This window comes from Dama dama, chromosome 22 (genome assembly GCF_033118175.1).
Source record: "Dama dama isolate Ldn47 chromosome 22, ASM3311817v1, whole genome shotgun sequence".
Taxonomy (NCBI): Eukaryota; Metazoa; Chordata; class Mammalia; order Artiodactyla; family Cervidae; genus Dama; species Dama dama.
The window spans coordinates 19,832,586-20,052,917 of NC_083702.1; the positions used below are offsets into that span (position 1 = coordinate 19,832,586).

General features: G+C 38.6%; 7 protein-coding genes and 3 pseudogenes across 25 annotated transcripts; 4 read left to right on the plus strand and 6 right to left on the minus strand.

Annotated features, from left to right (window-relative positions):
• The first annotated feature begins 12,149 nt into the window (after nucleotides 1-12,149).
• Nucleotides 12,150-23,783, plus strand: KLRF1 (killer cell lectin like receptor F1). The gene is made up of 6 exons (XM_061124909.1): nucleotides 12,150-12,341; nucleotides 14,552-14,650; nucleotides 15,947-16,102; nucleotides 18,265-18,404; nucleotides 19,186-19,298; nucleotides 22,906-23,783. Exons 1-6 carry the CDS (start codon nucleotides 12,251-12,253, stop codon nucleotides 23,012-23,014), a joined length of 708 nt encoding a protein of 235 aa, XP_060980892.1. The 5' UTR covers nucleotides 12,150-12,250; the 3' UTR covers nucleotides 23,015-23,783.
• Nucleotides 23,784-28,146: 4,363 nt separating this feature from the next.
• LOC133043061 (endogenous retrovirus group PABLB member 1 Env polyprotein-like) lies at nucleotides 28,147-28,883 on the minus strand (annotated as a pseudogene).
• Nucleotides 28,884-44,887: 16,004 nt separating this feature from the next.
• On the minus strand, nucleotides 44,888-65,425 carry LOC133043735 (C-type lectin domain family 2 member D11-like). Of its 6 annotated transcripts, XM_061124912.1 has the most exons (7): nucleotides 64,847-65,425; nucleotides 63,744-63,817; nucleotides 61,316-63,364; nucleotides 52,514-52,642; nucleotides 49,772-49,854; nucleotides 49,076-49,182; nucleotides 44,888-47,624 (listed from the first exon to the last, which is right to left on the minus strand). In XM_061124912.1, the coding sequence occupies exons 3-7, from the start codon at nucleotides 61,419-61,421 to the stop codon at nucleotides 47,504-47,506; spliced, it is 546 nt and encodes a 181-aa protein (XP_060980895.1). In that variant the 5' UTR covers nucleotides 61,422-63,364; nucleotides 63,744-63,817; nucleotides 64,847-65,425; the 3' UTR covers nucleotides 44,888-47,503. The 6 variants fall into 6 exon arrangements, 3 of the variants coding, with proteins under 3 accessions (XP_060980895.1, XP_060980893.1, XP_060980894.1); XR_009689760.1 differs by lacking the exon at nucleotides 61,316-63,364 and having other exon boundaries at nucleotides 49,772-49,947; XR_009689759.1 differs by lacking the exons at nucleotides 61,316-63,364; nucleotides 63,744-63,817 and having other exon boundaries at nucleotides 49,772-49,947.
• A 21,522-nt stretch (nucleotides 65,426-86,947) lies between these two features.
• LOC133043737 (C-type lectin domain family 2 member D11-like) lies at nucleotides 86,948-99,887 on the minus strand. 3 transcript variants are annotated; one of them, XM_061124914.1, is made up of 6 exons: nucleotides 99,576-99,881; nucleotides 95,201-95,325; nucleotides 94,938-95,099; nucleotides 92,160-92,335; nucleotides 91,482-91,588; nucleotides 86,948-89,511 (listed from the first exon to the last, which is right to left on the minus strand). In XM_061124914.1, exons 3-6 carry the CDS (start codon nucleotides 95,053-95,055, stop codon nucleotides 89,391-89,393), a joined length of 522 nt encoding a protein of 173 aa, XP_060980897.1. In that variant the 5' UTR covers nucleotides 95,056-95,099; nucleotides 95,201-95,325; nucleotides 99,576-99,881; the 3' UTR covers nucleotides 86,948-89,390. The 3 variants fall into 3 exon arrangements, with proteins under 3 accessions (XP_060980897.1, XP_060980898.1, XP_060980896.1); XM_061124915.1 differs by lacking the exon at nucleotides 95,201-95,325 and having other exon boundaries at nucleotides 92,160-92,284; nucleotides 99,576-99,887; XM_061124913.1 differs by lacking the exon at nucleotides 95,201-95,325 and having other exon boundaries at nucleotides 99,576-99,878.
• A 15,282-nt stretch (nucleotides 99,888-115,169) lies between these two features.
• Nucleotides 115,170-152,646, minus strand: LOC133043739 (C-type lectin domain family 2 member D11-like). Of its 9 annotated transcripts, XM_061124919.1 has the most exons (10): nucleotides 152,531-152,646; nucleotides 144,021-144,784; nucleotides 143,817-143,885; nucleotides 137,381-139,063; nucleotides 131,494-131,597; nucleotides 122,786-122,914; nucleotides 122,558-122,686; nucleotides 119,831-120,006; nucleotides 119,134-119,240; nucleotides 115,170-117,658 (listed from the first exon to the last, which is right to left on the minus strand). In XM_061124919.1, the coding sequence occupies exons 5-10, from the start codon at nucleotides 131,567-131,569 to the stop codon at nucleotides 117,538-117,540; spliced, it is 738 nt and encodes a 245-aa protein (XP_060980902.1). In that variant the 5' UTR covers nucleotides 131,570-131,597; nucleotides 137,381-139,063; nucleotides 143,817-143,885; nucleotides 144,021-144,784; nucleotides 152,531-152,646; the 3' UTR covers nucleotides 115,170-117,537. The 9 variants fall into 9 exon arrangements, with proteins under 9 accessions (XP_060980902.1, XP_060980904.1, XP_060980901.1 ...); XM_061124921.1 differs by lacking the exon at nucleotides 143,817-143,885 and having other exon boundaries at nucleotides 137,381-138,190; XM_061124918.1 differs by lacking the exon at nucleotides 143,817-143,885.
• Nucleotides 133,413-133,974, plus strand: LOC133043062 (casein kinase II subunit alpha'-like; annotated as a pseudogene).
• LOC133043742 (casein kinase II subunit alpha'-like) lies at nucleotides 134,086-134,845 on the plus strand (annotated as a pseudogene).
• On the plus strand, nucleotides 151,810-197,496 carry KLRF2 (killer cell lectin like receptor F2). Of its 2 annotated transcripts, none has more exons than XM_061124929.1 (6): nucleotides 151,810-151,905; nucleotides 185,499-185,597; nucleotides 187,353-187,400; nucleotides 192,030-192,178; nucleotides 193,025-193,140; nucleotides 195,426-197,496. In XM_061124929.1, exons 1-6 carry the CDS (start codon nucleotides 151,881-151,883, stop codon nucleotides 195,541-195,543), a joined length of 555 nt encoding a protein of 184 aa, XP_060980912.1. In that variant the 5' UTR covers nucleotides 151,810-151,880; the 3' UTR covers nucleotides 195,544-197,496. The 2 variants fall into 2 exon arrangements, with proteins under 2 accessions (XP_060980912.1, XP_060980911.1); XM_061124928.1 differs by lacking the exon at nucleotides 151,810-151,905 and adding an exon at nucleotides 182,215-182,367.
• LOC133043738 (C-type lectin domain family 2 member B-like) lies at nucleotides 155,642-177,181 on the minus strand. 3 transcript variants are annotated; one of them, XM_061124917.1, is made up of 7 exons: nucleotides 176,796-177,177; nucleotides 171,134-171,187; nucleotides 170,928-171,059; nucleotides 162,399-162,562; nucleotides 158,885-158,988; nucleotides 156,989-157,130; nucleotides 155,642-155,847 (listed from the first exon to the last, which is right to left on the minus strand). In XM_061124917.1, exons 3-6 carry the CDS (start codon nucleotides 171,019-171,021, stop codon nucleotides 157,022-157,024), a joined length of 471 nt encoding a protein of 156 aa, XP_060980900.1. In that variant the 5' UTR covers nucleotides 171,022-171,059; nucleotides 171,134-171,187; nucleotides 176,796-177,177; the 3' UTR covers nucleotides 155,642-155,847; nucleotides 156,989-157,021. The 3 variants fall into 3 exon arrangements, 2 of the variants coding, with proteins under 2 accessions (XP_060980900.1, XP_060980899.1); XM_061124916.1 differs by lacking the exon at nucleotides 171,134-171,187 and having other exon boundaries at nucleotides 176,796-177,179; XR_009689763.1 differs by lacking the exons at nucleotides 155,642-155,847; nucleotides 156,989-157,130; nucleotides 171,134-171,187 and adding an exon at nucleotides 159,790-159,948 and having other exon boundaries at nucleotides 176,796-177,181.
• Nucleotides 197,497-198,160: 664 nt separating the features above from the next.
• On the minus strand, nucleotides 198,161-211,023 carry CLEC2A (C-type lectin domain family 2 member A). Its single transcript, XM_061123949.1, has 5 exons — nucleotides 210,983-211,023; nucleotides 205,936-206,004; nucleotides 203,776-203,951; nucleotides 200,927-201,030; nucleotides 198,161-198,278 (listed from the first exon to the last, which is right to left on the minus strand). The coding sequence occupies exons 1-5, from the start codon at nucleotides 210,987-210,989 to the stop codon at nucleotides 198,161-198,163; spliced, it is 474 nt and encodes a 157-aa protein (XP_060979932.1). The 5' UTR covers nucleotides 210,990-211,023.
• Between the last annotated feature and the right edge of the window lie 9,309 nt (nucleotides 211,024-220,332).

Consider the following 220,332-nt stretch of genomic DNA (forward strand, 5'->3'; position numbering starts at 1 on the left):
AAGAGATGACTCTACAGATGGCCAACACTGAAATCGGATTGATTATATTCTTTGCAGCTAAAGATGGAGAAGCTCAATACAGTCAGCAAAAACAAGACCAGGAGCTGACTGTGGCTCAGATCATGAACTCCTTATTGCCAAATTCAGAAGTAAATAGAAGAAAGTAGGGAAAACCACTAGACCATTCAGGTATGACCTAAATCAAATCCCTTATGACTATATAGTGGAAGCGAGAAATAGATTTAAGGGACTAGATCTGGTAGACAGAGTGCCTGATGAACTATGGACAGAGGTTCATGATATTGTATAGGAGACAGGGATCAAGACCGTCACCATGGAAAAGAAATGCAAAAAGGCAAAATGGTTGCCTGAGGAGGCCTTACAAGTAGCTGTGAAAAGAAGAGAAATGAAAAGCAAAGGAGAAAAGAAAAGATATACCCATTTGAATGCAGAGTTTCAAAGAATAGCAAGGAGAGATAAGAAAGCCTTCCTCAGTGATCAGTGCAAAGAAATAAAGGAAAACAACAGAATGGGAAAGACTAGAGATCTCTTCAAGAAATTTAGAGATATCAAGGGAACATTTCATGCAAAGGTGGGTTCAATAAAGGACAGAAATGGTATGGACTTAACAGAAGTAGGAGATACCAAGAAGAGGTGGCAAGAATGCACAGAAGAACTGTACAAAAAAGATCTTCATGACCCAGATAATCACAATGGTGTGATCACTCACCTAGAGACAGACATCATGGAATGTGAAGTCAAGGGGCTTTAGAAAGCATCACTATGAACAAAGCTAGTGAAGGTGATGGAATTCCAGTTGAGCTATATCAAATCCTGAAAGATGATGCTGTGAAAGTGATGCAATCAATATGCCAGCAAATTTGGAAAACTCAGCAGTGGCCACAGGACTGGCAAAGGTCAGTTTTCATTCCAACCCCTAAGAAAGGCAATCCCAAAGAATGCTCAAACTACTGCACAATTGCACTCATCTCACGCGCTCGTAAAGTAATACTCAAAATTCTTCAAGCCAGGCTTCAGCAATACTTGAACCATGAACTTCCAGATGTTCAAGCTCGTTTTCAAAAAGGCAGAGGAACCAGAGATTAAATTGCCAACATCCACTGGATCATTAAAAAAGCAAGAGCATTCCAGAAAAACATCTATTTTTGCTTTATTGACTATGCCAAAGCCTTCGACTGTGTGTATCACAATAAACTGTGGAAAATTCTTCAAGAGATGGGAATACCAGACCACCTGACCTGCCTCTTGAGAAACCTGAATGCAGATCAGGAAGCAACAGGTAAAACTGGACATGGAACAACAGACTGGTTCCAAATAGGAAAAGGAGTATGTCAAGGCTGTATATTGTCACCCTGCTCATTTAACTTCTATGCAGAGCACATCATGAGAAACGCTGGGCTGGAAGAAGCACAAGCTGGAATCAAGATTGCAGGGAGAAATATCAATAACCTCAGATGTGCAGATGACACCACCCTTATGGCAGAAAGTGAAGATGAACTAAAAAGCCTCTTGATGAAAGTGAAAGAAGAGAGTGAAAAAGTTGGCCTAAAGCTCAACATTTAGAAAACTAAGATCATGGCATCTGGTCCCATCACTTCATGGCAAATAGATGGGGAGACAGTGGAAACAGTGTCAGAGTTTATTTTTAGGGGTTCCAAAATCACTGCAGATGCTGATTGCAGCAGTGAAATTCAAAGACGCTTGTTCCTTGGAAGGAAAATTATGACCAACCTAGACAGCATATTAAAAAGCAGAGACATTACTTTGCCAACAAAGGTCCATCTAGTCAGGGCTATGGTTTTTCCAGTAGTCATGTATGGATGTGAGAGTTGGACTGTAAAGAAAGCTGAGCACCAAAAAATTGATGCTTTTGAACTGTGTTGTTGAAGAAGACTCTTGAGAGTCCATTGGACTGCAAGCAGATCCAACCAGTCCATCCTAAAGGAGATCAGTCCTGGGTGTTCATTGGAAGGACTGATGCTGAAGCTGAAACTTCAGTACTTTGGCCACCTCATGGGAAGTGTTGACTCATTGGAAAAGACCCAGATGCTGGGAGGGATTGGGGGCAGGAGTAGAAGCGGACGACAAAGAATGAGATGGCTGGATGGCAACACTGACTCGATGGACATGGGTTTGAGTAAATTCCAAAAGTTGGTGATGGACAGGGAGGCCTGGCGTGCTGCGATTCATGGGGTCGCAAAGACTCAGACATGACTGAGTGACTGAACTGAACTGACTGACAGAAATAGCCTGCTGCCCTGTGATTGTGAGATAAACCCATCTGGGAGGAGAATGAGGTGATGATTCTCATGTTGTTCTCTATGAAAATATCTTCCTTTGCCAAATAGAATATTTTCAGCAAATCTTATCTTCATATCCAGTCATTTCTTCATTTTGGAGTTTTGGAAGATTGTATCTTTCAACAGCTTGGCCTACCTCATTTAGATAATCAGGTTTGTAAACTTAACCTTATTCATACTTCTCTCATATCATCATTTGATGTCCATGGAATCTATAGTGATGTCCCCTACTACATTTTTTATGTTAGTAAATTTTGTCTGTTTGTTTTTCTTAGCTGGGTCAGAGGTTTATCAGTTTTATTGATATTTCCAAAGAGCCAGCTCTTGGTTTCATTGTGTTTTTATATTTATGTCCTGTTTCTAATGTCATTGATTTCTGCTCTATTTCTTATTAATTCTTTTCTTCTGTTGGTTGGTCTTGAGTTTTTCTCTCCCCTCCCCCCGCCCCCGGTTTTCTAGGGTGGAATCTTAGATTATTCATTTTAAATTTCTCTTCCTTTCTAATGTGCTTGCATGCTGATTTGTTTCAGTGTTGTCTGACTCTGTGTGACCTTATGGACTGTAGCCCACCAGGATCCTCTGTACATGGATTATCCAGACAAGAATACTGGAGTGGGTTGCCAAGCCCTCCTCCAAGGGATCTGTCAGATGCAGGGGTGGGACCCATGTGTCTTAGTCTCCAAAACTGGCAGGCAGTTTCTTAACCACCTGCATCACCTGGGAAGCCTCGTCTTGTCTAATATACACACTCAATTATATAAATTTCCTTCTAAGGACTGATTTTATTCAGTTCAGTCATTCAGTCATGTCCAACACTTTGAGAACCCATAGACTGCAGCACGGCAGCTTTCCAGTCTATCACCAATAGCTCCACTATCCTGGAGCTTGATCAAAATCATGTCCATCAAGTCAGTGATGCTATTCAGCCATCTCATCCTCTGTCATCCACTTTTCCTCCTGCCTTCAATTTTCCCAGCATTGGGATCTTTTCAAATGAGTTAGTTTTTCACATCAAGTGGCCAAAGCATTGGAGTTTTAGCTTCAGCATCAGTCCTCCCAATGAATATTCAGGACTGATTTCCTTTAGAATTGACTGGTTGGATCTCCTTGCAGTCTAAGGGACTCTCAAGAGTCTTCTTCAACAACACATTTCAAAAGAATCAATTCTTTGGAGCTCAGCTTTCTTCAGAGTCCAACTCGCACATCCATACATGACTACTGGAAAAACCATAGCTTTGACTAGACAGACCTTTGTTGGCAAAGTAATGTCTCTGTTTTTTAATATGCTGTCTATGTTGGTCATAGTTTTTCTTTCAAGGAGCAAGCATCTTTAATTTCATGGTTGCAGTTACCATCTGCAGTGATATTAGAACCCCAAAAAAAATGTCTGTCACTGTTTCCATTGTTTCCCCATCTATTTCCCATGAAATGATGGGACAAGATGCCATGATCTTAGTTTTTTGAACGTTGAGTTTTAAGCCAGCTTTTAACTCTCCTCTTTCACTTTCATCAAGAGGCTCTTTAGTTCTTCTTCGCTTTCTGCCATAAGAGTAGGGTCACCTGCATATCTGAGGTTATTGATATTTCTCCCAGCAATGTTGATTCCAGCTTGTGCTTCATCCATCCTGGCAATTCACATGATATAATATGCATATAAATTAAAAAAGCAGGATGACAGTATTCAGCCTAGGTGTACTCTTTCCCAACTTGGAACCAGTCTGTTGTTCCACATCCAGTTCTAACTGTTGCTTCCTGACTTGCATACAGATTTCTCAGGAGGCAGGTAAGGTGGTCAGGTACTCTCATCTCGAAGAATATTCCACAGTTTGTGGTGATCCGTACAGTCAAAGGCTTTGGCATAGTCAATAAAGCAAAAATAGATATTTTTCTGGAACTCTCTTGACTTTTTGATGATCCAGTGGATGTTGACAATTCGATCTCTAGTTCCTCTCATTTTTCCAAATCCAGTTTGAACATCTGGAAGTTCATGGTTCATGTATTGCTGAAGCCTGGCTTGGAGAATTTTGAGCATTACTTTGCTAGTGTGTGAGATGAGTACAATTGTGTGGTAGTTTGAGCATTCTTTGGGATTGCCTTTCTTAGGGGTTGGAATGAAAACTGACCTTTTCCAATCTTGCGGCCACTGCTGAGTTTTCCAAATTTGCTGACATATTGAGTGCAGTACTTTCACAGTATCATATTTTAGGATTTGAAATAGCTCAACTGGAATTCCATCACCTCCACTAGCTTTGTTCATAGTGATGCTTCCGAAGGCCCCCTTGGCTTCACATTCCAGGATGTCTGGCTCTAGGTGAGTGATCACACCATAGTGAATATCTGGGTCAGTAAAATCTTTTTTGTATAGTTCTGTGTATTCTTGCCACCTCTTCTTAGTATCTTCTGCTTCTCTTAGGTACATAGCATTTTTCTCCTTTATTGTGTCCATCCTTGCCTGAAATGTTCCCTTAGTATCTCTAATTTTTTGAAGAGATCTCTAGTCTTTCCCATTCTATCGTTTTCCTCTATTTCTTTGCATTGATCACTGAGGAAGGCTTTCTTATCTCTCCTTGCCATTCTTTGGAACTCTGCGTTCAGCTGCTTATATCTTTCATTTTCTCCTTTCCCTTTCACTTTTCTTCTTTCCTTAGCTATTTTTAAGGCCTCCTCAGATGACCATCTTGCCTTTTTGCATTTCATTTTCTTGGGGATTGTCTTGATCACTGCCTCCTGTATAATGTCATAGACCTTCATCCATAGTTCTTCAGGGACTCTATCTGATCTAATCCCTTGAATCTATTTGTCACTTCCACTGTATAATCATAAGGGATTTGATTTAGGTCATACCTGAATTGTTTAGTGGTTTTCCCTACTTTCTTCTATTTACGTCTGAATTTGGCAATAAGGAGTTCATGATCTGAGCCACAGTCAGCTCCTGGTCTTGTTTTTGCTGACTGTATAGAGCTGTCATACATCCATCTTTGGCTGCAAAGAAGATCATCAATCTGATTTTGGTATTGACCATCTGGTGATGCCCATGTGTAGTCTTCTGTTGTGTTGTTGGAAGAGGGTGTTTGCTATGACCAATGTGTTCTCTTGGAAAAACTCTGCTAACCTTTGCGTTGCTTCATTTTATACCCCAAGGCCAAATTTTCCTGTTACTCCAGGTATCTCTTGATTTCCTACCTTTGTATTCCAGTCCTCTATGATGAAAAGGACATCTTTTTTGGATGTTAGCTCGAGAAGGTCTTGTAGGTCTTCATAAAATTGTTCAGCTTCAGCTTCCACAGCATTACTCGTTGGAGCATAGACTTGGACTACTATGATATTGAATGGTTTGCCTTGGAAATAAATAAAGATCATCCATCCTGATTCATTCTGATCATTCTGATTATTCAGAATCAGAGATGATTCTGATTTTGTTGCATCTCACTAGTTTTGATAAGGTCTCTTTTATTTTCATTTAGTTCAAATATTTTAAATTTCTCTTGAGATTTTTCTTTGATCCATGTGTTATTTAGAGAAAAGGGAACCCTCCTATACAGTTGATATGAATGTATACTGTTACAACCACTATGGAGAACAGTATGGAGGCTCCTTAAAAAACTAAAAGTGGAACTACTATAATATCCAGCAATCCCATTCCTGGGTATATATCTGGATAAAATCATAATTTGAAAAATACATGTGCCCTGATGTTCATAGCAGCACTATTTACAATAGTCAGGACATGAAATCAACTTAAACGTCCATTCACAGAGGATGGATAAAGAAGATGTGGTGCTATATATACAATGAAATATTACTCAGCTATAAAAAGAAATGAAATAATGTAATTTGCAGCAACATGGATGAACCTAGAGATTATCATACTAAGTGAAGGAAGTCAGATAGAGGAAGGCAAATATCATATTACATCACTCATATGTAGAATGCAATTAAAAAAAAAAAAGAAAGAAAGAAACAAATTGGGACTTCCCTGGTGGTACAGAAGTTAAGAATCCACCTTCCAATGCAGGATATACAGGTTTGATTCCTGGTCATGGAACTAAGATCCCATATGCCACTGGGCAACTAAACCTGTATGCCAAAACTAGAGAAGTCTGCATGATGCAAGAAAGAGCCTGCATGCCACACCGAAGGGCCAGCATAGCCAAAAAAAAAAAAAGAGAGAGAGAGAGAGAGAGAGAGAAACAAATGAACTTATCTGCAGAACAGAATCAAACCTACAGACACTGAAAACAAACTTATGGTTACCCAAGGGGAAACATGGGGAGGAGGGGATAAATCAGTAGCTGGAGTGAACACACACGCCACTATATATTATATAAGATAGACAATCAACAAGGACAAGGAATTCTACTCAGTATTCTGGGATTATCTATATAAGAAAAGAATCTTAAAAAGAATGAATATCTGCTACATATAACTGAATCAATTTTCTGTACACCTGAAACTTGCACAACATTGTAAATCAACTATATCCAATAAATTTTTTAAAAAAGAAGTGTGCTGTTTAATTTCCACATACTGGGATTTTCTAGTTATCTTTTTAAATAACATCTAGTTTAATTACATTGTAGACTGAGAGCACACACTGGATGATTCTATTCTTTGAAATTAGTTTTTTTTCCCTAAAAAATTAAATTCTTCTTTCAAAACTATAAAGCTTTAGTTACCCAAAATAAATGTTTTACAGATGTGCTTCACAATAGTGTAGTGAAGTTAGTACTGTTTTGTATACTTAAAATTCTGTTGAGGATAGACCTCAAGTTAAGTTTCTTTCCTCAGCCAAAAAAAAAAAAAAAAAAGGAAGAAGAAGAAAGGAAGTAAAGAAATCCACTGGGGAAAAAATGTTTATGAGTGTTCAGAAATTGAGAAGCGAGAATTATTTGGGGAGAGTAGTCAGTGTACTTCACATGCCGCACCCCTCCTGCCCACATCCTTCCGTGATTGAAAGCAGAAGAACTTCTTTTTTGCCTTAAGCCAGGTGAGAATTCTGACACATATAGGCAGTGTTCTTAGAGATTTGGAAGATTCAGACACTGGCGATTTCAGTGTGAAAGGATGAGCAATTAGAACTACATATAACCACAGAGTAAAAGTGGATGTGATGAGAGTAACCTGCCCTCCCACCAACAGTAAGACCGAATCTTTTTCTTGGGCTAGGTGTGGATCCTATGGAAAGGAACCAGCCATTTAGAATCCAGAAATGAAATTCACTTTAAGTTTCTTCTTGCCATGGAAAATCAACCTTAATGAGAAGATCCTGGGAGTTTAGGGTAGGAAGCAGAAAATGGCATATAGGGAGTTGTGTGGATGCAATACCATGATTCCCAAATAGAACTGCCAAAGGAAACACCATCCACATAAGGTAACTGCGGAAAAAGTTCCTCAGAAGCAGAACTTTTGAAAAGTCCCCAGAAGCAATCCAAGAGAAAAAAAAAAAAAAAACAAGAGCATTTAGAGTATAAATGTAGAATCAAAAGGAAGCATTTGAAAAAAGGGGTGAAAATGGATCATTTGTAGATGTGGGTGTACCTAGAGACTGTCCTCCAGAGCGAAGTAAGTCAGAAATAGGAAAACAGAAGTTTTATGTGAATACATATCCGTGTAATCTAGAAACAAATGATATAGATGATCTTATTTGCAAAACAGAAATGGAGATACAGACATAGAGAACAAATGAAAGGACACCAAGAAGGGAAACGGGGAGAAGTGGAATGAGCTGGGAGACTGGAATTGACACATACTCACTACTACTTATAAAATAGAAAACAAACGAGAACGTCCTGCATAGCTCAGGGAACTCTACTCAGTGCTCTGTGGTGACCTAAATGGGAAGAAAATCCAAAAGGGAGGGGATGTGTGTATACGTAGAGCTGATTCACTTTGCTGCACAGCAGAAACTAACACAACATTTAAAGCAACTATGCTCCAATAAAAATTAATTAAAAAATAAAACACTGGTTAAAAATAAGAGCATTTAAAGTGTCTGGTCCTGCAACACTTTCCCACATATTTATCTCTGCTCCCCTCATTTTCACTCATTCCTGTGGTCCCAGGTTAAGAGATGCTAGAGAGAGAAGGGTATCAGGAGGAGCCCATTAAACTTGCTGGTTTCTTAGTTGGCTCCAAATCTGGAGCAGGCTCAACACAGGGTTCCATGAACCAGATGTGGAATAACAGATTGGTTCAAAATTGGAAACGGAGCATATCAAACTTGTATACTGTCACCCTGTTTATTTAACATATATGCAGTGTACATCATGCGAAATGCCAGGCTGGATGAATCACAAGCTGGAATCAAGATTGCTGGGAGAAATATCAACAACCTCAGATATGCGAATGATACCATCCTAATGGCAGAAAGTGAAGAGAAACTGAAGACCCTTTTGATGAAAGTGAAAGAGGAGAGTGAAAAAGCTGGCTTAAAACTCAACATTCAAAACACAAAGATCATGACATCTGGTCCCATCACTTAATGGAAATAGATGGGGGGAAAAATGGAAACAGTGACAGACTTTACTTTCCTGGGCTCCAAAATCACTGTAGAAAGTGACAGCAGTCATGAAATTAAAAGATGCTTGCTCCTTGGAAGAAAAGCTATGACAAAACTAGACAGCATATTAAAGATCAGAGACATAACTTTGCTGACAAAGGTCTGTCTAGTCAAAGCTACGGTTTTTCCAGTAGTCATGTATGGATGTGAGAGTTGGACCATAAAGAAGGCTGAGTGCCAAAGAACTGATGCTTTCAAACTGTGGTGCTGGAGAAGACTCTTGAGAGTCTCTTGGACAGAAGGATATCAAATCAGTCAATCATAAAGGAAATCAGTCCTGAATATTCATTGGAAGGACTGATGCTGAAACTGAAGCTCCAATACTTTGTCCACCTGATGTGAAGAACTGACTCATTGGAAAAGACTGTGATGTTGGGAAAGACTGAGGACAGGAGGAGAAGGGGATGACAGAGGATGAGATGGTTGGGTGGCATCACTGACTTAATGGACATGAGTTTGAGCAAGTTCCAGGAGATAGTGAAGGACAGGGAGGCCTGGCATGCTGCAGTCCATGGGACCACAAAAAGTCAGACATGACTTAGTGACTGAACAACAATATTATTGAGTATTTAGATAGCTTCCAACCTTGTCGGTATTTTTTATTTTGGTTTTATGGAATTTTTTTTTTTTTGGCTGTGTCAGGTCTTAGTTGTAGGATGCAATATCTTCATTGTGTCATGCAGGGTATTTTTTTGTGGCCCAAACTCTCTAGTTGTGTTGTGTGAGCTTAGTTGATCCAAAGCACATGGGATCTTAGTTCTCCAACTAGGAATCAACCCATGTTCCCTGTATTGCAAGGTGGATTCTTAACCAGTGGATCACCAGGGAAGTCCCCATCCTTGATGTTTTAGACAAAACAAAACTGTTTTAGATAGTTTTTTAGGTGCCCATTTTATAGGTTCCAGGATGGCTGAAGAAAGAAGTTGACTGGCATCCAAAGGGTAGATCACTTTGTCTGCCTAATTACTGATAAACATACCACAAAATTGAAGACTCATGGTGGAAAAAATGTATAATAGAGAAGCAGTAACAAAAATATCACTGCAGTAACTGTGAAAATATTGAATGCAATAACTATTAAGCTACTACAAAATTGAAAAGGGTGCTTCCCTAGTGGCTCAGATGGTAAAGAATCTGCCTGCAATGCAGGAGACCTGGGTTCAATCCCAGGGTTGGGAAGAGCCCCTGGAGGAGGAAATATTAAATAGCAAGCCACTCCAGGATTCTAGGCTGGAGAATCCCCATGGACTGAGGAGCCTGGCAGGCTACAGCCCATGGAGTCACAAAGAGTCAGAGGTGACTGAGAGACTAAGCACACAGACTTGAAAAAGATGATCATAGCAAATGTTATACCACTGGTTCCCTCTCCAGCTCTCTTCTCAACCTTCTGTATCTTAATCTTCATCTGAGGAGACTCATCTTAGGGACAGTGTCCTGTGCCTTCTACTTGCCTTTGTGCAATTGGTGCCCAGCAGAAAAATAGAGAAATGTGTTAGGAGTCATGGCTAATGGACACTGGGTCCTTCTGTGAGGCCAGGACTGGCTGTGCTCCTTTCAGGATGTCTGGGGTAGTCAGCTCTCTCTCCACAGTTTTCAGTCTCACCACTGAAGTCTCTCGGCTAAAACCTTTGGGTGTCCACTCTAGATTTGCTATGTTTGTCAGAGATTTGGAATTTAGTTGCCCACATTTTAAACTCCTCTATCTCAATTTATTAAATTAGTGTTTCTGGAACTGTAGGACTCTTTTTAGTTTGGGCTTGAGGAATGTTTTAGAGTGATAGAAAATTTCCAAAATTGGATTTGGTGATGGTTACACACATCAAGGAGATCAGTCCTGGGTGTTCATTGGAAGGACTGATGCTGAAGCTGAAACTTCAGTACTTTGGCCACCTCATGGGAAGAGTTGACTCACTGGAAAAGACCCTGATGCTGGGAGGGATTGGGGGCAGGAGGAGAAGGGGACAACAGAGGATGAGATGGCTAGATGGCATCACCGACTCGATGTGCATGAGTTTGAGTAAACTCCGAGAGTTGGTGATGGACAGGGAGGCCTGGAGTGCTGTGATTCATGGGGTCTCAAAGAGTCAGACAGGACTGAGTGACTGAACTGAACTGAACACACATCTATGGGCTTCCCTGGTGGCTCAGATGGTAAAGAATCCACCTGTAATGCCTGATACCTGGGTTGCATCCCTGGGTTGGGATGATTCCCTGGAGGAGGACATGGCAACCCACTCCAGTATTTTTGCCTGTAGAATCCCCATGGACAGAAGAGCCTGGTGGGCTATATTCCATGCTGTCACAAAGAGTCAGAAACACACATCTATGCTGCTGCTGCTGCTAAGCCACTTCAAGCATGTCCGACTCTGTGTGACCCCATAGACGTCAGCCCACCAGGCTCCCCCATCCCTGGGATTCTCCAGGCAAGAACACTGGAGTGGGTTGCCATTTCCTCCTCCAAAGCAAGAAAGTGAAAAGTGAAAGTGAAGTCACTCAGTCGTGTCCGACTCTTAGCAACCCCATGGATGGAAGCCCACCAGGCTCCTCCATCCATGGGATTTTCCAGGCAAGAGTACTGGAGTGGGGCGCCATTGCCTTCTCCACACACATCTATATATTTGTTTAAAATCATCCAGTCATGTACCAACAATGGATGGATTTCATTGTATGTAGATTAGACCTCGCTAAAGCTAAGCGGAAAAATAAATCTCAAATATCTGTACTATCTCACGAATATTGGGCAACCTCTTCGAATACCAGAAAAGGTCATTGGACAATATGATTTGTTTCCTAAATTCTTCTTGAAAATTGTTTCTACATTAGATGAGTCTTTAGAATGCCAAAAAAAAATTGTCAGTGATTTTTTCTTTAAGTTATACTACTGAATTATTGGTACAATTTATAATCAGTGTTGTTTTAGAATCAGGAAAGAATTTAACTGTTGAGTAATTGCAAGCTACTATAATAAATCAAACATCCATCTATTTGGGAATATAATTGAAAATTCACCTATTTAAGCTAATGCAAAAGACCAACTAGCTATTATTAACTCAGCTCTAAGAAGGGTAAAAGTTTCGTTTCCCTGACTTTACAAATTTAACAGGAGGAAGTTTTAAAAGAAAAAAATAAACAAACATTAAGTTCAATGTGTGGTGGACAGTTGAGAAATTATGTGTTATCTTTGCTCGGAAATTAAAAATAACATTTCCTTTGAGGTTTTCACCAGTGGATGAAACTGTGAACCTGTTGTATATACCTTGAGTGGACCATTTCAGGACAATCTCTGATTAGCAGTGGGTTTATTATTCTTCTCTTATTGCATATTAAAAAAAAGCAAAGCATACACTTTTACATATGCATTCACTCACAAATGAAGATGCAAGATGAAGAAACATACATGACCTTGAATATACCGTTGAAGAAAAGGAGTTCTATCCAAGCATTTCAATTTAAATGTCAAGGTATGGAATTCAGGTTTTTTTTTTTTTTAATTGTTGTGGATTAATATGGGTGAGGATTTACTATGAGTTAATATTCATATGCCCCTTCTTGGATCACTGCCTTGTCATGGTGAAGGGGTTTGAGAAACTTCGTAAATCTGTGAGCCATGCCATAGACATGAACTTGAGCAAAATCTGGGAGGTGGTGTGAGACAAGCAAGCCTGGCATGCTGCATTCCATGAGGTTGAGAAGAGTTGGATATACCTTGGAGATGAAACAATAATATTCATTTAATATTAATGTGGATAATAGTTTCCATTATTCTATGTTTTTTTTTTTTTTTTCTGTTCTTGAACTGTTTCATTTTTGTGATATTTCCCATTCTCTGTCTTTGCATCTATCTTTTCTCTCTTTCTCTTTATCATTATGGGACTAACAGCTGTTTGCTTTGAAGTAATATTCTCCTTCATATTATTAAGGATATACCTAGGAAATATACACATATAGTTAAAATTAATAATTAAAAAGTGAATCTTTGGTGCCAGTCATTCACCTTCTTACCATTTATAAAATAATGGCATTTTAAATTATCAACTTTTTATTCAACTTGTCAAAAATTTTAAAATATGTTTTTCACCAGGTGAAAAAACTTGTTCGGACAATAGAGATATTAACATGAAAGACCACAAAATGTAGGGGCTCTTCCGTGAAAACTTTTCTCACATTCAGTTTGTAGATGGCATCTGTAAACCAAAATGTGTCTTTGCACAGAAAAGGAGGTCAGGAAAGTGTAAAATAATAAATTTGCAACTCCTAGTAATTTAAGTGGCACATGCTAATTACCATTATTTATTAATATGTTTTGCTGGTATTTAGTAAACCTTGCTAACATTTTGTAAAGTTGGGAATTAGACATATGACATTTCAATCTAATCAAGAATTTTATATTTCTATCTTTTTCAGTGTTTACTTAACTATCTCACTTGTTTGTTCTTCCAAATAATTTTATAATACATTTTGCAGACACTTTTATTATAAACAACGAAATAAAAAACAAATAGATGTAGTTTTATGGTATATTAAATGCTTCCTAATTTATCAATCTACTTAAGGAACATTTATCTCTGACATTTAGCCTTCAAAGCACTCATGGTCGAATTTCCACCTGTTCAAGTCTATATTCATGATATACTGATTTTTTGTTTGTTTGCTTTTTATTTTGGTGATGTGTCTCTGTTAAGTATGATATTAGCTTCATTAGGCAAAGAACTGTTCTCTTGAAAAAGTGTCCATCAATTTCAGCTTTAATTTTTAGCATAAAGTGGTAAATATTATCATTTGTGGTTTTTTTTTTACTTCTGTGAGATGATGATATATTTTCCCCAAGCTCTATGAATGTGAGATGAATGGATTTCTTACTAATGAACTGCTCTTGTATTCCTAGAATAAATTCAACATGATCATGGTATGTTTGGCTACTACTAATATGTTTAAGATTTTTGTGTGAACACTCTTAAAGGTCATTGGTTTTTGCTTGTTTAAAATACAATTATTTTTGATGGTAAAGTGCTTGTGTTCTAACCTTCTAAGTTAAATTATACCACTTCTCAGGGTAATGAAAATGTTATTTTCTTCATAATGCTGAATTTAACATGCCTCAAATTCATATTTTGAAATTTATCCCATGATACTTATGAGAAATAATTAAGTCTGAGTTGAATTTGAATAGGCTTCCACACTCTTTATCCTAACATTTTCTGATAATCATTTGTTTGATTTTTAATATAATGGCATTTTATTACATCTGTTGAAATGTATTGACTATCATTAGTACTATATCAAAATATCCAAAAGCAACCTATGAAATGTAAAATATTCCTTAATTAAACTCTGATAAAACTTATTTTACTATCTTTGTTAATATTACTATAAGAGAAAAGGTGTGCACTAGTTCCCTGAAATACGGTTCTGTGTGGTTTATTACACTCTTTCTTGACCAGGATTCGCAACTTCAAAGGTAGCTTTTCTCTTCTCACTGTTCTGATCATCCAGAGTAGTATCATTGCTAAATAAGATAAATATGTATTTTTCTGCTTCTTTAGGTTTTATGTTTCTATTGCCTAATATTCTATGATATTCAAAATCCATATTGTGTACAATCCTGTGTATTATCCTGTTATTACTTCACAAGAATGTACTTTCTAAACTAATTTGTGTGATTAATTTGCAGACTGTTCTGTGATGTCACACCGATATAAAATTTTGTTGGGGATATCTGGAGGACTAAATGGTATTCTGGTTTTGACTTTGATCACCTTGAGTCTGTTAGGTAAGTTAAAAGATCTTAATTAAATAAAAATATGAAAAATGTTTACTTGTTTCTTATTACTCTTTTCATATTCATTCATTCTTCTTTACACTAACAAAGATTTAATGAGATTAAATTTAAAGATTTAATGATTTAACTATGTACAAGGCAATATATTATACCCTGCAGTAACATATTGATTAAGTATTGGAATCAGATACATATCTGGTCCTAAAGTGGCATGCAGTTTACTAGGAGAAAAGTGTATGTAAGTGTGTGTGTGTATGTAATGTATTTGAAATCATACTTCAAGATTTCTTAGATATCGGTGAATAGATTGAATTACATTATTTTTCTTCAAAAATTATACATTATTATTTAAGGTTGAATTCAGTTTACTCTTGATTTTGTCCAAATATTTGCTGAGCAGTCTTTAGACTCCAAACATTGCTACAAATCCTTCAAAAAAAGAAAAGGAATAGTCACAGTGAGATATCTCATATTTTAGTGGAACAGATTTTTTAAAAATTAGGGTAGACTGGGCTAAATACAACATATAGAGTGAAGTAAGTCAGAAAGAGAAAAACAAATATTATATATTAATGTATATATATATGTGAAATCTAGAAAAATGGTACTGATGAACCTATTTGCAGAGCAGGGATAGAGATGCAGATGTAGAGAATGGACTTGTGGACACGGAGCGGGAAGAGAGGGTGTGACGAATTGAGAGAGTAGCATTGGCATATGTACATGACCAAGTGTAAAATAGACAGCTAGTGGGAAGCTGCCGTATAGCACAGGGAGCTCAGCTTGGTGCTCTGTGATGACCTAGAGGGGTGGGATGGTGGTGGAGAGGTTCAAGAGAGAGAGAATATATGTACATACATAGCTAATTCACTATGCTGTACAACGGAAGCTAACACAACATTTGTAAAGCAACCATACTCCAATAATAAACTAAAAAAGGAATGAATATGCACCTGTTGGTGCACTTAAAAAAAGAAAGCAAGCTTGGAAAGAGCATGTATAACCCCTAGAACTAGAACTTTGCTTTATTTACTATTGTATGACAAGTTCTTAAGACAATGCCTGGCACAGAAGAGATCCTAAGCAAATACATGTGCTATGCATGAATTCATTGTGTAATAATTTAATTCACTTTTCATTAAACACAAACATGGTTTAAAAGAAAATTTATCATTATTCCTTCAGTTGTTTCTTGTTTCAACCATCTGAATTGTTCTGAAGAATTTGTCTCTGAGACATTGCCTAGAGAAGATATTTTCCCAACCTTAGAATAATCCTCTTTTCAAGTTTCTCAGGAAGTGCTGCCAAAATGCCTAAAAGAATATAATTCAAACATCACTCAGCATGATGATACTGGATACTTGGAAGTCAATAGTGACACAAGAGGCAATATACATGAGAAAGATGCAGGCCACTGTGTTTCAAGAGCTACAGGTCATAAAGGTATCTCTCAAGACTTTGGCCTCTATCACTTTTAATCTTTTGGACTTTCTAAGTTTGAAAAAAAATCCCATTGAACAGGCATGCAGTAGACTAAATTAACGAAGATGATATAAATCTACTTTTTACTCAAAACTTGACTCACATAATTTTAATTTTTTTTGTTGTGGGAGGAGAGCTGTAAAACAACATAAAATGGCCCTTCCCTCTGGGAATTTAAAATCATATTGAGACATATAAACATGGAAAATTAATTGTGATCATAAGGAATGATGTAAATAACTATTTTTTTGGTCTCATTTATCCTTTTTTCAAATACAAAATGGATGAAAGTAATTATATCTAAGAGGCTATCTGTTATGATTTTAAAATTAGAACTTCCAACCATCCAGAATTTTGGGAAACTGTTCTTCCTACTTTCAAGTTTTCTTTTAGTTTAAATTTTTAACGCTTATTTTTTGAAACTTTGACTTTTATTTGATAGTTTGATATGTGAAAAGTTACTGTAGATTTTTTTATAATTACTTGTCAAAAAATTCTTCTGAAATCCACTAGTTTACAGTTTCCTTATCCCATGTAAAAATGTCATATGTATTATATTTACTTACTAACACTCTTTACTTTCAGATTACCTGTCTGTTTACATGTACAAGTCCTCATCCAATTGAAATATTATAATTTTACCACTTTTTTATACTCTGGCTATCTAATTTCTGATTAAGTAATGAAGCTTTTTCAAAAGTAAGAAAGCTTTGATGGGTAAACAGAAGATCAAATAGACACCATTAAGCATTCATTAAAGTCAGTCTAAATCCTGTATAATTGAACTATAAGAAATTAATTTTCTGTAAATTTTCTTACTGAGGTAATGTTAACAAACTTAATTACTTAAAATTAAACATCAATGGTGTTATAACATTCAAATGTGCAACTGCCATATCTGTCTACTTCCAAAATATTTTCATCACCCAAAAGAGAAATCCTACACTCCTCTTTTCATTTTGGGGTGAGAAAAGTATTTTGGAGTTAGATAGGTGTGCATCATGTTTGCACACCCTTTGGATGTTCTAAAACCCATGGCTTTTGTACTTTAAAATGGCTAGCATGGTGAATTTTATGTTACATAAATTTTATCTCAGAAAATAAAGAGATTGTAAAGGCCACAAGTTTGAATAGTTATGTTGATCTGTGCTTATATTTTTATATTATACTACATTTTTCTTCATTGTTATTCTGAAAGTCTCAGTTTCGATTTGAGAATACCTTAATTTAAATTTAAGAAATTCAAAGGACCTGCAATTATAAAGATAAAAAATTGTTATTCATCTCAATATTACTTAATATCAAAAAGGAGATACTAAAGAACAATTTACACACATAAAACAATGAGAAAGATTTCTAAAACTTTACATGGGTAAATGCTAAGCAAATGGTATAGATAATAGTTAATCTCTCATAGTGTTAATGCTATATATATCTTGACTGGTACATGCTATTTTAGTAATCAAATTAGATTATGACATAAAAAAAAAAAAAAATCCCTGTATATCTGTCTAGGTTTTGCCTCAGACTTCCCACGTGGCGATAGTGGTAAAAATCTACCGACAATGCAGGAGACATAAGAGATGCAGGTTCTATCCCTGGGTGGGGAAGATTGCCTGGAGGAGGGCATGGCCACCCACTCCAGTATTCTTGCCTGGAGAATCCCATGGACAGAGGAACCTGGTGGGTTACAGTCCATAGGGTGGCAAAGAGTCAGACACAACTGAAGTGACTTAGCACACACACACACAGGTTTTGCTTCATCTTACTAATTTTCTTGGGACGTCCCCTGATGGTTCAGTGGTTAGGAATCTAAGTTCCAATGCAGGTGACCTGGTTTAGATTCTGAGGAACTAGGATCCCTGATGCCCCAGGGCAACTAGCTCAGCATGCTGTAACTACTGAGCTTGCATGCTACAACTAAAGAGAAGCTTGCATACTGCAATGAAGAGCTCACACAGACAAAAATATAAAAGAAATATTTTAAAATAGTGTTCTTAATTTTCATGGACTCTCATTTGTATTTGGGATAACTTGTCTGAGTCTGAACACTTTGTTATGATTTTATCATAGCTCTACTCTTTTTGATACAATATGCAAGTATTTTCACTGTCAATTTGTAGGAATGTGCTCATCAGAATGGCTGAAATATCAAGAAAAGTGCTATTGGTTCTCTAATGAGATGAAAAGTTGGAGTGACAGTTATAGATATTGTTTGGGGAAAAAATCTCACCTACTAATTATTCAGAACCAACTTGAACTGGTAAGTGATTTAGTATCAGGCTTATGATACTTGCTGCTTTGCAGTTTAAAAAGCTTATATCAAATTTCTTCCCACCTTTTCATTAACTTATCTTTTATCTTGGCTACTGAACTTTTGGTGCCCTTTTAAATTCTGAGCTGGAATTCAGTGCTTCACTTGACTTGGGGTAATTATGGTCTGAATATTGATGTTTAATTTACAAGTAGTGGTAGTTCAGCTGATAAAGAATCTGCCTGCAATGCAGGAGACCTTGGTTCGATTACTGGGTTGGGAAGATTCCCTGGAGAAGGGACAGGTACCCACTCCAGTATCCTTGCCTGGAAAATTCCATGGGCAGAGGAGCCTGGTGGGCTGTGTGGGGTCACAAAGAGTCAAACACGACTGAGCCACTTTCACTTTCACTTCACAGTGTATGTCCTGGTACATGATATATAGTGAAAGTGGCTCAGTCTTGTCTGACTCTTTGCAACTCCATGGACTATACAGTCCATGAAATTTTCTAGGCCAAAATACTGAAGTGGGTAGCCAGTTCCCTTCTCCAGGGGATCTTCCCAACCTAGGGATCGAACCCAGGTCTTCTACATTGCAGGAGGATTCTTTACCAGCTGAGCCACCAGGGAAGCCCATATTATATATAATGTATGTGTAAATAAGATGATTGACTAGGATAAGAGTCCTCATGTAAAGTGTGAGTTGTCCAGTAGAATTCTAAAATCTTTCTTAGTATGTCTAAATCATGAAGCTATCCTGTTCATTTAATTATTCATCACCTACTTTTTAGGCTTTTATACAGAAAACTCTAAAACAATCAAACTACGTGTGGATTGGGCTTAACTTTACTTCCCTGAAAAGAACATGGACCTGGGTGGATGATTCTCCTTTGGATTCAAAGATGTGAGTCTTTCCCAAAAGACAATATGATCTATTTTCTATCAGAGAATTTATCTCTTTAAAGCATCTATAAACATATCAAAATGAACTCAAATAGTTTTTGTACTAAAGAATTTGAAAGGATGAAAATTAATGTTGGCTAGAGTAATGACAAATTTTGGCTTGGTTTTTAAAGCAAAAGGACTTGAAAACAATAATGATTGTTCACTTACTGATTTTAAAAACTACTCACACTTTATATGGAAAGGTACACTGGAAACAATGTAGCCTTCTGCTTTCAAAGTTCTCAATACTTTTTTAATTTTTATTTTTAAAACTAATTTTATTGGACTATAGTTACTTTACAATAGTGTGTTAGTGTCTATTATACACCTAAGTGAATCAGGTATACATCCTTATTTTTGGAGTTCCTTCCTGCCAGGGTCCAGCCCCAGCAGGATCCAGGGGAACCCTCAGGATGAACGGCATCAGTGAATGAGAGAGAGATAGTGAGACAAAGCTCGGGGGCTGAGTCTGAAGTTTATTTTTGCACGGCCCCTTTATGCCCTTAACAACATCTTTTTGGGGGAAGTGCACATTGCTTACACACAGGTCATCTCAAAACATTACAACAACTTGACCTTCAACAGAAACAGGATGTCACCCACATACTTTTCATTCACAAGAGTTTTTCTTATCATTTGGCCTTCAGGCCTGCTAACATTTTATGGCTTGCACCTGGTGTGACTCAAGCAACTTCAGTAGCCAACCCTATTTTTCTTGTGATTAATCTATTTCCTTTCTAATAGGCGTCATCTCTATGGGAACTAGATAGGATTACATTTTTTTTTACAGAACAGAAATGTGAAGGACTGCAAAAACAGCAGATATAGCACAAGACAGGCTCTTAGTCTAAAAGTTAACTACCTGCAAGAAGTCGTCAGCTAATCTCTATCTAAAGTATTTTCTATTAGGCACATTTGTGGCTGTCATATTTGTGGAGCTTTTCTCACCCCGCGGAGAGGCCTATGCTTAATAGTTTCCTTTGTTAGCGTACTGTGCTTAGGATGTTTAGAACAATCATGAGCATTTTTTGTTATGAGAGTACACATTTATCAAACAAGCCAGAATGCCAGCAAAAGGGTTTGAATGGAAGCATTTCTTTCATCCCTGGCCCCTTCATAGGGTACCAGTGTCCAGGAGATTTATTAATTAGGGTTTTAAGTTGGTCTTTATTTAGTGAAAGAGGAGCAGGAGAGCTCTCGGCAGGCAACACAAGAATCCGCAGCAGGGCAAACAAGAACAACAGCAGAAAAGGGGGGAGGATACAGGGTGGGGTAGAGGCCGAGGCCAACCTGGAGGGTCCCTTATCCTCAACGGCCTTGCCTGTCAGGTTTTTTCCTCATGACCTCGTCATGGATGGGGTCCTGGACGGCCTTGCCTGTCCAGTATTTTCTTCATGACCTCGTCACGGGCAGGACCTCCCATAACGGCTCCCGGCACCTTCCCATTTGAGTCACCTCAGAACCCTGAGTAGTTCCTGGAGCTACACAGTAGGTTCTCATTAGCTACCTATTTTATACATTTTATACATAGTATCAAAAGTATATGTATATCAGTACCAATCTCCCAATCTCATCCTCTCCCTTTTCCCCCTTGGTGCCTTCCCTGGTATCAATGCATCTTTTACTCATTTTTAGTAATTAAAAAAAAAAAATAAAACAACTCTACATGATTTTTTTGTATTGTAAGATCATCATAATGTTAAAAAAATGAAGAAGAAATACAGACAGAACAAAATAATCCTAAATGCTCTCAGCAGCTGCAAGAGATTATTGAGATTTTGAAAATGTTATGAATGCTTTTCTGCACTTGTATTAATTTATAAAATTATGTTATACTATAGTAGGAACAGTAAACTCAAATATTATCCCTATGTTGGTAGGCAAAGTAATGGTCCCCCTAAATGTTCTAATCCCCAAATTCTGTGAATGTTACCTTAAGTCTAAAAGAGAGTTCATGAGTGTGATTAAATTAATAATCTTGAGATAGAAGTGTTATGCTGGTTATTCAGGTGGGCCCAATGTAATCACAAGTCCTTATGAGAGGGATAAAGTAGGGGCAGACTTGGAGGAGATTTGAAGATAAATGCAGAAGTCCAAGTTGTCTGATAGTCAAGGAGTGCAGGCAACCTCTAGTACCTGCAAAGGCAATGAACAAGGTTTTCCCCAGTGCCTGCAGCAGACAGCTTCAAAGACACTTGATTCTAGTTCTTTAAGACTTTGAGCTTCTGATATCTAGAACTGCAAGATAAAAAATTTGTGCCGCTTTAAGCCACTAAATTTTTGACAGCTGATTACAGCAGTGATAAGAAACATTCACTATGGTAACCAATACTATTGGTTAATGAATACTATTGTGTTATTGTCCCTTCATTCCTGTTTAATTATTAGATATTACTTATTTTCTATCTCTGGAGAAGGGAATAGCAACCTACTCCAGTATTCTTGCCTGGAGAGTTCCATGGACAGAATGGACACATGTAGCCTGGTGAGCTACAGTCCATGTGGTTGTGAAGAGTCGAACACGACTGAATGACAAACACACACATTTTCTATCTCACTGCACTAAGTGAATAAATCTAAGGAAGTCAACTGAAGACATTATTTGGAATGGAGAATAAAATTATGGGTGAGATCTAAGTTGTATCACTGGACATGACCTGATTGGCTACTTACGAAGATGCTAACTTAGGTTTCTTCTTCATGCCAAATCCACTAAACACTACCTTTAGGATTGAGTTTTAACTCTGGACTATGCCTAGGGATTTTTGTTCAAAAACATTCAATACAAAATTCAAGTGTAAATGTATATAAATTCAAATGTAGGTGTATTTTCCAATATGAAAATCCAATGCTTACTTTTCCACTATTATTCTAGAAGCTTTGAAAATCATGTATATCTTTTCTGTGACCCCTTCTTAAACCTTTTTTTCTAAGTTTAAATAGATTCTTAACAGAATAAATCACTAAGTACAATATTTTATATATAACTTCATTATTGTATTCAATACATCGCTTTATGGATAAGTATTATGATACATGTATAATTTATTTAGGGCTTATTTATACATGTATAAATTATTTAGGATCAGTTTGTGGCAGGCGAGAGTTCTACCACTGAACCACCAGTGCAAGCAGGTCAGTTTGGGTACTAAGTTCTTTACAAACATCGAGTCATTTAACCTCTGTAACAACATAATGAGGTAAATATTTGTATCACTATTATACAAACGGATATGAAAAACCAAGAAAGATTTATTGAGCTACCCATGTGACTTACTCCCAGTTTTTAATCTAAATGGATGACATTGAACAATGGAAAGAATACTGGGATAGAAATGTGAGCACAGATTTCTTCTTAGCTCCGTCATTTACAAACAGATTTTGGAACTCTTTATCGCGGACAGTAATACTAATTACAGAGGTATTGATATGTTTCGTGACTCTAAGTATTTGAAAATGCCTTAAATATTTGAGTTCTCTTTTAATTGAGGGAGGTTTTTAACTGAGAACAGAATGGATGTCTTCAGCAATGACGATGAATAATATCTTTATCTTCTCCTTTTTAGATTTTTCATAAAAGGACCAGCTCAAGAAAATAGCTGTGCTGCCATCAAGGAAAACGGAATTTACTCTGAAACTTGCAACAGTGTTTTCAAATGGATTTGCCAGTATTAAAATTTTTAAAGTGACAGTGAGTTATCAAGGATCAAAGTTTTGATCTAACATGAATCTTTAGGAATAAGAATTTAAAATTGCAATTAAACTTCAGCCTGGCTTCTCTATTTCCCTCAGTCATGGTCATGGGTCCTAGTCACAGAGTAACTCATGTTAATTTAAAATATACCCTCTGATTCTTTGTGTGATAGTATAATCCAAAATGAACCCATACATTTATATTCATGATGTAATTCACCTTTTCTTTTACAACAAATGTGAACAAATCATGTCTGCTTTTCTGTTATTTTGCCTTTTTTATTGTTAACAATATCCTATGCAAATTTCATGTAGCTCTGAGTTATATCATAGTATGACTTCCTATGGGGTTTCCCAGGAGGCACTAGTGGTAAAGAACCTGTGTGCCAATGTAAGAGAAGATGGAAGAGACACAGGCTCAATCTCTGGGTCTGGAAGATCCCCTAGAGGAGGCCATGGCAACCCATTTCATGTTCTTGTCTGGAGAATCCCAAGGACAGAGGAGCCTGGCAGGCTGTGGTCCATAGGGTCGCACAGAGTCAGATACAACTGAAGCGACTTACCATGCACGTACATGGCTTTATATTTTACACTCCTTTATTGATGAACATTAACTTTAACTTTTTTCCCCAGATTTTTGCTACTATAAACTATGCTGCAGTATTCTGAATATCTTTTTAAATGGTAGTACTTTTATTTCTATGATGTAAACTTTAAAACTGGATATTCTGAGTAAAAGAGTGTTAATGTTTTTGGTTTGCTGCTGAGTTTATGCAATTTTTATCTAAATTTAGAAGCTATCACAAACTTATAAGAAGACTATATGTACAGGGGAAAAAAACTTAACTTTTCCCCAAACCTTTTGAGAATTAGTTGCCAATTTGATGAATTTCATTATAAAATTTCAAGTATCATTGGATATTTTTATATGTATTTCCTACAAAAAAAATAACCTACTTAATTAAAATATAATTATCAATCAACAAATTAATACTAACACAGTACTACCATCTCTAAGTCTCTATAACATTTGCCAATTATCAAATAATGTTCTTTTGAATTAAATATCCAGATCAGAAATATTTTCTGCATTTAGTTACTTTGTCTAATCTCCTAACTTCTAGAAGACTTCCTTAACCTTTGACATTCATAAGCTGATGCTTTTAAATATTACAAGCTGGATATTCTGTAAAATGTTCTTCAATTTAAATTTGTTTGATTATTTCTCATAGTTATATTCAAGTTATGTCTCCCTGGCAGGAATAGCAGAGCAATAATGTAGTGAAGCTTTGTTCATTCTTTCAGAGGATGCAGTTTTTTGTTCCATTCTTATGATGCTTACTTTGTTCACATGGTTAATCTGGCGCCTGTTAATGACAACCCACTCAAGTACTCTTGCCTGGAGAATTCCATGGACAGAGGAGCCTGGCAGGCTACCGTCCATGGGATCACCAAAACCAGATATGACTGAGCAACTTTCACTTTCATTTTATCAGACTTCACTGTAAAATTTCCCTTTAATCTTTGTAATCAATTAATATTTTGTTGTTTTCTACCATTCCACCACTTCTTATTTATCCTAGCACCCATGGCCAGACCTCTAGAAATTCTGAGAGCCTGGATTATTACTAAAGCTCCTTTCCTTGTTGGAGATTGAATTTTTTCTCCTCAATGCTACATGACTCTAAAAATGCTATTCTGCTTTTCACATTTTCCTTGTTAGCCTCTTTCCCTGTGAAGTTTAGTAATTTGGCAAGAAGCTTGAAGGAAAAATATTAAGCTAAATATCTTTGGCCGTTTTTTGTCTTCAGGATTTTTTCAAGTGGATTGACAGCCATTTTTATCTCAACTAGGACAGTGTCTGCTGGCCATGGCCTTCTGCCCAGATTCTGAGCAGATGACTCTTCACCAAGATACTGCCAGGAGAGGAATAACTCCCAAATTGTTTTTTTACATCTTTGAATCTTTCCTGTTTCTTCATTTACCTTGAAAACTTTCCAATGCTTAAAAAAAATTTTTGTTTGTTTGTTTGTATCCTGCTCTTCTAATTTTTCTCAGCATCAGCTGGTCTCTGTCAACCTGCATTATTACAGACAGAAGTACATAAGAACTTTCAAGTTTATCCTTTTTACATCATTTCAAGATTTTGTTGTCAAGGAGAAAAGGAAGTAAACCTTAATAAATTTCATTTTTTTTGGAATTCCCAAACAGTTGACAGAGCTTATAATTACCATTATTATCATGGTGTGATAACAAAAAGCTACAGTTTATTATCACTTGCCATGATCCAGAAACATTGATAAAAGATTTAAATGTGTCTCAAGTAATTGATCCAACTACATAACGAAGCTGTTATTATTGCTTTTATTTTAAGATGAGCTTTTTGATTGACAGACCAAGAAAATATGTTCTCAAATTGGTGACAGAATCCATGATTAAATGATCTCATTTGAAAGTTAGTTTGAAATTAAGGCAGCAAATAAATGTTAGTGTTGACTCATGGCATTTCTGGGTTAGTCACAGAGTCTATGAATGTAAAGTCCCTCAATTTAACATTGCTGTAACCACTCCCAGTTCTTAGGAAAGGCATTAAAAAGTAATAATCCATATCATTGATATGGTTATTCACTTGCCAATTAGAACATATTTTTGAAGTTTAATATCATTGTGTTACCGGGCTTCATGGTGTATTCTGAGTGTATAATAGTGAAGACATGTGATGCCTTCATTTGAGCAACTTAATAGAAAACTGAAACATTCACTGGGTATATGTGATTCATTGTGACAAATTACAAAAGGCAGTGGAGTAAGTTATTATGAGAGCACTTAATGCGATATCTAACTCAGGGGAATCTTCCCAAGGAATTGTCAAATAAATTTGCAGACTGAAGACTTGAGTGTACATTGGCTAAACGAAAAAGTAAGACATTGAGTTTGAAGGGAGAAATGTTTCAGTTGAAGGGAACTGCAAAAGAGAAGAGAACGTGTATAGCAGTTGGGTAACCCTTTGAAATTTAAGATGGCTCAAGCAAAAATTGCCTTCCTGGTGGCTCAGAGGGTAAAGAATCTACCTGCAGTGCAGGAAACCTAGGTTCAATTTCTGAGTCGGGAAGATCCCCTGGAGAAGGCAGTGGCTACCCACTTCAGTATTCTTGCCTGGAGAACTCCATGGACAGAGGAGCCTGGCGGGCTGCAGTCCATAAGGTCACAAAGAGCTGGATATGACTGAGTGACTAACACTTTCACTTTTGAGCACAAATGATGAAAGAGGAAGTATGAGTTCTCTTTAACACAAAAATCTCTTTTTTAAACTATGTGAATTTTGTAATTCCTAAACTTTATCGTCCTGTTTACTTTCTTATGAAACCCTATGTGAAGTGAAGTGAAGTGAAAGTCGCTCAGTCGTGTCTAACTCTTTGCAACCCTATGGATTGTAGCCTGCCAGGCTCCTCTGTCCATGGAATTCTCCAGGCCAAAAACTGGAATTGGTAGCCTTCTTCAGGGTATCTTCCCAACCTAGGTCTCCCATATTGCAGGCGGATTCTATACCATCTGAGCACCAGGAAAGCCTCAGTTGGTAAAGAATCTGCTGGCAATGCAGGAGACATGGGTTCAGTTCTTGAACTGGGAAGATCCCCTGGAGAAGGAAATGGCAACCCACTCCAGTATTCTTGCCTGGAAATCCCATGGGCAGAGGAGCCTTGTCAGCTACAGTCCATGAGGTTGTAAGAGTCAGACACAACTTAACGACTAAACCACCATGAAACCCTATACCTGTTACCATACATAAGATACAATGATGTTTTTACATGATTCCTGGGGAGCTGCAGTGTAAGGGGAGAAAGTATACAGAGAGTTGTTTTAATTTCACTGAGGAAAAAAATTTTTCTACAGGTGCCAGACAAATAGTTCAGGACAGCTAGTGCTCAAAAACTCTGACTCCTCAATGGGTTTCAGGAAAGCATTTTTAAAGGCATGCTGAGGGAGGGGAGTAAGAGTGTGTGATCCTCCCATTTCTCTGATTGTCTGATGGTGATGAACCAGGGTGGCATCACAGGGGTTAACATTATCAATCCTTGGGCTCCAGTAGCTCTGAGGGCCACTGTTTATGGGCATCAAGCAGTTAACTTCTTCCATTTGGTAGAGGTTTAAGCATCTGTAAAACAACTCTGGAAATGTGTGTCAGATACTGCTAACCTGGTAATTCAGAGAGGAGGTAAAGATTCTTTGACGCCATATGACTGATTACTGTAAAACTATTATCAGTTCTCCTGGCCCCAGTGTTATTTTTGTCACTACATGTTTACAACTTTTCAATCATTAAGTCTTTTTTCTCTTTTTAAAAAAAGCTTTTTATTTTGGGGTGGAGTATAGAGGATTAACAATGTTGTGATAGTTTTGGGTAAACAATTAAGGGATTCAGTCATACATATACATGTATTCATTCTCCCCTAAACTGCCCCCCCCCCCAATTCAGGCTGCCATGTACCATAGAACAGAGTTCTCTGTGTTGTATAAAAGTCTTTGTTGGCTAATTATTTTAAACATAGCAGTGTGTACATGTCCACTCCAACTCTCTATGTTGTAGCCAGATGCTCCAGGAAGCAAACTCACTCAGAAGGACAATGTGGATAATGGAGTGCAGTTTATTACACTGGTGGGTCCAAGGCAGGGTTTCCTCTTTAATCAGGGACCCCAACCAATTTCTGTGAAAACCTTGTATACCCTAAGTGTATGGGAATAAGCCCACATCACAAAATTCCTCAATCCTACTCTGGAAAATGTCAAAGGCAGATACAATTAGGTTACAGCCATGATTCATAATCAAAAGTCAGCTGGTTATACATTGTTGCCTACACCAATGGGTAGCATAAAGATTACAAAGGTGACTGACTACATAGGGGATTATTACATTTTTTCTGGCAATGGGAAATCTTGGTATAAAATCTTGTGTTTATCAGTCCAGGAGGCCTGTTAGACCATAGGTATGTTATCTCCATGGCTATGACATAGCCCAAAGTTTCACTGAGAATGTAAGATGAAGTTTCCTTCTTTTCCAAGATGGAGTCAGCTCAGCCTGTTCCTTTCCTCCTTCATTCCCCCTCTTAATGCTCTCAACTTCCAGTGTAATTGTCACTCATCGGGAGGTACTGTATTTTAGGTTTCCTGGTATATATTTGGGTAAATGAAGTCAGCCTCTGTGAAACAAAGTTAACAACACATTGGAGAATATAAGATCCACATAACAGAATCAACAGAGCTACTATAACAATGGTTAATATAGTTTTCCACCAATCACGCTTCACCTGTGAGAGAACAGAAGTCCAAAAAGGAAGATTATCATCAGACACAGCTTTTACTTGACCTTTCATGTCATCTAGACTGGCTGATATATTGCCAGATAAGTCAGGAATATATACACAACATTCAGCTTTGATTATAGCACAGGTCCTTCCTTGAGTGGTTGTAAGTATGTCTAAAGCCATTCTATTTTGAATTACTGCTTTCCTCACTTGTATTTTTTCAGTATTGAGTGCTTGAATCACTCTCAGGCTGTCATTTAGGGCTCTTTGGGTGAAATTAGTTAGAACTTCAACTCTGATCATTAAGTCCATAGTGCCCAATGGGGGAAAAAATATAGCAGACAAATAATCATACCAGTGGAAAACTGATCATGACCATCTGGCCCGTAGGGAGGGTAAATTTAAAGGCTCTTGTATTGTTGACCTAATGTTTCCATGGGCAAAGGCCAGACCTAAAGTACACCTCCCTATCCATCCTGGGGCAGCTAAGGCCATAAGTTAGTCCCACATAACCAGTGAGTGGTGGCTGCTATTATTACAGTTTCCATACTCAATTTGTGTTGTTTTGTCTGGTGCAAAAAATCACATAAGCTAGGCATATCACCCTTCCGTAGAGGTGATACCCACCATGGGAGTCCATCCATGTGCATGGCTCCACACACCCAGCAGTTAGATTGTTTTATGAAAGTCAGTATAGGAAGGTGCCCACAAAATGAAAATATTGTCCTGTGCAGAAACTATGGCTAGTCTCAAGATGATACTGGAAAGTCCGTGTAGCAGGAGTTGGTTGTAGAGTTTCATCTCTTTTTCTTCTATCTCATGACGATCTTGGTTTTCACATAGATCAGCGGGGTCCTTCTGTGCAATCCACTCAGTGTTCTCTGGGTCTGCGTGGTATGCTGTCTTCACCCTAGTGTGGTGAATCCAGGGAGTGACAGCTTCAACTTTAACTGCCATAGGGGTGGTTAGAACAACAGTATATGGACCCTTCCAATGTGGGGCCAAGGAGTCATGTTTCCATGATCCCCGGGTACAAATTCGTGAGTCTGTTCTCCAAGAGGGAATGGCACCCTTTCTTGTACAAACTTAGTTATTTGATTTATTACCTTACCCAATTGTTCTATCTGCTGTGAAATATCATCCCCCTTTATCTGTAGCAAGTTTGTTGACACCTATCTTACTATGGGAGGGGGTCTCCCATAGACAATTTCATAAGGAGAATAACTGTGGGAACTCGGGGTCACCCTTAATTTGAACAAGGCCACCAGAAGCAAGTCCATCCATGAACAGTCAATCTCTGTATTCCATTTGGTGTTTAAGAGTTCAGTTGGTTCTTTCTACCATTCTGGACCTCTGGGGCCTGTATGCTGTATGCAATTTCCATTTGACACTTAGAGCTTTGCATACCTGTTGAATTAGATAGGCTACAAAGGCAGAGCCATTGTCTGATCCTATGCTGGTTGGGAAACCAAATCTGGGGATTATCCTCGAAGCAGACAGCAAGCCACTTCCTTTGCTTTTCAGTTCGGGTGGGGAAGGCCTCCATCCATCCTGAGAAGGTACATATCATGACCAGTAAAAAGCGACAGTGTTGGCAGGGTTTCATTTCAGTAAAGTCCACTTCTAAATGTTCATAAGGTAGAGTGCCTTTTAATTGTATCCCTGGGGACTTTTGTTTATGTCCAAGGGCAGCATTGACCTTTGAGCAAGCAGAACAGTTCTGAGATTCCATTCTACACAAGGAGGAAAGTCGTGGAATTAGGAATTATTTTCGAATTAATTCTTCTATTTTGTCATGTCCCAAGTGAGTTGTCTGGTGAACCTGAGATACCAGTGTGGGGGCTAATGCCTCGGGTACCAGTAATCTGCCATCCGGCGGTTCCCACCAACATTTTCATTTTTGGTGGCCCTTTCTGCTTCGGCCAGCTGGTCTTGGGCTGGGGTATACTGTGGAGAGTCAAAGTTAACAAAGGTTCTGATAGATTCCCCCATCAGCAGCCCCAAATTCCTAAGCCACATGTTTTGTGGCTTTATCTGCTAGTCAGTTTCCCCATGCTTGTGGGGTGTCTTCCTTTTGGTGACCCCAACAATGCATCACCGCTACCTTTTCAGGTTCCCACACAGCATCTAATAGAGTCAAGATTTCTTCCTTGTTTTTAATGGCCTTTCAGTTTGCTGTCAGAAGACCTCTCTCCTTATATAAAGCCCCATTCACATGTAAACTAGCAAAAGCGTACCTAGAGTCAGTGTAAATGTTTGTCTTCTTAACTTTTGACAGCTGGAGGGCCCAGATTAGAGCATATAGTTTGGCCAGTCGAGCAGACCAGTGTGATGGCAGGGAGCCAGCCTCGATGATGATTTCCTCCGTGACTACTGCATATCCAGACAGTCGTCCTTCTTTCAACAGGCTGGTGCTATTGGTACAGGACCTAATCTGGGTCCGGGATTGGCTGGTCTCTCAGGTCAGGTCTGCTGACATGAACTGCCTCTAGGATTTCTTTGCAATCATGTGAGGGCCCACTTTCTGGCTGACAAGGCTCAATAGTGACATGAGAGTTCTCACACAAAAGTCCTTGGTATTGAGTAATCCGAGATGTTGACAGCCATCTGTGGGGTTGCCTTGTAGGAGAGTGTTGACCTCATGGGGGACTTTTACAGTTAAGTCCTGGCCCAAAGTCAGCTTGTTTGCCTCCTGGACTAGTAAGGCAAATGCAGCAATCACCTGGAAGCATCCTGGCCACCCGGTGGCAACATTGTCCAGTCGTTTCAAGAAGTAAGCCATGGGTCTGTCCCAAGTCTCCACAGTCTGGGTCAAGACACTCATAGCCACCTTGTCTATTTCAGTTATGTAAGGAGTAAACGGTTTGGTAAGGTCTGGCAGGCCCAAGGCAGGTGCTGACGTAATTGCCAGTTTTAGTTCCTCAAAGGCCTGCTGCTGTCTCTCAGTCCAATTCAGTGAATCTCCTTCTGGTCCAGTTAAGAGTTCATATAACGGCTGGGTCATCTGGGAATAGCCCGGAATCCAAATCCTACAAAACCCAGTGGCTCCCAAGAATTCTCAGACCTGTCGTCTGTTTTTTTGTTGTGGGATTTTCAAAATGATATCTTTTCTCCACTGGTCTAACAGCCTTGTGCCTCCTCTCAACAAACTCCAAATATCTTATCTCCTCCTTGAAGATCTGTGCCTTCTTTTTCAAGACTCGGTAGCCGGACTCCATCAACAGCTCCAGTAAAGCCTTGATCCCTTCCCAGCAATCCTTTTTGTTCTTGGCAATCAAAAGCAAGTCATCCACATATTGTAACAATCTGCATCTGAACCTCTCTGGCTGGAATGAGTCCAGGTCAGAAGCCAAGTCTTCCCCAAAGATAGTTGGGAGGCTAGTAGATGTGCACTGTTGTTTGGTGCCCCCTGCTGGGTCTTCCCTTTCAAAAGCAAAAATGGGTTGAGACACCAGGTCAAGGCATATACAGAAGAAGGCATCCTTGAGATCTAAACAAGTATAGATCTTAGCACTCGGTGGGAGGAGGCTAAGTAGAGTATAGGGGGTTAGGAACGGTGGAATGTAGGGTCACAGTGGCTTGGTTGACCAGTCTAAGGTCCCACACAGGCCTGCAGTCTAGTCCCCCCTCTTAACAGGAAAGATTGGTGTGTTCCAGGCTGACTGGCATTCAATCAGGATGCCCGCCTGTCCTAGCCTATTTATATGTGGCAAAATGGCAGCCTGCTTCAGCGGCAGTGGGTGCTGACGTTTCCTGACTGTTATGGCACCAGGTTTGAGTTCTATTACCACCAGAGCTCGATGTTTGGCAAGCCGGAGTGGGGGTGGGGGGTGGGGTTATCTTCCACCCAAATTCAGGCAATGGTTGGATCAGCTCTCTTTCTCAATTATTTAATTCATCTGACTTCCCTCTTGGAAGGTCATACAACCTCCTTGTCTCTATTCCTGAAAACCTTATCAATAATCTCAATCAATTGTGAGTTAGTCATGGCCAATACTCCATCTACTTTTTGAAGCTTGCGTCTGATATCAGGGTAGGCTTGAGACACAGAGCCTGTGTTTATCATCCGAGATCCAGCAGCCTCCAGATCTATTGGTGTATAGAGCCTATAACCTCACACAGTCTTTCTTAGAACTCAGAGGGTGATTCAGTTTCTTTTTTAATTATTTCGGTGGGCTTCACTATATTCATGAGCTTTCGGGCCCCCCTCTTGAGGCCTTGTAAAATAGCCAGCCGATATCGGGCCCTTTCCTTCCTCTGTGTTATAGTCCCAATTGGGCCTCTCATCGGGGGTGACTAGTTCTGCCCACCACTGCCAGTTTACAGTACCCTCAGGTGCCATTTCTCTTAGCCATTTTCTGGCCTCAGTTAGGATCCTATGTCTTAGGGAGACTAGTAGCTGGATTATGTCATCCCATGTAGGGCAGTGGGTTCTAAAAATAGTTTCCAACAGCCTGATCATGCCTTGTGGCTTCTCTCAGTACAATGGAGTGTGTTTCTGCCAATTTAATGTGTCCATTAAGGAAAACAGCTCGTAATAATAGGCTACTGGAGGTTGGTGGTAATGTCCATCTGCTCCCTGAACTGGGGGGTGTTGAAGCTCTTTGAGGGGCATTTGTAGTGGAGCCCTTTCCCCCCAGCTCCTTGATGGAGTGCAGCCTCTGTTTAATTCCAGTGTCTCCTTCCCTCTTCCCATCAGTACTCACTGGGAGAGGTGCGTATAGCTTAGGAGGTTCCGCTGGGGCTGAATCCTGTGGGCATTGACTAGAGGCTCCTTCCCCCAGTAATCAGAGCCTGCCAAGATGGTAACTCTACCTTCTCCAGGGGAGCCAATGGGAGGGCAGCTGCAGGAGCCCCAGCAGGCCCTGGATCAGGCAAGGCGGCCTCTGGTCCAGGTGGAGCATTAGATGGCGGGCACATCATCAAGTATGGAGAAGGGGCAAATCATCCCTGTCTGGATCCTGCAGAATTTTTCTTGTTATCAGTCAATTTTTGTACCATTATTTTCTCTTTCCCTTTCTGAAAGTAAAGCCTTGCCCAAGGGGGAGGATCTCAAGCCAACCATAGCCATGAGTCAGTATTTGGATATTAATCCGGGTGTCCCGGCCCTCCTGGGACTACTGTATAGACTGCTTCCACTATTTTTAAGTCCATGGTGCCCTCTCGTGGCCATCCTACTCCCACAGAGGGTCATTCAACCTCACAGAGTATGTGGAGGCGGTTAGGCGTCATCTTCACCCCATAGTCTCCTCCAAATCCCTCCTTAAAAATTTTAATCATGCACTCCAACTCAGTTGCCTTAAATTCATTTCCCCCTATCTTGCTTACCATCTTGGACCTTCTTCTTCCTTTCCTCTTCATTCTTTGAAGTTTGCGGTCCCCTATGTACTTCTGATATTTCCACTCAATGAAACACTTAAATTGCCATTCTGCCTCCTTCCTAACTGGGGTGAGAAGAGCCTTACTGGCCAGATCTCAGAGGGAGAAGGGGGATCGACGTGTCTGTGTTAAATATCCCACATCCCAGGCCATCTCCGGAAAAGCCAGTTCGCACTCACTTATGTATCCCCTTCCTTCTAGCCTGACAGTTCTGAAGGGATCAAAAATTTCACAGCAGATAGGACACCTCCTTGGGGAGGGCAAAATACAGGCGCACAAAGGCCAAGTTTCTTCCCCTAGAAGCCCCTTCACAATTGCCCGTAATAGTTTACCCCTAGACGATGAGGACACCACCTCCTCTGTGACATTCACAGCCCTGAATTCCCCCAAAACTTTCTCGCGTTTGTCCAGTAGCAATCTATCCTAGAACAATGTGGATACCACCTCTTTGTGACAGTCGCTGTCCGCGGTCTCCCTAGTCCCTCACAGGGGATTGATCAGGCCCCCTCTTCCACCCTGCTAGTTGGGAACCTCCTTACCTGAGCACTCAGTTCCCCTGCTGCCGTCCACTCTCCACCAATGTGAAAGGCCCAGGCGTTGAGAAATGGAATCTCTCCAGGAGGGCGAGATGCCTTCCCCCCTCTAGAAGATCCAAGCCACAAGGACTCAGAGTAGCCCCAAGCGGGACTTGTCTCCTCAAAGTGAGGAGCTTCCCGGCCAGTGCACCAAATGTTGTAGCCAAACGCTCCAGGAAGCAAACCCACTCAGAAGGACAATGTGGACAGTGGAGTGCAGTTTATTACACCAGCGGGTCCAAGGCAGAGTTTCCTCTTTAGCCAGAGACCCTGATCCATTTCTGTGAAAACTTTATATACCCTAAGTGTACGTGCACAAACCCACATCCCCAAATTTCTCAGCCCTACTCTGGAAAATGTCAAAGGGAGAGAACAATCAGGCTACATCCATGATTCATAATCAGAAGGGTCAGCTGGTTATACATTATACCAATGGGTGCCATGAAGATTACAATGGTGACTGACTACATAGAGGATTATTACATTCTTTCTGGCGATGGCAAATCTTGGTATGGAATCTGGTGTTCATCAGTCTGCGAGTCCTGTTCAGTCATAGGTATGTTATCTCCATTGCTACCAGCCACATATTCCAAAGTTCACTAAGAATGTAAGATGGAGTTTCCTTCTTTTCCAAGATGGAGTCACCTCGGCCTGTTCCTTTCCTCCTTCGCCTAATTACCCCTACCATCTTTCTCCTAAATTTTTGAACCAGGCTTTTGTGACTCTGGAGATGCTTGGGAAACAATACCTTTTCTTCAAGCAAGAGACTGGCAGAGGACATGGGGGGAGGTGTCCATCCCAGGAAGGCCCCAGAGAGTCCTGCTTAGTCACAGTTATTCATACAGAAATAGTATGAACTTTATTTTCTAATATCTCCCCAGTGAAGCTTTGGTCTAGAGAATACCTACAACCTTTTCTTCAGGGCTCAGATAAAGCTGTAACCCCTACGTGTAGAACACTGACCATTGGCTCTTCTGATTGGCCAGTGCCTGAGTTTAAATATTCTGAATGCGAGTGTTTCTTCAACGGTAGGAGGAAAGTATATTTCGTCCTTGTGCATTGTGAAAAATATCTGAGAGAAACGAGTGAAATCCAATAAGCAAAGCAACTCCTGTTAGGTAGCTCAGCAGAGGAAAGTACCCTCTTCAAGAAGCAAGAATACAGAGCATGCACAGTCAGTGGTGAATGGTAACTAAAAATGATTCTGTGTGCACCATCAGCTATGTGGACATGCAGACCATCTGGGAGTACACTTTTCCGGACAGAAAAGGGGCTTCATACTTGGCTTAATGCCCTACCATTGATATCTTAAAATTATTAACAAATTTAAACAAAGCACTCCTCCCTTTTTATTTTGCACTTGACTGTGCAAATGATGTGGTGGATTCTGACTCTATGTGCATGGAAGGGATGAATTGGGTTTTTTTCCTTCATCTAATCTAACTTTTATTGTAAGCAGCTTTTGGCAGGAAAGAGTTCTTCGCAGGAAAGAGCTCTCTGCAAGTTACCAATTGAATTGGGCCCAACTGCTCGTGGCTTACCAAATCAAACTTATGAACATTTGTGGAAGGACAAGCTGTCTTTAATCAGAAAGCCGGCAATCTGAGAAGATAGTGGACTCAGTGTCCCCCCAGAACCACCTCCAAAGATTCTTCTTAGCCCTGAAAATTGTAAAGAAACGGGAGGAAGTGATCTCAGTTCCTTGTTGAGACGGGAACAGAGTCACTGCCAACCCCCACTGCATGCAGGTGGCTTCCTCGCAGTCTTCCTCTAGACTCGTTCCTCTATCTTGCTCACATGATTTATTTGGGAGACTGAAACTCTTGGGTGGCATTTTGGGAGGGGGGATGCTCTGAAGAAATCTGTTCATCTATGTCTAGGCACAGAAAAAATTCAGCGAGAAGCAAAGAGATAGATTAGAGGTGATTTCTTAGAACAGGACATTTGTGAGGCTTAAAAACAGGTGGGTGAGAGGATTCTGCACCTAGAACTAAATGGGCTACAGTTTTATAATCAAAGGAAAAGTGGAGAGGGGCAAAATCACTTTCTTCCTCATTTCTGAGTAGACATCATGTTTCCATCATCAGCATCTCCTTTAGATTGGTCTGGGGAGTTTTCCTGTCCCTAAATGATTAAACCAGGATTGTCATGACACTAAGGAAATATTTCAGGTCTCAATACAATGAGGATCTTTGCTTTGAAATGTCACCTTTGCACAAATTATTGTTTTTTGTTTGTTTGTTTTTTATGTGTAGAAAGCATATTCTAGGGGTCATTAACTCAATGAGCTCACGGGGCAGGATGTGGGTTTTGTGCCACCATCCTTTTATTGTTTTGGAGCATACCTCATGGTTTTGTTGCTAAGCAAAGCTGCTAGCTTTCTGGTTAAGCAAATTTATTTTCTTAAGTGATTATTAACTTACAGGGGTCTCTCATACTTTTTTAAAAAAACTTATAATCCCCTAATGGGATTAGCTATTTACTCTGTCCCCATCAAGATCACTGAAAAGGAAGCTAGTGATGAGATCTGATCATCTGTTAATTACTTATTTTCCATTCCTACTTCTTTGATCTATGGAAAGAACTGGCAAGTAAGCCAAGTTTCTGTATGATTAAAACATTTATAAGGTGTGCTCAAGGGTCAGAGATGAGTAGAGCATGGGGATATCTGATTAAAAGTCATTTATAATACAGTTTTTCTAATGACAAGGAAAAGAGCCTCCTGCTGTCGACTTTAAAATATATTCACAACCTAAAAGTTGAGAGTTGTGTTTTATTTAGTGGGAATTTTTAGGACTTAAGGTCTGGGAGGCAACTTCTCAAGTAGCCCTGAGAGAACTGCTCTGAGGAGGTGAAAGGGAAGAATCAGGTTATATAGGTTTGCAACAAAGGGCCAGTAGTCTGAAATTAAAAGATTTTATTGTTCATTAAAGAAAGCCAGATATCCAATGTTAAGGGATTTAGCATTTTTCTATATATTGGAAGATGAAAGAGTCTGGGCTCACTGAAATCATTCCTTTGCTATCCACCTCACCTATCTGGGGCCAATATTCTGTGTTTTCACATCTAAAATTTCCTCAGGGCTCACCATAGGGTAGTGGCTGTGGTCTGATGGTTGCTAGATAGCAGATATTCTTCTCCTTCCCGTGTTCCCCTAGGTCTCACAGGTTAACTTCAAAGGGCTGCAATCACTGATTCCTGTGAGATCCTTGTTTACTGGCATGGCAGGAAATACTCCATTTCTCACTGCTGAGATCCGTTTTCTGCAAAGAGCACCTTGCATGCCAGAGACCGCCTTGTTTTACCTGTCTTCAAACCATTCAGTTCAGCTCAGTCTCTCAGTTGTGTCTGACTCCTTGCGACCTCTTAATCGCAGCACACCAGGCCTCCCTGTCCATCACCAATTCCCAGAGTTTACTCAAACCCATGTCCATCGAGTTGGTGATGCCATCCAGTCATCTCATCCTCTGTCATCCCCTTCTCCTCCTGCCCCCAATCCCTCCCAGCATCAGGGTCTTTTCCAATGAGTCAACTCTTCACATGAGGTGGCCAAAGTATTGGAGTTTCAGCTTCAACATCAGTCCTTCCAATGAACACCCAGAACTGATCTCTTTTGGGATGGACTGGTTGGATCTCCTTGCAGTCCAAGGGACTCTCAAGAGTCTTCTCCAACACCACAGTTCAAAAGCATCAATTTTTAGGTGCTCAGCTTCCTTCACAGTCCAACTCTCACATCCATACATGACCACTGGAAAAACCATAGCCTTGACTAGACTGACCTTTGTGAACAAAGTAATATCTCTGCTTTTTAATATGCTATCTAGCTTGGTCATAACTTTCCTTCCAAGGAGTAAGTGTCCTTTAATTTCATGGCTGCAATCACCATCTGCAGTGATTTTGGAGCCCCCCCAAAAATAAAGTCAGCCACTGTTTCCCCATCTATTTCCCATGAAGTGATGGGACCAGATGCCATGATCTTAATTTTCTGAATGTTGAGCTTTAAGCCAACTTTTTCACTCTCCTCTTTCACTTTCATCAAGAGGCTTTTTAGTTCCTCTTCACTTTCTGTCATAAGGTGGTGTCATCTGCATATCTGAGGTTATTGGTATTTCTCCTGGCAATCTTGATTCTAGCTTGTGCTTTTTCCAGACCAGCGTTTCTCATGATGTACTCTGCGTATATGTTAAATAAGCAGGGTGACAATGTACAGCCTTGACGTACTCCTTTTCCTATTCAGAACCAGTCTGTTTTTCCATGTCCAGTTCTAACTGTTGCTTCCTGACCTGCATACAGGTTTCTCAAGAGGCAGGTCAGGTGGTCTGGTATTCCCATCTCTTGAAGAATTTTCCACAGTTTATTGTGATCCACACAGGCTTTGGCATAGTCAATAAAGCGGAAATAGATGTTTTTCTGGAACTCTCTTGCTTTTTCAATGATCCAGTGGATGCTGGTTATTTGATCTCTGGTTCCTCTACCTTTTTTAAAACCAGCTTGAACATCTGGAAGTTCATGGTGCACGTATTGGTCAAAGCCTGGCTTGGAGAATTTTGAGAATTACTTTACTAGCGGGTGAGAAGAGAGCAATTGTTTGGTAGTTTGAGCATTCTTTGGCGTTGCCTTTCTTTGGGATTGGAATGAAAACTGACCTTTTCCAGTCCTGTGGCCACTGCTGAGCTCAAACCATTAGCTTCCAGTTAACAGATGATCTTACATCTTTCCCTAGTGTCTGTAATCTCATGAATGGTGTAAACAAGATATCTTAGAAAGAAAGGTCACAAGAAGTCAACAAGCCCACACACTGGAGGATGGTGATGACTCTGACCCCTTATCCCAAGGATTAACTGAAATTACTTCATGTTTCCCTTTAAAATCTTTCAGGGCTGAGCAGAATCTTGGAGGTGGTTCTTGGGGACACTGAGTCCACCATCTCTCTAGATTTCCAACATTCTGATTAAAAGCAAGTTTCCTTTCTGCCAGTATTTTCCTCCCTTGAGGATTGATTTTTGGAGTGGTGAACCTCACTTGTTTTTTATTATATCCACATTATTTTTTAATTAAACTTCAAAAAAACTTTTCAGATCATCACAGACTCACACTCAGTTGTAAGAAGTATTACAGAAAAGTCCTATGTCCGTTTTATCTAATGAGCCCCATGGTAACATCTTAAAAACCAAGGTGTGAAATCACAACTAAGATGTGGACATTGACATGGTGGAGATACAGAATGACTCCATCACCACTTAGATACAGCCTGTAGGTCTTTCATAGCCACACCCCTCTTTCCTCTCTCATCATCTTGTCCTTAGCTGCTGTTCTTTATCTCGACAACTTTGTCATTGCAAGAATGTTACAAAAAATGAAATGAAACAATACGTAAAATTTTGTGATTAGCTTTTTTCTTTTTTTCATTTATTCAATCAAATTGTTCAGTGTATCAACTGCCCATTCCTTTTGATTGCTGAGTTGTAAGCCTTTATATGGTTGTTACAATGCTTATTTACACCCATTTAATGACATCTGGTTCTTTATAGGTTTGACTATTACAAAGATGCATGCTTAGTATTGAAAGACACTGTGACTGACACAACTTGATGGCAAAATAGGAGGTTCTGGACTGTTTTTCCTACCAAAATACACAAGTTCAACAGTCACATGTGGATGAATTCTTCTGTGAGAAATCCAGGAACTGCTCAAGAGGCAGAGTAATTGTGAAACTAACCACACCAAAGCTGGTAGGAAAACCTGACAACACTTTTTCACCACACTCCCCATCCCCTGAACCTCAACATATAATCAGGAGAGCAAGTCCTGCTCCCAGATTCTCCCTGAGGAGCAGAAAGTTTGAACTCCATGGCTAGCACCTCAATTTTTCCAGGTGCTACCTGAGGGGCTAGGCATACCTCATTTCCTGAGGACTACAAAGAATAACCGGTGTGTTTCTTTCTTTTTTTTTTTTTTTGAATTTTAATTGAGGTATAGTTGATTTACAATGTTGTGTGTGTACAGCATAGTGATTCAGTTATGTATATATACATATCTAGTATACATGTGTATATATATATATATATATATATATATTAGATTCTTTTCTGTCATATGTTATCACAATATATCACAAAATTTAAATACAGTTCCCCGTGCTATACAGTAGGTCCTTAATGATTATTTTATATAGAGTAATATGCACATATAAATCCCAATCTCTTAATTTATCCCTCCCCTAACTTCTCTTTTGGTAACCATAAGTTTGTTTTCTGTGTCTATGGATCTATTTCTATTTTGTATAACAAATAAATTCATTTTAATTTTTTTTTAGATTCCACATATAAGTGATATCATATGATATTTGTTTCTCTCTGTCTGACTTACTTCACTTAGTATGACAATCTCTAAGTCCATCTGTTGGGTAGTTAGAATAGGGAAAAGGAGTCCAGAATGGAGGTGGCTAAAAGACAAGAAAGGGAAAGACCTCAAAAATAGAACAAAGGAAGGTCTGAAGACCGGAGTGAGGACCTCAAGTAGAACAAACAGCACTCCTGGCTAGCCCAATTTACCTAGGGCAGACCTGGAGCAGAGAGAGGGTAGGAAAAACATATTAAAAAGAGGAGCCAAAGGGTAGGGTGTCCCGCGCTCTCTCCTTTTTGTGTCTTTTGGGTCGGCATGCCCTCACAGTGGCTAGCAAAATGTAGAATTAAGAACAAAATACCATTTATTTATACCAGCACCCTAAAAAATGAAATGCTTATGTATAAATCCAACAAAATGTGTACAAGTTCCACATGAGGAAAAGTACCTCACACCTCGAGGATGTATTTTTCTTTTATTTTCTAAATAAAACTGAGCTGTAACACGGAGCTGTAGCACTGATCTCTGAGAGTTATAACACTGATCTGTCCAAGAGCTGTGACATGGTCTGTCCAAGGGCTTTAACGTCCGTCGCTTCAAATTTTTGTTGTGATGAGACAGAATCAAGGAAATTACACTCCCATGACACACCCATATTGCTGCAAAGGGCATTATTTCATTCATTTTTATGGCTGAGTAATATTCCATTGTTAAGTATGTACCACATCTTCTTAAGCCATTCATCTGTTGCTGGACATTTTAGATTGCTTCCATATCTTGATTATTGTAAATAGTGCTGCTGTGAACATTGGGGTGCATATATCTTTTCAAATTACTGCTTTCTTTGAACATATGCCTAGGAGTGGGATCACTGGCTCATATGGCAACTCTAGTAAAGGGGTGGTTTTAAATGAGCATGAAGTCACTTTACATAGCTCCTTCCTTCATCTCAGAGCAGAATGAAGAGATGATAAAGTCCACTTACAGCTTCTCATTAGAAGGAGTTGGACCACACAACTTGCACCACAACTTTTTTGTCTGTTACCCAAGAATCTGGCTTCTAATTTGCCTGTTTCAGAGAACTAAAGAGGCCCAGCATATGATAATTCTGATTGGACCTAGCATCCTTTAAACTTCTGGGGGCCACTAAGAACAAAGACAAAGGTTTTAATGAACGAAAGTTTAAAACACTGTGCATGCATACAATGAAATATTGATGTTTAATTACATGGGTGTTCTCTCAGCAGAAGCTCCTATATATTCTAGCTCCTGTCTTACAACTTACCCCTTGGGAACAGTCCCCTCAGCTATCTAAGTGGACAATAATCATGGGCTATAGTCCTCAGTAAGTCTCTTGAGTAAAACATAATTCTCAACTCTTAGGTTGTGCATATTTTCAGTCAACAATAGTTTATGCTACTATGAGGGTAGTCATACCAGAAAGAACAACCATGAGAGCACATGCAAGTAGAGGGTCATGACTTTGAGTCACATTTGAGACTTTGAGTAGCCTTCTGTCCAGGAATGTAAAGAGAGTATCCCAGTCAATTGTTTTCGATGACACCAACAGTGGCTAGCAAACTGTAGAATTAAGAACAAAATACCATTTATTTATATCAGCACCCTAAAAAAATGAAATGCTTATGTATAAATCCAACAAAATGTGTACAAGTTCCATATGAGGAAAAGTACTGAACCCAGGTAAACAAAATCAAAGAATTTAAATCAGCAGATACTCCATGTTTGTAGATAGTGTTAGGGGAAGCACACTGATTGAAACTGCCCACCCTGGCCAGGCATCATAGTAACTATTTGCACAAGTTGTTTTACAACAGGAGATCTTGCTAAGGAACATGGAACTAATAAGCCACCACCAACCAGAAGAGTTCGGGAAAGGTCAAAAGGAGACATCACATGTCCGACCACCTCCCAGAATCCTTCTCTCTGGCATCTATCTTGGCTGAACAAGGCCTGCACCACCAGGAAGGACTCTGAATCAGAATGATTGGCTAAGGACAACCTGGAAACTAATCCCATCACCATAAAACCCGAGACTGCAAGCCATGTGGCAGAGCAGTTCTCCTGGGTTCCCTTACCCTACTGCTCTCCACCCGAGTGCCCTTTCCCAATAAAATCTCTTGCGATGTCAGCACATGTGTCTCCTCGGACAGTTCATTTCCAAGTGTTAGATAAGAGCCCAGTTTCGGGCCCTGGAAGGGGTCCCCTTTCCTGCAACAATAGGAAAACACAATATTTTCAAGATGTCAGTTCCTTACAACATCATCTATAGGTTCAATATACTCACAATAAAAATGCAGCAAGTCATTTTATAGGTGTTGGCAAAATAATTCTAAAGTTTGTATGAAGAGGCATAATTCCCAGAATAGTCAACCCAATATTGAAGAAGAAAATTGGGGAATGGACCTTATTCCATGTCAAACCTTACTATCTAGCTACAGTAAGCAAGTTAGTGTGCTGAAATAAGACAAACTGATCAATGGGACAGAATAGAGAAACCAGAAATAGGCCCTCATAAATGCAGTAGACTGAATTTGGACCAAAGAGCAAAGGCAATATAAAGGAGGAAACAGAACAGGTTCCATCTTGAAAGCAGGACTCCATCTTGGGCCATACTGTGGACTTTGAGCTATATTCCCAGTATCTGTGGAAACAAAATACCAATTGAAAACCTGACGCCCCAGAAGAAGGAGCCTCAGGACTTGTACCTAGACTCTCCATCGCCTAAAAGAATATGCTAATTATCTCTGTAACAGAACAAAGTCATAAATCCCATTATGCTTACCAGGGTATGACCACAGGTCTATTGATAAATGTCCACTGTTTAACCATCTAGGCTTATGACAGATGAATCATGGGTTAACTTTGATTGTATCTCTCTTCTACCTTGTCCAGACTAGTTTCAAGGAATTTGGGGAAGTGGGTTTGAGCACATACACTTAGGGTATATAAGATTTTTACAAAAACTGATCGGGGTCCTTGGCTAAGAGGAGACTCTGTCTTGGGGCCGCCGGTATAATAAACTGCACTCCACTGTCTGCATTGTACTTTTGAGTGAGTTTGTTTCCTGGAACCCGTAGCTACAACAAATACAACAGAGAAAAAGTAGTCTTTTCAACAAACGATACTTGAACAATTGAGCATAAACACACACACACATACACAAATTAGATGCTGATCTAACACCCATCACAAAAAAATAACACAAAATATTATTGCCGCTATTTTTACTTTCATTTCCATAGAGCAATGATGGAAAAAAAAAAAAAAACAACTATGTATTAGTAATATTTATGGAGTCAAATAGAGTAACAAGAGACTTTCATCTGTTACCTCATTTGAATCTTTAAGCTAGCCAGTGAAACTAGTGATCTATTTATTTTTCATGTGAAGTACCTCTGCTTTGAGGTAATTTATAAAGATCACAATGAGAGGGTAACAGGCAGGGAAGGCCAGGGGTCTCCAAAGAGAGGAAATAGGCTGTAAGTGTCAGACATTTTTTTTCTCTCTCTCCTAAGCTGCAGGAGGAAACAAATAAGTGTTAGATTTCTTCTCCTTCTCTATATAAATTTAAAAGGAGGTTTCTCTTAAAATTCTGTGTTGCCATGATGACACCTGGCTCCACCTGAATTTAACTTCTCAAACCTTGAGCTAACCAATGCATTTTTCTTATGGAAATGTTTGTCTTAAGCTGTGTTAATGTACTACGTATTTACCCTAGACTCTGTCTTCAAGTGGGTTCTGCCAAAGATTCAGAACCAATTTTTTGGACTCTATGGGAGAAAGTGAGGGTGGGATGATCCGAGAGAACAGCATCAAAACGTGCATATTATCAAGTGTGAAACAGATCACCAGTCCAGGTTGGATGCATGAGACAAGTGCTCGGGGCTGATGCACTGGGATGACTCAGAGGGATGGGATGGGGAGGGAGGTGGGCGGGGGGTTCAGGATGGGGAACACATGTAAATCCATGGCTGATTCATGTCAATGTATGGCAGAAACCACTACAATATGGTAAAGTATTTAGCCTCCAACTAATAAAAATAAATGGAAAAAAATAAAAAATAAATTTATCATTGCTAAATTTTCCTATATATCAAAACATTTAGCATTATAATATTTCTTTGCTTAAATTCAGCTTTGTTTGATGTTAATATAGACAATCCAGCTTTAACTTACAGTATGTTTTCCTTTAAGCCCATGGTCACATGTGGAAACACACACATACACATATATAAGTATACAATAAGAATATATTTATGTGAATGAATATGGAGAGAAAGTGTAATATTTCATTTTAAATAAAACTTTGTACATAACAACAACAACAAAAAAGAACCAATTTGACAAAACAGTATGTTTTACTCATATGTTGTTCTCCTAATTTATGTTAATGAAACTAGCTTGTAAAAGAACACTAAGTCAGTTAGGGTCACAGTTTGACTCAAACGTCATTTGTAAGTTAATCACACCAAGTTTACCAATATAAATTTTACTGATTGCTTTACTTTACTTTCCAGATTTCTGTGAAAATTTATCTTTCTTTATGAGAAAATTAGCAGAAACCAGGCAAACAGGGCAGCACCTCATAGTCAGGAAGACATTATATATTCACAGGTATGTTTAGAACATTCTGTACTTGAGACGCTGTACTAGTCTCTGAGGACACGAAGGTGAACTAGACATAATTCATTCATCTTACAAAACCTGAGGTAAAAGGGACTCTAAGACAAAAAGCATCAAATACATAATTTAAAGTATATAAAAGTATATATATTATATAATATAAATATATAATATATATAGATACAAAACTAAATATCTTCAAAATTAAATTAAATTACAAGGAGAAACTGATGACAAACATACGATATCGCTTATACATGGCATCTAAAAAAGGGTACAAATGAACTTATCTACAAAACTGAAATAGAGTCATAGATATAGAAATCAAACTTAGAGTTACCAGGTGGTAAAGGGCTCTAAAAGGGTGTGGAGGGATAAATTGGAAGACTGAGACTGACAGACACACAGCACTCTCTGTAAAATAGATAATTGGTCAGGAATAATGCATTGCCCAGGGAAACTCTATACAGTGTTCATTCCTGTGGGGAAAGAATCTAAAAAAGCGTGCATACATGTACATGTCCAGCGGATTCACCCTGCTGCATACCTAAAATTAACACAATGTTTATTGGAATATGGTTGTAGATCAAAATTAAAAACAAAAATAAGAAGAAACTGGGAAGCACACCGCTAAGATGGGAGAAATGGAAGCACTGAGTTGGCCAAGAATGTCATTTGGATTTTCTATTCTGTAAGATCTTATTCACTGGACAACCCAATACATAAAGACAGAAGATGTATTATAAATTGCTATTTAGTCCATTTCTGGACTCATCAGTACAGTGCAGCTCATACTGTAAAAATCTAAAACATTCTGTTTCTAAACCTCAACCATGCATAAACATTTGTGAGACTGGGTATCACACAGGTAATGAGAGGAGGCAATTCACTATTTTTTATTTATGGGGTGAAAGCAGGATTTTTAAAATCCAATAGTGTAAAAAACAGATTGGTATTTGTTTATAGATATAATATTTACTTAGCACACTGTAATAATGGGGAATACATGTAAATCCATGGCTGATTCATGTCAATGTATGACAAAAACCACTAGAATATTGTAAAGTAATTAGCCTCCAACTAATAAAAATAAATGGAAAAAAAAAGAAATAGAAAAAAAAATAAAACAGAAACACTGAGAATTAAAGCATAAAAGTCACCTTTACAGTATTTCTAATGCCTTAAAATATGGAGTCTGAAATAAAGATTAGTCTTAGTAATTTTTGAAATTTTTTGGCTGCCCCAGATCTTAGTTGCAGCATGTGGGATCTTTGATATTCATTTCAGCATGTAAAATCTAGTTTGTTTGCTTGCTTCCCCCCATCCCTGCCCCATTTTGTGATTTCTTTCATTTCCTACTTATTGTGATAAATGGATAATTTATTATTATTATTATTATTGGACTTCCACAATGGAAGTCCCTAGTCGTAGTAGCATTAAAATTTTCTCTCTATATATGTTTTCTTAATTTACTTAATTAATTCTTAATTTTTGGCTGCACTGGACCGTCGCTGCAGTGTGTGGATTTCTCATTGCAGTGACATCTCCTGCAGTGAGCACAGGTTCTAGGCGTGAGGCTTCAGTAGTTGTAGCTCTCGGGCTCATAGTTGTGGCTCATGGGCTCTAGAGAGCGGGCTCAGTAGTAGTGGCACAAGAGCCTCGCTGCTGTCTGGAGTACAGAATCTTCCTAGACCAGAGCTGGAACCTGTGTCTGCTGCATTGGGAGGCAGATTGTTATCCACTGTGCCACCAGGGAAGTCCAAAAAAAGTGACCATGTACATTTGGAACAGACACTCAGGGAATTTTGAATGTGTTAACCAATTGTAACATTTCTCATTGGTTATTAAAATAATTGTGCATGGTTTTAGCTATCATATCATTATTTTGGTCCCATGTGTGCAAATAAAATGCTGTTTGTATGGAAAAAAGGGAATTCTTTCATATTTATGGGTTCAAGACATAAATATCAACTCATATTATTTAACACCTACTTAATTTAGAATCTCTTCCAAATTTCTATCTCATGCAAGTATAGTTTGCTTCTGTGGGGTTACCAAACACTATCAATAAATCTTCCTGATATTTTTGGCAGAGAAAGCAATAGGGCAACTGTTTATAATGTATATATAAACATTTATAATAAAATTTTATAAAACATTTATAAAACAATTTTTAATGCCTCTCTTAGGGATGGTGTGTGATCCCTAAAACGGACTTGAAGAATTTAAGGACATGGAGATGTTATTTGTTTGCTGCAAATCCATTTTCTTTCTGTATAACTTCTGGCACTGCTAACTCCAAGGTCATTCAGGTAGCCACGTTCCCCATCTCCTGTCATGCCGAACCTAAAACCAAACACGAAAATATTAAAAAAGCATAGCCTGGACATCTCCATTCATTCCTCCTCTATAATCTTCAGTACCCCCGACTCCAGGCATTTTTAATGTGGACAAGAGAAAAATGAAAATCTGTTGTTCATAAGGCTTCTGAGTAAATATAGACCATTTCTGTATTCAGTTCCTTTTATATTCTCAAAGTCCCTGCTGGAATATTGGAAGATTATCATCATCCATCCCAAGTTCAGTTATGTTGTTGACTAGGTATTTAAGTAGGGCTCAATTTTGAAGCCAAGTGAACTGCTGCCATGGGTGGTGATAAAAGAAATTGTCACATATTGAAATATTGGTAAGTCATTCTGGTTTATACATGACTTAACTTGAATTTTATGCTATAAAGTAGTCTGTTTGTATCATATTAAACATCCACTGTACATCTACTTTAATTATTAAACAAAAGGGCACACTGACCAGAAGTAAAGAATGTCCAAATTAAAAAGAAAGTTTAAATGTCCCTCTTCTTGAGATACCAACGCTGGTCCTCCTTTGATGGTAAGACTCCCTTCCCAGGTGAAAATGCCATGTCGACCCAGCGTGTACTTGCTGGTCTATTCTTTTTTTTTTTAAGCGAAACCTTGAAGGAATGTAACCCAGACTTGTTTAATGTTTTCTATTCTGACAAGACATAAAACAGGGCCAGAAACCCTGTTTCTCTGAAGCAGTTTCTCAGAGTCCATCTGGGAAGTGGGCTTCTGGGCTAGTCCTCAACTTGGCTCAGATTAAACTCTTTTCTATTCTTATTTTTTATCTTTTACTGATTATTTTAATTAGCTTTCAGGGAACATGGTTTTCAGTGTTCTCCTGACCTGGTTCATACATGGGTGAAAATAAACATATATGCTTACTAGCAAATTCTTGAACAGGCTTAGCTTTGATTGAGGGAAGTGTTTGCCCTTTATATTCTATAGGCTCCAAAGTAATGGTTACATTTAAAACATTCCCACTGAAGTGTTCACAACCCAAGATGTGTTACTAAATTCCTTCCAGGGATAAATTATCACAGGAGGGATTCCCACTGGTTCTCTGATGACCTTCCTTTTAGGAATGGGCAGAGCAGCTGGCAGAGTGGACTGAGGGTCTGTGGATACCAATTCTTCAGTGGCTTTCCAAGACTGTAGGATCCCAGAGTCTAAATATGGATTTCAGTACAGTTGAAGTCAGTGGGTGAAAGCAGAAGGACTATGTCCAATGTCATCATCATGCTAAAGATTTCAACTAAAAACATGATACGTAAAGTTTTCCCAAAGGCACAGATAATAAACGGAAGAGCATACAAAGGATTTCTATTTTATACCTCACAGTACAGCAAACTTTCCATGATATTAAATTTACATTCCCATAAATACATCTCTCACCCATAACCACATATAAATAGAATAGAAGGCAGTCTAAAAACTTACGACGTATTATATGTAGAGTTGTCTGTCCACTTCCAAGCACGATGCGGTGATTCTCTGCTAAGGCCAATCCAATGGTCAAAAGGGCCTTTGTATCTTTTGAGAAAGTTCTATTATAAAACACAGAAAGCAAAAACACATGTCTCCTTCATGTTACCCTTGAGTCCTCTCCCCCCAGCCTTCTCCCCTTGGATGACAGCTGGTAAGACTGAGAAGCTTAGACACTGAAGGGAGAAGACTAGTCCCTAGTTCTCAGCTTAAGTCACTCAAGTGTCTCTGATCCTAAATTACATTAAAGTGATCACACATCTCAATTTGACTGGGAAAGTCCCAGGTTATGCCTGTGGTGCCAACATAATACTGTCACTTCCAGCGTAATATTGTCACTTTCACTCCCCAAAATGTCCCAATTTGGGTGATAAATTGCATGATTACCAGACTTCTTTTTACAATGGGAACAATATATCTAATTTGAAGGTTAACCATGAGGATTACATGAGAGAATGTGTCTAAATTGTCTCACAGGGTTTCAGGTGGAGAACATACCCAGGAAATATCAGGCACTAATATGTACTCTGAGCCCCCAAGCCTGCCTGGAATGGGACTCTTCCTCTTTTTTCAGCTGTCACCCTGTGCAGCCTACATCCTTATCAGGGGCTAAGTATTCAACAAAGAACATGATCCGAAAATATTTCTTACCAGCTCCTCCTCGGTTTCAAACTGAACAAGAACAGCTTCATGTGAAGTACAAAATGTCTGACTGGCTGTCCAATTCTTTGAGTCTTCAGAAAAATAAAAACATTTACACCTAAATCCAATCCATCCTTTTGGGCAGGGGACATACAGAACGTGTGAGTCTGGCTTTCTGCTGCTCACTAAAAGTTGAACAGACATAGTAAAGCATAACAAATAAATTTTCTCATCCCTTTTATCTATTTTCCACTTACCATCCTGAGGTCTGTCTTTTTTAACATATGTATGTATTAATATATACATATATACATGTGTGTATATGTACATGTAGGTACAGTATAACTAAATTCCAAAATGAGGGGTTTGAAGAAACGCATGCCAAAGAACAACTAGACTCTTGTACTTTTATGGCCTTGGCTAACAGCATTTTGCTTTTCTCAAAACCTGAACAGGGGCTACTTTCTATACATAGAGAGATTATTAGAAATGTCTTCCAAGTCCAAACTCGTCTGTTTTTCCCAAAGAATAGTTTTTCTTTATATGTATGTTGGCACCATTCATTACATATAGATTTGTGGAACCAGCTCTCTGCTGCTCATTAAAAGTTGGACAGACACAGTGAACATAACAAATAAATTTTCTTACCCCTTTTACCTATTATTCCACTCACCATCCTGAGCTTGGTCTTTTCTTTCTTTTTTTTTTTTAATTATGTATGTATATACATATACACACACAGGTATTCATATATGTAAGTACAGCAAGACTAAATTCCAAAATGAAGAGTTTGAAGAAAAACATGGCCAAATATAAACTAGACTCTTGTACTTTATGGCTCTGCAAATAGCATTTTGTTTTTCTTAAAAGCTCTACAGGACCTACTTTCCACAGGCAGACAGATTGTCAGAAATGTCTTCCATGCGCAATACATTTGTTTATCAGAATGCAGTTTTATTTTATATATATTTTGGCACCATTCGGTACATAATTTCATATTATTTTGCTTCCAGAGTCACATTCTAAGGTGCTTGTCTATGTACTAAACACTCTGTATGGATGCCACCCAACTCTGGGTTATATGCAGAATTGCCGAGCTGTAATGCACTTCCAACTAATATTTCTAATGCCTCTTGAAATGCTACCAGCTTTAACCACTTATAAAACACCAACTGCTACTCACTGTGTGGAAATGTGATTGTATTTTACTGCTTTCCAAAACAGCAGACTTTTCCAAGATCTATTTTCTCTTTCTGGTTTCTTGGAGAATGCAATATTGAGATCTGTGGTCACTTGCAGAGTGCAAGCTAGTGGTAGTTGATTTTCCTAAATGATTTTATTAGCTTGAGAGTTTGTCTTGGAAAGAATGTTCTGTGAAAACTAATATATGAATGTATATATATATATATATATATATATATATATTTTATATGGTGACTTTTTACCCCTGAGTTCAGTCTTGAAGTACATATTGTATTTGATTATTGCCTCCCCAGAGTCATCACTAACAGTCTTATCTCAGGCACAAAAGCCATCAATCCACTGATCTTCGAGCAGAGAATCTGTGCATCTCACTTCCCAGGGGTCCATGGACACTAATGATTTTAAGGAAATCAATTTCTGTAGCATTTAATTTCTGTAGTATTCTTTCCTAGCATCATACAGATTTCCCTTTCCCCACATCTTCCTTAATATCAGTCCTTCTTACTCTTGACATAAGAAAGGCAAACTCCTTACCTTTCCTAGATTTTACTATGATACATCTCTTAGGGGTATAAAACCCCCCAGTAGACAAAACATGGCATAGTTCAACTATTGATTTTAGTACCAAAAATACAATGTAGTATTTCCAGTGTTTCTGGAAATGCTATTTTATATGTATTTCTGTTAAATATGCATAAAAATATTTGGGCCCTTGTGAGATGCTCTGAAACCAGCAAGATATCAGAGTATAGGCTGTGGGAAGAATACATGCTTTTGCTTCCTAACCTCACTTTTTCCTCCCTTATCTAATATGATAGGAAATACTGTTGGTTCAACTTTCAAGATAGATTCTGACACCAGGTCCCACCTCCACTGTTACCCCCAGGGCCAAGCCATGGTCCACTCTGGTGTGGATTTCTATAAGTTTACCCTAGTAGATGTTCCCAAAGTCTAACTTTTCTTCCAACAGTCTGTTCTCGATATAACAGTCACAATGGTTTTATTCTACAATGAAATTCAGATCATGGCATTCCTCTCCTACAATTTCCCTCTTCCTGATACCCCCCACTGCACTCAGATTAAAAGCCAAAGTCCTTACCTGACTCACTAGGCTGTGACCTCCCTGACCCCCAGCCCATTACTCTTCCTCATTCTCACTTTGCTTCAACTGTAGAAGCCTCGGTGCTATTCCCCAAATCTGCCAGGAGATTTCTCCTTTCATTCTACTTGTTCCTGCCATCTGGAATGCGTTCCCCACATGCCCAGTGGCTCCTTCATCTCCTTCAAGTTTGCTGAAAATCATCTTCTCAAGGAGGCTTACCCTGGACACTTATATTCATCTCAATCTGTTACTCTATATTATAATATCTGCATCTCCCTGCTATTAATAGAATAGGAGTTCCCTGGGACAGGGAATTTTTTGTGTTTTGTTCACGGATATACCTCAAGCATTTCACACAACCTGGCACATAATGGAGCTCAATAAATATTTATTTACAATGTGAATGTGCAAAGAGCATGGTATGGCTTGGAGAACAGGTAACTCACCTGCCACACAAACGGAAAATAACACCACATTTAGAGCTATAAGCACAAAGATAATCACGATGCAGCAGTAAAGCTTGGCAGGTGTAACAGGAGATACAATTGCTAGGCTTTTCTTTAGGAAATCTTTACCTGTAAATGGAAATGTCATAAATCAATCTCATGGAAGCATTAGAAAGAAAAACTTAAATGTATCACAGAATCCACATGTAAAATCAGCTGTACCTCACCTCCCCTATTGCCAAAATCCCTCACAAAAGGTCCACATCCAGGAGAGATGGCCATGGCTGAAAAGCGACCCAGAGATAAGGAAACAGTATTTTTCCCCTGGAGACTCTTCCAGTTATTGTAAGAAGAGCTAATAAGAGAGTAAGAAACAGACAGACTAGAAACCAGGATGAAAACGAAACATACACACAATCCAAATTTACCTCCTTAAATAACAAATTTGGTTAGAAGTTCTAAGAGGCGCATTAGAGAACTAATCAATATAATTTATCATATTAACAGAATAAGAGAAGAGAAAGGATATGATCATCTATATAGACATAAAAAGAGAAGGAAATGGCAATCCACTCCAGTATTCTTGCCTAGAGAATCCCGTGGACAGAGGAGCATGGTGGGCTGCTGTCCATAGGGTCGCCCAGAGTTGGACATGACTGAAGTGATTTAGCATGCGTGCATAGACATAAAATGTGGGGAAACATAAGAGTCATCCAAAATAACAAAGCCCAACAAATTATGAATTGAACTTTCACTTTTCATAGAAATAGCACAGATAAAACAATACTTAATGGTGAAAAAGTGAATGCCTTCCTCTAAAGGTCAGGAACAAGGCAAGGATGTCTGTTCTCACCAATCCAATTGAACATTTTACTAGAGGTTCTATCAGTGCCAAAAATGCAAGAAAAATAAATAAAAGACATATAGAGATTAGAAAGAAGTGAAGGTGTTTCTAGATGTGGTATCCATTCACCTCCCAGTAGAAATATTAATTTGAAAATTATCTGCACATAAATATACCTTCCCCAGAGCCAAGGATTCCAGGCACACCCACCCCTGCCTCATCCCAGCTCCTTGCACTCCAGCAATCCCAGCAGACAATGCAGCCTCGGACAGCTTCCAGCCCGGGCTTCCTGTGGGCTCCTAGGAGCCAGGCTCCTGTCTCCCCGATGCACCTGCCAATTCCAGCAGCTCCAGGTGGGCCTCCTGTGTCCCTTGGCTCCTGGTGAACTCCTGGGGTCCAGGCCCCCCAAACCCTGCCGTCAGGACTCAGCAGTCCAGCAGAGAGAGAGACCCTCTCCCTGTGGGAAAGGAGGGTAAAGCAGCACCTGACTTCATTACAGATTCCAGGTCTACCTGCTCTAGCCTCACATCAGTCTGACTCCTGCAGCCCTGGGTTACAGCCTGCAGACTCACTAACCGAGACCCCCTCTCCCCAGTGCCTGCCAGTTCCAGGGAGCCAAGCGACTCCTGTGACATTAGGCTCCTGGAAATCTCCTGGTAACCCAGGCCACCTTTCACCCTAGGGACTGTGTACTCGAATGCCCGTAGGCAGCTCCTATCACTCCTGCTGGCTCCCATGAATCAAGACACCAACACAACCAGTCGTTGTTGTTTAGTTTCTAAACCTTGTCTGACTGCTGTTCGACCCCAGGGACTGTAACCTGCCAGGCTCCTCTGTCTATAGGAGTTGGCTCCTATGTCCATGGGATTTCCCAAGCAAGAATTCTGGAATGGTGTCTCATTTCCTTCTCCAGGCAATCTTCCCAACCCAGGGATCAAACCTAGGTGTCCTGCTTGTCAGGGGGACTCTTTATACCCCTGAGCCACCTGGAAAGCTCCAACCAGTCACTAGGGAAACAAAAATACAGTGAGCTGCCACAAGATGTGTATCAGAGTGGCAAATAAAATAACAAATCTAAATGATGGTGAAGAAATGATACAAATGGAATTCTCATAAACTATTGAAAATGCAACAGTATAGCTTTTGAAAACAGCTTGGCAGTGAGGTGTGGCAAACATAACCTCACCATATGCCCTAGCAATGCCATCTCTAGGTATCTATGCAAGAGGAATGGAAATATCCATTTACACACAAACCTATACTTGAACATTTATAATAACTTTATTTATTGTCACCAAAACCTGGCAACAATTCAAATATCCTTCAGCTGGGAAAAAGGTAAATAAAGACCACTTTTTACTAAGAAAAAAGAAAAACTTGATCCCATGCTCACAATTGCTCATTCATTATTTTGCTTTGGCTCAGTAAATTTTACTGAGCCTTTCTCCTCCCCAAAGACCAAGAGAACTCTGGATTGCCTGAAAATGTAAAAGGCACTAAAGAAAGCAGTGAGATACTTCCCACCTCATGTGTGATCATGACCTCACGTCCCCAGAACACTAGTGAGAAGTGTGACTTTGGAAATGCCACTGGCTCTTCCACCCAGCTCTCCCTTCCCCATGAAGTGTTCTGTTCCCCTTCTTGCCTTACTTAAAAATGAGAACATTTTTCAGAGAGTGTTTCCTATTGTGACAGTCCTTGTGAATAATGTCTCTCCTCATTTAGTCCACACTATTGATATACAGTACAATATAGATGAATTTCAAATGCATTTTGCTGGTGAAAAAAGCTTGACTCTGTAGGCATTCTTCAAGAGTAACAAAACAGAAAAGAAATCATTGGTTGCCAAACGATGAGGAGAGAGCAAAGAAATATTTACAGGTAGCATGTGTGTGGGCGGGTCGGGGGGGGTTACCCTTATTGTGTTGTGGCCATATGATTATATGTATTTGTCAAAACTCATAGAAATGCGCACCAAAAGGTGAATTTTTCTGAATGTCAATTTCGCTTTTTAAAAGTTCCTGCTAACTTTCTTTTAACTGCTACATTTCACTCATTTCACGTATATCTTATAGAATGTTCAGGAGCCTCAGTTTAAATGCTAGGCAGGGGGAGAACATATAGGATTGACGTCTTTAGATGCTATACAATGACATTTGAATTTTGGCTCCATATAAAACTTTCCACCTTCATTCTTTCTGATTCTGCATTAAAGCACAATTGTCTTAGAAATTCCGTATGTTATGACTTCTGAGAAATGGAAGATTTCCTGCCATAACAGTAAGCAAAGGATGCCACAGTAATCAGCAATCGCAGCCATCACAGAATGGTGAGCTGCTGAGCCCTGAGGGAACTCAGGAAGGGGAGAACTCCCTCCTTCTAGTAGCCCTCAGACTGCAGCCACTCCCTATGCTGAGCCCTGAAGAAACTCAGAATATGAAAACACAGGATACTGGCCCCAGATAGTTGAGGTGCATATCAAAGGAATGATTTCAGTGAGACCAGACTCTTGCATCTTCCCATACACAGAAAAGTGCTAAATTCCTTAACCTGGGATGTCTGGTTTTCTTTAACTTACAAAAAAAAAAAAAAAAAACTTTTGATATTCAAAGGCTACAAGCTGTTTGTTGCAAAGTTTCTATATTGCCTGGCTCCCTCCTCATCTCCTTGGAGCAGTTCTCTCAGGGTTATTTGAGATGTTGTCTCCTTGGCTTAAGTTCTAAAAGTGCCCACTGAATAAAACATAACTCTTGTAACCAGGAAGGGTTAATTTTGACTCCATACAGGATCTGTTTCTGTGACTTTAACTCTCATTTCACTGCTTTTGTTATTAAAGGCATACATAATGGCTTGTCTCAAGGAGCTCTGCCTGCCCCACCTCCCCTGCCTCTTGGGCTAGGGTGCCTTTGTTTGGCTCACAAGGAGATAGCCTGAGTCTGCTCATATGTAAAGGGCTATAACATCCCTCTTCTTTGTGTGGGAAATGAAACCCCTCCTCTGTTGCTTACCAGCCTGACTGAGAAATTCATATTTATAGGCCAGAAATGCATAGAGCTCTGGCATCTTTGTTTTGGTATCACAGGGTATATTTCATGTCACAGCACCCATGAAATGATGTAAAGAAGTGAAACTAACACATCCCTGTGCGTGAGGCTTGGTATTCTAAGAGATACCAACAAAAATCAGTTTTTTTCTTTTTACTTTGTTTCCTCTCCTCTCCCCATCTCTGATCCATAAAATAACCTGGCATCCAGACCCCGACATGATGGTTCTTTCAAGATGTTAGTCAGCCATCTTCTTGGTCAGCCAGCTCTCTGAGTAAAGTCATATTCCTTGCCTAAATACCTTGTCTCTCAAATTTATTAGCCTATTGTCAGGGGTGAGTAGAGTGAGCTAGGGCTTGATTATACTCTCAACTTTTAGGTTGTGAATACTTTTGTAAGTTTACACTTCCACAAATTTTTTTCATTGTTAGAAGAGTAAGATGTGAATCTCCCCATACCTCTCTCCAATGAATCTTCTATTTGCCCCTTACTAATATTCTAAAGGGGGGGGATGTAAATAGGAGATTCATTGGAGAGAGATAAGGGGAGATTCACATCTTACTCTTCTAACAATGAAAAAAAAAATTGCGGAAGTGTAAATATTCTAAAAGGGCTTCCCTTGTAGCTCAGTCAGTAAAGAATCTGCCTGCAGTGCAGGAGACCCAGGTTCGATCCCTGGGTTGGGAAGATCCTCTGGAGAAGGAAATGGCAACCCACTCCAGTATCCTTGCTTGGAAAATCTCATGAACAGAGGAGCCTGGTGGGCCGCAGTCCATGGCATCACAAACAGTCGGGCGGAACTGAGCAACTAACACTGACTTACTTACTAATATTCTAAAAGGGGCTTCCCTGGTAGCTCAGCTGGTAAAGAATGTGCCTGCAATGTAGGAGACCTGGGTTTGATCTCTGGGTTGGGAAGATCCCCCGGAGGAGGTCATGGTATTCTTGCCTGGAGAATCCCCATCGATAGAGGAGCCTGGTGGGCTATAGTCCATGAGGTCGCAAAGAGGCAGACATGACCGAGTGACTAAGTACAGTATTCTAAAAGTCCCCCCGTTTTCTTCTCTTTATTTCTCTATATCTTTCTCCTAACACCCTCCCTTGTTTCATGTTTCATTTCTCTTTCTTGCTTACTTTCTTCCCTTCTGTTTTTTTGTATGGAAATAAAATTTGCCACCCCCAAAATGTTTCTTCGCATGTGGATTATTTCAATCTAAAAATTAGCAAGGCAACCAAAATCCAGGAATAATTTTTGATCTTCACCTTATCTGTCTAAAATAATTTAGATAGTGGGGCTGTTTAGAAGAGAGCTATCACCAGGAATATCTGCAAAGATTATGGGCCTGCGTGTGGTTGGGGAGACTGGTCAGGGCCTAGAGATCAGAGTCTATCCTGGCCCTAAAGATCTTTGTCTCTGCACAGCCCTGCAAACATTTTATTCACCAAACTTTTGCTTTTCCATTTCCATTTCCTTCTCTCTGAAGTCCCAAACCACTACCCCCAACATCTTTTGTCTTTAGCTGAAGATGCTATTTAAGGTGAAGCTATTGGCCATTTTGGTGAGCTACTCAGTTTTCCTGGGTCTGTCTCATGTATACATATGATTCAACTTGAGATGTGGAATTTCTTGCCATATCAATAAACAAGGATGTCACAGTCATCAGCAGTTTTGACCCTCCAAATGTGAAATTCTGAGCCTTGAGTGTGCTTAGGAAGGAGAATGATGCTTGGTATCTGGCAGTCATTAAGCTGCAGTCACTCCCTGCTGTAAGCACTAAGGAAAAGTGCAGGAGACCAGCCCCAGACAGCTGAGGTGCATATCAAGGGAATGATTTCAGGGAGCACAGACTCTTGCATCTTCTAGTACAAAGAAATCACTTCATTCCTTAAATTGGGATATCTGGTGTTCTTTAAATCACAATAATGTTTTGATGTTCAGATTACCTGCCTCCTTGTTCCAAACTTCTACATAGCCTGACTCCCCCCCCACCCCCAACTCCTCAGAGCAGTTTTTATGGGGTTACATGAGACATTATCTCCCAGGCTTGAAGCCCTAAGAATTCTCATCGAATAAAAGGTAACTCTCAACATTAAGTTGCATGTATTTTTTCAGTCTGCAAAGTTTTGTTTGATTTTTATTTGTTATCTGTCTCATGTCAATTTAATTCTTAAACCAGAAGAGCAGAGGAAAATGTCTTTCTCTCTTACACTCTCCTGTGGTGTGTCCTCTTCCTGTCTCCCTCTAAATTCATGTGGCTTTTAAATTATACTCTGAACACAATAACCTTCAAATGTCTAGTTTGAAAAATGGTGTTAGAAATTGTCTCACAGAAGAACAGAGAAGTGAATCATATTACAGTTCTACTGGTTTTAACTTTCATTTCATGTACTAGAAAACTTAGTTAATTTACCGAAACAGTTTAAATAAAAAAAAAGAAAATAGATTTCACATTTGGAATGGTCAAATAGCTTCAGCTGCATAAGCACTTGAAATAAGTAGTAAAATATTAATGTTCCTTAAGAACTTTATTTTTCATTAAACAGGAACCCCGTGTCTCAGGAACTTCAATATCCTGTTGACCCAGATACAAAATAAAATGCGGGGAGAGGTGATAAGCAAAGAAAATGAAGAAAATGCATATTTTAGCAGAAATTAGACGTTCGGTAAAAGGATTTATTTTTCTTGGACTGAAGTACAAACATGCAAGAACTATGTTCTTTTTTCTCATTAAACTTGCTATAACATAAAAATGCTAAAGGATTTGCTGGTAGATGGGTTTAGCCTCCTACTCCTACCCTGAACCTCCACATCTGTTTTTCAGTTACAAAAGAAAAGCAAAAAGCAATATATGGGAAACTGCTGTAATTTAATGATTATTCTAGAAAGCAGGTTTGCTTAACCAGAAAACCAAGCAGGCTTGTCTAGCAACAGAATCATGTGATAGAAGCACGAGACATGCCCCCAAACAATAAAACAGTGACACAAGAAGACCCTAATCCTGTGCAATGAGCTCAGTAAGTTAATGATTCTTGTGATATGCACATTTAAAAAAAAAATTTTTGTGGACCTAGCTTGACCATGTAGGGAAAGAAACTCCTGATCAACCTGGATGAGGAGCTGATGATGGAAGCATGACATGTACTCAGGAAAGACAAAGGTCTTCTCCACCACCTACTTTTCCTTTGATTATAAAGCTGTAGCCCAGTAAGTTCTGCAGTGCAAGAGGACACTGCCCACCCACTTGAAAGCCTCACAAGTGTTCTATTCTAATAACTCACTTCTTATCTATCACCATGGCTTCCCTAGTGACTCAGATGGTCAAGAATCTGCCTGCAATATGGAAGATCTGGGTTCGATCCATGGCTTGGGGAGATCCCCTGGAGAAAAGATCGGCTACCTACTCCAGTATTCTGGTCTGCAGAATTCAGTGGACAGAGGAGCCTGGCAGGCTACTGTCCATGGGATTGAAAGAGTCAGACACAACTGAGCGACTTTCACTTTCACTTATTTATCACTTTACCTCTTACTGAATTCTTTCTGGGATCAAAGATAAAGAACTGTGGTACCAGAGCTCTTTGGAGCCCCTGTCATGACACCAAACAGTTTTACCAATAGTCCTAGTTTTTGCAGTTAAGTTTTTTTTTTGGTCAATAATTATTCATGGCTTTATTAAATAAAAGTCTCTTTAGAGAACAGTAAGAAATTAATTCTTAGCTAACATCAGGGGAAAGTGACAGGAGGTTACAATTTTTTTTAATGCATTAATATTGATAATAACATTAACAAGATAGGTACTATATTTCAACAAATATTTTTAATAATCAATCACTATGTTACATTAATACTCTGATGCTCTCATTGAATCAAAATTGTTTAACTAAAATGGTTATATTAAAAGATGCTCATATTTTAATATCACTACTGACAATGTCTGGTAAGATATTATAGAAACTACTTTGGTAATGTAATCTAGAAAGGATGATATAAAGCTTAGCCATTTAAGATGCACTATGATCAAAGGACCAGAGAATGAAAATAAGAGAAAGATATAATAACAGAAGTATACTACATATATATATATATATATATATGTATATATAAAACACTGTGTATAAATAACAGAAGTACACTAGGCCCCATGAGAAAGAGAAAGAGACATAAAGAGGGAAAGAGGCAGAGGGAAAGACAAAGAAAATTACTTGGACACATAAATGAGCCTCAATAGATTTTAGCTGAAACACTTAATGCTATTACTGAAAACCACATTTACCTTTAATTCCAAGAGGAAACTTTGCAGGGAAATTTTGAGCCCAATGGAAAGAAAACATACATTTATATTTGCTTAAAATTTTATTTTATCTTATTTTATTTTACCTTATCTTAATATCTTATCTTATTTTATCTTATTCAAATTCTTTTCCTATTTAGTTTGTTACATCATATTGAACAGAGTACCCTGTGCTATATAGGATGTATGGGCAACTTTTATTAGTATATGTACTACAAAATTGTTGCTGTCTGTTTGCCATCACCTCTGGAATATGATCATCTATTATTTAACATCATAATGTGAGTTGCCAGAATGCAAGTTGCTAGTAACCTGGAGAAAATACGAAGACTAATTAAAAACAAAACCCAAAGACCATTTTTCTCTTAACCTCCTATAACATAATTCACTGTGCAGTAATATTTAAGTAATATATCCAAAAGCAGAATACCTAATATAACAACTACACACCTTCCCTCTCACCCACCTCTAGTCCCTCAAAACATCTCTCCTTCTATGGATGTTAACTCTGAAGTACTGATACTTCTGAAGCACAATTTCTACTCTGCTGTAGTGGTCAGTAGTATAAGAACTCCCTTCCCCAACTCCCATTTTGTTTTTTCAAAGTGTATCAATTTTACCTTACCAGATCTCCACGCCTCCTCATTTGCTCTACAGGTAGGGTCTGTCTCTAAGATTTTTAAAGACACCTCTGTCGTTGTCATGTTTCTGTCATGTTTCAGAAAAAGCATTTTTCAGTAGTTGAAAAGTAAATCTTTTCTCAGTAGGTGCAAAGCAGGAAATGTGGGTTGAACGGAAACTCTGTTAATATATAAGTTAAAAGAATCTAGCACCCTCCCAGTTCAGACTCCATCTCTCATTGCAAAATAGCCTCTTGATGAAAGTGAGGGTGAAAAGCCTGGCTTAAATCTCAACATTCAAAAATCTAAGATTATGGTGTCCAGTCACATTACTTCATGGCAAATAGATGGGGAAACAATGGAAACAGTGGCAGACTTTATTTTCTTGGGCTCCAAAATCATTGCAGATGGTGACTGTAGCCATGAAATTAAAAGACACTTGCTCCTTGGAAGAAAAGTTATGGCCAACCTAGACAGCATGTTAAAAGGCAGAGACATTACTTTGCCAACAAAGGTCCATCTAGTCAAAGCTATGTTTTTTCCAGTGGTCATATATGGATGTAAGAGTTTGACTATAAAGAAAGCTGAGCACCAAAGAATTGATGCTTTTGAACTGTGGTGTTGGATAAGACTCCTGAGAGTCCCTTGGACTGCAAGGAGATCAAATCAGTCAATCCTAAAGGAAATCAATCCTGAAAGTTCGTTGGAAGGACTGTTGCTAAAGCTGCAGTTCTTTTGGCCACCTGATATGACTCATTGGAAAAAACCCTGATGATACGTCTTTTCAGAAGGCAAAAGGAGAAAGGGTTGCCAGAGGATAAGATGGTCAGATAGTATCACTGACTCAATGAACATGAATCTGAGCATACTCTGGAAGATAAAGGAGGACAGAGGAGCCTGGTGTGCTACAATCCTCGAGGTTACAAAGAGTTGGACGCAACTTAGCAACTGAACAACATCGTGTCACTATGTCACTGGGTGCAGACCTTCCAAAAATATACATGTTGTTGTTCAGTCACTCAGTCATGCCAACTCTTTGCGACCTCATGGACTGCAACACGCCAGGCTTCCCTGTCCTTCACCATCTCCTGGAGGTTGCTCAAACTCATGTCTATTGAGTCAGTGATGCCATCCAACCATCTCATCTTCTGTCATCCCCTTCTCCTCCTGCCTTCAATCTTTCCCAGCATCAAGGTCTTTTCCAATGACTCAACTCTTCACATCAGGTGGCCACGTTTAGAGTCATCTCTTGTGCTGTTGGAAATGAACATGAGGCAGGAGCTAAATGGACTCAGGGCTCTACAGCTGGACTTTGTCCCCTGTGGACAGATACCCCAAGACAAAGAGGAGGAGGAGCTAAGCCTTGTTCAGATATGAGATAGTACTTTTCTCATTCTCAACGTCCAGAGGACCTTTCCAAGAATACACCCGCAGTAAGTCTCTTTGTAGATCAAAAAGGGAGTAATGTCAACCTGCCCATAGGCCTGTTCACTAGAACCCATCTTGGCTAAGAAATGTGGGTACACACATGGGAGGACATTGCTGCTGCTGCTGCTAAGCCGCGTCAGTTGTGTCTGACTCTGTGCGACCCCATAGACGTCAGCCCACCACACGCCCCCATCCCTGGGATTCTCCAGGAAAGAACACTGGAGTGGGTTGCATTTCCTTCTCCAATGCATGAAAGTGAAAAGTGAACACTGATATATACCAAACATGGACTCAGAATCAGCCAAAGCAAGATGTTTGGCCAAAGGAAACCCAGAAGAAAATCTCATAAAAGTGATTCAAACTACCACAAGGACCTGATGCTCTGGGCTTGCCAGTGTGTGCCTATTCACATGTACTTTCTTTCCCTCCGAATAAATGTTTCACTTTTTTCATTAGTTTTGGTTTTCCTGTGGAAATTCATTTTTCTGGAAATGAATCCTAATGGCCAGGATTCAGCACTTGGCCTGACTTCACTCTCTGGCCAGACACCAAAGTCCTGTTTCAAGTCCCTGCAGGTTGAGGCCACTCAAGCTCAGACATGTCTTCACAAAAACCTTTGCCTTTCTCTGTTCAGGTGAAAAAAAAAAAAAAAAAAAAAAACACCAAGGAGACGTTAGCGGTAGTACAGCTTCAAAATAAAAGAAACTTATGTCCCTGAATTTCCATGTGGAAGAAAGCTGCATTCTAACTAGAGCCTCCTGCATTTCACAGCTACATGAGTGATAAGTAAATATACACTGTGCTATCAATGAAACTTAGGAGGCTATCTATTGCAGCAGCTATGTAACGTATCTAATTAGAGTGGCAGCCTCATTTTTTCCATATTTTTTGCATTACTAATCACTTCTTATCCAGTCACAAAATATCTGCAGACTGTTTACTACTAAGGTAGGTGCTGAGAAACAAAAGCTTTGCAAATTCTGATGAAGAGGATGAAGCAGGCACCTGGGTCTTGTGTGGGAGAGGTCTTGGATAGATTTTCCAGAATGGCTGAGGAAGGTTAGTGTCTTCTTTGGTGTCTAGTCAAGAGAGGGACATTTTAAAAGATTACAGTTTATAGTACCACTGAAAATTTGACAGAGCTAAGAGCAATGATAAACTGAAATTATAATAGCGTGATCATTATAATGGAGTGCTCAGCATACGAAAATGGAGCTGGAAGGCGAGGGTCCGATTTCAGAATTCAAGAACTAGAACTTCTTTGTAAATTTGTACTGTACCACACAAAAGGACAGAGCAACACCTGCCGATTCCTGTGACCTCAAGGTACCCTGAGAAATCTTGTTGTCTCCCTCCAGATCTCCCTGCCTCCCTTTCCGGTGTTCGTGCAACTAATCCTTGCTTGACACACTTCACTTCTCATCAACTGAAGTTTTAATGCTTGAGAAACAAGTTCTGTAACGAACCCATGGCTTCTCGCATTTAAAAGATTAAATAAATAAACTTCCTCCTTTTCCTTTAGTGTGTCAGTCACAACTGAGAGCTTCCTGCATCTGTGTCTCCAAGCTGGGGCTCTAACAATCCAGCCAAAAATGCATCTTCTTCTCAACCAGGTCTTTGTTTCTGAAATTTCAGTTAATAAAGGCAATACATTAGGAAAACGGTGATACACTTAACCTGCATGACACCAGGAAGGGAACATTTTTTTTTTAACACCTTTATTCTGCCAGAGGGAGCTTAAGGCTCTTCAGACAAAGCTGAAAGACAAGTCTCCCCAAGAATACTGTGTTTCTGGAAACGAAGGGAATTCAGGCCAGTTCCAAAGGCATCTCAACTTTTCAATTAAGATACAATCCTGGGAGTGAGGCAGGCGGAGACATAAAAAGGGGAAAGACCCTGAACCAGGTCACTAAGAAGATTTGCCGCCCTCTCTCAGCCTTTCAAAACCCTTAATCCCTAGACCACAGAGCTTACTGTAAGCAATCTCCCAGTCACCCACTAAAGTTCTGCAAACTCCTATGAAGAGGGCGGCTTAGGCGCACATTCATCCGAGGAGAAATCAAGTCAATTTTTTTCAAATCACCCAAGCAGGCCAGATGTTCACTCACTGAGACAGCCCTGGAGATGTTGCAACCTGCTTGAGACCAGAAGGCAGTTTCTTCATTCTCTTCTCCTCTCAGCGGTAGCGGTTCCTCTCTCTCTATGACTTTGCTCTGGACCAGAGGTGGCCAACAGAGAAGGAAATAGCAACCCACTCCAGTATTCTTGCCTGGAGACTCCTTTGGACAGAGGAGCCTGGTGGGCTGCTGTCCATAGGGTCGCACAGAGTCGAAAAGGACTGAAGCGACTTAGCATGCTCGCATGCATTGGAGAAGGAAATGGCAACCCACTCCAATATTTTCATCCCAGGGATGGAGGAGCCTGGTGGGTTTCCGTCTATGGGATCGCACAGAGTCGAACACGACTGAAGCGACTTAGCAGCAGCAGCAGCAGAGGTGGCCAAATAGGGGGATGCGGCATCCCAGGGCTGCGACTGCCTCCCTCTCCCAGCGCCTCCAGCTTCCCTGTGGGGCGACCACACCCCTCTCCATCCACGGCTGTCTCCCACATCCAGGCCCCATTGTCTGCCAAGGTCTGAGGGAGACACCGGAGGCAGGGTGTGGAAAATAGGCCGATGGACCGAATGGTGCCTCAGATGGTACTATATAACCCTCCCTCCCCACCCTCTGCCCTAGATGTTACACCCCACTTCCTGTGTTTCATTTCTCAGGAGTTTGAGGCAGAAAAAGAAGTCAGAACGCTTGTAAACAGGATGCCTGCCGTTGAAGGGTCTTTGGCTCCTTTCCAACCTGCCAAACGCTTGATGGGGACCTGGTGGACTAACGGTGGATCTAAGAGGACAGCCCTCTGCTCAGGCTGTCTGCCACGCTGGGTCCCTTCCTAGCAGAATAGGAGAAAGTCTGCATACATCTCCACAGCCTGCGAGTCTCCCTGGCCTAGCAGAGATGGGGATAAGGTGCTGTCTCTTTGAGGTTCAACCTGTGGTAACCAAGACCTCTGAGAATAGAAACGCCCACCCACACACACAAACCTACTCTAAAAGGCCTGGTTTGTGGCTTGTTAGCACCACTGTTCTCAGGAAATCATACACAGATCAAAACATCAGGCTGTTATGTTCTGAGGCTACAAAATGAGGAAAGGTTATAAAGGCCAAAAACTACAAGGTTATATAAATCGTCAGAAATTAGGATTAGAGTTGGGAAGAAATAAGAACGCTTGTTTAAACAAGAGTTGTTTGGGGTTCAAAATGGTTATGCAGTTGCAGGAGTAGGAGGGAGGCACTTTGAAACTATGTTTGTACCTGGCTCTGCTTGCAGATACTCTTTTGAAAATGTCTGGTGATGGTCTTGAGTTTGATACAATTCAGAAAGTTTAAGTTCTCAGTGATGCATCTGCAAGTTCTCAGATGCAAGAATGCATCTGAAACTACCTCCACCTAAGGCCATCTGGCTCCATTTCGTATGTGTGAACCATAGCTGCTCCATTTTTATTTTTGAAAGATCTTAAATACATCATCAGGCTTCCCTGGTGGCTCTGTGATGAAGAATCTGCCTGACAATGCAGGAGAGGCAGGTTCAATCCCCGGTCCAGGAAGATGCCTTGGTGAAGAAAATGGCAGCCCAGCCCAGTATTCTTGCTGGGAAAATCCCATGGACAGAGGAGCCTGGTGGGCTACAGCCCATGGGGTCGCAAAAGAGTCGGACAGGACTTAGCTACTAAACAACAGCAACAGCAGATATATCATCACCTGTCTACGTTACCCTTGGAATTGTGGGTTCAATCCCTGGGTGGGGAAGATCTCCTGGAGAAGGTATCTCTTGACTTAGGCAAACACCTGTCTAGAGCTTAAACAAGGGGCTTCCCTGGTAGCTCAGCTGGTGAAGATTTTGCCTGCAATGCATGAGACTCCAGTTCGATTTCTGGGTCAGGAAGATCCTCTGGAAAAGCGACAGGCTACCCACTCCATTATCCATGGGCTTCCCTGGTGGCTCAGACAGTAAAGAATCCTCATTCAATGCAGGAGACCTGGGTTAGATCCCTGGGTTGGGAAGATCCCTGAAGGAGGGCATGGCAACCCACCCCAGTGTTCTTGCCTGGAGAATCCTCATGGACAGAAGAGCCTGGAGGGCTGCAGTCCATAGCATCACAAAAGAGTCAGACACAACTGAATGACTAAGCACAGGGTATTTACAAAGTTAGGGAAATATCAAGGCTGTCCAGGTCACCATATGCATATACATCAGTCTTGTTCAGAGGTACCCTGGCACAATAAGCAACACAGCAAATATTGTTTTCATCCACTCTAATTTAGACAGACTACTTACCCAATAGCAGAGCTACTGTTTGCAATACAATGGCCAGCCTTGAGCAAAATTTTTTATTTTAGCTTTTTTTTCCCCTCTGTATAACTTGGTTTTGAAGGTATTACAGGAGCAAAATGTTGTGCAATAGGTTGCAAAAGGAGCCTGGGTTTTGAAGATAGGAAACAGATGGTCAGTCTTGCTCCTTACTCATCCATAAATTCAAAAAAATTCAGTGCCTGGATAAGGCAGATATTAATGTATCAGATGAAACAACATGGATTGAAGCATTTACCAGTAACTTGAGCTTTCTGATTTCAGTATACAGAAGGTTTAAGGATATAAAAAAAAAAGGTCAGCAGTGCCCCCTGTTAGTAAATGAACTCAGATTTTTTTTTTTTTAAATTAAACAACAGAAAGCAACCCCAAAACAAAAACCAACTAGCCAACCAGACAACAACAACAAATATCCACCAAACAAAAAAAGTTGGGTTTTTGGAGCAGTTATGCAAGTTTCACTCTAGCAATCAATACTCCATTTCTTTATGTGCGTACATGTGTGGGTGCTCAGTCGTGTCCTAGTCTTTGCAACCCCACGGACTGTAGCCTGCCCATCTCTGCTATCCATGGGGATTCTCCATGCAAGAAGAATGGAGCAGGTTGTCATGCCCTTCTTCAGGGCATCTTCTCAAACCAAAGATCCAACCCCCATCTCCTGAATTGGCAGGCAGATTCTTTACCATTGGCATCACCTGGGAAGCCCTAGACATAGGGAGAAACTTATGATCTTAGATTTCCATGTGGGAAAAACCTGCATTCTAACCAGGAACTCCTATATTCCATAGCTTAAGAGATAAGTAAAGATATACTGTGCTATCAATGAAATTTAGGAGGTAATTTATTGCAGCAGCTGTGTTACATACCTAGTTAGAGTGGCAGCTACATGTATTCATGTTTTTTCGCATGCCTAATAATTTCTTATCCAATCACCAAACAGCTGCAGAATGTTCACTCCTGCTGTAGGTGCTGGGAAACAAAAGCTCGGCAAATTCTGATGAAGAGGGTGAAGCAGGCACCTGGGATGGCCCAGGAAAGGCAGGTGTCTTCTCTGGTGTCTAGTTAAGAGATGAATATTTTAAAAGATCATGGATTATAGTATCATGGAAACCCTGACGGAGTTAAGAGTAATGACAAATTGAAATTATAATGAGTAATCACAGTTCAGCAAATAAAAATGGAGTTGGGAGGCCCCTGAGGGTCTGATGTTGTTAGGGGAAGCACACTGATTGAAACCACCCACCCTGGCCACGCACCATACTAACCATTCTCATGAGTTGTTTTATGACAGGAGATCCTGGTAAGGAATACAGAACTAATAAGCCACTACCAGTGGGAAGAGTTCGGGAAAGGTCAAAAGGAGACACCGCGTGTCCGTCCACTTCCCAGAATCCTTGTCGCTAGCATCCATCTTGGTTGAGCGATGTGTGTGCCACCAGGAAAGACTCTGAACTAGAATAATTGGCCAAAGACCACCCGTAAAATAATCCCACCACCATAAAACCCGAGACTGTGAGCCACGAGGCAGAGCAGTTCTCCTGGGTTCCCTTACCCTATTGCTCTCCACCCTGGTGCCCTTTCCCAATAAAATCTCTTGCTTTGTCAGCACATGTGTCTCCTCAGACAATTCATTTCTGAGTGTTAGACAAGAGCCCAGCTTCAGGCCCTGGAAGGGGTCCCCTTTCCTGCAACAATTTCAGAACTCAAGAACCAGAACTTTCTTTGCATTGTTCCATACCCAAGAACAGACAAAAATCTTCCTTTGTCAGGTCCTTTGGTCTTGTTGACAAAAAATGATGCACAATGGAAGAGTTGTGAGTTAAGTTTTATTAGAGGCAAAATGAGGACTGCAGCCAGGAGACAGTGCTTCAGATAGCTCTGAGAACCTGCTCCAAAGCAGCAGTGAGGGGAGGTGAATATATAAGATTTTTGGTGAAGGGGGAGTTCAATGCAATCAAGTGCTTACTTTACAAAAGATTTTCCACCAATCCCAAGGAGCTGTCACCATGAAAGGATTTAGTGCTTTTGTAGATATTTGGAGATGCAAAGGTTGAGATCATGAAATCAATTCCTGCAAATATCTAACTCTCTAAAGACTTGTTCCACCAGTTTCCCTGGAACACAGAGTGCCTCACTCTCCACCCTCAATTCCCTTCAGGGGGTGTTGAAAGTCAGCAGCTGCAGTAGCACAGGCAAATGGAAAATGCCCTTGTTGTTGTTGCTCAGTCGCTGGCAAACGCTCTTGGCAATTGCGGTTGACAGCCTCACAGTACCCCTTCCCCTATGGCAATCTTTTGGTCTCAGGGTCCTGCCTCCTCCACCTGGTGGTTATGCAACCAATTCTGCCTTAACAAGAACCCACACTTCTCAACAGCTCCAATTATAATTTTGAACAAACGAAAGAGTACTAACCATGACTTCTTGTGGTTTTGTCTTTAATAAACTTCCCCATTTTTAGCCTGGCAGATCACAACTTGAGAAGTTTCTGAGAAGTTCCTGAGTCTGTACCTGCATGGTGTAGCTCTAAGAGTTCCCACAATAAGTGCCTCTTTGTCTCAGACAGGTCTTTCTTTCTGAAATATCAGTTAATAAGAGCACCAAGTCATGAAAATGGTGGCACACTTAACCTGTATGACCCCAAGAAGGGAACTTCTTTTTAAAACATTATTTATTCTGCCAGAGAGAGCTTGAGGACATTCCAAGTAAGCTTAAAGACAAGTCTCCCCAAGAATATTGGATGTTTGTGTTCTTGGAAAGGAGGGGGATTCAGGTCAGTCCCAGAGGGATCTCTAGTTTCTAACTGAGATGCCATTCCTAGGGGGCATGGCAGAATGAGAAAAAAGGGGGGCAAGATCATGACCAGCTCACTAGGAACACCTGTCACCCTTTCCCAGCTTTTCCAACCCCTTATTCCCCAGACTGATGCTGAAGCTGAAGCTCCAATGCTTTGGCCACCTGATGCAAAAAACTGACTCACTGGAAAAGACCCTGATACTGAGAAAGATTGAAGGCAGGAGGAGAAGGGGATGGCAGAGGATGAGATGGTTGGATGGCATAATCAACTCGATGGACAAGAGTTTGAGCAAGCTCCAGGATTTGGTGATGGACAGATAGGGAAGCCTGGAGATCTCTTTTGTATAGTTCTGCTGTGTATTGTTGCCACCTCTTCTTAATATTTTCTGTTTCTGTTAAGTCCATACCATTTCTGTCCTTTATTGTGCCCATCCTTGCAGGAAATGTTCCCTTGGTATCTCTAACTTTCTTGAAGAGATCGCTAGTCTTTCCTATTATATTGTTTTCCTTTAGTTCTTTGCACTGATCACTGAAGAAGGCTTTCTTATCTCTCTTTGCTGTTGTTGGAACGCTGAATTCACATGTATATAGCTTTCTTTTTTCCTTTGCCTTTTCCTTCTCTTCTTTCCTCAGCTATTTGTAAGGCAGCCTCAGACAAACACTTTGCCTTTTTGCATTTCTTTTTCTTGGGGATGGTCTTGATCACTCCCTCCTGTACAATGTCATGAACCTCTGCCCATAGTTCTTCAGACACTCTACCAGAGTTAATCCCTTGAATATATTTGTCACTTCCATTGCATAATCATAAGGGATTTGATTTAGTTCCTATCTGATTATTCTGTGGTTTTCCCTACCTTTTTCAATTTAAGTCTGAATTGGCAATAAGGAGTTCATCATCTGGGCCACAGTCAGCTCCCGGTCTTGTTTCTGCTGACTGTATAGAGCTTCTCCATCTTTGGCTGCAAAGAATATAATCAATCTGATTTCAGTGTTGACCATACTGTGATGTCTATGTGTCGAGTCATCTCTTGTGTTGTTGGAAGAGGGTGTTTGTTATGACCAGTGCATTCTCTTGACAAAACTCTGTTAGCCTTTGCCCTGCTTCATTTTGTACTCCTCTTGACTTCCTATTTTTGCATTCCAGTTCCGTATAATGAAAAGGACATCTGTTTTTGGTGTTAGTTCTAGAAGGTCTTGTAGGTCTTCATAGAACTGTTCACCCTCAGCTTCTTCAGCATTCCTGGTTGGGGCATAGGCTTGGATTACTGTATATTGAATGGCTTGCCTTGGAAATGAACAGAGACCATTCTTTCATTTTTAAGATGGCACCCAAGTACTGCATTTCACACTCTTTTGTTGACTATGAGAGTTATTCCATTTCTTCTAAAGGATTCTTGCTCCCAGTAGTAGATATAATGGTCATCTGAGCTAAAGTCACTCATTCCAGTCCATGATAGTTCACTGATTCTTGTCGATGTTCACTCTTGCCATCTTCATGGCAAGATCTTCATGACCTGGATAACCACGATGGTGTGACCACTCACCTAGAGCAAGACAACCTGGAATGCAGTCAAGTGGGCTTTAGAAAGCATCACTATGAACAAAACTACCAGAGGTGATGGAATTCCAGTTGAGCTATTTCAAATCCTAAGAGATGATGCAGTTAAAGTGCTTCACTCAATATGCCAGCAAATTTGGAAAACTCAGCAGTGGCCACAGGACTGGAAAAGGTCAGTTTTCATTGCAATCCCAAAGAAAGGCAATGCCAAGGAATGTTCAAACTACTGCGCAATTTCATTCATCTCACACACTAGCAAAATAATGCTCAAAATTCTCCAAGCCAGGCTTCAGCAGTACGTGAACTATGAAATTCCAGATGTTCAAGCTGAATTTAGAAAAGGCAGAGAAACCAGAGATCAAATTGCCAACATCCACTGAAACATAGAAAAAGCAAGAGAGTTCCAGAAAAAAAAAAAAACATCTCCTTCTGCTTTATTGACTACACCAAAGCCTTTGACTGTATATATCACAACAAACTGTGAAAAATTCTTCAAGAGATGGGAATACCAGACCACCTCACCTGCCTTCTGAGAAATCTGTATGCATGTCAAGAAGAAACAATTAGAATCAGACACGGAACAACAGACTGGTTTCAAATTGGGAAAGGAGTACGTCAAGGCTGTACATTGTCACCCTGCTTATTTAACTTATATGCAGAGTACATCATAGGAAATGCTGGACTGGATGAACCACAAGCTGGAATCAAGATTGCCGGGAGAAATAGCAATAACCTCAGATATGCAGATGACACAACCCTTATGGCAGAAAGCGAAGAAAAACAAAAGAGCCTCTTGATAAAAGTGAGAGAGGAGAGTGAAAAAGTTGGCTTAAGGCTCAATATTCAGAAAACTAAGATCATGACATCCTATCACATCACTTCATGGCAAATAGATGGGAAAGCAATGGAAACGGACAGACTTTATCTTTGGGGCTCCAAACTCACTGCATATGGTGACTGCAGCCATTAAAAGATGCTTGTTCCTTGGAAGAAAAGCTATGACCAACATAGATAGCATATTAAAAAGCAGAGACATTACTTTGCCAACAAAGGTCCATCTAGTCAAAGTTATGTTTTTTCCAGTAGTCATGTGTGGATGCGAGACTTGAACTATAAAGAAAGCTGAGCACCAAAGAATTGATGCTTTTGAACTGTGGTGTTGGACAAGACTCTTGAAAATCTCTTGGATTCAAGGAGATCCAACCAGTCCATCCTAATGGAAATCAGCACTGAATACTCATTGGAAGGTCTGATGCCAAAGTTGAAACTCCAATACTCTGGCCGCCTGATGCCAAGTGCTGACTCCTTGGAAAAGACCCTGATGCTGGGAAAGATTGAAGGCTGGAGAAGGCGATGACCGAGGATGAGATGGTTGGATGGCATCACTAACTCGATGACCATGAGTTTGAGTAAGTTCCAGAAGTTGGTGATGGACAGGGAAACCTAGTGTGCTGCAGTCCATGGAGTTGCAAAGATTCAGGCATGACTGAATGATTGAATTGAACTGAACAGAAGAAAACCTAGTGTGCTGCATTCATGGGGTCGCAAAGCGTCGGACATGACTGAGGGACTGAACTGAACTGAACTGAATCCCCAGATCATGGTGCTTGTCCTAAGGAATCTCCCAGTCACTCCCTAATGTTCTGCAATCTCCCATGAAGAGAGCAGCTTAAGGGCCCAGCCAACTGAGAGAAGTCAGGTCAGATTTTTATCAGTTGCCTTTGTCCTGTTGGAGGTTCCTCTTTCGCTGTGACTTGGTGCTGGACCACAGTGGAGATAGCTCATCTCAGTATTGGGAACTCTGCTGCCCCACCCCACCCTCCAGGCAGCTCCTGGCCTCTAGGCCTCAACAGTCCAAGGCCTGGGGGAGGTGCAGGGGCCAGACAACAGTCACTGGCAGTAGACCAGATGACAGTACATATACCCAGCCTGGATGTCACACCTCAACTACCCGTGAGTCCTTATCTAGTGCTCTGAGGCAGCAGAAGTTAGAAATGACCTCTAAGAAGGAGAGCAGTGAATGGTCTTGACAAGATCTTAGTTTCTTTTCCAGAAATTAGACCAGGGTAACCTGGATGAAAATTAGGAATCCTAACTGCTTGACCACCAGAGTCTAGAGCCTAGAAGCAAAGCTGCCCTGGTTCTTTCCAGTTTGAAAGCAAGAATGCTGCAAGCGGGGCAAAAGGTGTAAAAACAGGTACAGAGTTTATTCTTAGAGACACAGCACAAGGCATGGAGGAGCACACAGAAGGCCAATTTATTTATTTAAGTCAGAAGCTAGGCAGAGATACACACCCAGAGAGGAGTGCAGGCATTCTGAATGAGGAGGAGTGAGTACAGAAGTGATGTAAATCACTTATACAGGACAGTCATTCTGGGCCTTTTTTTTTTTTTTTTTTTTCTGGTTCAGTTCAGTTCATTCACTCAGCTGTGTCCGACTCTGCAATCCCATGGACTGCTGCATGCCAGGTTTCCCTGTCCACCACCAACTTCCAAATTTCTTAGGAGGCAGGTCAGGTGGTCTGGTATTCCCAACTCTTGAATTTTCCATAGTTTGTTGTGATCCACACAGTCAAAGGCTTTGGCGTAGTTGATAAAGCAGAAGTAGATGTTCTTCTGGAATTTTCTTGCTTTTTTGACACACCAACAGATGTTGGCAATGTGATCTCTGGTTCTTCTGCCTTTTCTAAATCCAGCTTGAATGTCTGGAAATCCACGGTTCACATACTGTAGAAGTCTGGCTTGGAGAATTTTGAGTATTACTTTGCTAGTGTGTGAGATGACAGCAATTGTGCAATAGTTGAGTATAATCTCAAAAATACAATACTTGGGTGCAATCTCAAAAGTGATAGAATGACCTCTGTTCATTTCCAAGGCAGACCATTCAGTATCATAGTAATCCAAGTCTATGCCCCAACCAGGAATGCTGAAGAAGCTGAGGGTGAACAGTTCTATGAAGACCTACAAGACCTTCTAGAACTAACACCGAAAACAGATGTCCTTTTCATTATATGGAACTGGAATGCAAAAGTAGGAAGTCAAGAGATACCTGGAGTAACAGGCAAATTTCGCCTTGGAGTACAAAATGAAGCAGGGCAAAGGCTAACAGAGTTTTGTCAAGAGAATGCACTGGTCATAACAAACACCCTCTTCCAACAACACAAGAGAAGACTCTACACATGGACATCAGAGTATGGTCAACACTGAAATCAGATTGATTACATTCTTTGCAGCCAAAGATGGAGAAGCTCTATACAGTCAGCAGAAACAAGACCGGGAGCTGACTGTGGCCCAGATGATGAACTCCTTATTGCCAATTCAGACTTAAATTGAAAAAGGTAGGGAAAAACACTAGACCATTCAGATATGACCTAAATCAAACCCCTTATGATTATACAATGAAAGTGACAGATAGATTTAAGGGACTAGATCTTATAGACAGTGCCTGAAGAACTATAGGCAGATGTTCATGACATTATACAGGAGGGAGTGATCAAGACCATCCCCAAGAAAAAGAAATGCTATAAGGCAAAGTGTTTGCTTGAAGAGGCCTCACAAATAGCTGTGAAAATAAGAGAAGCAATAGGTAAAGGAGAAAAGGAAAGATATACCCATTTGAATGCAGGGTTCCAAAGAAAAGCAAGGAGAAATGAGAAAACCTTCCTCAGTGATCAGTGCAAAGAAATAGAGGAAAACAATAGAATGGGAAAGACTAGCTATCTCTTCAAGAAAATTAGAGATACCACAGGAATATTTCATGCAAGGATGGGCACAATAAAGGACAGAAATGGTATGGACTTAACAGAAGCAGAAGATATTAAGAAGAGGTGGCAAGAATACACAGAAGAACTGTACAAAAAAAGATCTTCCTGACCCAGATAACCATGATAACGTGATCACTCACCTAGAGGCAGACATCCTGGAATGCAAAGCCAAGTGGGCCTCAAGAAGCATCACAACGAACAAAGCTAGTGGAGGTGATGGAATTCCAGTTGAGCTATTTCAAATCCTAAGAGATGATGCTGTTAAAGTGTTGCACTTCATAGCCAGCAAATTTGGAAAACTCAGCAGTGGCCACAGGACTGGAAAAGGTCAGTTTTCATTCCAATCCCAAAGAAAGGCAATGCCAAAGACAATTCAAACTACCACACAATTGCACTCATCTCATATATTAGCAAAGTAATGATCAAAATTCTGCAAGCCAGGCTTCAGCAGTACGTGAAACATGAACTTCCAGGTGTTCAAGCTGGATTTAGAAAAGGCAGAGGAACCAGAGATCAAATTGCCAACATCTGTTGGATCATAGAAAAAGTAACAGAACTCCAGGAAAAAAAAAAACTACTTCTGTTTTATTGATATCCCAAAGCTTTTGACTGTATATGTCACAACAAATTGTGGAAAATTCTTCAAGAGATGGGAATACCAGACCACCTGATCTGCTTCCTGAGAAATCCGTATGCAGGTCAAGAAGCAACAGTTAGAACCGGACATGGAACAACAGACTGGTTCCAAATCGGGAAATGAGTATGTCAAGGCTGTGTGTTGTCACCCTGCTTATTTAACCTCTATGCAGGGTACATTATGCAAAATGGTAGGCTTGACTAAGCGCAGACTGAAATCAAGATTGTGAGGGGAAATATCAATGACCTCAGATAAACAGATGATACCACCCTTATGACAGAAAGTGAAGAAGAACTAAAGAGCCTCTTGGTGCAAGTGAAACAGGAGAGTGAAGAAATTGGCCTAAAACTCAACATTCAGAAAACTAAGATCATGGCATCCTGTCACATCACTTCATGGCAAATAGATGGGGAAACAATGGAAACAGCAAGATACTTTATCTTTTTGGGCTCAAAAATCTTTGCAGGCATTGAGTGCAGCCATGATGTTAAAAGACACTTGCTCCTTGGAAGAAAAACCATGAACAACCTAGACTACATATTAAAAGGCAGAGACATGACTTTGCCATCTAAGGTCTGTCTAGTCAAAGCTATGGTTTTCCAGTAGTCATGTTTGGATGTGAGAGTTGGACTTTAAAGAAAGCTGAGTGCTGAAGAATTGATGGTTTTGAACTGTGGTGTTGGAGAAGACTCTTTAGAGTCTCTTGGACTGCAATGAGATCCAACCAGTCAATCATAAAGGAAATCAGTCCTGAATATTCATTGGAAGGACTGATGCTGAAACTGAAACTCCAATACTTTGGCCATCTGATGTGAACAAATGACTAATTGGAAAAGACCCTGATGCTGGGAAAGATTGAATGTGGGAGGAGAAGGGGACGACAGCTCATGAGATGGTTGGATGACGTCACTGACTCAATGGACATGAATTTAACAAGTTCTGGGAGTTGGTGATGGACAAGGAAGCCTGGTGTGCTGCAGTCCACGGGGTAGCAAAGAGTCAGACAGGACTGAGTGACTGAATTGAACTGAATTGAGTTGCATTTTGGACTCATAGTCATCTGAGGGCTACTCTATTTCGTCTGAGGGATTTTTGCCCACAGTAGTAGATATAATATTCATCTGAATTAAATTTGCCCATTCTAATCCATGTTAGTTCACTGATTTCTAAAATGTCTATATTCATTCTTGCCATCTCCTGTTTGAGCACTTCTAATTTACTTTGATTCATGGACCTCACATTCCAGGGTCCTATGCAATAGTGATCTTTGCAGCATCGGACTTTACTTCCATCAACAGTCCCATCCACAACTGAGTGTTGTTTTTGCTGTGGCTCCGTCTCTCCATTCTTTCTAGAATTATTTCTCCATTCTTCTCCAGTAGTATGTTGGGCACCCACCAACTTGGGAATTTCATCTTTCAGTGTCATATCTTTTTGCCTTTTCACACTATTCAAACCTCTAGCCAATTATTTTGTTTCTTTCTTCACTCCTGACTGATCCTTGGATCCTCCCTAAGTTGCGCATACAACATTTTTCTAAGATGGATCCCACTTCAGAGATCTATTGGTGCATGTCCATACTTATCATGAGGTGGGGACCCCTCCATGTTTGACTCTCAAGAAGCTTTCCTGCACATATGCAGACAGGGAAGTCTTCCTTGACCTTAGGAGTGGGTACCTTATCTCTTCACTTTAGCAGGGTTCACTTCTGCCACTAGCTTTGTCCATGTACTGTCTGGGTGAGAACAAAGGCTCAGTTTTATTCCACTTGACAAACATCAGCAGTCCAGCTGTCTCCTACTTCAGAACCATTTTAAAAAGAATACCCTGAGGTTAGTGATCTTTGGTTCCTTTCCAAGCTGCCAAACGCCTGATGGGGACCTGGTGGATCTAAGAGGACAGCCTTCTGCTCAGACTGTCTGCCATGCTGGGTCCCCTCCTGGCAGAGCAAGAGAAAGTCTGCATAAATCTCCATAGCCTGGGAATCATCCTGGCTAGCAGGGTGGGGACGAGGCTCTGTCTCTTTGGAGTTCAACTTGTGTTAGCCAAGTTGTTTCTGTTTCTGGAAACAGAAACCCTGGCTGTAACCACACACACACACACACACTCTAAAGGCGTTGATTTGTGGTTTGTTAGCACTACAGCTCTCAGGGGATACAGATCAAAGGCTTGGATTGTGTTCTAAGACTAAAAAATAGGGAGAGTTTATAAAGAGAAAAAAAACTGCAAGGTTACATAAATTGTCAAGGATTGGGATTGGAGTTGGGAAGAGATAGAGGTGCTTATTTAAACAAGAATGGTTAGGGGTTCAAAATGGTTATAAAGTTTCAGGTTGGGAAAGGGTGTACTTTGTAACAATGCCTGCAGTTGACAGTAGCTTACAGATATTGTTTAGGAAAAGGCTGGGGACTTCCCTGCCATTCTGGTTCAATGGTTAAGGCTTGGAATTTCCAGGACAGGGGCACAGGTTCTATCAGCATGCTTTGTGGCACATCCCCCCAAAAGACTGGAGGTGTTCTTGAGTTTGATACAGTCCAGAAAGTTTAAGTTCACAGTGATGCAAGAATGCATCTGAAACCACATCCACGGATGGCTTCCTGGCTCCATTTTGGATATATGAACCACAGTTACTCCATTTTGATTTTTAAATGATCTTTAAAAAATCATCATATAATCTCCATCACCCTTACTTGGGCTTTCATGGGGTGATCAGATTTCAAAGCCAAGAATCTTCCCCACAGTGGTTGGTTCAGTTGGAACAGAGTTTATGCACATATTCCTAAAACAAGACAGTAACGGCAGAAATCAATCTTTGAGCAACAAATTGTTTTTTCTAGTGGATTCTTTTAATCCCTGAAATGATTTAGAAGTTTTACCAATTGTTGATACTAAACAGTAGATGATTATTTAGAAGACAGTTTGGCAGTTTTTTTTTTAAGAAAATAATATACTGATCATATGATCCAAAAATCTCACTTTTGGCATTTACACAAATGAATTGAAAATGTATGCTTATGCCAAACCTGCACAGATGTGTTTATATCAGTTGCATTCATGACTGCCAAAACTTGGAAGTAACCAAGATTCCTGTTAATAAATAAATGGTGAAACACACTCTAGACTTTCCAGGCAATGACATAATATTATGGGACTTTAAAAAGTTCTCAGGTCAAGAAAAGACATAAAATAATTTTTAATGTAGGTTACTAAGTGAAAGAAGGCAATCTGAAAAGGCAACATACTGTAAAATTCCAACAATTTGACATTCAGGAAAAGGCAAAGTTATGCAAGTGATGAAAAGATCTGTCTGAAGGACCAAGGTGGAAAAGTTGAAAGGGATGAACTGGTGGAGCCCAGGGGATTATTAAAACAGTGAAACTATGGGCTAAACTGCTTCAGTTGTGTCCTAACTCTTTGTAACCCCATGGACTGTAGCCCGCCAGGCTCCTCTGTCCATGGAATTCTCCAGGCAAGAATACTGGAATGAGTTGCCATTTCCTTCTCCAGGGGATCTTCCGGACTAGGGATCTAACCCGTGTCTCTTATGTCTCCTGCATTGGCAGGCGGGTTCTTTATCACTAGCGCCACCTGGGAAGCATAGTGAAACTACGCTGTATGATAAATCCTTCAAGCTAGGCTTCAGCAGTATGTGAACTGAGAATTTCCAGATGTACAATCTGGGTTTAGAAAAGGCAGACGAACCAGAGATCAAAGTGCCAACATAGAGAAAGCAAAGTTGGGTCATAGAAAAAGCAAAGGGATTCAAAAGAAACATCTACTTCTCCTTCATTGACTATGCTAACGCCTTTGACTGTGGATCACAATAAACTGTGGAAAATTCTTAAAGAGATGGGAATATCAGACCACCTTACCTACATCCTGAGACGTCTGCATGCAGGACAAAAAGCAAACATTAGAACCAGACATGGAACAATGGACTGGTTCAAGGTTGGGAAATGAGTATGCCAAGGCTGTGTATTGTCACTACGCTTACTTAACTTATACTCAGAGTACATCATGTGAAATGCTGGACTGTATGACTCACAAGCTGGAATCAAGATTGCTGGGAGAAATATCAACAACCTCATATAGGCAGATGATACCATTTTAATGGCACAAAGTGAAGAGGAACTGAAAAGCCTCTTGATGATGGTGAAAGAGGAGAGTGAAAGCTGGCTTAAAACTCAACATTCAAAAAATGAAGATCATGGCATCCAGTCCCATCATGCCATGGCAAATAGATGGAAAAAAAGTGAAACAGTGACAGATTTTATTTTCTTGGGTTTCAAAATCAAGGCAGATGATGACTGCAGGCACAAAATTAAAACGCGCTTGCTCCTTGGAAGAAAAGCTTTGACAAACCTAGACAGCATGTTAAAAAGCAGACCTCACTTTGCCGACAAAGATCAGCATAGTCAAAGCTATGGTTTTTCTAGTAGTCATGTATGGATGAGAATTGGCCCATAAAGAAGGCTGAACATTCAAGAATTGATGCTTTTGAACTGTGGTGTTGGAGAAAATTCTTGAGAGTCCCTTTGGCTGCAAGGAGATCAAACCAGTCAATCCTAAAGGAAATAAACCCTGCATATTCACTGGAAGGACTGTTGCTGAAGCTTCCATACTTTGGCCATCTGATGCGAAGAGCTGATTCATTGGAAAAGACCCTGATGCTGGGGATAATTGAGAGCAGGAGGACACCGGAGTGACAGAAGATGAGATGGTTGGATGGCATCATCGACTCAATGGACCTGAGTTTGAGCAAGCTCTGAGAGACAGTGAAGGGTAGGGAAGCCTGGCATGCTGCAATCCATGGGGACTGAATGACTGAACAAGAACAACTAGAGGTCTCTGGAGTTCAGCTTTGTCTACCAGAGATGAAGTCTTCTCAAGAGACATGCTAAGAGTTTTCAAAGAACAATAAAACATGATTAAAAAGCAGAAAAATCTGTTCAAACAAACAAACAAACAAAACAGACTGCTTTGGTCATGATCCAGACAGTGAGAACTTGAATTCAAGATTTTCGTTTAACTGATTAGAAAAGAAATTTTCTTTGCAGTTATATTTTTATGATGTTCCTTTCTGTGACAAAAAAAAAAAAAAATCAAATAATCCACTGTAAACTATGTTGTAATATAACGAAGACCTCAAGGTAAATGGAAATACCTGTTTGTCTAGAATATATAGAAATACTAGTATACACCTCCAAACTAAGGGACACAGAATGATAAGCTTTTTGTTAAATACATCTTCAGTATTTGCTTTTTCTCCCAGCTGTCATTCTCTGCTGTGTAACCTAATGTTCTCCTCTAGGTATATTTTCATCCCTTACTTTTAATCTGCTATTTATAGTCTGTGAACTATTCAGATAATCAAGCCCATCAGAACTGTGCATAATGTAACTACACAACTGATTTTGAACCAGGGTCAGAATGGGACATGCTTCTGCATAGTACTCATTAGCTTTATTCTGAGCACAATATTTCATCAGATCTTCATAAAATTAATAAGCTCTTTGTGAACTTATGTATTATTCATATATTTTATTTTAAACTCTGTTAATGAGTTTTTCCTCAGTAAAGTTTAATTTGCATAATGCTTAAGTTTTGAGTAGTACTCTGTCCCCATGATGAAATGCAGATTTCCTAATATATGAAAGCAGAGTATTTTAAGAGACTTGCCCTGTGGAAGACTCAGCTATTGTGATTCTGTTATTTCCTTATTACAATAGTGCTGCAAAGTGTTACTGCACAGGTGCTTATTCTGAGAATTTCTCTCTAGTAGAAAACTACAAGCTTATAGAAAATGGACATTCTTAAGGTTTAGTAGATATTGACAAATGTTTCCTAAAAGGAATGGTAACAATTTATATTTTCATTATCTAACAATGAGAGTTCTGGAAAATTATTTGTAATTGACTCCTCAAATACTGCCTCTCTCTTATCTTTTTATTTCATTTATTTCCTCTGGAGTTCTTGTTAAATATTTTCTGGCATCTTCTCGTTCTATTATCCAAGTTTTTTAAACTTCTCACAACTTTTAATCTCTTTATTTTCCTCAGGTTTAAGTTACATACATAAATTACCCATTAATTTAATCAGCTATTTATTTGATTCACTAAAAATTTAACAAATTGTTCAATTCTAAAAGTTCTACTTAATTATAAAATGTGATGCTAGAGATCTCACTGCAAGATAGAGTTTAGTGCAACAATAGATTCTAAGAATTCCCCTTACTGGGGGAAAAAAAAAACTTCTGCTTTTGTTTCCTTTATTTTCTAATACACTGTTTTGGATTATTTTTTTTGGGGGGGTCATTAGTTACATAACATTGGCTTCTTCTGATTCTAATCCTCCAATTTTTTCCTTCATTTGACATTCCCACTTTTTTAAATTGTGAAATCACCTTAAATGTGATTTTTTCCCACATTGTAGTAGTTACTCTAGAGTAGTTTTTTTTTCATATTGAAATAAAATACAGTATATCCAGTACTTATAAACAAGTTCTGTTCTCCAAGTGTGTTCATAAGGCCAATTTGTTTGTAAGTCCAACAAAGTTAGCCTAGGTACCCAACTAACACTATTGGTGATGTATTACTGTACTGGCAGCAATAGGTTTAGAATACTTTTCAGACAAATAATATTTAATAAAACAAACACAGTAAGTAGAGAAAATAATTGTAACCTTACCGTACATTACCTTGTAAAGTTCAGATGTCCAGTACAACAACTGGCAAACAGGGGCTGGCATCTAGTGAACAGGCAAGAAGAGCTACTGACTGGAGGAGGGAGAGGAGGTAGGAGATGGTGAAGATGAAGGATTGTCAACAACAGGAGATGGAAGGTAAACATGCAGCTTCACTCATGACTGGTGTTGATGCTGGATTCAATTCTACGTCCCCTCTTGAAAAAACAACCCAGCAACGTCTGGGTTTTGGCTCTTTTTTTCCTCAGCATAGCTGATGAGGTAGCATTGGATTGAGTTCTGAATGGCAGTGCAACGTTTGTGTCCTGTTCTATGTTCGGGTCTTGTGCCTCAAAAACTAACAGTGCCTCCTGAAATAAAGAAAATCCCTGTGCCATTTTCTGTGTTTTGAATCTCTTTGGTTCTTTAGTTGCTTCTTCTTCTTGTTTCTCTTCATCCTTTCTCTGGGCCTCCAATTCCATCAGACCTTCAACATGTGTTCACATCTTTGAAAGTTTGCAACTTCAAGGTTTGTGTGTAGGGGAGTTCCTGCAATATAAACTTAGCTCTTTTACAATGAATAATTCAGTGGTATTAAGTACATTCACAATATTGTGCAACCACCATCTCTAGTTGTTTCAAAACATTTTAATCACCCCAAGAAGAAACCCCATACCCATTAAGAAGTTGCTTTGGGCTTCCCTGGTGGCTTAGATGGTATGATAAAGAATCTGCCTGCAGTGTGGGAGACCAGGATTTTACCCCTGGGTCAGGAAGACCCCCTGGAGTAGGGAATAGCAACCCACTCCAGTATTCTTGCCTGGGAAATCCCATGGACAGAGGAGCCTGGCAGGCTACAGTCCACGGGATCACAAAAAGTTGAACACAACTGAGCGACTAACACTTCATTTCATTTTTCCCATTACACACCAGCACACCCAATCACCATCGAAACCCCATCTGTGTCTATGTCTACAGGTTGGCCTATTCTGGATAGTTCGTACACATAGAATCATATGACTGTGAACTCTGATGACAGGTTTCTTTCACTTAGCACAATACTTTCAAGGATCATCCCTGTTGCAGCCTATCAGTACTTCATTCTTTGTTATGGCTAACTAATACCCCAACTTCATAATAGTTTTTCACTTGTCTGCTTGCCACCACAGGGTTATTGGTGGTTTAGCACCATTTTTAATGTCAGTGTCATTTCACAGGGTGGCAAGAGCCAAAAGAGAAAGCTGAACAGAAATATCAGAATCAGGGAAAGAAGACCTTTCCTCCTCAATATCCCTCCAATGTCTTCTAGTCACAAATTTACCACCAGCTCACTGCAGGGGAAATAGCTTAGGGTCCAGCCCACTAATACAGATCAGGCAATGAAAGCAAAGATTGTAGATAAAACACGGTAAACTGATGGCTGGCACAAGCTGAAAATGACTGCCTTCCATCAGAAAGAAGGCCTCTCTGAGGATAAATCTTAATTATGAGCTAAAAGATTAAGGATATCTCGACTTCCTTGTCACCTCAACTCAGTGGTGAGTTGCATGTTTTATACGTGCTCTTTTATTTCCTTAGAACAAGAAACAGCATCCTTTTAAAAACTTTTTGGCAGTGGAGGAATGGAGGTCATTATTCTTTTGCATACGCATTATTTACATATTTTTATAAATTGTTCTACTAATTCCGTTTTCTTAGGTGAACATTGTTTTGTTGATGGATACTGTAGACTTTATTTCCTGTTGTTGGTCTTCCTTAGACATTTGGTGATTTTGGACTATGAACTCATTTCCTAGAATGTGATGGCTTCCTGGAGAAGCAATTTCCGGATGGACTGAGTCTTTGCCATGGAACAGGCTCAGTTAGGGGCCAGCACACTTCCTGATGCTTAACTTTGGCTTCTAGGCTCCCATTTGTGGTATGATTTCTTAGTAGATCTCTAGCATTTAACTAAAACTGTGAATTGTAGACTAATGTAAACACTTACTTGGCTTCTTTAAGCACTGAAACTCCATCACATCTTAAAAATCATTGGTGAAAATAGGCGTTTCCTGTAACTTGAGGCATCCTGGAGAGAACTGGAGGCAGCCACGCTCCAATCTGTTGCGTAGAGTATATACAAGTAGAAAGTGAAAGCAATCTGTGTCCATCAGCTCAGAAACATATCAGAAACATTTTAAAATGTCTTCAGGAGGTCAGGATCTGATACCAAAAATGAACATACTTCTTTTATTAGTTTTCTACAAATGTTTGTGACCGACAGGGAGGCCTGGTGTGCTGCGATTCATGGGGTTGCAAAGAGTCAGACATGAGTGAGCGATTGACCTGAACTGCACTGAACTGAAAATAGAGCTTTGTTAAAATAAGATAATGTTGACTCACGAATATGAAATGTCAGAACTCAAGAAAAAAAAAATTTACAAAGAGAATATGTTGAGGAACTCTGTTACACTGGGCCTATAGGAAAATTAGATTGCTTTGATATGTTTGATATAGGTGATCGTTTTGAAAAAAAAATAAAAAAATAGGTAACCTGGTCACCCTATCTTGTGACCAGAAAGTTGATGCAAAACAAAACAAAACAGATTGTGTTGAGAAAATGCAAATACCTGAGTAAATACCAAAACAAGCCTGTTTCAATGAGATTAAAATGCATTTAATGAATTGGTGTCTATCAATAATCACATATTTTTTTGTTAAAAAATGTTCCACATTTCAGCAGCAAAAAGAAAGTGTTAGTCTCTCAGCCACGTCCAACTCTTTGTGACCCCACGGACTGCAGCCTGCCAAGCTCCTCTGTCCATGGAATTCTCCAGGCAAGAATTCTGGAGTGGATTGCCATTCCCTTCTCCGGGGGATCTTTCAACCCAGGGATTGAACCCCAGTCTCCTGCGTTGCAGGTTGATTCTTTACCATAGCTCCCTCTGAACACACAGAAGACCTCCTCTCCCTCCAAATGTGGAGATGATACCAAGCCCTGGTAGAACTCTGGGCAGGACGATGGGTCTCAGCTTAGTAGGCCCCCTACCCTGCTTAAGCCACATTGGCAGTGGTGACAAAACTCAGAGTCTTAAGTTCGATCCTCTTGGGTAGAGCTCACAAATTCTCAGTCTCACTTGCTTCCCATAAGCCCAGCTATGTCATCCCTGCACATGTTTATTGAGTGTGTGTGTGTGTTAAGTACTGGTCCAGAGAAGCCTTGACCAACAACAGAACTGGAGTCCCAGCCCACAGTCCCAAAATCCGACAGCAAGAACGACAACAGAAACCACATAATTTAATTAAAACACGAGGAGAGGAAATGAATAGACATTTTTATAAAGAAGATATACAGACAGCTAGCAGGAACGTAAAAAGATGTTCTACATCACTTTGACTTTTCTGCTCCGGCCTCCCAGGCCCGGGACCCCCCATCCCCAGACCAGAAACCTCGGCCCCTGCGCTCCCCTCCCCCACCGGAGGCCAAGCCCGCCCCCCCCCCCCCCCCCCCACCGGCCTCATTGATCCCAGAGCCTTCTCTGAATCGCGCAACCAATAGCAAACGCGAAGCCCAAAGCCATCGCGAGCGCAGGCGGAGGTGGAGAAGGTGTCGCCCAGGACGCCGCGGGCTCCCATCCCCCCACCGGCCTGGCTCGGGGCCGCCCCACTTTGCTGGTGCCCGCGCCAGCAAAGGGTGCACAGGGTGGGGCGGCGGCCCGCCTCTCTGCCCGCCTCCCACCTCACCCCCCCGCTGCGTTTCCGGCCCAGCCAACCCCTGGAAAGGTGCTCGCGATTTGCCAAGGTTACACTTCTCCTGTCATCGAAGCCACAAAGCGAGTTCGGAATTGTGACTCTTCGGCTTTGTTTGATTACCTATTTTTAAAAATCGAGTCTTTAAAACTCCGGTAAATAGAGCTGCGGGATTGCCTAGTTAGTAGGGATTGCCTAGATGTAGTTAGTTCTACATCACTAATCATCAGAGACAAAAATCAAAGCTACAATGTTAGATTGGACATTTATCAAAAAGACAGAGACAAGTTTTGGCAAGAATGTATAGAAAAGGGAACCCTTATGCACTGCTGGTAAAAATTTAAATTAGTAAGCCACTATGGAAAGCATTATGGAATTTCCTGAAAAAATTTAAGAGAGAAATATCATATGACCAAGCAAGTTCCTCAACATCTTATAGCTCCTTCCACACACTATTTTAGTTTTACTTTATTATTGCATACTATTTCACTTTATGGACATATCAATTTGACTTAGCAGCACTTCTGTTGATTTATATTATGTTTTTTGTAGTTATAAATTCCATAGATTTAAATCTTTAATGAAAATGAATAAATCTTACAAATAAATGAATAAGTATATAAGTAAATACATTTTAAATGGTTAAGGTGTTTAATGTTACATCTTTAGAAAAAGCTGAGCAGACTGCTCATTCTTTCTGATGCCTCCTGTGAGCCTGTCAAACACTTGTGCTTCCAAACTGTCCAGCCAAGGAAGCAAAGGCAATAAACAGAGAGTGAATGCATCTTGCATTCTTCCTGTCCCCTGTCCCCTTCAGTCAAAGTTTGCTTTGTAAGGAATTAATTTCCTATGGCAGTCAGGGTTCTCCAGGAAAACAAAACTAATAGAATGTGTAGAAGATTCACTTTGAAGAATTGATTCATTTGATTGTGTTGTTGTTTAGCCACTATGGTGTATCTGACTCTTTGAGACCCCATGGACTGTAGCCTGCCAGTCTCCTCTGTCCATGGGATTTCACAGGCAAGAATACCGGAGAGGGTAGCCATTTCCTTCTTCGGGGGATCGTCCCAGTCCAGGGATGCAACTCAGGTCTCCTGCACTGCAGGCAGATCTTTACCACTGAGCCATTGGGGAAGCCCCTAATTAAACATATAATATTTATACATATATGGAAAATTAATATATACAAAATTGCATAAAATTATACTAAGAAACTGGCAAGAAAGACAAATATCATACGATATCACTTACATGTATAATCTAAAAAAAGGCTACAGATGAACTTATAAAACCGAAATAGTGTCATAGGTATTGAAAACAAGTTAAAACCAGGGGGTAAGGAGTCGAGGAGAAAGGGAAGTAAATAGAGAGGATATGTTGTTAAGTTACTATTTCTACTTTTGTAGACTCATGAGTACAGTGTAGCTAATGCTGTAAAAATTTAAAACACTTTATCAAATTCAATCATAGATTCTGAGATTGGGTATCACATGGCTAATGGGTAGAAGTAACTATTTGTGATTTAATTAGAGTGGAAGCAGGATTTTAAAATCCAATAAAGGGTAAACAAAAGATTGGTATATAAAATACCAAAACCAAAATATTGGTTTATAGGGATAACATTTATTGAGCACACTGAAACATAAACACCAAAAATTGAAGTGTACAAGGCATTTTTTTCAGTGTTTCTAATGTTTTAAAATATAAAGTCTATAATAAATATTATTCTTAGTAAATTTTTGGGGGGGAGCTGCTTGGATCTTACTGGCGGCATGAGGAATCTTCTCTATGGGTTGTGGTATGTGGAATCCTGTTTTGTTTTGTTTTTTTTTTTTCCTTGCCAGTTTCTGTGACGTCTTTCTTCTTTCCTGCTTTTTGTGGTAAGATTGTTTTTTTAAATTGGAGTAAAATCTCACATGCCTCAACCAAAGATTCCATAGGCTGTACAGCTGATTCACTTTGTTATAAAGCATGTGGAATTTTTAGTTGCTGCAAGTGGGAACTTTTGGCTGAGACAAGCCTGGGGAATCTTATAGTTTTAGCATGCAGGATCTAGTTCCCTGATCAGGGATCGAAACCAGGCCTCCTGCATTGGGAGCAGAGTCTTAGCCACTGGACAACCAGGTAAGGCCCTAGTCTTGGGAATTTTAAGAATTTCCCTATGTAAGTGTGTTTTTTTTGTTTGTTTGTTTGTTTTTAATTTAATGAATTAGTTAATTTTTGGCTGCGCTGGGTCTTCCTTGTTTTGCAGTTTCTCTAGTTGCAGAGAGTAGGAGCTACTCTTTTTTTTTTTTTCCTTCCCATTTATTTTTATTAGTTGGAGGCTAATTACTTTACAATATTGTAGTGGTTTTTGCCCAGGTTGGATGCATGAGACAAGTACTCAGGACTGGTGCACTGGGGGCTACTCTTCACTGCAGTGCAGGGGCTTCTCATTGCAGTGGATTCTCATGTTGCAGAGCACAGATTCTTGGGCACTTGGGCTACAGTAGTTGCCGCTCATGGACTCTGGAATCCAGGCTCAGTATTGTGGCACATCGGCTTAGCTGTTCCGTGGCATGTGAAATCTTCCTGGACCAGCAATCGAACCCATGTTCCTTGAATTCGCAGGCAGATGCTTATCCACCGTGCCACCAGGGAAGTCCAAAAAAATTTTCCCCATACATTTGTAAGTGATGGTAAGATAATTTCGATTGTGTTAACCAATTAATAACTTTTCTCATCAGTGATTAAAATCATTTTGCATGGCTTCAGTTATCATAGTTATTTTTATGGTCCCATATGTGCAAAGAAAGTACTGTCTGTATATAAAAAGAGGCATTTGTTCATATTGACTGGGTTCAAAACATACATATCAACTCATATTATATAACACTTACTTAATTTAGAATCATGCTCTTCCAAACCCCTGTATCACTCAAGTATACCTTGTCTCCTTGCTGTTAACAACACTATAAATGAATATTGGTGATATTTTTGGAAGAGCAAGCAATAGAGCAGCAACTGTATATAATTTATGATGCATCTCTTGGAGATCATGTGTGAAATTCCCTATAAAAGACTTGAAGAATTTAAGGACATGGAATAGTTATTTTTTTGCTGCAAATCCATTTTCTATCTGTGTAACTTCTGGCACTACTAACTCCAAGGTCATTCAGGTAGCCACATGTCGCATCTCCTGTGATGGCAAACCTAAAACCAAACACAAAAATATTTCAAAAGCATAGACTGGACATCTTACATTCATTCCTCCTCTGTATGTTTCAGCACCCCCACTTCGGTTACTGTTAAAGTAAACAAGAGAAAAGTGAAAATCTGTTGTTCATAAGTCTTCTGAGTAAATATACACTATTTCTGTATTTAGTTCCTTTTATATTCTCAAAGTCTCTACTGGAGTATCAGAAGATTATCACCATCCATCCCAAATCCAGTTATGTTGTTGACTAGGTATTCAGAGACATTACTTTGCCAACAAAGGACCGTCTGGTCAAGGCTATGGTTTTTCCAGTGGTCATGTATGGATGTGAGAGTTGGACTGTGAAGAAAGCTGAGTGCCGAAGAATTGATGCTTTTGAACTATGGTGTTAGAGAAGACTCTTGAGAGTCCCTTGGACTGCAAGCAGATCCAACCAGTCCATCCTAAAGGAGATCAGTCCTGGGTGTTCATTGGAAGGACTGATGCTGAAGCTGAAATTCCAATACTTTGGCCACCTCATGGGAAGTGTTGACTCATTGGAAAAGACCCTGATGCTGGGAGGAATTGGGGGCAGGAGGAGAAGGGAACGACAGAGGATGAGATGACTGGATGGCATCACCAACTCGATGGACATGGGTTTGAGTAAACTCTGGGAGTTGGTGATGGACAGGGAGGCCTGGTGTGCTGCGATTCATGGGGTCACAAAGAGTCGGACACGCCTGAGCGACTGGACTGAACTGAACTGAACTGAGCTATTTAACTAGTGCTTGCTGTGGTAGCCAAGCGAACTGTTGCCGTGGGTGGTGATAGATGAAAATTTCACACATTGAGATATAGGGAAGTCATTCTGGTTTATAGGTGAATTAAATTTTATGCTATTAAAAGCAACCTGCTTGTGGCCTATCAAGCATACATTATACTTCTGCTTTAATTACTAAAGAAAATGATACATTGACCAGAAGTAAAAATGTCCATGTTAGAAATAAAGATTAAAGGTCCCTCTTCTTGAGACATCAATGCTGGTTCTCCTTTGCTGATAAGACTCCCTTCCCAGGTGCCAGGGTCATATTGATCCCCTGTGTATGTGCTGGTCTATTCTTTTTTTTTTTTTTTATTCTGGGGGAAACCTCGAAGAGATGTAACCCTGACTTGTTTAATGTTCTCTGTTCTGACAAGATGTAAAACTGGGCTAGAAACCCTGTTTCTCTGGAGCGATTTCTCCGAGTAATCTAGGAAGTGGTCTAGTTCAGTCCTCAACTTGGTTGAGGACTAAAAAACATTTTCTATTTTTATTATCGATCATTTATTGATTTATTATTGATTATTTTCATTGCCAGTGGCCTTGAGTGAAGAACATTTTTAGTGCTCTCCTGACCTGTTTCATACATGTGTGAAAATAAAGTGTTTACTTGCTAGTAAATTCTTAAAAGGGCTTAGTTTTCATTGAGGGAAGTGACTGTGATTCTATTTGCTCCAATGTAATGATTACATTCAAAACATCCCCACAGAAGCACTCACAATCCAAGAAATGTTACTAAGTTCCTCCCAGAGATAATTTAGGGAGGATTCCCACTGGTTCCCTGACAACCTTCCTTTTAAGAATGAACGTAGCAGATGAAAGAGTGGACTGAGGGTCTGTGGATATCAATTCTTAGTGGCTTTCTAAGACTGTAGGACTCTCGTGTGCCTCAGCTATTCTCTCTACCTTTTAAGTAGGGAATTAGCACAGTTTAAGTCAGTGGGTGAAAGTGGAAGAACTACATCCAATGTTATCATCATGATAGAGGTTTCAACTGAAATCATATTAAAGTTTTTCCAAAGGTGCAACTAATAAATGGAAGAGCATACAAAGGATTTATATTTCTTAATTCATAACCTTTCCATGATATTAAATTTATTTTCTCATAAACACAATTCATACCCAAAACCACATGTAAATACAATAGAAGAAAGTCTATAAACTTACGAGGCATTATATTTAGAGTCGTCTGTCCATTTCCAAACATGATGTGATGATTCTCTACTAAGGCCAATCCAATGGTCAGAAGGGCCTTTGTATCTTAGCAGGAAGTTCTATTATAAAACACCAAAAGCAAAAACACATTTCACCTTCATTTTACCCTTGAATCGTCTTCCCCTTAGCCTCCCCTCTTTAAATGGCAGCCTAAATAATTGATAAGTTTAGAATCTGGTGGGAGACTAGTCCCAAGGGCTCAGCTTAAGTCACTCAAATATCTCTGATCCTAAATTACATTAAAGTGACCACACATCCCAGTTTAACTGAGAAAGTCCCAGGTTATGCCTGTGGCACCAACTTATTATTAATATTGTCATTTTCACTCCCCAAAATGTCCCAATTTGGGTGAAAAATTGCATGATTACCATATGTCTTTGTACAATGGGAACAATACTTTTAACTAAAGGTTAACTATGAGGATACAAGAGAGAATGTGTCTAAATTGTCTCACAGGGCTCCAGGCAGAGAACATACTCAAGAAATATCAGGCACTAATATGCACTCCAAGCCCCCAAATCTGCCTGGAATGGGACCCATCCTCTTTTTTCAGCTGTCACCCTATGCAGCCTATAGCCTTCTCAGGGGCTAAATATTTAACAAAGAACATGATCCAAAAATACTCCTTACCAGCTCCTCCTCGGTTTCAAACTGAGCAAGAACAGCTTCTTCTGAAGTACAAAATGTCTGACTGAATGTCCAGTTCCTTGTCTCATCCGAAAAATAAAAACATTTTCTTCCAAATCCTATCCATCCTTTTGAGCAGGGAACATACAAAACACATGAGTCCAGCTCTCTCCTTCTCACTAAAAGTTGGACAAACAGTAAATGTTACAAATTTTCTCATCCCTTTCATCTATTTTTCCACTTACCACCCTGAGGTCAGTCTTTTTTTCTTTATGTGTGTTTTTTTCTTTATGCATACATATATGCATATATGTAACACAGTATATATGTGTGAAAGTCACTCAGTCTTGTCTGAATATGCAGTCCATGGAATTCTCCAGGCCAGTGGATCTTCCCAACCCAGGGATCGAAGCCAGGTCTCCCACATTACAGGCAGTTTCTTTACTGTCTGAGCCACCAGGGAAATTCCAAAACGAGGGGTTTGAAGAAAAACATGATCGAATATCAACTAGACTCTTGTACTTTTACGACTTTGGGAGATAGCATTTTGTTTTTCTTCACATCTGAACAGGAGCTACTTTCAGTTGGTAGACAGATTTTGAGAAATGCCTTCCATGCCCAAATGTGTTTGCTTTTCCCACTAAATAGCTTTCCATTATATGTATTTGAGAATCATTCATTACATAATTTCCCTCATCATCATATTTTGCTTCCAGAAAGACATTCTCAGATGCCTGGCTATGTAATAAATATCCTCTACGGATGCTGCCCTATTTCAGTTGTGCAGAACTGCTGAGCTATAATGCATTGCCAACTAGTATTACTAATGCCCTTAGGGTGCTACTAGCCATAATGATTTATAAATCACCAACTGCTAATCAATATTTGGAAATTTGTTTGCATTTCACTGCTTGCCCAAACAACAGTCTTTTCTAAGATCATTTTCTTCTTTTGGTTTCTTGGAGAATGCAATATTGAGATATGTGATCACTTGCTGAGTGCAAGCTAGGGGTAGTTGTTTTCCCTAAATGATTTTATTAGATCGAGAATTGCCTTGGAACAAAATGTACTACAGAAACTAATATGTGAATAAATGTATGTGTATTTTATATGGTGAACTTTTACCCGAAGTCAGTCTTGAAGTATGTATTGTACATTCAATTGTTGCCTCCTGGAGTCATCACTAACAGTCTTATCTCAGGCACAAAAGCCATCAGTCCATTGATCTTCAAGCAGAGAATATGTGAACCTCACTTCCCAGGGGTCCATGGACACTAATTGTTATAAAGAAATCAACTTCTGTAGCATTTAATTTCTGTAGTACTCTTTCCAAGCATCATACAGATTTCCCTTTCCCCACAGCCTCTTTATATCAGTCCTTCTTACTCTGGACAGAAGACAGGCAAATTCCTTACCTTTCCTAGGTTTTACTATGCTACATTTCTTAAGGGTATAAAACCTTCTAGTAGACAAAATATAGCACAGTTCAAATATTGATTTTAGTACGAAAAATACAATGTAAGGTTTCCAGATTTTTTTTGTTTTGTTTTATGTGAATTTCTGTCAAATATGTGTAAAAATATATGGGCCCTGATTAAATACTCTGTAACCAGCAATATTTCACAGTATAGGTTATGGGAAGAATAGATGTTTTTGCTTCATAATCTCACTTTTCCTCCCTTATCCAACCTGATAGGAAATAACTATTGACTCAACTTTCAGAATAGACAGATTCTGATACCCTGTTCCACCTCCACTGTTACCACCAGGGCCAAGCCCTGTCCTATCTGGTTAGACATACAACTAATCAGATCTACAGCTTTGTCCTAGTAGCTGTTCCTATGTCTAACTTTTCTTCTAACAATCTGTTCTCAATGTAATAGTCAAAATGATTATTCTACAATGAAATTCAGATCATGGCATTCCTCTCCTACAATTTTTCTCTCCTAGTTCCTTCCCATTGCACTCAGAACAAAATCCAAAATCTTTAACTGACTCATAATACTGTGACCCCGCAGCCCATTACTCTTCCTCATTCTCACCTTGCTTCAGCTGAAGAAGCCTCTTTGCTGTTCCTCAAACCTATCAGGAGATTCCTCCTTTCATTCTACTTGTTCCCACCATCTGGAATGCTTTCCCCACATAGTCAATGGCTCCTTCATCTCCTTTAATAGTTTGCTGAAAAGTCATCCTCTCAAGGAGGCTTGCCCTGGACACTTGTACTCCTTGAGTGAATGAGTGAAAGTTGCTCAGTCATGTCCGACTCTGCGACCCCAAAAACTATACAGTCCATGGAATTCTCCAGGTCAGAATACTGGAGAGGGTGGCAGTTCCCTTCTCCAGGGGATCTTTCCAACCCAGTGGTTGAATCCAGGTCTCCCACATTGCAGGCAGATTCTTTACCAGCTGAGCCACAAGGGAAGCCCAAGAATACTGAAGTGGGTAGCCTATCTCTTTTCCAGCAAGTCTTCCCGACCCAGGAATTGAACCGGGGTCTCCTGCATTGCAGGTGGATTCTTTACCACCTGAGCTATCAGGGAAATCCCTTGTAGTCCTTACCCTGTTACTTTTTCTTATAGTATCTGTGTCTTCCTGCTAGAATAGGAGTTCACTGGCATGGGGATTGTGTGTGTGTGTGTGTGCACGCGCATGTTTTGTTCATGGTATACCATACCTCAAGCACTTCACACAGTGCCTGATTCATAATGGAGCTCAAGAAACATTTATTGACTATATAAAAGCGCAAAGAATATTGTAAAGTTTGGATAAAACACAACTTACCTGGGAAAAGAGGATAAAATAGCATTAGATTTGCAGTTAGGGATGCAAAGAAGATGAAATGATAAAACTTGGCAGAAGTTACAAAAGATTTAATTGCCAGGTATATCCTTTGGAGCATTCTTCTCGATTGGCTCAGCAGATAAAGAATTTGGAGTAATTTACCTATAAATGCAAATGTCAGAATCTCAATCTCATGGACGTATTAGGGAGAAAAGCTTGACTTGATTTAACACAGAATCAACCTGTAAAGTCAGCTGACTCACCTCCCCTCTCCTGTCGCCAATCTCCTTCACAAGAGATCAAAGTCCACAAATGATGGCCATGACCCAAAGGGGACCAGACTAAGAGTTTTTTCCCCTACAGAATCTTTCAGTAATTGGAAGAAGAGCTAGGGAAATAGTAAGAAACAAAAAGAGTAGAAATCAGGATAAAAAAAAAAAAAATCCAGATTTACCTCCTTAAATGGGAAATCTGGTTAGAAGTACTGAGAGGAGCATTAGAAAATTAATCAATGTAATTCATCATATTAACAGAATAAGAGAAGAGATAGGATATGATCATCCCAGTAAGTATAGACAAAATATGTGAAAAACATAATATTCATCCAAGATAACAAATTCCAACAAATTAGGAATTGAAGGACATAAACCGATACTTGTCATTTGCAGAAGTAGTACAACTAACATGATATTTATTGGTGAAAAAGTGAACCCCTTCCACCAAAGGTCAGAAACAAGGCAAGGATGTCTGCTCTCTCTCACCAATCCAATTTAACATTTTACTAGAGGTTCTATCAGTGCCAATGAGGCAAGAAAAGTAAATAAAAGGCATAAAGATTAGAAAGAAGTGAAAGTGTTTCTAGAAGTCACATCCACTCACCTCCCAGTAGAAATATCAATTTGAAAATTATCTGCACATGAAAATACCTTCCCCAGAGCCAAGGATTCCAGGCACACCTACTCCCTGCCTCATCCCAGCTCCTTGCACTCCAGCAATCCCAGGCAGATAATGCAGCCTCAGACAGCTTCCACCCCGGGCTTCCTGTGGGATCCTAGGAGTCCAAGCTCCTGTCTTCCCGCTGCACCTGCCAACTCCAGCAGCTCTAGGTGGAGCTAATGTGATACTTGGCTCCTGGTGAACTCTTGGGGACCAGGCTGCCAAAACCCTTCCCTCAGGACTGGGCAGTCCAGAAAAGAGAGAGAACCATTCCCCCTGGGAAAAGGGGAGTAAAACAGCACCCGACTTCGCTACACATCCCAGATCTGCCTTCCCCAGTATCACATCAGGCTTGACTCTGCAGCCCTATGTGACTCCCTGCAGGCTCCCACTAACCCAGGACCCCTCATCCTAGTGCTTGACAGCTCCAGTGAACCAAGAGACACCAGGCTCCTGGCAGGCTCCTGGGAACCCAGGCCTGCTTTCACACCAAGGATTTTTGGCAAAGAATATGGGCCTGAATGTGGTGGGGAACAGTGGACAGGCCCTGGAGATCAGACTCTCAGACTTAGCTTTGTGTTTGTCTGTCGTCTCTGTGTGTCCCTGCAAACGTTTATTCACCCAACTTCCTCTTTTTTCATGTCCATGTCAATGACCTTCCTCCCCTTTGCAACCCAAGCCACCACACCCAACATGTTTTGTCTTTAGCTGGAGATGGTATTTCATGTGAAGTTTTTGGCCACTTTGACCAGTTACTCAGTTTTTTTTTCCCCCCCATTTATTTTTATTAGTTAGAGGCTAATTACTTTACAATATTGTAGTGGTTTATGCCATACATTGACATGAATCTGCCATGGAGTTACATGTATTCCCCATCCCGATCCCCCCTCCCACCTCCCTCCCCACCCCATCCCTCTGGGTCTTACCAGTGCACCAGCCCTGAGCACTTGTCTCATGCATCCAACCTGGGCTGGTGATCTGTTTCACCCTTGATAATACACAAGTTTCAATGCTGTTCTCTCGAAACATCCCACCCTCGCCTTCTCCCACAGAGTCCCAAAGTCTGTTCTGTACATCTGTGTCTCTTTTTCTGTTTTGCATATAGGGTTATCGTTACCATCTTTCTAAATTCCATATATATGTGTTAGTATACTGTATTGGTCTTTATCTTTCTGGTTTACTTCACTCTGTATAATGGGCTCCAGTTTCATGCATCTCATTAGAACTGATTCAAATGGATTCTTTTGAATGGCGGAGTAATATTCCATGGTGTATATGTACCACAGCTTCCTTATCCATTCGTCTGCTGATGGGCATCTAGGTTGCTTCCCAGTTACTCAGTTTTCCTGAATCTGTCCCATGTATATTTGTTAGCCAACTTTTCTTTGATTTTCTCCTGTTATCTATGTCAAATCAATTGAATTCTTAAACCAACCAGAAAAGCAAAGGAAAATTTCTTCTCACTCTATGGTTTGTCTCTTCTTGTCTCTCTCTAAATTCAAATGCCTTATATTATACTCCAAACAAAATAACCAATTTTCTAATTTGAAAAATAGTGTTGGGGATTATCTCATAGAAGAACAGAGAAATGAACCATAATACTGGTCTATTGGTTTTAACTTTAGTTCTATGTTCTAGAAAACCTAGTTAGCTTACAGGAGCAGTTTAAATTAAAAATAATAATAATAATAATAACTTTCACATTTGCACTGCTCAAATAGTTTCAGCTACCTAAGCCCTTGGCTTAGCTAGTAAAACATTAAAGCTCTTTAAGAACTTTCTTTTTGATTAAGTGTGAACCCTGTGTTTCAGGAAATTCAATATCATCTTGTCCTTGATAAAAAATAAAATTCAGAGAAAGGGAGAAGGAAAAAAGAAAGATGGAAATGCATGTTTTTACCAGAAAATAGATGTTCAGTAAAAGGTATTCTTTCTGCTGGGCTGAAGTACAAGTATGTATGAGCTATATTTTTTCTCTTTCTCATCAAATTCCTTATAAACTAAAAATGCTAAAGGGTTTTTGGGAGGATGGCTTTAGCATCCTATTCCCAAACCCACACATTTGTTTTCTAAATTATAAAATAGGATCTGTACACCAATATTCCCAGTTTGGAGGCAACTTTTTTTTAGTCAGTAACTATTCATGGTTTTATTAAACAAAAGTCTCTTTAGGGAACAGTAAGAAATTAGTTCTCAGCTAATATCAACTGGGAAGAGTAGAAGGAGGTTATAATCATTTTTTTGTAATGCAGGGATGTTGATAATAACAACATCAACCATATAGATACTATATTTCAACAAATGCTTTTAATAATCAATCACTATGTTATATTAATACTGATGTTCTCACTAAATCAAAACTGTTATACTTATGGCTGATTCATGTTGATTTTTGGCAGAAATCAACACAATATTGTAAAGCAATTATCCTTCAGCTAAAAATAAATAAATTTTAAAAAAACTGTCTAACTAAAATGGTTAGGTTTAAAATATGCTCATGTTTTTTATGTTCATTACTGAAAATCTCTGGTAAGACACATTAAATAAACTATTTTGGTATCATACTCTAAATAGGATGACATAAAGCTTGGCCATATAAGATCCACTATAATCAAAGGAATAGAGAATGAAAGAGAGAGAGAGAACACAGTAGTACAGCAGACCCCATGAGACATAAAGCAGAAGAGAGACAGAGAGGGAGAGACAAGAGAAAATTATCTAGACACAAAATGGGCCTCAATAGATTTTAGCTGAAGCATTTAATGATCTCACTGAAAAATCACATTTATCCTTAACCCCAAAAGGAAACTTTGCAGGCTATTTTTGGGACCAAGGGAAGGAAAGTATACTTTTGTATTTACTTAGAATTTTTTTTTTTTTGAAGAAAACTGACTTTTATTCCTATTTCTTTCAGAAAATGTGATGCTATCATTCAAGGCCCAGGTGAAAAGTAACTTCACAATAATGCCATCACCAACTCCCTAAGTTTCATTAAATATCTTGTCACACTAATCACATCAAGTTGTAGTAACTCGTTTGTCTGTCCCTGAGATGATGAAGCCCTGAAATCAGGGTCTAAATGTAATTTGTCTTTGTAGCTCTCTGTCTAACAAATAGCAGGTTCTAAACATGTGATTACTAGATTCAACCACACTACAGCATAGGTGTCATAGTGAATTCTTTTTAGCATATATATGTATTTATTCTTTTTAAAATTCTTTTCTCATTTAGGTTGTTACATAATATTGAACACAGCTCCCTGTGCTATACAGTAGGTTTGGGCAACTTTTAGTAGTATATATATTACCAAATGTTGGTGTCTCTTTACCATTACTCTGAGATATAATCGTCTGTTATTTAATATCATAATGTGACTTGCCACAGTGCAAGGTTGCCAGCAACCTGGGGAAAATATAAAGACTAATAAAATAAACCCAAAGAGCATTTTTCTATTAACCTCCTGTAACGTAATTCATGTGAAATATTTAAATAACATAAACAGTAGCATATTAACTGATATAACACTTACCTGTCCTCTTAGCCACCTCTAGACCTTCAAACCATCTCTCCTTCTACAGAGGTGAATTGTGAGGTACTGATATTCCTGAAGTGCAATTTCTATCCTGTCAGTAGTCAGTGGAATAAGAATTCCCCTCCCCAGCCCCCATTTTACTTTGTCAAAGTTTATCAATTTTCACTTACCAGATCGCCCCTCTTCCACATTTTCTCTGGAGGTAGGGTCTCTCTGAAAAATTTTCAAAGTCTCCAACACAGTAATGTCTCTATTTAATCAAGAACATATGGCACTGTTTCATAAGTAGTTGCAAAAACAGGAAGTGAGAAGTGAAAGCAGTAAACTCCCATCCAGTAAGTGAGCTGCAACAAGATAAGTGAAGTTGACAAAGAGTTTTAGAATTATAAAATCCAAAGTGCTTTTAACTTAGAAAATCTACCCTATAATCTTCTTTTCCCTGTCAAAATGGAATAACACAGACCAGATTTATTTTCCTGCCTGAATCAACTAAAAGAAAAAGATTAAGTAAAATGTGTAGAAAAAACTTCCTTTTCATTACTGGGCACCAATCAATGAACGGCAGTGATCCTTTCATGAGATCTGCAATTGCTTCCGTTTACATCACAGACATAGATTTGTCAGTCAGTCAGTCAGCGCAGTCACTCAGTCATGTCTGACTCTTTGCAGCCCCATGAACCACAACATGCCATGTCTCTTTGTCCATCACCAACTCCCGGAGTTTACCCAAACTCATGTCCATTGAGTAGGTGATGCCGTCTAACCACCTCATCCTCTGCCATTCCCTTCTCTTCCTGCCTTCAATCTTTCCCAACATCAGGGTCTTTTCAAAAGAGTCAACTCTTCACATCAGGTGGCCAAAATATTGGAGTTTCAGCTTCAACATCAGTCCTTCCAATGAACACCCAGGACTGATCTCCTTTAGGATGGACTGGTTGGATCTGCTTGCAGTCCAAGGGACTCTCAAGAGTCTTCTCCAACACCACAGTTCAAAAGCATCAATTCTTCAGCGCTCAGCTTTCTTTATAGTTCAACGCTCACATCCATACATGACTACTGGAAAAACCATAGCCTTGACTAGACGGACCTTTGTTGACAAAGTAATGTCTCTGCTTTTTAAAATACTATCTAGGTTGGTCATAACTTTCCTTCCAAGGAGTAAGCGTCTTTTAATTTCATGGCTGCAATCCCTGTCTGCAGTGATTTTGGAGCCCCCAAGATATAAAGTCAGCCACTGCTTCCACTGTTTCCCCGTCTATTTGCCATGAAGTGATGGGACCAGATGTCATGATCTTAGTTTTCTGAATGTTGAGCTTTAAAAAGGTTACCATATCTGGGGAGGGAAAAAAAAGTTACAATATCTGGTTGAATTTACAGAATCACTGAATAAAATAGTTGAGATTTGTACATAAATTTGTTTCTGTGCTAAAGTCCTGTTTAATCTAATGCTATATTGCTTCCATGTGGTATAAACTTATATTCACAGGCACCTGTAAATAAATAGTTACATATTTCCATTCTTATGCATTTGGAAATACTGAAGATCTATTTACTTGTTTACTAGCAAAGGAATTTTTCCTGCATACCAAGGATGCTCTTCTTTTAATATTTACATCTCTTTGAATCTGTATAATTGTATGCTTAAGACACACAACAAGCAGTTAATTATATGAAATTTTTCATTTATAGTGTATATATTGTCCAAGTCATTGTATCCTAAAAGTTATTAAACTATTATTAGTATTCATTTCACTTTAGTAGTAAAATAAATGAATCTCACAGTCTATGTAACTTGCCAGTATCACACAGCTACCAGTGGCCAACCAAGGCTCACACTCTCTTGTTCATTTTCAAAGCCCATCCTTGTAACCATGAATTACACTTCTACCATAGTTTTTCCCCAGTTAGAATTTTTGCCGAGGCTTTATTCTTGCACTGCCTGTTTACAGCTTTTCCAACATAATATCTTCTGAATGACCACAAGCATCAGATCTTTTGAAATGAATCCTTGAGTAGTACCTTGTTCAGATACTCATTAGTGTACACACAAAAAATAAATATCTGATCATTGTCTACCATCTATAACTGTACACTTTTTCACAAGACATAAACAAGAATTTGTTTTCTTTTTCTTTTTTTTTCATTAATTTTTATTAGTTGGAGGCTAATTACTTTACAATATTATAGTGGTTTTTGACATACATTGACATGAATCAGCCATGGATTTACATGTGTTCCCCATCCCAACCCCCCTCCCATCTCCCTCCCCATCCCATCCCTCTGGGTCATCCCAGTGCACCAGCCCTGAGCACTTGTCTCATGCATCCAACCTGAACTGGCGATCTGTTCCACACTTGATAATATACATGTTTCAATGCTATTCTCTCAAATCATCCCACCCTCACCTTCTCCCATAGAATCCAAAAGTCTGTTCTATACATCTCTGTCTCTTTTTCTGTCTTGCATATAGGGTTATCGTTACCATCTTTCTAAATTCCATATACATGCGTTAGTATACTGTATTGGTGTTTATCTTTCTGGCTTACTTCACTCTGTATAACGGGCTCCAGTTTCATCCATCTCGTTAGAACTGATTCAAATGTATTCTTTTTAAAGGTTGAGTAATATGCCCAGAGAAGGCAATGGCACCCCACTCCAGAACTCTTGCCTGGAAAATCCCATGGATGGAGGAGCCTGGTGGGCTTCAGTCCATGGGGTTGCTAAGACTCGGACACGACTGAGCAACTCAATTTCACTTTTCACTTTCATGCATTGGAGAAGGAAATGGTAACCCACTCCAATGTTCTTGCCTGGAGAATCCCAGGGACGGGGGAGCCTGGTGGGCTGCCATCTATGGGGTCGCATGGAGTCGGACACGACTGAAGTGACTTAGCAGCAGTAGCAGCAGCAATATGCCATTGTGTATATGTATCATAGCTTTCTTATCCATTCATCTGCTGATGGACATCTAGGTTGCTTCCACGTCCTGGCTATTATAACCAATGCTGCGATGAACATTGGAGTACACGTGTCTCTTTCAGTTCTGGTTTCCTTGGTGTCTATGCCCAACAGTGGGATTGCTGGGTCATATGCCAATTCTATTTCCAGATTTTTAAGGAATCTCCACACTGTTCTCCATAGTGGCTGTACTAGTTTCCATTCCCACCAACAGTGTAAGAGGGTTCCTTTTTCTCCACACTCTCTCCAGCATTTATTGTTTGAGGACTTTTGGATAGCAGTCATTCTGACTGGTGTGAGATGGAACCTCATTGTGGTTTTGCTTTGCATTTCTCTGATAATGAGTGATGTTGAGCATCTTTTCATGTGTTTGTTAGCCATCTGTTTGTCTTCTTTGGAGAAATGTCTGTTTAGTTATTTGGCCCATTTATTTTTCTGGAATTGGGCTGCAGGAGCTGTTTGTGTATTTTTGGAATTAATTTTATGTCAGTTGCTTCGTTTGCTATTATTTTCTCCCATTCTGAAGGCTGTCTTTTCACCTGGCTTATAGTTTCCTTCGTTGTGCAAAAGCTTTTAAGTTTAATTATGTCCCATTTGTTTATTTTTGCTTTTATTTGCATTACTCTGGAATGTGGGTCATAGAGGATCCTGCTATAATTTATGTCAGAGAGTGTTTTGCCTATGTTTCCCTCCTGGAGGTTTATATTTTCTGATCTTATGCTTAGATCTTTAATTCCATTTTGTGTTTGTTTTTGTATATGGTGCTAGAAAGTGTTCTAGTTTCATTCTTTTGCAAGTGGTTGACCAGTTTCCCCAGTGCCACTTGTTAAAGAGGTTGTCTTTTTTCCACTGTATATTCTTGCCTCCTTTGTCAAAGATAAGGTGTCCATAGGTTCATGGATTTATCTCTGGGCTTTCTATTATGTTTCATTGATCTATATTTCTGTCTTTGTGCCAGTACCATACTGTCTTGATGACTGTGGCTTTGTAGTAGAGTCTGAAGTCAGGCAGGTTGATTCCTCCAGTTCCATTCTTCTTTCTCAAGATTGCTTTGGCTATTCAAGGTTTTTTGTATTTCCATACAAATTGTGAAATTATTTGTTCTAGTTCTGTGAAAAATACCATTGGTAGCTTGATAGGGAGTGCATTGAATCTATAGATTGCTTTGGATAGTATACTCACTTTCACAACATTGATTCTTCCAATTCATGAACACGGTATATTTTTCCATCCATTTGTGTCCTCTTTGATCTCTTTCATCAGTGTCTTATACTTTTCTATACATAGATCTTTTGTTTCTTTAGGTAGACATACTCCTAAGTATTTTATTGTTTTTGTTGCAATGGTGAATGGTATTGTTTCCTTAATTTCTCTTTCTGTTTTCTCATTGTTAGTGTATAGGAATGCAAGGAATTTCTCTGTGTTAATTTTATATCCTGCAACTTTACTATATTCATTGATTAGCTCTAGTAAGTTTCTGGTAGAGTCTTTACGGTTTTCTATGTAGAGGATCATGTCATCTGCAAACAGTGAGAATTTTACTTCTTTTCCTATCTGGATTCTTCTTATTTCTTCTTCTGCTCTGATTGCTGTGGCCAACACTTCCAAAACTAAGTTGAACAGTAGGGGTGAGAGTGGGCACTCTGGTCTTGTTCCTGACTTTAGGGGAAATGCTTTCAATTTTTCACCATTGAAGATAATGTTTGCTGTGGGTTTGTCATATATAGCTTTTATTATGATGAGGTATGTTCCTTCTATTCCTGCTTTCTGGAGAGTTTTTATCGTAAATGGATGCTGAATTTTGTCTAAGACTTTCTCTGCATCTATTGAGATATCATATGGTTTTTATATTTCAATCTGTTAATGTGGTGTATTACACTGATTGATTTGTGGATATCGAAGAATCCTTGCATCCCTGGGATAAAGCCCACTTGGGCATAGTGTATGATCTTTTTAATATGTTGTTGGATTCTGTTTTCTAGAATTTTGTTAAGGATTTTTGCATCTATGTTCATCAGTAATATTGGCCTGTAGTTTTCTTTTTTTGTGGTGTCTTTGTCTGGTTTTGGAATTAGGGTGATGGTGGCTTCATAGAATGAGTTTGGAAGTTTACCTTATTCTGCAATTTTCTGGAAGAGTTTGAGTAAGATAGGTGTTAGCTCTTCTCTAAATTTTTGGTAGAATTCAGCTGTGAAGCCATCTGCTCCTGGGCTTTTGTTTGCTGGAAGATTTCTGATTACAGTTTCCATTTCCGTGCTTGTAATGGGTCTGTTAAGATCTTCTATTTCATCATGGTTCAGTTTTGGAAAGTTATCCTTTCCTAAGAATTCATCCATTTCTTCCAAGTTGTCCATTTTATTGGCATATAGCTGCTGGTAGTAGTCTCTTATGATCCGTTGTATTTCTGTGTTGTCTGTTGTGATCTCTCCATTTTCATTTCTAATTTTGTTCATTTGGTTCTTCTCCCTTTGTTTCTTGATGAGTCTGGCTAACTCTTTGTCAATTTTATGTATCTTTTTCAAAAAAACAGCTTTTAGCTTTGTTGATTTTTGCTATGGTCTCTTTTGTTTGCTTTACATTTATTTCTGCCCTAATTTTTAAGATTTCTTTCCTTCTACTAACCCTGGTGTTCTTCATTTCTTCCTTGCTAGTTGTTTCAGGTGTAGAGTTAGGTTACTTATTTGACTTTTTTCTTATTTCTTGAGGTAAGCCTGTATTGCTATGAACCTTCCCCTTAGCACTACTTTTACAGTGTCCCATACGTTTTGGGTTGTTGTGTTTTCATTTTCATTCATTTCTATGCATATTTTGATTACTTTTTTGATTTCTTTTATGATTTATTGTTTATTCAGAAGCGTGTTATTTAGCCTCCATGTGTTTGCAGTTTTAATAGCTTTTTTCCCCCTGTAATTGAGATCTAATCTTACTGCATTGTGGTCAGAAAAGATGACTGGAATGATTTCAATTTTTTTTTTTAATTTACCAAGGCTAGATTTATGGCCCAGGATGTGATCTATTCTGAGAAGTTTCCATGTACACTTGAGAAAAAGGTGAAATTGATTGTTTTGGGGTGAAATGTCCTATAGATATCAATTAAGTCTAACTGGTCCATTGTGCCATTTAAGGTTTGTGTTTCCTTGTTAATTTTCTGTTCAGTTGATCTATCCATAGGTGTGAGTGGGGTATTAAAGTCTCCCACTATTATTGTGTTATTGTTAATTTCTCCTTTCATATTTGTTAGCATTTGCCTTACATATTGTGGTTCTCCTATGTTGGGTGCATATATATTTATATTGTTATATCTTCTTGGATTGATCCTTTGATCATTATGTAGTGTCCTTCTTTGACTCTTTTCACAGCCTTTGTTTTAAAGTCTATTTTATCTGATATGAGTATTTCGACTCCTGCTTTCTTTTGATCTCCGTTTGCATGAAATAATTTTTTCCAGTCTTTCACTTTCAGTCAGTATGTGTCTCTTGTTTTGAGGTGGGTCTCTTGTAGACAGCCTATATAGGGGTCTTGTTTTTGTATCCATTCAGCCAGTCTTTGTCTTTTAGTTGGGGCATTCAACTCATTTACATTTAAGGTAATTATTGATAAATATGGTCCCATTGCCATTTACTTTGTTGTTTTGGGTTCGCGTTTAGACAACCTTTTTTTTGTTGTTGTTAAATACAACTTTTCTGTGTTTCCTGTCTAGAGAAAATCCTTTAGCACTTGTTGAAGATCTTGTTTGGTGGTGTTGAATTATCTCAGCTTTTGCTTGTCTGTAAAGCTTTTGAGTTCTTTTTCATATCTGAATGAGATCCTTGCTGGGTACAGTAATCTGGGTTGGAGGTTATTCTCTTTCATTACTTTAAGTATGTCCTTCCATTCCCTTCTGACCTGAAGAGTTTTTATTGAAAGGTCAGCTGTTATCCTTATGGGAATCCCCTTGTGTGTTATTTGTTGTTTCTCCCTTACTGCTTTTAATATTTGTTATTTGTGTTTGATCTCTGTTAATTTGATTAATATGTGTCTTGGGGTGTTTTGCCTTGGGTTTATCCTGTTTGGGACTCTCTGGGTTTCCTGGACTTGTGTGACTATTTCCTTTGGGGAAATTTTCAGCTATTATCTCCTCAAGTATTTTCTCATGCCCTTTCTTTTTGTCTTCTTCTTCTGGGACTCCTATGATTTGAATGTTGGGGCATTTCACATTGTCCCAGAGGTCCCTGAGATTGTCCTCATTTCTTTTGATTCTTTTTTCTTTTTTCCTCTCTGCTTCATTTATTTCCACCATTTTATCTTCTACCTCACTTATCCTATCTTCTGCCTCCATTATTCTACTATTGGTTCCCTCCAGAGTGGTTTTTTTTTATCTCATTTATTGCATTATTCACTTTTAATTGACTCTTTTTTATTTCTTCTAGGTCTTTATTAAACATTTCCTGCATCTTCTTAATCCTTGTATCCAGGCTGTTTATCTGTAACTCCATTTATAACTCTATTCATCTTTAACTCCACAGAGGGCTAATGCACTCAAGACTGTGTGACCCACCCTGGATTGGGATAGTGAGGAGTTTTTTGTTGTTGTTGTTGTTGTTTTTTTTCATTTATTTTCATTCATTGGAGGCTAATTACTTTACCATATTGTAGTGATTTTTGTCATACATTGACATGAATCAACCATGGATTTACATATGTTCTCCTTCCCAATCCCCCCTCCCTCCTCCCTCTCCATCCCATCCCTCTGGGTCATCTCAGGGCAGCAGCCCTGAGCAGTTGTCTCATGCATCCAACCTGAGCTGTGAGGAGTTTTATAGTGTTCAAGGAGCAATGTGTGACCAAATCATGGACAATTCTTGGATTGGTTGGCATCAAGGTGAAGTTTCAAGCATCATCAATTTTCCAGTTTCAACCAGTCTAGAGTCCATGTTCTCATGATTCGCAGTTTTCCTTTGGAGGGGGTCTGCTTCTTGTAAAAATATCTTAGCAATGTGTGCCATGCCTTTATATATTTCAGAGAAATAGGAGTTCAGTGATTCTGCCATGTGGTTGAATTATAATCTAAATTGTTACCAGTTCCCCAGCCCAATAGCTAGTCTTTGTTTCTACATCTTCACATTTCTCTCTTCAACAAGGGATGCTGGGAAAACTGGTCAACTACATGCAAAAGAATGAAACTAGAACACTTTCTAACACCATACACAAAAATAAACTCAAAATGGATGAAAGACCTAAATGTAAGACGAAAAGCTATAAAAATCTTAGAGGAAAACATGGGTAGAACATTCTTCAGCATAAATCACAGCAAGATCCTCTATGACCCACCTCCCAGAGTAAAGGAAATAAAAACAAAAAATAGACAAATGGGACCAAATTAAACTTAAAAGCTTTGGTACAACAGACGAACCTATAAGTAAGGTGGAAAGACAGCCTTTATGAAACAACTGACAAAAAAAGGGGTCAATCCTTGATTCTTGAGTCAATCTTTTACTTTAAAAACAAAGACGTAGGGATTTGTACAGTTTCAGAAATACAATGTATTAATGCTACTGCTGCCATAACAAAATGCCATGCACTGCATGATTTAAAACACCAGGAATTGATTGTCTCACAGTGCTACTGCCTGGAAGGCCCAACATCAATATGTCCTCTGGGTCATGCTTTCTCAGACTGCTCTAGGAGACAGTCCTTTTTTGCCTCTTCCTGCTTCTCATAATGGCTGGCCATACCTAGGACTCTTTGACTTATAGGTATATCACTTCAGTCACCTGGCTGTCTTTTCCCTTTGTTTTCATATTGTCTTCCCTTTGTTAAGAGTTTTGTCTGACTCCAAATTTCCTCTTCTTATAACACCACTGGTGCTAAAGAGCTTGAGGCCTATAGTAATGATGTCTTCACTATTACACTCCCCCCAGCCCTAAATTCCAATAAGGTCACAGTCTGAGGTCCTGAGCAATAGAATGTTGTGATCTCTCCATTTTCATTTCTAATTTTGTTGATTTGGCTCTTCTCCGTTTGTTTCTTGATGAGACTTGCTAATGGTTTGTCAATTTCATTTATCTTCTCAAAGAACCAGCTTTTGGCTTTGTTGATTTTTGCTATGGTCTCTTTCGTTTCTTTTGCATTTATTTCTGCCCTAATTTTTAAGATTTCTTTCCTTCTACTAACCCTGGGGTTCTTCATTTCTTCCTTTTCTAGTTGCTTTAGGTGTAGAGTTAGGTTTTTTATTTTACTTTTTTCCTTGTTTTTTGAGGTAAGCCTGTATTGCTATGAACCTTCCCCTTAGCACTGTTTTTACAGTGTCCCATAGGTTTTGGGTTGTTGTGGTTGTTTCATTTTCATCCATTTCAGTGCATATTTTGATTTCTTCTTTGATTTCTTCTGTGATTTGTTGGTTATTCAGCAGCATGTTGTTCACTCTTCATTTGTTGGAATTTTTAATACTTTTTCTCCTGTAATTGACATCTAATCTTACTGCATTGTGGTCAGAAAAGACTCTGGAATGATTTCAATTTTTTTGAATTTACCAAGGCTATAATTATGGCCCAGGATGTGATCTATCCTGGAGAAGGTTCCATGTGCACTTGAGAAAAAGGTGAAATTCATTGTTTTGGGGTGAAATGCCCTATAGATATCAGTTAGGTCTAACTGGTCTATTGTATCATTTAAAGTTTGTGTTTCCTCATTAATTTTTTGTTTAGTTGATCTATCCATAGGTGTGAGTGGGGTATTAAAGTCTCCCACTATTATTGTGTTATTGCTAATTTCCCCTTTCATACTTGATAGCATTTGTCTTACATATTGCTACGCTCCTATGTTGGGTGCATATATATTTATAATTGTTATATCTTTTTTTTGGATTGATCCTTTGATCATTATGTAGTGTCCTTCTTTGTCTCTTTTCACAGCCTTTGTTTTAAAGTCTGCTTTATCTGATATGTGTATTGCTACTCCTGCTTTCTTTTGGTCTCTATTTGCATGGAATATCTTTTTCTAGCCCTTTTCTTTCAGTCTGTATGTGTCCCTTGTTTTGAGGTGGGTCTCTTGTAGACAACATATATAGGGGTCTTGTTTTTGTATCCTTTCTGCCAGTTTTTGTCTTTTTGTTGGGACATTCAACCCATTTACATTTAAGATAATTATTGATAAGTATGATCCCTTTGCTATTTACTTTGTTGTTTTGGTTTCGAGTTTATACACCCTTTCTGTGTTTCCTGTCTAGAGAAGGTCCTTTAGGATTTGTTGGAGAGCTGGTTTGGTGGTGCTGAATTCTCTCAGCTTTTGTTTTGTCTGTAAAGCTTTTGATTTCTCCTTCATATTTGAAAGAGATCCTTGCTGGGTACAATAATCTGGGTTGTAGGTTTTTTCTTTCATCACTTTATGTATGTCCTGCCATTCCCTTCTGGCCTGAAGAGGTTCCATTGAAAGATCAGCTGTTATCCTAATGGGAATTCCCTTGTGTGTTATTTTTTGTTTCTCCCTTGCTGCTTTTAATATTTGTTCTTTGTGTTTGATCTTCATTAATTTGATTAATATATGCCTTGGGGTGTTTTGCTTTGGGTGTGGCCTGTTTGGGACTCCCTGGATTTCTTACACTTGGGTGACTATTCCTTCCCCATTTTAGGGAAGTTTTTAACTATTATCTCCTCAAGTATTTTCTCATGGTCTTTCTTTTTGTCTTCCTCTTCTGGGACTCCTATGATTCGAGTGTTGGGGTGTTTAACACTGTCCAAGACATCTCTGAGGTTGTCCTCATTTCTTTTAATTCTTTTTTTTCTTTTTTCCTGTTTCATTTATTTCTACCATTCTATCTTCTACCTCACTTATCCTATCTTCTGCCTCCATTATTCTACTGTTGTTTCCCTGCAGAGTGTTTTTGATCTCATTTATTGTATTATTTATTATGTATTGACTCATTTTTATTTCTTCTAGGTCCTTGTTAAATATTTCTTGCATCTTCTCAATCCTTGTCTACAGGATATTTATCTGTAACTCCATTTTTTTTTTTTTTTTTCAAGATTTTGGTTCATTTTCACTATCATTATTTGGAATTCTTTTCAGGTAGATTCCCTATCTCTTCCTCTTTTGTTTGGTTTGGTGGGCATTTATCTTGTTCCTTTACCTGCTGAGTATTTCTCTGCCTTTTCATCTTGTTTATATTGCTATGTTTAGGGTGGCCTTTCCATATTCTGGCAGTTTGTGTTTCCTCTTTATTGCAGAGGTTCCTCGCTGTGGGTGGGGTTGGAGGGGTGACTTGTCAAGGTTTCCTGGTTAGGGAAGCTTGTGTCAGTGTTCTGTTGGGTGGAGCTGTATTTCTTTTCTCTGGAGTGCATTGAAGTGTCCAGTTTTGAGATGGGTTTGGTGTGACTTTGGTCAGCCTGTATATTGAGGCTCAGGGTTATGTTCCCGTGTTGCTGGAGAATTTGTGTGGTATATCTTGCTCTGGAGCTTGTTAGCCCTTGGGTGGTGCTTGGTTTCAGTGTAGTTGTGGAGGCGTTTGATGAGCTCCTATAAATTTATGTTCCCTGAAGTCAGGAGTTCTCTGGTGTTCTTAGGATTTGGACTTAAGCCTCCTGCCTCTGGTTTTCAGTCTTATTCTCAAAGTAGCCTCAAGACTTCTCCATCTATACAGCACTGATGATAAAACATCTAGGTTAATGATGAAAAGTTTCTCCACAGTGAGGGACACCCGGAGAGGTACACAGAGTTACACGGAGAAGAGAAGAGAGAGGAGGGAGATAGAGGTGACCAGGAGGAGAAGGGGGAATCAAAGGGGGAGAGAGCAAGCTAGCCAGTAATCACTTCCCTATGTGCTCTCCACAGTCTAGATCCCTCAGAGATGTTCACAGAGTTACACAGAGAAAAGAAGAGGGAGGAAGGAGACAAAGGTGGCCAGGAGGATAAAAGGAGGACTCAAAAGGAGACAGACAGATCCAGCCAGTTATCAGTTCCCTAAATATTCTCCACAGCCCAGAACACACAAAGGGATTCACAGAGTTGGGTAGAGAAAAGAAGGGGGAGGGAGGAAATAGAGGCGACCTGGTGGAGAAAAGGGGGAGTTAAAAGGGGGAGAGAGCAATCAAGCCAGTAATCTCACTCCCAGGTAAAAATGGAGACTGAAGATTGGGTTCTTAAAGGTACAAAATTGATAACAAATACCATAAAGCAACAATTAGAAATCTAGTGTAGAGGTTAGATTCTCAAAAATACAATATTAAAAAAACAAAACAAAATCACAAAAATTATAAAATATATATATATATGAAGTTTGATTTAAAAATAGGGATTTCTTTGCAAGGTAATAGTAGGTTATAAAAAGGAAAATTAAAGGAGTAATAGAGGACTTAAAAATTAAAAAAAAAACAATTTTTTAAATTTAAAAAATGATAATAGTAAAAATATATCTAGGACATTCTCTGGAGCTCTTGCAGACAGTGTGGGGTCAGTTCAGTCTCAGATGGTTCCTTGATCTGGCTTATACTTCTCAAGATCTATAGGCCCCTTCCTATGTAGTCAGTGCTAACTACAGTGTTTTAATCTATTGCACCGGTCACTTCCAAAGCACTTCCCGCTGTTTATTTTAGCTTTTCCTGTCTGCTGGTCTCTTCAGTGTCTAATTTTTGCCCTGACACAAGGGGGCCGTGGTGGTCACTTTTTTAGGCTCACTTGTTCAGTCGTGCTGTGGGGAGGGAGGAACACTGCAAACAAATGTCACTGGAGTGTGTGGGGAGTGCTCACCGTGTCTCGGCCACACTGGGTTTGCCCCCCACTCACGGCGTGTGTGCTTCCCGGTCTACACTTCTCAGGCTCTAGGTTGCTCTGCTGGGAACTGTCTGAGGCAGGCCCTGGGTTGCATGCCTTTCCCAGGTCTAAGCCGCTCAGGTTCAGGTTCTCGGGTACTCCACAAAGGCGCAGACTTGGGTCTGTGTTTTGTGCCCTTCCCAGGTCCGAGCAACTCAGGTGACCAGGTGCTTGGCAAGCGCAGTCGCCCCGAGTTGGAAGGTGGGTCTTATCGCCTCCCCCTTCCCGACTGCTCCATTTTCTGGGTGTACTACGGGCGCGCCTTCTCAGGTGTGCCGTGTGACTCTTCTGGGGAGCTGATCTCTGGCTGTGACCCTCCCGGCAGATGTCGACTGTCCAGAATCCCAAGAAGTCTTGGTTAGCAAGGAAGCCTGCTTGCAGTTTGGAAGAGGATGCCTCTCTGGAGCCGCAATTGGCCCCTTCCGGCTCTGGTTGCCCTCACCTGCCAGTCTCCGGTTGGGGATGGGCTGGTCCACAGCCGGTTAGCTCTGCTCAGTCCTTTGTTCTGAGAGTGGGCCTGGCAGTGTCTTAGGTTAGGGCTTTTTGCGGGATAGCTATCCCACAGTCTGGGTTGCTATTTCAAGTTAGTTCCCTCAGATTGCCCTCGGGGCATTCAGGCCCGGTCCTTACCCTAAGCAATACAGCCTATGCCTCCCTGTCCAGCCCCCGCTTGCTAGTGGCAGATGTGAGCGTCTGGGCTGCTTCTCTGCTCGGAGTTGCCATTAGACACGTAATCTATGGGTTTTAATTAATTAATTATTTATTTATTTTTCCTCCCAGTTATGTTGCCCTCTGAGATTCCAAGACTTGCCACAGACCCGCTGGTGAGAATGTTTCCTGATGTTTGGAAACTTCTCTCTTTTTTAAGACTCCCTTCCAGGGACGGATCTCCGTCCCTACCTCTTTTTTCTCTTTTTGTCTTTTACATTTTGTCCTACCTCTTTTCAAAGACAGTGGGCTGCCTTTCTGGGTGCATGATGTCTTCTGCCAGCATTCAGAAGTTGTTTTGTGGAATTTTCTCAGTGTTCAAATGTTCTTTTGATGAATTTGTTGGGGAGAAAGTGGTCTCCCCATCCTATTCCTCTGCCATCTTAGGACCGCCTCTGTTTTCCTCTATGTCTTTGCATTGATCCCTGAGGAAGGCTTTCTTATCTCTCCTTGCTATTCTTTGGAACTCTGCATTCAAACGGGTATATCTTTCCTTTTATCCTTTGCTTTTCACTTCTCTTCTTTTCACAGCTATTTGTAAGGCCTCCTCAGACAGCCATTTTGCTTTTTGGCATTCCTTTTTCTTGGGGATTGTCTTGATCCCTGTCTCCTGTACAATGTCATGAACATCCATCCATAGTTCATCAGGCACTCTGTCAAATCTAGTCCCTTAAATCTATTTGTTACTTCCACTGTATAATTGTAAGGTATCTGATTTAGGTCATACCTGAATGGTCTAGTGGTTTTCCCCACTTTCTTCAATTTAAGTCTGACTTTGGCAATAAGGAATTCATCTTGAAAGCAGGACTCCATCTTGGGCCTGACTGTGGACTTTGAGCTATATGCCCAGTATCTATGGAAATAACATATTAATGGAAAACCAGAGCCCCTGGATGAAGGAGCCTCAGGACTTGTACCTAGACTCTCCATCGCCTAAAAGAATATGCTAATTATATATTTAACAGAAGAAAGTCGTAAATCCATTATGCTTATCAAGGTATGACCACATGACTATTGATAAATGTCCACTGTTTAACTATCTAGGCTATGACACATGATTCATGGTTTAACTTTGATTTTACCTCTCTTTTACTTTGTCCAGACTAGTTTCAAGGAATTTGGGGAGGGGGGTTTGAGCACGTACACTTAGGGTATAAAAGGTTTTCATAAAAACTAGTTGGGGTTCTTGGCTAAGAGGAGACTCTGCCTTGGGCCCACCGATGTATATAAACTGCACTCCACTATCTGCATTGTAGGACTTCCTTTGTGGCTCAGATGGTAAAGCGTCTTGCTTACAATGCAGGAGACCTGGGTTCGATCCCTGGGTTGGGAAGATACTCTGGAGAAGGAAGTGGCAACCCACTCCAGTACTCTTGCCTGGAAAATCCCATGGATGGAGGAGCCTGGTAGGCTACAGTCCATGGGGTTGCAAAGAGTCGGACACGACTGAGCGACTTCACTTTCACTACTTCTGAGTGCGTTTGTTTCCCAGAACGCATGGCTACAAATACTATGGAGAGAAAGTAGTCTTTTCAACAAATGATACTTGAACAGTTAAACATACACACACACATATACACAAATTAGATGCTGATCTAACACCCATCACAAAAAAATAACAAAATGTTATTGCCTCTATTTTTACTTTCATTTCCATAGAGCTATGATGGAAAAAAAACTATGTATTAAATATTTATGGAGTCAAATAGAGTAACAAGAGACTTTCATCTGTTACCTCATTTGAATCTTTAAACTAGCCAGTGAAACTGGTGATCTATTTCTTTTTCATGTGAAGTACCTCTGCTTTGAGGTAATTTATAAAGGTCACAATGAGAGGGTAACAAGCAGGAAGGCCAGGGGTCTCCAAAGAGAGGAAATAGGCTGTAAGTGTCAGACATTTTTTCTCTCTCTCTAAAGAGGCAGGAAGAAACAAACAAGTGTTAGATTTCTTCCCCTTCTCTATATAAATTTAAAAGGAGGTTTCTCTTAAAATCTCTTAAAAAGGTGCCATGATGACACCTGGCTCCACCTGAATTTAACTTTTCTCAAACTTTGAGCTAACTAATGCATTGTTCTTATGGAAATGTTTGTCTCCAGCTATGTTAATGTACTATGTATTTACCCTAGACTCTGTCTTCAAGTGGGTTCTGCCTAAGACTCAGAACCAACTTGACAAACCAGTATGTTTTACTCATACGTTGTTCTCCTAATTTATGTTAATGAAGCTAGCTTGTAAAAGAATACTAAGTCAGTTAGGGTCACAGTTTGACTCAAACATCATTTGTAAGTTAATCACACCAAGTTTACCAATATAAATTTTACTGATTGCTTTATTTTACTTTCCAGATTTCTGTGAAAATTTATCTTTCTTTATGACAAAATTAGCAGAAACCAGGCAAACAGAGCAGCACCTCAAAGTCAGGAAGACATTATATATTCACAGGTATGTTTATACATTCTGTACTTGAGACGCTGTACTAGTCTCTGAGGACACGGAGGTGAACTAGACATAATTCATTCATCTTACAAAACCTGAGGTAAAAGGAACTCTAAGACAAAAAGCATCAAGTACATAATTTAAAGTATATAAAATTATATATATTATATATAATATAAATATATAATATATATAAATAGATACAAAACTAAATATCTTCAAAATTAAATTAAATTACAAGGAGAAATTGATGGCAAACATACGATATCGCTTATACATGGCATCTAAAAAAGGGTACAAATGAACTTATCTACAAAACTGAATTAGAGTCATAGATATAGAAATCAAACTTAGAGTTACCAGGTGGTAAAGGGGTGTAAAGGGGTGTGGAGGGATAAATTGGGAGACGGAGACTGACAGACACACAGCACTCTCTGTAAAATCGATAATTGGTCAGGAATAATGCATTGCCCAGGGAAACTCTATACTGCGTCAATTCCTGTGGGGAAGAATCTAAAAAAGCGTGCATACATGTACATGTCCAGTGGATTCACCCTGCTGCACACCTAAAATTAACACAATGTTTATTGGAATATGGTGGTAGATCAAAATTAAAAAAAAAAAAAAAAGAAGAAACTGGGAAGCACACCACTAAGATGGGAAAAATGGAAGCACTGGGTTGGCCAAGAATGTCATTTGGATTTTCTATTCTGTAAGATTTATTCACTGGACAACCCAATACATAAAGACAGAAGATGTATTATAAATTGCTATTTAGTCCATTTCTGGACTCATCAGTACAGTGCAGCTCATACTGTAAAAATCTAAAACAGTCTGTTTCTAAACCTCAATCATACATAAACATTTGTGAGACTGAGTATCACACGGGTAATGAGAGGAGGCAATTCATTATTTTTGATTTAAATGGGGTGAAAGCAGGATTTTTAAAATCCAATAGTGTAAAAAACAGATTGGTATTTGTTTATAGATATAATATTTACTTAGCACACTGTAATAATGGGGAATACATGTAAATCCATGGCTGATTCATGTCAATGTATGACAAAAACCACTAGAATATTGTAAAGTAATTAGCCTCCAACTAATAAAATGGGGAAAAAAAAAAGAAATAGAAAAAAAAAATAAAACAGAAACACTGAGAAGCAAAGCATAAAAGGCACCTTTACAGTATTTCTAATGCCTTAAAATATGGAGTCTGAAATAAAGATTAGTCTTAGTAATTTTTGAAATTTTTTGGCTGCCCCAGATCTTAGTTGCAGCATGTGGGATCTTTGATATTCATTTCAGCTTGTAAAATCTAGTTTGTTTGCTTGCTTCCCTCCCCCCACCCAATTTTATGATTTCTTTCATTTCCTACTTATTGTGGTAAATGGATAATTTATTATTATTATTATTGGACTTCCACCATGGAAGTCCCTAGTCTTAGTAGCGTTAAAAATTTCTCTCTATATTTGTTTTCTTAATTTACTTAATTAATTCTTAATTTTTGGCTGCACTGGACCGTCGCTGCGGTGTGTGGATTTCTCATTGCGGTGACATCTCCTGCAGTGAGCACAGGTTCTAGGCGTGAGGCTTCAGTAGTTGTAGCTCTCGGGCTCATAGTTGTGGCTCATGGGCTCTAGAGAGCGGGCTCAGTAGTAGTGGCACAAGAGCCTAGCTGCTGTGTGGGGTACAGAATCTTCCTGGACCAGAGCTGGAACCTGTGTCTGCTGCATTGGCAGGCAGATTTTTAATCCACTGTGCCACCAGGAAAGTCCAAACAAAGTGACCATGTACATTTGGAACAGACAGTCAGGGAATTTTGAATGTGTTAACCAATTGTAATATTTCTCATTGGTTATTAAAATAATTGTGCATGGTTTTAGCTATCGTACTCATTATTGTGGTCCCATGTGTGCAAATAAAATGCTGTTTGTATGGAAAAAAGGGAATTCTTTCATATTTATGGGTTCAAAACATAAATATCAACTCATATTATTTAACACCTACTTAATTTAGAATCTCTTCCAAATTCCTATCTCATGCAAGTATAGTTTGCTTCTGTGGGGTTACCAAACACTATCAATAAATATTCCTGATATTTTTGGCAGAGCAAGCAATAGGGCAACTGTTTATAATGTATATATAAACATTTATAATAAAATGTTATAAAACATTTATAAAACAATTTTTAATGCATCTCTTAGGGATGGTGTGTGATCCCTAAAAAGGACTTGAAGAATTTAAGGACATGGAGACGTTATTTGTTTGCTGCAAATCCATTTTCTTTCTGTATAACTTCTGGCACTGCTAACTCCAAGGTCATTCAGGTAGCCACGTTCCCCATCTCCTGTCATGCCGAACCTAAAACCAAACACGAAAATATTAAAAAAGCATAGCCTGGACATCTCCATTCATTCCTCCTCTATAATCTTCAGTACCCCCGACTCCAGGCATTTTTAATGTGGACAAGAGAAAAATGAAAATCTGTTGTTCATAAGGCTTCTGAGTAAATATAGATGATTTCTGTATTCAGTTCCTTTTATATTCTCAAAGTCCCGGCTGGAATATTGGAAGATTATCATCATCCATCCCAAATTCAGTTATGTTGTTGACTAGGTATTTAACTAGGGCTCACTGTTGCAGCCAAGTGAACTGCTGCCATGGGTGGTGATAAAAGAAATTGTCACATATTGAAATATTGCTAAGTCATTCTGGCTTATACATGATTTAACTTGAATTTTATGGTATAAAATAGTCTGTGTCATATTAAACATCCACTGTACATCTACTTTAATTATTAAACAAAAGGGCACACTGACCAGAAGTAAAGAATGTCCAAATTAAAAAGAAAGTTTAAATGTCTCTCTTCTTGAGATACCAACGCTGGTCCTCCTTCGATGGTAAGACTCCCTTCCCAGGTGCCAATGCCATGTCAACCCACCATGTACTTGCTGGTCTATTCTTTTTTTTTTTTTTTAAAGCAAAACCTTGAAGGAATGTAACCCTGACATCCTTAATGTTCTCTTTTCTGACAAGACATAAGACAAGGCCAGAAACCCTGTTTCTCTGAAGCAGTTTCTCAGAGTCCATCTGGGAAGTGGGCTTCTGGGCTAGTCCTCAACTTGGCTCAGATTAAACTCTTTTCTATTCTTATTTTTGATCTTTTACTGATTATTTTAATTAGCTTTCAGGGAACATGATTTTCAGTGTTCTCCTGACCTGGTTCATACATGGGTGAAAATAAACATATGTGCTTACTAGTAAACTCTTAAACAGGCTTAGCTTTGATTCAGGGAAGTGACTGCCCCTTATATTCTATAGGCTCCAAAGTAATGGTTACATTTAAGACATTCCCACTGAAGTGTTCACAACCCAAGATGTGTTACTAAGTTCCTTCCAGGGATAAATTATCACAGGAGGGATTCCCCCTTGTTCTCTGATGATCTTCCTTTTAGGAATGGGCAGAGCAGCTGGCAGAGTGGACTGAGGGTCTGTGGATACCAATTCTTCAGTGGCTTTCCAAGACTGTAGGATCCCAGAGTACCTCAGCTGTTCTCTCTACATTCTAAATACAGATTTCAGCACAGTTTAAGTCAGTGGGTGAAAGCAGAAGAACTATGTCCAATGTCATCATCATGCTAAGGATTTCAACTAAAAACATGATATGTAAAGTTTTCCCAAAGGCACAGATAATAAACAGAAGAGCATACAAAGGATTTCTATTTTATACCTCACAGTACAGCAAACTTTCCATGATATTAAATTTACATTCCCATAAATACACCTCTCACCCATAACCACATATAAATAGAACAAAAGGCACTCTAGAAACTTACGACGTATTATATGTAGAGTTGTCTGTCCACTTCCAAGCATGAAGTGATGATTCTCTGCTAAGGCCAATCCAATGGTCAAAAGGGTCTTTGTATCTTTTCAGAAAGTTCTATTATAAAACACAGAAAGCAAAAACACATGTCTCCTTCATTTTACCCTTGAGTCCTCTCCCCCCAGCCTTCTCTCCTTGGATGACAGCCTGATATAACTGAGAAGCTTAGACACTGAAGGGAGAAGACTAGTCCCTAGTTCTCAGCTTAAGTCACTCAAGTGTCTCTGATCCTAAATTACATTAAAGTGATCACACATCTCAATTTGACTGGGAAAGTCCCAGGTTATGCCTGTGGTGCCAACATAATACTGTCACTTCCAGCATAATATTGTCACTTTCACTCCCCAAAATGTCCCAATTTGGGTGATAAATTGCATGATTACCAGACTTATTTTTACAATGGGAACAATATATCTAATTTGAAGGTTAACCATGAGGATTACATGAGAGAATGTGTCTAAATTGTCTCACAGGGTTCCAGGTAGAGAACATACCCAGGAAATATCAGGCACTAATATGCACTCTGAGCCCCCAAGCCTGCCTGGAATGGGACTCTTCCTTTTCTTTCAGCTCTCACCCTGTGCAGCCTATATCGTTATCAGGGGCTAAGTATTCAAGAAAGAACATGATCCAAAAATATTTCTTACCAGCTCCTCGTTGGTTTCAAAGTGAGCAAGAACAGCTTCATGTGAAGTACAAAATGTCTGACTGAATGTCCAATTCGTTGAGTCTTCAGAAAAATAAAAACACTTACACCCAAATCCAATCCATCCTTTTGGGCAGAGGACATACAGAACGTGTGAGTCTGGCTTTCTGCTGCTCACTAAAAGTTGAACAGACATAGTGAAGCTTAACAAATACATTTTCTCATCCCTTTTATTATTTTCCGCTTACCATCCTGAGGTCTGTCTTTTTAACATATGCATGTATTAATATATACATATATACATGTGTGTATATGTACAGGTAGGTACAGTATAACTAAATTCCAAAATGAGGGGTTTGAAGAAAAGCATATGCCAAAGAACAACTAGACTCTTGTACTTTTATGGCCTTGGCTAACAGCATTTTGTTTTTCTCAAAACCTGAACAGGGGCTACTTTCTATAGGTAGAGAGGTTATTAGAAATGTCTTCCAAGTCCAAACTCATCTGTTTTTCCCAAAGAATAGTTTTTCTTTATATGTATGTTGGCACCATTCATTACATATAGATTTGTGGAACCAGCTCTCTGCTGCTCACTAAAAGTTGGACAGACACAGTGAACATAACAAATAAATTTTCTTACCCCTTTTACCTATTATTCCACTTACCATCCTGAGGTTGGTCTTTTCTTTTTTTTTTTTTTTAATTATGTATGTATATACATATATACACACATGTATTCATATATGTAAGTACAGCAAAACTAAATTCCAAAATGAGGATTTTGAAGAAAAACATGGCCAAATATAGACTAGATTGTTGTACTTATGGCTCTGCAAATATTATTTTGTTTTTCTTAAAAGCTCTACAGGACCTACTTTCCACAGGCAGACAGATTGTCAGAAATGTCTTCCATGCCCAATGCGTCTGTTTATCAGAATGCAGTTTTATTTTATATATATTTTGGCACCATTCATTACATAATTTCATATTATTTTGCTTTCAGAGTCACATTCTCAGGTGCTTGTCTAGGTACTAAACACTCTCTATGAATGCTACCCAATTCTGGGTCATATGCAGAATTGCTGAGCTGTAATGCACTTCCAACTAATATTTCTAATGCCTCTTGAAATGCTACCAGCTTTAACCACTTATAAAACACCAACTGCTACTCACTGTGTGGAAATGTGATTGTACTTTACTGCTTTCCGAAACAGCAGACTTTTCCAAGATCTATTTTCTCTTTTTGGTTTCTTGGAGAATGCAATATTGAGATCTGTGGTCACTTGCAGAGTGCAAGCTAGTGGTAGTTGATTTTCCTAAATGATTTTATTAGCTTGAGAGTTTGTCTTGGAAAGAATGTTCTGTGAAAACTAATATATGAATATATATATGTATACATATAACTTTATATGGTGACTTTTTACCTCTGAGGTCAGCCTTGAAGTACATATTGTATTTGATTGTTGCCTCCCAGAGTCATCACTACAGTCTTATCTCAGGCACAAAAGCCATCAACCCACTGATCTTCGAGCAGAGAATCTGTGCATCTCACTTCCCAGGGGTCCATGGACACTAATGGTTTTAAGGAAATCAATTTCTGTAGCATTTAATTTCTGTAGTATTCTTTCCTAGCATCATACAGATTTCCCTTTCCCCACATCTTCCTTAATATCAGTCCTTCTTACTCTTGACATAAGAAAGGCAAACTCCTTACCTTTCCTGGATTTTACTATGATACATCTCTTAGGGGTATAAAACCCTCCAGTAGACAAAACATGGCATAGTTCAACTATTGATTTAAGTACCAAAAATACAATGTAGTATTTCCAGTGTTTCTGGAAATGCTATTTTATATGTATTTCTGTTAAGTATGCATAAAAATATTTGGGCCCTTGTGAGATGCTCTGAAACCAGCAAGATATCAGAGTATAGGCTGTGGGAAGAATACATGCTTTTGCTTCCTAACCTCACTTTTTCCTCCCTTATCTAATATGATAGGAAATACTGTTGGTTCAACTTTCAAGATAGATTCTGACACCAGGTCCCACCTCCACTGTTACCACCAGGGCCAAGCCATGGTCTGCTCTGGTGTGGATTTCTATAAGTTTACCCTAGTAGATGTTCCCAAAGTCTAACTTTTCTTCCAACAGTCTGTTCTCGATATAACAGTCAAAATGGTTTTATTCTACAATGAAATTCAGATCATGGCATTCCTCTCCTACAATTTCCCTCTTCCTGGTACCCCTCACTGCACTCAGATTAAAAGCCAAAGTCTTTACCTGACTCACTAGGCTGTGTCCTCCCTGACCCCCAGCCCATTACTCTTCCTCATTCTCACCTTGCTTCAACTGTAGAAGCCTCAGTGCTGTTCCCCAAACCTGCCAGGAGATTTCTCCTTTCATTCTACTTGTTCGTGCCATCTGGAATGCGTTCCCCACATGCCCAGTGGCTCCTTCATCTCCTTCAAGTTTGCTGAAAATCATCTTCTCAAGGAGGCTTACCCTGGACACTTATATTCATCTCAATCTGTTACTCTATATTATAATATCTGCATCTTCCTGCTATTAATAGAATAGGAGTTCCCTGGGACAAGGAATTTTTTGTGTTTTGTTCACTGATATACCTCAAGCATTTCACATACCCTGGCACATAATGGAGCTCTATAAATATTTATTTACAATGTGAATGTGCAAAGAGCATGGTATGGCTTGGAGAACAGGTAACTCACCTGCCACACAAACGGAAAATAACACCACATTTAGGGCTATAAGCACAAACATAATCACGATGCAGCAGTAAAGCTTGGCAGATGTAACAGGAGATATAATTGCTAGGCATTTCTTTCGGAAATCTTCACCTGTAAATGGAAATGTCATAATCTCAATCTCATGGAAGCATTAGAAAGAAAAACTTAAATGTATCACAGAATCCACATGTAAAATCAGCTGTACCTCACCTCCCCTATTGCCAAAATCTCCCACAAAAGGTCCACATCCAGGAGAGATGGCCATGGCTGAAAAGCGACCCAGAGATAAGAGAAACAGTATTTTTCCCCTGGAGAGTCTTCCAGTTATTGTAAGAAGAGCTAATAAGAGAGTAAGAAACAGACAGACTAGAAACCAGAATGAAAATGAAACATACACACAATCCAAATTTCCCTCCATAAATAACAAATTTGGTTAAAAGTTCTAAGAGGCGCATTAGACAACTAATCAATATAATTCATCATATTAACAGAATAAGAGAAGAGAAAGGATATGATCATCGATACATACATAAAAGGAGAAGGAAATGGAAATCCACTCCAGTATTCTTGCCTAGAGAATCCCGTGGACAGAGGAGCATGGTGGGCTGCTGTCCATAGGGTCTCCCAGAGTTGGACATGACTGAAGTGATTTAGCATGCATGCATAGACATAAAATGTGGGGAAACATAAGAGTCATCCAAAATAACAAAGCCCAACAAATTATGAATTGAACTTTCACTTTTCATAGAAATAGCACAGATAAAACAATACTTAATGGTGAAAAAGTGAATGCCTTCCTCTAAAGGTCAGGAACAAGGCAAGGATGTCTGTTCTCACCAATCCAATTGAACATTTTACTAGAGGTTCTATCAGTGCCAAAAATGCAAGAAAAATAAATAAAAGACATATAGAGATTAGAAAGAAGTGAAAGTGTTTCTAGATGTGGTATCCATTCATCTCCCAGTAGAAATATTAATTTGAAAATTATCTGCACATGAAAATACCTTCCCCAGAGCCAAGGATTCCAGGCACACCCACCCCTGCCTCATCCCAGCTCCTTGCACTGCAGCAATCCCAGCAGACAATGCAGCGTCAGACAGCATCCAGCCCGGGCTTCCTGTGGGCTCCTAGGAGCCAGGCTCCTGTCTCCCCGATGCACCTGCCAATTCCAGCAGCTCCAGGTGGGGCTCCTATGTCCCCTGGCTCCTGGTGAATTCCTGGGGACCAGGCCCCCCAAACCCTGCCCTCAGGACTCAGCAGTCCAGCACAGACAGAGACCCTCTCCCTGTGGGAAAGGAGAGTAAAGCAGAGCTTGATTTCACTACAGATTCCAGGTCTACCTGCTCTAGCCTCACATCACTCTGACTCCTGCAGCCCTGGGTGACAGCCTGCAGACTCACTAACTGAGGCCCCCCTCTCCCCAGTGCCTGCCGGCTCCAGGGATCCAAGTGACTCCTGTGACATTAGGCTCCTGTCAGGCTCCTGGTAACCCAGGTCACCTTTCACCCTAGGGACTGTGGACTGGCGTGCCTGTAGGCAGATCCTATCACTCCTGCTGGCTCCCATGAATCAAGAAACCAACACAACCAGTTGTTGTTGTTTAGCTTCTAAACCTTGTCTGACTGTTTTGTGACCCCATGGACCGTAACCTGCCAGGCTTTTCTGTCTATAGGAGTTGGCTCCTATGTCCATGGGATTTCCCAAGCAAGAATTCTGGAATGGTTTCTCATTTCCTTCTCCAGGCAATCTTCCCAACCCAGGGATCAAACCTAGGTGTGTTGCTTGGCAGGGGGATTCTTTATACCACTGAGCCACCTGGAAAGCTCCAACCAGTCACTAGGGAAAGAAAAATACAGTGAGCTGCCACAAGATGTGTATCAGAGTGGCAAATAAAATAACAAATCTAAATGATGGTGAAGAAATGATACAAATGGAATTCTCATAAACTATTGAAAATGCAACAGTACAGCCACTTTGGAAAACAGCTTGGCAGTGAGGTGTGACAAACATAACCTCACCATATGCCCTAGCAATGCCATCTCTAGGTATCTATGCAAGAGGAATGGAAATTTCCATTTACACACAAACCTATACGTGAAAATTTATAATAACTTTAAGTATTGTCACCAAAAACTGGCAACAATTCAAATATCCTTCAGCTGGGAAAAAGGTAAATAAAGACCTCTTTGTACTAAAAAAAAAAGAAAAACTTGACCCCATGCTCATAATTGATCATTTATTTTTTTGCTTTGGCTCTGTAAATTTTACTGAGACTTTCTCGTCCCCAAAGACCAAAAGAACTCTGGATTGCCTGAAAATGTAAAAAGGCACTAAAGAAAGGAGTGAGATCCTTCCCAACTCATATGTGATCATGACCTCATGTCGCCAGAAAACAATTGAGAAGTGTGACTTTGGATATGCCACCTGCTCTTCCACCTCGCTCTCCCTTCCCCAGGAAGTGTTTTGTTCCCCTTCTTTCCTTATTTAAAAATGAGAACGTTTTTCAGAGGGTGTTCCTTATTGTGAAAGTCCTTGTGAATAATGTCTCTCCTTATTAAGTCTACATTATTGATATACAGTACAATATACATGAATTTCAAATGCATTATGCTGGTGAAAAATGCCTGACTTTGTAGGCATTCTTCAAAAGCAAGAGCATCAAAAAAGAAAACAAATCATTGGTTGCCAAATGATGAGGAGAGAGAAAAGAAATATTTACAGAGAGCATGTGTGTATGTTGGGGTGTACCCTCATTGTGTTGTGGCCACATGATTATATGTATGTGTCAAAACTCATAGAAATGTACACCAAAAGGTGAATTTTCCTGAATGTCAATTATACTTTTAGAAAGTTCCTGCTAACTTTCTTTTAACTGATACATTTCACTCATTGCACATAAATCTTCCAGAATGTTCAGGAGTCTCAGTTTAAATGTGAGGCCAGGGGAAAAAATATAGGATTGACTTCTTTAAATGCTATACAATGGCATTTGGATTTTGGCTCCATATAAAACTTTCCATCTTCATTCTTTCTGGTTCTCATTAAAGCAAAATTGTCTTAGAAATTCCGTATGTTATAACTTCTGAGAAATGGAAGATTTCCTGCCATAACAGTAAGCAAAGGATGCCACAGTAATCAGCAATCGCAGCCATCACAGAATGGTGAGCTGCTGAGCCCTGAGGGAACTCAGGAAGGGGAGAACTCCCTCCTTCTAGTAGCCCTCAGACTGCAGCCACTCCCTAAGCTGAGCCCAGAAGGAACTCAGGATAGGAAAACAGGGGATACTGGCCCCAGATAGTTGAGGTGCATATCAAAGGAATGATTTCAGTGAGACCAGACTCTTGCATCTTCCCATACATAGAAAAGTGCTAAATTCCTTAACCTGTGATATCTGGTTTTCTTTAATTTACCAAAAAAAAATCTTTTGATATTCAAAGGCTACATGCTGTTTGTTGCAAAGTTTTTATACCACCTGGCTCCCCCTTGCCTCCTTGGAGCAGTTCTCTTGGGGTTATTTGAGATGCTCTCTTCCTGGCTTAAGTTCTAAAAGTTCCCACTGAATAAAACATAACTCTTGTAACCACGGTTAATTTTGACGCCATACAGGATCTGTTTCTGTGACTTTCACTCTCCTTTCACTGCTTTTGTTATTACAGGCAAAATGGCCTGCCTCAGGGAGCCCTGCCTGCCTGCCTCTTGGGCTAGGGTGCCTTTGTTTGGCTCACAGGGAGAGAGCCTGACTCCTCTCCTCTGTGAAGGGCTATGACATTCCTGTTCTTTGTGTGGGAAATGGCACCCCTCCCCTGCTGCTTACCAGCATGATTGAGAAATTCATATTTGGCGGCCAGAACTGCAGAGAGCTGTGGCATCTTTGTTTATTGATATCACAGGAAATATCTCATCACATCACCCAGTAAATGACGTAAAGAAGTGAAACTAACACATCCCTCTGCATGAGGCTTGCTATTCTAAGAGATACCGACAAATATCAATTTTTTTTCTTTTTACTTTTGTTTCCTCACCTCCCCCCATCTCTGATCCATAAAATAACCTGGTATCCAGACCCTGACATGATGGTTATTTTGAGATGTTATTCAGCCATCTTCTTGGTCAGCCAGCTCTCTGAGTAAAGTCATATTCCTTGCCCCAACACTTTGTCTCTCAGATTTATTAGCCTATTGTAAGGCGTGAGTAGAGTGAACTTGGGCTCGGTAATACTCTCAACTTTTAGGTTGTGAATACTTTTTAAGTTTACACTTCCACAATTTTTTTCATTGTTAGAAGAGTAAGATGTGAATCTCCTCTTACCTCTCTCCAACAAATCTCCTATTTGCCCCTTACTTATATTCTAAAAGGGGCTTCCCTGGTAGCTCAGCTGGTAAAGAATTTGCCTGCAATGCAGGAGACCTGGGTTTGCTCCCCGGGTTGGGAAGAACCCCTGGAGGAGGTCATGGTATTCTTGCCTGGAGAATCCCAATGGACAGAGGAGCCTGTTGGGCTACAGTCCATGGGGTTGCAACCAGGCAGACATGACTGAGTGACTAAGTACAGTATTCTAAAGTCCTCCCTTTTTCTTCTTTATTTCTCTATATCTTTCTCCTAACACCCTCCTTTGTTTCATGTTTCATTTCTCTTTTTTGCTTACTTACTTCTCTTTTGTTTTTTTGTATGGAAATAAAATTTGCCACCCCAAAAATGTCTCTTCAGCATGTGGATTATTTCAACCTGGAAATCAGCAAGGCAACCAAAACCCAGGAAGAAACTTTGATCTTCACTCTATCTGTCTACAATAATTTAGATAGAGGGGCTGTTTAGAAGAGAGCTATCACCAGAAATATCTGCAAAGAATATGGGCCTGTGTGTGGTGGGAGTGACTGAGCAGGGCCTAGAGATCAGAGTCTATCGTGGCCCTAAAGATCTTTTTCTCTGCACAGCCCTGCAAACATTTATTCACCAAACTTTTGCTTTCCCATTTCCATTTCCTTCTCTCTGAAGTCCCAAACCACTACCCCCAACATCTTTTGTCTTTAGCTGAAGATGCTATTTAAGGTGACGCTATTGGCCATTTTGGTGAGCTACTCAGTTTTCCTGGGTCTGGCTCATGTATACATATAATTCAACTTGAGATGTGGAATTTCTTGCCATATCAATAAACAAGGATGTCACAGTCATCAGCAGTTTTGACCCTCCAAATGTGAAATTCTGAGCCTTGAGTGTGCTTAGGAAGGAGAATGATGCTTGGTATCTGGCAGTCATTAAGCTGCAGTCACTCCCTGCTGTAAGCACTAAGGAAAAGTGCAGGAGACCAGCCCCAGACAGCTGAGGTGCATATCAAGGGAATGATTTCCATGAGCAGACTTACATCTTCCAGTACATAGAAATCACTATATTCCTTAACTTGGGATATCTGGTTTTCCTTAAATCACAATAATGTTTTGATGTTCAGATTACCTGCCCCTTGTTCCAAACTTTGACAGACATAATCTGACTCCTCCCCCCTCTCCTCAGAGCAGTTTTTATGGGGTTACATGAGACATTGTCTCCCAGCCTTGAAGCCCTAAGAATTCTCATCGAATAAAAGGTAACTCTCAACATTAAGGTGCATATATTCCATCAGTCTGCAAAGTTTTGTTTGATTTTTATTTGTTATCTGTCTCATGTCAATTTAATTCTTAAACCAGAAGAGCAGAGGAAAATGTCTTCCTCCCTTATACTCTCCTGTGGTGTGTCCTCTTCCTGTCTCCCTCTAAATTCATGGGGCTTTTATATTACACTCTGAACACAATAACCTTCAAATGTCTAGTTTGAAAAATGGTGTTAGAAATTATCTCACAGAAAAACAGAGAGGAGCTGATGATGGAAGCATGACATGTACTCAGGAAAGACAAAGAAGGTCTTCTCCCCCACCTACTTTTCCTTTGACTGTAGCCCAGTAAGTTCTGCAGGGCAGGAAGACACTGCCCACCCACTTGAAAGCCTCACAAGTGTTCTATTCTAATAAATCACTTCTTATCTATCACCAGGGCTTCCCTAGTGACTCAGGTGGTCAAGAATCTGCCTGCAATATGGAAGACCTGGGTTCGATCACTGGGTTGGGAATATCTCCTGGAGAAGAGATCGGCTACCTACTCCAGTATTCTGGTCTGGAGAATTCCATGGACAGAGGAGCCTGGCAGGCTACTGTCCACAGGGTCGCAAAGCGTCCGACACAACTGAGCGACTTTCACTTATTTATCACTTTGCCTCTCACTGAATTCTTTCTGGGCTCAAAGATAAAGAACTGTGGTAACGGAGCTCTTTGGAGCCCCTGTCATGACACCAAACAGTTTCACCAATAGTCCTAGTTTTTGCAGTTAACCTTTACTTTTTTGTCAATAATTATTCATGGCTTTATTAAATAAAAGTCTCTTTAGAGAACAGTAAGAAATTAATTCTCAACTAACATCAGGGGAAAGTGATAGGAGGTTACAATTTTTTTTTAATGCATTGATATTGATAATAACATTAACCAGATAGGTACTATATTTCAATAAATACTTTTAATAATCAATCACTATGTTACATTAATACTCTGATGCTCTCATTAAATCAAAACTGTTTAACTAAAATGGTTAAATTTAAAAGACGTTCATATTTTTATATCACTACTGACAATGTCTGGTAAGATATTATATAAACTACTTTGCAACGTACTCTAAAAAGGATGATATAAAGCTTAGCCATTTAAGATCCACTATGATCAAAGGACCAGAGAATGAAAATTGTAGTATATTATAGTATGTAAACTATTATAGTATATATAATCTATATAGTATACAGTACATATATATAGTACATATAGAGTATATAATATACATACTATATTATAGTAGAATATAGATTTTATATATGTATAGTATATATAGTATTTTATATATGTATAGTGTATATATATATACACATATATAGTATATACTATACATATAGTTTATATATATACATAAATATACACAATACTTATGCATATACACCCATACATATATGTATGCATATATACATATACACATACATATATGTATGCATATATACATATATACATGTGTATATATACATGCATATATATACTATCTATATAATATATATACTATATATATATACACTATATATATATACACAATATATACTCTGTGTATATGTATATACACAGAGAAGTATAATGTATATAAACTATTATCTATATTATAGTATATAATATAGTATATATTACAGTATATAAACTATTATGGTATATATATAAGTGTATATACTATATATATATATATATATAGTATACTTCTGTTATTATATCTCTCTCTTATTTTCATTCTCTGGTCCTTTGATCATAGTGGATCTTAAATGGCTAATGCTTTTTCCAGTAGTCATATATGGATGTGAGAGCTGGACTATAAAGAAAGCTGAGCACAGAAGAATTAATGCTTTTGAACTGTGGTGTTGGAGAAAACTTTTGAGAGTCCCTTGGACTGCAAGGAGATCCAACCAGTCCATCCTAAAGGAGATCAGTCCTGGGTGTTCCTTGGAAGGACTGATGCTGAAGCTGAAACTCCAGTACTTTGGCCACCTGATGCGAAGAGCTGACTCATTTGAAAAGACCCTGATGCTGGGAAAGATTGAGGGTAGGAGGACAAGGGGACAACAGAGGATGAGATGGCTGGGTGTCATTACCAACTCAATGCACACGAGTTTGGGTAAACTCCGGGAGTTGGTGACAGACAGGTAGGCCTGGGGAGTTGTGGTTCATGGGGTCGCAAAGAGTCAGACACGACTGAGCAACTGAACTGAACTGATATATATAAATAACACTATATATAGATACAGAAGTATACTAGACTTCGTGAGAGAGAGAAAGAGACATAAAGAGGGAAAGAGACAGAGGGAAAGACAAAGAAAATTATCTGGACACATAAATGAGCCTCAATAGATTTTAGCTGAAACACTTAATGATATCACTGAAAATCACATTTACCCTTAATTCCAAGAGGAAACTCTGCAGGGCACTTTTGAGCCCAATGGAAAGAAAACATACTTTTGTATTTACTTAAAATTAAAAAAAAGAAATTTTGACTTTTACTCCTAATCCTCCAGAAAATGTGATACCATCATTCAAGGCCCAGGTCAAAAGTAACTTCAGAAGTAGCAGCCATCACCAACTCCCTAGGTTTCATTAAATACATTGTAGCACAGATCACATCAAATGATAGTAAATTCATTTGTCTGTCCCTGAGACAATGAAGTCCTGAAAGCAGGGTTTAAATACAATCTGTATTTGTAGCAAATAACAAATAACAGGTTCTAAATATCTCACTACTACATTTAATCAGACTACAGAATAGGTGTCATGTTTCATTTCTTTTTAACATATACAGAATCTATTCTTATTCAAATTCTTTTCCTATTTAGTTTGTTACATAATATTGAGCAGAGTACCCCGTGCTACACAGTAGGTATGGGCAACTTTTATTAGGATATGTATTACAAAATTGTTGGTATCTGTTTGCCATCACCTCTGGAATATAATCATCTGTTATTTAATATCATAATGTGACTTGCCAGAGTGAAAATCACCCACAACCTGGGGAAAATATGAGGATTAATAAAATAAATCCAGAGAACATTTTTTTTTTCTTAAAATTCTGTAACCTAAATCTGTGCAGAAATATTTAAGCAACATGCCAGTAAGAAAACACCTGATGTGACAATTACACACCTGTCCTCTCACTCACCTCTAGTTGCTCAAAACATATTTCCTTCTAGGGAGGTTAACTGTGAAGTACTGATATTCCTGAAGTGCAATTTCTGTCCTGTCAGTGGCCGGTGGTATAAGAGCTCCTCCTCCCCCAACCCTCATTTTGTTTTGTCAAAGTTTGTTAATTTTCACTTACCAGATTGCCCCTCTTCCACATTTTCTCTGGAGGTAGGGTCTCTCAGCAACATTTTCGAAGTCTCTATCAGAGTCATGTTTCTACTTAATCAAGAGCATCCAGCACTGGTTTTCAGGGGGTTGCAAAAACCGGAACCGAGAAGTGAAAGCAGAAAACTCTCATTCAATGAGTAAGCAGCAACAAGATGGGTGAAATTGACAAGACCTTTAAATTTAAAATGCAAACTGCTTTTAACTTAGAAAGATCTACTCCATAGACTTTTGTTCCCTATCAAAATCGAGTAACAGGGACCAGATTTACTTTCCTGCCTGAATCAACTAAAAAGAAACAAACAAAATTAAAAAATGTGTAGAAAGAAAAAATCCTTTTCAATCACTGGGCACCTTTCAATGAAGGACAGTGAGCCTTTCACTTGCCCCAGCTTGTAGCCCATAGACAACTTTGTTGTGGTGGGTTTTTTGCTGTTCAGACGCTAAGTCCTGTCAGACTTTTTGCAACTCCATAACAGCAGCACACCAGGCTTCCCTGTTCTTCACAATCTCCTGGAATTTGCTCAAATTCAGGTCCATTGAATTGGTGATGCCACCCAACCATCTCACCCTCTGTCCTTCCCTTCTCCTGTTGTCCTCAATCCTCCCCAGTATCAGGGTCTTTTCCAAAGCAGAGGGAAACCAACAAAATGCCAAGAGATTCCCTGAGGTGAACAGGAGAAGCGCAGGGGTAAGACTGCAGAGTATCAGAAAAGAGAGAGATGCACAGAGAGAGAACTCGAGGGAAGTACAGTGCTCCCTTTGGGTATCCAGCAGCTTGCTGATCACTTGTATATGAGGATGGAGGGAAAAATGAAAATCCTGTCAACTACAAACTGGTACTTGCCATGGGCATTGGCAATTCACTCCAGTATTCTTGCCTGGAAAATCCCATGGACGGAGGAGCCTGGTAGGCTACAGTCTATGGGGTCGCAAAGAGTTGGACACGACTGAGCAACTTCACTTCTACAAGGATTAAATCGTGTCCCGCGCCTTTCCGGCGCAGCTGCCTCTGCTGGTGCCCATCACCCCAGGGCAGACTCGGGGCTGAGAGCCTAGCCAGGGAGGCTGCTTGAAGCCCGAGGGCCGCCTCCCACGCCTGACTTCAGGCTGCTCCAAAGAATGGGCAGCTTGGCCGGCCATTTTGGGGCCCCCCGCCCGCCTGCCCCCCGCAAACCTAGCCTGATGTGGCTGCCTGCCCCTGGGCCAGCTGCGCTCCTCCTCCTCCGGCAGCGAAGTCGAACGTCCTCTCCCGCACGGCAGCCGCCTCAACCTCCGCCGACACTCTGCCGCGTCGGCCTCTGCCCGCCCGGCTCCGCCCGCCGCCCGCCGGGTCAGGCACGCTTGGCGCCCCACCCATCCCCTCCCCGCCCCCATCCCCGCCTGCCGGGCTGGCGAATCTAAGTTGAAAGAAACAGCCTGAGCATTAGGGAGTACAGGGGCAACGACATAAAGAGCCTTCCTATAGGGGCTAGGAAGTAGAGTAGCACTTACTACGCCGAGGTAAGCAAGATGATTACCAGCTGGTTCCCTTGGACAGCAAGGAGACCTAACCAGTCAATCCTAAACTTAAGAAATCAACCCTGAATATTCATAGAAAGGACTGATGCTGAAGCTGAAACTCCAATAATTTGGCCACCTGATGGGAAGAACTGACTCACTTCCTCATAAGACTGAAGGCAGGAGGAGAACGGGGTGGCAGAGGATGAGATGGTTGGATGGCATCATTGGATGGATGGATGGACAAGAGTCTGAGCAAACTCTGGGAGATGGTGAAGGACAGGGAAGCCTGGTGTGCTGCAGTTCATGGGGGTCACAAAGAGTCGGACACGACCAGGCACCTGACCAACAAAAACGAGTTGGTTGGAAAACCTGGGTCGGGGAAATTATAGTGAAGTATTTGAGGCTGTTAACATCACCAACAGTGACAGAGTGGTTGTAAAAATTCTCAAGCCAGGGAAGAAAAAATGATAAAAGGAGAAGTTGACTTTCTGGAGGACTCTCCTGGTGGAACAACTATCATTTAGCTGATGAACACCATGAAGGACTCTGTGTTGGAGAGACCAGCTCTGGTACTTGAATGTATCAATAATACAGATTTTAAGATCTGTCTTATATCCTGACGGATTTTGATATCCAATTTTATATGTCCTTAATAAAAAAAAAAAAATCCTTATTTTATAACTACTTAAAGCTCTGAATTACTTGCCCCATCAAGGGAATATGCACAGCGGTGTGAAACCTCATGATGTCATGAAAGAGCACCACCAGAAAAACTGTGACTGATGTGCTGGGGTCTAGAGGGGAACTTTATCATCCTGCCCAGAACTACAACGTCCAAGTGACCTCCAGGTACTTCATGGGCCCAGAGCAACTTCTGGAGCAGCAGATGTATGAGTATAGCTTGGCTATGTGGAGTTTGGGCTATATGTTAGCAAGCATGATCTTTTGAAAGGAGCCCTTCTTTCATGTGGTGCTAGTGGTAAAGAAACTGCCTGCCAATTTAAGAGATGTAAGAGACTGAGGTTTGATCTCTGGGTCAGGAAGGTCCCCTGGAAGAGGGCATGGCAACCCGCTGCACCAGTATTCTTGTCTGGGAGAATCCCATGGACAGAGAAGCCTGGTGGACTAGGGGCTAGCTCCATGGGGCTGCAAAGAATCGGATATGACTGAAGTGACTTAGCATGCATGCACTTCTTTTATGGACAGGATGACTATGACCAGCTTGTTCACATTGACAAGGTTCTGGGTACAGAGGAGCTACATGGGAATCTGAATAAGTATCACATAGACCTAGATCTACACTTCAACTATATTTTGGACAACATTCATGGAAACACTGGAAAACTTTTATCCATAGTGAAAACAGATGTCTTATCAGCCCTGAGGCCCTAGATCTTCTGGACAAACTTCTGCGATATGACCAGCAACAGAGACTGACTGCCAAAGAGGTCATGGAGCACCCATACTTCTACCCCGTGGTGAAGAAGCAGCCCCAGCCTTGTACAGATAATGCTGTACTTTCTAATGGTCTCACAGCAGCCAGATGACGACTGGCAAATGATGGCCTCTCAAAGAAAGCTTCATTTCCCAGCATATCTCTCTGTACACATGTATTTTAATGCACATCTCTGGATCAAAAACATTTTATTCATAACCATAACTAAAGGTTGAAAGTCAGTTTTCAGAGAGAGAGAGAGAGAAAAAAAGATGTAATATTAGAATTTATTCAGGAAGGACAAATTGGATGGAGGGGAGAGAGAGTTCTTCTCTCCCACTCTTTACATCTTTTTATCCCCATAAGAAACAATTTCTCTCTATTAGGGTAATCTACATTTTTGAGCTCCAATAGGTATATATGGGGACTTTCTTGGTAGCTCAGCTGGTAAAGAATCTGCCTGCAATGCAGGAGACCCCAGTTTGATTCCTGGGTGGGAAGATCCCCTGGAGAAGGGATAGTCTACCCACTCCAGTACTCTTGGGCTTCCCTGGTAGCTCAGCTGGTAAAGAATCCACCTGCAATGCAGGAGACCTGGGTTCAATCCCTGGATAGGGAAGATCCTCTGGAGGAGGGCACGGAAACCGACTCCAGTATTCTTGCCTGGAGAATCCCCATGGACAGAGGAGCCTGGCAGGCTACAGTCCATGGGGTTGCAAAGAGTGTGACAACACTGAGTGACTAAGCACAGCACAGCAGAAAGAAAGAATGTGACGTGTACACAGCAGAGGTATGCATGGACGTGTTGGCAAAGAAAAGGCTTTCTTGTGTGCAGGGCTGGCATTGTGTGGGCTCCTACCGTCAAGACCCTCCCAGATCTTACCCTGTGTAATCTCTACATCTGGTGGTTTGTCTGTATCCTTTATCACACCCTTTTATAAACTGGTAAGCACTAGTGTTCCCCTGGGCTCTATGAGCCACTCTGGCAAATTAATCAAAATCGAGGAGGGGTCATAATCTCTTTGATTTGTAGTCAGATTGAACAGAAGTTGCTGTAACCTGGGTCCTGCCACTTTCATTAGCATCTTGAAGTAGGGGTTGGGGGGCAACCTTGTGGTGCTGAGCTCTTAACCTGTGGGATCTGACGCTGTCTCCACATTGATGGTGTTAGAAGTGAGCTAAATTGTGGGATGCCAGACTAGTGTCACAGAGAGTCATTTTTTTAGTAGGAAAGTCTTGTGCACTTGGTGTCCAGAAGTGTCAGAAGTGAAAAGGTCTGTGTGCATAATAACGGAGATTCGCGGGAAAGAAATACCAGTGAGGAAGAACTGTGGATTTTTCCTTTACACAAATCTTAAAGGGAAGAACCAAAAGGACAGAACTGCTTCCAAATAATTTAGCTTCACTCAGAACAAGTTTAAGAATATTTAGAGAAAGGCAAAAATACCCAACATCCAAAGGTAAAAACCCACAATCTCTGGAGTGCAAAGATTGCACAGAAGCAGAGAAGTATGACCCCTGATGTGGAGAAAGTGAGCCAAAAAAAAAAAAAAAACAGGCCCAGGAATGAAGCCGAGCAGGACCCTGTGGGGCTCCTGGATAGGGAAGTCTTTCTGTCCTGCATTTCTTATTTGCAGGTTATAGACTCCAGTCCTAAGATCTTCCTTGTGTTCTTTTTTTAATAACTTTTTACATTTTCCTATGGTATTTCTTTTTATTATTTATTTTTTAATTGGAGGATACTTGTTTTATCATGGTTTTACCATGTTGTGTTGGTTTCTGCCAACAATGGGAATCAGACATAACTATATATATATATATATCCACTCCCTCTTGAGCTCCCTCCTCTCCTCCCCACATTACACCCCTCTAGGTCATTACAGAGCAAGGGGCTAGGCTCCCTGTTTTATATAGCACATTCCCACTAGCTATCTGTTTTACACGTGATAGTAGATATATATATATATATATATCAGTGTTACTTTCTCAATTTTTCCCTTGAGTTCTAAACAGCAGATTAGAACAGGTACTAATCAGGGAAGGAAAGGGACAAAAGACAAGAGAGGAGGAGCAGCCAAGAAACAATAGAGCAGGCTTGGGGCAGGATCCTGGTTCTACCTCGAGGCATATATATATATATAAATAAAATGTCTTTATATATATATATATATAAATAAATATATATAAATAAAATATCTTTAAGCTCTTTATAGAACTAAATCCCCAACAGATGGAAGATTCCCCAACAGAATGAAGATTCTTCATTCCAAATTAAAGGAACCAGAGAAGCTCCTCCAGAAGATCACCTCAGGCCAGTTTAACAGAACCACACTCACAACACTTAACACTTAACCAAGCTCGCTTAACCTGGATGACACTGAGAAGGGAACTTCTTTTTAAAACACATTTATTTTGCCAGAGAGACCTTGAGGACATTCAAACCAAGCTTAAAGAGAAGTTTTCCCAAGAACATTAGACATTTGTGTTCCTGGAAAAGAGGGGGATTCAGGCCAGTTCCAGAGGGATCTCTAGTTTCCAATTAAGATGCCATTCCTGGGGGACAGGGCAGATTGAGAAAAATGGGGGGCAATGTCCCAAACCAGCTCACTAGGAACACTGGCCCCCCTCTCCCAGCTTTTCAAAACCCTTAATCCCCAGACCACAGGGCCTGTCCTAAGGAATCACCCAGTCACCTGCTAACGTTCTGCAAACTCCCATGAAGAGGGCAACTTAGGGGCTCAGCTCTCTGGGGAGAAACCAGGTTATATTTTTCCAAATCGCCTGTCCAGGCCAGATACTCATACCTGCGTAAGAAGTAAGTAAATATATACTATGCTATCAGTGAAACTGAGGAGGTTATTTATTGCAGCAGCTGTGTTACATACTTAGTTAGTTACAGGTAACTAGTTCAGATACTCACATTGAAAACAAAGCCCTGGTGAGGTCATGTTGCCAAAACTTGGCCTCTGTTCACCGATGCCAAGTAGAAACATGGAGACCGTTTTGGGTGAAGTACAAAAGAATAGCCGTTATTTCTTTTCCAGGCAAAGGGGGCCAGAGCAGGCTAATGCCCTCAAGACTGTGTGGTCACGAGGAGTTTTATAGTGTTCAAGGAGCAGGGCAAGGACAACTCTCAGATTGGTTGGCATCAAGGTGAAGTTTCAAGCATCTTCAGTCTTCTGGTCTCAACCAGTCTAGGATCAGTGTCCTGACGGTCAGCAGTTTTCATCTGGAGAGGATCCACTCCTGTTAAAACAGCTTAGGAATGTGTGTCAGGCCTTTGTCTATATCTTTCAGAGAACTTGGAGTTCAGTGATTCAGCCATATGGCAGAATTATAATCTAATCTGCCACCAATTCCCCAGCCCAACAACTAGTCTTTGTTTCTGCATCTTCATATTTCCCGATGACTGACTCTTGAGCTGGCATTCTACTTCAAAAGACAAGAACACAGGGACTTGGCTTCAGTCATGGCCGAGTGAAACCAGGGAAGGCGGTTTCTTCATCCTCTCCTTGGCTCTCCTGGTGGCCGTTCCTCTTCAGTGTGACCTGCCGCTGGCCGAAGGGGTTTGCTGGTCTCAGGACTGCAAACACTGCTGCTGCCGCCACGCCCTCTGGTTTCCCTGAGTCCTCACACACACATCTCACCATCCACGGCATCTCCTGGAGAGTCTCTCACTTCTAGGCCTCAGTCTTCTGCCCAGACTTGGGGGAGGCACCAGATGCAGGGACTAGAAAACAAGCGCTGATCGTAAACCAGATGACACTAGGTACCCCTCCGTCTGGATGTCACATACTGGCTTTGTTTTATTTATAGATTTTTTTTACCAGCTTTGTTTTAATCCAGTTCTGCTTCCTGTTATTTCTCAGGGCTTCAAGGCAAAAGAGGAAGTCAGAACAGGCGTAAACAGGATGCCTGAAGGTTGCTGGTCTTTGGCTCCTCTTCAAACTGCCAAGTGCCTGATGGGGGCTGGTAGACTAATGGTGGATCTAAGAGAACGAACCTTTACTCAGGCTGTCTGCCACACTGGGTGCCTTCCTGGCAGAGCAAAAGAAAGTCTGCAGAAGGTGTCACAGCCTGGCAATCGCCTTGGCCTAGCAGAGATGTGGACAAGGCTTTGTCTCTGAGGTTCAACCTGAGGTAACCAAGACTTCTGAGGAAAGAAACTCTGGTTGAGGACACACCCATACTCAGAAGACTTGATTTGTGGTTTGTAAGGAATGTTATCTCTCAGAAGGCACAAATCAAAATAATTGAAAGAAAAAAACAAAAACAAAAACAAAAAACAAAATAATTGAAAGGTACTCCTGATTTACAAAATAGGGGAAATTTATAAAAGCCCAAACTACAATTTATGTTCCATAAATTGTCAAGAATTAGGATTGAAGTTGGCAAGAAATAAGGGTGCTTCTTTAAGTAAGAATTGATTGGAGTTCAAAATGGTTACATAGTTGCAGATAGGGGAAGGGGTACTTTGAAACTATGTTTGCAGCTGGCCTTCAGCTTGCAGATATTGTTCTGAAAATGGTTGGGATCTTCCCTGGTGGTCCAGTGGCTAAGATTCCAAGCTTCTACTTCATGGGGCGCAAGTTCCATCTGCATGCTGCAGGGCATGTCCAAAAAAAAAAAAAAAAAAAAATGCTGGTGGTATTTTTGAGTTGGATATAGTTCCTAAAGTTTAAATGATCAGAGATATAAGAACATGTCTGACCTGGCTCCATTTTGAATGTGTAAACCATAGTTATTTCATTTTAATTTTTAAATGATCTTGAATATGTCATCACCTGTTTCTATCACCCTTTCTTGGGGTGATCAGATTTCAAAGCTAAGGATCTGTCCACGGTGAGATTGGTTCAGTTGGAACAGAGTTTACAAACATATTCTTAAAACAAGACAGTAACTGCAGAAAGTGGTCTTTGAACTTTTTTTTTTTTTCTAGTGAATTATTTCAGTCCTTGAAATGATTTAGAAGTTTCACCAAGTGGTGATAATAAAAAGCAGATGACTCTTTAGAAGACAGTTTGGCAGTTTCTTAAGACATTATTATATTCCTCATATGATCCAAAAATCTCACTTTTTGATCATATACTCATCATATGATCCAAAAATTACACAAATAATTTGAAAACTAATGTTTTTGCAAAATATGCACAGGTATGTTTATAGCAGTTGTATTCATGATTGCCAAAACTTGGAAGCAGCCAAGATGCCTGTCAATATATAAGTGACTAAACACACTTTAGACTCTCCAAACAATGGCATAATAGTCTGGGACTTAACAAAGAAGCTATTAAGTCAAGAAAAACATGAAAGTACCTTTAATGCAGGTTACTATGTGAAAGAAGTCAATCTGAAAAGGCTACATACTGTAAATTTCAACAACGTATCTTTCCAAATTCAGGAAAAGGCAAAACTATGGAGACAGTGAAAAGATCTGTCTGAAGGGCCAAGGTGGAGAGGTTGAAAGGGACGAAAAGGTGGAGCCCAGGGGACTGTTAAGGCAGTGAAACTATGCTATATGATACTGCAATGATAGATTCAAGTCACTATACATTTTTTCAACATCTGTAGCATACACAACACAAAGAGTGAACCCTAGACTATAGACTTCAGATAATAATAACGTAGCAAAGAGCTAACATCCATCCTTCTCAAACTCTTCCAAAAATTTGCAGAGGGAAGAACACTCTCAAGCTCATTCTAAGAAACCACCATCATCATGATGCCAAAACCAGACAAAGGTATTTCAAAAAAGAAAATTATAGGCCAATAACACTGATGAACATAGATGCTAAAATCCTCCACAAAATACTAGCAAACTGAATCCAACAATGCACTAAAAGGATCATATACCATGATCAAGTAGGATTTAGCTCAGGGAGGCAAGGATTCTTCAATATATGCAAATAAATTAATGTGATATATCATATTAACAAATTGAAGGATAAAAACCTTATGATCATCTCAAAAGATGCAGGAAAAGTTTTTGACAAAATTTGATACCCATTTATGATTAAAGAAACTCTCCAGAAGATGGGGAGAGGAAACCTACCTCAATATAATAAAGGTCATATACAACAAACCCACAGCAAACGTCATTCTCAATAGTTAAAACCTGAAAGCCTTTCCTGTAAGATCAGGAAAAAGACAAAGTATCCAAACTGGAAGAGAAAGAAAACAGTCACTGTTTGCAGATGACAAGATAGTATACATAGAAAATCCTAAAGATGCCACCAGAAAACCACTAGTGGTAATGAATGAATTTAGTAATGTTTCAGGATATATAATTAATACACAGAAATCTCTTGCATTCATTTATACTAACAACATAAGATTATGAAAGAAAAATCCAAGAAATAATTCCATTTACCATTGCAGCAAAAAGAATAAAATACCTAGGAATAAATCTACTTAAGAGCCAAAAGGCCTGTCCTCAGAAAACCAAAAGATACTAATGAGAGTAATCACAGGTGACAAAAACAGAGGAAGAGATATAACATGTCCTTAGATTGGAAGAATCAATATTGTGAAAGTGACAATACTACCCTAAACAAACAGATTTCATGTAATCATTATCAAATTACCAAGAGCATTTTTCACAGAATTAGAACAAAAATTTTTACAATTTGCATGGAAACACATAAGACCCTGAATAGCCAAATCTTGAGAAAGAAAAACAGAGCTGGAAGAATCACTCTCCTTAACTACAGAAAATAGGGCAAAGCTATAGTCTTCAAAACAGTATGATACTGGCACAAAATAGACATACAGATTAATGGAAGAGGATAGAAAGCCCATAAATAAACCCACTCACCTATGGTCAATTAATCTATGACAAAAGAGGCAAGCCTACACAATGGTGGAAAGACAGTATCTTCAACTGTTGAAAACATTGGGCAGCAACATGTAAAAAAATGAAAGTAGATAATGCTCTAACACCATACACAAAAATAACCTCAAAATGGGTTGAAGACCTAATTGTGAAATGGGAAGCAATAAAACTCCTACAGGAAAACATAGGCAGAACATTCCCTGACATAAATTGCAGCAATATCTCTTTCAATCCATCTTGCAGAATAATGGAAGCTAAAACCAAAATAAACAAATGATACCTCATTAAACTCAAAAGCTTTTGCACAGCAAAGAAAGCCATAGACAAAGTTTAGAAAGACTAGGAGAACTCACAGATTGGGAGAAAATATTACCCATCAATATGACTGACAAGGAATTAAGTCTCCAAAAATTTCAAACAACTTCATATCATCAAAACAACGTAATAACAAAATCAGCAGAAGACCTAAATATATATTTCTCCAAAGAAGACACACGGATAGCCAAGAGACACATGAAAAGATGTTCAACATCTCTAATAACTAGAGAAATGTAAAACAAACTGCAATGAGATATCACCTCATGCCAGTGAAAATGGCTATCATCAAAAACTCCAAATAATAAATGCTAGAGAGTGAAGAGAAGGGAATCCACCTACACTGTTGGTGAAAATGTAAATTGGTATAGCCACTATGAAGAACAGTATGGAGATGCCTTCAAAAACTAAAAACAGAACTACCATATGATTCTGCAATTCCAGTCCTGGGCATGTATCCAGAGAAAAACATGATCCTAAAAGATGCATGCATCCCAATGTTCACTGCAGCACTGTTAACAATAGCCAAGACAAGGAAGCAACATAAATGTACATTGACAGAGGAATGGATAAGGAGGATGTCGTACATATACACAGTGGAATATTACTTACTGTTAAAAAGAACAAGATACCATTTGCAGCAAAATGGATGGACCTAGAGATTGTCATACTGAGTGAAGTAAGTCAGACAGAGAAGCAGAAATATTTTTTTGGCATCCCTTATATACAGAATCTAAAAAGAAATGATATGAATGTACTTATTTACAAAAGAGACCCATAGACCTAGAGAATAAATATATGGTTGCCATGGGGAAGGATGTGGGGAGGAATAGTTAGGGAGTTTGGGATCGACATGTACACACTGCTATTTTTAAAATGGATAACTGACAAGGACCTACTATATAGCACAGTAAACTTTGCTCAGTGTTATATGGTAGCCTGGAAGGGAGGGGAGTTTGGAGGGAAATGGATACATGCATGTGTATGGCTGAGTCCCTTTGCTGTGCATCTGAAACTATCAAAACATGGTCAGTTGGCTATACTCCAATATAAAATTTAAAAAAAAATTTTGATCATTATAGCAATATTTGTAGCACTACATTATTGTTTTTAATGTCTGTATTGTTTTCGATAGTATTGTTTAGTAGCCCCCCAGGCTTCTCTGTCCATGGGATTTTTCAGGTAAGAATACTGGACTGGGTTACTGTTTCCTTCTCTAAGTGTATAGTATAAATGTACCATAATTTAACCTAGCTCATATATAGAGACATTAAAGTTGTTTATAATTATTTTACTATTTTAAATATTTTTGAAATGAGTATCATATAGGAATCCATTTATTTCCTTATGATAAATTCTTCGAAGGAGATTTGCTTGGTCCAAAATTTCTTGATCCATAAAAGATTTTGAAATATTATTAAAAAGGTTTCTATATTAATAAAATGCATACCCATACTGAAATAGAGGAAAGCAGTAGAATGGAAAAGACTAAAGATCTCTTCAAGAAGACTGGAGCTATCAAGGGAACACTGTAGGCAAGAATGGGCACGATAAAGGACAGAAACAGCAAGAACCTAACAGAAACAGAAGAGATTAAGAAGAGGTGACAAGAATACACAGAAGAACTGTACAAAAAATGACCTGGATTAATGGCCTGGACAACCACAATGATGTGGCCAGTCACCTAAAGCCAGGCATTCTGGAGTGTGAAGGGAAGTGGGCCTTAGGAAGCGTTACTATGAACAAAGGTAGCGAAGGTGACAGAATTCCAGTTGAGTTATTTCAAATCCTAAAAGATGATGCTGTTAAACTGCTTCACTCACTATGTCAGCAGAAAACTCAGCAGTGGCCACAGACAGGACTGCAAAAGGTCAGTTTTCATTCCACTCCCAAAGAAGGGCAGTGCCAAAGAATGTTCAAACTACTGTACAATAGAGTTCATTTCACATGCTAACAAGGTAATGCTCAAAATTTTTCAAGCTAAGCTTCAGCAGTACCTGAATGGAAAACTGCAAGTTGTACAAACTGGGTTTTGAAGAGGCAGAGGAAGACATCAAATTTCCAGTATCTGTTAGATCGTGGAGAAAGCAAGGGAGTTCCAGGAAAACATCTACTTCTGCTTTGTTGACTAAGCTAAAGCCTTTGACTGTGTGAATCACAACAAACTGTGGAAAATTCTTAAAGAGATGGGAGTACCAGACCACCTTACCTGACTCCTGAGAAGCTGGTCAAGAAGCAACAGTTAGAGCTGGACATGGAATAATGGACTGGTTCAAAACTGGGAAAGAAATATGTCAAGGCTGTATATTGACACCAGCTTATTTAACTTACATGCAGAGTACATCATACAAAATGATGGGCTGGATGAATACATATGTATAATATGTTATTAATAAAATTGAAGATGCCTTACCACAAGCATAATGTGACGCAGTCAAGACAGACATCATTATTTCTACTTTGTATTTGACTTAAAAAGGTTCAGTTCAGTTCAGTGGCTCAGTTGTGTCCGGCTCTTTGTTACCCCATGAACTGCAGCATGCCAGGCCTCCCTGTCCATCACCAACTCCCAGAGTTTACTCAAACTCATGTCCATTGTGTCGGTGATGCCATCTAACCACCTCATCCTCTGTCGTTCCCTTCTCCTCCTGCCTTCAATCTTTCCCAGCATATGGGTCTTTTCCAATGAGTCAGCTCTTCGCATCAGGTGGCCAAAGTATTGGAGCTTCAGCTTCAACATCAGTCCTTTCAATGAATATTCAGGACTGTTTTCCTTTAGGATGGACTGATTGGATCTCCTTGCAGTCCAAGGGACTCTCAAGAGTCTTCTCCAACACCACAGTTCAAAAGCATCAATTCTTCAGTGCTCAGCTTTCTTTATAGTCCAACTCTCATATCCATACATGACTGCTGGGAAAACCATAGCCTTGACTAGACAGACCTTTGTTGGCAAAGTAATGTCTCTGCTTTTTAATATGCTGTCTAGGTTGGTGATAACTTTCCTTCCAAGGAGTAAGCATCTTTTAATTTCATGGCTGCAATTACCATCTGCAATGATTTTGGAGTCCAGAAGAATAAAGTCAGCCACTATTTCCCTGTCTCTTTGCCATGAAGTGATGGGACCGGATGCCATTATCTGAGTTTTCCGAATGTTGAGCTTTAAAAAGGTTACCATATCTGGAAGAAAAAAAAAAGTTACCATATCTGGTTGAATTCACAGAATCACTGAATAAAATAGCTGAGATTTGTACACAAATTTGTTTCTGTGCTAAAAAGTGAAAGAAAGTGAAAGTAAAGTCTCTCAGTCCTGTCTGACTCTTTGCGACCCAGTGGTCTGTAGCCCACCAGGCCCCTCTGTGCATGGGATTCTCCAGGCAAGAAGACTGTTTCTGTGCTAAAGTCCTGTTTAATCTAATGTTATATTGCCTCTCAGTGGTATAAACTTATATTCACAGGCACTTGTAAATAAACTGTTGCATATTTCCATTCTTATGCATTTGGAAATACTGGAGATCTGTTTACTTGTTTACTAGCAAAGGAATTTCTCCTGCATACCAAGGATGCTCTTTTTTTTTAATATTTACATCTCTTTGAATCTGTATAATTGTATGCTTAAGACACACAACAAGCCGTTAATTATATGAAATTTTACATATATAGTGTATATATTGTCCAAGTCACTGTATCCTAAAGGTTATTTAACTATTATTAGTATTCATTTCACTTTAGTAGTAAAATGAATGAATCTCACAGTCTATGTAACTTGCCAGTATCACACAGCTACCAGTGGCCAACCAAGGCTCACACTCTCTTGTTCATTTTCAAAGCCCATCCTTGTAACCATGAATTACACTTCTACCATAGTTTTTCCCCAGTTAGAATTTTTGTCGAGGCTTTATTCTTGCACTGCATGTTTATAGCTTTTCTAACATAATGTCTTCTGAATGACCACAAGCATCAGATCTTTTGAAATGAATCCTTGAGTAATACCTTGTTCAGGTACTCATTTGTGTAAACACAACAAATAAATATCTGATCATTGTCTACCATCTATGTACACTTTTTCACAAGATGTAAACAAGAATTTGTTTTCAAATATGTGTTGATTTTGCTACTCTACTCCTGACATTGGTGGTAAAAAATGGTGGTGAAAAAATTCTTCTCCAAGTGGTTTAAGGTCTAGATCCAAACCATACCTTTAGAAGTGAAGTGAAGTGAAAGTTACTCTATCGTATCTGACTCTTTGCGGCCCCACTGACCATATAGTCCATGGAATTCTCTAGGCCAGAATACTGCAGTGGGTTGGCTTTCCCTTCTCCAGGGGTCTTCCCAACCCAGGGATTGAATCCAGGTCTCCCGCATTGCAGGCGGATTCTTTACCGGCTGAGCCACAAGGGAAGCCTTTAGAACTGCTGTGCAATAGGATAGTCATTAATCACATCTGAGTATTAAAATTTAAATCAATTATAATTAAATAAAAATTTAAAACCTAGCCACGTTTCAAGTGCTCACCAGCTCCATGTGGCTAGTGGATACAATTGTGGTTGCACTAATGTGGAATATTTCCACCATTGTAGAAAGTTGATTCAAAAGTGCTGATCTAGAATAAAAATAATAGTTTTCTTCCAGATGTTGAACAAAAGGAACTCCAGCTCACTTGCTTTTAAACAATGAACCATATATAGCTCAATACATTTTACAGTAATTAGAAACTTAGCCTTCTTCAGTATAGGTGCTTGTGAAATGTATAGACGTTAAGATCCAAGTGAAGAAAGACTATACAATGAATCCGTGGGATTAAGATTTTTTTAAGATTTTTCATAGTTTTCTTTCACGGTCTTTTTGCTGTCCAAGGACTCTGCAGTATTGTGTGTGTATGTGTGTTAGTCACTCAGTCCTGCCAACTCTGCAATCCCACAGACTGTTAAAATGCAAGTGAAGCAACGCTGTACAATGAATTTGTAGGGTTGGGTATTTTCAGAATTTTCTTTCACTGTCTTTTTGATATCCAAAGATTCTGTAGTATTTCCCCTTTTTTGTTTCTAATATTATTGATTTGTGTCTTCTCTCTGTTTTCCTCAGTTCGCTTGAGGTTTATCAGTTTTATTTATTTCTTCTGAAGAACCAGCTCTGTTTTGTAGAGGCTTATCAATTTTATTGATCTTTTTCAAGGAGCCAGCTTTCGATTTCATTGATCGTCTCTGTTGATTTCTGCTGTTCCATTTCATTTCTTTTCACTTTGCATTTTCCCTTCTTTTTCTAGTTTACTATGGTTAAAGCTTAGATATTTGTTTTTAGATATTTATTCTTTTTGAATATGTGCATTCAAAGCAGTTAACTTTCCTCTCAACACTTATTTTACTCTATGTCACAAATTCTGAGATTATATTTTCATTTAGTTAAAAATATTTTTAAATTTTTCTTGAAATGTCCTCTTTGACTCATGTATTGTTTAGAAAGATGTTGTTAAATCTCCTGTATTTAGGATTTTCTAGTTATATTTCTATGTAGCCATCTGGTTCTAGTTTAATTCCACTATGGCCTGAGCACATACATTATATGATTTCTATTCTTTTAATTTTTTAAGCTATAATTTCTCAGAATGTGGTCTCACATGGCAAATATTCAACATAACCTCGAGACAAATGTATATTCTTCTGTCGTTAAATAAAGTAGCTTATAAATGTCAATTATTTTATATACAGTTGGTTGATGGCGCTGTTAGAATCACAACTGTCTTGTGATTTTCTGCTGGATGGGTCTGCCCATTTCTGACAGAGGGTTACAGAAGTCTTCAGCTCTAATAGTGAATTCACCTGTCTCTCCTAGCAGTTCCATCAGGCTCTGCCTTATGTATTGACACTGTTGTTAGGTTCTCATACAAAAGAATTGTTATGTCTTCTTGGAGAATTAATTGTTTTATGATTATGTAATGTCCTTCTTTCTCCCTGATAAGTTTTCTGGTTTAGAAGTTGCTCTGCACGAAATTAATATAGTGTAGCTACTCCAGCTTTCTTTTGATTAGTATTCACAAGGAATATCTTTCTCCATCCGTTTCTTTCTTTTTTATTTTTACTACATATATCTTCATCTTTAGAGTGCATTTTTTATAGAAAATACAAAATTGAATCTTATTTTTGTTTCACCCTGACAATTTCTTTTAGCTGGTATATTTAAACCATTGACATGAAGATGATTATTTAAACAGATGAATTAATATCTGCCATATTTGTTAATGTTTTCTATTTGTTGCTATTGTTCTTTGTTTCTATTTTGTCTTCTACTTTTTCAGCCTTATGTAGTTTTAGTTGGGCAGCTTAGATTATTTCATTTTCTTTCCTATCTTGTATCCATTGTACTTCTTTCTTTTTAAAAAAATATTTTTAGTGATTGCCCTGAAGCTTGTAATACAAAATTACTAGTTCAAATATGCTTTCAATTAATACTGTAAACCTCAAAAGAGTAGTGCAATATCTTATAATAACAAAATAATCCAAAGTATACTCTTGTCCTGCCGGGAGCCAACACACGAGACCCTACCCCTAAAAAGACCATAAGGGAGAAAACCTGACGGGCAAGGCGGATCAGGTTTTCGGGGGTTTCAAAAAAGTCAGCTCACGAGACCCTACCCCTAACAAGGCCATAAGGGAGAAAACCTGACGGGCAAGGCAGATCAGGTTTTCAGGGGTTTTCGAAAAGGCCAGCTCACGAGATCCCACCCATGACAAGGTCACGAGGAGAAAGCCTGACAGGCAAGGCAGATCAGGTTTTCAGGTATTTCGAAAAGCTGCCCCCGGCTCTCACCTTAAAGATGATATCTGTCTTTCCGGCTTTAAAACAGAGCCCATAACTGACCTTGGACATTCAGTCTGAGAGAAGGTGGACTGTGCACTATTCGTTACAGTTAAGGTTTTCGTTGGCTTCAAAATCCAAAAGCTGATTTTAAAAGGTTTGTTTTTAAATCTAAGCTGCCCTGGCAGTGTGCATTTTTGAGCCAAACAATTAAAAAAGTATCATTTCCCCCCTAAAATAAAAAATGACCTTGTAAAAAAAAAAAAAAAGATGATATCTGTCTTTCTGATGCCTGCCTCAATGGACTACTCCCTAATTTCTCTGACACAGGCAGGAAGGCCTTCCACATCTCTTCCCAAATAAGAATCAATTGAGAACTTTAATCAATAATTTCCCAGGTGATGGTATTTTATGAGATTATCCAGGGTGAAAGGAGGGTTTTAATTTAAACTCCTTTGCTGGTAGTTTGTTAGCCAAATGCATTTATGTGCTTGGTACTAATATGCATGATTGCTTACAATATCCTAATCATAAAATAGCATAAAGAACCTGATTATATAAAAGCCCTAATAGACATAGAGCATTTTTGAGGGGTGAAGGAGTCCTATTAGAAAACATAAGAAAAATTATTCTATAGGTGGTTATTGGGTTGTGATTTGCTTGCTGTGTTTATGCTTGCTGTATTTTTGCCTTTAATGTGCTAAGGTTGTGTTATAAAAACCATTGTTAATATGGTTTTTAGTTAAAGGTCTCTAGTTAAAGATCTAGAGAAATAAGAACTTAGCCCTAGTGTGGTAACAATGAGATGGTTGTTAATTGTCAGTCAGGAGTGCTAGGCAGTAGCTGCCTCACCAAAGTCGCAGAGTCAGTATGGGGTAAACTTCTTAGATAAACGCAACTGACAACCTTTGCAGAAAGATTAATTTTTGTATTAATAAGAATATAATTCTACTCTGTACTATTTCACTATGACACTGTTACCTTTCAGTTAAGGTCACCATAGAAACAGAAAATAGGTTTACATTCACCTGACCTGCAAAAATGTTAATAGGCCCCAAGGCCAGAAGATAATGTACAAGACCCTCATAAACAAAGAAGTATGCAGAAAACACCCTGGTTTCGTGAAGGACAAGCTGACGTAATGTTAAACTATCTTCCCCTTAGAAATGTACTAACTTAGGGTATAAAAGCTATGGTAAAAAATAAAGCATTGCCAGACTCTTCCAGATTCTCTGCACCCCCATCTGGTCATTTCTCTCTCTCTCTCTCTCTCTCCCTCGCAGACTTGGCCCTATCAAGGCTAGTCTCACGTGTCTTCTCTCTCTCTCGCCGACGCCGTTCATCCTGAGGGTACCCCCTGGATCCTGCTGGGGCTGGACCCCGGCATTGTCCCTTACATAGTTACTGTCATTCATTCCACTTATGCATAAACTACAAGAAACTAATACAGTCACTATTTTGAACAAACTGTTACCAGTGTGATCAATTAAGAATAGGAAAGATACATTTTAAATTTTCTCATTTATTCCTCAAAGTAGATCCTAGGTTCTGACCTATATCGCTTTCCTTACCTCTTTCTATTCCTTCCTTATTTTAACATTCTTACAAGGAAGGTTTGCTGGCTACAAATTCCCTGAAGGTTTCTTCTTCTGGAAAAAATCTTTATTTCCCCTTCACTTTGAAGGGGATTTCATAGAATGTAGAATTCTAGGTTGGTATTTTTTTTGTTTTTCCTCTCAATTTGAACATTTCACTCCACTTTGCTTGTTTACCTGGCTTCTTAGGTAACAAAAGATGCAAGGTAATTTTTTTTCCCTGCTTCTTTCCAAAATTTCTCTCAATTTTTGTTTGACATTCTGCAATTTGACTATGATATACCCAGATTTATTTGATGGAGGTGTGTGTGTGTGTGCACACAGATTTATGCTGCTTGGTTTTCTCTGAGCTTCCTAGATCTGTGCTTTACTGCCTGATATTAAGTTGGGGTAAATTCTCAGTCACCGTTTCTTAAAATATTGCTTCTACTTCTTTCTTCTCCTTTTGGTGTCCCCATTACATGTTATACTTTTTGTAATTATCCCGCAGTTCTTGGATATTGTTTTGGGTTTTCTTTTCTTTTATTTTTTTTCAGTTGTTTTCTTTTAACTTTTCAGTTTTGGATATTTCTGTTGCTATGTCCTAAACTCAGAGATTCTCTGCTCAGCCATGTTTAATCTATTAATGAAACCATCAGACACTCTTTATTTTTGTAAGTGTTTTTGATTCTCTGACATTTCTTTTTTTCCTTTATTATAATTTCTATGTACCTCCTTACACTACCTATTTATTCTCCATGCTGTCTATATTTTGCATTGGAGTCATTAGCATGTCAGTCATAGTTTTAAAAAAGTTTCCAGTGTGATAATTCCAATATTTCTGCCATATCGAAGTTCTAATACTTTTCAAACTGTGCTTAACTTTTCGTATTTGTTTTCCGTGCTTAGTCATGTCTGACTCTCTGCAGTGCCATGAGCTGTAGCCTACCAGGCTCCTCTACCCATGGAATTTTTCAGGCAAGAATACTTGAGCGGAGTGCCATTGCCTACCTCAGGGGATCTTCCCTACCCAGGGATTGAACCTGCATCTCTTGTATCTCCTCATTGGCAGGGGGATTCTTTACCACTAGCACCGCCTGGGTGACTGAAAACTGTGTTGTAATAAATATATTTGGTCTTTGGCTCTGATTCCTGGCAAGGAGCTTCAAAAATCATTATAATTTTTTCAATTTCTTGAGTCATAGAAGAAGTAACTTTGTTATGCTAGTAATCACTCACTGTGAAGGTTCTATATAGTTTCAAGGGAGTGTCTGGTCACCAGAAAAAAACCCCACCATGTGATTAGAGGGTAGCAAATTCCTGCACACCCCATCCACAGACACACGAGCTGTGTATGCCTACACCCGACTCTAATATACCAAAGACACTGAAGCCTAAACTCTTCATAGCAGAACATTGCCCACACTCAAGATTGGCCACTGGTTGACGCACTTGCAAGAAATATCCGTATAACACTACAAGGGCTCTGAAAACTGAACTGGAACCAGAGCCCCCAGAAGGCCTCAACCTAGCCAGAGTGATTGTCTGCTCAAACCAAAAATTTGGATATGTTCCAGATATTTAAACAAAGAGTCTCCTAACAAAATATTTATCGAAAATGACCAGAAGACAATCCAAAATTATTCAGCATATGAATAGCCACGAGAATTTGGACTTGCATGGGGAAAGACCAACAGAAGCTGTGCTGACATGACACAGATGTTGGACTTATCTAGCAAATAGTTTAAGCAGCTATTATAAAGGCACTCAAAATACCAAAGGAATGAAGAAATAAATGAATTCATTTAACAAGAATTAGAAATCATCTTTTTCCTCCTCTGAATTGCCTTCTATCTAAATTGATTGCTACTTTTATCAAGGACAAAGAAAATTTTCCATCCTAAATTATGACATCTCAATTTTCTCCAACAGGTAAAAGTCACTTTTTTCACTTAGTAAGTCATCAAACAAAATCTTAATACATAATTTTTAATTTCAAGCTCATATATATGTATGTATATGTACATATATATATATATACACATATTTTTCTTTCTATACGGCATCTAATGTAAGATATTTTATTTGAATGTTCTCCTAAATTTTTACCTGGACTTGTTCACTTTTTTAAAATAGTAAATATCTTTTACTTGCCTTTTCATGTTTTCTCTCCTGTGAGCTTCCATGAAAAGTTTTATACTTTATTTCGTAACAATAATATGCTGCATCTGTGTAACACTTTACAATATGTATTTTTCTCAGTGAAATTAATCATTCCATTATCAGTCATAAATTTAACCTGTTTCCATTCTCTTACCTTTCTCTTAATAGTTCCCTTTCATTACCTATTAGAACAAAAATTTCCATATCTGCTTATTCTTATGCAAATTATAAACACATTTACAATTTTATAAATTCTAGCACTCTTTCAAGGTCTCTCATCCTTGAAAACTCTGTACCTGTGAACCACTTTTCCTGTGTAGACACTAGAATTTTATCAGTAGCATTATTTTATCACCTCAATCCCACCCTCATTCCCTACAGCCCAAATTCTTACCTCGTTTTGCAATCCACACAGTTGGAAAACATCTTTCTCTACCATATTTAAATCATGCATTTTACCTCCAGCTTTTGTTAGAGAACTAAGACTATAGTCAACCGTTTGAGGTTGGAACTTCCTGAGTAACTGAAAATATCAAGCTAAGCTAATTTGGTAGTGAAATATTCACACAGTGAACCACATATTTTTAGTCAGAAGGCCCCTTGCCACACACACACAGAAGACTGGGCTTTGTATGAATGTTTCAAAAGACAATGAAGTTATTTCATGAATAGTACTTTAATTGCAAGACAAAGGATTTCAAACTAATCACCATGATAAGACCAGTTACGGCATGTCAGCTTGAAATATATTACACAGTTACTGACTATATTCCCTGCACTGTATGTTTCATGCTTTTAACTCATTTATTTTGTAGCTGGAGGTTTCGGTTTCCCACTCTTCCTCACCTATTTCTTTCCATCTGTTCCCCCCACTCCTTCCTGGCAAACACATATTTGTTCTTTGCATCTATAACTATACATACACAGTATAATAATTTTGAACTGCTATATTGTACATTTGAAGTTAATTTTGTAAATCTACTATTCTTTAGTAAGAAAGAAAAGGAAATGGTGCTCAAGAGGACATGGGAGTTATTTACTGAAGCAAGTTCATTGGATATAGCAATAAAGATAGAAGTGACGTGGGGAGGGCTGCTTTTATTCACTTTTGTCGAGTGATAGACAAAACTAGATTTGACTGGACTGAAATGATGAGAGAATGTATTTTCCTTAAAATACATTTCCTGAAAGAAGCAGTGGACATTCTAGGTTATGCTTGTATCTGAAAAAGATGAAACATAGAAATGAAAAGAAGCTGATGTTGATAATGTTGCTGAAACTCTGCCTGTGTTCTCTGGTGCCGAATAGAAACATAGAGACAGGTTTTGGTTGAAGTAGGAAAGAGTAACTTTTATTGTGCTGCCAGGCAAAGAGGGCCACAGAGGACTAATGCACTCAAGACTGTGTGACCCACCCTGGAGTGGGATAGTGAGGAGTGTTATAGTGTTCAAGGAGCAATGTGTGACCAACTCATGGACATTTCTTGGATTGGTTGGCATCAAGGTGAAGTTTCAAGCATCATCAATTTTCCGGTTTCAACCAGTCTAGAGTCTATGCTCTCATAATTCGCAGTTTCTTTTGGAGGGGGTCTGCTTCTTGTAAAAATATCTTAGCAATGTGTGCCATGCCTTTATATATTTCAGAGAAATAGGAGTTCAGTGATTCTGCCATGTGGTTGAATTATAATCTAAATTGTTACCAGTTCCCCAGCCCAGTAGCTAGCCTTTGTTTCTACATCTTCACATTTCTCTCTTCAACGAGGGATGCTGGGAAAACTGGTCAACTACATGCAAAAGAATGAAACTAGAACACTTTCTAACACCATACACAAAAATAAACTCAAAATGGATGAAAGACCTAAATGTAAGACGAAAAGCTATAAAACTCTTAGAGGAAAACATGGGTAGAACATTCTTCAACATAAATCACAGCAAGATCCTCTATGACCCACCTCCCAGAGTAATGGAAATAAAAACAAAAAATAGACAAATGGGTCCTAATTAAACTTAAAAGCTTTGGCACAACAAAGGAAACTATAAGCAATGTGGAAAGACAGCCTTCATGAAACAACTGACAAAAAATGAATCAATCATTGATTCTTGAGTCAGTCTTTTACTTTAAAAACAAAGACACAGGGGTTTGTACAGTTTCAGAAATACAATGTATTAATGCTACTGCTGCCATAACAAAGTGCCATGCACTGCATGATTTAAAACACCAGGAATTGATTGTCTCACAGTGCTACTGCCTGGAAGGCCCAACATCAATATGTCCTCTGGGTCATGGTTTCTCAGACTGCTCTAGGAGACAGTCCTTTCTTGCCTCTTCCTGCTTCTCATAATGGCTGGCCATACCTAGGACTCTTTGACTTACAGGTATATCACTTCAGTCAGCTGGCTGTCTTTTCCCTTTGTTTTCATATTGTCTTCCCTTTGTTAAGAGTTTTGTCTGACTCCAAATTTCCTCTTCTTATAACACCACTGGTGCTAAAGAGCTTGAGGCCTATAGTAATGATGTCTTCACTATTACACTCACCCCAGCCCTAAATTCCAATAAGGTCACAGTCTGAGGTCCTGAGCAATAGAATGGCAACACAACATTTTAGGCTCATAGTTCAACCTCATAAGATATAGGAAGAGGAAATTTCTTGAGTCTACACACAATATACATAACTCAGACAGTAAAGTGTCTGCCTACAATGTGGGAGACCCAGATTTGATCCCTGGGTCGGGAAGATCCCCTGGAGAAGGAAATGGCAACCCACTCCAGTATCCTTGCCTTGAAAATCCCATGGACCAGGGAGCCTGGTAGGCTACAGTCCATGGGGTCACAAAGAGTCAGACACAACTGAGGGACTTCACTTTCACTTTCAGAAGTTTACAAAAATTAATTCTATCCCATGGGATAGATTGCGTAAATATTCATAGATATTACATAAATTAAGTTACCCTCAACTGCAAAGACCCTGTGTAATTATTGATTACTGGATATTTGGGCTTGTAAAGGACTCTGCCTGGGTCTGAGATCCAGGGCAAACATGGGTGGTAGGGTCTTTCTTCAAACAAACACCTTGCGTAAGTGCATCATAAAACTCATAAGCCCATGAAGAGCGTGATTATTTAGCAAAAAATCTTCAGAATAGTGGGGAAAGGGAATTGGTTATACACAGGCTCATCCAGTGAGGGTGCATTCAGATTGTTTACAGTGCTCAGATGCTACCTCTTCCTGTTCAGGGCACGTGTGCTCACTCGCTCAGTTGTGTCCGACTCTCTGCAGCCCTGTGGACTGGAGCACACCAAGTTCCTCTGTCCAGGGGATTCTCCGGTCAAGAATACGGGAGTGGGTTGCCATTCCTTCTCCAGAGGATCTTCCCGACCCAGGGTTTGAACCCATGTCCCCTGCAACTCTTGGATTGGCAGGTGGATTCTTTTTCCACCGAGCCATCTGGGAAGCCCCTTTCCTGTTGAGAGCCAGGGATAATATCAGACTTTGTTATTGTCAAATGTGTCTTTTTAAATTTTATTTCTCCTATCAGGAGAAAATGAGATTTTTATTTCATTGAAACAATATAAATCTTCTAGAGGCTGCAGCTCTCTAGCACCAGTCTTCAACGCTGGTAACATCATTATGTCATGATGTCCATGAGTACTCTTTTCTAGCAGCTCTCTCAAAGGCTCCTACTGCCCTTGAGTGAAGATCACGAGTGCATATCTAAAAAAAAAAAAGAAAATATATGCAGAAAATGTGAGCAGGAATGAATTTTCAAGACAAATGAAATTTATCATTCACAATTTCATAGCATAATTGTAAAGCAGCACATTTTCAACCATGTCATCACTAAATTATTCAAACTATAATCCATGCTTTCCTAAGGAAAATTTTAGGGTAATCACACTCAAGAGTGTTAGAAAATAAATATCAAAATGAATATATCTAAAATAAATAGGATATCACATCATGAGCAAATTGAATTTTATCTAGGAATGTAAAGCAGTCTCTTAACAATAGAAAATTTAAAATGTCATTCACTACATTAAAAGAATAGGAATAGAAACCATGACAAGATTGAAACAGATGCAGCAAACAAAAGCATACAAGAAAATGAAGTCTCTTCCCACACAAAAAAATCTCTTAACAAATAGAAATAGAAAAGAACCAAGCTAACTTTTAAGAAAAGGCTATAAAAAACTACATACAACACGACTAATGTTAACATATCAGAAGCATTTTCTTTAAAATGTGAAACAATTTTTACCATCAATATCGTGCTGGAAATTCCACCCTTTTAACTATACAAGAAATAATTAATTTTTACAATATAGGAAAAATAAAATTGTTACTAGTAGATGTTATGTTTTCCAGTATTTAAATGAATCCACAAATTATTAGAAAATTATGAATTGTCAGAAAGTATGTTGAACAGAACAAGAATACCCAAAAGAGTTACCTTGCTAATAAAAACAACTATTTTAAAAGATAATAAAAGTATATAATTGCAAAAGCAATAGATACACATAATAGACACATATAATAAATACTATGCAGTAACTGTTTAGAAAAATTATAAGTTATGTAAGACAAAAATCAATACAAGAAACACATTGTAAATGAATAAGAAAATAATATATAAATACAACCTAAATTAACCTAAAGATTGTGTAAAATGCATGATTCTTCTAAAATTGATATAGATAAGCAAAGATCCAGACCATTTAAAAAGTAGAAAACTAATAAGAAAATTACTTTCACAATCCTCCAGCTTTGTCATCAGGCTATAATATTAAAGCAGTGAAATGTTGAGATTTCAACAAAGGGAAAGGGAAAAAGTTGATAAGTATTAAAACCATCTTACTTCTGGATGTCAAGTCCACTGTCGGAAACTGATTTAGGGCACTTTTTTCCTGCAAATCCATTTCCTCTCCGTGTAGCATCTAGCTGCTGCAACACCATCTTCATTAAGGTAAAAACATATTTCATTCCCTGTCATATTAATCCTACAATAAAGGAATCAAACAGTATGCATTAGGGAGTCCTGTGACTTCTCTCTTGGTCAGTGACACCTTTTGAAAAAATATTATCTGTCTAGAGCTCTGAAAAAGTATGCTGTTACACAGTCCTTTCTTGCTAGGGTTAAGATGTCTGTACCAAATTGGACCAAAGGAGTCTCCCTCCCAAGAATCTATTTGTTAAACTAAGTTACACGTTATAGGTAAAGTCATCAATTTGTAGAAACCAATGGTTCTTAACCCTGGGGTGAGTTTGCCTTCCACCAGTCCTTGCAAAGGACACTTGGAAATATCTGAAGACATTTTTGGTTGCCTCAAGTGGAGCGGAGCAGGGGGAATTGCTACTGTCTCATGAGTAGGGGCCAGAGATGTTGCCAACATCCTATTGTGCACAAGAAAGTGCTCCCTCGACACAGGAAAGAATGATGTGGTCCAAAATGTCAATTTTTTCTGCTATTGAGAAATTCTAGCATAAACTAAATTCCTAAGTGTGTGGCAGTCACAATTTGGGGTGTTTATACTGGGTCATATATGCAGTGAACTCAACTTTTTAGGTCCAATTCTCCATGTTGTAAAATAGGAGGTATGAAGCCCAGGTTAAATTGCAACTATCAGTGCAAATAAAAACAGGTTAAAATAAACAAATTTACCTTGAACTGCGAAACTTGTCAGCAAACAGATAGCATGAAGTTTGTGAAATAGACATAAGATTAGAGAAAATAGGGTAAAATCATGAAAAAGTCTACTTTTATTGTGTATGTGAATCTCAGGTCTTTACTTTCAAAGTCTTTTCCCTTATAGCTTTTTTTTTCATTTTTAAGTTGAAATATAATTGCTTTGCAATGTTGTATTATTTTTTGCTTTACAGCATCATGAATCAACTATATGTATACAGACTCCTCCCTCTTTAGCCACCCTCCCACCTCCTATTCCATCCATCTAGGTCATCACAGAGGACTGAGTTAAGCTCTCTGTTATATAGCAGCTTCCCACTAGCTATCTATTTTACACATGGTAGTGTAAATATAGGCCGTCTGTGGTTCAGAGGGTAAAGCATAATACAACTCTCTCAATTCGTCCCACCCTTTCCTTCCACTGCTATGTCCATAAGTCCACTGTCTACATCTGTGTCTCTCTTCCTGCCCTGCAAATAAATTCATCAGGACCATTTGTCTAGATTCCATACATATGTGTTAACATACAATATTTGTTTTTCTCATATCTTGATTTCCAACCTCTCTGGTTGACTCTTGAAACCAGTCAATACATGATACACTAATCCTTACTCCACTTTTCCAACATGCAGACCAATCAAGGACTGTACAGAAATACACTAATGTACAGGTTCTAGAAGGCTGCACTGTGTGTGTGCTTAGTCACTCAGTTGTGTCCGACTCTGCAACCCCATGGATTGTAGCCCACTAGGCTCCTCTGTCCATGGGAATTCTCCAGGCAAGAATACTGGATTGGGTTGCCATGCCTTCCTCCAGGGAATCTTCCCAACCCAGGGATCAAACCCAGGTCTCCTGCATTGCAGGCGAATTCTTTACCAACTGAACCACCAGGGAAGCCCAAGAACACTGGAGTGGGTAGCTTATCCCTTCTCCAGGAAAACTTTCCAACCCAGGAATTGAACCTGGGTCACCTGCATTTCAGGTGAATTCTTTACCAGCTGAGCTACCTGAGAAGCCCAGAAAGCTGCACTATCTAAACTTAAATAATCCCAGAAAAAACACACTCACCCTTTGTTAAATATGTTTTCATCCACCCATTGTCCCGTTAGATTTTCTGTCATGTCTTGCCAAATCCAGTGATCAGAAGTGCACTTGAATCGCTTAAGAAAATGCTTTAGAGACAAAATAAAATTCATAATTTTACTTGTCAGTTGTCACTACAACTTATTGTGTTCTTCTTGCTTTGCAGGTTGTGAGAAGAAAGGTGACAAAGTTTCAAATCCTAGTTTCACTAGAAAATAGCTATGTGATTGTGAAAAAGTATTTTACCTTCTGACCCTCAATTTTCTCATTTATGAAACAAAGAGAGAAATTTGTCAGAGAAATTTTCTTTAAAGACATGTTTGATTCCAAATTGATAAATATTCAGTATGAAACTCTATTCCTCCAAGATTTTTAGTCTGTGAACTCCTAGAAAGCCAGACTTTTCAACTGAGTTCTTACACAGACTTCCTAATCATCTGATATGTATTATAATGTTTTTTGTTACTTCCCAGTAAATACTAGTATATTGAATTTAATGCAACATTTTACTTCAACATTTCTTCCAATTATCACATTTGCACACCCATACACACACACATCTTTCATGTATCCTATTCCTTTAGAACCTAATTCCCAAATTTCAATTTTTTTTTTTTTTTTTTACCAACTATTTACATTTCTAAAGACATCATTCGGGGGGAAATTTTTATTTTTTTCTGATATTTCTCCTTATTCATTTGATGTTGAAAATTTTTCCTACCTTAGAGACTTTCGTGCTATAAAATTATGTTCTACACAGAAAGTCACTGAGTCGACCTGCCCCAAAATAGTTGCAAAACCATAAACTTGACTTTGTATCACTCCACATTTCAGTTTTATATAAATACAAAGGAGTTATGACAGATAACAACACTGTGGTCCATTCCTACCTGGTAACAGTGATGCCAATAACCTTGGCATTTTAATATACCATCTTCTATAGCATTTCATGAATTTATTTGAAAAAAAAAATCCAATTCACTGAGACAAGCTATGGGTTTCCAAAGGAATCTATTAAGAAAACAGTGTCCCTGGATTCACAGGGTTTCCTGTAGAGGGAGCAAATCCATGCAAACTTCGAGTTAGAAAACATTCTACTAACTGAGAAGATTATGAGTATAATAAATACAGGGTGAAATTTTAGTTTATAGAAGAAGCGTCCCAGTCTTTATGGGAGACTGTCACATAGGATGCACTGTAAGAGGTGTATCTCGAAAAAGTAAAAGATTCCATGACAAACACAGAATCCAGGGAGAAAAGGACAATTCATGTTCTAGGCTTACGAAGAGCTTGTTTTAAGGCAGAAAAACAAACAAGCAAGACAGGCTGTATGTATTGTAAATCAACAGGATATATTGCACTGAATAGCTGGAAAAATTGGATGAAGATGTGGAGCTGTGTTTTTGATGATAGGGAACTGGGAAGTGACAAGGTACAGGGAAATGTCCTATGAAAAATATTGAACATTATTTGCTTAATAAAGAGTAACTTATGGAGCTGCTTGTTAAAAAGACAAGGTATGGCAAAAAAACTACTACAATATTGTAAAGTAATTAGCCTCTAACTAATAAAAATAAATGAAAAAAAAAAAGACAAGGTAATTCTAAATAGGTGCAAATAAATAGGGTGAAATTTTCATGAAGCAAGCTTCATCTCATTTTAACTAAGAAAATACTTTGCAATTTAAATTAACATTTGTAATATTTTAATTAAATCATTTAAAAATAGCCTTTTAAAATTCTTTTATAGTTTCTTTCATTACTTCTTCTTCACAGATACCATATGCAATAACAACATCATTCTGTTTGTCACTTATTTTTTTTTTTTTTCCCATCCTCCTGCTTTGTTAGCCTTTTTTCCCCAAAAAGAATTGTAAGGGCTGTTTAAGGATTTCTCAGAATGTTCATATTAAGAGTCTTGTTAAATTCACCAGTGAAACCATTTGCTACAGAAGCTCTTTGTATTAAATTAAGCCTGCATCTTACTTTTTGACTTGGTATGTCTACTCTTAACATATCTAGCTTTTCACATTTTATTCAGGTTTCTCTGTCTTTTCTTGCTTCCAAAATGGTTTAATTTCCCTACACTGATTTATAAGTTGCCCCAGCCTAGTTTGTATCTCGGAGAAGGCGATGGCAGCCCACTCCAGTCCTCTTGCCTGGAAAATCCCATGGATGGAGGAGCCTGATGGGCTGCAGTCCATGGGGTCGCTAAGAGTCAGACACGACTGAGCGACTTCACTTTCACTATTCACTTTCATGCATTGGAGAAGGAAATGGCAATCTACTCCAGTGTTCTTGCCTGGAGAATCCCAGGGACGGGGGAGCCTGGTGCGCTGCCGTCTATGGGGTCGCACAGAGTCGGACAGGACTGATGCGACTTAGCAGCAGCAGCAGCAGCTGTTTGTATCTATTTAAATTTGAACCAGTCAGGCAGATTGCATAACTATACATTGTTTACCTTGAAAGTAATACACAGTTCTTTTAACAATGTTGACAACTGTGCTGCCGTACATTTAAACAATCTTGTATTACTGCTTTAATCGCTCAATCGTGTCCTACTCTGCAGCACCATGGACTGCAGCCCGCCAGGCTCCTCCATCCGTGGAATGTCCCAGGCAAGAATACTGAAGTGGGTTGCCATTTCCTTCTCCAGGGGATTGTTCTGACTCAGAGATGGAAATCCCCTCTCCTTCATCTCCTGCATTGGCAGGCAGATTCTTTACCACTGAGTCATCTGGGAAGAACACACACACATTTTAATGCAGTTAATTACCTTTTAAATTGACCCTTTACTTTTAAAGAAACGGAGCAAAAGTAAAAAATATACTTGTCACGTAAGTCACCCAGGGAAAGAACAGATTTCATAAGTGCAGAGGTACAGGGTCTCATTCTTGTTAAAGCTCTTGGAGATTCTCTTTATTTATTGCATTTTTCCATCTGAACAAAGATTCATTAACCTTTCAATTTGTACCTGCCTATATGCTACAGCAATGGATACAATTTCAGATAAAATATGGTGGCGATCTGGCCACTGGAAACTCATAACTTCAGCCTAGAGGGAAACTTTCAATTACATCTATTGCATTGTTGATAGTCAGCACTCTGACAGAGGCTGCCATGAGATCTCAGAGAAAGACAGGAAAGCAAGATTGATTAGCCAGAGGAAATTTCCACCAAGGAAGTGAAATGGAGAATTCCATCCTTCTTCTTCAAGGGTTTTAAAAGTTTTCCAAATAGTGTAAAGCTCTTCTATTCCTATTCCTTAAAATGGAAAAGCTATCTATCAAGTCTACAACTTGATCAGAGTCTTAAACTATCCAAACAAAATATCACTAGCTTTTTCAATTGTATCTCCTGTGGCATGTTCTAAACTTCTTCGACATTTTGCATATATAAACAGGCAAGTTTGAAATGCTTTAAAGACCATAATGGAATTTGAATACTTCCAGTATCTCTACTTAATGCAATTGATAAGGAATGCATATTAAATCACTTACTTTTTCTTTTGTAGTGGTAATCAAAACTAGGTTAGCATTTTGAGACAAACAGTCGTATCTACTTGAATTCCAATCTTGTTCTTCTTCAGAAAAATAGTAGCATTTATCTTGGAAACCAATCCAATTATCTGAGCAGAAATACCGAGCACCCTTATCTTCTTTAACTAGAGCAGAGATAAATACATATTTTAAGAATCAGATGAAATAATGTCACTGTGTTTTGAGATCATTGAAGAAGGACAGGATTGTGACAAAAAAGATGATGCTTATGGCCAGAATTGCATGTGTATCCCATAGCCGGTTGAAAATCGACTTCATGTTAGGTTAAATGAGAACAGTTCAGAATGTGAGAGGACACTCACATTGCTTTCAATTCCAAACTCACTGATTCATGGCCTTCCTAGAGCAGTCAATGTGATTTCGCACATGTTAAGTCACTTTTGTCATTTCCAGTATAATAAAATATAACAAAATCAGGTGGTACTAAAAAACTGATTTATTTTAGACTGTTATAAATCTAGGATAGATTTTAACCTCTAAGAAAGCAATAAAAATAATAAAACACTATATAACTAACAAGACCTGCACTCGGTTTCCGGTTGTAACTAGATACCACCATCATTGTGTGGTTCCAGGTTAATCAACCGAAAGAACTCATAATGAAATTTAGAAGATGAAAATGAAGCAGAATTCATTATTGTTGGAGGCATTGTGCATAGGAAGTTCACAAGCCTTTTCATGAGTTTCCTTTTGTAGTTGCTGCAGTTAGATGTTTCTAGACTTTCCGCACCTGGGTTTCTCCAAACATACTAGTGCTTTAAGCCAAAATCATTAGTGACTATTTCCTCTTTAGCCTTCCATATCATCTCTTCACAATTCCTTCCAATTGTGTCATGCATAGTTCTTATATTAAAATCTTTTCTATAGTAACTAGTTGTATTGTGGTGATCATTTTGAAATATATAGAAATGGTAGAAATAAAATAAAATAAAGTTATATTCTTGTAATATTTGTGCCATCTACTTTTCTGAACACTCCCAGACTGAATCAGTTTTTGGTATCAAAAGTGGTTCTAAGGGAACAGAACCTTAAGGATGAGATATGCTATTGGTTTTCCAATGTGATCTGCATTAAAGGCATTGACCCAGTCACCAGTTGTAAATGGGATGCTGGTGATCTATGGTGCATAGAGGTAAAACTACTAGTTAAATTATCACTCCTAAGCACCTCATACCATACAGGTACCTGTAGATGGTAAACATTTTAGCACCCTTCTCTTAAATACTGATAAAGCAATGGTCCAAATGTCTAAGTGAAAGTGAAAGTCGCTCAGTTGTATGTGAGTCTTTGCGACCCCATGGACTATACAGGCCATGGATTTTTCTAGGCCAGAATACTGGAATGGGTAGCCATTCCCTTTTCCAAGGGATCTTCCCAACCCACGGATCCAACCCAGGTCTCCTGCCTTGCGGGCGGATTTTTAACCAGCTGAGCCACAAGGGAAGACCAAGAATTCTGCAGTGGATAGCCTATCCCTTCCCCAGCAGATCTTCCTGATCCAGGAATTGAACTGGGGTCTCTTGCCTCGCAGGCAGATTCTTAACCAACTGAGCTATCATGGAAGCCCATGTCTAAATGTCTAAGAATAATAACATTTGAACGCCATAAGTAACAAAATTGAGTCGACATACACCCAGAGCTAAGAGCAGCAACTACAGAATATACATTCTCAAAAAAGCATGCAAAACATTTACTAAAATGTGGGACAATAAAGTTTTAACAACAGATTTTAAAAGGTTGAAAACATTAACAGTGAGCCACTTGACTGTAGTAAAATTGAGCCATATTCCAATAAAAAATTTTTTTAAAAAATCACCAAAGGCTGTAAATTAAGAAGCACAATGCTAAATAATTCATGAATCAAAAGGGGGAAAAAAAAAAGAAATCTTGGGAAATAAAATGTGTTTTAAATGAAAGGTAATTACATATCTTTTTATATATGTTATATATATCATATTAAAAATTATGAATACAACTAAGCTTGTGGGTCTTTCTCTTTTAGTTTTGGCCATGCCTTGTGGCTTGTGGAAGCTTAGTTCCCCGACAAGGGACAGAACCCGGACTCTCAGCAATGAAAGCATGGCATCCTAACCACTGAAACACACAGTACATTTCCTTTAATCTTAGAGGAAAATTTATTGGTTTAAATTTATGCTTTTTAAATTAGCTATCTTGAACAATTAGAGTGATAAATTAAATGTAAAAAGTAGAAAGACTCCATTAAAAAAATAAGACCAGAAAGCAATTGAATAGAAACTAAAATTAAAGCAAAAAAGTCAAGAAACTCATTGTTGGCATTTTGAATAATCTAGAATAGATAGAACATTAGCTGAAAAAAGAAAAACACCTTTTTAAAGGGAAGCAGACAAATTAGCAATAGTAGGAATAAAAGAGAAATTTCTGGACAATACAACAAACTGAGAAAGAAAAGGTAAATGTGAATAAATACTCTGTGTAGTGAAGAAATAAAACTTTTAATGAAAAAAATTCCACACAAAGAAATCTCCCAGTCCAGGTGGCTTTAGATGTGAACACATCTAATCATTTAGGTAAGACATAGCTATATTACCCAATCTTTTTCAGAAAACAAAATAGGAAGGAATCTTTTACAGCTCAGTTTTACAGGCTAGCATAATCTTGGTGGCTCAGATGGTAAAGAATCTGCCTGCAGTGTGGGAGACCTGGGTTTGACCTCTGTGTTGGGAAGATCCCCTGGAGAAGGGAATGGCAACCCACTCCAGTATTCTGGCCTGGAGAAGCCCATGGACAGAGTAGCCTGGTGGGCTACAGTTCATGAGGTTGGGAAGAATCTGACACGATTGAGCACCTAACACTTTCACATAATTTCAGTATTGCTGACAACACTGTTATCAAATGGGAAATTATAGTTCGGCCTTGTATGAGCATATGCACATATTATCGTAAACAAAATATTAGCCAGGTTAATTCAAGAATGTTACAAAGGTTAATATTTTATGATCAAATTGAGTTTACTCCAGATAGGAAGGTTTATTTTAACATTTTGTAAAACTTTGTGTAATTCAACACATTAACAGAAAGAAGAGACAAACTAAGCATTTCTCAATAGTACTTGATAACATTTTATGTCCTATTAGAATAAAACTCTTTGGCTATCTAGGAATTATTTAATTAAGAATAATCAAATAATATTTATTTGATTAAGAATAGTCATAAATAATCATTCTTAGTGGAGAAATATTTAAAACTTTCTTATGTATATTAAGAATGAGATAAAGATGCAAGTTCTCACTAGTTCTCAACATTTTACTGGAAGTATTAACCAGTGAAATGAGGCAATATAAATATATAAAAAGATATAAAGATTTCAATAGAATAAATAAAACCACTATTATTTGCAGATAATCTGAATGCTTACATAAACATACAAATGAAAATGAAGATGAAATATTAAAATTAATAGTTAACATAGCTATTAACATTAACAAAATCTAAAGAAAAATTAATTATGTTTTCTGATCACAGTGGAATTAAAATAGAAATAAATAACAGAAAGATAATTGGAAATCCCCAAAATATGTAGAGATGAAAGAATACACTATTAAATAGCACCTGGGTCAAAAAGGAAATACAAAGAATTTTAAAAGCAATTTGAATTAAACAAACATGAAAACACAACTCATCAAAATTGATGGGAAGAAGCAAAAGCAGTCCTTAGAAAAAAATAAATAGCACTGAATTCATACATTAGAAAACAAGAAAGTTTTAAAATCAGCAATCTACATTCCTTCCTTAGCAAACTAAGAAAAGAAGTGAAAATTAAACCCAAGAAAAACAGAGCAGAAATAATAAGAATCACAGAGCAAAAAACAATTAAACTGAAAACAGAAAATTAATAGAGAAAGTCAACAAGAGCAAAAAGCCCTTTCTTTGCAAAGAACAATAAAATCACTAAGCCTCTAGCCAAGTTAACTTAGAAAATAAAGGAGAGATAAATTAATCATATCAGAATAGAAGAGACAACATCACTACACATGCCACAGAAGATAATAAAAGAATACTATGAACAAGTTAATGCCCACAAGCTTAATGACTTAAATAAAATGGACCAATTCCTTGAAAGATGCAATCTTCCAAAACTCACAAAAGAAGAAATAAACAATGTAAATAGGCTCATATCTATTAAAGACATTGATTAATAATCAGTAATGTCCTAAAACACAAAGCAACAGGCTCAGATGTGTTCACTGCCAAACAACTGAGGAAGAAAATAGCAATTGTTTACAATCTCTTTTAAAGTATAAAATCAAAGGGAATGCATCTTAACTCATTACATGAGGCCAGCATTATCTTAACCACAAAACCAAAGACATTCAAAAAAAAAAAAAAGAGAGAAAACTACAGACCAATATCTCTCATGGGCATAGGTCCAAAAATCCTTATCAAAATATTGGTAAGACAAATCTAACAGTGTACAAAGAGAATTATACACTATGAAAAAGTAGGATTTATCCCAGGTCTGCAAGGATGATTCAACATTTGAAAATCCATTAATATAATCCATCTTATCAACAGGCTAAAAAAGAAAAATTACATGATCATATCAATATGAGCATCTGAAAAATTTAACACTCATTCACAGCAAAAATTCTCAGTAAACTAGGAATAGAGGGGAGCTATGCCAACCTGATAGACTATTTGCCAAACAAACAAACAAAAAAACCCTACAGCTAATTTCTTATTTAATAGTGAAAAATTGGAGGTTTTCCCTCTAGAATCAGGTACAAGGTAAGGATATTCCTTCACAAAATATTGCAGTTAAATGAGTAGTAAATGTGAAAAGCAGTAACTGTGAAAAGAATTTCCTAAAGGAAAACAATCCTGAGTATTCATTGCAAGGACTGATGCTGTGGCTGAAGCGCCAATACTTTGGCCACCTGATGCGAAGAGCTGACTCATTGGAAATGACCCTGATGCAGGGAAAGATTGAAGGCAGGAGGAGATGGGGATGACAGAGGATGAAGATGGTTGGATGGCATCACCGACTCAATGGACATGAATTTGAGCAAGCTCTGGGAGATGATAAAGGACAGGGAAGCCTGGCATGCTGCAGTCCACGGGGTTGCAAAGAGTTGGACACGACTAAGTGACTGAGCAACAAAATGTGAAAAGGACCTTAACAGTATTTGTCATCAAGAGAATGTCAATTAAAGTTGCAATAGGTACCAACAAATGTACCAACACACACTCATCAGAATTGCTAAAATGGGACTTCCCTGGTGATCCAATGGTTAAGAATCCACCTGCCGATGCAGGGAACATGGGTTTGATCCCTGACCCAGGAAGATTCCATATGCCTCAAGGCAGCTAAACTTGTGTGCCACAGCTACTGAGCCCATGCTTTGCCACAAGAGAAGCCACAGTGAGAAGCTCCCACACTGCAACTAGAGAAAACCTACATGCAACAACGAAGACCCAGCACAGCCAACAAATAAATGGATAAAATTTAAAAAAGAAAGAAAGAATGACTAAATTGGGTAAAGCTGACAACAAATCATTGACAAAATTTTTGAGCAACAGACATTTGCATAATCTTTTGGTTGGCCTATCTACTATCTGTGGTATTACCTACAAAAACTGACCTATGTATCAGTTCAGCTCAGCCGCTCAGATTATCAGGGTGAAAGATTTTGTCATAATCATCTTTACATCTCCCTATGCCTTAATGTAGATTGTATAATTCATAAGCATTCATTCATTGATACCCACTATATATATCATGGTGATGCTTTCTAAGGCCCACTTGACTTCACATTCCAAGATGTCTGGCTCTAGGTGAGTGATCACACCATTGTGATTATCTGGGTCGTGAAGATCTTTTTTGTACAGTTCTTCTGTGTATTATTGCCACCTTTTCTTAATATCTTCTGTTTCTGTTAGGTCCATACCATTTCTGTCCTTGATTGAGCCCATCTTTGCATGAAATATTCCCTTGGTATCTCTAATTTTCTTGAAGAGATCTCTAGTCTTTCCCATTCTGTTGTTTTCCTCTATTTCTTTGCATTGATCGCTGAGGAAGGCCTTCTTATCTCTCCTTGCTATTCTTTGGAACTCTGCATTCAGATGCTTATATCTTTCCTTTTCTCTTTGCTTTTCATTTCTCCTCTTTTCACAGCTATTTGCAAGGCCTTCTCAGACAACCATTTTGCCTTTTTGCATTTCTTTTCCATGGGGATGGTCTTGATCCTTGTCTCCTGTATAATGTCACGAACCTCCTTCCATAGTTCATCAGGCACTCTGTCTATCAGATCTAGCCCCTTAAATCTATTTCTCACTTCCACTGTATAGTCATAAGGGATTTCATTTAGGTCACACCTGAATGGTATAGTGGTTTTCCCTACTTTCTTCAGTTTAAGTTTGAATTTGGCAATAAGGAGTTTATGATCTGAGCCACAGTCAGCTCCCGGTCTTGTTTTTGCTGACTGCATAGAGCTTCTCCATCTTTGGCTGCCAAGAATATAATCAATCTGATTTCAGTATTGACCATCTGGTGATGTCCATGTGTAGAGTCTTCTCTTGTGTTGTTGGAAGAGGGTGTTTGCTATGACCAGCGCGTTCCAAGGCCAAATTTGCCTGTTACTCCAGGTGTTTCTTGACTTCCCACTTTTGCATTCCAGTCCCGTATAATGAAAAGGACATCTTTTTTGGGTGTTAGTTCTAAAAGGTCTTGTAGGTCTTTATAGAACCGTTCAACTTCAGCTTCTTCAGAGTTACTGAAGCATTACTTAGAAAGCATCACTACAAACAAAGCATCACATTACTTAGAAAGCATCACTACGAACAAAGCATCACATTACTTAGAAAGCATCACTACGAACAAAGCTACTGGATGTGATGGAATTCCAGTTGAGCTATTTCAAATCCTGAAAGATGATGCTGTGAAGGTGCTGCACTCAATATGCCGGCAAATTTGGGAAACTCAGCAGTGGCCACAAGACTGGAAAAGGTCAGTTTTCATTCCAATCCCTAAGAAAGGCAATCCCAAAGAATGCTCAACCTACTGCACAGTTGCACTCATCTCACACGCTAGTAAAGTAATGCTCAAAATTCTCCAAGCCAGGCTTCAGTCATACATGAACCGTGAACTTCCAGATGTTCAAGCTGGTTTTAGAAAAGGCAGAGGAATGAGAGATCAAATTGCCAACATCTGCTGGATCATTGAAAAAGCAAGAAAGAGAGTTCCAGAAAAACATCTATTTCTTCTTTATTGACTACACCAAAGCCTTCGACTGTGTGGATCACAATAAACTGTGGAAAATTCTGAAACAGCTGGGAATACCAGACCACCTGACCTGACTCTTGAGAGTTCTGTATGCAGGTCAGGAAACAAAAGTTCGAACTGGACATGGAACAACAGACTGGTTCCAAGTAGGAAAAGGAGTACCTCAAGGCTGTATATTGTTACCAGGCTTATTTAACTTATATGCAGAGTACATCATGAGAAATGCTGGGCTGGAAGAAGCACAAGCTGCAATCAAGATTGACAGAAGAAATATCAATAACCTCAGATATGCAGATGACACCATCCTTATGGCAGAGAGTGAAGAGGAACTAAAAAGCCTCTTGATGAAAATAAAAGAAGAGAGTGAAAAAGTTGGCTTAAAGTTTAACATTCAGAAAACTATGGCATATGGTACCATCACTTCATGGGAAACAGATGTGGAGACAGTGGAAACAGTGTCAGACTTTATTTTTTTGGGCTCCAAAATCACTGCAGATGGCAATTGCAGGCATGAAATTAGACGCTTACTCCTTGGAAGGAGAGTTATGACCAACCTAGATAGTATATTAAAAAGCAGAGACATTACTTTGCCAACAAAGGTCCATCTGGTCAAGGATATGGTTTTTCCAGTAGTCATGTATGGATGTGAGAGTTGGACTATAAAAAAAAGCTGAGCACTGAAGATTTGATGCTTTTGAACTGTGATGTTGGAGAAGACTCTTGAGAGTCCCTTGGACTGCAAGGAGATCCAACCAGTCCATCCTAAAGGAGATCATTCCTGGGTGTTCATTGAAAGAACTGAAGCTGAAGCTGAAACTCCAGTACTTTGGCCACCTCATGAGAAGAGTTGACTCATTGACAAAGACCCTGATGCTGGGAGGGATTGGGGGCAGGAGGAGAAGGGGACAACAGAGGATGAGATGGTTAGATGGCATCACCGACTCGATGGACATGGGTTTGAGTAAACTCCGGGAGTTGGTGATGGACAGGGAGGCCTGGTGTGCTGCGATTCATGGGGTCGCAAAGAGTCAGACATGACTGAGCAACTGAACTGAACTGAACTGAACGGATATATATCATGGATAATGGGAAGGGAGTGAGAATAATGAGAAAAGATTATGACTGAGGCAGAAAGGAAAAGTATCATACAGTAGGAAGCTCTGAAAACAAAGTATAATTTAAGAAATAACAGGATGTAATTTACTCACCTGAAAAATGTATAGCAATACCTATTAAAACAATATTAATAACTACAGATATTGCTAATGCAAAAATAAGTCCTTTACTGCTTGTCTTTAACATCTGAAACTTGTACTGCTTGTATTGCTTGTCTTTAACATCTGAAACAAAACAAAACACCACTTAGATTAAGAAACAGGTAAAAGAAAAACATAATTTGCATTCAAAACCATACCTGACAAACTTCTTTACGCTATTTCACAAGGAGATGACACAAAATATACTTCCTCTGTTTGTCATGTGGAAAAGAAAAAAAGAAACATCATTTATCCTTTTTGCTGAAATTCCTCATGAGAAACTTTTATCAAATCCAGATGTTACTATGAACTTTACTGCCACAGCCCAAGGGATCAAATATATGATTTTTCTAGTTGAATTTCCTCAAGTCTGAAGCCACCCCCAGACCTTCAACACCCTTCTATGGTGAAATATTAGCACATCCTAACATTTCTTGAATATTTCTAAGAAAATCTACTTTATAACTAATAAAAAGTTTAATTTTAAAGGATAGACAGTATAGTATACTTGAAAGGCCACAGAATAATCAATCAAAAAATTTAGAATTGAGATTTTCACCACTAACAAGGGAACTTGGATGAGTCACTTTTTTTTTCTAGTTCTGTGTTTCCCAATCTACAAATTCAGTAGAACAGAACAAATTTCTATGAGGAATTGTTTTTCTTTTGTTAGTGGTCATTTAGGAAAAGGAAAAAAATAGAACTGGTATGCAAGTTTCTTGAAATGAAACTTTTTATTATTTCATGTGATTATAAAATATTTGTCCTTAATGTAAAATTTCATGAAATGTAAAAAATTATAGCAGGTACTTTAAGATAGATAATAAAATTATTGATAAAATTGATTCTCCCTGTCTTTTACTTAGTGAAGAACTAGTTGCTTTTTTTGTTGGATAAATTTTTTCCTTAGTGGATATATAAAAGAAATAATTATTTTTAATCATGATTTTTTTTTTTTTTTTTTTTTACTGTACCATGCAGCACTTGGAATCTTAGTTCCTTGGCCAGGGATTGAATCTGAACCCCCTGCCTTGGGAGCCTAGAGTCTAAACCACTGAACTGCCAGGGAAATCCTTCTAAGAAATTAAATTTAAAATAAATCTAAATTTACCCTCCTTAGAAATAGCCGGTGTTATCATTCGTGTTAATATCCCTCCACACATAGATCTTTTTAATCCATTATTACATATATAACCTCCCTCCCAAATACTGGTAATTTTAAACGAGTACGATCATCATTTGCCCACTGTTTTATATTCTCATATTTTCAGTTAACACTTTGTTTTTCTTCCTACCTGTAACAAATTGTTAAAAACGGCCCCAAAGAATCATGCCTCTCTCTGTCCAACGCCCCTTTGGTGCACAATCATGCCATTTCTCCTACCATGAGGTACATACTGCATTTCCCAACACTTAAATATGAATTGGTCTTGTGTCTCCCTTTGACCAATAGAGCGTGGTAGAAGTGACACTCTGGGACTTCAGAACACAGACCTTAAGAGACCTCGACCATTAACATCTCTCTTTTTTTAAATTAAAGGATATATTATGTACTATGTTTTCAGGTCTGGCTTATAACAGGAATTAAATAAAAGAAAATGGAAGTCGTTCAGTCATGTCCAACTCTTTATATAGTCCATGGAATTCTCCAGGCCAGAATACTGGTGTGGGTAGCCTTTCCCTTCTCCAGGGGATCTTCCGAACCCAGGGATTGAACCCAGGTCTCCCACATTGCAGGCAGATTCTTTACCAGCTGAGCCATAAGAGAAGCCCAAGAATATTGGAGTGGGTAGCCTATCCTCTCTCCAGCAGGTGGGGAAGATCTGCTGGAGAAGGGATAGGCAAAACTTTTATTAACCTTCCCGTGTTAGTGTTCCCGTATTTCCATATTTTCATTACCATATAAGTAGGAGTTGAAGGTTACTTATTGCTCTATTAAGCAGAATTATTTTAAAATCATTTTCCTATTCATTGTTTCAAGGAGGTCTTCAGCTATTTTGCCATCCTTTTCTCCAGAATGATTGCTGAAATTAGTGACTCCCAGTTAAAAAAAAAAAAAAAAGAAAATCCTAGTTTATTAAAGGGAGTATTTTGAGAATCATAAAGAGCTTTAAAAAGAGGAAATACTTATAAGCCACAAGAGATGGTGGATATCCTACTAATATGAGAAATGCTCTGGGTACTAGTGATATAAATCATTTCTATCTCAAAGTTGGCAAAATACTAGATCATTCAACTTTGTGGAACATATGGAGATATCCTACCTGCAGAAAAACCAGTCTCAACAAAGATGCATGTCATGAGTGTGGCAAACAGAGTGGCTTTCATTACATTGGCACAGAGGCAGCAGAACTAGAACCAAAGGGGTTATGAATGTTGATATAAATACCCCCCTGATGGCTCAGAGGTAAAGAATCCACCTGCTGATGCAAGAGACTCAGGTTTGATCCCTGGGTGGGGAAGATCCCCTGGAGAAGGAAATATTAAATAACAACCCACTCCAGTATTCTTACCTGGAAAATCCCCCAAGAGTCAGACACCACTTCTTGACTAAAGAACAGCAATAACAAATACCTTCTTCTAAGTAATCAGTGAAAAGAGATAACTGAAAACTCTCACCCTCAAGTTCAGTGTCTTACAAAATCTGGGAAAGTTCATATAACCCTGTAGAGAATGCCCCACTCAATTCAATATCACAACCACCAAGATTAAATATACTGTCAGCTCAATGAAGTAGGAACTTGGAGTGATGTTTAGTTTGATTTAAAGCCTTAAAGAATTGGAAATTTATTTCACTTCTGAATATGCGGGTACATACTTAAATCTGCTACACAATTATTCCCTATTTTATCTGCCTACTCCCCAAGCCTTAAAATCTAGTTTTGCACACTCAGTATAATTAGTTTTCATCTTTAAAATTCCTTGTTTCTACTCTTTTACTCAATCCTTAATACCTGCAACTTACACAAATATCCAAAAGACAAAAGCAACAGAAAGTGTTGGTCTCTCAGTATGAAGTTAGTATTGAAAGATGAATTTCAAAGAAGTTGCTCATAGTGTGTACAATGAATGTATGCTCAATCACTTCAGTCGTGTCTGGCTCTTTGCGATCCCATGGACTGTAGCCCGCAGGCTCCTCTGTCCATGGGGATTCTCCAGACAAGCATACTGGAGTGGGTTGCCATGCCCTCCTTCAGGGTAATCTTTCTTTCTTTTTTTTTTTTTTTCACTGAAGAATTTTATCCACATTTAAGTGTGAAATAATACTAATAGCACTCAAATTCTTTCTTAAAAATAGACCAGGGAGAACATTTATCCAATTTATACATTTATCCAATTCATCTCTAAAGCCAACATTACAATATCACGACCACAAAATTGTTGTTAAAAAAAGCCAACTATAGAAAGATATCCTCCATTAAATGGAAGCAAGTACTTAGTAACGTATCAGCCAATGCAGTGCAGTAAACACACAGAGAGACCGAAATCACACGCCAAGTGGGGATTTGTCTGGGCGATGCAAATGGGGAGGCCTGAACCCGGAGCGGGGTCTCCTTCTCAAACGGTGCCCCCCACAAGACGTCCCATACACGCAGGCCATCCCCGCGGACGAAAGCCATCACCACACAAGGGCAGAGTCACAGGTCACCGTGCAGACCAGGGAGCCAGAGACAGGAGGGCTAGCTTCGCGGGGCCACAGTCTCCAACTGCCGACAGGAGACTGGGGCTCCCTCCACCCCTGGCCCCCGGGGGCGCCCAGACCAGCTCTTGCCTGGGGAGAGGGGGGCATGGGCACCTCACCCCACCTCCCTGGCCTCCTTCCTGGGCAGGAAGCCTCACAGGCCCAAAGCTGCCTGCTGCCCTGGGGGCAGGGGGGCGGGGGCGGTGTGCTCGTAGGGCAGGGAGCGAAGCTTCCAGCGACTGGAGCTTCATCCTCCCCTCACAGGGTAATCTTTCTGACCCAATGTCGAACTCACATCTGAGTCTCCTGCATTGCAGGCAGATTCTTTATCACTGAGCCACTGGAGAAGCCCAGTGTGTACAATGAAGGAATATTAAAAAAAAAAAAAAAAATCCCAGGGCAGCTTAATAAAAATCTATTTAATTAACAAAGTAACTAAAATATTTCCACATTCATCCCTGTTATAATATAAATAGCTAAATGTTCCAATCATTTTTCCCATAGAGAAGCTTCACTGACAACTAATTTCTCTGTTTCTGACTCTGATCTCCTCCAAGGAGAGAAGAGAAAAGATCCAGGGTGACCAGTGAATTTAAAACCAAATACAATCCCCTTTTTCCGAGCTCACAGCTATAGAAAAAAATCACAGAATACCAATATGCAGAAAGAATAAGAGAAAATAAAATTTTTAAAAATATTAAGAGCTTAGAAATGAATTACAGGACACACTAAGTTATTACTATTTCAATGGTGTTTAAAATGTCAAAATACATACACGTGATGCAGATATTATATATACTACATAAAATTTAATTTATATATTTATGTGATACATATAAATTTATACATAAAATATATAAATTTACACTATTTATTGATATATAAAGCAAAAACTAACACTGGTTTTATGAGTGGGTAGAAAACACTCTTAAAACTTTGTTTTAGATATTTTCACGTTATCTAATGTTTGATCCCATTGCCCCTAACCTCCTTTGATCTAACCTTAGAATTATTAAATTGTGAAAAAAAATGAGGAATAAAGCATTTATACATGCTAATATGAACTGCAACAATATTTTTGACTGTTGCATAATGCTGGTGTACATGTGTTCGTGTTCAGTTGTGTCTGACTCTTTGTGAACTCTTGGACTGTAGCCCTCTAGACTTGTGGAATTTTCCAGGCAAAAATATTGAGGAGGGTTCCCATCTCCTCCTCCACGGGATCTGCCTGACCCAGAAGTCGAAACCAAGTCCCTCGCATCTGCTGCACTGACAGAAAGATTCTTTACCCCTGCACCCTCTGGGAAGCCCATAACACTGGTAGACTAAAACAAAACTAAATGGAAAATTTTAAAACTTACCATGATCACTAAATCACAGATTGCTTTCTTTAATGCACTTTAGCTTCTTTTCCTCAACTCTGTTTCTACCTATTTAAGGACCCCTGTTCAAAAAACTTTGAAAGATTGTCCTGTTACTAATAGATTTAGAATTTGGCTCTTACCTACTCTGAACTTTCTATTTAAAACATCCAGTGTCACCAAATTGTTTTCTAAGGTTTGTGTTGTTGGTTTTTTTTTCTTTTAGTACATTTTCTTTCCTTCTCCATTTAAAAATTACCAGAGACATCTCAAGAATATTAGGGTACCAGCAATTGCTTAGATAAGAATAGAAGAGGGAGATAATCACTCTGCTATTAAGTACCTCTAAAGAGTAGTTTATCTTGACTCTACTCATGGCCCATAAACAATCTTTTAAAATATTACAAATATTTGCCAATTATTTCATATCACATATGTATTCTAGACATTGAATGGCTATGGTTCATATTTAACCTCTCTTGAAGTACAGATTTGATTGAATATTTAGTAAAAATGGAACCTATCTTGAACAATTTTACAGTATGGATAATCTTCCTCCATTATCAATTAAGATAAACTAAATCTGAATTACAAGGACAAAATAATCAATTACCAATTTTAGTTTAACAGAAAAAAGTGTTTTTTTTTTTCTTTTTTTTGCCTTGATGGAAAAAAACTGCAAAACCCTACTCAGGACTTTCAAAACTTTTGTTATGAAGTTATGATTCATAATTTCAGTAAAGAGCTTTCATTCTGAACAACTGAAAATGTTCTTACCTCGCTTCTTTTCATTAGCTTCTTGTTTGCTCGCATCCTTGTGAGCTGACTGCATACTTGATGACTTCTCTCTTCAAAGTTTTAATTTTAATGTGAAAAAAAAAAAAAGAAAAAGTTTTTACAACACAACTCCAAACTAGAGTTAAGCTACTCTGAAGTAAAAGACAGCTTATTTAAGTCGATCTCTCAAAAGGAAAGTAATCATGTGATGAAGATTGAGTCATACTATTAGCTATATAGTTTGCTTCCTGGGAAACAAACACAAAACAATTACTGGAAAGGAGGGAAGTTATGCTAAATAGTGAAGAGAAAAACATATATTCTTCTTTGCTCAACAAAGGATCATCATCTGACCCATAAAGCAAAAACCTTCATGTGGCACTTAAATTCTCACGAAAGTGACACATAACTAGTGACGCACGACTCCTTTAATTCATTAAAGGGCACGCTTTAGGACGTTATGGTTTCATTATCAAGCGTTAAGAAAGGCCATCTCAAAGATGATGAAATTAAAGAGAAGAGAGCTATGCTTTAAAGTGGTTACTGAAACCGAAATAAAAAGCATTTTGTTTTAAACAGAAACATCCTGAGCAGAAGCTTGCACAAGCTTGTGTGTGCATATTCACATGCGTGCACACTCACACACACAGAAAAAGAGAAAAAGAAAGTCTAAAAAGTACTCAGAAAGCTACATGAATATTCATGATGATAGTGTTATTATGCTAATGTTATTGATGACAAAAATCTTGACTCTCTGTATACTGATGTCCAAAAAATTAGAGACAATGTTTTGGAGAAACAGAAAAGAGCTTTATTCTTTGCCAGGCAAACGGCAAAACTCAGGAGGCTAGCGCCTGAAGAACTGTGCCCTGCCTCTGGGAAATAGGCAGAGGTTTTGTATCCTAAGCAAGGTCTTCCTTTATTTTCTTTTGCAAAATTTCAAAACAGCCACAGCTGGCATCAGGCAACTGGATATCTGGGGCTGGTCTTTTCTGAAGTTATCAACTGTGGCCTTCTTTCTGAAATGAAAAATGTTACAAGAGGAAAAGAATGCCAGATGCAGAGTATAATTCATACAGAGTCAGAGAGTATGGGGCTCAGTAAGTTCTGGAGATGACCCTGGTGCCAGGCTCCTTGCCTGTGGCCTTAGTACAAGGCCTCTCACTTGTGACCTTGGTATAGGATTCCACAGTTTCCATTTGGGGACAGAAAGAAGACAGAAAGTTTGAGGGAAAATGAACATACTCTACTTATGCCATCACCAAAGCATTCTATCCATAGGACTATTAGGAACACATACAGGAAAACACAGACACACTTTGTATTTTTGTGCCTTTTGAATACTGCAGTTTTTACAGGTTGAGGGTTTGTACCAACCCTGTATGTCAGAGATGGTGAGCATTTTTCAGCAATAAAATATTTAAAAATTAAGCTATGTACATTTGTTAGACACAACTATTTCACACTTAGTAGGCTATAATATCATATAAATATAAAGTTTATATGCACTGGAAAACCAAAACGTTTGTGTGACTTGCTTTATGGAAGTCTTAACTTTATTGTGGTGGTCTGAAACCAAAACCACAATACCAAGGTTGAGTGAAATTTACTTTTGTTCCAAAGGAAGGTCAAGATATAAAATTTGACTCAAAATATAAAACATTTTCATTTCTTCAAAATGTTCCCTGATGTATCTTTGCAATTCATTTCCCTACCTTGTGGAAGTAGGCAGCCGCTAACCTCTTATTAATGGAGATAAATTTTGCTGGTTTTAGAATTTTGTATAAACGGAAACACACAATATGCATTCTTTGTGAGTCTAGTGTCTTTTGCTCGGCATAATGCTTTTGAGTTTCATCCATATGGTTGCATAGACAAATGGTTCATTCTTTATTACTGCTACATGGTATTCCATTGTGTGGATTTATAAAGTTTTGCTTATCACTAGCCCATTGAGTTGTTTCGGACTTTTGCTACTATATATAAAACTAGCATCAATATTTCTGTTAAAGTCTTTCTGTGGACATATATTTTCTTATCTTTTGAGGAAATACCTGGGAGTAGAATTGCTAGGTCAGATAGAAAATATATATTTTTGTCTTTTCTCTCTCTTTTGTGATAAGAACACTCCAGTTGTGATCTGGAAGGTGATGGGTATGTCTACCATCTTAGTTGTGCTGAAGTTATTATTGGCTTATGTCCACACTCTTCAGATTGCATGCATTAAATACAAACCTTTTGGTTATAAATTTTACCACAAGCTGTTTTCTTATTCGATGAAAATATGTTTAAAACAGCTTATAAAAATATAACATTTTCCAAAGAAATTGTACTATGTCCATCATTAATGTAGAATGGTTCCAGTGATTTCACATCAATGGCAACTTTTGATATGGTCAGTCTTTTTAATTGTAATAATTCAGTGGTTTCTATGATGCAATTATGCCCAGTGTGGCTGATTGCAAGCTACCTTTGTGACATTACTGAATATCAGAATTTAACACAGATGTGCAGTAGCAGATCTGTGTATAAATACACCAGAATTTAATACAGATGTGCAGTAGCAGATCTGTGTATAAATACAGATCTGTGTATAAATAGCTTCATAATACTACTAATAATAATAAAAAAAAAAAACTGGTGACTTCTGTGTTTTTATTCAGTTCAGCTCAGTCACTCAGTCATGTCTGACTCTTTGTGACCTCATGGACTGTATCACGCCAGGCTTCCCTGTCCATCACCAACTCCTGGAGCTTGCTCAAACTCATGTCCTTTGAATCAATGATGCCATCCAACCATTTCATCCTCTGCCTTCCTGTTCTCCTCTTGCCTTCAATCTTTCCCAGCATCAGGATCTTTTCCAATGAGTCAGTTCTTTTCATCAGGTGGCCAAAGTTTGGAGATTCAGCTTCAACATCAGTCCTTCCAAAGAATCTTCAGGATTGATTTCCTATATGATTGACAGGTTTAATCTCCTTGCAGTCCAAGGGACTCTCAAGAGTCTTCTCCAACACCACAGTTCAAAAGCATCAATTCTTCTGTGCTCAGCTTTCTTCAAGGTCCAACTCTCACATCCATACATGACTGCTAGAAAAACCACAGCTTTGAATTTTTATGTGTTTTTAATTACCTTTGTTTTTTTTTTTTTAAGTTTATTGGAGCATAGTTAATTTACAACTTTGTGCTAATTCCTGTAGTAAACCAAAGTGAGTCAGCTATACATATACACATAACCCCTATTTTATGGATTTCCTTTCCATTTAGGTCACCACAGAACATTGACTAGGGCTCCCTGGGCTATATAGTAGGTGCTCATTAGTTATTTATTTTATACATAGTAGTGTATATACTTTGCATTTAATATGAGTTATTTAAGTTTAGATAATGTAATTTTCAATAACGATTCTATTTAATGATTGGACTTCAGTTATTGAAAGAGAAAGCAGGTCATCTTCAATACCATGACTAGTATAAATCCTAATAAATGCCGAGTCCACCCTCAAAGTGATTTCTGTTATGGCAACCTCTCAGGCCACTGTAAAAAAATACGTGGTGGCTAAAACAATAGAAATTTATTTTCTCACAGTTCTGGAGACTGAAAATCCAAGATCAAGGTGCCAGAAGGTAGATGGCTGCTGAGATCTTTCTTCCTGGTTTACAGATGGCTGTCTTTTCACTGTGTCTTCATGTTACCTTTTTTTTTTCTGTGTGCAAGAAGAGAGAGCACTCTCCGGAGTCTCATCCCTTTTAACAAGGGCACCAATTATCAGATTAGGGCTCCCCCCAGTGTCTTCACTTTAATTATCTTGATCAAGGCCCTGTTTCCAAATACAGTCACATTTGAAGTTAGGGCGTCAATGTCTGAACTTTGAGGGACAAAACTTAGCCCATAATTTTCCATCTTCTGGCTCCCAAAAGTCATGTCTTTCTCACATGTTAAATACATTCAACCCAACAGCCTCAAGAATCTCAACCCATCCATCAATTCCAAGTGCACAGTCTCATCTAAATCAGAGATGGTGAGACTCCAGGTGTGATGCATCCCAAGGCAAAATACCCCTATAGCTGTGAAACCGTCCAAGTTATGTGCTTCTGTAATACAGGATCAGGCAGGCTCAAGGCAGACACTCCCTCTCCAAAAGGTAGAAATCAGAAAGAATAATGTAGTCATGGGTTTCATGCCAGTCCAAATCCTGGAGAGGCAAATTCCATTGACCCTGAAGGCTCAAGAATTATCCTCTTTGACTGGATGTTCTGCTTTCTGGGTCTACTGGAAGAGCAGCGTCATCTCCAGGGTCTTAGGTGGAGGCCCTGCCTGCTCTGATCTGAGTGATGGCCTTGTCTTTGAGGTTCTGAATGGGGGCGGTCTTGTCTGCTGAAGCTGAGGAGGTGGCCCCACATTCAGAAATCCAGGAGGAAATAGTCTTGTCACCATTCCTCACCCCTGCTTGTTTCTGCATGCTCTAGGTTTATGGTGGGAGTAGTAACCCTGATGATCCCCAAATGGTCTTCAGGACCATCCTTCTTGAAGGATAAAGCATGCTCACAGCTGGATAGCTCCAGACGTCTGAAAATTGTCCTTTATGTTAGCTTACCTCTGCCCCATTTATTTCAAACTTGCAATGTCTCTGCAGGTGTATTTCTACCTTTATTCATGGCTTCTGATGATGGTGATGATGTGTGTTTGTGTGTGTGTGCTCAGTCATTCAGTTGGGTTCGACTTTTTTCGATCCCATGGACTCTAGCCCACAAGTCTCCTCTGTCCATGGAATTTCCCAGGCAAGAATGTTGGTGCAGGTTGACATTTCCTACTCCAAGGGATCTACCCACCCAGGATTGAACCCACGTCTCTTGCATTGGCAGGCAGATTCTCTACCACTGCAACCCCTAGTGGGCTGATGATAAGGCTAATTAAAATTATGCATAGTCTCTTTATGGAATGTTTGTCTGGCCACACTTTTGGTCTTTTCTCCGGAGCATGCCTTTTTACTTCCTTTATATGGGTAGGCTGAGAATTTTCCAAATCTTCAATTTCTGGTTTCTTTGCTTAATGATTCCTTAATTTATCTCTCACCTCTCACATATTACTATAAATAGTAAGGACACCCTGGCAGAACCTTCAACACTTTGCTTGGACATCTCCTTAGCAAGATATTCAGTTTCACTTCTCACAATTTCTACCTTCCAACAACACCAGAACATAATTCAGCCAAGTTATTTGTCTATTTATAACAAGGTAGTTGAAAAGAGTCAAACAAAAAAAACCACTCTTACCTTTCAACATACAGAATTTTATCTAGAAATCAACATGTCTCTTCATTTTCATTCACCAACATATCCTGTGTGGTTTTAGATAGCCCTGCCAGAGTGAATTTTGATTATTTTTGGACTTCCTTTTAGCTTTTGGTATATCGTGCTTAGGAGAAGTATTCAAGGCTGAGGATATTCTCTATTTTATTTTTCCTATTTTCTGGGTAATATTATATGAAAACATTTGAGGAAATGGAGAATGAAGATGGCTATATGAGGCTGAAATTCAAGAATCGCTTTGAATCGAGAAAAAAATCTAAAGGTAGGAATATTAGTCGCCTTCATTTAGACTCCAGTTTAAGGTTGCATTATTCTGTTAGGAGCAAAATTATCATCAATGTTTTAAAATTAACCATATTCTGGGATTTTAAAAGATGATCATGAATCGTCTAAGATAAACTGTTCAGACTTCTATAAGCATCAACCATAAAAAGATGATTTTTGCAGCCATGGGTACAGAGAAATGCTAATAGGATAATGTATAATCCCTTCAAAGTAGCAATACTTTGAATAGAATAAGAATGCAACTTTCAACTAAAAGGTCAAAAACAGTATTTTTGCATAAATTATCTCTTTTATAAAATATAAGAAAGCTACACAATCATTTGGGTGTGTTATGTACATGAAGACATCTACTATACTTCAAAAGTAAAGAGCTAGTATTGGGAGTAGCAGTGGTATATAGTGTTTTATAGCCTTAAAGTCATTTTTATACATACATATTTTCAATGTTCACAAAAGATCCATGGAATTGGCAGAATATTCCATTGGGAATGAGAGTCAAATTGAGTCAAATTGACTGAATTCAACCCTAAGCCCCACAAAGTGCCTGACCTTTGACAATTTCTTTTTTTCTTTTAAATCTCAATACTTTTATTTCTAATAAAGCAAATATATATTGTGATTTTTCTCTCTCTCTTTTTAATGTTTATTTAAATATCTACTTTCATTTTATGCTCCCCTCTTTTTTATGGATGTTTCTTCCTGTTATTTTATTTTATTTTTAATTTATTTTTTAGGCTGTGCCATGTAGCATGCAGGATTTTAGTTCCCCAACCAGGGATCAAACCTGTGCCCCCTGCATTGGGAGTGTGAAGTCTTAACCTCTGAACTGCCAGGGAAGTCCCTATATTGTGATTTTTTTAATGTAGACATTACAGTAAATGAAACTAAATTATTAGCTATTTCTTGTTTAATGTATAAACCACCTTGTAATAGACAAGAGAGTAGAGACATATGAAATCTGAGTATAGATACATAGAATATAAGATAACATCCATTTAAATTATGAGTGAAAGATGAAAAGGACTGGCAACATATATTAAGCTTGTAATTCAGCAGAAATTACATATTAAGCATGTTTGTGTTTGATAAATTGGATTCTAAGCTTGCTTATTATTGATGAGTGAAAAGAAAACCTGCCCAGTTATTTGACTCATACTGTAAAATAAAGTTACACTTATTGCATAAGTAAGTAAGTAAGCTAGTAAGTGTTAGCTGCTCTGTCGTGACCAACTCTTTGCGACCCTATGGACTGTAGCCCACCAGGCAAGGAAAATTTCCCAACATAAAGCAGATATGAATAACACAACTAATAATCTTGCAGGAGTAATAATAATGGAATTCAAAGAGCAGTTTCTTAATATTGAACCACTTAGGCTAACGGCAAGCAGTTAAGTGGGTATAGAATGGACCAGTACAATGCACTTCAGGTACCTGGCTTGATACAATATGTAAATTGTGGCTTATGTAAAAGAACATTGGCTTTTAATTTATAGCGATAATAGTATTTGGCATTAAACTTAAAATTGTCCTCTCTGGCAAGTACGGAACCTGATAACTGCAGATCTATGTGCCCAGGACTGATATCTGGTCATAAAATTGAGAAAATGTATTATGAGGATTTTGGGTGAAGTAAAGGTCTTTGGGGCTTCCCTGGTAGCTCAGCTAGTAAAGAATCTTCCTGTAATGCAGGAGACCCCGGTTCAACTCCCAGGTCAGGAAGATCCCCTGGAGAAGGGATAGGCAACCCACTTTAGTATCCTTGGGCTTCCCTGGTGGGTCAGCTGGTAAAGAATCCGCCTGCAATGCAGGATACCTGGTTTTAATCCCTGGGTTGGAAAGATCCCTTGGAGAAGGGAAGACTACCCACCCACTCCAATACTCAGGCCTGGAGAATTCCATGGACTGTATAGTCCATGGGGTTGCAAGGAGTCGGACACAACTTCACCTTCACTTTTTCAGAGGTCTTTCTACTTTTGTATGTGACCAAAAATAGATTAAAATTGAAAGAGGATCTTAACATAGTATCTCTATTTAAGGTATTTAGAAGTTCCCTGTTTTCTCCTCTGTAAAGGGACCATTCCTGCCAAATCTGAGCCAGAGGAGTACTATGGCATAAATTTTAGACAAGCTTCACTAATCAAGATCTATGCTGTTTAGGCTGATGCTAATTTCTGTCCAAAACATCAAAGCCAGGAAAATACAGTATACCGTATGTAAAAGTGGAATAACATGGAAATATTTCCAGTACAGTGACTGGTACAGTAATAGAACTTCAATAAATGTTCTTTTATTTGTTATAGCGAGTCATTAAAATAAATAATATACATGACAGTAGCTGATATAGATATTATTCTACATATAGAATATAAATTATATATTTTGTATTTTATATACTAAGGCTTCATACCTCTAGTATATTACTTTTGCATCTCCTATTTTATATTTTTAAATTTTTTAATTAATTTTTTAAACTTTTTATTTTGTGTTGGGGTATAGCTTCTTAATAATGCTGTGATAGCTTCAGGTGAACAGAAAAGGGACTCAGCCATACATAAACATGAATCCATTCTCCCTCAAACCCCTTAATATATTACTTAATATATTATATGCATGATATATTATTCACATATATATACATATATACTTTATATTTATTCATGCAGAAACAATTTAATGTCATTGTAAGTCATCAAAAGTCACCAAACAATCAACAAAGCAAGACAATTTCAGCATAATCCAACACATTCAATAACCATAGCATCTCTCTGCTTTTGTATTGTATTTTAAAATTTCAATTAATCACTACAATATTGTAAAGTAATTAGCCTTCAACTAATAAAAATAAATGGAAAAAAAAGAAAAAAATAAATAAAACTTCAATTAATCATGCTTTTTTGTCATAATGTGGGTACAAATTAAAATTATAAACTAAAGATTAAACAAAAATAAATTAAAGTAAAAAGCTTATACATACATTAATCATAGATTCTAATGCTGTATCTAAAATGAACATAGATTTTCTCTGTAATAAAAACAATACAGAAAAATGTATACAACGTAAACAGTCACAGACTTCTAAAATTTTTGAAAAAAATTTCAATGTTTCAGATGTCGCCCTGTATCTACAGTGTTACTGTCTCATGCTAGCACTTGGGTGCATTGGCACCCTTATTATCATGATGGCAGTAATTGGGCTGAACTTTCAGGGTGAGTATGGAATTTTAATTTATTTTTTCACTTTCAAAAATAATAGTTGATCTTTCGTTCCTTTTACTATCAACATAAGCTCCACACTGTAGCTCAATATTGGTAAGTTGACCAGTTATGTATGTCATATTACAAAATTATTTTTAAATTAAGAAAAATTAGGAAACACTCAAGTATAAAATTAACACTTATTCCATACCTCTTCTTATGAAGAACCTCCAGTAAAGATTGGCACCATTTTATTAAGAAATTGCTACTGTATTTTTATTAAAATTATGTGCTCATTGGTATCACCTTGAGAGACAAGACAGTGATTGAAAAGTATCTGCACACTTTTTTTTCTGAAGTAGTAGTTAATGTATGTATTCTGTAGTTGTTTCTTTTGAAGAAACCAGACTAATTCATGGTTTCTATAACTTTCCCTTGAAACTGTAGTTTTTGAAAATATAGGGTTCAAGGAAACCGATAAAATTTAATACCTTGATACATATATTAGTGGGGATAATATTCTTTACTATTTATAAATATATAAATAAATTAGTGACAATTTTAATATTGGTGTTTCTTTTAGATTTGTGCTTATACTTTGACCAGTTTAAAAATACTTTCATGCTTCTAGTTCAAAACAAAGTATTGACCATAAATATTTACTTACACTCTTTCCCAAGATTTTATATTAGAATAGTAAAAAATAACTAAATAAAAAACAAAGTAGAAAAATGAATAGAAACACAAAAGGGTAAATGAAGAAAATTGTAAAGAAAATGAAAAGTGGATGGGCTAATGCTATTGGATAAATCAAGGGAAGGAACCACAGTTCAGAAAACGCTTAATAGATGGCTTCAATGTAGATGAAGCGGTTCCTCACAGCAAAACCTGGAGAGGAGCCCATTTTCAGAGATAAGAGTGCAGAAGCAAAGTTATTAATGGGAAGACTTTATGGTATGCTCTTTTAGACTGGTGTCTTGACAGCCTCTTACTTTGCTTATAGTGGCATTTCCCATCGTATCATATCAAAAACAAATAAAAATGCTCCTAAAGCAATTAGATAGACAGAATAGAGTCACTGTATTTCAGAACACCACAGAAAAAGACGTGACCCTAAACGTTTACATGAAGAATTCATTTCCTCTCAAAGAAAAGACAAATTGGCCTCACATTTTCAAATATACATAAAATTATACCACTGTAGCAATGTTCTAAAAATTATGAACAATCTTGATTTTAATGGAAGTTTTTTGTGCATTCTTTTGGAACAAATAAGGGGGTGAGGCTAATTTTAGATAGAGTGAAACTAGCCTGGGAATGTAATCAAAAGATCTTTCAGATTATCAGCTGTTCTGTGTTCTGGAAAGCAATTAATTCATTCTGTTAAAAAATCTACAGATAATGCAAATAAGAACCTGAAGGAACTTAATAAGGTGAAAGGAATTTCTTGTGTGTATGCCTGCAATAAGATGAAATAATATCAATTAAAAAGTTCAGTGAAAAAAAATATACAAAAAAGTAAAAGGTATGAATTTTAAGAATGCACAGAATATTTGGAATTTTGGTTAGTACTTAAGCAGTAAAAATAGATATGGTAAAAAGTAGTTAACTCTCAGGACAGAGGGGAATAGAGGCATAGCAGAAAAGAGAGATTTTGAATTTTTATTTGTATGTTTTTATTTTGTGCTAGCATGCTTATTTTCATATACCTAGACTTCTATCCATTTTAAGTTTCTTTTTATATTTTTTCCTTTGCATTGAGTGCAGATAGAGAAATGGATTTCTTTCAGAAAGCTAATATCACCGGCCTAGCAGGTAATCATCTGTCTGTAATGTGCTGTTCTGTTTGAATCAAAGATTTCAATTAACTGGTCACACAAATTTAGGAAAATTAAACATTAGTTTTGAAAACTTGCAAAGGAAGAGTGTAATAACTAACATCATGGGATGTTTCATGTAGATTGAACCAATTATAACTGTTCAAATTACATGTGTGAACTTGGTTAGGCAGTGCACAATACCCAGATATTTGATCAAACACTTGTTTAAATGTTGCTGTGAACATACTTTTTAGGTTATGTTAATATGTAAGTCAATAGATTTTGAGTAAAGCAAATCACCTTCCAGAATGTGGGTGGGCTTCACCCAATCGGTTGAAAGCCCTAAGAGACAAATACTGAAGTTTTCAGGGGAAGAAGAAATTAAGCCTCTAGAATGCCTTCAGATTTGGGTTGCAACACCAACTCTTCCTTGGGTCTCCAACCTGCCAGCCTGAACATTTTGGACTTGCCAGCCTTAATGACCACGTGAGCCAGTTCCTTAAAATCTCTCTCTCCTTTCATTCTCATTCTTTCTTTCTCTCTCTTTAAACATGCACACACAGACACAAAATTCTGTTAGTTCTACTTCTCTGAAGAACTCTAACATACCAATTAGCATAGAGCAGGATGGCATGATTCAGTCATTAGTAACATGGGCTATGGAACCAAAGTAATTGGGTTGAAACTTCGGCTTTAATATTTATCTGCTGTATGACTTCAGGATAATGTCTGTGTGACTCACTTTCTCCTCTGTAAATTGAGCAAAATAATATCTACTTCATAAGGTTTTGTTTTATTATATTCTTGTATTTCTATTACATTTCCCTGGTGTTCAGTGGTAAGAACCCACCTGCCAATGCTGGAGACATGGGTTTGATCCCTGGGTCAGGAAGATCCCCTCGAGGAGGAAATGGCAACCCACTCCAGTATTCTTGCCTGGGAAATCCCATGAACAGAGTAGCCTGGTGGGCTGCAGTCCACAGGATTTCAAATGATTTGGACACAACTTAGCACTAAGCAACAGATTTGTATTATGCAAAATATAACTAAAAGTGGAAAGAAGTATATAATAAATCTCCATGTGCTTTTCAATTGGTATCAACAGTTATCAATATGTAACAAAGATTATCTCATCTATATCTCCACCTCTATCACACTCTCATACTAGGTTTTATTAAAGCAACTACCAGCTATCATGCCATTTAATATTTAAATATTTTAGTATGTGATTCTGACAGTTAAGGGTTCAACACAATCACAATGTCACTATAAGTCCTGTGTTTGTTTATGGTGTACAATGGGTTGATTTAATATACATATATTGCAAGATGATTTCTATCTCCGTCACATCACATAGTTACCATTTCTCTCTTGAGGTGAGTGTGGGTGTGTTTTCATTTCATATATGGCAGTGCCTACCTAGGAATAAAATTATTGAGTTATATAGCAATTCTTTGCTTGAATATTTGGAGGAACTGCCCCTGATTTCCCAAAGCAGCTGCACCATCTGATGTCTCCTTGGGCCCATTTTAGAATTCTACCACAATTCCTAAAACCAAGTTGGCAACGACCTCCTAATATCATCTACTATTCCATCAGCAATAGATTTTTTTTTCCATTTTATTTGTTAAAATCAGAGCAAAGAAGTTACATCAGCTAAAATGTCTCTTGAGTCTCTAAATCTGTACATTCTCCTTACTTCCTTTTGTTTCCTACTTAGACATTTATTTAATGTTGAAAAAAAAATGGATTATGGTTGTGTCTAATTTCTCATGTCCTGGGTTTTACTGTGTCTATCTCTATTGCTTCATTGAATGCATCTCTCTATTTTATAAAATTGTTTTAAAAAAATAAATATATGTTAAGTGCTTAGAAACCTGCTTGGCCCACAGTAATGGCATTTTGTGTTAGTTATTGTTATGTAAACCATCTGAGACAGGAATTGATACAAAGTGTTGCTCAATAAGTACTTTTCTCCATCCTCATCCTCATGATATTTCTCCTTATTGTAGAACATGGTACTTGAAACTGAATTAACTCTTATAATTCTTCTGGACAATAAGTGTCCACATTTTGCATTTTTTTCTGGCTTTAGCATATTACATTGATCATTTGGAGTATTTTCAGTGTGTTTTGCAGCTCTAGACCTGTACTTTACTGACCAGTCTATCAGAATTCATGTAATAGAATTAGTTTGCCCAAATGACTCATTTTCACTAGTGAATAAATAGCATCTCTCCAATCAAAAATTGGAAGTGTATTTAAGGTCATTTTAGCACATGACTATGTACTTGTACAGGCTTCCCAGGTGGCCATGGTGGTAAAGAACCTGCCTGCCAGTGCAGGAGACATAAGAGATGTGAGTTCAATCCCTGGGTCAGGAAAGTCCCCTGGAGAAGGGCATGGCAACCCACTCCAGTATTCTCGCCTGGAGAATCCCATGGACAGAGGAATCAGGCAGCTATAGTCCATGGGTTGCACAGACTCAGACACGACTGAAGTGACTTAGCACACAGGCACGCATGTACTTGTATAGCTGAGATTAGAATCCAAGTACCCTGAGTCATCACGTATTTTTGGAAGATTATAGTTATTCAGGATTGTCAACTCTTCCCTAGTAGAAAGTAGTTAAAGATATATTGATGTTTTATATATTGAAAATTAGTCCATGATAGTCTTCTTCAAGTCATGTCTGCTGATGTAACTTTGTTTTCCCATCATAGCTAGACATCTTAATTCAATTTCCTAAAATGAATTTTTAAAAAATTTAAGCTTATAGATGACAAACTAAAATATTAGCCATGAAAAGTGTGACATGCTCTAACTTATGGATATTTAATTCAATCATTCAACAATCAACCTTCAGGCACTATAATTAAAGTGAGGTATGATAGAAGATGAATATGTCAGTTACCTGAAGAACCTTTCAATCAGATAAAAGTTATGGAATCATTCACAAGTGACAATGACATGGACAATTCATCCTTAGTTAAGCGGCACCTGAGTGTTCTGATTCTTAGAGATGGCAGAAATTATGACTGTTTAAAAACTTTGTTTCTGAGGTGAAAAATGGTCTCAGAGAGATAGCAGTGAGCAGTCATAAAGAGAGATCTTAGTTCCCTCCTCAAGAATTGAACCTAGGTAGCCTCGATGACAATCAGGAATCCTAGCCTCTAGCCCCCCGACTCCAGTCCTCTTGCCTGGAAAATCCCATGGATGGAGGAGCCTGGTGGGCTGCAGTCCATGGGGTCGCTAAGAGTCGGACACGACTGAATGACTTCACTTTCACTTTTCACTTTCATGCATTGGAGAAGGAAGTGGCAACCCACTCCAGTGTTCTTGCCTGGAGAATCCCAGGGATGGGGGAGCCTGGTGGGCTGCCGTCTATGGGGTCGCACAGAGTCGGACACGACTGAAGCGACTTAGCAGCAGCAGCAGCAGCCTCTAGTCCACCAGGGGTTAGAGACTAGATGAAGAGCAGCCCTGGCTCTTTCCCCCATTTGAAAGCAAGAATGTTTCAAGGAAGCAAAAACTGTAAACACATGCACAAAGTTTATTATTAGAAACAGTGTGAAAAGTGGGAAAGCACCCAGAGAAGCAGTTTGTTTATTTAAGACAGAAGAAAGGCAGAGATACACACCCAGAGAGGAAGAGTGTGGGCGTCCTTGCTAATGAGGCAGAGCACAGTGAAGAGGCAATCTACATCACTAGGATAGGACAGTTCTTCTGGTCTTTGTTTACCTTTGGCCAAGTATCTCAGTTCTTTCCCCACACTTGACTAGTCCTCAGACCCTCCCCAACATGGGTGCACAAAAACATTTTGCTGAGATGGATCCCACAGCAGAGGCCTGTGGGTACACGTGCACACTTACAATGGGATGGCACACCCTCCATTTTTGACCCCCAAAGAGTCTTCCTGTGTACATGCAGACAGGGGAGTTTTCCTTGACCTCAGAAGTGGTCGTCTTATCTTTTTACTTTAGTAGTGCTCAGCTTCTGCCACTAGCTTTGTCCTTGGAGGGTCTGGGTGAGACCAAAACTTCAATTTTGCTCCACTTAACAAACAGCAGCTGTCTGGCTCAGGCGCCTATCTCCTACCTCAGAAATGCAGTTGATCATTAAAAGATACACATAATTTAGAGGATGAAGAGGAAGGGAAGGGTATTCAAGACTAGGGAAACAGTGTGATTGAAAAGCAATCAACACAATAAGGTAAGAAACGATAATGAAAAGTAATCTCACAGGAAGGAAGTGCAGGTTGTAAGGACAGCCTCAAGGAAAAGAAATTAGAAACAGATATGGGAAAGAATCAAACAACAGGTTTTTAATTTTTCTAACGATTAGTTATAAACACTTAAAATATATATATTTATCTCTCTTAATTATGGGATCAGAATTCATAAGCTTTCTTCTCTGCAATCCATAGCCCCGAACACTGCCTCCATTCCAGGAAATATACAGATTCTGAATTACTTTCATTCTCGTTCTGCTAATGAGGTACCTTTTAAGCACAAAAAAATGAGTTGGCAAAAATGTATTTTCCACTCAGTCATATTTGATACTATTCACACTTTCTCTAATGACTGTAGTTTAACTGATTTCTTTCCCCTGTGTTTTCCTTCAGGAACTAATTATGTGTGCCCAAGTGACTGGCTACTGAGTCAAGGAAAATGTTACAGGTTTTCAACTTTTTCTAAAACTTGGAATGAAAGTCAACATGATTGTTTAAAGCTACAGGCACATTTACCTGTGATTCAAAATTCAAAAGAGCTGGTGAGGAGTCAAAAACAGTTTTTAAGTGTTCAAGGGTGAATCACTAGGTACAATTCAAAGTGTGGGTGGTTCATAGTCATTGCTTTTGAACATTCCTTAACTAGCACACTGTTCATGAGGTTCTCAAGGTAAGAATCCTGAAGTGATTTGCCAACCCTTTCTCCAGTGGGTCACGTTTTGTCCGGCCCTAACTAGCAGGGACATGCCCTTCAGCCACTCCACGTAGCCGGATGACATGCCCGGTGTCCTGACTGTCCCACTGCTGGTCCTCGTTGAGCCCGTAAACCTTCACTGGCCATTGGGTGTTGGTCAACAAGCAGCTCGGGGTCAGGGAAAGGCCCTTCTGGAGTGACTGGGAAGGGGTTCTGGGAGAGGCTGGAGCCAAATTCGGAGGACACCCAGGAGTAGAGGGCACTCTGGTCTCTCTGCTCTCTCTGGCCACCCGGGGGCCTACAATTACTATTGTTTATTTTTTAAAACCCTATTAATCTGAAAGAAATGGTTATTTATCATTTCATTAATGCCTGGCTCAGTGTCTTACTATATAAAAGGCATCAATATTTTTTTGAGAGCTTGTGTGGAGGTTCTAGCAGGCGAGTACAGATACTTGTATACTCTTGACAGGAGACTGGTCCTCCTCTATTGGGATGGTCATCCTCTTTGATGGAACTCAAGTTCTGGAGGGACTCACACGGAGTGGTGAGGGAGGAAGGGGACACCCACCTAGCCAGCCAGATTGCCGAATCAACCCTGGTGATCAATGTGGTGACAGGTGTCACAACCCTATCACCCTCACATCCCCAAATTTTTTTGAATGAATGAATGAGTATACTATTTCTCCTATAGGAGTTCATACAGAAGAGTTTAAAATCTGGACAACCTAGTTGGCTTGGACTATGTATTGCATCCCCAGGAAAACAATGGGTATGGATAAATGAACACCTTTTTGTGGAACAAGACATGTAAGTACTTATTTGCAGGGGAGAGATGGTGGTGGTATTGATGTTTTATTTATAGAAAGGTATTTTTATTTAAGCTTCTTTGCTTTCTGGTCTTTTTCTTCTTTCTCTCCTCATTTCTTTTCAAAAACTTTTCCTCTCCTTTTTTTTTTTTCTTTCTTTCTTATCTTTTTTCTTCCTTCATTTACTCTCTTCTTTCCTTCCTCTCCTGCTCCTTTTAACATTTACTGGAGAGAATAGAGGGGATTTCCAGGTGGCTCAGTGGTAAAGAAACAGCCTGCCAATGCAGGAGACACAGGTTTGATCCCTGGGTTGGGAAGACTCCCTTGGGGAGGAGGTGGCAACTTGCTCCAGTATTCTTGCTGGTAAAATCTGATGGACAGAGGAACTTGGTGGGCTAGTCTGTGGGATTGCAAGGATTCAGAGATGACTGAGTGACTGAGCATGCAAAGGGACTAGAAAGTGTTCATTATGGAACCTGTAAATTATTAATTACAAAAAATGATAGTTACTTTTAAATTGTTAAACTGATTGAAATCTCCCTTAAAATATTACCAAGCAAATATTTTCCATATACAAAATGCAAAGATAAAATTTACTTATAAATGAAAAACACCTGAAATATATACAAACATCTCTTGAGCTGAAATCAGAAAGTGCAAATTTGCAATTTTGCCCTTAGAAAATTATTTCAATCTTATTGAAATAATTTTTTTTTTTGCGTGTAGGAAAAAAATCTATTTTTTTTTTTTGCATGTATGAAAAAATGAAGCTTTTCTCACAATATTCTTGTGTGAACACTATAACGTAATACATGTAAGAAGGTTTTAAGATTCTTAAGTGTCACAGTTGTTTGCATATTCCCTGTGCTTTGATTTTCTTAACATTCTAACCTGCTAGAGCACCTGATATTTGGCAAGCTTGGGGCAGTGACCATGAAATGTCAGTTCATTTCAATCTATTTATTCAGTTCTAGATATTGATATTCTCCACTCATTCTTGTCTTTAACAAACATTAAACTAAAGTATGAAGTAGTATTCATTCTTTGGACCTGCTTTGATTGCAAACTTGACAAAATTTAGTTAGAAATAACTAGGCATTTTTTTTGTTCTTTTATTTGGAAAACAGAATATTGTTATGGCGGCGTCTCCCTCTCTCTCTCTCTCTCTCTTTTTTAATCCTGTAGCCAAAAGAGAAGTTTATTGTAGAAGGAGAGTAGATAACCGAATAACATATCTCATTTTAAAAGCTTTCATTTAATTATTTAAGGAAAAATGATATGTAAATAGGGCTTCTCAGATGTCTCAGTGGTAAAGAATCCACGTGCCAATGCAGGAGTTGCAGGAGGTGCCAGATCAATCCTTGTGTCAGGAAGATCCTCTGGAGAAGGGAAGGGCAACCCACTCCAGTATTCTTACCTGGAGAATCCCATGGACAGAGGAGCCTGGCGGGCTACAGTCCATGGGGTTGCAAAGAGTTGGACATGACTGAGTGACTAACAAACACACAATCAAGGACTAGAAAAAATAGTTATGGAAATAGCTTTCTCAAAAATTATTCTATTCACATCTATTCCTAACCCTATCATACCACTGAAGTTAACTGAAGAATTAGCAGTTATTAAGCAGTTTTAACTTAAAAACATCCCTAGTTTCCAACTTCGAAACTCCCAAAACTCCCACTGGTACGTAGAATATCTGTCACCACGTAACCTTTATCAAAACTTTCATTTTAGCATTTAGCTGTCTTGAAAGGACATTATTTATGCCGCTATGTGAAAAATGAGTAGATGGAAAGTGACACAGAAATGGATTTTCAATCACAAGGCTATGACCAGGGAGAAAGAGAGGTAACAGTAGCTTGGGAGAGAAGTAAATGGATGTCAGAACTAATCTTGAGATGGGATGCCCAGGACTTGCTGATACATGTAATTCGAGGGTTGAGAGGGCAGGAGCAGTCAGGAATGCTCCTAGTCTTCAGACTTGCACTCCCACAGTATTGATACTCAGATAAGAGCCATCTGGGAAGGGAGGGCGTGGAGGATAAGCAAATCAAGAGTGCCTCACTGGCAACAAAAGAGTCTATTCTAAAATCTTTTGTTGTTGTTATTCTAAAATCTTTTGTTGTCCCTGGCAACAAAAGAAGTCTATTCCAAAATCTCTGCAACATTTTGACTGCTGGGAAAAAAAAAAAAAAAATTACCGGCACAAGTTGGCTGGGGGAAACTTTAAGATGTATAACCATTATTTTAAGATAAATGCTCTAAAGTCTGCCTTGTATCTTCTAGTTTCTCGGTGATTGGAGCCATTGATAACATGAGCTGTGCTGTCATAACAAGAAATCACGTGTATTCCGAAGACTGTGACTCCAAATTTAAGGGCATTTGCCAGAGAGATGCTGTCTGAACAACGAAAGCAAATCTGTGCATTTAAATAATTGGAAGAGAAATATATGGATGTTAACAGTTCCTATCTGTTTTTGGAATACAAACCTATTTTTTAATGCAAATAAAATTTTTTCACATATTCTGTACAGATACAACACTCCAAAATTAGAAAATGTAATAATTTATTTTTAAACTAGAAAACACAATTCCCTATTTTTTTAATAATGTTATTGGAGATTATTATTAATTACTTTTAGATGTGATAATTGTATTGTGGTTATGTTGTATAGACAGATAGGGAAACATTCACATGATATTATGTCTAGAATTTGCTTAAATTATAAGTGATACAAGATTGTTGTTGTTCAGTCACCCAGTCGTGTCTGACTCTTCTTGACCCGGTGGACAGCAGCAGGCCAGGCCTCCCTGTCCCTCACCATCTCCTGGAGTTTCCCCAAGTTCATGTCCATTGCATCAGTGATGCCATCCAGCCATCACATCCTCTGACATGCTCCTCTACTTTTGTCTTCGATCTCTCCTGGAATCAGGGTCTTTTTCAATGAGTCAGTTGTTCACATCAGGTGACCAAAGTATTGGAGCTTCAGCTTCAGCATCAGTTCTTCCAATGAGTATTCAGGGTTGATTTCCTTTAAGATTTGACTGGTTACAAGATTGACAACGAGTTAATAGCTGTTAAAACTGAATAATGAGTACATGTGACTCACTATATTATTTTCTCTACTTTTAAATATGTTTGACAATTTCCTAACACAAAACAAAATGTGTTTTGGTTGGGAAAGAATGTTGATTTCTGACTTCAGTCTTCGACATTCTTATTTATCCTTATTGCTGCAGTGTCTAAAAAATATGAAATTTAATCTTCTAATCCTGCTTTTTCTCTATTCCTTGGGTTCTAACTCTTCCTGTGCATTTGGTGAAATAATAGACTGTGCATATATGTGGTTATACAACATTTTTTTTCTTCATGGTGGGCTTTGTCCTTAATTACTTTCAGTTTTTATCAAAAAGAAATCAAACTTTCAACTGGTAATAAAGTACTCAGCCATTGTAATTATGAATGTCTTTTTAAAGTAATATACAATCTTGTATTTAATCTGATTCTATAATTCATTTCCCTTTAATCAAATTTGCTTTTAAACATTGTTATATTGAGAATTGTCTCACTCCCTTAGTTTTCTAACTGAAATTTTATACAAAGTACCTTATTTTTTTCTCTCATTTATCCAAAAAGCACTCATGTTTCAAAATAAATTCAACAGTTTGTGTCCCCTAAGTAGGTGAGGAGATACGACATAATATCATCAAAAAGTTCTCTGTAGTTCATGCTGAGCCATCAGGAATTGATTCACCCTGATAGGTGTGACTTAAAGAAAAACAAAGAGTGAATTACTTTAAATAATGAAGCAGTTGAAATTAATTTGTAATCATGAACCAACAGCAAAAATAAAACATTATGAATGAAGCAAAATTTGAACTTAATCTGAGCCAAAATGTGATACATGAGTAATACTAAATTTCATATTTTCAAGTTTTCTTGATGACAAATGATGAATAGATATAATATGCCTGTGCTTGCTTACATGCTGATATTTGCCAAGTATTTGCATTCACATATAGTACCAAGAACAACATTTACAGGTGGGACTCACAAGAATCTCCTTTTCATTTATCAGAAAGTTTCATCTGCAACTAATTTAGGAGTGAGCCTCCATTAAAGATATGGGAGAAAGACTGGTCTGTGTGTTTCTGTATGTTTATCCTGTAACCTAGATACTTTTTTTTTCTCCACCTTCTCCATCCTACGTGTCTATGTATTCTCCTAAACTCTCATTCCTTCTTGTACTGAGAGGTTACAGTTACCTAGGCAAACTAACGTAACAAAGAAGGGCTTGATATAATTTTCCCCACACCCTACAGAGTTTGAATTTTATGACACATCCAGGGTTGCATCTTAAGCCCATCCTATTTCCTTGTTCTTACTTGGAAAAGGGAAATATTTTTCAATAATCTATTCTCTATTCACTTGTAATGTTATTTTTCTAGTTTATATTCTATAATCTAAGCTTTGTGATTTTAATATAGAACTTTGATAATGTATCTGTGTTTATTACTTATAGAGTTAGGGTCCTTCCTAAATATTTTTCCCTAATTTGTAAGATATTATTTAAGTACATGTTTGTTCATAGGTGATTCTCTTGTAACATTTCTTTAAACCAAAGTTACTATGGTTAGTGGCTTGTAATATTTACACATATTAAGCACACATATTTCTCTAACTTTTAAGCAGACCTACTAAGCAGTAGGTCTTGGCTGACCTATTAATATAAATCCCCTTAAATTTGTTTATCGTAACTACTAATGCAATAAATGTCATCTAATTGTATACTGTAACTTTGTTTGGTCCTATTTAACAGAAGTTTCCTGACTTGTGCTCACGATGAGCAATAATGTGCCTTGAATTAATAAGATTCTATATATAATCATTCACTCATTTCAACAATTTTTAGTTCCTTTAATTCTTGCAAAATTCTACTGTATGCCAGAAACTAACATTTGTAAATCAACTATACTTCAACTTTAAAAAAACTTGCAAAATTCTTTATTGATTTCCTAATTTATTCTGTTTTAGATATTGGTTTGCTGCAAATCCACTTGATATCAACAAATCCTCTGGAACTGTGGACTCCATCAGAATTCAAAAAAGCAAAGGGTCCATTCCCACTGATTTCAAACCTGAAAAGAAACAATAAAAATCAGTTTGGGACCACTTTCAGTTTTAATCAAAAATAAAATTAAGAATAGAGCAATTTGAAACATTTTATACAAAACACTGAGCTTCATACTCACCTATCACAATACTCTACCCCCCAAATATCTGTTTTTTTAAAGCAATGTAGGTATTTAATATTACTATTATTATTAGCATAATCTGTCAACTTATTTAGGGCAACAGGTAAAAAGAGATATAAATAGACGAAGAGAAATAATAGATATAAATAAGAGCTTATATCTATCTCCATTTATCTAACTATATCTATTTCTTTTGAGAGAGAGAAAGTGTTTCTAAATCGAGTGAAATATGGAATTTTTTTTAAAGCAGTTGCCTAGCATATTACCTGGTATATTTTTAGCCAATGTTCAGTTTTGAAAGTAAGAAACAAGATTTATATTCATTTGGCACTTTTGAAATATACTGATATGGAAACCAAGGAGACTAATTATAATAATTTTTATCAATTTGCATCAATGATTCAATGGACATGAACTTGGGCAAACTCCAGGAGATGGTGAGGGACGGGGAAGCCTGGCGTGCCGCAGTCCATGGGGTCGAGAAGAGTCAAACATGACTTGGCAACTGGACGACAACAACAAAAGCAATATTGTTTATTTATATAACTATTTCTTGAGGGAATGTTGTTTCCTGACTTTGTATCCATGTCTTCCTGCCTTAATATTATTAATTGCTAGATAGAAAATGGGAACCAATTTAGAAATACGGGAAGACAAGAGAGATTATACTCTTTGCATAAAAAGAAAAAGATTGATCATCAACAGAGCAAGTTGATAAAAATTATTTGCAATGTGTTGGCTGTTCATATCAGGTGGCCAAACTACTGGAGCTTCAGCTCAAGCATCAGTCTTTCCAATGAGTATTCATGGTTGATTTCCTTTAAGACTGACTGGTTTGATATCCTTGTTGTCCAAGGGACTCTCAAGAGTTTTCTCCAGCACCACAGTTCGAAAGCATCAATTCTGTGCTCTGCCTTCTTTATGGTCCAGTTCTCATGTCCATACATGTCTACTGGAAAGATCATAGCCTTTACTATACAGATCTTTGTCAGCAAAGTGATGTCTTCTCTTTTTAACATACTGTCTAGATTTGTCATAGTTTTCCTGCCAAGGTAATCGTCTTCTAATTTCATGGCTGCAGTCACCATCCACCGTGATTTTAGAGCCCAAGAAGAGGAAATTCGTCACTGCTCCCATCTTTTCCCCTTCTATTTGCCATGAAGTGATGGGACCAGATGTCATGATCTTAGTTTTTTTTTTAATACTGAGTTTTAAGCCAGCTTTTTCACTCTCCTCCTTCACCCTCAAAAAGGTTCTTTAGGGTGAACCTAAGAAGGTGAATCAAAGAAGGTTCTTCTTTGCTTTCTGCCATTAAAGTGGTATCATCCACCTATCTGAAGTCGTTGATATCCCTCCCAGAAATCTTGAAAAGTTAGACTTTTAACTTGGAAATATGGTTATTTCCATATGGTCTCTAACACTTTAAAGAAAAAAAAGAGATCTTACAAAAATTTTAAAAGTACAAGTAATAAACGTGCTTTGATTTTGAATTTGCAGAATAGTTGAATTTGAGTTAGCAATAGGAGGGTTTATTAGCAAGAACCTGACAATAAAAATAAAATGAAATAAGGAACAAAAAATAAAAATGGAAAATTTCACTGCATGCCATATAACGAAATAGAAGGAAGGTGGGTTGTTCTAGGGTATGTTTCAATCTGAGAAGATACATGTCACAGGGTAGAAACTGAGAGACAATTACACATAGAAAACAGGGAGACTGGGTCATACAGTATGACCCAGCAATTGCATTCCTGGGCATATATATGGAAAAGATGAAAATTCTAATTTGAAGATACAGGTACCCCAATGTTCATAGCAGCACTATTTATAATAGCCAAGACATAGAAGTAACCTAAATGTCCACTGAAGATGAATGGATAAAGAAGATGCTATCAGGGTGTGTGTGTGTACACATGATGCACTATTACTCAGTCATAAACAAGAGTGAAATAATGCCATTGCAGCAACATAGATGGACCTATAGATTATCATATTAAGTGAACTAATCAAAGAAAACATATACTATACTAAATGTGAAATCTAAAAAAAAAATGATACAAACGAATTCATTTACAAAAAAGAAAAAGACTCACAAACTTGGAAAATGAATTTATGGTTACCAAAGGGGAAAGGGGTGAGGAAGGATAAATTAGGAGTTTGGGATTAGCAGATAGAAACTACTGTTAGAAAATGAATAAACAAGAAGGACCTATTGTTTGAAATGGAAAAGAATCCAAAAAAGAATATATATATATATATGTTTGAATATGAAAAAGAATTCATGATACACACACACACACACAAACATATATGTATCTGAGTCACTTTGCTTTACACCAGAAACTAACACAACATTGTAAATAAAATGTACGTCAATAAAAATAAATAAAATCTTTATCTGCCAATGCCTACAAAAAAAAAAAAAAAGAAAAGAAAACAGGGAGACTTATTTACAATAATGCAACTCAAACTGATTTAAAGTTTTTATACAACACCAGAACAGAATCTTTCCTAGTAAATTTGAAACTCACCCAGCATTGAATGTAGTGCCACTTGTCCATTTCCAAGACTCTCCTAGTTTTCTGCTTAATCCAATCCAGTACATAGAAGGTCCTGCGTGCTTCTTCAAAAATTTCTTTCACACAAATCAGAGAATTCTCCATTACTCAATATTTTAGAGCATATAGCTGACATACTTCTCACTGGAACATCCCATCTTTATGATTTACATCCTAATTTGTGTGCCCTAATGCTTCCATAGCAACAAACAACACAGATGGTGATGTTCAGGTTAGCTTTATCAGAATAATTTTCACTTTGCTCTTACTTCTTAAATATATCTAAGTAGTAGAGTGACTTCTAACAAGTCATCAAAGATCTTTGAGCTACTATGTCTTGAATTACCATTAAGGGTAACTTCTATCTCTCAAATGAGAAACTGATGAAAAAAATCATATTTGACTTCCTTTCCTACAAGTTCTACTGCATAAAACACCAGGATGTTTCTCACAGAGTAAAGGACAAAGACTCTAAACTGGCAGGATGTCATGTCTGGTTGACAAATTCAGGAGCTGAGCATTTTTATAGGAACAGGCATATCATGTTTCTTAAGGGTGACAGAGAACTAACACTTATATCTTATTCTGTACACAGGTCTTCTCTCCCAAACTATAGAGGGGTGAGGGTGTTTAAAGGAAAGTATAAGTACTGTTAAAATAGGAAAACTCAGAAACTACTTTGAATAGATACCAGTGGATACTGTTGCTGAAGCTGAAGTTCCAATACTTTGGCCACTTGATGAAAAGAGCTAACTCATTGGAAAAGACTGATGCTGGGAAAGTTTGAAGGCAAAAGAAAAGTGGGCAGCAGAGGATGAGGTTTTGAGATAGCATCATCCACTCAATGGACATGAATTCGAGCAAACTCTGGGAGATAGTGGAGGACAGAGAAGCCTGGTGTGCTATAGTCCATGGAGTTGCAAAAGTCAGACACAACTTAGTGACTGAACAACAACAGATACCAAAATAATAATGTCATTGCTGTATGATTTCACTTATATGTGGAATCTAAAAAATAAAACAAATGATCAAACACAAGAAGACAGAAACAGAGTCTCAGATACAGAGAACAAATAGGTGGTTGCCAGTGGAGAGATGGGTGGGGAGAGGAAAGAAATAGTTGAAAGAGCTTTGAACTTCCAGTTGCAAAATAATGAGTCATAGGTATGAAATGTACAAAGTGGGGACTATAACTATAACTACTTGATATTATCTGGTGATATATATTGTATGGTGACATATCATAACTAGAATTATCCTGGTGGTCATTTTGAAAAATATTGAAATATCAAATCACTACTTTGTGTAACAGGATCTAACATATGTTACAGGTCAATTAAAGTTCAAAGACAAATAAAAAAACTCATAGAAAAAGAGATGGGATTTGTGGTTACTAGAGGTGGGGTGGGAGGAGGGGGGACTGGGTAAATGTGGTCAAAAGGTAAAAACTTCCAGATACAAGTAAATGCTAGGAATGTCACGTACAACATGATACATGTAATTAACTTATTATATTTCAAGTATAGAATTTGTTAAGAGAGAGATGCTCAGAGTTCTCATCACAAGAAAAAAAATTACTTTGTATTTCTTCAATTTTGTATCTACAGGAGATGATGGATGTTCACTAAATTTATTGTGATAATCATTTCATGATGGATGTATGTAAGTCAAATCATTATGCTCTATGCCTTAAACTTATACAATTACATCTCAATAAAACTAGAGGAGACAATGTAATTTCCATTGCACATTGTCTCCTATAATCAGAAATCTAATTTCTGGGAGAATATGATTTCTTCTAATAAAATACATTGAGTGCTATCATTCCACAGTCTCTTCTACTGATTCCTTGCTGCTGCTACTGCTGCTAAGTCGCTTCAGTTGTGTCTGACTCCGTGCGACCCCTTAGACGGCAGCCCAACAGGCTCCTCTGTCCCCGGGATTCTCCAGGCAAGAACACTGGAGTGGGTTGCCATTTCCTTCTCCAATGCATGAAAGTGAAAAGTGAAAGTGAAGTCGCTCAGTCATGTCCGACTCCTAGCGACCCCACGGACTGCAGCTCACCAGGCTCCTCTGTCCATGGGATTCTCCAGGCAAGAGGACTGGAGTGGGGTGCCATTGCCTACTCCAGATTCCTTGCTACTGAACCACAAACCTATAGCTTTTCTTCATAAATAAACAAACGTCTCCACCAAACATTTGCCTTTCAACATAGAGATCAAACATATAGATACCAAGGTGGGAAGAGGAGAGGAGGGATGAATTGGAAAATCAAGATTGACATATACACATTTTTGGTAATATGTATATAATAGATAGATAGCTTATGTGAACCTCAGAATCAGTGCTCTGTGGTGACCTAAAAGGGAAGAAATTTTTTAAAAAGAGGGGATATATGTATACATATAGCTGACTCAATTTGCTGTACTGCAGAAACTAACACATTATAAAGCAATTATACTCCAATAAAAGCTCATTAAAAATAAATAATTTATATTTCCATCTCATGTGAATTGCTTTCTTTCACTTTGATGTTCCAAACCCTTACCCCTTTCTTCTTCTCTCACATGACATATAAGCCCCAACTGCCTAACTTGTCCTGGGGAGTCATTTTCTTATAAAGCCCTCATATGTATATAATTAATTTGGTTTTCTCCTGTTAATCTGTCTCATGTCAGTTTAATTCTTAGATCAGCCAGAAGAACATATAAGGGTAGAGGAATTTTTTGACATAATCATGGAGTATTAGCTTTTATCATTTTTATCCTCTCTTTGTACAAAATTAAGCTTTGAAATAATTGAAAACTTTTTCCTTTTCTTACCATCTCCTCTGGTGTATCAATCTGAGCAAGTTCTGATCCCTGTGAACTGCAAAATCTTTTACTGGCTGTCCAATTTCTGGTATCATTAGAAAAATAGAAGCACTTCCTTCTTACTCCAATCCACTCCTCTGAACATTCCATAGCTTTGGTACTTTTTGAACAACTGAAATATAATACTGAAAAAACAATGAATAAAAGCAGTTACAAAGTGTTTATACTCATTCTGGTGTATCAATTTTATTTTTTACTGCCATGGTTTGAAACCTGAAAGCTAACTTCACTCATGGAGTGATGGATGAATTCAATTCCTCTGTTGTCCATAAGGAAGACCATTTAGTGGTTGAGAAGTCTAGACTTTATTCTATTTTCCTGGCTTCTATTTTGAGAAGCAGAACTGCAAACCTCTCATGGTCTATATTGACATCCTACCAAAAATTATGCAGCAGATGTAGCAACCAAGGAAGAGACATAAATATAAACAGTGTCAAGGACCAATGTAAGAAAAATGGAAAGGTTAACAGCAGGGGAGGACATATGAGCTAAGGAAGTGAAATTCACCATGAAGGACAATGAATCATGGAAATCTGAATGAATCAAATATTGGTTCTACTTCACCAATATTTAGTGCCAAAGAAGCTGGAATAATGATGACTTTATTTCTCTGTCCGTTGTTTTGAGAATTTACTGTTTCCAGATTTTAGTGAGGTGCTGAGTAATTAGGTTAGATAAAGTCCTGGTCCTCCAAATGTTTAAAGCTAATTAATGGGTACAGTGTCAAGTAAACGTTTAAATGTAGAGCCAGCTCCAAACTCCTGACTTTTTCTCTTCTGTAATACTCACAATTGGATCCAGACTACCACAAACAGGTAATAAAATACGTCATTTCAATTTTACCTTTTTAGTGAATAAATGAACGTAAATACGTCTTAGAGAAACTCTTCCCTCTAAATATTTAATTTTCAGATGTTTAAATAGAATTAGTATTGCACTCTCAGAACTTTATAATGACAGAAGAGGTTATAAGCAGGAATAATATCAGTACTTTTGTGAATGACAAAAAGAAAGAAAATGAGACTCACGAATATTAAGTGTTAATTTAATTTCAGAGCTAAATTCAGCCAAACTTGCAGATGGAAAATCAAGTTCTGGAGGCCACAAGTCAGAAATTAAAATCTACCTTTGGATATTTTTCACAAAATAGACCCATAATATCCAGAAAAAAATGTAAACATCTTCATCTTTGCAAATTTACTCCAACAGAGAAAATCTTGAAGTAAATCCCTAGATCCATATTTTCCTTTTTCTTTTAACATAATAGAAATAAGCAAGCATTTCATAGAGCAACTATTAGTAATATAACTCATTCTTGATCCAAAAGAAATGAAAGAAAGACTGCAATTATGGAGACAATATTGTATGGTAGTTAAAATATCAGAAGCTAGAGAACTGGAATTTAGCCAACAGAAAAGAATGTCAATTCTGGTTGGCCCTGGAATTTATTATTTGTAAAAAGCGACTAATTCACTCTGGTTGCTATTTCTTTGGGTGTGAATGAATTTCATAACTATTTCACAGTCTTGTGTGAATTCAATATAAAAAATATAATAAATATAGTATATTTAACATTAGCTCTTTAGTTCACAAAAATACCCTCAATTAAACAGTTATTGCTGTTGCTGTCTGAGGGTTATCTGAGAATTTATGATTATTTTATTCAAAGATCAAAAAATCTTACGAAGTCAAGATGACTAAGTTCTGAGAGTATTTTTAAGAGAGGCAAGGAAGGTGGTACATGTGTGCTCAGTCACCTCAGTCACGTCTGACTCTTTGTGACCCCAAAGAACTATACATAGTCAGCTTTCTCTGTTCATGGGATTTTCCCGGCAAGAATACTGGAGTGGGCTGCCATGTCCTCCTCCAAGGGATCTTCCCAACCCAGGGATCAAACCTGCATCTCCTGCATTGTAGGCAGATTGTTTACAGCTGAACTACCGGAAAGCCCCAAGGAAGGTGGCAAAAGCTGCCAAGCTAGTAGGAACCTGAGGTCAAGTCTCTACAGTCCTTTTATTACTGCAGAGTTGAGAGATTTGGGACTAAGCTTGAGGTATAAATGCATAGCCTGCTGCATAAAGAACCAAAGAAAATTCACAAGTCACCTACCTGTTACAAGGACCACTATAAGAAAGACCACTATAAGAAAACTCTTCCAGTATTTTTTCAACTTGCAAACTGTAAAATTAAAAAAAAAAAATTATAAAATTTCCAGAGAAAATTCTGACTAGGAGCTGATTATTCATTTATTCCTCTGCCGTAATAATCAATCAAGAAACTCTCACTAAACACATCTACATCCTAAAGTAATAAAAGATATACCAGCCTTACAAAGTACTAATACAAAGAAGATAAGTGCCAGTGATTGTTATAACTGCTCAGATTGGCAGTGGGGGGTGAGGAGATTACTTAGACTTGGTGGAAGGAAGAAAGAAAAACAAGGTTATCCTTAAGGTGGAAATAGTGTGAATGAGAGATCAGAATCAAGAAAGCATCAGAATCAACAAAAGGGCCATAATCAGACAAATGGCTACAAAAGAAATATGAATCAACCAAAACAAAGATAGGGAAGAAAAGAAAGTCATAAGTATGTATGACAGAAGAATTGAAATGTAAGATAATTTTTTTAAATTTGGTAAGCAATAAAGGGCAGAAGTTTAATGTCTTTGAGCAAAAGCATGTTAAGCTAAAAGTAGTCATTTGTACTGAGCAGAATGAATTAGAAAGGAGAGGGAATTTAGCACTCGTGGAAATGTTAGGACATTAGGAACAAACAGTAATAATTCTATTAATGACTAAGATCCCCATGCCTGACACATTATTCAGTTCAATCGCTCAGTCGTGTCTGACTCTTTGTGACCCCATGGGCTGCAGCACGCCAGGCTTCCCTGTCCATCCACCACCAACCCCCAGAGCTTGCTCAAACTCATGTCCGTTGAAACGGTGACTCCATCCAACCATTTCTTCCTCTGTCATATCATTAGCAGATGTAAAAACAATCTGGGAAGATTGTGTACACACATGCACACACACATTTAATATCAGAAAAAAAATTTGAAGAAAAAAATAAACAAGATGTCACACACTCTGACTCTTTTCAGAGTTGTACCACAGACCTAGTGATTGAAGCTTTTAGGTTTTTTAGGGGAAGCAAAACTTTAACTATACCCATCTTGGGTTTTCAGCTGGCTTTTTTTTTTTTTAACAAAAAGACAGATTAATAGAGAAAAACAGTTTATTAATGACTATGATGCACACCACTTGGGAAAAACCTACATGAACAGTAATTTAAAGCAATAGCTTAGAACCCCAGCTAACAGACCATCTTTCACAAAGGACAATACATTTCTAGAAAAATGAGAGGACAGAAAAAGCAGTTTTTGATTTTCAAGAGTGGCCAACTGTGAGAAGGCAAATATGTGGGGAGAAATTAATAGAATAAATGAGAGAATTTGTATCCTGTCTTTGGGCAGAAACAAGGGCAGGCACAATGAATTTTCCTTGCTGTTTACTGGTTTCTACATGCCTCCAACTCAAAGTCATTTTTATATCAAAAGGCAAATTTTGAGATGAAATATTGTGGTTTCCTTCAGTTTCATGATCACAATAAAAGGGAAAAGGATTTTAATGGAAGAGATGTATCTGCAATGATTTCAGACAGTATGATTACATAAAAAGAAACACCAACAGAATTAACTTTTATTTCCTTTAATTTTCTTGTATCACTGACAAAAGCTAGAGCTCTGCTAGGTTGAAAGGTACCAAGGAGTGAGCACCTTTTCTTGTTCTTAATCCTAAATCTATAACATTTCATTATTGAATGTCATTAAAATGCTGCATAAATTTAACATATAAAAGAGAGATGGTTTAAGATGGCGGAGTAGGAACACCTTGAGGTCACCACCACATCAAAATCACAGCTACCTGCTGAACAACCATAAATGAAAAAGACTGAAACCTACCAGAAAATATCTTCTATAACTAAGGATATAAAGAAAGAACCATAAAGAGATGGGTAAGAGGGGTGAACTCACAGTTTAGTCAAGTCCCATTTGCCCCGTGCGGGTGATTCACAAACTGGAGAGTAATTATATTGCAGAGGTTCTCCCACAGAAGTGAGAGTCCCTCAGGCTCCTCAGGGCCCTCAGCCCAGGGATCCTGCACCTGAAAGATGGGCACACAGAATATTTGACTCTGAAGTTCAGCGGGATTTAATTTTAGGAGTCTCACAGGACTGGGGAAATAGAGCCGTCACTCTTAAAGGGCACACACAGAATCTCGCACACTTTGGGACCCAGAGCAAAAGCAGAAATTTGATAGGAGCCTGGGCCAGACCCACCTTCTTGTCTTGGAGCATCTGGGAGGGCCTGCATCTCTCCTTGGAGACATGGACACTGGTGGAAGCCACTGGCTTCCACACTGGGAGCTTCTTTTAGCAGGTAAACGCTGGTGTAGGATGAAGTCATCCTGGAATCTTCCCTCTAGTTCTTTGGCACCAAGACCTGGCCCTGCTCCACAGAAAGTAGATGCCAGTAATGGCAGGCTTCAGGTCATGCCCCTTGCTGGGTGGGGCCACCTAGCCCCACCCATAAGAAGACAGGCGGTAGGCTGCATAAAGTTCTTCTGAGCCCACAGTAGCCTGTGGCCATGGTTGGCTTTGCCCACAGGAGGGCCCCAGGACCCAGTTTCACCTACCAGTGATCTTGCTCTCCAAGGAGCCTACTCTGGGTTCTGAGTTAGCCTTACCCACTAGGGGGCAAACTCCAGAGGTGAGAAAACCAGTCAGACAGCCTGTAAAACCAGCCTGTCCACAGCAGGCCAGACCATGCCCTGGGATCAGCTGACCCTCAGCCCTGACCACTAGCAGGCCAACACAAGCTTTAGGACACCCCAGGCCAGACCATGTACCCAACCGTGACAGGAACCAGCACCGGCTCCCCAGCAGCCTGACAGCAGATCTGGGATCCCTGGGCCCTGCAACCAGACTCCAGGGCTGCTCCACCTGCAGGTAGTTCTGCACTAACCCCAGGACCGGGCTTTACCCAATAGAGGGCAGGCAACAACCTCAGGGTCTTCTGGATCTTGACACAAAAAAAGACACAAGAACTTCCCTGGTGGCCCAGTGGTTAAGAATCGCCTTGCAATGCAGGGGACATGGATTTGATTCCTGGTCAGGGAGCTAAGACCTCACATGCCACAGAGCAACTAAGCTCACACTCCACAACTAAACAATTTGTGTACTACAAAGATCGTACAAAAGATAACAAGATTCTGCATGTTGCAACTAAGACCCGATGCAGACAAATAAATTAATTAATTTGTAAAAAGAAGAAGCAGATTCACAGATAGGGAACACACTATTGGTTACCAGTGGTGAAAGGGAATTTCTAATGATGTGAAGGTAGATATAAGCTTCTGATTGTCAATTTTTTGCATTTATTACTGTAATCTATTTGTACCTTTCTATCTGTCATGTATACACCCATCTATCCATCCATCTGTCCATTCACATGCACACCTCAAAACACAGGTGTGTGTATATGTGTGTAGTTACCCTTTACCAAGAATTCAATATTTATCCGACAATGAATTAAATGTTCTTCATAGATTCTGTCCTATTTATTCCTTATAACAATAGCTATAACACAGGATTAATTATCTTCATTTTATAAATGCAGAAACAAATGCTCAGAGAGATAATATTTAAGGTCCTCTAAGGTCACTTTAAAATTATAAAAAGCACTTATGTACACTCAATATTTTTTGTGCTTTTGCTCTTGAGCTGTTTTCCTGTCCCACTTCTTTTGTATTCTCATTTGAATTTATTTTCTTCTAGTTCATAGCTTAGAGAACATTCCATGAGGGACTGCTGGAAACTCTTTTGGAGATCTAAGTTTACTCTATGCATATGTGTAAGCACTTTAAACACTTTTAAATTAATCATGAGTGACATTATATCCATTCACTAAAGAAAGGCACTTCTAGTTAAAATTTGTCTAAATTGAGATAGATAGCCTTGAAAGGCAGAAGAAGTATTGTCATCACTGAAGATCTTCTAGTACAAACTGCTAGGAATGTTGTGGTTGGGAATATCACATTAGACAAGTTTTGTTAAGTGACTGCTGAAGTCTCTCTAACTTTTAAGATGATCAGATTTATTTATTAAGAGAGTTATAGAGTAGCCAGCATTGGAATTTATATCAGTGGTTTCAACTGTTATCTGCAATTCATATCAAACTTTTCCTTTTTCCTTTCACTGTCTTTATCTTGGAAGTTTTATAGGTTGCCTATTCCAGTCCTTTGGCACACAATTTACTCATTTTGTCTAACATAAACCATGAATTATTGTGCATGGTGGGGTTTTGTTTTGTTCTGTTTTTGTGCCTTGTTGTTGTCAATTGTTTGTTAGGTTCAGTCAATCCTTATAGTTCTTTAAAAGGTCTTTTTGATCTCATTATGCATCCTTAAGCCACCTTCAGACTTTCTCTACTTCTAGTTCTTTTGTTTTAATTGAAATATAATTGGAATACAATGTTACATTAGTTTCTGCTGTACAATATCATGAATCATCCAAATATATACATATATTCCCCTCCCTCTTGAGACTCCCTCCTACCCTTCTCTCTACTTCTATTTTCCATAATATTAAGGTGGTGTTGGGAAAACAACAGAAGATGCTAGATGCCTAATGATTCTTAAAGCCAACCAGAGTTAAGATTACTCATTTAAAAACATTTTCATTTACTTTAGTGAGACATTAGCTATTTCTACCCATTCGCAGGCTGTGCGAAATGGTGAAAAGGGGAAAAATATCTTGATTACAGGATGGGGCAAAACTGTAGTAAACAACCTCTTTCATTTCTGTAAAAGCACATTTCAAAAATCTTTTGTATTGGAATATAATACACATGCCACAAAATTCAACTCTGAGTATCTTTATATACATACAAGCTTATGTATGCCCTCTCTTGCAGATATAAAACTCTACACATTCTCCCAAACCTTGTTACTTTGCAACAGTACTTTTACCCCTACCATACCACCTCACTTCCTTTAGCAGTTTTCCTCCTTAAGTAAGGAAGTTAGCATTTTGAGGCTGTCTTGTATTTTATTTTTATTTCTCTTCGTTTTATTCTCATCACTCTATGCAACTTACCTGGCATGTGTATCCAGCTGTCATGCCTGCTGATGTGTAGCTCCAGAATAATACTTGCAAAGGTGGTAATTAATCCAGATCAATAGGAGAAAACCGAGATCTTTGTATACATCACTTATAAAAAACACTGAGCTTGACTAACAAGATAGAATTGAAACAACTGATGATCAAAATAGGCTCTTGCAATCCAAATAAACTGTCACTACTGATTTAAATCAGATGTGAATGTAGACAAACTTGTTAGTTCAGAAATCAGAAAATTGACTCATCCACAAGCAAGGAACATCATGAAATTAGTGAAAAAACTTTGTTCTCTTAACAAGAAAAACATCTTGAGTGGAACACATAGAAAGTAGTATTTGTCTTGTATAGCACTTCATGCTATTTTTGGAATGGTCTCTCATCTCTCATTTTTACAGAAAACCTATACACCAGTCATTAATAATAATTATACACACACCTTAAGTCTGTATAGATTCAAACACATTTATTATTTGTGTGACTTTGAGAAAGTTACCTAAATGCTTTTGCTCAATTGTCTGTTTTGTAAAATTGAGAGAAAAATTATACTAATCTTGTAGAAATGATACAACGATTAGATGAGACACTATAGGGACAATGCTCATAATGTTCATGCCTAGTATTTATGTCAAACATATTTCTATCTATCTATCTATACACACATATTCTGGTATATTTTGTGTTACTTTGGAATCTGCTTATGAATCACAGCATTTATGTGAGCTAAAATAAAACTATTCTTTGTGAATAATTTTATGTATGAAGCTATATTAGGTTTAAAGAATGTTACATCTTTATGTCCTTCATTAGATCACTGATTCACTTTCATTGTTAGTCAGCATTACTCTCCGGGTTTTAATATATTGAAATACATGCAATGATGACAACCAAAAATCTGTGCATACCTTTTGTTTGCTGTGTAGAGCCAGTACTCTGTTCATTTCTATGGAATTGAGAAGCTTATGTACAAGGACCGGTGACCATCCCTTAAGTTTTGCTCAATCATGCTAGAGGCTTGGGTACCTTCGGTGTGGTTGGTCCATGTCTGGTTAATTTTTGGAAGGAGCCACTTATGGAATTGGATCGACCTGATTCTAATTTTGGGTTTACAATTGCTTTTTTTTTTTTTGACTTCTGGAAAGTTAGATGAACTCCCTTCATGGGTATTCTTTCACTGCTTCTGTAGAAACACATGCTTTTCCTAAACACATGGCTTCACTATTCTGTTTGAAAGGTTATTAAGTAAAATGACATTAAAATGTACACTGGCTGCAGAGTGGGCATATGAGCCTGCGGTGACCTTTAGGGACTCTTCTCCCCATATGTGTTCCCTCACAGTCTAACTTACATGTCTCTTAAATACCCAACCTTTTAGGCAACAGGGACAGCTTTCCTGGAAGACAATTTTTCCATGAACGGGGGCGGAGGGTGGGGATTGGTTTCAAGATGATTCAAGTACATTCCATGTATTGCGTACTTTTATTTCTATTGTTATTACATCAGCTCCACTTCACATCACCGGGCATTAGGTCCTGGAGGTTGGGGACTTGTATTAAATCCCCCCACATTTTGCCTTGCAATCACCATTGTTGTTTTTCTTAAAAGTGACAGAGACAACAAAATACTCACATATATCCATATTACTAGGGCCTGGTAACTTGTCAGAATGCTGTCATTACCTGGTCACACTTTGAAAATACAGGTTATTTGACCCACTTCAGCTTCTGGGGTGACATCAAACTAATGACTCTACTTTTCCACCCGGGGAGTATGTTCATGGGATATCCAGAAACAAAGATGGTGAGGCTGTTTTCTACATTACAGATTCTCAGTGAGCATTGATTTCACACCTATATCCAAACTTCTTTAGAGCTATGTTATTTTTCTTCAATAATTCACACACATAGTTTTATTTACCCTCTATCTGCTACAGAATTTAAATATACTTAGCCTATTTGGGAGTCTTCTGGTTGACCTTGAGGGCTTCTGCTCTGTATTTTATTATTGGTTAGTGAATAATCCCATGCCATACTATCTGGGTTGGCTTATGTTGGAATGGCAACTTCCAACCTTTCACAATAAAAAATGCACCAACAGAAAGATTGTTATTTACTTACAGGGTATCTAAAAGACTGGTCATTTGTTTTGCCTTAAAAAAAGAATTTTCAAAATATTTGTTAATGTAATAACAGGTGTTTAAAATAAATTTTCTTAATAAGAAATAAAAGGATGAAGTTATATTGCTGTTTGTGGTTTTTCTGGTGGTTCCAAAAACAACTATCAAAAATATGTTTATATTATTTTTTATAGACACCATCTTTTAAGTTTCTTATTGATAACTGAGGATTATCAACAAAAATCCTGAGAAAAATAGCAGCCCTACTTCTTCTTACCTGATTCATATCTACACACACACACACACACACACACACACACACATATACTTTTGTATCTGTGTGTATTCAGTGGTCACTTGTAAAATTTAAACAGCACATTTAAGGTCTATTTTTTGTTCTCTGTGAGAAGTATATATTGAGTTTCTTGAGTATATCTTGAGTGTAATCAAAAAAAATAATAGAAATCACACACTCATCACTCCTATGATCTTTTTACATATTTTTCAATGATGTGGTTCTGAAGCTATTTTTGTCCAGATAGGAGGATAGAGCATAGAAAATTCTGTTAGCTTGAATTATAAATGTGTATGTTTATTTATTTATTATTTGTTTTAAAAACAATAGTAATTTATTGTGTGGTATATAACATATGTAGAAATAAAAAGTATGATAGATGTATCAGAGAACAAGAATAAATGGATACAATCACACTGGCACAAAGACTGGCACGTGTGTGGACACGTACCTTGCCTCCTTAAGCATGTCAGCCCATTTAAAAATAGGATATGTGAACCTCAGTTAGTTCTCTGGCCTGAGGCTCAGTAAATGTCAGAGGAAGATATATATACTCAGATGTCATATATATACATATATGTATGGGGTTCATACATGGGGTTCCCTGATGGCTCAGACAATAAAGAATCTGCCTGCAGTGCAGGAGCCCTGGGTTCAATCCTTGGGTTAGGAAGGTCCCCTGAAGAAAGGAATGGCTACCCACTCCAGTATTCTTGCCTGGAAAATCCCATGGACAAAGGAGCCTGGCGGGCTATAGTCCACAGGGTGCAGAGTCAGACACAATGAGAGATTAACACACACACATAATTTATACACATATGTTCACATATGGGTGTTTATATTTTTATACAAATATTAACATATAATATATATTATTCTGCACCTTCTTTTTAAACAATAAATCTTAAAAGATTTTCATATAACTCCTTTTTAAGAATTATGTAAATACAAGCTATTCTGTATGGGTAAAACAAATCTAGCTTGCTCCTTTAGATCTTATGGTTGTTTCTCAGTCTTCTAAGTACAAATCCGTTTACATTTATCTTTACACACAGCTTTCTTTTCTTGGGACAGTTCTTACTGATTTCAAAGGTGATAGTGACCAACAACCAGAAACATTTAGTCAGTGATCTACAATTTACAAAGCTCTTTTATCTGTATTATTATACTTACATTACAAAATTATATTTATGCAACAGGTATTAGAAATGCTGATAACAAAATTAAAATTCAGAAAAATCAAGCGACTGGCCTAAGATCATTCAATAAACTAAATATAGATATGTTGAGCCTGGAACCCATGTCTTCTGGTACCTTTTTTCCATTTTCTCTCTGTTTGCCTTCTTGTATAATTCACCTTTTTTCTGCACTATTTCAACAAGAAAGAAACAAAGATATTTCTAAGAAAACCTGACAGAAAGAAGATTTCTGAGGAAAACATGACAGAAAAAAAAGATGATACCTGAGGGAAACCTGACAGAAAAGATATCTCTGAGGAAACCATGAGAGAAAAAAAGAGATTTCTAAAGGAAACCTGAAAGAAGAAGGCTATATCAGAGGAAAACCAGATAGAAAAAAGGTAATTTTTGAAGGGAATTCTGACAAAAGAAGATGATTTCTAAAAGAATTCTGAAAGAAAGGCCATATGAGAAGAAAACCTAAGAGAAAGAGGGCAATTATGAGAAAATTCTGTCAGAAATAAAGAGACTTACCAAGGGAAACATGGGCTTCCCTGATGGCTCATATGATAAAGAAACTGCCCGCAATGTGGGTGACCGTTTCAATCCCTGGATCCAGAAGATCCCCTGGAGAAAGGAATGGCCACCCACTCCAGTATTCTTGCCTGAAGAATTCCATGGACAGAGGAGCCTGGCAGGCAACAGTCAATGAGGTCTCAGAGTTGGACACGATTGAGTGACTAACATTTTCATTTCAATGGAAACATAAAACAAATAAGAAAATTTCTGAAAGAAATTTGAAAAAATGAGGGAGATTACTGAGGGATGCCAGAAGAAAGAAGGAGACATCTGAGGAAGGCCCGACAAAAAGAAGACAATTTTTTAAGGGAAACTTGACAGAAAGAAAGAGATTACTGAGGGAATACTGACAAAGGAAATTTCAGAGAATATTCTGAAGGGAGGAGGCTCTGATGTAAAATTTGACAGAAAGGAGGAAGTGCTGAGATAAAACCTGACAGAAAGATAGAGATTTCTGTGGACGCCTGATAGAAAGAAGGAGATGTCTAAGGGAATTTTCATATATGAAGTAGACTAGTGAAGTAATTCTAACAGAAAGAAGGTTTCTGAAGGATTTCTGATAGAAAGATTTCAGGATGTATATAATGTTAAGAAGGATGTATCCGAGGGAAACATGACCAAAAGAAAGATATTTCTCAGGAATATCTGACAGAAAGAAGATGATTCCTGAAAGAATTTTGACAGAATGAGTGAGGTTACTCAGGCAATTCTCACAGCCAACTGCAGTTCCTTCTTGGGTTTATTCTCCAAACTCTTCTTTCTAGCACCTAGTCTCCCTTTGCACCAAAGACCTGCGTCCCAAGCTGAGGTGCACTGTCTGGGGTATGGAACTTGCACTGAGGTCCTACTCCTCCTGCCCTCCACAGACCTGTTGCTGTATTCGACTCAGGTCCCCTGAAGATTCCTCCCTTCCCCAGCTAGTACCCCTAGCTATGAGTGGGCTTCTCTGAGTGAAGGAAACTCTCCTCTTTTTCAACTATTCCCTGGGGTCCTGACCCTTCCTGTTTCCTCTTCTTTTTCTTCCTTTCTTTTGTCCAACCCAGTTGTGTGAGGAATTTTTCTTGTCTTTTTAGGTGTTCAAAGTCCTCTAATAGTGTTCTTTGAAAATTGCTCCATTTATAAATGTACTGCTTTAAATATATACATATATATATGTATATATATATGTATATATATTTGGCAACACGTGGGGCCTAGTTACCTGAACCTGGACCACCTGCATTGGGAGTGCAAAGTCTTAGTTACTGGACTACCAGGGTAGTCCCTGTAGTTCTATTCTTGATGTATTTGTGGGGAGAGGCAAACTCCACATTCTACCAATCCACCACCCTGACTCCTGTCTTCTCAGATAAATATTTAAATGAAGATAAAAATGATTTAATATTTCATCAGTGAACTTTAAAAAAAAGTATGTCTGACGGAAAAGAAAATGCAGCTACATCAATTTATAAAGTACAAAAAGATAAATTTTTCTTTAATCACTTTATTTCCTGTATGGGAAAAACTTTTTATCTAAGGACAAAACCCTTTTCTGCTGCATGTGTACTTTCTTGCATCACTACAATTGTCACTACTTATGCCCTTCTGAAACAGGCAGGCACACTCTCCACTTCCGTCAATACTGAACCTAGAACAAAACAAAAAGATTCACTCTTTATTGACTGAACTTCATGAGAAACAATAAAGCACAACCAAAAATATGCAGTGCAAACTCTGGTGACTATGTTTCAACATGTGGGATGTGGAAGGAATAGAGGAAGTGAAATAAGCCGCATTTCTTTTCTTATCCAATTTTTATCTCCAAACTTTACCTGTGATGGTGAGAAGAAAGGGTTATGAGGGTAGTAAACACTATAACAAAGGTCTGTCTAGTCAAGGCTATGGTTTTTCCAGTGGTCATGTATGGATGTGAGGGTTGGACTATAAAGAAAGCTGAGTGCAGAAAAATTGATGCTTTTGAACTGTGGTGTTGGAGAAAACTCTTGAGAGTCCCTTGGACTGCAAGAAGATCCAACCAGTCCATCCTAAAGGAGATCAGTCCTGGGTGTTCATTGGAAGGACTGATATTGAAGCTGAAACTCCAATACTTTGGCCACCTGATGCAAAGAGCTGACTCATTTGAAAAGACCCTGATGCCGGGAAAGATTGAGGGGAGGAGAAGGGGACGACAGAGGATGAGATTGATTAGATGGCATCACCAACTCGATGGACATGGGTTTGGGTGGACTCCAGGAGTTGGTGATGGATAGGGAGGCCTGGTGTGCTGTGCTTCACGAGGTCACAAAGAGTCAGACACGACTGAGCGACTGAATTGAACTGAACTGAACTGAAATACTATAAATCATTTTATAAAGGATGGAATTCTTCCTTTTATACTTCAAAATCATGCATGTTCAGTCACTAAGTCACGGTCTCTTTGTGACTCCATGGACTGTAGGCCTGCCAGGCTACTCTGTCCATGGGATTTTCCAGGAAGGAATACGGGGGTGGGTTGTCATTTCCTCCTCCAGGGGATCTTCCCTATCCAGGGATCGATCCCATGTCTACTGTGTTTCCTGCACTGGCAAGTGGATTCTTTACCACTGAGCTACCTGAGAAGCAATATACTTCAGAATAAAAATGATCAAATAAATTTCTTTTGCCATTTAAAGATTATATAAAGGGAGACATTATAACTGACATTAAATTGACCACCCTTTACTTGTTAAAAAAAAAAAAATCGGACAATCTTAAGGCTGAAACAGATGTTCAGTCATCTACTCTTGCAACTATTGTCATGGTGAAGTAGGTATTTCTTGCTGGATAGGTTATGACATACATAAACAATTATAAATAAAATATCTTGAAAGGGTTTACTAAATTCCTATTTTGGGTCATATATAAAGAGAAGAAGTTGCGAGTTCAAAATAAGGACAAGAAAAATAGAATGGAGAGTTATGATGATTCCTGGTATATAATTTCTGTTAATTAAAATGCTTTTAGCAATTGGGGAATTACTTTGTGCCACTGATGTCACTTCCTAACTTCTAGTGTAACTTGAAATTTTTATCTGCCTGTTTCCAAAATGTATGTGATTTCTGTTCCTATGCATTCTTTGGTGTTGAGAGCTCAATAATTGTCATAGGCTGAATTAGGTACCCCCCTCTTCAAATTTATATATTGAGGACCTCACCACTCATAGCTCAGAATGCAATTATCTTAGGAGATGAAGTGTTTTAAAATGTTGGTTAAGTTAAAAAGAGGTCTTTACAGGGGACCCTACTCCAGTATGGCGGATCTCCTCATAAGAAGAAGAAATCTGGGCACAAATAGGCAAGTGCACAGAGGGAAGACCATGTGAGGACACAGAGGAGAAGATGGCCGAGGAGAGAGGCCTCAGAAGAAATCAACCCTGCCAAACCTTTATCTGAGACTTCTAGGCTCCACAACTATTATTTAAGCCACCGAGTCTGTGGTATTTATTATAGTAGCCTTAGCAAACTATTGCACCAATTTTAACCAACTTACTTTAACCTCTGTCTCATCTTTTTTTTTTTTTTTTGAAGTGGAGCTATATATAATACATAATATCTTCTCTCAAGAAAATTCCATAATTGTTAAGTTTGGTAGTCAGAAAGTTTATGTGATACTTCGTCATATATTTTTCAAAGTTGAAAACATAATGATTGGCTATATTATTGGGCTCAAATCATTGCATGTGTATTTTTTCCCCAAATTGGATATAAACACAATGATGAGAGAAATTTCTCTAAATTTAGCAACTCCTGTTACTCTGTTATGTCATACACATTCTATCATGTCTGGCACCAAATGCCACTGGACTGAGACAGCATCTGTCTGTAGTAGGTGCTCAATAAATTGTAGCTAGTGCCCCCTCTCTATGGGGAAATCAGTATCCTTCCAATTCCTCTCTCCTCCATGAAGTTGGAGAAGATCTTAAATATTTCAAGAACAGAAGTAACGTCTACAGGTACAATCAGTTCTTCAAACTTAGGAACATAGAGAAATTCTAGATTTTAAATAAAGGTCAATGGAAGCAATCATTTTGCCTTTATCACTTAACTTTCTTCCATTTCAAGCCACCAGTGGGTGTAGTAAGTGTAGGTTTGAGTGAACTTTCTAAAACTCCCATGTCAATGAGAATTCAAAGCAAGAGTGAACAAACAAACCAAAGGCAAAGCCCTGAGAAGAATAAGGCAAGGTTCATACAAGTTGGATTTTAATTTCTTCTAGAATAAAAGAAACCTTTGTGGCTCATGAGTGGTATAGTCCATAAGTATCTGACCTTCACCCAAGACCATATATTTGTCTGAAGCTTCTCTTTGGCATTTAATTTGTTGAGGGGCCTTTTGGGCAGATGGTGTGGAGGAAATTATGGAGGTGGCTTCCCGGCTGGCTCAGCGGTAAAGAATCTGTCTGTAATGCAGGAAATCCAGGTTTGATCCCTGAGTTGGGAAGATCCCCTGGAGAAGGAAATGGTGACACACTCCAATATTCTTGCCTGGGAAATCCCATGGGCAGAGGAGCCTGGCAGGCTGCAAAAGAGCCAGGCACAACTAAACAAAAAAGAACAATTATAGATTCAGAGTTCTTACCATCCTCATTGTTGTATGAACAAATACATGCTATTAATGCTTACCAGTTGCTGAATACATCTCCATTTGTCCATATCCAGAGTTTGCTTGTGCTGTCCATTTTCAGTCCAATCCAATAGCAAGAGGGTCCCAGATAGGGCATCAAAGATTCCTTTCACAAAATACAGAGTGCTCTCCTAGTTTTCTCATTCTCGTTACCTCCAATGCTATAGTCATTTTGAGCCCACTACTCTCTTGCTAGAATTATTGCAACAGCCTAATAACATACACTCTGCTTTATATTTATAATTCAAGGGCACATTACATTTAAAAAAAATGATTATTTTAAAACTTAGGTTAAATCACATCATACTTTTTTTTTTTTCTTCATTTTCTGCAATATCTCCTAAGTCTAGTTTAAAAAAGCCTACAGACCTAGATGAGCCATATACCTCACTCACAGTCTCATGTTAGGTACATTGACTGGCTGCCTCTTTTCTGTTCATTGAATTTTCCAGGCAAATACCTACCTTAAGATTCATGTTCTAGCTATTTCCTTTTCTGGGAAGTTTGTCCCCCAGATATTC

Bases quoted from the DNA above. Each gene is read 5' to 3' on its own strand.
- KLRF1 (XM_061124909.1), top strand. From the start codon at position 12,251: ATGAAGATGCAAGATGAAGAAACATACATGACCTTGAATATACCGTTG. The intron at 18,405-19,185 runs GTAAGTGATTTA...CCTACTTTTTAG, and splicing joins TTCAGAACCAACTTGAACTG to GCTTTTATACAGAAAACTCT. The intron at 19,299-22,905 runs GTGAGTCTTTCC...TCTCCTTTTTAG, and splicing joins TCTCCTTTGGATTCAAAGAT to ATTTTTCATAAAAGGACCAG.
- LOC133043735 (XM_061124910.1), bottom strand. From the start codon at position 61,421: ATGCTTTTTCTGAAACATGACAGAAACATGACAACGACAGAGGTGTCT. The intron at 52,643-61,315 runs GTAAGGTAAAAT...TTCCATTTACAG, and splicing joins TGAGGAGGCGTGGAGATCTG to GTAAAGATTTCCTAAAGAAA. The intron at 49,948-52,513 runs GTGAGTTACCTG...TTCAACTTTTAG, and splicing joins ATTTTCCGTTTGTGTGGCAG to TGAGCAGCAGAAAGCCAGAC.
- LOC133043737 (XM_061124914.1), bottom strand. From the start codon at position 95,055: ATGCTCCAAAGGATATACCTGGCAATTAAATCTTTTGTAACTTCTGCC. The intron at 92,336-94,937 runs GTAAGTTGTGTT...TCCAACTTTTAG, and splicing joins ATTTTATCCTCTTTTCCCAG to TGAGAAGGAGAGAGCTGGAC. The intron at 89,512-91,481 runs GTAAGTTTATAG...GTTTGGTTTTAG, and splicing joins GACTCTAAATATAATGCCTC to GTTTGCCATCACAGGAGATG.
- LOC133043739 (XM_061124922.1), bottom strand. From the start codon at position 131,569: ATGACTCTGATAGAGACTTCGAAAATGTTGCTGAGAGACCCTACCTCC. The intron at 122,687-122,785 runs GTGAGGTACAGC...TTCCATTTACAG, and splicing joins AGATTTTGGCAATAGGGGAG to GTGAAGATTTCCGAAAGAAA. The intron at 119,241-119,830 runs GTAAGAAATATT...GTTTTATAATAG, and splicing joins TTGAAACCAACGAGGAGCTG to AACTTTCTGAAAAGATACAA.
- LOC133043738 (XM_061124916.1), bottom strand. From the start codon at position 176,850: ATGCAGTCAGCTCACAAGGATGCGAGCAAACAAGAAGCTAATGAAAAG. The intron at 171,060-176,795 runs GTAAGAACATTT...GTTTTGTTTCAG, and splicing joins AGCTAATGAAAAGAAGCGAG to ATGTTAAAGACAAGCAATAC. The intron at 158,989-162,398 runs GTAAGTGATTTA...TTGTCTCTAAAG, and splicing joins TTACCACTACAAAAGAAAAA to CATTTTCTTAAGCGATTCAA.
- KLRF2 (XM_061124928.1), top strand. From the start codon at position 182,280: ATGAAAACATTTGAGGAAATGGAGAATGAAGATGGCTATATGAGGCTG. The intron at 187,401-192,029 runs GTAATCATCTGT...GTTTTCCTTCAG, and splicing joins TAATATCACCGGCCTAGCAG to GAACTAATTATGTGTGCCCA. The intron at 193,141-195,425 runs GTAAGTACTTAT...TGTATCTTCTAG, and splicing joins CTTTTTGTGGAACAAGACAT to TTTCTCGGTGATTGGAGCCA.
- CLEC2A (XM_061123949.1), bottom strand. The intron at 203,952-205,935 runs GTAGGTGACTTG...TTGTTTTTTCAG, and splicing joins TATAGTGGTCCTTGTAACAG to TATTATATTTCAGTTGTTCA. The intron at 201,031-203,775 runs GTAAGAAAAGGA...TTTGTGTGAAAG, and splicing joins TTGATACACCAGAGGAGATG to AAATTTTTGAAGAAGCACGC.